This window comes from Natator depressus, chromosome 6 (assembly GCF_965152275.1).
Source record: "Natator depressus isolate rNatDep1 chromosome 6, rNatDep2.hap1, whole genome shotgun sequence".
Lineage (NCBI taxonomy): Eukaryota > Metazoa > Chordata > Testudines > Cheloniidae > Natator > Natator depressus.
The window spans coordinates 64,020,664-64,309,021 of record NC_134239.1 but is presented as its reverse complement, the minus strand read 5'-3'; the positions used below and the strand labels follow the sequence as shown (position 1 = coordinate 64,309,021).

General features: G+C 45.0%; 4 protein-coding genes across 6 annotated transcripts; 1 reads left to right on the top strand and 3 right to left on the bottom strand.

Annotated features, from left to right (window-relative positions):
- Positions 1 to 23,303: 23,303 nt before the first annotated feature.
- Positions 23,304 to 67,429, bottom strand: PLEKHD1 (pleckstrin homology and coiled-coil domain containing D1). 2 transcript variants are annotated; one of them, XM_074957044.1, is made up of 14 exons: positions 67,073 to 67,211; positions 54,171 to 54,282; positions 50,458 to 50,551; positions 49,302 to 49,391; positions 48,882 to 48,958; positions 40,362 to 40,453; positions 36,233 to 36,285; positions 33,048 to 33,142; positions 32,253 to 32,346; positions 30,694 to 30,872; positions 29,712 to 29,844; positions 28,319 to 28,463; positions 24,153 to 24,293; positions 23,304 to 23,534 (listed from the first exon to the last, which is right to left on the bottom strand). In XM_074957044.1, the coding sequence occupies exons 4-14, from the start codon at positions 49,338 to 49,340 to the stop codon at positions 23,374 to 23,376; spliced, it is 1,209 nt and encodes a 402-aa protein (XP_074813145.1). In that variant the 5' UTR covers positions 49,341 to 49,391; positions 50,458 to 50,551; positions 54,171 to 54,282; positions 67,073 to 67,211; the 3' UTR covers positions 23,304 to 23,373. The 2 variants fall into 2 exon arrangements, with proteins under 2 accessions (XP_074813145.1, XP_074813144.1); XM_074957043.1 differs by lacking the exon at positions 54,171 to 54,282 and having other exon boundaries at positions 67,073 to 67,429.
- Positions 67,430 to 92,768: 25,339 nt separating this feature from the next.
- Positions 92,769 to 134,212, bottom strand: SLC39A9 (solute carrier family 39 member 9). Its single transcript, XM_074955549.1, has 7 exons — positions 133,668 to 134,212; positions 120,902 to 121,010; positions 110,914 to 111,105; positions 108,214 to 108,282; positions 105,799 to 105,884; positions 100,390 to 100,524; positions 92,769 to 96,292 (listed from the first exon to the last, which is right to left on the bottom strand). The coding sequence occupies exons 1-7, from the start codon at positions 133,761 to 133,763 to the stop codon at positions 96,062 to 96,064; spliced, it is 918 nt and encodes a 305-aa protein (XP_074811650.1). The 5' UTR covers positions 133,764 to 134,212; the 3' UTR covers positions 92,769 to 96,061.
- Positions 134,213 to 134,720: 508 nt separating this feature from the next.
- On the top strand, positions 134,721 to 144,117 carry ERH (ERH mRNA splicing and mitosis factor). 2 transcript variants are annotated; one of them, XM_074957042.1, is made up of 5 exons: positions 134,721 to 134,895; positions 137,207 to 137,294; positions 138,969 to 139,089; positions 142,266 to 142,412; positions 143,983 to 144,117. In XM_074957042.1, the coding sequence occupies exons 1-4, from the start codon at positions 134,893 to 134,895 to the stop codon at positions 142,366 to 142,368; spliced, it is 315 nt and encodes a 104-aa protein (XP_074813143.1). In that variant the 5' UTR covers positions 134,721 to 134,892; the 3' UTR covers positions 142,369 to 142,412; positions 143,983 to 144,117. The 2 variants fall into 2 exon arrangements, with proteins under 2 accessions (XP_074813143.1, XP_074813142.1); XM_074957041.1 differs by lacking the exon at positions 143,983 to 144,117 and having other exon boundaries at positions 142,266 to 142,726.
- A 16,288-nt stretch (positions 144,118 to 160,405) lies between these two features.
- On the bottom strand, positions 160,406 to 287,274 carry GALNT16 (polypeptide N-acetylgalactosaminyltransferase 16). Its single transcript, XM_074955548.1, has 16 exons — positions 286,844 to 287,274; positions 215,161 to 215,336; positions 208,578 to 208,676; positions 201,250 to 201,317; positions 197,638 to 197,703; positions 196,346 to 196,467; positions 193,973 to 194,060; positions 192,094 to 192,178; positions 190,781 to 190,884; positions 186,163 to 186,289; positions 184,713 to 184,805; positions 182,282 to 182,365; positions 180,581 to 180,722; positions 177,917 to 178,033; positions 166,040 to 166,179; positions 160,406 to 165,878 (listed from the first exon to the last, which is right to left on the bottom strand). Exons 1-15 carry the CDS (start codon positions 287,036 to 287,038, stop codon positions 166,042 to 166,044), a joined length of 1,704 nt encoding a protein of 567 aa, XP_074811649.1. The 5' UTR covers positions 287,039 to 287,274; the 3' UTR covers positions 160,406 to 165,878; positions 166,040 to 166,041.
- Between the last annotated feature and the right edge of the window lie 1,084 nt (positions 287,275 to 288,358).

Genomic DNA, 288,358 nt, shown 5'->3' with positions numbered 1-288,358 from the left:
ATTTCAATATTGTTCTTGGGATTTTTTTTTTGTCCTAATTATCTCCTCCTTGAAGTAAATCTGGACGATGGCAGGGCTCGAGTTCAAGGACTGTCTCCCTTGCAGCAGGCCTTGATTCTTTATGACTCCTCTATTCAATGTCCCTTGCACAGTCGGTGCGCCTGCAGTCCCAGCCTCTGCAGCACACACTGCCATGGCACAGGCCAAACGCCTCAGATATTTTCACCGAACTAGAAGCTTGACAAATCCCTCAAAAATGTGAGTCTCAGACTGAATGCACCACTTACCTTATGCTTTTGGTCCATCTGCTTTTTGGTCCATTTGTTTGACTGTTTGTTTGTTCCCTGTGTACGGGCTGTAGGTCTAAGCTTAGGCCCCAGCCCGTGAGCAGGAAGCTGAGACAGGTCTGTTTGTTGGTACCTTGGTAAAGGCCACAAGGCTCTGACCCTTGGAGCTTTGTCTGAACTATCTAAGTGGTTAATCACTGTCTGGTGGTGAGGGGGTGGAGCTGAGCTGAGCTAAGCAGGGAGACTTGCTATAAAAGGTCATTTGCTAGGAGAACTTGAGGGCTGCAATCAGGGGCAGGTAGCAGGAGAGTTTCAGAGTGAGCGTTTCCTTCCATGTTCAGTGCCATGTGAAATGTCAAAATGGAACAGTGCTGATGATCTGCAATGACTGTGCAATGTTTTCTTTCCAGAAGCCAGAAGGGACTTCCTGTGCATGAAGTGCAAGATGGTGGCTGTGCTGGAGGCCATGGAAGTTGTCATGACTAGCGTTGGGACCATTACCTGATGATGTCAGTGTTCCTTTCTCTGGGATCATCATCTCCACCAAACTCAACGAGCCCTTGGGGGGTGTCTCCTCTCATTGCATTGTCTGCTTTTCACCTCTTTCCCCTGTGGGGAATCTCCTCATCCTAATCCCATCAGTTCCTGGGAGAACTTCCAGTCTTGCACAGTTATTACAGAGGAGGCTAAGTTGAGGGCCATGAGTTCTGTCTGTGTGATTCTGCAGCGTTAGCTGGACTTGCCTCATGGTGTATGGATGTAAATCCCCACAGATGTGTTGAAGGAATATAGGACCCAAAGGTTCTCCCTCGCTCCTAGCCAGGTATTCTCTGACCATTGTCCAACTACAGCCCAAGTATACTAAATCTTGGATTCTGACTCCATTAACCTGTACTGGGACCACCTGTCTCCCTAGTCCCCTTTTGTGGGCTCTGGATTTGGCTACCCAGAACTGTCTGTAACTGCAGACCGTCCATATAGGGACAATTTTGTCTGAAGTGGCCTAGCTGTCCTCCTGCAAAACAGTTGCCTGATGGGAGAGGTGCTTCAATTGTTTGGGCTCCCGCACTCAATGGTGTTTCTGTGTGGAGCACCTTGGACCATGCTGGAACCACTCTCCTGTCCCATCTCTCCATGCGGGTAAACTCCTGCGGTCGGTCCTTGCTCAGTTAGTCCTGTCCCCTTGGGAGTGGGCAGCCAGGTTTCTCTTGTGCTTCCCCTCCTCCATTTTCCTCTACTTGTCTGAGTTGGCCAGCCTCTCCCTAGGCAAACACAATGACTTTTACTCCAAAGCCATTCAGGAATCCATCAGTATCGCCCCAGTGACTCTCAGCCAAACAACACTCACACGCTTCAGAAGCAATGTGAAAACATTGGCACTACACTGTACACTGTCCTCGTTACCTAGACACACCTGTTTGGATATGTACAGCAACAAAATAGACCAGAAACTCCCAAGCTTTGTTGTACCAATAAATTAAAAACCAGCAGGATCTTATTAAAGGGAAAAAGGCAAAATACCACATTTATTGTGAATACAGAAAGAATCATAGTAAGCAGTTAGTTACAGCTGTAACATTCCATTCAATCTCATCTTTATTCACTCATTCATTCATACAAACACACACACACACACACAGAGGTTCTGCAAGGTTGTTATCATAGTAAGCAGTTAGTTATAGCTATAACATTCCATTCAATCTCATATTTATTCACACATTCACACACACACACACACACACACAGAGGTTCTGCAAGGTTGTCATCATAGTTACCAGCCTTAGAGTTGCTCATGCCAAGCCACTGGCCAGGTGGCCTGGACATGAGGAGGGAGCAGGGCCTTGTCAGATGCTCATCTGATGCTCCTGGAAGTTGGTTTGCAGAATCAGACCCCAAAGTTCTCACTTTTTAAGAGTCTATTTTTATAGGAATTTCTTCCTATGCCAGTCTATGGGAATTGCTTCATCATGCTGTTGCTGAATCAATCAGCAGATAGCACATTCCTGACGGCTCCAAGAAGTTATCTTGTTCTTTGGTTCTCCCATTCTTGAGGCTGTTGGGTGGATTCCAGTCTGCCCTCCGGGGGTCCTCTGGTTATTTCCACTTGACGCCTTCTTCAGCCGATGGACACTGGATTCTTAGGCTGGCACCTCCCTGATCATTCAGTTGTTATCCACACCAAGCATCCGTCCACATACATCCTCTATCTCTATTTTAATCACAATTGTTAATACAACAAAAGGGCGGGGAGTCTCTGGGTGCTGTTTCTGTTGTTAGAGTATTGCTTTGAGTCTCTGTGAATTGCTTTGAGAACAGATTCTGTCTTAGAATGTACTAACACAATTAGCAGCTTGCAAGTTTCACACATAGAGGGAGAGAAACAGTACCAAAACCCAAGAGACCTCTTAATTAGTAATACCCTGGAATTTAAACTTTGGGGAATCAAACTCATTTGTGATTTTAATACAGAACTTCTTTAATATGATCCAACAGCTTCACACCTCAAAATTGGATAGAGTTCACACTATAACCCAGGGTAATTTGCCTCTGACAGGAGGTGTTCAGTTGGGATACGTGAGGTTTGGCGACAAACTCACAGTTACATGACTGAGCTCTCCGCTACAGTGCTCTGGGCTGAGCTAGCTGCCTCTCTCTGGGTAGCTCCAGTTTTGTCCAACCTGAGTACCTCCCTCTGAGCAGCTGGGGTTCAGTCCAGCCTGGCCTTACAACCTTTAGGCAGGTCTGGCCTATTTCAGCTACACGCCCCTGGGCAAAACTGGTCTTTTCCAGCCCAGCTTCTCCTAAGGACAGCATTCCTGCCACAAGAACTGGCTCCCCAGTACATTAAGCCCATGACTACCTTAAAGAAAAATCTCTTTTGTTGGCTTTTATCGGATGGGCTTCACCCTCCTGCAGACCTTAACATGTGAGGGTGACAAGTCTGGACAAGAGCACGCTCTCCCTAAATCAATAGCCCATAGCAGCTTAAAGCTGAACAAACCAATTACAAAGTGAAAATAACATTACTGCCACTGAAAATCAGGAGCTCAGCCTATGCGCTGCTTATGCAAATAAGCAAACAGCTTATTCATTTCCTTCTCATCTCTGTACATGGGGCCAACGATGTTAAAACTTTGAGTAAGGGCAGAGCCAAAACTTTTCCAATACGTATACTGGATACCTGCAGTCAAACATCGTGCTTTTATTACTTTCTAGCACCTTGTTTCTGTCAACGTGTTGTCTGCTTAATTTGTAAGATCTTCAGGGTAGGGACTGTCTTCTAGCCTGTCTATACAGAGCCTAGCCCACCAAATTTTTTTTACAAATCATTAATGATAAACCCCTGGGTTCTTCTGTTGGCTGCCACCCCTCAACCCCTGCTGGGGGGGGCTCCTGTTGCAGATGAGGAACGTGCATAGATGACAGAAGCTCACTTTGAATGTGGGGGGAGGTGCCCACTGAAACCTAAATGTACTAAGCACCATACTAAGCTACCAAGCCTGTATGCCACTCAAAGCCCATTTCCTTCTATATACAATGCATCCCACTCTGCACTCCCCAAACCTGTGCCCACCAAACCACTCATCAAATGGGGGCAGGGAGGTTGGGGTGTCAGAGATAGGAGTAGGGTTGCTACTCTGTATGGGAGCAAGGGAAGCTAGTGAGACATGGGGGAAGGAGAAGTCAGTTCCAGGCTGGAAAGTGGTTTTAGCATCTGCTCTCTCACTGGGGTAGCTGCTCTCATCACCTCAGTTCTTACCCACTCCCCTGGCCTGATCCCAGGTTCTGTGGCAGCCTCTCCAGCTCCTCTGGGGCCTGTTCTTGCTTCTACCCCCGGTATGTGCACGCAGTTGACAGAGAACGTTGGTCTCCAGAATGTGTGATGGAACAGCTTGTTTAAGAACATTAACATGGGGGGGGGAGTATGGAAACATAGATCATCCCCCATGATCTTTCCATTGCAGGGGCACTTGCCCCCACTGACCCTTAGTTCTGCTGCTCCTGGGAACCTGTCTAGGATCATGCCAGTCCAGTCAGCATTAAATTACATGAGGAATCCCACTGAGTCCAGGAGACAATTCCTGACAGTGCAGCTCCAGCCCCTTGCCCACCCTCTTCCAAGTTATGGCTCCCATTCCCCACAGACCAGCTGGGCAGTGGCTTCTCAAGGTGAGGGTGAAAAGGGAACAACGCAGCAGAGGCAGCCCTCTCTGCTTCCATATCCTGGGCAGGATCTACCCGATCTCCATTCCTGCCACCCAGAAGTGGAGTCCAATGCTGCTCTCCGTTTCACCCACACAATCCCATTGACTTTAAAGAACCTAGTTATAAATCAGTATAAGATTATTGGGCTCAACACAGGGATAAATGGGTGAAATTTAATGGCCTGTGTTTATGCAAGAGGTCAGACTAGGTGATCTAGTGGTTGCTTCTGGCCTTAAACGCTATGAAAAAATCTATAAAGATTGATTGAAATGAAAGCAGAATCTGAATCATCTTCAGATATAGCATTTCATCCAAAGATGATTCACTCCCTACTTCCTTCCTATTGTCTCCTCCTGGACCCCGCAGCTGTATATCTAGGGCTGCTTCATATCGAACTGCATCAAATGCTTTATTCAGGAAAGATGGGGCCATGAAATCAGCTCTGCCATTATATTTAGTGTCTGTCATGGGGAATGGGGGTGGACCAGGACTACAGACATGGCAAAAGCTGACCCATTTTCCCTTAGAAAGAAGACGGGATTCATTTTATTGTTCTCCAGGGCCCCACAGATTATTAGGAGTGCAACTGATTTGCTGCTTCCAAATATTTGGGACCCATAGTAAAAAGCAGCATATGGTCCTATAGATCCTCTCCCCTACTGCCCTTCTGAGTTAATTAACCAGAATGCACCGAATAATGTCTTTCCCTCCTTCTGAACAAGCAGCCAGTGGTTTTACTTTGGTAGATGCTGCTCTGCAACCTTAATAGGCCAAACCCAAATACCTTTGCAAAACTGCCCCAGCCTACTCAGCACCTCAAAAGCATGAAATCTTCCTTCAACACCCAATCCTGTTCCCCTCAGCGTTGTTGCCATAGAAACCCAACTCTACCCCCCCCCATACGTATACAGAGTCTCCTACCCCTTCACACACATTCTGAAGGGAACCAATTATCTTGTATTTTGTTCCAAGTAACACTCAGAGATGCTAAAACACCCTTGATGCATGTGTGAGGCAAAAATTTTCCAGTGTTTTAATACGAAGGGTGGTGGTTGTTTTTTTTAACTCCATGTGCATACAAAAAAGAAATCAGTTACAGGAAGTGGAAATCCTGACAACAGGTCTTTCTACTAGTCTTATTTATGTGAAATTATTGCTGGTGAAAGATGCTGGCTTGACAAGCCCTGGAGATTCACGTTCTATTTATCCACAAAACAGCAGTGGCACCAATCACATATCTCTTGAGTAGGGTGGAGGGGTAAATTCTGGTCCTTCCCCATCCTCACCAGCAGGGACTCCATTGTGGTCCCCGCTATTCCCCCCCGCCACCACACACACACAGAGGGATGCCAGGTCTCCCTCAGCCAGGATGTCTCCCGTCTCTCTTACCATGCCACACATGAACTGGTGCCACCAGTAGTTGAGTTCTTGATGTCTCCCCTGAGGTCTGCTGTACAGGAACAAAAAAGAACTAGATAAGTTCATGCAGGATAGGTCCATCAATGGCTATTAGCCAGGATGGGCAGGGATGGTGTCCCTAGCCTCTGTTTGCCAGAAGCTGGGAATAGGCGACAGGGGTTGGATCACTTGATGATTACCTGTTCTGTTCATTCCCTCTGGGGCACCTGGCACTGGTCGCTGTCGGAAGACAGGATACTGGGCTAGAGGGACCTTTGGTCTGACGCAGTATGGCTGTTCTTATGTTCTTAACAGATTCTCTGTGCACCAGGTCACAGGGCTATTTGGCCCAGCCACCCCCTCCATCTGGACAAAGGGGAGGATGGGTCAAATTTCAGTGGTGTTGTGACCATGCAGCCAGAGCAATGCTCCAGACAACTCCAGCATCAGCTATAATGACTGGGCACAGGATCCCTGCTTGAAAGTGGTCCATGTGTCCCTCCCTCCCTGACTTTGCGCATGTGCAGAAAAGCCTTGTGGCACCTGGGTAAACCACTGCAAAACAGGTACAGTACAGAGAGTGACAGATCATGGTTCCTTCATGCTGGCTTGCCAATGTGCCATAACCCCAACCTGCAGGGCCCAGCTCTGTAAGTGGATAGGACAGTCAGGTTCCATGACACAGTGACTTCTAGTATCAAGACTGCCCTTAGCAGAGTGAGCATGTATCCTACAAAACCAGGTCTGTCCCAGTGTGTCTCTCAGCTATACAAAAAGCAGTGCCACGGTGGGCTCTGGCCACCTGAAGGAACTCTCATCAAGCTGGGCCAGCGGAGCCGACAACAGATTGGAAGATCACATATGTGCCTCAAGTGGGGACTTCTGAGGTACCATGATAATGAGCACCATATCAAACTTGAACAAATGGAGCACTCCCTAACGAGGCCTGTCACAAATTAAGAACTTGCCCTCCACCACTGCCTCACAACACATCCCAAATCAGCTCCCCACCACTGAGCTCTCAAGGAGTCCTCAAGCCAGCACTTCCCAACACACGAGGAGAAGGTGAGAGGGTTATTTGGCAGAAGAAGGGGAGAGAGAAGAGTGAGCACTATATTCTCTTTCCCACAGCCATTGCCAAAATCCTCCACTGCACCCCTTCCTGACTCCAGCCCTGCACCAACCCTCCCTCTCGCAAAAGCCGTCCTAGTTTGTCACTCTGACAGGCTGAAGATCACCTTAGTGTCAGTTGCAGCAACAGTGTTTTTTGCAATATGGAACCGGAATGAGACTCACCAACACATTTCACAGAGGCCACTGGAAAACTGGTAGCATTGCTAGGCCATGACTGCCCTGAAATTGCTTTTTGTTGTTGTGCAGATGCCGAACCGGGCATTAACATGAATACAGAATTAGTTGGTGCCTTTCTCAGGATTGTTTCCCTAAGCACTGCTTTCTCACTGGAATTGATCCTTTATTCATTAACAAGGGAACCGCAGGAACCATCATCGTTACAGCTCTATAATTATTTCCCTTCTAAATCATTCATTTTTTTTCAGGCTGAAATTTTCCAGGTCTGGTCTCTGCCTGATGGGAAATGGTTCTAGAGAGTAAAAAAGGATATAGCCATTTTTGAAAATGAGAAGATTTCTCCCCTTCCTTTTCCCTAAATTATGAAGTAATTCTTGTGATTTTTTTAAAATCGCTGTAGCACCAAACCTCATCCAGAGGAGAAGAGGAAATTGACATTTCACAGGGAAATATGAAACATAGTGACTCATTGAAGGATAGTTCTTTTGAGTCTTCTGATTAAAACTGGAGTTGGTTTGACCAAGTTATGAAGGTTTGAAAATTGCCTTCCACACACGTTTTGCACTGAATTTTCTCACTGAGCTCATAAAAAAACCAAGTTCTGCAATGTGCTGAGCAACTTGTGAAAGTGCTGAGTGTGTCAGCTCCAGGAGATGCACAGCACCTTGCAGGCACAGGGCCAAAGTGTGCAATCACACCTCAGCTTTGTGTGATGATCTGTGAAAGCTCTGGTGAAGGTGCAGAGTGAATGCTGCACCGCATTGGGTAGATAATTCTATGAATTCCATGCATAAAATGTTCAATTCTGAAGGCTTTATGTGCTAAGTGCATAGCAGCTTCCAGGCAGGAATCTGATACCATTAAAAATGCATGAGCAGCTGTATACAGTTTTCTACAGGTTTTTGTCTCAGCTCCTTTACATCTAACAAGGTAAAAGTTGACTAGCTTTTAAGACCCACAGGAGAAGGGCTCATTCCTAGGAACTGACCATTCCTCTTGTGTCTGTCATGTTTTCTCATACACACCAAAACAAAGTAAATCATGCCAAGGTAATATTTATTTCAGCCTAAGGAAAACATTAACAAGCTGAGAAAGAACTAATGTAATGTCTCTAGGGTTGGAGGAAAAAATGACGGCTTGCTTTGTCACAGTCTATATCTGAACAGCATTGGGTGCAGTATAAGAATCTATATAGACAGCAAAGGTTAAAGCAGGTTGAAATGGGAGTGGACGCTCTCATCACACCAACAAGGAGGGGAAATGTGGGTAGGATCGCTTCCTACCCAAGCCAGGGAGAGGAAGGGGAATTGTCCTTCTGCTTGTAGCAGAGGAGGAGCGTACATTAATCACTGAAAGACAGAATCTGAAACACAAAATGGCATGTGATTAAGTGAAATCTCAGTTTTCTAGCTGCAGGGTTGCAGAGGAGAGCTTGAAAACCAGAAGACAAATAAAAAGAACCCCAAATGTATTTTTTTAAAATCTCATGACTTTTAAGCTACTTTCATGATTTTTGGGGCCTGACTTGTGATTTTTAAATGCTTGGGAGTGACAGTACTGCTTCCCCTATACTTGAAGGTTCAGAAAACAGAATGATTTTTTTCAGTTACATATCTCAGTGGCCAGCCAAATATTTCCACATTGCGAAATATCTTTCTTCTTTCAAAGAAGTTTCTTTTTAAAAGCTAGAGAGCATTACTATTTCATAACTAAGCATCCAAATGTCAAGAAATAAAAAAACTTAGGTAGAATGTGCAACCTTAAGACTGCCCCCTTGTGTGTATGCACACACAATAATACAATCAGACTAATTGCATGAGTAACACTTTTTAAAAACAATACAGTATCAGATATTTTTCCGTATCCTCAGATGCATAGGTGTGACATCTTAAAATACTGTCTACTCTGTGTGTGCCAGCAGACAGACCCCATAAAAGCAGGGCCGAATTAACTACAAGATACAGTAGACCTGTATCTAGGGCCTCCAGTTCTGACTGCTGTCCTGTGCTCCAGTAGGGAAAGGAGGATCTCCATATGGATCCTCAGGAGCAGAGGTCCACACAGAGCCCTCCTACTGGGGTTAAAAGAGGAAGAACAAGAGAACCCTCTGCTTCCACCTACATGCTCCTGCTGATGTCCCTGGACCGGTGCCTGGTCACCTGTCAGCCCCTGAGGTCTGACTGCACAGGAGGTCTGACCGGGTATCTGTCCTCCTCACCTGGCAGGATTGAAGGGGATCCTGGACAGACCCTAGTTTGCCTGAAGACAGGAAGTGGTGGGACAGGGAGGAAGGAGGCTGCAGCCAGTCTGATGAAAAGCAGATGAAAAGTGGCAGCCCACTCCTCCAGTCCAATAGCTGGCTCTTGTGTGGGTGGCCCATGTGATCACCAGCCCAAGCTTTGGCAGGGCCACAGTGGGACCAGAAGTGGAGTCACAGCACAGGCATATGGCCAGGGGGCCCCTGTGTAAGGATATACCTAGGGTGACCAGGTGTCCGGTTTTCGACCAGAACACTCAGTCGAAAAGGGATCCTGGAGGTTCCAGTCAGCACCACTGACCGGGCTGTTGATTGTCCAGTTGGTGGCGCCACACAGTGGGGCTGGCAAGCTCCCTGCTATCCTCCATGCCGCATGGCTCCTGGGAAGCAGCCAGCATGTCCCCCATCTGACTCCTACGCGTAGGGGCAGCCAGGGGGCTCCACATGCTGTTCCCACCCAAAGCGCTGCCCCGCAGCTCCCATTGGCCAGGAACCGCAGCCAATGGGAGCTGCGGAGGCTGTGCCTGCGGACGGGGCAGCACGCAGGGCCACCTGGCCACGCCTCTATGCAGGAGCCAGAGTGGGGACATGCTGCTGCTTCTGGGAGCTGCTTGAGGTAAGCGCCCCCCAGACCCACTCCCAGGCCCCAACCCCCTGCTCCAGCCCTGATCCGCCTCCCGCACTCCAAACCCCTCAATGCTAGCCCAGAGCACCCTTCTGCACCCCAAACCCCTCATCCCCAGCCCCACTCCAGAGCCCGCGCCCCCAGCTGGAGCCTTCATCTCCCCCCGCACCCTAACCCCGTTCCCCAACCCAAAGCCTCTTCCTGCACCCTGAATCCCTCATTTCGGGCCCCACCCCAGAACTGGCACCCCCAGCCAGAGTCCTCAGCCCCTCCCGCACCCCAACCCCTGCCCCAGCCTGGTGAAAATGAGTGAGTGAGTTAGGGTGGGGGAGAGTGAGTAATAGAGGGAGGGGGATGGAGTAAGCAGGGGTGGGCCTCAGGGAAGGGGTGGGGCAGGGGCGGGCCTCAGGGAAGGGGTGGGGCAGGGGCGGTACAAGGGTGTCAGTTTTGTGCAGTTAGAAAGTTGGTAACCCTAGATATACCACAAAGCTAGTTTAGTCAGACCTGGCTCAGAGCTGGGGTATTATTGGTGGGACGTAGCCCCACCAGCCCTAGAGAGAGGCACGGCTAACTGCACAATTACAGGCAGTGGGACAGGAGGGACCTTGTACCTTCCATAGATGCTCCTGTGTAGATGCCCTGGTAGAGTAGAGAGTTGCATACGTGTGAATCCCAAAGCTCCAATGACCTTTCGTTCGGTTGGATTTCTACTGTTAGGATTTTGCTTGTGGCTAGGAGTCAGGAATAGGAATAGTAACTGAGAGAATCACATGCAGGGATCAATACATAGGAGCATAAAGAGACAGGCTGAAAGAATGAGATACAGAGCATGGACGTGAGCCATTAAACATGAAAAAGAGCAACACAGTTAAGTAAAGTAAATCATGATTACTTCTTTGATGTAAGTGGTTTCTCCAGGGATTCCCATGTGCTTGCATATTCAGGGTATTATGCTAAATCATTTGCAAAATAGCATCAGCTGAAGAAGAGCTGAGATTTGTTAGAGCAATTCCAAAAAATATAGCACTAGGATTGGTTGATAAGGATTCCAAATGATGTGTGGTATGCAATCCAATATTCCAACATGGACCAGTACTTCTCTGCCCCGCAAGTGTGACTATCAGCCCTCCACTTTAAACAATAGAAGTAAACTGCCAAACAAAGAGAATGCTCAAAAGCAAAGAAAACCGATAAAAATCACAAAAATAAACGGCATCTAAAGTTGGACGGCTTAGCATGTCCTCCGCCGTTGGCAACCAATGGACTGGAACAGCAAGTTGTACCAGAGGTCCTGTGTGGCAGAACTATGTGAGGGCACATGAGTGAGACAGCCTGGAGTGCTGGAGGTCATGCACTGGAAAAGCTGTAGGGAGTGGCAACTCAGGACTGGAACAGAATGGGATGCTACACATCTGAACTGAGGTATACGGGCAGACCAGTGGGGGATTAGACCTTGAATAGTGTCATAGATCGAAAACTGAATTGCTTTGGCAGAACAATGTGTGGGGGTTCGTAGGTGGGGCCTACCCACACTGTGCATGGATCCAGCTGGAACAATTAGTCATTGATTCATCTTCACTATTCACTGGGGAGAGGGTGTGGGGCGGGGGGGGGAACAACTATTTCTAAAGACAATATTGGCAGGTCCTTTCATTATCCACCCACACCTCAGCTAGAAATAAAAACTCCCCTCTCCTTTTCATCCCAAGATGTGGGTGAGTAAGAATATAATCATGGGCTCTCAAGCAGCTGTTAAAAAAAAAAAAAGAACATTAGTGTCTGACATTCACACAAGTGGATAATTTTAATTTTGCAGCAGCTGTCCTAATTAGCTGGAAGAAAAGACATGCTGGGAAATATCAGACTTGTTAAGTCTTGCCTTTATTGCTTAGGGTTTGTCTACACACCCAAGGGGTATGACTTTAACAATACAGGTATAGTTAAAGCAGAACATCCCACAAGTGTGGACACAATTAGAAAGAATTTTCTACCAGTATAGCTATTCCTGTATGGGATGGGGAATAAGGCTATGCCTACACACGAAGCACTATACTGCTATTCCTGTACCAGTAAACGATACCAGCAAAGCACTCCTACTGTGGACACAGCCAAACCAGCAACACTGCGCTCTGTAGCAATATAAGCGGTAAGACACCCCCACATGAGTGAACAAAGGTAAAAGTAAATGTGCAATTTTGCTGGTATAACTGCACCTATACTAGCCACCACTATACTAGTCAGGAATCACACCTCTTCATACCCCTGACCGACATAGCTATGCTGACAGAAGTCTGTAGTGGCCTAAAGCTATACTGGGGTAAGGCCCTTCTATACCAGTATAATCATGTCCACCCTAGGGGCTGTACCAGACTAACTATATCGGTAAAAAAATCAGTCAGACCCCTAATCAACATAGTTACACTGGCACAAAAACTGTGTGGAGACCAGGCCTTCGAGGGTTGGCTGGGTGACTCAGCCGTGCACTTTATTTTCTGAGCAGCCCTCACTGAACGGGATGTGGGCGGAGGTTCCTTAACATACAGCCTCTTTCCCAATTGTCTTCATTAAATAGGTGTTTACAAATACCAAACCGAGAGAGTTTTAAGTGGCTTGAATGAAAATCATTTCCCCTCTCACTAGTTCACAGGAGCTTGTGCTGCCTTATGCGTGCATGATTCTGCCAGCTCTCCAGTCACCCACAGTCTGCCAGCGAAGGCAGGATCAGAATTCCTAGCTTGAAAAACAAACAAAAACCATGAGCCAAACCACCCTTTTGGGCCTTCTCTCTGAAGCATAAACAGTAAAAAAGTCGCACGGCCCCTTTATTCCTATGCAGGGCACTAAAAAGCCCCATTTCCCTCTCCCCCTTCCGTACTGGGATCTCACCCTCTTGTCCCCAAAGTTCCACTTGCTCCCTTCCGGCTCCAACAAAGCCCCAATTTTTTGCCTCTTCTTCTCCCCAGAGCCCCCATCTCTTGCCTATATTCTTATTGTTCTCTCTCTTTTCCTCTGCTCTAACCCCCCAACTCTTCTGCCCCTCTCCTCCTCTAAAATGTGACACCATCCCTTTCCAGATGCCCCCCTAATTTATCTCTTCCACTATGTGATTTCTGTTTATTCTCCATAGCAAGACTCACTGGCCGTTATCCCTGAGGCCCTAATCTTGAGCCTGTGTCCTGGTCCAGGTGTGAGAGCAATAGCCAGGGACAGTTCCCTTGAGGTTCCTCTGCTGACTATGTTATATTTCCTCTCTGCACTGCAGTCAAGAGGGGGGCAGAGGTAGGGGGGTATCAAGAGGCTCACTTGCTATAGAGCAGAGTGGAGAAGGGGACACAACCGCACTCCTTCCCTTGGGAGAAAGTTGAATGGGACAAGTGTGTCCCATGCTCCCCTTTAATTACACCTGAGTTCAATCTGCTTGGCTCATCAATTCCTCACCCTCTCCACTGAGACAGCTGACAAGGGGTCACTGGGCTCAAGTGTGCAGGGAGGTTAAAAGTGGGAGAGGAGGGAATGGAAGGGAGCCACCCCCTACACCTGCATAAGGGGATCCCAGCCCATACATAGTCTGGTGTAGCACTGAGGCTGAAGTAGAGGCCATCCAGAGGGACCTAACACCACTTTCTAAGCTTCTGTTCTGATTTTCAGAAGTGCTGAGCATCCACTTCACTGGGAGTTGCAGGGGATCAGCATTCTGAAAAACAGTCCATACACCAACACCCACATGTTCTCGCCCTCCCTTTCTAGCAACCATTTCAGCCACTACTGAAACATAACCAAATCTGGGTGGAACACAGCACATCACATTTCCATGCTTCAGGGCTTAAACTAGCTGGGGTTGGGAAGCATTTTTCTCTCCATGTTATTGTTCAGCAATAGAAGCTGCAGGAGAGAAAAGGAGCACAGTTTCATAAGAACATAAGAGTGGCCATACTGGGTCAGACCAATGGTCCATCTAGCCCAGTAGCCTGTAGTCTGACAGTGGCCAATGCCAGGTGCTCCAGAGGGGATGAACAGAACAGGTGATCATCAAGCAATCCATCCCCTGTTGCCCATTCCCAGCTTCCGGCAAACTGAGGCTAGGGACACCATCCCTGCCCATCCTGGCTAATAGCCATTGGTGGACCTCTCCTCCATGAACTTATCTAGTTCTTTTTGGAACCCTGTTATAGTCTTGGCCTTCACAACAGCCTCTGGCAAAGAGTCCACAGACTGACTGTGCGTTGTGTGAAAAACAAAAGGAAGTATTTTGTTTTAAACCTGCTGCCTATTAATTTCATTTGGTGACCCCTAGTTCTTGTGTTATGAGAAGTAGTAAATAAATAACACTTCCTTATTTACATTCTCCACACCACCCATGATTTTATAGACCTCTGTCATATCCCCTCTTAGTCGTCTCTTTTCCAAGCTGAAAAGTACCAGTTTTATTAATCTCTCCTCATATGGAAGCTGTTCCATACCCCTAATCATTTTTGTTGCCCCTTTTCAATTCCAGTATATCTTTTTTGAGATGGGGTGAGCAGAGATGCACACACTATTCAAGATGTAGGTGTACCATGGATTTATGCAGAGGCAGTATGATATTTTCGGTCTTATTATCTATCCCTTTCCTTATGATTCCCAACATTGTTAGCCTTTTTGACTGCCGCTGCTTATTCACTGGATGTTTTCAGAGAACTATCCACAATGACTCCAAGCTCTCTTTCTTGAGTGGTGACAGCTAATTTAGATCCCATCATTTTATATATATATAGTTGGGATTATGTTTTCCAATGTGCATTGCTTTGTATTTATCAACATTGATTTTAATCTGCCATTTTGTTGCCCAGTCACCCAGTTTCGTGAGATCCCTTTGTAACGCTTTGCAGTCTGCTTTGGACTTAACTATCTTGAAAACAATGAGAAGTCTGGTGGCACCTTAAAGACATTTAAGACATAAAGACATTTATTTGGGCATAAGATTTTGTGGGTAAAAAACCCCACTTCCTTCAATAAATCTGTTAGTCTTTAAGGTGCCACCAGACTCCTCATTGTTTTTGTGGATACAGATTAACACGGCTACTCCGCTGATACTATCCTGAGGAATTTTGTATCATCTGCAAATTTTGCCACCTAACTGTTTACCCCATTTATGAATATGTTGAACAGCACTGGTCCCTGAACAGACCCCTGAACATACCATTATTTACCTCTCTCCATTCTGAAAACTGACCATTTATTCCTGCCCTTTGTTTCCTATCTTTTAACCAGTTAATGATCCAGTTTCATACCCTTTTCTGAAGCAGCTGGGGTTGGACACTGGCTGAGACGTTAATTCTTATGTTCCTATTTCACGGCTGAGAAACCCAGCTCTCTCAGAACAGCCTAACCAAGAAACAGGACTTAAGTTCACCTGCAGACAGCAAGATCTTTCTTTTGCCTATTAATGTGCATGTGTGGGAAGAGGTGACATCCTTTAACAGACACACTGACCCACAATCAGGTGTACTTTGACTATCAGGGAATTTGTTTTGTTCCTGTTTTTAGTTGTCAGTCGTACTGCATGAAGTCATAGCATTGTGTTCTGTCTCCATGTACAAGAAATAGTGTATGGTGGGAGGGGGTGAGGGAGGGTAAGATGGGAGTGGTGGCTTTTTCTGAACTGAAATGCTTTCCCTTCCCACTGGAACTATGTTTTGTCGCCTCAAATAAACCTGCTCCTAAATCTTGCTGCAGGAGGGCTCAGCTTTTGGATGGCTGCACCTTCTTTCTTGGTAATTTTCCCAACCTTCTCATTGTCCCATGCTGCATCTGAAAGTGAGTAGGGTATCAGTGAGACTTAGCTACTCGATGGGACTTAGCAAAGAGAGAGCCTTAGCATGCGAGTGAAGGGCTGCCCAGTGCACTATTGTCTGTGTACTAATACTGACTTTGGCCGGCAGGTGGCTATACGCTTTCAGAAGTGACCACAATACAAGCTCCCTTGGGGTAGCATTTTCATCAATGCTTATGGAATCTAATGTATTTTTCTTAAAGGGACATTAGCAACTGCAAAGTGATCGGTTTCATCCAAACCTATCAAAAGCAGCTCTTGTCCCCAAGGCCCCTGGCCCTTTTTTCTTTCTTTCTTTTTTTTTTTTTTTGGTTGCTTTTTTATTACCACATGTTTGTTTTGTGTGGGCTTTTGAAAAATATTTTCCTCTGTCTCCCCTGCTGCTGTTTGTGACCCACAGGAAAGGACTGGGGCTGGACTCCATAACAAGCAGCAGCTCCTGCAAAGGGCTTCCAGGAGCCCTGCTGGCCACCCAACTAACAGACTGGAAAGCAGCAGCAACTGCAAGGAAATCATCTGTCCCTGCTCACTCCCTCTTCTGGTCTCTGGTGCTTCCCAGGGAAAGATCACCTGTCTCTGCTACTTCCATTAGTGTTCACCTGTCCCCCCGGCAGGGTTGGGGAGTCGGGCAAACCCAGCTCCTCTGACTCTTCCTGCAGTCCCAGGAAGGGGTATGACTCTCCTGCCACTCCAATCTCCCTGGGCAATTTCCCAAGAGAGATTTATATTTGTACCTTTTAGAGTTTTAACAATTAAACCGTATTGACTAGATGAGGCAGAGATGGCAGCATCCAATCCTATTCTCAGACAACAGCAGTGCAGTCCACTCCCTTTCGGAGAGGCTCCCCAAGCAAGGTATCAGAATGTCACGCCATCAGGCTCGGGCAGGGCACTGGGAAGGGAAACTAGCAGTGCAGACGCCAAAGTGACTCTACACAAAGCCCCATCCAAAGCACACAACCAGCTCAAAGAGAAAACTGTTCCTGAATTCCAGAAAACATCAACACCTTGAAAACACTTCAAGCAGAAATGTGACTATAGGGTTGACCGGGGAAAGATCATTAGTGACCCCATGCAGGCTGAAGAAAGAAATGCTATATCACGGGGGCAGTGCGCACCAATGGTACTGCCTGCTCACCAGTGAACAAGGGGTTAACTCCAACACTACTATTTCCTCCTCTTGCATAAGCTCAGGGGAAGGGCTAGAAGGGCAGCTGTAGAAGAGAGCCTGTGGGGCTCAGCACCTGGTGGCCACAGGATTGGGTTTACCCACAAGATGGGATTCTTTTCTTTTAGCTTTCTGGTAAGGTAACTCATTTTGCTTTCTGGTTAGACATATTAACCCCTGGGGAAAAGACCTCACTGACTGCAGCTGTTTACTGCGGCTCAGTCACTCCCTCCAGTCACAGAGGCAGTCCTGGAGGACACCTGACTATGGAATTAAGCAAAAGGTGAGCAGTAGCAATCCCTTCCCGGCTTGATATGAACACACGGATTGCAGAAATATCCCTCCACTAATCACAACAACCTAAAGAACAACAATCACTTTAGCAACCACCTAGAAAGCCCTTGGCAAAACATATCAGCGGAACTCATTGATTTTCAAGGCAAATATTGACAGCGGACTTGGATTCAGGCTCTGTTGAAGTGAGTCTACAACAAACTTTCCAAGTGTAGCCCACTTCTTGAGAGAGGGACTGTCTTGTGCTGTGCTCCCGCCACATCCCCACTGGCAAGAATCACCTTCCCTCCCCATGGCAACTACAGCAATTGCTCGCATGGAAAAGTAATCATAGGACAATTTTTACAGGGTGCCCACCATCTCGACTGATACCAGAGATTGACACAGCAACGTCCAGAGCTAGAAGCACAAATGTCTACAGCTTGAGGGAAAGAGCCAGGCTCTGTAGCTGAGGCCTCTCTTCTCTGTGTACGGGGCACACAGCAGGAGACACCTAACATACACTGACAGTGGGTTACATACAGTTATTCTCAACTGTTCTGCTTCTGGCTCTGAGGACAGTTTCCTTTTCCTCTCCATCTCCTCTTATGTAGGAGTGGTTAACACTGGTGCAGATTGCATGGCTCCTCCTCCTTGTTTTCATTTACTTCTCTAAGCACCTGGGCTCTTGTGTGCGATGTGGACCTTGGGCAACCATAGAAGCAGCTGGAAGCAGAGAGGAGGAGGAGCTGCCCTGCAGGCCAACAGTTGTCCAGGGAACCACAGTTTGTGAACCACCGTTCTATAAAATGCCCTGAGTGAAACAGTGATTTGTCATCACAAAACTTCCTTTGCCAGCCACGGAATTCCTTTTCAAGCCTTTCCACATAATAGGTTTAAGCATGTTACATGGAGGCCGATGTACCCTAGAAATGGGCTAGCAGGCTTTACTGTTCAAACCATCAGATACACTCAAGGACACAAAAGAGCAGACTCAAAATATACTTCAAGAGCACCTTAAAGAAGGAAGGGAGTTTCAGAGGCAGCCATGGGTGAGAGAAGATCTTGTTAGCTTGGCCATGGGAATCAAAAGATGGGGTTTTATGTAGAGGGCTTAGGGCCTCCCTGAATGCCTACAGTCTGTGTAGATCTGGGGGAACTGCATAGTCTAGCGTGGAACTGCCTGCTTTTGCATGGGGGGAGCAAAGTCTCCCGCCCTCACCCATGCAATGGAACAATTTAGGGAAAGCTCACTAAGGTAGACCTCACAGAATTCTCCCACCCAAAGACCCTGCCAGGTTTTTTTCTGTGGGAGGGGCCAATCTGGTTGATGGTGATAAATGGTGTTATTGCACTAGGTGGATCATTTCCCTTAGCTGCTGACCTATTGGCAGATGTTACTGCTTTACACTGCAAATCCATGTAAAGCTGTAGGGTTGGAATAATTGTTTCCATATCACCATTGGTGAGCATGGCACTTTGCAGACAGAGAAAAGACAAGGGTCCTGCAAGGACAAGCATATAATCTATAGGCCCAGTCCTGCCCTCACTTCAATGGGAGCCCTCCAGGCTCAAAAATCTATGCACTAGCAGATTGTATTGCAGGATCAGGGCCTAAGATAAGCCAAGAAGGATGGCAGCTGGGGTGCAACAGAAAATCCTGTGGTGTGAATTCGTAGGTTAGCCATGCAGTTAATTGATTCCAAGTTGAGGTTTTTAGTTTAGATTTAGTGTATCTTGACTTTAATTTTAGAATAAATTTTAAACTGCTTGGCAGCAGAGATGGACAGAGGAGCAACAAGACCTGGGTGTCCAGGTCCATCACAGGATGACTATGAGCCACCAATGTGCTACAGCTGTGAAAAAGGCAAATGCGCTCCTAGGATGTATCAGGTGAGGCATTTCCAGTGGGGGGGGGGTGGTATTAATGCCATTGGGCAAGGCACTACTAAGACTTCATTTGGAATACTCTGTACAGTTCTGGTCACCCATGTTTAAGAAAGATGCATTCAAACTGGAACAGCTGCAGGGAAGAGCTACTAGGATGATATGGGGACTGTAGGGCCTATCTTATGAGAGGAGACTGGAGGAGCTTGGCTTGTTTAGCCTAGCCAAAAGAAAGCTGAGAAGGAATATGATTGTTCTTTATAAATACATCAGGGGGGTAAATACCGAGGCGGAGTGGAGAGCTATTTAAGCTAAAGGACAATGTTGGCATGTGAATAAATGGGTATAAACTGGCCAGGAACAAAGTCAGGCTGGAAATTAGGTGGTTTCTAACCATCAAAGGAGTGAGGTTCTGGAACAGCCCCCCACTAGGCCTCAAGAGGACAAACAACACAATTAGTTTTAAGAAAGTGCTGGACACATTTATGAGTGCCATTGTAGGACAGGGTTGCTTGTGATGGTAGTGGGCAGGGCTCGGCCATTTCTGTTTTATGTTCCTAAAGCTCATACTTCAGGGTTTCAGCTGGCCACTGGCAGGGGTAAGAAGTGGATTTTTTTCCTCCCCAGGGTATTCTGGGAGATTGTGACAGAATGCACCCTGTATTCATCCCCTACACACTGTCAAAATCTGTGTACAGAATATGCCTTGTGAGGTATCACCTGAAAACTAATAACTTGCAGGTCAAGAGTATCATGGTGAAATGCGTGTAGCAACAGTATGTGTAAAGTTATGAACATCAGCTGAAATTATGACAAGTGTGTTTACCAGACAAGTCTGGGGAGTAGGTAAACCTGTTTCTCAAACAGAAAGGAAGAGGGTTGTTTTTTTTTTTTAATCTTCTTCCTCTGAAGCATCAGGGAAGACCATGGCGGGAGATGGGACATTGGGTTGGGAGGGCTCTGAGCGTTCTCTCTCTCTCTCAGCTGCTTGACTGGCTGGTTCTTGCTCCCATGCTCAGGGTCTAACTAATCACTTTATGTGGGGTCAGGAAGGAATTTCCTCCCAGATCCGATTGGCAGTGACCTTGGAGGGTTTTCACCTTTCTCTGCTGCATGAGTGCAGGTCACTTGCTAGAATTATCAGGTATAGCTCATTTAATCATTTCCAGGCCATTGCAGGGGCCTCACGTACTGGTACACTTTGTTCCCTCCTCATCTTTGTCTGTGACACACAGCAGTCTAGTCTCCTGTGAACTGTAACACTTTGGTCTCGTTGTTGGCTTAGTGTGCGGGTAGCGTTGGTGGCCTGTGATATACAGGAGGTCAGAGTGGATGGTCTAGTGGTCCCTTCTGGCCTTAAACACTAGGTCTCTACCACACTTGAGGAAGGTGTGTGAAAGTGGGAGGCCAGGGAGATGGCATTTTAGGTGCAGTCCTGTCACAGTCCGGCAATGTACAGCACCTAGCACAGTGCAGTCTTGGTCCACAACCAAAGCTCTTAGGCGCTACTGCAATGCAAATAATAATAAACAACAATAACAATAAATTCACTCTAGTAATTACTGAACACTGCTAGACTGATTTGATTGATTTTCGTAGAGGAGAAGTAATGATCAATACTGCAATGTCACATCAACACCAAACACTGCAGATGAAAGGTGTTGTGTTAACAAATCAAAAGGTGATTTTTCTAATTGCCAGAATTGCAAACTCTCTTGCTGGGATCTAGATTTGTCTTTCTCCCTCTTACGTCGCCAAATAACAAGGATTCTGCAACTGGAAATTAAATGGTATTTTAGTCAGGAATGTGCAAGGAAGAATAGACTCCGGCTTGGTCTCCCATAGCTGTATTGGCTCCAGGGGTGCTGGAACAATTTGTACAGTGGGGGTGCTGAGAGCCATTGAACCAATCTGTGAATCCTCTATATGATGGAAACCTCTTCAAGTCAGGGGGTTCTGCAGCACCCCTAATTCCAGCACTTATGACTGGCTCTGCAGAGCAAATAGGAGTTGAAAACACAAAAGGATCAAAACTGTTAAGGAGGCATTTTGACAAGGTCACTTATCTGATGATGACATTTTATGCCTTTGATGTTGGACACTGGAATCATTAGGCACATCTCATTGCCTGGCAGAAGGATGCCTGCGACTGCCTGCACAAAGGTATAAAATGAGACACGAGCCATGTCTTCATGACCTCCCCTCAAATTTCCTGCTTATTGCCCAGGTAACATCTGCATCTCCTGAATCACTGTTTGGCCCTGCTTTAGGATGGAGAGGGGAGAATGGAATTCTGCAAAATATACAAAACAGACCCTGCCGAATTACAGCAGCAGAACAGCTCTTCAAGCTTAACAAACACCATGTTCACTGGGACAGCATGAGGCCTGGTGCCAGCCTCACTGCTGCTGTCTACCTATAAACAACACTTCATAGATCGGAAAAGTGGCCTACTAGAATGAGCAGGTAGTTGAAAGCCAAGACCCCCTGAACTCTAATACAGGTTCTGCCACTAATTTTGTGACTTTGGGTAAGTCACTTAACTTTTCTGTGCCTCAGTTTCCCAATCCATACAATGGGGATATTAATACTCACCTACCACGTATGTTTGTAAGTTATATCTGAGTGCTAAGGACTATTATTATTGTATTCTGGATACAAGCCTTGTACGGCTAGTTACTTAAAAGAAGGTGCTAGTGGCCATCAGGTTTGTATAAAAAAATGATTCCTCTCTCTTCAGCAATTTACAGTATTATTAAATGCTGGGCAAATCCTCTCTTCTAGTCTAGGTTAAGTCTGGGCTTCCATGACAGACACATCATCTACAGCACTCCAGGAAGGATGCAGGCCATGATGGAAAGGGAATGGAAGGAAAAGCCCTGATCTCTCAATAGGGGCACCACCATTGATAACACTTGGATAAACCATGGATGGTGTCCATCCTGCTACAACCTGGATAGTTTCCCGAACTTAAACCTGGTAGGTAGCTGACATGACAATGGTGGTGTTATTCTGGGCAGTGAGGAAGCTAGTGCTCCTCAGGTTGTGTGTTAATTAACTAGGTCTGTGGTAGCAGGACTTGTTGCTGGGTTCTCCTCACCCACCCACCCCACGTTGTCTTGTTGCCACTGATGGCAATGGCACCATAGGCGCTGACTCTGTGGGTGCTCCGGGGCTGGAGCACCCGCATGGAAAAAAAAAAGAGTGGGTGCTCAGCACCCACTGGCAGCCCCGCAGATCAGCTCCTTCCCCTCCCTCCCAACCACCGGCAGCCCCATGAGTCAGCTCCTTCCCCTCCCTCCCAGCGTCTCCAGCCCACTGCAATCAGCTGTTCAGTGGCATGCAGGAGGAGCGGGGGGAGGAAGGGAAGGAGCAGGGGCGGGAAGAGGCGGGGTGGGGAGGAGAGGGGGCAGGAAGAGGCAGGGGCTTGGGAGATGGAGTGGGGGCGGGGCCTGGGGCAGAGCAGGGGTCAAGTAACCCCCGCCCCCAGAATTTAGGAAGCTGGTGCCTCTGGATGGTACCCTCAGCCTTGCATTATTACCTGCTTAAAGGGTGCTACATCAAGAGGTTGTTCCGGGCTTGACATCATTGCACACCTCAGGAGACTGATATAACTGCCGTGTCTAGGCAACACGCTGGGGAACATCCCCCTTCCCAGCACAGATACTGAGGGATGTATTGGACCAGCTGAGAAAGAAGGCGAGCCAGAGCAATTGGGCTGTGTCTCATCTGCTAATTTCACTAGCTGGACATTAGGCAAAGAAAGGGGTTTATTAGCAGCACCTACATTTGGCCAGAGAACTAGACTGTGAAGAAATGACCCGACACTCTCTAAGCTAAAGTGTGTGATTCATTTGAACACTGATTGTGGGATTTTGGCAGAACATGTCCTAGTGGAAATGGCTGAAGTAAACGGAGGTGATCTGGGGGGGAATGGCAGAGCCTCCCTGCAGTCTGGGGAAAGAGAGATTGGCACTGCTCAGGAACACACACTAAAAGCCACAACCCTGGAGGGTGGTGCATTCATCCATCCTTCCCCTTTCCCCACAGAGGAGCAAATCCTCCCCCTGACCCCAGTGGTTTAACTTCTGATGAGTTGAACAACGAGTTGAGATCAGAAGCCCCCTGCTGATGGGAGGAGATGAGGATTCACTTTTCCTCCCCTGAAGCAGAATTTTTTTGTGACATCATGATTTGATAGAGGGTTTCCCGGAAGTGCTGGTCCCGGCTGAGCCTCTTGGCTGCCTCCTTCAGCTCCTCAATGTTATCGGCTTCTGTCTGGGAGAAGATGAACGACTGGGACTGTTTCACTGAAACAACAGCAGCAGTAAAACAGGTGAGCACTCCCATGCCAGAGACCACCCCAACATTGTCCAAGACCCAGATTCAACAGGGAGCCAATGCAGAGCAGCTGGAACCGAGCAGTGCCACCTTTATGACCCTGGGCTCTGGTGGGGGAGGAGATAGTAACCTATGATGACATTTGAGAGCACATGGAATAAGTCCATCTTGCTCTCCTCAGAGAGGGGCAAGAATGAGGGCAAGGCAGTGCCTGTTCCCTCCCCCCTCCCCCCCCCCGCTCCCTTTGCTGCTGTCAGGTTGCACAAGGGCCCCAGAAAGGGGGCTTCCTATGGATCAACCACTCAAACCAACCCAGCTGCAGCAGCATGCTTCCCCAGCATGCACACAGAGAGCCGATGGCACTGAAGGGGTTCACCCCCATGTTTCCAGGTATGTGAAAAGCCAGGGAATTCAGGTGGAGAATTGGTGCCTGAGGTTTCTCTGCAAGCAGCCCCGTGAGTGGGTGATGCCACAAGGGGGCAAGAAACACAAAGTCCTTGTGGAACAAAATCCTCACCTCCTCCAGCAAACCTTCCCCCCATCCTCATTCCCCAGAGCAAAATGTGGGAAGAGCCGCCAACACCTACAGGAAGCGCTGGACCTCCTGCAGTGAAGCCGGCAGCTCTTTATCCGGCGGGTGGCAGCCTTGTGGAGGTACACAGAGTTCTTCATGATCATGGGCATCTTGGCTTCCAGCTCGGCATTCCGGATGCACTCCTCAAAGAACTCTGGGGAGGAGAGATTCCAGGAAGCCACGTGAGGGAGGCACTTTAAACGTTAACATTGGCCCCAGAGCGAGCTTATCCCAGTTGGGCACACTAGATACCAGCTACACTGTCCTGCTCAGAACAGTCCTGCACTGCCCATAGAGATGGACCAGGTGCTCATACCTTGCATGTCTATAGCACCATTTAGAGGAGGATCTGATCCTGGAGCACATTCACAGACACTCATTCACAAAGCCCCACGTCACCACCAGGGGACGGTGCTTAAAGTGGTTTGAAAGTAAGTGGGGCATGGATCACAACCTAGGAACAGCAGCTTTGGTACGACACTGCGTAGAGTGTGTCCCACAGTGACCCTATGCAATTAAAGCTAACTTTTTCCAGGTCTGCACCCACTGGCAATCCCCCCTCTTTGCACTCTAAGCACTGTCAGGGGGTAGCAACTTCCAGACTCTATTGATCTGGGCTGGATTCAGACTGGTGAAATGAAGGCACAAGAGCCCATTACCAGTCCCAAAGGAGCCATTCAATCCCCCCTCAGTTATTCCTACAGCTGCAGCAAGAATATCTCAGCGTCACAGTCACTAGCCAGGAGCCAGCTAGCTTTTTCCTTGGTATTTAGCAGGAGAAAGTCTCTCTTCATGGGTCTCCAGAAATGCAACCCTTTGAAGCACTACTGGTTGTGCTTTGGTTCAGAGAGCCTGAAATCAGCAAAGTAATCAAGACAGATGGACGCTGTGGCCACTGGTAAGCACAGCCATATTTCATGGCTCAGTGGAAGCAGAGAGCGGGACTGTGCCCCTGGCCACTGCACTCCTTGTTTCTCAAATGCTTCAAAGAGGTGGGGTTCCCCAAGGCGGAAAAGGGGAAGTCCTGCAAATGTTTCCATATATCTCCAAAGAAAGAGAATTTGCACGTGTTTTATTCTCTCTCCAAGTGAGCTTTGGAAATGGAGGGACTAACGACACGGGCACATGCTGGGCAAACATTACCGAGCAGCTCTGCTGATGCGTTTCTTCCCTGACCTGCAGCATCTCCTGCTATTCCAGCCTCAGTCCCCCTCCACCCCACAGCTCTGCCAATGCACCCGCATCCTGACCTGCTACATACCCTTCTATTCCAGCCCTCGGCCCAGCTCCCTTCATGCTATGCCAGCGCACCTCCTCTGCCCTAGCCAGCTACATCTTGGACCATTTCAGCCTGGCTCTCCTCCCCCATCCGCACAAACACACCTTATGTCTCCTCTGCAACTCCCCTGCTAGTCACAGGCCCCCAGACATCTTTGCTACCACATCTTGATCCTGACCTGAAAGAACAGGGGTGAGATGGGGTTTGCAGGCCAGGCTTGAGGTGTGTGGTATTGACCCCTAACCTTTATAAGCACTTAATTCACCCATACTCTTCAATTCTTTTAAGAGGAGACACAGTGAAACCTAGGACAGAAAATTAAAGCTGGGAGGAGTTCTAGTCCCTGTGCGAAAAGTTACCCGCCTTTTCTGTGCCAGAGTGAAGGTTTCTGTTCAGATAACTCAACACAAGGTAGAATTCCGTGCTGACAATGTAGATTTTGGACCTGATTTTCCATTCTCTAAGGCCTGGTCTACACTACAAAGTTAGTTTGATGCAAGGCAGCTTATGCTGACCTAGTTGTTAATGCGTCTACACTCAAATTGGCTTCCCACCGCTGTAAGCGCTGACACGGTAACACCACCTACTTGAGCTACGTAGAGCCACGGTCAATGTACTTAGGTTGACGCAGTGCAAGTGGAGATGCTGTGTTACTTATGTTGACCTCAACGCTCTGGTCACCTTTGTAAACTCCACTGCCTGGGGTCACAGAGACCAGAACCGCCCCACCCCCATCGCCACATAGACACTTTTAAAGCCCTGTGAATTTTTGAAATTCCTTTTCCAGCTTGGTGAGCACCCCTCACAGTTCTCCATTGTTGTGTGCGAATGCCCACCTGACCATGCCACCTACACACTCCAGACATGCTCCTGCCTGGAGCAGACAGGAGATATTGGCTCTCCTGGACCTGTGGGGAGATGCTATGCAGACACAGCTCCCACCCCAGCCATAGAAGCATGGACATCTATGAACAGATTGCTCAGGGGACGCTGGAGAACAGGTACTACAGGGACCAGCAGGAGTGCTGTGTGATAGCCAAGGAGCTGCAGCAGGCATATTGGGAGGCCAACAAACAATCGGGTGCCAAGCAACAGACCTGCTGCTTTTACAAAGAACTATATGCCATCCTCAGTGGAGACCCTCCCCCACAACAGCACCGTGGATACGTCTGAGGAGCCCAAGTCACAGGCTCCTGCCATGAACAGAGAGGAAGGCGGAGGAGACGTATGGGGGAACAGATGACTGGGGGATCCAGCTGCACAGTGAACCAGGACCTGGTTTTCACTCCACCACAGTCTGCTGGAGCAATGTAGTGGAGAACCATGCCCTTTGCTTTGCTGCTACTTTGGAATCTACTGATTCACGTAAATGGACTGAATGCTAATCGCTTGTATTTCTATGGTGCATCTCACCCTCAGGATCCCAAAGGACTTTGCACACTCTATACACAGGCCCACGTCACCCACCCTGCACTGAAATGAAGCTTGGCAGTTCTTTAACAGCTCCCAGCAACATTATAGGACAGGAAGTGAAGAATACTGCATTTAGTTGGAGCTGCAAGGGAGTTGAGGAAGGGATATTACCCAAAGCTCAATCATCCAGGACCCTAGAGTCAACCAGCTTATCTCTTGTTGAAAGCATCTTTGGAACTTCAGTGACACATGGTCAGGAACTCAGCTTTGTGTCTCATCTCAAAGACTGCACCTCCAACAGCACAACACCCTGTAGTGCTAGGCTGGGGCACTGAGGCAATACTGAGTCACAGTACAAGGTTAACTGTAGCAGATTGCAGACTCACTGGCACGGCGCCTCCTGCTGGTCATCTGGGAATTAGCTCGCCCAGTACTCGGAGCACCTCCTGGTGGCCGGTGTCTCGCCTGCCTCAGGCCCCATGTCCACCCCAGATCCCAGTGCCCTCTTATCTTGGGGTTCTGCCCCACAGCAGTCCCACACACTCTGGGTCTCCCCTCTCGGTGAACCCCCAACCCTCTAAGCCCACCTTGCCTCAGTGGCTACTGCCAGTCATCATCTAGTCCCCTTTGCCTGAGGCAGACTGCAGTCTATAATGGCCACTCATCATTGGCAAGGGGGTAGGACCTGCTGCTTTTGCCTATCCCCGGGATGCCCCTCTGCGGCCCCAGTACCTTTCGTAGGCCTTCAACAAGGCCTGCAGCCTGCGTGTTTACCAGGCTGGAGCTCCCCAGCTCCCTGTGCCCTTCCCCAGAACTGCTCTGCTTCAGGTACCTTGCTCCCAGGCAGCTAGCCCTTCCCACTCCAAGGCTAGAGTGAAACTCCTTCAAGCTCCTGGCCCCCAGCCCTCTTATCAGGGCCAGCTAGGCCCTAATTGAGCTGGCCACACCTGTGGTCAGCTATTCCCTCAGCTGCTCTCACTCTTTTTATCCAGCAATAGCTCTCTCCAGGGGTGCTTTTAACCCCTGTTCCGCCACTGTTCCGCCACAGTGGGGCAGCTGCCCCATTACATAAACCTACTGAATCACCCAGCACCAAGCTGAATGCTCCTTAGGCTGCTGTCATCCAAATACAGAAGGATCAGATTGTAAGGACTGTATGGTGGTGGAATCACAGGACTGAGATGCTGAGCTCCATTCAGTTCTGTTTCCTGATCTGCCACAGCTTTCCTATATGACCTACGACAAGTCACTTAACTTCTCTATGCCTCAGTTTTTTCATCCGTAAAACAAGGGAGAACAACACTGACCTTCGCAGGAGAGTGAGACTTAACTCACTAATGTTTGCAAAGTGCTTTTGCAATCTGCAGAGGGAAGCTGCAAAGTGTTTTGAGAACTCACTAAACACCACTTTGCTTGACTTGTGGAGATGGACCCTTCTGTGGAGCGTATTCACCAGCAGAGAGGGGGATGAAGGATAGATGACTTACTTTTCAAATTGCTGACATCTGTTTTCATTTTCTCCTCCTTCTCTTTGTTGCAATCCAGAGAATTCAAGCCTTGCTCCAAGCTCTGTAGGGCTTCTTCAGCCTCCCTCAGTCTCTTCTCTAGATCCATACGCACCTTCATCTCAGCCTGAGGAGGATGGAAGGAAATCAGTCACTCTGGAAAACTATTCAACACAACAGTGATACTGCTGCTGACTCAGGAGTTGCAAGGATCCCAAAGCTGAGGGTGGCATTGAATATGAAGGATTGCCAGTGTAGATAGAAACCATGCAAGCTGTTCATCAATTCCTCAAACTGAACCCCTCCTTGAGGCTCAGCAGTGTTTGGGTAACTGTCTATTACTCCAGCTTCCTGATTTCACAGCTGCCCCCACCATTCTAGGTTCTGTTTGGAATCAGAGGTGTTGAAATACCATAAGAAAGGCTGTTTGTGCAGGTATTGCTAGCTGAAAAAGAACAGGAAATATATGGAATCTCATGGAGGGGGAAAAAAACTGCCCTTGTGACATTTCTAGCTAAATGTTACTGACTCAAGATAAGGGTAAAAAACATTGAGACTTTTGGGTGTTTATCCAAACTGAACCGCCAGCCCTTCTGCATTCACCCATCATGATAAGATAGGTGGAAATCCATTTTCCTTTGCCCTTTGGCTAAAATCAGAAACTCTATCCCACTTTTTCAAGAGGAAGCATCTGGTGGACTAATAGACCAGTGATTCCCAAACTGTGATGTTTGGTCCATTTATTGCAATGAGATTGACATGGGACAGCCAAGACCACTCATATGATTCCCTTGGTGAAGACTGCAGCCCAATCATGTCAGCAGTCAGGAACATCTAAGCCCCGCTCCCCAGAGACTGTGCTGATCCTGTTCAGCTCTGGTGTTGATCTATAAATATCTACAAGATCTGGGTCCTGGCTAGTTGAGAGGAGTCCCTCTATACAGCACTATGACAGCTGAGATCATCAGGAGAGTCCGGGAGTCCCTGGATATGAGCAACTGGTTGCAGAGGCAGGACAATCTCTCAGAGGATAGCCCTACTTAGTGGAATTCAACTGCTTGTCCCATCAGAGCCTAAACCTGTTGACCTACAGGGTCTGGTATAAGTCTCTACTCTATCCATGCATGCTTTTTGCCTCTGGAGTGGAAGGGCTGATCATGTTCTTCTTCAGAGATTGAGTTCATTTAGGTTGACATTGCCAATAAGCATCTCTCTGACCAAGTGCAGGCCCCGAAGCTCTCCCCACTCCCATCTTAGGCCTCAAAAGAAAAGCTACAACACTCTGAGATCCTTGAAGAAGTCTGCAGTGGAGAAGAAGGAGATAATCTGTTGGGCCCAAAGCAGGGGCAGAGTTAGTGAGCAACATATGCAGTACCTTGAGGTCTCTCTCTGTCTGCTGTTTCTCTGCAGTCAGTTCTGAGAGCGAGTTCTGCAGCACCTGCGACTGAGATGAGTAAAACTCCCGCTCCTCCTCCAAGGCTCGGGACCGCTCCTCATTCTCCTTCATCCTACCACACAGCATGACAAAAGAGCATTAGAGAAGACCTCTCCCTGGCCATTGCAACTCCCAGAAAGGGAGGGAAAGAAGACCTTGGTTGAAAGCTGCTCTGATGGGTCAGACAGAGCAGGGCTGGTCTTGCAAATCCAGTTGGCCTCAGTTTTAGTTGTACATATTCACTGCGGCATTCCCTTAGAACTTTATCTCCATTTTTGAAACAGGTAAATGCAGTGATCCCAGATTGACAGCTCTGGAGGGTGAAGTTCTCTATGAACAGAACAGGTCCACCAGTAGCACATGCTTCTGGCCTATTGTTGGGCTAATGTGCCCCAATCCTGATCTGAAAGGAGCAGCTCTAGAGTCAAAGAGGAGTTCATTCTCCATGGCCCCTGGAACCCTTGGCCTCTCTGCTTAGACTGTCAAGTGTCTGCAATATGAACACTTGACCACAGGGAATTAGAAAGGTCAACCAGCTCATTTCACACTGGCAACCAAGCAGCACAGCCACAGATGGCCACACTGACCAGGATGAATCTGAACCTGCCTGGCAATCTGAATTGCCTGACTAGCACTTTCCCACTCCTCAGCCGGCATCCATGAGGGGAAACGACAAAAGGTCTAACAACTCTGCTGAAGGCTGTTGGCCACCAGGAAATAGCCAATGTTAATGAAAATAGAGAAAATGCTTTAAAATGATTACAGTTGTAAGTCTGGAATTTATTCCAGTGTCTCCTCTTACTATGACCTTCCCTCTGCAGGAGTAATGGTAGCTCCTTTCCCAACACCACGTTCCTTCTGCAAGGAGTAACACTTCGTCCTTCCTCTTCTGGGATTCTGTAAGCTACATTCCCCACCTTACCTTCTCTCTGCCAAGACTTTCTCCTCCAGGAGCTGGTGCATCTTCTCCTCAATCTGGCGCAGGTTGCTGTGCAGACACCCGGTGGGGTTTGCCTGCTTGTTAGCGTTGGCCAGGGGCTGAAGTTGGCTCTCATTCTCCTCCAGCATTTCCAGGGTTCTTTGCTTTTCCCAGGAGAGCTCCTTGGGACAGAGAAGGAACAGAGCATGTCATTACTAGCCAGGCCACTGACATTCTGACATGGAGGTTCCTAGGCTAGGCACCTTCCCAGATGACTCCTCTCCAATGGCTCCCTTTTGCCCCTCCTTCCTTCTGCTGCCCTCCTTTCCCCACCCACTTAAACTTTGGATTCCCCTTCTCCCCGGCAACCCTGGGAGCAATAACCTCCTTAATGTTCTCTCTTTATGCAGGAAGACGGGCCATCACTTGGGGCTTCTCTAAAGGAATCTGCCAATGCGGGCTCATGATTATTCAGCAGACAGTACTCCAAGAAAGGGGAACTTTACTTCCTCTACTCATCACTAATACTGTACAACCTCACTGCCCTTCCTCCTCCTCCCTTCAGGCCTCTCTGCACCCTTGCGTGCCAGCAGACTCTCCCCTTGCATGCTTATGAATCCCTATCAGCTACAGGGGGAGGGCACACGACACTGCTTTCCTCTGTACTGCTCAACCTATTGACTGTAGTCAGGACAGAATCATTCCTTCCTTAATACTGTCATTCCCAAACTTTGTCTTACCAGTACCTGCAACAATGGTGGAGCAGACCAGGTCGGGCAACGTAAGTGACCTGAACTATGAACTCCTGGTTTTTGCCCCGTGCTCAAACTGAAACCCAAACCACCCAGCAAAAAAACTAAAGAGCAAGAGCAAATGAGAGAGGATCTGTATTATGGGAAAAGTCCTGTAGAATCAAAAAGGGATTAAATCAACAGGGTTCTATGGCCATTTCTCTAAGAACCCGCAGAATGTAATACAGAATGAGATCCTTTCCATAGGATATTTGGACCATCCTGCAGAGTTCAGTGGAAAATTATAGGCCATATTCTGGGTGCTACTGCCTAGCTGAGAATTCCCAGCGTGTGGGGAGGGATCTCTCAGAGGGCATAAAGCTAGAGGAGCCACCCTGACATAGGGGTTATAATAGGGGAGGGAAGAGGTGTGATGAAGCTCCACTCTGTGCCACATTCTCAGCTGGTATATGATTTCTCAGAGACCATATGCAGCTTTGTAAATTAGAGCTGTCACCTGGTTGCTCTAATTTAGACCAGGGCTAGGGCCAGGGAAGCTGCAGCTTGAGAATCAGGGAGCTATAGCTGGGTTCCTGACAGCTCCAGCCCTGTCCTGAAGAGATCTCAACACAGGAGAGGATCTTGACATATGTCCCTGCTAAAGAGTTCTATAAGCTGGATCAATTGACCTGTAGAAGGATCTGATTCTCTGTCAAACTCTATAGGCTTTTAGAGTAATTGCTACAGGACACTATTAGTTTAATCCCTGTTTAGTTCTATAGCACTTTCCCCGAAAGGCTGTCACCATGAGGAGAAAAATCTATCACTGACCTCCAGTGTTTTCTGTAAGGACTCTGTCAGGCTTCGCAGTTCCTTCTTCTCCTCCTCCACTCCTTTGAGGGATTGGGCTGTCAGTTCCAGCTCCCTAAAAGGACAATGGTTATGCACTTTGTGGGGGAATAATAGCCCCAAACACTGCACTCACACTACCATAGGCTGTAGAGTTGGCCATTGCCATAGGATGCTCTAGTACTGATTTGGAAGGGGTGCTGTCAGGAATCAGAAATGCCAGGCACAAGTCAACTTAAGGTGGAGCTGGGGGACACAAGCATAGCTCCCCTCCTTTACTAAAAACAGAGGAAGCATTCCTCCTCCTCTCCCTGGCTTGGGTAGACAGTGCTCCCGCAGCTCCCATCCCTCCTTGGCCAGTGTGGTGAGAGCCTCTTTCAATCAACTTTAACCACTGCATATGGGCATATGTGCCTTATAAATTCTAGGCACTTAGGGTTCAAATCCATCCACAGTGTCACTCCACTGACTTCAGTGCAGTTGTGGCACGGTGACTTCCAGTGTCGAGAATTGTGACACATGTGCCAATAACGTACATATGCTCCCACATGCCATGACCGGCCATGGGAAATGCCCTAGTCTGGAATATGCACCCATGTGTGTGCTTATCGCCATAGTACTCAGAGTTTATGGGGTGGTCACTCTTCCATCCTATTTACTGCACTGCTCTAAAAAGGCTGTTGGGGTCCTGAATGCAAAGTGAAACCGAGATCGCTTTTCTTCACCTGTGGAAGTGCCAGCTGTCTTGTCGCCCACCTGGTTTCTTGGATTCATTACCGTTTAATCTGCTGTTGCTCCAGCCGCAGCTCCTGGACCACTTCTTCAAACTGCTGCTTCTCTGCTTCTAGCACCTGGTTAAGACGCTCCAGCTCCTGAGAGGTAACATGGGGAAATAAGTGCACTCGGCTGCAGCGCTCAGAGGGTTAAATGGTTACCCCTGCAGTAACTCAATTCATTTTATGTTATAGTCACAAGACCCTTTTCTAACTTGGCCTTCCCCACCATCCCACATGAGCACTAGTGTTGCCTCCAAATCCAAAACAGTAAAGACATGAAATGCATAATTATTAAATCACAGAACCATAGGAATGTATGGCTGGAAGGGAACTCAAGAGGTTATCTACTCCATCCCCCGCACTGAGGCTGGACCCAGTAAACCTAGACGATCCCTGACAGGTGTTTGCCTAACCTGTTGCCAAAAACCTCCAATGACAGGGATTCCACAACATCCCTTGGTAACCTACTCCAGAGCTTAACTCTCCTTGTACTGTAGTTAGGTTGCTTTCCCTAATATCTAACCTAATTCTCCCTTACTCCACATTAAGCCAATTACTTCTTGTCCTACCTTCAGTGGACATGAAGAACAACTGATCACCATCCTCTTTAAATAACAGCCCTTAACATATTTTAAGATTGTTATCAGGTCCTTCCTCAGTCATCTCCTCTCAAGACTAAACATGTCCAGTGTTCTTAACTTTTTCTCCTAGGTCAGATTTTTTAAACCTTTTTTCATTGTTGCTCTCCTCTGGGCTCTTTCTAGTTTGTTCACATCTTTCTTAACGTATTGAGCCCCAAACTGTACACAGTATACCATCTGAAGCCTCACCAGTGCTTTTATGTATGACACTCCTGATAATATACCCCAGAGTGATATTAGTCTTTTTCATAACTGCAACACATTGTTGGTTGATATTCTATTTGTGATCCACTATAACTCCTAGATCATTTTCAGCAGTTCTACCACCTAGCCAGTTATTCCCCATTTTGTAGTTGTACATTTGATTTTCCTTTCTAAGTGTAGTACTTGGCATTTATCTGTATTGAATTTCATCTTGTTGAATCCAGACCAACTTTCCGATTTGTCAAGGTTGTTTTGAATCCTAATCCTTTCCTCCAAAGTGTTTGCAACTCCTCCTGGCCTCGTGTCATCTGCAAGTTTTACAAGAATACTCTCCACTCTATTATCCAAGTCATTAATGAAAATATTGACTAGTACTGAACTCAGGGCTGACTCCTGCAGGACCTCACTTGATATATCCTCCCAGTTTGACAGCAAACCATTGATAACTACTTTCTGAATACAGTTTTTCAACCAGTTGTGCACCCTCTTTATAGTAATTTCATCTAGACCACATTTCCCTAGTTTGCTTCTGAGTATTGGCATTGAGTAGTGTTTGAAATGTGTGCTAGCTGCTATCCATAACCAGCTAACGTTTTTAATGATGGGATAACATGATTTTGGTAATTAATTGATCTTTAAATATTCATAGTAAATAGGCCCAATGGCCTGTGATGGGATGTTAGATGGGGTGGGATCTGAGTTACTACAGGAAATTCTTTCCTGGGTATCTTGCTGGTGAATCTTGCCCATATGCTCAGGGTTTAGCTGATCGCCATATTTGGGGTCGGGAAGGAATTTTCCTCCAGGGCAGATTGGAAGAGGCCCTGGAGGTTTTTCACCTTCCTCTGTAGCATGGGGCACTTGCTGGAGGATTCTCTGCTCCTTGAAGTCTTTAAACCACGATTTGAGGACTTCAATAGCTCAGACATAGGTGAGAGGTTTTTCGCAGGAGTGGGTGGGTGAGATTCTGTGGCCTGCGTTGTGCAGGAGGTCGGACTAGATGATCATAATGGTCCCTTCTGACCTTAGTATCTATGAATCATCACTGCCTTTGTCTACACTTGGTGATAAGCGGTGTTTAAAAAGGCTGATAAGTAACACCACCCATCTTCCCAGTCTCAACAAGCTTATGCTCCCCAGTCAAAATGGCTATTTTTTTACACCAGTGAGGTGGACACTGCACAGGAGAAGGATCCGCTCAATAACTGAATAACAAAGGACTTTTGCCTCAGGAGTCTTGGTTTAAAACGTACTAGAGTTAGCCACTAGGTGAAGCTCTTACAGTGGCTCCGTTAGTGTCATAGAACCATTGATTGAAACTGACAAGATAAATTAATAATAAAGACTGTACATCCATATGGCAGATCCAACAGTTCAAACAAAGTGCACTCCCAAACCATTCCTGTGAAGCCCTGCAGGCCTGTAAAATGTCAGACCAATTACGCTCCCTGTAGATTATATTTTTCTCCCTCCTTTAGGAATAAAGGACCTCAAAACTGCCCTTGCTCCTGTCTGCTATCTGTGAATGTTAAAGCACCCAAGACAGGCTTTGTAAGAGTAGGGATCCAGCCCAGTGCTCTCGGACAAAATTACTCCCTCTCCACTGCAGGTCTACTAGCCAGCTGCCCAAAGGAGCTAGAGGGGACAGTAGATTAGCCCTAAAAGAGGGAGAAGTGGACCCGCCACTTCTGTAGACCCCGGAAGGGAGCAGAAACTTTCTGAAACCCCCACCCCTCAAGAAGACATAATAAAGTAGGAGGGGTCTTTGAAAGGTGTTTGTGGTGATGCCAGGGGAGAGAACAAGTGCTGAATCGGTTCTAATAATTTGGGTAAGTTTCATAGTAGCATTTGAATGATTGGGTATTTATTTGAACTGAACCCAAAGCCCCAAACCTCTTGAATTTCACCCATAATTAACTGTCTCTGCTCAAGACTAGAATGGGCCAGGGTACTACTGCAGGTCGAGACTGAGGTACACCGGCAATGAGGGGCAAGGACTAGAAAGAGAGAGTCCTGACCAGCAGAAACCCCTCCTGCTCCAGGTTGTAATTCAAATAGCATCCTTATTCCCTCTCACAACAACTTTCAACCTTTCCTACATGAGACTAGATGCTAACATCAAGGAAGGCGAGATGGTGCAGTGAGAAAAGATGAAACCCAAAGGTGTGCAGGATCCATCTACAGGGCTTGGCTGTCATCCCTTTACTCATCCAAGGGGCATCCAGGAGCATGGTTGCCTTTGGGCTTTGCATGGTGCTAGCCCCTCCAATCAACAGATTGCCCTACACTCTGCAGGGAATAGGAAGGGGTATGATTTGATTGGCTTTGAATGGGCACCCACCTCTTTTTGCTCCCTCTGCAGACAGAGCTCCTCTGTCTCTTCCATCAGCTTATCTGCAAACACACACAACATAGGCCAAATTAGGGTGACCAGATGTCCCGATTTTATAGGGATAGTCCTGATATTTGGGGCTTTTTCTTATATAGGCACCTATTACCCCCAACCCCCTGTCCCGATTTTTCACACTTGCTATCTGATCACCCTAGGCCAAATGCAGGAAGAAAAGCAATTGATAATGCAGTGGGGTGTTTATGATCTTGGGGCACTAGTCACACAGAGCTGGAAAATGCAGACTTCCCTCTTGCATTGCATACATCCGTCTGGGTGTTTCCTAAGGCCAAGACTACTTTAATGGGATTTTCTGTTATCCTTCTCCTGCCAAATTTTTAACAAACAAACACACACTAATATTTTGCACTCCCTCTGATGTCTTCCTTCTAAGACTCTTAGAGCATATCAGTGAGGGAACCCTCACAACCCTCATGTGAGGTAGGAAAATATCATTCTCTCCATTACACAGCTGGGGAAACTGAAGCACAGATGGGTTCAGTGACTTACCCAAAGTTTTACAAAGTGGCAGAGCCAAGAACAAAATCCAGGTGTCCTGACTCCCTGTCCCTTACCCGAACTAGCAGGCCACATTCTGTTCTTAAGCTAGGACTAGACTCTGGGTCATGATCTCAGCCATCTGCTACTAGACACCCTTGTCTAGCCCTCATTTCCTTTCATGCTCACTATTGTGCTCACTCCACTTGTTTATTCAACAAAATTTGCTCTCTCTGAGGTTGCCATTGCCTATGTCATGCTGATAATCAGCTGCTCACTACTACCAGGGATGCCACCAGCCATCCAGTGAGATGACTATAGCATCTATGTCCCATTTCCATCTCTGTGGCATGACATTGTGAAGAAACTGGTCGCACTGTTATGATGCCCCAGCTAAAACTGGGTTCCTTCAGTTGTCTTGAAAGGCTCAAAGCCTCAGAGGGATTCCTATGAGTAACGAAGTATCTCAGCCCTGCCCCTTCCTAAGGTCTCCAGCTAGACTTTGGCCATGCTGAAAAGAGCACCTATTGGTTTATTAACAAGGTCAGTACCCAGAGTTCCTGCGCACTCTGAGGTTAACTCTTAGAGAGCATTAGTGGGACTCAGCAGAATGGGTTCAATTTCTAGTTCTGCCACTGGCCTACTGGGTGACCTTGGGCAAGTCACTTCACTGCTCTGTGCCTCAGTTTCCCCATCTGTCAAATGGGAATGGCGATACTGACCTCCTGTAGAAAGCACTTTGAGATCTAAAGATTAAAAGCACGAGCTAACAGCTAGGTATTATTATTATTGGGCACAATGGGATCCAGATCTACAACTAGAGCTCCTAGATGCTACAGTAATACAGATGAATAATATCATTATTCTATTCTTTCTGAGAACCTCTACTCCTCTCCTTCCTCCCTCCTGTTCCCTCTCCCCCATCCAAAACCCCAGACCCTTCCACTATCTCCCTGTGAGCGCTGGAAGATGCTGCCAAAACCACAGCTCCCCACCCGTGCTGTAGGCTGAAGAACCTATGCTGCCTGCCCCACGTGCCACACTGCTGGCAATGTGCCAATTCTTCCCTTTCTTCGAACTCCTGCCCGTCTTGGGAGGACCAGGTCCTGCAGGGTCTGACCTTCTGATGCAGTCCACCAATCCCTGTGGTTCCCAGCCTGGGGGCAGGACTGGGCACAGGGGGAAGGGTAGGAGATGGATGGTCACTCCGGAGGGGGTCGGGGGAAGTACAGACGCTCCCAACATAAGGGAGGTAGAGCAGTATGTGTGCCTCCCAGAGTCTTGACCTGATCTCCCAGTGGCCAGAAACTCTCTTGTCCTCAAAGCACTAACCATTGGAGGGACACGGGGCGCTGACCAGGATGCTAATAATAAGGCAGAAACCTCAGCAGTTATATTGGAACAAAGCAAACCAAAGCAAAAGCTGTCAAATGAAAGTGGCCAAGCATGACAGTACTGAATAGTCAGCCTGAATGTCCCTGCTATGGATCAAAGATCCCTGTATATACACAGCTGCTAATTAGCGGAGAAGATCTCTCTTCCTCCCCCGTATAGGACTGCAACCTGGGAAAGGACTAACAATTCTTATGCTGTCCTGGGGGTTATGAAGGGGATGTTTGGCCACTAATAGCGAAAACCCGCTAACCTGTGACATTCAGCGGTGAGGGACAGGTCTTCCCGCTAAGATCCTGTTATGTTCTTATAGGGAGAATCTCTCTCATATCTACCACATTCCGCTAGGGTTCCACTCCCACAGAGCTGCATAGCGTTCTGCAGCCTCCCTACAGAATTTGGTAATGGTATTATACCACCTGAAGTGGGGTGGGGAGGGAACTGAGAGACCATGATGCAGGTGTCTGGAAACATCCTGGAGAAAGAGGGTTTGGTTGAGAGAATCCTCCCATAGATCAGTCCCGGGTCAGTCCATGGAAGGTTGGAAAGCAAGGCCGGGGATTAGAGCAGGGGAACGGGAATCTGGTGATCTGGGCTCTGTTCCCAGCTCTGACAGACTCACGGTGTGGCTGTGGGCAAAGTCATCAGATTTGTTTGAAAAATGGGGGGAAATTTTTTTGTTAACTAAAAGTCATTAATAACTCCCTGTCAGCACTACTTCTGGTGCACAGGGGCCAAAGAGAATTTTTTGCACCAATTTGTTTCATCAATATTTTAACTGAAAATGTTATCGAACTGTGATGTAAATGAAAATGGTCAGTAACCATTTCCATAACTTTTTAAAATAAAAATTACAATAAAGGTGTTGATAAAAATATCACCCCAAAATTTATGAACAAGATTTGAAATACACCAGCTTTTCATGAAAAAATTCTTGCCAATTTTAGACAAAGTTTTCTTCCAAAACATTTTGACCAGCTCTACAAGTTATCCTCTCTGGGTTTCTGTTTATCCCTTTGGCAAATGGGGATGGTATTATTTTCCCACCTCACTTGTGGGTTGTGAGGCTTAATTCATTCATTATAAATAAATAAAACTTTTATAAATGGCTTTGAGATCTTCAGACTGAAAGTGCTTTAGAGCTCTAATTATTGTTACTACTATTAAATCCCAGGCAATGTACTGAGATCATCCTGGAGCACAGTGAATGCAATAATGTAAAACAGAAATATTTCTTCATCTTCAGATTTCCATAAAAAATAAATCACACAAATGTAGGGCTGGAAGGGATCTTGAGAGGTCATCAGGTCCAGTCCCCTGTACTGAGGCAGGACCAAGTATACCTAGACCATACCTGACAGGTATTTGTCCAACCTGTTCTTAGAAACCTCCAGTGATAGGGATTCCACAACCTCCCTTGGAAGCCTATTCCAGAGCTTAACAACCCTTATAGTTAACAAGTTGTTCTTAATATCTAAATATATTAAAGTTTTATTAGCAGGAGTTGGATGACAGAGTGTAGCTCACAGCATTCATATTAATTATTATTTTACCAGGTGCCTTAGCTTAAGGTGTAAGTAGTCTCAATTACCCAGAGAAGCCACTAATTATCTGAAACGTACACATGCACTAGCTGAGCCATTTGCCTGCTCATGAACCCATAATCTACCAGGCTAGAATTGCCACCATACACATTGTCACCACTAATACAGGGGTGAATTGAGATGGGGATTCAGCAGTGTGAAAATAAAACCCCGATGGAAAAAAACAACAACCCCAAAATTGTAGTCACCATAAGAAATGCCACTCCTGAGGAATTAAAACTGGCACACGAGTACCTATGTATGCCCGGCATGCGCTAACTCCCAGAGTCAGGACCCTCAAACTTTTCAAGAACAAGAGTCACATTGTCCATTTATTAGGAGCCAAAGGATCACATCTGACTGGATACATGCATACTTTTAAGCACCTACAATAAATGTCCTGAACTCAACCCTAGTATTTGCTTTTATGTTCATCTCCCTTGATAGCTGAATAGAAATGGCTGATTTCATAAAAGCCTGCAGCTGACCAGCCTGGACCTCACCAGCAGTTACAGAAAGTGGAGACAGGGGTGCTATTTAGGATTCTGCAACCCTTGGGCACTTCTGAACCTAAAGAGTCCCCAGTACAAAAAGCTGCTCAAGCTAACCTAAGTATTCCTGCTTCTCCTTAGCCAGCTGGAGCCCCTGAGCTTCCAGGCTCTCAATCATGGCTTCTCCCAGTTGAGCATTCTTCCAGGTCCTAAAAAGAGAATGAACAGAAATAAAGAGAATTGGGAAGGAAGCACGGCTAGGAATTATTGAGTGAGGAGGGAAACTCAGGCTTAAATTGTCTACAACTTCAAACAGAGTCCCATGCATTTGATGAATTATCTTTTTTAAAAATAAAATATTATTTCTGCTAAAATGAGTTGTAAAATTTCCTGGCATACAATCAATAGAGAGGGATTTTCCAGGTACCTGGTAGTAGGATGTGCACTGGGCCTGTCAAATTGATCCTGATGGATTGGTAAGACACTGATTAATAGATGAGGATGATGACCAATGCCATCGCACCTCCTGTCTAAGACCCATCTCTTCTAGCCACTTGTACCTCCCCTGGCTCCACCCCTTTCCAACGCTTTGCCCCACCACTGCCAATTTCCATTTGGGCATTACCCTGTCCCCAGCTCCTCCCCTTCTGATTTTTGTCCTCATCCCTTTTGGTATCCCATGACCAACTGGAAATCTCTCCCTGATGGGCAATTAGCCAGTAGGATTTGATGTATGTCCTGGAGCCCCTGCCTAGCCCATGGTTACTACCTCTAGAAACAACGAAGAGCCATAACTAAACATCAAAAGAAAAGCTAAAATGTAAAGAGAGAAGGGGGTGCATTATAACAATACTTTGCATGCAGTATCTGCCAGAAGACCTCAAAGTGCTTTGCAAACATTATTAAATAAAGCCACACAATCCTCCTGGTATGCATCACTGGCCACACTTTAAAGATACAGTAGGCTGTGGTACAGAGCTTAAGTGACAATCCCAAGGACTAATAATAAGTCAAAGGCAGAGCTCCAGCTTCTCAGTCCTCGGCTTCAACCACTAGAAAAAACACAGCCTTTTTTATACTTAAAATGCAGACCAGTTAATTATATGCACATATGAATAGCATGCCCCATTTAGGAATTTCTCAGTTCTTTACCATCCCTACTAACCCATTGTGACAATCAGGGTCTAGACTCATCAGCGGGAGAACAGGGGATCTGAACTCCAAAAATAAGCAATTAAATCAGCTGATTGTGTACAGTATTATTGTACTATAGAAGTGTATTGAGTAAAGTATCATAAACACTGGTGCCACATTAGTCATGAATATCACTGTGTGATACATGTACAGATGGTGTGTAAAGAGTTATGTAAAGTGTTCTAGAAACATATTCCTACAATGTGTTCTGGGGGCAGATGTGATAAACAAGTTTGCCCCAGGCAAAGTAATGTTGTTTTGCCTGTTGGCCTGTGTCTCCAGTGTAAACTGAGCAAGATGATGCCAGAGACAATGTGTGTCTCCAGTGTAAACTGAGCAAGGTGATGCTCATTTGCATCTGAATCCACAGGAAAAGCAAAGTGAGAGAAGACTGAGACAGCTCATTGTTCTAACAGCAAATTAGAAGAGAATTAGTAAAAATGTATGGCTTTAACTATTATTTGCACACAACTGGATTTCTTTTAAGCTAATGTGTGTCCATGATATCTAAAATGCTGAGAAATTAGAAGAAAATTAATAAAAATGTACAGTTTCAGCATCCAATTATGTGCAAAATATGTCAATGTGTGCCCATGTGACCCAAGAACACGTTAATGCCAGCTGGGGTTACAGAATGTCCTGATACTGGTCTGTACATTCTGGTTCACCAAAGAAAATCATGTGAGGCCTCAAATGAAAGCCGGGGTCACACTCGTCATTAATGTCACTGTGAAATACACGTGCCGATACTATGTAAGGAGCTATGTATGTAGACCAAAAATACGCTCTTAGATACTGTATCGAGGTACGAGTCACCAGCAGAAACCGCATTTCTGTCAAACAAGAGATGTTTATTCACTGCTTTTTCTGTCAAATGTAAATGAAGCATTGCAAGCTAACACAATGGACGTCGCTTTACATGCAATAACAACAAAGACATGGGACATCAACAGGGAAGGAGCATGCAGGAAAAACAAGCCACAGATGGCTATACTGTCTCTGAGTACAGACAATGAACTTTGGGTTGTATAAATAGAAGTCAAAGACGACATCCCCTTATCCTGCACCTAGAAGTAAACAGACTGCTTGTTTACACTCATGAAAACAGGATCTCAGCCAACCTTGGGGGAAACACTGCAGAGAACCATGGGGATGAGATAAACTTCTTTAGACAGGAGGTTAACCTGTTAGTTAAGTTCAGTCTCTAGAAAGCATGTTATGATTTTGTTTTGTATCTAACCATTTGTTTCCAATATTCTTACTCACTATCATTTGAATCTTGAATCTCTGATAATAGACTTATTCTTGTTTTCACTATAGATATATCTCAGTGCTGTGGTATTGTACAAGGAGCTGATTCTGAGTTGAATCATTCAAGCTGGTGTGTACTGTTCCCTCGGGGACAGCAGACTGTGTATTACTAGGATTGTTCAGTGGCTAAGGGGCTGAACACTACAGGGGAATGCTTCAAAGGGGTTTGGGGACTGGGATGTACCAATTGTTAACCCACAAGGCAAACCATGGGCTGGCATAGCCCAGAAGAGGAGTCAGGGAGCTGACACCAGTTAAGTACAAGTAGGTCTCCCTCATGCTGAAAGCGCGGGGGCGGGGGGGTTAACAAGATGACTCAGTCTTGGGTACCCAGAGAAGTGTGTGTGTGTGTGTGTGTGTGTGTGTGTGTGTGTGTGTGAGAGAGAGAGAGAGAGAGAGAGAGATGTGCACAAGGGGTGTGGGTAGTTTCTGAAATGCTGAGACACTGGGTGACCTCATTGAAGTCACTGGCAAAACTCCCATTTTCTTCAATGGGGCCAGGATTTCATACACTGTTATACTAATGGCTTGAAAATGATGAAAGCATTTAGAATGCCTGTTTATTTAGGTTAACTTTTTCACAAATACTGCCCTGAAATTGTCATCCCCTCACCCTGTCCCTATGATACAATCTTAAGCCCATTGAAGCTGAACTTAAAAGCAGACGGGTCTCCCATGTCTGCATAGCCTGGCTCATATTTCAGAAGTAATCAACACGTTTATTTTATGTGCATTATAAACGAAAGCTGCAGTCTTATGACCAGCGGCCCAACTGCCTTGAAAGTTCAATCAGAAACCAACCATGTATTTCTCAAAGAACTTCCCTTAGGACTTTGGGACACTAAATAATTGATATCTAAAGTTCTACTGTAGCTGGCAGACAACTGAGAACCTCTGTTGGTATTTGCAATCTGTGCTTGTGTGGGTGAGTTGTTTTCCATCAAATATTATATCAACTAGTATGAATGCATGTTTAGCTGGTTTAGGGGTTGTTTGCTTATGGATTTAGAAATTAGTTACATTAGACTATTTTCATGAGGGGAAAGAATGCCTGTGCGCTTTGTGGCATCACTTTCAGTTAGACAAACCTTGGCTGTTATAGAATTTTGGCCCTGCTCCAACAAAGAACTTAACCACATGCTGAACGTTAAGCACACGCTTAAGTCCATCCCTATTCAACAAAGCTTTGCATATGGGTTTAAAGTTATACACGTGCTTAAGTGCTCTGCTAAATTGGGGTCTTAACCCTGTTTTTGTAAACCTATCTAAAGATACACTTTTCTTTTAAAGAGTTTCTTCTTTACTGGCTTTTCATTCTATTTATGGTGGTTATTCCTTTCCAAGAAGGATGTGTGGTAAATCTGTGGCTATGAACTTTGATTTTAAATTCTGCCACAGCACAGAGGCCCCAGATTAGGAAAGCATCCCTTTGGAGGACAGCATATGAGGATGCACTTAACTTTAAGGACTTACTTAAGTGCTTTCCTGAAGCGGGGCCAAACCATGTGCCTCCTTCACTTACACTGTTTAGCCCAGCAAGCCTTAGCAAGGTAAGAGCTAGGCATTATTAGTACATTTTCTTCTTGGGATATGTAGGAGACACTGTGTCATGATTACGAATTGCATTTATTTTCTAACAAAATATTACCTTGCACATCTTCTCCATTCATTATTATAACAGGGTATAAGAAACAATCTGCAAACAACACTCATATGTTTGTGACATGACAAGCGTTTCCTTCCCCCAACACTCACTGTTTACTTTAAAATCAGTTATAGCATAGACAGCGTACCTGCATGCTTTCCCGAATGACGGTTGGCCCTGTTAGCATTAGCCTATTTCTGGAGGAGGAAATAAAATTTATAATACAGAGTATAAATTTGCTCTTGAGCAATAATGACAATTATTATTACTGCAATAGCACATAGGGGCCCTATGTGAAATCATGACCCCATTGTGCTAGGCTCTGCACATACCTATTACACATCACACTTATTTATAATAATCCCTTATTTTAAAAATCATTTTACTCTCAAATCGCTCATGTCAGGTATTTTAGCTACTCATCAGCCAACCATTCCAGGTTCCAGGCTATACACGAGTTCCTACTGGTTAACAGCCTAGGCAGGGAGCAACTTCTGGATGTTCATGGGGCAAAAAAAGAGGTGCTTGAAGGGATAGGGAAAACTATCGGAAGGGGAAAGAGAGGGCAAAGGTCAGAAAAGGACATTGCAGTGGTAGGGTCAAGAGTTGAAAGGAGTAGGCTTAGGAAAAGGCCAGTGGTCAGAAGGGACAGGACCCAGCTACAAAAGGGGATCATCTGAATTGGAATCACATGTGAGGTTACCACCCTTACCCATCGATTAACCTCTTATTTATTCATCTGAATTGATTTAATAGGTACATGCACTCCCTACTACTGTAATGGACTGGCCCATTGTTGCTCCAAATCAGTGGCAGATTCTTTAGCTGCCCTACAAATGCTAGATGGCCACCGGTGGAACCCAGAATAGATTCACGAAAATCAGCTGCCATGGATCGGAAAGTGAAAGGGCTACACACTAAATTGTAGCAGGAATAAGTTATTCAGGGAAAGACAGCCAAAGGCACAAAGGCCAGTAAGGTTCCCAACACCCACTGGAAAATCAATAGTAGTTGAGAGCCTAACTACCCTTCATGCCTTTGAAAATCTCACCTTTATGGATTGATCTTACGAAGGCTTGCCTGCTATATGACGAGAACTTGTGATCCCAGCCTGCAAAGTCAGCCCCTGTAGAACTAGCCTGGCTATTATTCACAGTTGACCATAGACGCTCCCAATTACTGGCAGTCGGTATATTTTTTGCTGAAAAAGGTATTTATTAATCAACACTTTTGTGACTTTTCTCTATTTTCTGACCAGAGCTACTTCTAACCAACCCAAGAGAACACAGCAAAAGCAGCTCCAAAAATAATATTATGGTTAGTCTCTAAGGTGCCACAAGTACTCCTTTTCTTTTTGTGAATACAGACTAACACGGCTGCTACTCTGAAAAATAATATACATCTCCCTAGCATCATGGGTATATGGCCCCCTCCCCAGACTGGTGGAGTCTTCTGAATGCCTGTCAGAGCTAGAAGATCCCTATCTTGTTTGCACCACTTCACACTCAAAAGCTTTCAGGGCTTTATGTGCACTGTGGCTGCTGTCCTTCTGGCCACAACAGAGTGAAGGGAGGCTTCCCTTTGAGAAGCCATAAACTCTAGTCCTTAATTAATCAGAGGTCTTTGGGATTAGTCATTAAGCTAGGGAATGAGAGCTCAGGATGGGCAATCAGTTCAACCACCCCCAGGTGACAGTGCATTTTCACTGAGACACCAGACTAGCCCATCTTTCTGATGTTTTAAATGATCTATACCCCAGTATATTTGCACACTCCCCCTGCTCCAGATTTAAAGAAACAGTACACGTATCCTCACACAGCACAAACAAAGGATTCTGGGGAGAGGATGTTACCCCATACCAGTCTCATTCTTTCCTATGTTCCTTCCTTATTTATTGTAACCCTTGTCTATCTATGCTCTCTTACGTTATTATTATGAAGCGATAGGCTGCAATGATGATAAAGTATAAACCCTACAGTGGAATAAGCAGCATGCTTTTCCTCTAGGAACAAAAGGGCAGTAAAATGTGGTGCCTAAATGACTCAAACAGTGTCCTTTTAACTTTCCCTTTCATCACTGCTCAGTTTACTGGCTGGTCTGCACTTTTTTCGCTGTTGCTCAGCTCCACTCCCGACCTTGCTAACACAAGTCACATTATCTCCGCTTTCCTTCACACACACACACACACACACACACACACACACACTCTCATCGAAAGTGATTAGGTGAATGCTGGAGCCAAATCCTTCCTGCAGTGATGGTGCATGGAGAGGCAAGACAGATGCCACAAGCCTATTTTCATCCAGCACAGTGGGTTACCCTGCTGCACTGCTAGAAATGTTCCAGCAGCCGGATCAGCTTCTATATCAAACACAAGGGGTTGGAGGAACAGAGTCGGGGCCTAGAACATGGCTGGTTCTAGGCACGGGATGAAGCTGAAAGCACACAGGGCCTTATCCTTTTGGGAGCTCTCTCTTTATTAGTGCCCCTCCCAGCCTGTGCCCACAGCCACCCCTACCATGTTCCCACCTGCATGCTGAAAGGTAAAGTTACCAGCAAGAAAAGTCCCAGGGCTAAATTCAACATTGATATAAGTGAGTGCAGCTCTACGAAAATCCTCCTATTTACACTAGGGCTGAATTTGGTCCCCTCATCCTCTCCAGCAGCCAAACCCTTACACCCCCAGGTACATTATGTAGGTCACAGAGATCTGCCTCAGGCCTGGCATATCTTGCACCTTGTCCTGCCAAACCCGGCTCATCTCTGATCAGTACATACAGGGATCAAACCCCTTGCCTACACTAGCACTCCTGTTAAAGTCTCCCTCCCATTTCCCTGTCCACGGTGCTGCTCTCAAGGGGTATTAACCACCGTGTCAGCTACACCTGAGCTGAGTGGTATTAGAAAACAAGGAGATAAAAAAACCCCAATGGCCAATCGACACTAGCATCCCAGCTGTGGCTAGCACAAGAGGAGCTGCACTGGGGATAGGGCCGGGTGTGGACTGTGGAACAAAAATGGTAGTGTAGAGTAGACAAAGCCAAAGAGAAACATACAAGTTTGCCTCTCTTCTCGTCTTGTGCGTGAGATCTCATGGATGGTGGGCAGGACTGAACTCAGAGAGGGATGCTGGGGTAGGGCTGAGCTGGGCACATACTCCGTGCAGCCCTGGGCGGGGTGCTTTGTAGTGTGGTCACCACTAATAAAAAGTGAGCCTTTGTAGCACTTTTCACTTGACTGTGATATTCCCCGCCCCCCCACACACACACACTTTCCTCTTCACAGAAATGAGCATTCCCCATCTGCACATGCTGATACTCAAGGATAAACTCATCTGAAGGAGAAGCCTTTTTCTAGTGGGGCTCAAAGGAATAAGTCCAGTGTAATAGCTCTCTGAGGAAAAGCTGAAAAGCTCTCTTTCCTCTAAGAAGCTTAGCTGATTACCAGGCTCCGGAGGTTCTGAAAGTTCCCATGTGCTTTGGGAAAGTTCCCGTCACTCAGCTCCCTTCCTAGCCCCTGCCTTTTGATATTGCTGCTAAGGCCTAAGAGGAGCATGTTGGTATTAGAGCCAGCTGCTTACTTCCTCTGCAGCGCACTTAGCAGTGACAACATGCTAGGGCTAGCGCTGGCCAAACCTTAAATCTTTCAAAGGTTCCAGTCAGATAAGCAACCAAACATCCAGACACTTACAGCATCGGAACGCTGTAGAAGTGGGCTGGAAATCCCATGATAACAGACTCTTTCAGGGGATTTACTTTACTTCCTGATTTTCAGAGCTAAATACACCTCCCTCTGCACAGCCTGAGCCTACTGGGATCTGGGCAAAAGGACCCCAAGGCCACAGATCCATTCTACAGCTGCAATTGAAGCCTCAGGGTGGAAGTAGCCCTTGTGACACCTGTGCTCCCTGTCCATGGGGAAGTTTGACTGGTACATCTACATAGTCATGATTTGACCCCTAGCTCTCCTTCATCCTGCCCCCATCTCACCCAAAAGTCCTTCTCCCTGAGGTGCAGGGAGCTTCTGTGAAGCATAACCCCAGAGCAGGATCTTGCTCCCCACACACAGCAGAATTGCACTGTTTTCTCAAAGTCCAAGGACCTCCACACCTGAGGAGAAGGAGCAGGACAGCAGAGGCCATGTGGCATTTTATCACTCCCAGTCCTCACCACAACCAGGGTTGTATTAGCAACACAGTGAAACATTAGTATGATGGAGGATGCTTCACTTGAACTTTGAAACGTTTTGGTGTCTGTTGGGAGCAGAAAGCGAGGAGCCATGAAGGAGCACCTCAGCTCTTCCACACTGTCACTCTTGTTAGACCTTCTTCTCCTCAAAATCCCAGCACCTCCCATGATGCTGGGCCTTGTTCTCCTCAAAACCCCAGCACCTCCCGCAATGCTGGGCCTTGTTCTCCTCAAAACCCCAGCACCTCCCGCAATGCTTCAAAGAGAAGAAAATAATGGAAATATATCCCCGGTGCTTACACTTTTCCAGACTCCTGCAGCATCTCCAACCACTGAGCCTGCTCAAATTCTGACTCCGCCGCCAGCACAATGTTACCCTGGAAAAGAAGAATCAAATGAGAGATGCTGACGTGAGCACATGCAGACGTGCCCGCCATCATGCACAAACAACCCCCGTCCCTAGTCCGGTTCCTAGTGGACATAATGCAGGAACTGCCACCACTGCAACTGGTACTAACTCGTTTCCTCCTGTTAGCCCATTCTGCTGCTTTGGTGCCATGGAGACTGTCGGGGGGGGGCGTGTGTTGAGGCACACTGGGAGGGCAGTGGGGCATGGCGAGAAGGGTTGCAAAACAAAGGACAGGAATTTCCAGGGCTGTCAATCCAACACCTTTCCCCAGCACCAAGTTCATTGACCTGAAAAGGGAAAAGTTCACGCACATGGAAGTCCTCATGGGAGATCTTCATGGCAAAAGGCATGTTGGGCTCTTCTTTGGCTTCCACGATGCAGCCGGCCAGAGGTATGACGCCCTAGCGATGAACCAGAGAATTTGAACGGGTCAGTGAAGTTTTACTACAAGGCATAACTATAAACAATAAACGTCAGGAACTGGACACTGATTCCTAGCCCCAGTTTTTGCTGCTGGCTCTTCCCCTGCACTGGAAGCATCATGGAGGCGGTATGTTGAGATCCTGAGAAGCAGGAGTGCCTCACATCATCCAGTGGAACTCCCTGGAGCTGACTAAAAAGAGGTGTTCGCTCACATCAAAGAGAGTCTCATCCCGTCCACCTGAGCTGGGAGATTGGTGGCTGGAATATGTAGGCAATGGGGAACAGGAGCTGTTTTATCAGGGATGTGCAGATCTTCCCAATGGTCTAAAAGTTCTCCTGGAGAGCATAACGACAAGAGCTAAAATGAGGAGGGAGTGTCCTCACGTGTAGCCCCCCCCATTTTATTTCCCTACATGATTCTGTTTCCCACGTACATAATGCACCCATGGCTAGTGTGTCACTGCTACCCAGTGCTGGATGGAATCAGACCTGCTGAAGTACATGCGATTGTGTTGTCCTGGAGAAGCTGGAGATCCACAGAGAATAAGACTAATACCACTAACAGAAATACACATTCTGCTTCAGCTCAGGTGATAAAGCCCAGGGAGCTGAAAGATCCTGAGTCCTCTTCCATACGCTGCAGGTGTGTGGTTTAGTGGGCTTCTAATCCACATATGTGACTGTGAATTAATTACAATTAGTGATGATGAGTAAAGCAATAAACCTCCTGATTAGGAGGCTAGCCTCGCAGAGGCTATTCAAGTGGCTGCAGGATCGATGGTATGATGAGAAAATCGCTAAAACAAGGCAGGGTATAAATCCAGTATCATGTTAGATTTATACCCTGCCAAGCAGCTGGTGTGGTAGTGGGGAACCTGAATTAATTTTAGTTTTCAGAAGAGGTTAATCCATATCCCCATGCTTCTTGGAGGTTCCTCTGGATCTAATTACAAGGCTGGAGTCAGAGAACCTGCCTGTTATGCTCTCCAGGTGCCTGTGAGAGGCCAGGTGGAGTCAGAGAGGAAATAGCTGGGGGGTGCTCACCTTGGGGTGGATATTGAAATACTTATTGCTTTCAAAGCTCTTCTTTTCACTCTCAGAATAGTAAAGCAGAAAACTCTCCTTGATGATGAAGAACCTAAAAGGGGGAAGAGAAGGAAAGCAATAAATTCCTACTAATAGTCATCCTTTAAAAAGCACTTACTTCATCAGAGCCCTGAACAAACATTACCTAATTTACCCTTACAACAGCTCTCTCAGCTGCGAGGTTTTATTATTTCCATTCTATACATGGAAAAACCTAGGCAAAGAGAGGTCAAGTGACTTGCTCCAGGTCATTAGGCAACTCAAATTTATGCTTGGCAGAAGTGGGTTGGCCACTGTCACGGACAATAGAGCTGTAGTAGTATATGCTAGTAGTGAAGTTGATCCGGTGAATCGGCATTAGAAGTGGGATTAGAACTTCAAAATACCTTGTGCCCTGCCCTGTCCTGTGCTCACTCCACTAAAGAATGGAAGATAGTTTCCCAGGAATTACTAAGCAGAGATCCCGGCAAAGTTGTCATTCTTTGTCATCCGGAAATACAAAGGAAATAAAGTCTCTGAAATATGTATCACATTAACTCTTTCTTGCCCTGTTTGGTTAGGTTTCACTATACCCAGATGAACATGGTATGATAGGCGCAAAACATCACAGCTTCTGTAAAGGAAAAATCAGGCCTCCCTGATCTATTAGAATTCTTTGAGCATTGCCTCAAAATTGTGAATGAAGGAGCACCAGTTGTAATTTTTTGGGACTTTCAAAATGCTGTTGACAAAAGCCTCCCTCTGTTTAGGAATCCATGAGTTAAGAGATAAGGTACTGCAGTGTGCAGAAGCTGGCTACGAAACAAAACACAAAGAACAGGGTTAAATGGTCAATTTTCAACATGGTAAAACATAGGCCCAACATTTCATACCAGGGGAGAAGTTATGACGCTTTATACCAGCTGAGGATCTGGTCTTAGGACTGGTGTTCTTCAGTACATTTATCAATAAGCTGCAAAAAAGGGGTGAACAGTGAAGTGGCAAAAATTGCAACACAACATTATGTAGATCAGCCAAATCTAGAGAAACCTGTGAGGAACTTCCAAGGGACCCGCCAAACTTAAGGGAAAGGACAACATGATAGCAGATGGAATCCAGTGTTGAAAACCATGGTAAGCAATATACATTGTAAGGAATAATTAATTGCCATATGAGCAGTTCAAATTTAAATGTAACTACTCAGGAAAGAGGCCGGTAGAGGTGGTTGAGGTGGGTGGTGGGAGGGAAGCGTCACTGGATGGCTCAACAATACCCTGTGATCAATGTGATGCACAGTCAGAACAGCAAAATCCCTAGTGGACTTAATGGAATCTCTAGCTTTTCTCCTTTTGGGGGGAAAATCCCCTCTGACTGGGTATTTTTTGTTTGCTTTATTTGTTGATTTGTTTGTTACAGGGCTTTATTTATTTTTTGAATGTATTTTATTTCCTTTTAGCATGTTTGTTAACATATGCAAAGAATGAAATAGAAAATAATGCTGAAAGTATCAGAAGGCCCTTTTATAAAGCGATGGTACTCTCTCTGGTATGCTGAGTTCTCTTCTAGCTCACATGGGACATAACAGAAATAGAAGGGGTCCAGTGATGAGAGGCATGGAAAACTGCCATACAAAGAGCAGATTTAGTGGGGACATGACAGAGGTTTAAAAAATAATTAGTGGCACAAAGAACGTAAGCCTTTCCTTATACAAGAACCAGGGGATCCTTGACGAAAATGAAAGGCAACAAATTTGAAACTGATAAGAGGAAATATGTTTTTACACATTGCAAAACACACCTATGGAAGTCACTATCGCAAGGTCTGGAGGCCAAGAGCTTAGTAAAGTTCAAAAAAAGAATTAGATGTTTATATGAATAATGAAAATATTCCTGAGTTCCATTAGACAGGATTAAAAAAATGAGAAGTGTTATAACCTCACGTGTCAGGGCATAAACCAGCCACTAACAGAGAGGGGTCAGGAAGAAACTTCCCCCTATGGGCAGGCTAATCCCATACTGATCTTTATGAATAATAATGTTTATTATAGTAGTGCCTAAGAGCCAAACAAGATGGGGACCCATTGTGCTAGGTGCTGTACAGACAGAGAGCAACACACAGTCCCTGCCCTGACGAGCTTACAATCTAAATAGTCAAGACAAACATAGGATGGAGGAAGGGACAGGACACAGACAGAGTGAATAATGTGATGGCAGCAAATGGCCTGTTAGTGCCAGGACTGATTTTATTGGGGGGGGCCGTGTTAGGAGGGGATCAACTAAATGGAAAAAAAGAGAAGGGAAGGGTACAGGTGAGGGGGATGGGACAGGGAAGGAGAAGGTGAGAGGGGCAGGTGTGGAGTGAAGCTGAGGGTGAAGAGACTGGGGGTGGGGGAAGAAGGTTTAGAGCAAACAGCCAATCAGGACAGGGACAGAGAAAGCCCAGTCAACACCGTAGAAAGTTCTTTGAATGTCCAGAGGTCCCTGCTTTGGCCTCTTCTGCACCTGCCAGCTGGAGTCAGGCTGGATTCTCTCTGTGGTTTTTTCCCAAAGACACATGGGGGAGGCACCCCCTGGACACTACTGCCCTCACACTGTGTGTGGGGTCTCCCCTACACGGTTCTGTGCTGGGGAAGGGGTGGATCCAGCTGGGCCCCATTTTACCCCCTCCCTCTAGTGTAAAGAGGAGAGGAGCCCTAGCATCATAGGCCTGTTAAATAATAAATAATAATTAATAACTGCATTCTTTGAACAATTCTTGCACCTTCCTCTGAAGCATCGGGTGCTGGCCAGTATCAGAGACCGGATACCGGGCTAGATGGACAATAACTCTGATCCAGAATGGCAGCTCCCATTTAACACTCTCTGCCCACCACTGCAATGCAGATGTCTATCAGGTGGAACTAAGCAGCCGTGTCCTAGTACAGGACAGCCCAGCAACACTATGCAGCCGTTTAAGACACCAAGTGAACAATAATCTCCTACCGCACTGAAATTGCAGAGAGAATTTTGAATGAGGCAGAATGTAATTATCCAGCTCAGAATTTGGTCAGCGCTTCATCTTCTGAAAAGTGCCATGTGATCTTTAACAATGGCCAGTGGGTCAGTGCCCTGGCTTTACACCCAAAAGTTTTGTAAACATAATAAACAGTTTGAGAGGCTTGCCAAACCTCAGACTCCAGCCACTCCTGCCCAGGAGTATATTTTGGACTGTGTGCATTTCCAGAGTTAGGCAAGGTGAAGGCAGTTTGCTGCATCAGCAGAACATAGCCCTTTTGATTCACACTCCCAGAGCCTCAGGCCTGGCTGGCTGCTCCGCATTCTGTTCCCCACACAAGCACCTGCTCCTGCACTCAGCCCAGCAGTATCTTTCTAGATCTAAGAGCACCACTCAGGGTAAACTCACTGCTTACTGATCATAGGGTCAAAGAAGGGTCGTAGCTCCCTCTACAACAAATGATCTGAACAGAACCTGTTGACCACCGCTTCATTCTCATGCACCTGGTCCCCTCCAAGCAGTTACTAATTTCTCAACTTACTCCTCAGAGAAGCCTTAGCAACACCATTCCTCCAGCTGGTAAAGCGATGGCTGGCCTGATCTGTAGCCACTGTCAATGCTTTGTTGTACACTAGCTAACAGATGGCAATATATGGGCAAGGCAGTTAGCACACGCGCTCACAGAACCAGCACAGTACCTCGGTGCTGACCTCTGAACTGTTTTCTAAAGTTGCTCATTTAATATCTTCGCTGCTCTTCTTACTAGGCTCTTCTCTCTTGTGCTTGGAGTGCAAGCATTTAGTAGGCTACCTGCAAATTAGAATTAGAAAAAACAAGGGCCTTCACTGAGTGAGATTAAATTAAACTGCACAAGAAGTGGCATAAGAAATATCTTGAAACTGGAAAATCTCAGTCCTGAGGCCAGTGAGAAATGACAAAGGACTAAATGTTTTCTCTTCCCTCAGTGTTTCTAAAGATCTCAGGCTTACCCTGGTAATGATTATTATTGTGTTAAAGTTATGCCCAAGATGTGCTAGATGCTGGACTGCCCAGCTGGCTCACCGCACTTTCAGTGGATCTTGACAACACCCTCACAGGTGTCTCTAGAAACCTCAGGTGTATCCCATAAGTTACCTCCTGACCCATGTCAGGGACCAGGGTTTACACTAATCCCTGGGGACAGCACGGGGGGGGGGGGGGCTGAGAGACTCAGAGAAGGGAGGGGGCTGAGACATCCCCATGCCTCTAGCACTCTTTGCCATTACTGTTTCAAAAAAGATCAAAGCCCATTTGCCAAAGCTGAACATGGCTCTGTGTGAACCCCTCCTGATGCAGTGGTTCCATTTAGGTTTCACCTCTGGGTGATGGGATTTTCCAATACATTTATACTAATGGAAAATGCATCAGCATTTACTGCTGCAGCAGCTCCAGACCTGCTGGCACCCAGGGATTCATTCTACTTTGATAACTCTAAAGTGCCCTGTCATGGTGCCCAGGCAAGACATCAGAAATATCCATACCAGCTGACTAGCTCGTTTTGATCCCTAAGCTCTTTGCCCCAGTCTTTTGTTCCTCTCCACTGCATGCCAGCATCCTAGCTATTTGTTTGTTTCATCCACCTGTTACCCTTGATCATTAACCCAGACTGTAAGCTCTTTAGGTCAGGGTGTGACGTTGCACTCTACATGATTTTATGACAATATGCAAATGAGTGTGAATATAATGTATCTGGAATATGCTTCATGCAAAAGATGTTTTGTAAGGTATCGTTACAAAGCTTATAATCTACTGAGTGTGGTCATCCTATTTGTATGTATGTATCATTCTTGTGTCTGAAACTAGAAATATGAAATATGTCTGAGGGCCTATTGTAATAGAAATAGAAATATGTCTGAGGGCCTATTGTAGTTATGCAAAGTGTGGGCCATTAATGGTGGTTTGGAAGCTTGATGGCTCCCATGACCCAGGACAATTGACTGTGGATGGCTCTGTTTGCAGGCAGGCCTTTCTATGAGCCAGGCTGGGAGGAATGAAGGCTTGGGGTCCTGGTACTGGAATCCATCTTAAACCTGGTGCTTTTCCATTTAGGAGGAGAGGTGGGGACCCAGAGAGACAAAAGATTCCCGCGTTGTGCCAAAGCTATATAAGGGGTGGAACAGAACAAAGGGGGCTGCAATCATGAGAAATCCCCTAGCTATCACCTGAGCTGGAATAAGGATTGTACCAGGGGAAAGGATTGGGCCCAGACTAGGAAGGCGTCCAGTCTATGATAGAAGCTTACTGAAACATCTCTGAGGGTGAGATTTCATCTGTAATCAGTTTCTTAATGTATTAGGCTTAGATTTGCGTGTTTTATTTTATTTTGCTTGGTAATTCACTTTGTTCTGTCCAAGTTTGGAACCACTTAAATCCTACTTTTTGTATTAATAAAATCACTTTTTACTTATTAATTAACCCAGAGTATGTATTAATACCTGGAGGGGAAACAGCTGTGCATATCTCTCTATCAGTGTTATAGAAGGCGGACAATTTATGAGTTTACCCTCTGTAAGCTTTATAGTGGGTAAAACGGATTTATTTGGGGTTTAGACCCCATTGGGAGCTGGGCATCTGAGTGCTGGAGACAGGAACGCTTGAACTGTTTTCAGTTAAGCCTGCAGTTTTTGAGGGACGTTGTTCAGACCTGGGTCTGTGTTTGTAGCAGGCTAGAGTGTCTAACTCAAACCAGGCAGGGCACTGAAGTCCCAAGCTGGCAGGGAAAATGGGCTCAGAGGTAGTCTCGGCACATCAGGTGGCAGTCCAAAAGGGGGTTTCTGTGATCCAACCCATCACACAGGGGCTGTCTTTTTATTACAAGTTTCTACAGTGTCTAGCAGTGTGAGGACTCGATGCCTGATTTGGATCTCACACCACTTCTGCAACAATTTAAAAAAAATATATTTTAAACATATCTTCTCCTGTAGGGCTTGCAACTCAAATGCTGCAGCACTCTGCTAGCGCATGGAAATCAGAATGTGAAACTGACTACCCACAAATACAAAATGGAGTGGTCTATTGCACTAAGAAAAATGCAAGCAGCAAACAGTGTAAATGGTGAAAAGTACATTAATTTTTTAAAAATTATTTCAGTTTCAACATCAGGTGTTATTTGCAATACAAGTAAGGACATTTTATTGTTATGTACATATAATTAATAAAAGTCAGCAGAGCCCCCTCCTTTAAATCCAAGCTCTATAGTATTACTTTTTCGGCTGCTTAGTGCTCCCAATAATCCCTATGATTTAGATTTTGCTCTGAGAAAACAGAGTTGAGTTCTGAGCTGTGCTTCTGGGGGATTAAAGTCCTGGCCTCCGAGAGGTTAGCAGAATCCAGGGGGATTTGGAATTATAAATAAATGAAATAGAATTCAATGATAAATAATACAATAATACACATGAATAATAATAAAGGAAAAGAAAACCATTTCAAACCTGGACGATTGATGGGCACCTCATGAAATGTTACATGCATATCTCATGGTCTCTCCCTACAAGGGAGGCTATCATCAATAAGACTGCCACTTTATAATCGTTGGCCTCTAGGACACAGTCATCACATCACTATGTAAGGACCCTGAGAGACCCTGAAGGGGAGGATGGCTAAGGCAGTGTGAAAAGGGGAGCGAAAGACCCAGAGAAGCCTGGGGGCTGTGAGAGAGACACCCAGCAGAGAGCTGAGAGACACAGAATGAGCATAGGAAGTAAGTAGGGGCATCTTGGGGAATGGGAGGGAAAGAGGGGGTGGTGGGGAGACAGGACAAGATTGTGGGAGGAGCAAGAAGGGAGACAGACAGACTGGCAGGAGAATGAAAGGGAAGGTGAGGGACAGGAGAGAAGAGCATGGAACAAACGAAAAGCAGGAAATATTGCACAATGGAAACATTCACCCTTTGTATCTGTTTAGTCACCTTGGGCTCTTTGACTCCCTATCCCCCAAATGTAACACTCTGCCATTGGGCCCCTCATGCCATTTGCCTGCAGAACCTCTCTTTTAAATCCACCCCTATAGGTTACAGCAGATGAGTCCCTAAAATCCTATCTCCAGCGTTAGGCCCATACTACGAATGTCAGAAACAATTGGCTAGATTTCTCCCTAGTGTGACTTTACTGAATTCACTTGCGTTACACCAGGGTTGAATTAGGCTCAGCGAGCCAAGTTCCCCTTGCACATCAATGTCACTGAAAGAACAATTTGACCTGGTTGTTTTATGTCACTTGGAATCCGCATGCCCAGCTCTCAGATTGGTTCCAGCTGTCATATTTGTTTCTAGCTCCAGCCAATCTCAAGGTAACAGCTGCTGAAATCATGTTGCAATTAAAGTAGGGAAGGAGAAGAAATTATAGTAATCAGAATTATGGGACTCAGGTGAAGGTCAGAGGCATTTCTACGGTCAGAAAGCAAAGCTACATCCCATTCAGAAGCTGAGGCCCCTGATCTCTGCTGACAAAGTGCCTTTTTTCTAGCACTGATGGCTAATGAGGTTGGTTAGTGAATGTCTGCGAAGTGTTTTGAGGTGATAACGTGCCACACACTAAGTATCAGGATCATCAGACTTTAAAACCATCACTGGGGCTTTAGTCTCGCAGTGCTTTTTTGGCACTGGTCCAGGATTAAATACAGCAAGTCCCAGATGCTGGACCAGTATGATTGGCATTCCCTGAGGCTATCCCAGGAACACCTGGACAGTGGCGGCCTGAAAAACAAGTTAACTCAGAGGCGGCAGCACCTGTAATTTCTTCTGCCCCTCGGGATAGATATAGGCTCTCTTTGTCTGTCTTATATGCTGGTGAGTTCCAGCTGGAGAAGGAGATCGCAGTGAAGGCCATGCTATGGGGAACAGGTGCACAGATCACCGAAATAACACACCAGGAAGGGCGGGCTTTTGACGAACATTTTTCTCTCTCCCTCCAGGGCGGGGAGCCCGCTGTGGCAGTCCTTTTCAGGGCAGCCACACAGTGAAAATCAGTCCTTGCGGCGCATACATTTGGACATCCACAGTGTGCTTTTAAGTAACACTTTTTAAAAAAAAACCACCGTGCAGGTTGCCTGTGATTTGCAGAGCTGATGAGAGCGCTGAAGACTGATGGCTTCTGTTTATCCACAGAGCAGCTATAGGAACAGCAGCACCTCTCAACCCGCTTCCGCTCAAACCTGACTCCGGAGCTGGAGGGACCACGTCCAACGAGGAGAGGGGAGTTCAATCTCCAAGGCCCATTAACGACCTTGACCTCTGCTGAAATGGCCAATACGGTGCCAGTCAGTGGTGGTGGGTTTTGGATGGGGAGCTCACATTTGTCCACTAGGAGTTGGACTGAGACACCCCTTGGCTCTCAATTTCATTCCTTGTAGATCACCAAATAGGTGTGAGATGGTAACAGCCTGCAGACGCTGCCAGCTTAGGCCTCGATCCTGCAATAGTTAGAGCACAGTGGGCTGCTGCCCCTACACAGAGCCCCATCTATTGCAAGGGGCTCCACATGGACACAGCAAGCTGCCCACGTGCTACCACCTGCAGGGTCAGAGCCCTAGGCAGGAGTCAGACAGGCAAGCTAAGCTGGGAAAGCCTCTTCATTGCTTCTAATCCCTTCAGTCCCCTGGGAATAAACATTCTCATTGCCACTGTTTTTTCTGAGCTGCCAGTACCTGTAGTAGCCATCCTGCTGGAAACCAGGCCATGTGCAATCTCAGTATTAGCTCCCTAGGGCAAGCAAGACTTGGTACTCCCTCCTAATTGCTCCATGTGCGTTCCAGCTCAGCAACAGCCTGGGACCCTGACTGCCTCTTCCCTGGGTCTGCTCAGCCACCTTCAGCAGGCAGGAGAGGATTGATTTACTTGTTGGAGGTATTGGGAGGCCTGGAGTCCTGGGCAGGGGTCTGGTTGCTCAGCAGGTGGTAGCAGGATGGTCAGGCTGCGGGGAGCATACACGTAACGCTGGAGATGGGGATGAAAAGGACACACGCTCCTGCACTGCTCTCCTGCAGATGAGCCCCTCCGTGCAGCGATAGGTCTTGTGCATTTCACTCTGGCTCCACTCCCGCCGTCGGCATTAGTGTTGTAGTGTCCATGGCAGGGAAAGGGGTTGAGCTGCTAGTTGGGAACCATGGGAGGAATAAGCAGCTGCAGGGAGAAGAGGGGGGAAATCACAAGTCAGGCAGCAGAAATTTCTTTCCAAAGTTGCTCTGTACCACAGCAGTCACCCAACTTGGACTTGACCAGTCAAAAGCACCAGCAGCGTCCAGTCAGGGAACCAAGACTGCTGCTTCTCTCTCAGGGGGCTGCTGGGAAGGGAGCTCTTTTCCACTGAAAGACATTGCATTGCCTGAGGCATTAATCTCTCCCTCTCCTCCTGGCTGGAGAGGATGCTGCTAATATCACTTCAGATTATTGCTTATACAAAGCACAGCACACAGATGTCACAATAATGACAGATGAACTCAGGCTGTCAGCCTTGTTCCAGTACCAGACCTCCCCCAGCCACTCTGGATCAGTAACAGAGACAAGCAACCAAATGAAATAACTTGGGCTTTGCCACAGTATAGGTTGGTAGATTGAGACAGCCCTTTTCTCTGCTGTTTTTCCCTATAGCCCTCTGATCTCTGCAGGAGTCTTCACCTGATTCTCCACTGCCTTGTACCCTCAGCAGTTATTTACACCTGTGCAAAGTGAGCGTAAGTTGCTACTGTTCTGATCTTATGTAAATGGCTACACCAGGGGCAAAGCAGTGGAGAATCAGGTCCATTCTCGCTCATTTATACACACATGGCCAAATCCAGTAGTCTTTATACAGGCAAAGCTCTCATTGACTTCAACAGGAATTTTGCCTAAGCCAGCACTGCAGGATTTGGTCCACATGCCCCAGCTCCCTGTCCCTAAACTCATTCAGTCACAAGCACTTAGTTTGATGGAGCCGGGTATGGTCAATGAAGATTCTTCAGGGGTCAGAAGCTGAATTCCTCCTTATACTGGTAGATGGATTAATTACCATTAATCTGTGTTTGCTCCATTCCAACCCCTGTCTTTGATAGTCCCAGGGCAGGAAAGAGCATTTCCTGGGGAGGGCAGTGTGGTGTATGAACATATGGAGAGTGATGGGAGGGCTGCATAATAAAATGCTAACTAAGGGAACTCATCTAGGAAAACTTTTTTTTCCAGCTGGCCCGCATCCAATATTTGCTGACACTCTGCTACAAATGATGCTCTGACTTCGGAAGGTCTCCCCCTACTTGCTTTTTAACCCTGTTTGCCCCTCCACCCAAATTGGCTCTATGGTATCTGGCTATAACAACTGCACAGGGTCTAGATGAGGTGGAAGGTGGCTATTATCATCAGCGTTCCAACATAAAAGGTGTTAATTATTACTCCCAAGTCCCCCTGCACTCTGCAGCCAGTTAGACTTACTTTCTTTGACAAGGTCCCTGGGCTCTGCAGCTCTCTGGTGCAGCAGGCTGGGAGCTCTGAGGCATCTTCCTTTACATTTAAAATTGAAGTTTTTAATTAAATATGAAAAATTAATAATAAAATCAGTTCTCTATCCCTTCTGTTTATTTTAATAGTAAATTCTCATCCAGAAGAGGGTTGTTTGTGACAGGGATAAGGGAAATAGTTAACCATGTAGAAACTGGATCTCAGAGTTGTAGAGTTAATAACCCATTGAGACGCCTAGGGGCAGTTCACACCTCTCCAAACTATTATTTCAGGCCGTCTGCAAATTCAGGAAGAAAAAACTGCTACAGTCTACATATCCTGTTCTCAAGATTATTTTCAGAACCACAAGGACCAGAATTTTTAAAAAATGAAACCTTGGATGCTTGAACACATTTCTGTGGCAAAAAGGTGAATTGTATGTCAAATTCCACGTGTGGAATCACCAAATAGGAACCCCATCTGCCCTGCCCCATTATGGGATCATAGTAATCAGACATGAGATCCCATTAGAGCAGTGATTCTCAAAGTGTGGTCCATAAAGGGCTGGTGATCTGCAAAATAAATATTTCCAGGTGGCCCACACAGCTGATTCTGCAACAAAGATGGAACCTGTGTTGGTCTTCAAGCAATGACAGTTCCTACTAGATGCAGCTCTTCTAACAAACCTCCAGAGACTGTTTAGGCCAACTAGACTCCAAACAAAATTTTTTGCATCCTGTGCAGCAGCTTCACGGCTCCCTTAATCAACTGTTTCTTTGTTGTAAATTCAACCATGATTCAAAGTGAGAGGTAGCAAACAACAGAAAAGGACAGAGCCAAAAAGCATCTGTTGTCTGGGAAGACTGGGGCATTGAGCACTGCTGGAAAGAGGGTAAATTTGGTCCTAATAGATCTAAAGCCCTTTATACGTAGAGAGTAAATAAACAGCAGAGGTACAAGGTGGAGGTAGGTAACTGCCCGTGCACTCATTGCATTGAATTTATCCTAACTCCTTACCACTGGGATATTACATTTCCTGGAGAAAGGTGACATTGGGGGGTAGAGTAGGAGATGGTGCATGAGAAGGTCCTTTTGAAGGAGTGATCCACAACATGAAAAAGTTTATTACCACTGTAATAATGAGGGTCCTGATCCTGTCAGGTGCTGAGTGCCACCAACTCCACCTAACTTCAAAGGGAAGTCAGGACACTCAGCGTCTTGTGGAACAGGGCTCGATATCATCAAGTCCATCCCCATACAAGGTATGACTGAGCCTTGATCCTGCACGGAGCTCTGTGCAGGTGGACCCTGCAGCCCCACAGAGCCCCACTGAAGTCAATAGGACAGGCGGCAGGTGCAAGGGCCTGCCCATACATACGAGTTTGCAGAAGCAGGACTTTAGATAGTCCCCTCATACATACCAGCTCAGGGCCGGATCCACATCCACACGCCACTCCAGTGGCAGCAAAGGGGACTCAGGAGATCTGGGCTGTTCCTTATGCTGGAATATAATTTCCTGGTTGACCTTGGACAAGTCACTTTGCCTTTTGGTTTCTCAACTTCTGGTCTACAATATAGGCTTGATGAGAATATTCCCCTGCCTCACAGAGGGGGTTGCAAGGATGAATCAAATGTGAGCGAGGCACTCAGCCATCGTGGTGATAAGTGCTGTATAAATGCCGGCTGCTGCTGTTTGACCTGAGCAGCTAGTCAAAGTTGGGGGCCCGGTGGGTGTTCCAGTTGGAGCAGAAATCGATGGTAGTCAGGTATTTCTCTGTACATTCTTTGTAAATCAAATTGCACCAAATTCCTGTGTCTCTGAACTCAAAAGGAATCAAATAGTGGGAAAGAGCTGCTTTTGCTCACAGCACCAAGAACACTGTTTTCAACCTGCAACCTGACCCAAAAATCTCTCCTCAGGTTTCTTCTGGGTCAGCCACATGCTTTTAGCTACTCCTTCAGGCTGCCTCTGAATCTGTTCTTGTCTAAGCTCAGTGTCTTTGAGATCTCTCCTCCCCACCTTCCACGGCCCTACTGAAAACAATATTCAGCCCATAGCGCCAAGGCAGGTGCACACACAGCTATTGTGTAAGGCAGTGGTTCTCAACTGTGGTCCGCCGCTTGTTCAGGGAAAGCCCCTGGTGGGCTGGGCTGGTTTGTTTACCGGCCACGTCCGCAGGTTCAGCCAATCACGGCTCCCACTGGCCGCGGTTCGCTGCTCCAGACCAATGGGGGCTGCAGGAAGGGTGGCCAGCGCATCCCTCGGCCTGAGCCGCTTCCCGCAGCCCCCATTGGATGGGCACAGCAAACCTCGGCCAGTGGGAGCCGCGATCAGCCGAACCTGTGGACGCAGTAGGTAAACAAACTGGCCCAGTGCGCCAAGGGCTTTCTCTGAACCAGTGGTGGACCACAGCTGAGAACCACTTGTCTAAGGCTATGTCTACACTAGCACTTTTGTCGGTGTAACTTATGTTGCTGAGGGGTGTAAAAAAACACCCCTCTGAGAGATGCTCTCCCGCTGACATAGCTACCGCTGCTCACTGGGGATGGTTTAATTATGCCAGTGGGAGAGCTCTCTCCTGTCAGCTTAGAGCATCTTCACCAGAAACGCTACAAAGAGGCAACTGCGCCTCTATAAGTGGTGTCGTGTAGACATAGCCAAAGTTTCACCCAACCAATCAGTAAAATGTTGTTGCCCATGTCCGGAGTGACCTGCCTGATCAAGTAGCCCATGGACATCCCTGAGTCCCCCCCTCTACATACGTTTCTTTCCAGTCTCTCCAGCAATGACCTTAGTACAACCCTATAAAGCAGAAACCAACACGTGAAGCATGCAGCTCTAGCAGGTGCGCACCTTTAGCTGTGTAAACCTTCTTCCCTCATCTCCTGATCTGGTCTCTCCCCTCATCACATGATGTCATACTTCACTTAGGTTGTAGGCACCTCAGGGCAGGAAATGGGCCTTTAGGTTTTATGCAAGGTGCAATGCAAATAATAGTAACAAACAAACAATAATAATAGGATTTCATAACAACAAAGGCTTCGCCATAATCAACAAGACCACTAGTGCATCAAGTCACCTGTCTCCAGCATTGACCAATAATATCCATTGAATTAAATTAAGATGCAAAACACTAGGTCCCCCTACCCTCTGACCTAATATACCTGACCAAGCATGTTTTGTTATACTGGGAGTGGGTGGATTATTTCCTGAGCCTCATCATGATCAGTTTACACAAGCCTGCAAGAGATGATTTCACAGTAAAACCCTTCTGTGCTTGAGAAAGTAATGCTAGTTCTACCGAGAACTTCAAGAGCTAGCATCTTTAAGCAGAAACTGGTGACACGGCATCTTAAAATCCAGCCCTCTGCAAATCCTGACATGTTAAAAGCCCTGAGAGCTCTGCAAGGAGTTGCCATCTGTAACGTGCACTGATGCAAATGCACATCCAAACTGCGAGGCTTGCAGGAGGGAAGACAGCAAAAAGAAACACGGGATGGGAAAGTCTGAGAAAGATTCAACATGCTGCAGAACCTGAAAGCCTCAGCAAGTTTATGTCCCATTTTCTTCCAACGGTTCCTCTGACTTCCCTTCCCCTGCTCAAACTCTCCTTTTGTCTTCCAGGACCCCAGTGCCACTCCATTTTTGCTTTTCTTCCACACCCCTTGCTTTCAAGTCCCCTGTAACCTCTTGCTCCTATGCCCCAGCCTTCCATATGCTTCACTTCCAGGCGTCTCCCTTTCCTTCCTAGGGTATGTCTTCACTGCACCAGAGTCAGCCCAGGCTCTTATGCAGGTTCTAGCCCCAACCCCCCTACCAACCACACAGCAAACCATCTGGCCCAGGGTTGGCAGTCCTTTAAGACTGAGCTAGCTTACTCGGCTGGGTAGAGTGGGGTGTTAAAGTCCGGGATTCACTTTCATTCACTGGAACTCACCCACTTTGCAGTGAGGATGTAGGCAAAAAAGTCACCCAAGTGCTGACAGTCCTCCAAAGCCTTCCCACAATTCTCTGCAGAAGATAGACAATTTCTCTTGCAGTTGACATAACAGACTGGAAAAGAATCCTAGAGCATCTCAGTACAAAGAACCATGGGCTATGCCCACAGACACACATGGGCAAGTACAGAAATGTGAGGACACAGTAATGCAAGTAGGGCTTTGAAATGGGGCCAGTTGCCCCCAGGCTAAGTGAACCTGGGTGCTCAGACCTAGGTGGCAATCACCCACGCTAACTGCCATGAAGCCATACCCTCATGCATCTCCCCATTCTCTTCATGCCTCCTGGCTTCCTCTTGTTCCCTTTCACCATTTACCCCAGCCTCCTGACTTCAGGATACCCAATCAATTCCTTTCCTTCCAAGCCCAAATCCCTCCCCATTTCTTTTCTCCCAGAGTACCTCAGAGTTCCAGCTGCAGCAAACATTCCATCCCATCGCATTGCTGTCTCATGAGCGTCTCCCCCACCTCTTGCCACCTGCTATCACTAAAATATTTACAACTCGCTTCCGAAGGGGGTGACTTCTAGGAATAGAACAGTGTTAAATAAATAATGCCTCAAACGTCGGATAGAGTTGGACAGTTTGGTTGCAAGAGATTCTGATTGAGAGGAAATGAGCGTGTTAAGGACTCTTTTTAATCTGCCTTGAAGGAGATCTTGCCCTTGGTTATTCTCTCTTGCTGGGAAAACACCAATCCTTGGCTCTTTTCAGCAGCACAATCACGTTTGTTTTGAAACATAATTCATGTAACAAATGTATGTAGGCGAAGCTGCGGTTACTTATCACAAAGTACCTCCCAGAAAATAATGCCTCAGTTTGCAGAAAAATGTTGCAGTACACACAAAGGTGTGTGTGTGTGGGGGGGGCCTTGTGCAAAAGACTTAACCACTGTGTGCCTCAGTTTCCCCACCTGTAAAATGGGACTAAATAAATAAATAACTCTGCCTTTTACAGTGCTCTCCCACAGGTGGTGACAAAGCCCCTTTCTGGGGAAGAACTGTCATCTCCTTTTTACAGAAGGGGAAGCTGAAACTCAGAAAGGTTAAGTCACTTGCATAAGACCACAAAGCAAATCACTGACAGTAGCAGGAGAGAAATACAGGTCTCCTGACTGCCAGGTCGAGATCTGAACTGTTAGACCACAATTCGGACAGATAATGGTATTTCCCTGCTTCTCGTGGTGTTGAAAGGCTTAATCTGTTTGAGTGTGTAACATATTGAGAGCCTTAAACAGAAGGTGCAATAAAAGTATGAAGTGTTATAAGAAGAGCATATATATGTAAATAGTCACCTTTTGTTGTTTGAAGGTCACCGGAAATTTTTTAAAAATGTAGTGAAACTTACACTGAAATAACATCAACTTTAAACAAACAAAGAACCACCCACTGCTTCTGTAGTAAAGTACATACTTTTACCCAGATAATAAGTAACAAAGGTATAGCCACCTACAAACTTCCTGGTCACCAGTATGCAACACACCATGCCAACTTTATAGCAACAGTGGGGATAGAACTTGTACTCTCCCTCTTCAGAAGCAGAAAGAGAATCTCTTTTTGCTGTTAGCAGTATAGCACCTATGACTCAGAGTGAAGCAGTTCTGATTCCACCCCCCAGAAGGCAGCAGTACACATACACACTAGCCAAGTATCTCAAGGAGCTTTACAAACACTAATGAATCAAGCCTCAACTCCAGAACAAGGTAGAGAAGCAACCTCGGCCGCTATCACACAATTATCACACTGTAACATTTGGAACCAGTTCCAATGCTGAAGTGATGTGTATACAGCACAGGGGTGAAGCAGGGCTAGAAGGAAACTGGCTGAGATGCCCGGTGTGTACAGCAGTCTCAAAATGGGGGAGCTGTCCCCAGAGGTTCACACTGCTAATCTAACCCCTGCCTCTGAGCCCTCCCTATCCCACTTGGAGCCTGCCTGTGTATCCTTCCCTGCTCACCCAATGGCTCTTTCAGAGATTCACCCAAACCCATCTAATTGAACACCTAATTTTATCCTCTCTGCCCCAGCTTGTCAACCCCTCAGAGGGTCTAGCTGCTTATCTAGCCCTCCCCTCCCCCCTTGAACTTTGCATTTTCCACTGACCAGACAGAGAGTCCTGCAGTGACTGCACCTCATCACAGCCAAATCCTGCATCTTACCTCCTGGACCATTTGGCAGACTGCCTCCCAAAGGGTCTCTTCCAGAGCACGCCATACAGCTGCACTTTGGTGCTGATATCCAAGACATCCGAGTCTGCCTGTTCCATGGATGGAGAAGGGGAGACAGAGTTGGATTTTGAAGTGAACATCATAGACGGATTTTATTCTAACTCTCCCCCTTTGCCTGGCAGCTCAGAGAATCCAATTAAATGCAACGACCCAGAAGGACATTACCAGCCACTCCAACAGAGAGACTGAGGCTATGGTTTAAATCAATAACGGGACTGCTCAGTGCTCAGGCGATAATTCTCCCCCGATGCAGAGATGATGAAAGTGTCTTCATTTTGTATCACTTTGTCATGCATTACGGAGAGCGCAAAAGTCCCAGCCCATGAGTCAGAGGGCTGAATAGAGCCACAGACCAGGAATACAGAGAGAGAGTGCGCACACTCAGAAATAATGCAGCAAGCCTAATTATCTGTGTGAGAGCCAGGGTGTAAGGATGGTTATTGCACTGAACACTCAGGAGCCCCAGATCGGAGTCAGAGGGGACAGTCTGCAAATTGCCAGGCTTGTTTCTGTGACACATGCCCCCAAAGTCTTGTGTCTGCTCATGAGTTCTTCTGATTGGCTCATGGGGCAAGGTGAGCAGAGTGGGTGTGAATCAGTGAGCTCCAATCAGACTTCCTCATCTATTTGGAGGGGTTTCCTTTCTGTGCCAGCCTGGAAGCCAGTGGGTAGGGTTCACATGCTCGCTCTGGTTTGAATGGGTATTGTCCATGACACCAGTCTCATTCTTCCTTAAAGGGCCATTGCCAGCAATAAAATAATCTCTTATACAACTCATCAATCCCAATTCTGGGACTTGGGACACATTACGCCTTCTGCTGCTCCCTGGAGAGCTTCACCACTCCATTCATCTCCTCCGACTCCATCACCAAGGAACAGTTCCCCAGCCATTGCCCACCCCACACAAAGTCCCTCCAAGAGACACTTCTTCCCCAGGGCTCACAAGAAACCACAGCATAATGTTGCTCCAAGTTCCTGCATTCCACATCCTGCCTTCTCTGTCTGTCTCTGACATTGTTAGATTTTTGAGGAGGGATTGCCTTGGTTTTGTCTTGCCCAGTGCTGAGGGCACATTGATGGCAGCATCTAACAAATGATAAAGAGAAGAAGTTAGAGGTATTATATTAATAAGTTTTGTGAACTGGTAAAATCAGAGTGAAAGCTGGTGACATCTAGACGGGGTAGGCAAACCCAGCATGCTGTTCCTATTCTCTCTACATTGAGTCCCTTCTGTTGCATTACTTTACATCTCTCTCTAGACCTGTCCCTGAACAGTGCCAAGAACATGCAGCTCCAGCTGCAGTCAATGGGACTTTGAGTGCTCAGCCCCCCTCAGGCCCACAATGAGGTGTGTGAAGACCATTGAAAACCAAAGCAGGCCCTGCCTCCTGTGCATCCTTTGCCTGTGCTGGGTGCCTCTGGGTCCCTGTGGAGCAGGCAAGCACATCACTCAGGTGAGCTGCTACATTGACTGCACCTGAAACGTTGAGACCTGAGCAACTCTTCAGGATGCTATTCTGAAAAGAAGCGATTGCTTGTGCTGGGGTGGGGATCTGGGAGAAAAACAAGGAGGACTTCGGTTGGAAGCCTAGTGCATGCAAGGTAAATAAAAATACTGGGTCCAATACATCCATCTTTACTTACCCATGCCCCACTGAACTCAACTCATGTAAGGACTACTTGGAGAAGTAAGGGTTTGAAGGATCAGCCCTCAAAATAGGACTGGTATCAGTGAGGGAAAGGAGGGCTGACAACTCTCTAATTGCACAAAACCAAACACCCTTGCCCTGCCCCTGCCCTCTCCCTTTCCCAAGGCCCCACCCCTTCTCTGAGGCCCTGCCCCTCACTCACTCCAGCCCCCCACCCTCACTCCACTTTCACTGGGCTGGGGCAGGGGGTTGGACTGTGGGAGGGGGTGAGGGCTCCAGCTGGGGGTGCAGGGTCCGGGGTGGGGACAGAAATGAGGGGTTCACGGTGCAGGAGGGGGCTCTGGGCTGGGGAAGGGGGTTGGGATGTGGGAGGGGGTAAGGGCTCCGGCTGGGGGTGTGGGCTCTGGGATGGGGATGAGAGGTTTGTGGTGCAGGAGGGGGCTCCAGGCAGAGGCCCAGGGGTTTGGAGTGTTGGAGCAGGCTCAGGGCTGGAGAAGGAGTTTGGGGTGTGGGAGGGGGTGTGGGCTTTGGAGTGGGGCTCAGGATGAAGGGTTTGGGATAGAGGAGGGGGCTCCAGGCTGCGGGTGAGGGGTTTGGAGTGTGGAAGGGGGCTCAGGGCTGGGGTGTGGGAGGAAGTTTGGGGTGCAGTCTCTGGGGGGGAGTTTGGGTGTGGGAGGGGGCTCAGGGCTGGTGCAGAGGGTTGGGGTGCAGGTGGGGGGGGTTGGGTGGAAGTTAGGGTGCAGAAGGGGGTTCTGACCTGGGGCAGAGGATTGGGGTGTAGGAGTGGCTTTGGGATGCAGGCACTGGCTGAGCAGTGCTTACCTCAGGCAACTCCTGGTCGGTGGCACAGTGGAATTAAGGCAGCTTCCCTGGCTCCACGTGGCTCCCAGAAGTGTCTGGTATGTCCGGCCCCTAGGCGGAGGCGCGGCCAGGAGGCTCTGCACACTACTCACAGGCACCACCCCCACAGCTCCCATTGGCCACTGTTCCTAGGTAGAACAGACTGAGATGGCCTTTGGGAAAGACAGGCAAGTATGTAGACCATTTATTCTTTTAAGATCTGTTTTATCTGAATTTATCTTGAATTTTATCTGAAATTATTTTGTTCTAAATACTTTGCTTGAAGGAAATGTTGCTTTAAGGTTACCACTGTCACTGCTCCCAGAGGAGAAAGATTGCAGGTGCTGAAGATAAGTCAGATCTCCTGAGGTAATCACAGGGGACTGCAGCCCAGGGCTCAGCCTGAAAATGTGAGAATCATAAGATTCCACCCCAAGAGAGAGGTGACGGTTAGAAGTCTGAGAGGGTGAGCTCTTGAAGAGACCAAGAGTGGTCAGAGCTGCAGTTAGCTCAGTGATTGTGGCAGGGTCTTTCATCTAGAAAGATCTCAGAGCACAGATACATTGAAATACAAAATATTGGAACCAATTCACCATCTCTGGGGTAGATTGTCAAATCTGTTGGTCAGTGCATCGCACTCTGTACAATGAGTTAGGGCAGGAAGTGAAAAGGGATATGGTGTGAAACTCAAACAACATGGGCAATTTTTGACAAGAAGAATCCATTTTCTCAAACTGGGAATGTGGTCAGCACAAGGGAATTAAAACTATATTCTTAAAAAAAAAAGTTTCCTGAGGTCATTTAATGACCACAAGTACTCAAAACCTTGGCTTTATACTTCAGCATCAGCTGATAGCACATCCAACAGCACTGACTGCGTATGTAATGGGTTTGGAGACAGCAATACGCTAACATCATGTATAGTACCTCAGCGTACCTTTCTGCTGTGGTACACACCAAAATTTAGCCTTATCAGGACTTAATATGTTATGCAGAGTTAAATCTCCAATAGGAGAGTGACACACTATTTCTAAAGGAAAATATTTACTAAATATCAATTGTGAATACATATGTTTACTTATACCCCTTGAAACCACTATGAACATGGTCACTAATAACTCTTGAAAGAACAGTTTCGAGGGGGGTTTCCCCAAGTTTTTGTACTTGTTACTATCACAATTGCAAATACCAAATATAATTATGCATACACACACACAAATATAGTCCCTTAGGGCTCTTCTCCGAGAGGATTTACACTTCTCAGTCACTGTGGGATGGTGTCCTGATCCTCTGTAGGGACTGCAACCTCCTTAAAGGCCAGGAAACAAGCTACGGTCTCTCTTCAAACTCCCTATGTGGCTCTGCAGTGACAGTCTTAATCTGCAGTCTGCAGCAGTTCCAGTCCTCTTCTTCTCCAGTGGGGTGAAGGGAGCCTATAATTTAAATCCAACAAATTGGTAAAATCCCTAGAATACAACCCCTATAGCAGACCTTTCCGGGCCTTGTGCTGCTCCACCACTGAGTCTCCAACACTGACTCCAACTCCTCCGATGTATAAACCCCTCCCCTTGAGTTTCCACTGGTTCCACGCTCGGCTCTGGTCTACACTAGGACTTTAGGTCGAATTTAGCAACGTTAAATCGATGTAAACCTGCACCCGTCCATACGATGAAGCCCTTTTTTTTTGACTTAAAGGGCTCTTAAATCGATTTCCTTACTCCACCCCTGACAAGTGGATTAGCGCTTAAATCGGCCTTGCCAGGTCGAATTTGGGGTACTGTGGACACAATTCGACGGTATTGGCCTCCGGGAGCTATCCCAGAGTGCTCCATTGTGACCGCTCTGGACAGCACTCTCAACTCAGATGCACTGGCCAGGTAGACAGGAAAAGAACCGCGAACTTTTGAATCTCATTTCCGGAGACTGCGGGAACTGTGGGATAGCTACCCACAGTGCAACACTCCGGAAGTCGATGCTTGCCTCGGTACTGTGGAAGCACTCCGCCGAGTTAATGCACTTAATGCACTTAGAGCATTTTCTGTGGGGACACACACGCTTGAATATATAAAAACGATTTCTAAAAAACCGACTTCTAAAAATTCGACCTAATTTCGTAGTGTAGACATACCCTCAGAGTGACTCAGTGTGTGTCCTGCCAGGTGCTTTCCCTCAATGGGAATCACAGAAGTAGCTTTAAACAGCTGATGAGCCCACCTACTGCCCACCACACCCACTTTCTGTATGATTCTGCCCCATCTGGCTCTGGCAAGTCTATAGGCAGACAAACACAGGAACTATGTATCCTCCCCACTATTTCTTCCCTTATTTACACCACTAAATGCTGCAATGCAAGCATGTAGGTTACCCAAGCACCACACTAGGGCATCACTTCACTATTGTGTCAGAGGGAAGAATATTACCTACCAAATCATCAGTAGTCTGTCCAATCTATCTGTCTAGGTTCTTCGCTGGCCCAAATCACTGTGACTATGATTTTGGATACTAGATCTCCCTTCACACAGTGATTAGTATTGATGAGGCTCGACATGGTAGGACTGGTTCAGGCTCCCAAGTACAACAATATTCTTCATAATTGCTCTCTTCTCTTGTATTACTAGCTGAGGTCTGAGAACTTCAGCATTTTCAACTTACTGTGCGAACTCTCTGGAAGAGAGGTCTACTTCCTTGCTTCCTTTCTTAACTCTACCAATACTGAGAGAAGCTAGCAGGCTGTATGCTGTCACAGATACGTATTTTTTCAAGTTAACTGTGGGCACTGAGTATGTCTGCTATAGGGTGAAGTCACTGGCTTGGTGATCAGAGTGAAATCTATGGAAACTGGAAACTGCAAACCCTGTGAACTAGGCATGAAAACTGAACTGTGAAAGGTTGGGAGTTGGATTCAGATAAGACCCCATGAATGTTTGGGTTTGAAACAAATAATTCCCCTTGTGAGCAAGAAGTAATATGAGAGCTGCATGTCACCTGACACTTCCACATTTCTGCTCCCTGTATCTAGCAGAGGAGACAGCCCAGTGAAAAGGACAAATAGAAAACATTAACCAAACTTTAAGTCTCAGAAACACTTATTTCAAGATTTAGTAGGTGGTACTCGTCTATCTGAGGCCTTATCTACACTAGAAAGTATAGCTATACTGGCAAACCCTCCTACTGGGGACACCGCTTTTGCCAATATAACTGTGCCCACACTGTGGCTTTTGCTGGCAAAGTTAAGTTGCTTAGAGGATGATTTTCCCCCCACATTTCTAACTGGCAAAGCTATGCTAGCAAAACTTTTAAGAGCAGATTAATTCTGCACTGATTCAGGTCTAATATCCTGTCATGGTGGGGCCACTCCTCTGCTGGAGGAGCTGTCTTTCAGATGAAAGATAAAGCTAAAATCTTTCACTAACTTGTCAATAAAGATTCCACGACACTCTCTGTAGGAGACAGAGTGTTACCTCCTTTGTTCTGCCTAGTGTTGCAAAGGTGCATTGCCTATACAGGAAATTGTATTCTACTGATCTCTGGGCTTGTGCCACAAACTTTGGATCTGGATCTGAGCCACCACAAAGTCTAAAAGGGTTCAGAGCTGGTGTTTCAGTTTGGATTAGTCTTCCTAGTTTCAACTGGACATTGTGGCCATTTCCACACCAGGGAGCCGTTAGCAATTGAACCAGCTTAATGAAATAAATGGAGACACTTACCATGTATTTGATGCTACAAATATAGTTTTAAAAAAAACAGAAGCAGCAGCAGCCCAGTCCCCATTTGATGCTAAAGTTGGATATTTATTTCTGAAAGTTATTTTCCAGCCTTCCAAGTGCTTAGCTCTGTGCAGAGGAAGGTTTAAAATGGGGGAAGGCAGCATGCTGCCAATCCATCCACTCCCATGTGACACATGGATAGATGGAGTTTGTTCTGCACACCATTATTAATTTTTAATACCTCGGATGGGAAGAAAAAAACAGCTGCCCTGCAGAGCTCAGAGAGGAAGGTTATTCAGCAAATAGTCATAAAAATAAAAAGCCTTTGGCAATGCATTCTGCACCCAACACACACAGATAGGTAAATTTACAGCCCCATCTGACATCTTTCTCTGGTGAGAACATGTGGTCTGTGTGACGTTCTGTACCTTGTGGGAACACCCTGCACCCCATGTTCATCCTTATAAAATGATTATGTAGTATCCAATGCAAAGTTTGTCACGTTGGGTGTCTTCGGAAGGCTCATGATGCACTGAGCATTGTTGTTATAGTGATGTTATAGGTTGTAATTTCATGTATATAAGTATGAGGCTGAAAATGTGTCCTCATGGCTTAACAACCCAGACAAAAACTCTCCAAGAGCAGAGGGGCAGTTCACACCTCATCAGGGCAGGTATGGGACAAACCCATCCCAGCCTCCCAGGAACAAAGGACACTGGCCTAGGCAACAACAAAGGATCTGTTGGACTCTTGAGTGAGTCACCTCCCTTCCTTTGGTCAGTTTGGGACTGTGATAAGGTAATGCTCACCTGACTCTGAAGGGTGGGGGCAAAGCCAAGAGGGAAGAAAGGACATTATAAAAGGGAGAGACATTTGCCATTCTCTTCCTCTCTCTTCCCCCTACATCTACAGACACCACACCAAGAGACTGAAGTGCTGATCAAAGGGGAGAGCCTGGCTGAAGGGCAACAAGCCAGCCTATGGTGAGAAGCATCTAAGTTTGTAAGGGCACTGGGAGTGTTAAGATCAGCTTAGAATGTGTTTTGCTTTTGTTTCATTTGACCAAATCCGACTTGTTATGCTTTGACTTATAATCACTTAAAATCTATCTTTGTAGTTAATAACTTTGTTTGTTTATTCTACCTGCAGTGGTGCATTTGGTTTGAAGTGTGTCAGAGACTCCCCTTGGGATAACAAGCCTGGTACATATCAATTTCTTTGTTAAATTGATGAACTCATAAGCTTGCAGTATCCAGCTGTTACCCGGGCTTCTTTCAACCAAAGCTCTTGGTAACTTTTACTCTGTGCGAGGTGGTGTCAGGAAATAAATCAAGGGAGACACAGCCCTCCGATTGATAGATGGCTGGCACAAGCTCAGCAACACAAGAGTGCTTTCACTTAAAGCTAAACTTTACTTAGTCTCAAGCACTTACACAAGTCGGCAACAGGTTAGTAAAACACCCCCAACTCCCAATAATTACTGAAGCTGAGTGTGGTTCTCAAGTGGCACAACGGCAGTCTTCTGGTGGCCAAATCTTCCATCTGCTGGTGGGGAACACAAGATGTATCCAGAGGGAGAGTCCCCCTACCTCAAACTTTTTCCCCTTATTTATCCATTAGTAATACAATGACATGTCACTTAAAGAAAACTTGTTAAGCAAGCAGTTTTAAGGTCAAGCAAGAGATTTCCTTCTGGTCATCTATTAATCAGGTGTGTGTTTTTCAGAGTTTGCACACCTTGTGACCTCTAAAATGCATGTATCAGCAACTTCAACACAATTCTTATCAGGAAGGATTCAGGGTCAAGCTGCCCTTTCTGTGGCACCCAAAATCCCCTCCCCTCCTGCCTTGGTTAAGCTAAGGCTGCTGCATGGCCAATTTATGGTCTGCTGACTTGGCTGCTTTTAGGAATAAGCAATGGTGGTTTCAGGCACTTTACTGGTTTGCCAAAATCTCCCCGTACACAGTGGGCATCACTGGACACTGCAAGGCAGAGATTCCTAGGGTTGTGTCTGGGACCAGAGATATTGGCTAGTGTCATTTGGTTGCACAATCCAAGGAGTAGCTTACATGCCAAGGCTGTGCGTGAACAGCCCAGGAGTAGGGGTTCTCAAAGCAGAGCAGGGCTGGCTCCCAGAGTCAAGGATTGAAAAAAATTGCTCTGTGGAAGATACCCCCAAATTCTCATAAGAGGCTTTTCCCCATCACATTTCAAACAGCACAAAATGAACTGTAACTAGACCACCAGGCTTTCTAACAAGCACACTGTTAAACATGTTTTTTCCCTTAATGTGGACAAGGACTAAAATGTTAGCTTGTCGACCGTTCCCTCTTCATGTCACCTTTATGGTAGTGGAGTCCAGAGTACCAGTGACAGAAGCCTGAAGGACTAATGCTTGACAATCACTTCTTTAGAGTACACATATCAAAGAGCCAGAGACTAGTCCCCTTGCTCATGACAGGGGCTCTTATTCACAGCTCATTCACGATAGTATCTGTTTGGCTTTGTCTTACAGTCCCTTTGGCCCTGATGCCAAAGGACATCCCACCCTACAAAAAAAAAAAACAAAAAACATTGAGGCACCATGTAAACAGATAGGCCTGGGTCATCTCCTCCTACAGTAAAATCCTCAGCTGGGGACTCTGATAGGAAATCTCAGTGAAAATCCCCTCTGAGAATTCCAATCTTGCCCTGCTGATTAGCAAAAAGCTTCCTTCTCCCCCGCCCCCAAAGAAAAGGCTGTGGGCTCTGTCCACATCCATAAACCTGGTGGATCCCCTGGGATCTGTAGGAGGCTAGGGCCATCTGCAGAAAGGCCTTCCCCCCCACTCCCTGGAAACAACACTGCCTGCAACTTCCTCAGGCTGGGAGGGAGGCAGAGGAACACTGACAACACAGCCTGGAGCCCCATTTCCACCTCCAGGCTCTCCCTTCTCATCTCTCCCCCTCAGCATGGATGCTGGACTAGTGGAGAGCCCTCTCCAGTGGGCACAGGGGAGGATGGTGCTGTGGAAAGTGAGGAGATCTCTGTGCAAAGGGTCTGCTCCATCATGCACAATTCAAGCCCGGGAGGGCATGATCTGGTCAGCAGATTTTTTCAATTTGTGGGAAATGTGTTCCAGTAATCAGAGCACTCCACCTTGGGGATGAGTGGTGAACAACAGCATGCAAAAGAAAAAAAAAAGCCCAAGGACAAACCTTTAAAACGATAATCATGACTGTTACATTTTCTACCTAGCAAGCACACCATGTATATTAAATGCTGTAGGAAAGAAAAATATAATTTTACCCAAACTTCCTATGCTTGATGTTAATGCTATTCCTCCCTCCTCCAGGAATTACAGCAGCATCAGGAACGGTGGCAGGTACAAAAGGAAACTGATTGAACTGGATAAACAGAACAGGGGTAATAACTTAAGTGAACACCAGTGGAAGCTTTCTGTAGAAAAAATACACAAGTCATAATGTTCCCAAAGCTACCTGGAGCCCAGCAATGAACTTCCAGAGGCTTTCATATCCCATGCTGTCTTGGAGACCAGAACGCTCCAGGATCTAATGAATAAATCATAAAGGCAAGCTTGCTATTCATAGCAGTCATTTATTTGGAAGAGCGTGAGTATTAGGGGCATCTACTGTTGATTCAAGCCTGTTGTTCATTTCCAGTCCAGCTTTCCTTTAAGAAGAGGGACAGCCTTGCAGTGAAGGCACTAACTCAGGGCTCAGTAAATCTGGGTTCAGTTCCCAGCTTTACCAAAGAGACTGTATGTGTGACCTACAGCAAGTCACTTAATCTCTCTGTGCCTCAGTTCCCCATCTATACAATGGAAATTAAAATACTTCCCTAGTTCCCAGGAGTTCTGTGCGAATAAATTCATCAGTGTGTTGGATTACCTCAGACACTGTTTTGCAAATGTTAGGGCTTCCACCTTCCAAGGTTTCCTTGCAGGACAACTGCTAGATCATGAGGTTTTTGATAGTGAATGTCATTACATAATTACATGACATCACAGTGTGACAAGTATGTCATCAGATTCCATTTGGGATTTTTTTAAACATCTGACAAGTTAGTCTTGCAGCATCTGAGGGCATGTCTACAATGGCAGAGTTACAGCACTGGGAGTTACAGCGCAGCTCAGAGAGTACTAAAGGGAAACCGCTGTTGTGTGTTCACATTTGCGGCACTTGCAGCAGTATTCAGAGCAGTGCACTCTGAGCAGCTATCCCACAGATCATCTCTTCCTCTTCTGCCACTAAGACTTGTGGGAAGGCAGATGGGGGTCAGGGGCATCCTGAGTCCTGACCCAGTGCCCAATGATGTGTTGCTTCACATCCCAGCAATCCCTGTGCTTCCGTCCGCATCTGGCACCATCTTTCAATGGTTTGTGTACTGCACACCCTGCTTCTTCAGGCGGCAGGAATGGATCCTGAACTGTTGACCAGTATGCTGCTTGCTCTGACCAACACATCACGAGTGGCAGTGGAGTTATTCCTTAAACTACAAAGGCAAGAAGAGTGCAACATTGATCTTGTCACACGTACTAGCTAGGACACGGGATTGCTTGTGGCATTCACAGAGGTGCTGACCTCAGTGGAAAGCCGCTTTTGGGCTCAGGAAACAAGCACTGAGTGGTGGGATCACATTGTGATGCACGTCTGGGATGATGAGTAGTGGCTGCAGAACTTCCAGATAAGGAAAGCCACATTCATGGGACTGTGTGATGAGCTTGCCCCAGCCCTGGTGCATAAAAACTCGAGAATGAGAGCTGCCCTGTCGTTGGAGAAGCACATGGCGATTGCACTGTGGAAGCTGGCTACTCCAGACTGCTACCAATCGGTCGCTAACCGGTTTGGAGTGGGAAAGTTGGACTCATGTTGATGGAAGTGTGCAGGGCCATCAATCATATCCTGCTCTGGAAGACCATGACTCTGGGCAATGTACGTGACATTGTGGTTGGCTTTGAATAAATGGGCTTCCCTAACTGCAGAGGGGCAATAGATGGCATGAACATTCCAATTCTGGCACCAGACCACCTAGCTACCAAGTACATTAATCGCAAGGGGTATTTCTCAACAGTTCCCCAGGTGCTTGTGGATCACCGTGGGCGTTTCACGGACACTAACGCAGGCTGATCCAGAAAGGTGCATGATGCACGCATCTTTTGGAACATTGGCCTGTTCAGGAAGCTGCAAGCAGGGACATTCTGTGGAGAAGGTCTCCACAGGGGAAGTCAAAATGCCCATTGTGATCCTGGGAGACCCTGCCTACCCCTTAATGCTGTGGCTTACGAAGCCATACACGGGGCAACTTGACAGCAGCAGGGAGTGGTTCAACAACAGGCTGAGCAAGTGCAAAATGACTGTTGAGTGTGCTTTTGGCCATTTAAAGGCCCGCTGGCGCTGCCTCTATGGGAAGCTGGACCTGGCCAATGACAATATTCCTATGATTATAGCTGCATGTTGTATGCTCCATAATATTTGTGAAGGGAAGGCTAAAAGCTTCACTCAGGGCTGGACTGCAGAGGCTCAGTGCCTGGAGGCTGAGTTTGAACAGCCAGAGACCAGGGCTATTAGAGGGGCGCAGCACAGGGCCATAAGGATCAAGGATGCCTTTAAGCAGCAATTTGAAGCTGAAAGCTACTAATATTTGTTGCTGTGCTCAAGAGAGCAATGCTCATAATGCTAGGAGATTATTGTGATTGGTGCAGACGATGCAGTATGAAGGTTTAACATAACTGTCTGTTGCTTTGCAGGGCTCTGTTTGCTTTCCATTAATAGAATAAAGATTGCTTTCAAACCCACACAATTCTTTTATTAAAAAACAACAACCGGAGAAGAGAGATGAACAAAAAAACAACATCAGCAGTAAGGGTGATGGGGGAAGGGAAGGTCCCAGGAAGAGGTGGAGTCCCAGGATGGCTAAAGATTTGTGGATGTCCAGGGATCATATCCAACCTTCTCCTTTGGAGTACAATGCAGTGGGTGCTGTACTTCAGCAGGGCCAAACTGCAGAGGGATGGGTGTTAAGTGCAGTGGGAGCCCACAGTGCTGGACTGTGAGGAGGGAGAAGTGGAATGCCACAGGTATAGACTGGAGCCAGGAGGTTGATAACACCGTCTCGGGGGAGAATGGGAATGAGCTTTGCGATATCGGCTGTAGGGGAGGGAGGGCAGGCGCAGAGCTGCTCAGTTTGCAGAGCTAGTATCACCTGGAGCCGTGTCTGCTTGGCGCTCCATAACCGTTAAGAGCCTCTCTGTGGCTTCATTCTGGTGTGCCATGTTCTCCTTTTGGCCCCTCTTCGATAATCATTCCTGTCCCCATACTTTCCAGAGGATGTGATCATTATGGAAGATACCTCGCTGCTGAGGGTGAGTGGGGAATCAAGGGAGGATCTTCTCCAAGCTTGCAGCTTCTGCCCTGGCCCCTCTGCGGCTCGCCTTTGTGCAGCAATGGTCCCCACCCCCCACCCCGTGACAGCACAGTGGCACGGAAAAGTTACCGTTAATGGAGCAAGAAACAAAGCAGCTCTGCCCAAGAACCTGCGGCAGCGGTTTGCCCAGTATCTCCACAAGAGTTTCCTGGAGATCTCTGAGGGAGATTGCTGTGAAGTGAGGGAGTCAATCAACAGCCTGTTCCGCCATTCTGACTAGGCATGGGGTGGGAGACAAGCCTGTTTCTGGAACCCTCCTGCCCCCAACAACTTGCTTCAGTGATTCCCAAAATCAAATCCACTCACCAGGGGCCTCCTCTCCTGTTTGCGCTTCACCAACATCCGACAGCTGTGACTGGCTAGGCTCCTCCGGGGTAGAAAAGAGCTCCTGACTGCATGCATCTCTGATCTCTGAGTCATCCTCTGCCTCCTGGTCCCCCTCCACATCCTCATCCAAGATTTCCTCCTCCTGGCTTGGTCCACTCTCAACTGGCATGCGAGCCAACAAAGTATCCACAGTGTTCTTTGTAGTGGAGGTGGGGTCGCTGCCAAGTATCGCGTCCAGCTCTTTGTAGAAGTGGCAGCTCGTGGGCGCAGCACCGGAGTGCCGGTTTGCCTCCTGCGCCTTGTGGTAGGCGTTCCGCAGCTCCTTCACTTTGACCCTGCACAGCAGTGCGTCCCGGTCATGGCTCCTTTCTGTCACACATCGTGAAATCTGTCCGTAGGTATCATAATTCCTACATCTGGAGTGCAGCTGGGACCGGACAGCCTCCTCTCGCCAAATGCCGATGAGGTCCAGCAGCTCGGCATTGCTCCAAGTTGGGGATCGCCTGGTGCATGGAGCAGGCATGGCCACCTGGAAAGATGCGCTGCGACCACTGCACACATCACGGAGCAAACAGGAAGGGGACTTTCAAAATTCCAAAGGAATTTAAGTGGTGGGGATGACAGTTGGGCAATAGAGTTCAAACCGATAACCAGAGAGGCGAGAACAGGCATTGAGGCCAATCGCAGCGCTGTAATCGACCACGGTGTCTACACTGGCACTGCAGTGCTGTAGCCCCGGCGCAGAAAGCTGTACGCCTCTCGTCAGGGTGGTTATTTTACAGCACTGCAACTGCACAGTTTCTGCACACTAAGTGGCTTGGCAGTGTGTACACCTTGGGAATCACAGTGCAAAAAGCTGCTTTACTGTGCAGAAACTTGCTAGTGGTAGACAGGGCTAGTGATAGACCCGTGACAGGACAGATGACAACTATCCTGTGAAACTGCAATGGGAAACACTTTATTTAGTAGTTATGGTGGAGTCAGTAGAACTGAGTTCTGTTTCTAAATTACTAAATCTTGGTCAATCACTGATTTCAAATCTGGAGGCCAGTTATACAACAGAAGTGCTTTGATTAGTTTAGAAGCTGACCATGATCCCTGATTCCCTTCTATTTTCTCTCTCCTGTGCTGACATTGAGAGCAATAAAGTCTTCCATTGTATGGACAGAATAGAGGTGTATGCTTGGAGTTTTAATATACTAGATGGAGACCAGGAAAGTAGGGTTTGTTAAAACATGCTTTTTCAAAATCCAAACCCCATAGAAATCTTTCCTTTTTTCCCCCAGAACAATTTAAACATAAATAATGGCTTTTACTAAAACATTTCCCTACAGTGTTTGCAACCCAAACCTTGCATCATAGAATCTGACACACTATAAATAATAAATGAACAACACTGGAAGTGACTTCATGGATTTTCATTATGGGGGCAGAGTTAAACAAAGCATAAAGTAGTGAAAAGTAATTTTAAAAAGCATCATTAGTTATCTAAGGTTTTATTAGTAATAACATCTGTAAAGAAATGTGATAAACAACATTATTGAGTTGACAGTATCCATTTAAAAGGTTTACTTTTAGACTAGTTGAAGGTAAGGGCTTGAAAAACAGGACTGAGGTGTTGTGACTCCTTCTGTTCCAAGTCCTGGACACCCCCTACTCTCCACTCCACCCACACAACACTCCTCCCAGACCCCTCAATCTTGATCTGCAGCAGCCCCTACTATTTGAGTCCTGGTTCCCCACTCCCACGCTATCCAGATCAGCGTGCACCTCCCTGCTGACCATCTCATAGGCTGGTTTTGTGCTATAGATACATTGGGTAAGGACAAAACCAAACTCCTTTTCACGCACTGGAAAGAGCTACTTCCCATCCAAAGTCTGTTTGTCTTTTTTCAGCTCTCAGATGCCTAAGTAGGAGCAAAGGCCTCACCAATACCAAACCCTATCTACCAGTGGCCAATAGTGAAATCCACCACTGCTCATGCCCCCTAGGAAGAATGTTCTGCCAAGTGAAAGGCTAAGACTATGTCTGACTGTGCAGAAAATAGAGGACATGGTTCACAGCACAGGCACCTGGTCACATGCACCCCACTACAACCAATCCATTTCCTCTCTTCTGGCTGCTCTATTCACACAGCCACAAACCTTTGCAGGTGGTAATTGGGGATGGGGCTTATTCATCATCACTGTAGCCTGGCACCGACCCATCACTGACAGAACCCACTGGTTTAAAAATATGGTTTGCTGTTGTGCACAGCAGCAATTCGCAGTGGAATCCTCACTGCTTAGTGGCCATGTCTTGCCAGAGCTTTGCCATATTAAATGCTTATGGGAGGCGAGGTAACAGAGTATGATGTTTTATCCAAGACCATTAGTCCCCTCACCTCCTCTATAGATGAGCAAACTATAAAGTGCTGGGAAGCAGAGAGGGAAATAGACCTGCTGCAGTCGTGAAGTTGGCTGCACCCTTGTCCCAGCCTGACCCTGGGGAGGCAAGCAAGGGAAAGCTTATAAAGAGGTGTTAGAACGAATGTCATTTGGATTAACCTAACCCCCTCTTCACAGGGCTCCTAGAACCCTTGCAGCTGAGCAGGATGCAGGAATTCACTTACTCAGCTGAGTGGCTGATGGGGATTGTATTATTTCCATCTAACTTGGTGAAGTGCCAGAGTGACATGTTAGCTCCTCAGGGTGACCTGCAAAGAAACAAATTTGAGTTTGGGCTTTTTTTTAAAAAAAGCAAAAACTATTTTATTGAATATAAAAGCCTATATTTAAGTGGTTACATTTTATAGTCATAAATTTGATTCTCATCTACCCTGTTTTTCTTGGAAGACTAGAGAACTAGACAGTTAATGACTTCACAACTACAAAGTGAAATCTGATTGCAAGGGAGAGAGACTTTCAGTCAGACTGTTTCAAATATTTTGTCTCTATTAATGCTGATTTAGATCAAGCATCTGTCAAGCACTTGGAAGAAAAGATTTCCTTGTTAAAGTTTCAATACTCCGTTCCCTTCAGTTAGGGCTGAAAAGCCTCCCAAGTCCACATCTCTGGAGCCTCCAAGTAGACCTCTAGAAAGAGGGAGGACAAGAGTGGAATATACCTAATGAGATTCCTAAATCAAGGGAAAAAAAAACTTCAAGCCTTCCTTAAACATCATAAGGAAGCCAAAAAAAAAAAAAAAAAAAAAAAAAAGGAGCATACGGCTGCCTGGTCGCCTTTAACAATTAGGAACTTGACTATATTGAAGGTTTATTCCCTGAACACCATGCTGACCTCCACCCGCATTCTGTGGTTCCACCCATCTCTTAGGGGTTTCACTCCTGCATTTCAGGTCAGCCAGCACTAGTGTCTTTGCTATGACAGTGGCCCCTAGGGTGAGGCTATCTTCCCTCTGACATCTACCTCAGCTCACTCTTCCTCGCTTAGAAACACAAAATACCCAAAACATCTGAAACGCTTCTAGTTAAAAACCAGACACAGTAATTGCCAGCCGCTGCACGTTTTCCTCACTATGTGTTGCAGAATCAAAAGGCACCAACTGAAGGTTAGCATTTTGTTAGGGAAATCTATTAAAAACAGAACGAACATTATGGGAAGAAACTGAAACAGTCAGTCAGTGAGTCAAGAGACCACTAGATCAGGGTTTCTCAAACTTCATTGCACCGCGACGCGCTTCTGACAACAAAAATTACTGCATGACCCCTGGAAGGGGGACCGAAGCCCGAGCCCCTCCATCCTGGGCAGGGGGGAGAAAGCCCAAGCCCCGCCCCTCTGGGGGCAGGGTGTGTGAAGCTGAAGCTTGAGAGCTTCAGCCATGGGCGGGCGGGGACTAAAATCTGAGTCCTGCCGCCAGGGCTGAAGTCCTCAGGCTTTGAGCTCAGCCCTGGGTGGGGCTTGGACTTTAGGCTTCAGCCCCAGGACCCAGCAAGTCTAACACATTAAAACAGGGTAGCGACCCACTTTGAGGTCCCTACCCACAACTTGAGAACTGCTGCACTATATCTGGTCTGTCTTCCTGTGTATCACAGGACACCAGCGCCACCTGCACACCAAACCCAGCAACCAAAATTAGACTAAAGTTATATAGCTCACAGGAGACTCATTTATTCTGTACCAGAGGCACAGAATAGGAAAGCTTGAGGGGCACCAGCAGTTGCGGCCCCCGTAATGGCAGGAAAATTATAGTAATATACCCAGATAATCCCAACAAGTGACCTGCTCCCGCACACTACAGAGAAAGCCGAAAATTCCCTAAGGTCTCTGCTGATCTGACCTGGGGGGAACTCTTTCCTAACCCCACATATGGCAATAAGTTAGACTATGAGCTTGCGAGCAAGAACCAGTCAGCCAAGTACCTGAGAGACAGAGAATACTCGGTGTCACCTTGGAGCATTGGCCTTCCCCACCCACTGTCCCATCTCCAGCCGTGGCCATCCCTGATGCTTCAGGGGAAGGAGATTTAAAGAAAAAACAAAACAAAACAACCAACAACAACAACGTACTGGTTGAGGAAAAATCCCTGGCTGGCTGAAACCCTGACGCATAAGCTTTACAAACATAAGACATGAACACGGGGGGAGCTTGGAAGCCCTGCCCCCTACCATCACAAGCAATCCTGCCATATAATTGCATTCAAATGTGTCCAGCTTTCTCTTTAAGCTAATTAAGTTGTTTGGTCCCACATCTCCTATTAGGAGGCTGTTCTAGAACCTCACCCCTCTGATGGTTAGAAGCTATTTTGTAATTTCTAGCCTGAATTTGTTCATGGCAAATTTTTCTCCATTTGTTCTTATGCCAACATTGTCCTTTAGTTTAAAAGCTCTTCACCCTCCTTGGTATTTACCCCTCCCCCCCAATGTATTTATAAAGAGCAATCATATCCCTTCTCAGCCTTCTTTTGGCTAGGCTAAACAAGCCAAGCTCCTTTAGTCTCCTCTCAAAAGATAGGTCTTCCAGTCCCCTGATCATCTTAGTAGCTCTTCCCTGCATCTGTTACAATTTAAATCCATCTTTTTTGAACATGGGTGATTGGAACTGTACAGAATATTCCAAATGATGTCTTACCAGTGCCTTGCCCAATGGCATTAATACTTCTCTCTCTCTACTGGAAATGCCTCACCTGACGCAATCCTAGGATGCATTTGCCTTTTTCACAGCCACCTCACATTGGTGGCTTATAGTCATCCTGTGATGAATCTGCACACCCAGGTCTCTCCCCTCCTCCGTTGCTTCCAACTGATGAGACCCCAGCTTGTAGCAGAAATTCTTATTAGCACCTAAGTGCATGACCTTGCACTGTGTACTACTGAATTTCATCCCATTTCTCACTCCCGTCTTCAAGGGCATCCAGATTTTTCTGTGTAATATTCTGATCCTCCTCTGCATTGACGATGCCACCCAACTTTGTACCATCAGCACATTTCATTAGCACATTCCTACGTTGTGTGCCAATATAATTAATAAAAATACTGAACGAGATTGGTCCCAAGACTGATCCTTGAGGAACTCCATTAGTAACCCCCCTTCCAGTCCAATAATTCACCTTTCAGCACAACCCATTGCCTTCTCCCCTTTAGCCAGTTCCTTAATCGCCTTACAATTCTTGTACTGATCTGCATCTTCCCTAAGGTAACGAATAATTTCCCTAGTACCATGTGGGGTACCGTGTAAACTGTTTTCCTGAAATCCAAGCATATTAGATCTACTGCATTTCCTTTATCTAAGATTAAAAAAATCAGCTATTTTCTTAAAGAAGGAAATCAGGTTACACTGGCATGATGTACCTTTGGTAAATCCATGTTGCATTACATTCCTCTACCATTTACCTCCATGAATTTAATTATTCTTTCCTTCACAAATTGTTTTAAATCCTTACATACTCCTGAGGTCAGACTAACAGGCCTGCAATTGCCCAGATCACTGTCTTCCCCTTTCTTAAACACAGACACAACATTAGCTATTCTCCAGTCACTTCCACCAGCCTGGGAATGGTGCTCTCAAGTCAACTCCAAACCAGACTAGTGGCAATGATGTAGGCTAGCACATTAATTGCGACAGTATGTCCTTTTACTGTCCCCAGATTCCAGTAGGCAAATCACAGGAGCTCCCTGGACTCCAATTTAGACTGTGTTCACACTGATATAATCACTTGAGTCACTGGATTAACATACTGTGCAAAACACATACTGTATATCTTAACACTTCTCCCTTATTTCACATTGTTTGGCTTTTTAGGTTTAAATTCTGTATATTTTAGATTTTAGCCATTGTTAGCTCACTTTTCATTGCTTATGTAGCCCCTGCAAGCCTTAGGCAAAAGGCATTTTTTTATTATGCCTTCTAATATAGCTGATAGTTAATGTCTAGACACCTTAGGCAACAGAGAAAATGCTCTGAAAAGAAGGTAGAACATGCTGTACTTCTGGCTGGAGGGATATTTTGTTAAGACCTGCACACATCAGTAATATGTTTTAATTTGCACATTGACACAAACATTGCACAATGAGCAGCTCAGCTCATTCTTCCTGCTGTGCACATGCCCTAACAGCATCTGAAAAAACGTTGATAAAAATACAGCTGTCACATGAATACACACACCTTGTACAGTGATTGCCCCTAAAACAAATGTAACATTTACTGCTGTATTTATAGAAAATACTGCAGTAAGTTAAACTATAATGGGGTAGTGAATGTTAACTTGTGAGTGGTAACTATTGTAACCAAAAGGTGGTCTCTTCTTGCTCAACTCTCTGTAGGATTTCAACAAGTGGTTAAGTCTTGCATTCCTCAGACATTTTTACAAAATACACTAACAGTACATTTACTACTATATGATGAAGCATCATAAATAATTAAAGCTGAGCTACAATTAATTAAAAGAACAAAGTACATTTTGTCAAGCATTTAGCCTGGAGTTCCCTTTGTATTTGTCCACTAGCTAATTTGCAAAAATCAGTAATGCACCTTGGATCTCCCACTGGTGAGCGTACAATAGCGATAAATTATTAGCATACATTATTTTACTTAAGTGTGCATGGAGAAATACTATTTTATTAACTGAATAAGTCAGCTTTAAATTTTAAGCTGAACTAGCAGAAAAGTCAACCACCTCGAACAATTAGTTCAGAACATCATGGGTTTATTGCTTGCGGAGAGCGGGGACCGGAAAATGGTTTTAAAGTACGGTAAGTTTTGAAGTTACAGGATCTCAGAGAAGGCTGTGTGCAGCGATTGAACTGAAGGGGAGATGGGAGGAAAGAAATCCCGCTTTTATCTAGTTACTGCTAAACTGTCTCTGCCCAGGAATTTTTTTTTAACCCGATCCATGAAAATAATTTTGAAGAGCAGACGCTTTGCTTTGGGAATGCAAATAATGGAAGGTGCTTTCAAGGCATTTTCACAATGGAGGCTACACCTGAACCTCCTACAAGAGCTTAATTTTCCCCCAGTTCTTCTGGAAATATATGTATTTATATCACACCTATCCCAATGGCGGCTAGGTGCATGCAATAGAAAAGGGGCTTATAAAACTAGTGAAGTAAGCCAAAAAACTCACCCCTTGAGCACTTTTTAAAAAAAGCTTACCAAGTTTGACTCTATAGGATGTGATTCAAGTTGGCAGTGACTCCTATCATCAGGCCAAGCGAATGCAGCCCCGTCCTCTCTCAACACTGATCTCCGTACAATACTCCTAATCTGTATCACCGCAAGGCATGTTAAGTGCAGTTACCTTAGACGTGGACTCCGATGTTTCTAGGTTCAATTCAAGGTACTGACTAGGCTCTTTTAGTCCTTAATAGTCTAGGAGTCAGCTACCTAAGAGGCCACCTAACTTGGTTGCATTACAGCAGTTAAGATCTACTGGGCTGTTCTTCATGGTGAAATTTATTGTGTGAGGCCAGCAATGGCATATTTTTGGTTGAGGATCCCTTGCTGGTGGAACTCACTCCATTATCTCTCCAACTATCAGAACCAAGTGTGGTGAGCTTTAAGGAACAATCCAAAGCATATTTGTTTACATGGGACTTTTAAGCACAACAGCAGACTGTTAAGATGGAGACTTATGTTTGTGGGTTTTAACTGTTACAGAGCTGCCACAATGGGTGATGTACTAAAAACCAATAAATAAATAACATGCAGAACAAACATCATAAAATCGCTTCAGGGATAGGTTTCACTTTTCAAAAGAAATGCTGACAGATTCTTTGCCATGGGCGCTGGAGCAGCTACTGTGCAACACACATATCTCAAGTCTCAGCTTGAGCAACAGGAGGAGAATAGCAGCAGAACAAAGATTGTGAAGGGGGGACTGTACATTGTTGGCAGCAGGAATAATATAATATCACCCCACTGGTGGGGAAGAGCCATAAGGACTGAAGGATCTCTCTGGCTTATAATGAATGCAATATAAAAATTTAGATATATATATATATATATCCATGTACAACTCTGGAAAAAACTGAAATGTTGCCTCAGTAACATCCTGTAATAGAAAGTCATGTCTTTATTTGGATCCTGGCATGTGGACCTTCTGACCTTATGCACAAAGTCCCTTAGACTTCTATGGGATGTTGCACAGATGTAAGGGTCCTCATGTATGGATCCTGCACTACAAATTGCAGGCTGCAGATTGTAAACTCTTCAGCACAGGGAAAATCTCTTGAGACTAACCCACTCAGGGTACTGTAAAACAAATATTAACATTATACAGATTAGTTGTACACAGCATACAAACATTTCATCTTAATTTTGTTACCTTTTCAAAGGGTCACTCAGGTCAAATCTGGCCCCAAACTGAAGTCTGGTAAAAACAAGTTGTTAGCCTGGAGGTATTGGCTGTGACTACACAGTTAAGGTGGCACTAAGTTTTTCACTTAAAGCAAGGATTCAACCTGTTTCGTATGACAAATATAGTGTCTCCTCCCCCCAAGTTCATGGCATACAATCTGAGAAAGGACTGAATTTTCTGAGGGTCTCCCATTAAATCTGCAAATCTGTAAGAAGTAGGTCCTGGTAAATCCCCTTTTTTGTACCTTTTTGCTCAAAAACCATATGCCAGAACTTCTCTCACACGTCCTCAAATTTCTGACAACCTCTTGGATGTAGGCCCACAGGTTATTTTCCATTAGCCTTTATAACTGAAAATGTGTGTCAGCAAATATATTCTTTTCAAGAGAAACCCAGGAAGGACTCTCTTTCAAAATGGTCACAATCTGCCCTCATTTAAGAGGGCCCCCGTTTCCCTACTGTATTGAAAAGAGGAAGTTTAGGCTGCCCTTAGCAGAGATGGCCACTGCCTTCCATTGCTGCTAGTGGGAATGACGCCAGGGAAGATGGCACCTTTCTTTGCTGCCAGGAGCCATAGAGGGAAACGGAGGTGCTGTGAAGGCATGTGTGCCGGGGGTAAGAGCATGGGGAAGATAGATGGAAAACTAGGCTGCAGCCAAGTGTGGTGTACACAGAGAGATGGAGAAGATTATAACGGCAGCTTCTCCACAGCCCAAAGGTGAGGAGAGGCTAAGTACAGTCCCGTTCAAAAGCCAGCAGAGAGGCTCACATTTTGTTTGCGCATTTATTGTTGAGTTTTTAAATCTGAAATGCTCACACACAAGTTGGGGGCTGGCTATTTCCCCCTCAAGACTCAAAAAATCAGAAACAGGCAAAAGCCAATGTGACTATGAATATTTAAGTCAGTCATGATTTCAGAGGTGTCTAATTCATGACTAATGAATACTTGTGGTTGGCAATACTGCTCCTGACACCCACTCTCATTCCCCTCACTGTAATCCCAACTTCTTTCTGGCTAGTGGCAATCTTGGGTGAAGACGCTCTCTGGGGCTGCCCCAGTAACAGAACTCATCCCTTCCCCCTGTCCCAGCTCCTAAAGTTATAGGGGGAGGGGAGGGGGACACTGGCAACAAACTCCCGTTAAGTCAGTCAAATTCTGCCCTTGCTTACATCTTTATATAAAATCATTCATACCAACATAACATGACAGTCCCTCTCTCACCAGCTTTCCCTTGTAGCTTTAATTTTTGTGGGTACTCCGACATTATGGCTATGAGCCAACAGAATTGCCTATACAATAGAACCTCAGAATTATGAACACATTGGGAATGGAGGTTGTGTGTAACTCTGAAATGTTTGTAACTCTGAACAAAACGTTATGGTTCTTTCAAAAGTTTACAACTGAACATTGACTCAATACAGCTTTGAAACTTTTCTATGCAGAAGAAAAATGCTGTTTTTAACCATCTTAATTTAAATGAAACAAACACTGAAACAGTTTTCTTACCTTGTCAAATCTTCTTTTAAAAACTTTCCCTTTATTTTTTTAGTAGTTTATGTTTACCACAGCACTGTACTGTATTTGCTTTTTTTTTTTTTTTTTGGTCTCTGCTGCTGCCTAATTGTGTATTTCAAGTTCCAAATGAGGTGTGTGGTTGACTAGTCAGTTCGTAACACCGGTGTTCGTAACTCCGAGGTTCTACTGTACATAAAAATAAAATGCACTAGTCTTCAGCAGCACTACCTTGAAGTGCCACTGCTCTTCACGTGGTCGCTAACAAAACCTCATATGATAAATGAGAAGCCAACTCTTAAGCACTGCACCTAATAAAAATTTAATATAATAAAACAAATCAAAAAAACAACAACTTTTTTTAAACCATTCACAATTAAAGTGGAAAAAAACAAAAAATTATAAGGCAGCCATTCATGGAATGATTTCATGTGTACAAATGGTTTTGAAAAGACATTAAAATTACAGCTCAGTATGCAAAGTCACTTCAACTACACTAACCAGGCAATTTTATTCCCTAGAAAGCCTGAGTTGCTGGAAGATGTAACCAAAGGAAAATGAGAAAAGCTGATATTTTAAAAAGTTTGAATCTGAAATTCACTGGACAGGTTCCCCACAACACCACAGACAAAAACAACCAAACTCCTCCTTCCAGATTTCCTGAGGATGATCAAGGAGATGACGTAGAAGAGACCAACAGCAACATAGTTATTCCATAGCCTCTCCATGTTCTTCTGAGTATAGTTGACCATAAGGGCACAAGTCAGCCACTGCCAAGGAATCCTATAAAACAATCACCAGCCTCTACAGTAGTTCCTGAACAAATACTGTTGTTCTTCTGGGTCTCTTGGATAATGTTAAGGTTTTAAGATATTCCATGCAGGAGTGCTCTTTGAAGCTCAGATGTAGTCACTAGGTTCTTGTGCTTAATTCCTGGCCAACTTCTAATATATGGAGCAGCCATCAAAACATCCTTATCCTGGTGTGACTGCCCTGCCATTCTCACATCTGTAAATATAAATGAGGCTCCTGTATCTCAGTTGTCATCAGGTACTGAAAAAAATATTTTGCCTCTATTACGAGGAACAAAAATGATATCAGAAGAGTCAGTGAAATAGCTGAACCCATTGGAACTAACACAGATGTAATCTTAATTGATTCTTAGTATCAACTCAACCATCAGGAACTGATAAATTAGCTGATGTGGAGAGTTCTGGTTTGGGGGTGGGATTTGGAAAAAGAAGGGAAAAATGCAAGCCAATCAGTTACAGTGTTGTCTGGGTGTACCTATTTTCCACCCCATCACAACTTAAAGCCTATATAAGATGGACATTACAGACAAAAATGGAAGAGTAATGAAGAATTGATTTGCAACTAATTTTCCTGAGGAATGGAAACCGACAAGAGATGGCCCAGACTACATGTGATAATTGATTTTATTGTGGCAGATAAAGAGGGAGGATGGAGGTATCATCAGAGATGTTTTCACCCCAACTCATATTTAACTGAAATCCTATGTTGAAAGAAAATAATTTGCTGAGGAACTACAATCAGGATAGATTTGGTCACTTGAGGCAAAAAACAGTTACCTTCTCTTAACTGTTGTTCTTTGAGATGTGTTATTCATGTCCATTCCAATCAGGTGTACAATGGCCACGGGGTTGTAATGAGCTGCAGGCAACACTGGCATCACTGGCAGTGGCTCCGCTGACAGAAGCACCGGCACCGCTGTTGCCCCCTACAGCTCCAGCACCGACCCTCCTGTCAGCGGCACTGCTGACAGCAACAGCTTCGATTCCACTGGCATTGATATTGGCACTGCCGGAACCAGCCATTCAGCACCTGCCATGGCACCCTCTGGTCCCTCTCGTGTCGCCTTGTCTTTAATAAAGACTACCGTAGAGACGACCAAAACGCTGTGGCAGACCCCTGCTTCAACGACTGGGTCTGATTCCTCCACCACCTCTTCTAGCTGTATACCCAGGGTCTGGGCAGCATGGTTTAAGAGCTGCTGGAGTGCCCTGTTATCTTCCAGAGCTGGGGACGTCGACGTCCCGCAACCACTTCATCCGGGGAGGATAAGGAGGAGCGGCCTGGCAGCGCACCCTGCTCACTCCCTTCAGCGCCCCGGGGGTCTTGCGGCATGCGGTATTCCACAGCCCGCGGTGCCGGAACCGCTGGAGGAGGAAATATCGGTGCCGAGGCAGGCGGTGCTGAAGTTGCTGGTTCCGGTGGTGCCGATATTGTCGACGCCAGTGGAATCGAAGCTGTCACTGTCGGCGGTGCCGCTGACAGGAGGGTCGGTGCCGGAGCTGTAGGGGGCAACAGCAGTGCTGGCCCGTCTGTCGGTGGTGCCGCTGCCAGCAGTGCCTGCAGCTCACTACAACCCCCGTGGCCACTGTACACCGGATTGGAACGGACATGAACAAGCACTCAAAGAACGAAACTTTACCTTCTGCTACAAGATGCATCTCTCTGATAACCCCCAATTCCCTTGATAACGGCGGCAGTCTCAGCCATGTAAAGTTTAAACAGTTCAGTGGATATATACCATTAAGGCAGCCAAAACAAAGAAGCTAGTTCAAAGTGGACAGGAAAAAACATAAAACTTATGCCACTTAGTCAAACTGCAAAGTGAAAATTGCACATTACTGGGCCTTCTGTCCCCTTTTGTTTGTAGATATTTTAACCTGTGAACCCTTTTCAGACTCTTGCACTGTTCTATCTTGGCCAATAATGCTTAATGCTCTGGCCTCTCAAGCTTAATTTACACAATACTAAATTGAGCATTATCATCACTGGCAATTGCCCCAGAAGTTGGAGACTTGATCTTATGACGTGTCTGTGGCAAGAAGTCTGATAAAATCCTCTTAGCAATGCCAACGGGAAGATGATTATCACTATGGTAAACCTGCCAGAAGCTATGTCAGCAGGGGAGAGAAATTTGGTCAAATGTCTCCTCCTCAATAAGCAATGGTCCATAGAGAAAGGTTCTGGCAGAATATTGCACACTGGCAGGAAAAGATGGTAAATGATACTCCTACCTACAGTAGATATATAGGTTTCTGACCATTACAGTGACATGACATGACATGAAATGAAATGATGGCTGAAGCTGAACACAGATGTTGAAAGATAACCGTAAGAACGTGCTGGGGAAAAATGGAAGAAAACGTAAAGTGTGGTTCTACCCCAAAATGTAACTGCAGAAGTGTCACCAGGGAGGTTCTAGTTTAATTGTCTGCCAATGATTACACATCAGATTTGCTCAGTTTACAAACAGAATTGGTGTCTTTTCATAACTGCCAGCCCTGCAAATTTACCAAGAGGTCTAAGCGCCGGATTCTTTATACGTTGCCTGTCACTACCACCTGTCACACAGGTTCTACAGGCCCAAGTATGCCCTCAGCGACACTTGTGCGCCATCGCTGCCTTCAGTGGATTTACGCAGGTTTGCCAACTGCAAACAGTTACACAATTGTGGTGGTACACAGAGAACAGAATCCAGCTCTCTAGCTGAGCTGGGTTGGCTTTTCAGAGCTAACGGGAGTAAAAAAGTATAGATTTGTATTTGTCTCTTGAGAAACTAGGCATGACTAAATACATAGAGGGAACAGATCTAGTCAGTTAGGTGGTGCTATCTTTGCTGTTGCTTTTCAGAACACAATAGCTTTTTAAAAGTCTAGTGTCATGTAGACAATATTAGGTCAATATTTTATCTACCTTAAAATAATTAGTCTTGTGGGAAGGTCTTCTACATTCTAATAATTCTGCACTGATTTTCAAATCCACCTTTCTAACGGTAAAAAACAAAAAAGCAGTCATCACTGTTGAAATCTGATTGTGGATTACTGTTTTTGTGCTGCTACAAAGCCACTGAACAGAGTGATCGCTAATTAAACGAACAAATCCTGTTCCAAGAGCCATGCTGATACCCACTGCTGAGCTAGAAGATGAGGATGTAATGAAGTCAGAGCCATGATGGTGAGGGAACAGGTAAGTAACATAAGAAACAGATGGTGAGGGAAGAAAGGGGCTCTCTCTTTCACAAGGAGACAATAAGTTCCTTGAGAAAGCAGTGTTTTCAAGCTTTGAAGATTTGTTTCAAACAATGAAAAGGACTAAAAACAAAAACAACATTTTGGCAATATTATATTTAAGAAGTGCAGATAGATTCAGACTAGGGCTTAAAATGGATGTAGCATAAAAGAAATTTTTGTAAAACAAGAGTTGTGTTTTCAATCTGTGCATGTCAATTGTTCTGAATTTGTATGCATTACAGTTATTAAAATGTACCATTTCTTGCATAATTAAACAAAAACATTGCCTGACAAGAGAAGGCATGTCTTGATAAGGAGAGAATCTTTTATCATCCAGCTGCAATGGCACTGAATCCCAGAGTAGCATCAGTACAACCAACCATAATCAAGAGGTGGTGGATTGCAAGATTCCCAAAGGAGAAAGGTATGATTGTAATAGGTTCTTGACAAAAAACAAAATGCTTCTTACTTGTTGGTATGAAGATTTAGCAGAGCAGTTAACTAGTTTAGACATACCGTGGACCTGCCAACATGCACAGAGTATGAGTATTTAACCAGAGATCTTGTTTTGTTAACCTTAATATTTTTTATTTAATGAAAGAAAGGAAAACCGGACCACTAGTTTCAGCCCTTTGTAAATGAGCTAGTATAGTTCTCTGGTCCCTCAAAATCCATTTCCATCAGATCTCCACTCAAAGCCCTGAACAGTTTGATTTAAAAAGACACTGTGTATTTGTCTCTCAAGGATAGTAGCAGTGCAGCCTTGGTGCCATATTCCTAACTGTCTCTACAATTTTGGTTGCTACTCTTTATGGACATGATGGGAGATCTGCTTCCAAAGTGTGCTGCCTTTGTTTTTGTTTTTTGTTAAATAACGTAACAAGCCATTGCATAAACCAAGTAAAAACAGAGTATTTCCTTGTTTCTAGGACTTCCTTGGTTCCTTTGTGTTAATCCAGGGAATGCAATGCAAAAGTCATCTGCACTTACTAAACTAGCTGAATTCTCACATCCTAGACTTCCTCTAATCTTTGTCCAATAATGTTTCTTCCAATCCACAGTTAGTGTCTTTTGCAACAAGTGCATTACCCAGAATTTTGAGTACTGCATCTTTACAGCAAGGCTTGTGGCACTGATATTACAAGGATCAGTCACATATGTCAGGACAACATAAAAAAATTGTAGGGGAGATTCCCCTATTCTACTGGTAAGAAGATTTCCACATATTAAAAGGCATCCATCCATTGTTTTATTCTCAGCTGTGAATGCTGAGTTACAGAATACTTTGGTGATTGCAATTTCATGACGAGCCATTAAATTCTTCCCCACTCACCTTTCTTAAAATTCAAAGTCCATCTTCCCTGAGAATAGGGGCCAGAAATCAAAATTAAAATATCAAATGTCTTCAGAAAAGAAAATTACACAAAATTTATGTCCGGCTGCCAAAGTACATTTTGCTACACTAAAAGCTTTTCCAGAATTCCTCATGTTGGAATCAAGCTTCCCTCTGAACTCCACAGCGCAGATGGGGTGGATGATGGGGTAAGAGAGACAACGATGAAAAGAGCAGCCGACATTTACTGCTCACACGAGATCAAGGAGAAGAACAGTGACTTTGAACCTTTAGTGCTGGTGCCCGATGGACAAAACTAGAGGAATAAGGCAGCCCAGGACTAGGGCTGCCACCTCCAGGCGGCTGAGTCCTTTCCCACCTGTTGATTCAGGTTTGTGGCTATGCCCCATTCCTCCCACCTCTGGGAGGACGTGCACTGTGGCAACATACAGAAAAGTCCCAGCAGAGAAAAGCATGGCAACTCCAGTGGCGTTGACTTCTGAAAGGGCTTCTTTGCTGCTCTGTGAAAGAGAAAAAAAGCGGGGAGGAGTGAAAATGAATCCAAACGACAACAGATTCAACAAATAAATAAAAGCCCTTAACATTCCAGCTTTATTATGATTTAGTCAACAATCATTCTTTCAAAATGACAATCTTTTTTAAAAAAAGATACCACACTTGTGTCTGAAAATGTTTTAACGACTTATACTTTCAAGTAGCATCTGACATTATAATCATTGACAAAGATTAGAGGAATTAAATATATTTTTTTCCCCAGTTTGTTTACTTTGTGCATTTGGCAGTACTGTGTGTATAGTAAACTGAACTGTTTCTCTTGTATAGTTATGTTTGTGAGAGTCTTCCACACAGCAAAAGAGGAGCAAAATATACTTTTTAAAATGGGAAAATTAAATTGTAAAACCACAAAATTTGGCACTCACACACTGAAGTTAATTTTTTTTTTAAATGACTAGATTTCAGGATGACCTCAAGTCTTTAAAGGTCTGGTTCTTTTCCCCACTGTGTCAATGGGAGTTTCGCTACTCATTTCAATGAGATCAGATTTCAGGGCATAGATGCCCACCCAGCTGTATTTAAATTTACAATTTACAGCGAGCACTGTGTACTTTCCAGTGGTTCTATACAAAATTATTACATACATAGGCTGTATCTAACATGTTAAGAAGGATCAAGAATCCTTCTGTTCATTTTATTTTAGTATGTCTCTCCATTTATAAAAGCGGTTCTGCCACACCGGGATTAGGATCACACTACACCATAGATAATAAAATGCAAAATTTATCCATTCATTTTTAAAGTCCTTCTTTGGTCAAGCTCCCATTTATCTCTGTGATCTTATTTCCTGGTATATTCTCAACCTATTCCTCTGACATAGGAGAGGAAGCCAACATTGGCAAGCAGAGGTTGATTCTTTGCATCTGCAACTGCACTAGCTCCATAATTATTTCTGCCTTCCCAATCCCCCATTCTTCTAAAATGCTGCTCAAAACTCAGCTCTGAGCCTGCCTAAAACCAATGACCCAACAAAAAAGATCCCTCATCTGTGTTTTTTATTAACAAACCCATCAAACCTCTCACCATCTACTGTGTAAATGGTGTTGCAGCTAGCATAGTTCCTTTCTAGTGTCTCCCAGGCTATTTACTCAAAGTCTCTCCTTGTCCTTTATTCTAGAATCCTTTTATACAATTTCATAGCGCATCATCTATGCAATTTACAGCAGTGGATTTGTTACAGAACGGTGACAGTAGACAGGAACATTCAGATTGGGACAGGTGTGATAAGCACTTGTGCAGTGACCTAATTGACAGCTCACTGGTTGTAGATAGCCTAGATGAGGTGGGTTTTGAGCTGTGCTTTTTACAAAGAGATGGGAAATCAATAAGGCAAAAAGGTTATTTTAGAGAGAGAGTCTAAAATTCAGCACCTGACACAGGAGGGATGATCAAAACTGAAAGAGCAAAGATTGAAAAGAGAAGGAGCTCTTGAACATGAGGAGAGCAAACTGTAGTGGAAGGGGAACAAGAGGAGACCTTTAAGAATTGGAGACGGCACACATAAGGCAAGAAGGCATGTCACAGTGTTCTGAATGGACCTGAATAGGCATGACATGACAGAAAAATATACCAAACCCGCTTAGAAAAAAAATCTTGGTGAGAAATAGCATATAATCCTAAATAGGAGTGTCACTTTGTGGTACGCACAGAACAGGACAGTCTCTTTTCACATCTCACATACAGATAGCACTACCATTTTTATCCCTTGATTTCTGATTAGTTCTCATTACAATTTTAACACTGGATTAGGGAACAGATTTATGCATCCTAACCCTTCTATTTTAGCCAGAGATTGGATCACCAAGTGTTTCCTTCACATCACAACAGAGACTTCAATTCCAAATTGCATAGTCTTTACCTTTTTACTCACTGCAAGAAGTGTCAGGCTCTGTATTAGGCCAGTTTCTCAGGTCATTATATCAACTATACTGAACAACTGGAGGATGGAAGTTCTGAAATATCTATAGCTCTAAGAACTTCTACACTTGGTGCATTTTGAGTCTCCACTTAGGCCCTGCATATTGAGCTATATCTTAGACTGGGCTCGGTGACAGATCTCTGAAGACAATACAATACGCTAACCAAATCAGCCTCCCACATCCTACCTTCTACAGATAAGTTAACAGGCACCTATATAAAGACTGCGTTACACATGTGTACACTAGTGCAGTGGTTCTCAACCAGGGGTAGGCATACCCCTGGGGGTACACAGAGGTCTTCCAGGGGGGTACATCAACTCATCTAGATATTTGCCTAGTTTAAACAACAGGCGACATAAAAAACACGAGCAAAGTCAGTACAAACTAAAATTTCATACAATGACTTGTTTATACTGCTCTATATAATGTACACTGAAAGCTTCAGTTTATATTTCAGTTTATATTGTTATATTTATATGAGAGCCACTGCACTAGTACATTTAAATATATTTACTACGAACTAGTTAAGATGAACAAATGAGGCTTAGCCTAATGAGTATCTTATTGGGTGTTCATTCGAGGCAGATGTTGAGGTTTTCCTTGGGGAGGATGTATGGTCACTAACAGTGCATCATTTATTGTTGCAAGTCTGTTTGCCTTGGAAAAACTTGATTTTTCAAGGGAACACCTGGTCTGTCTCAATCAGAGTCCACAATACACACACAGTACATCCTGCATATACACAACTCTACAATCAGGACTTTATTATGTAAATAAATATTAAATGTTTTTAGAAATGTTTAGGTACAGATCACTTTGAATGTTTGGACTGCTATAGTCAAGAATCCAAACCTTATGGGTGGGCAAGTTGTCTAATGGTCGTACCAGCACACTTGGGAGTTGCGATTCCTAGTTTTCCTGTTCCTGGCTCTACCAGCAACTCAGCCTGAGCTTCTGTTTTCCTATGCTTGATTTACAGGACAGTTGTAAGACTTAATGACGTACATTTTTAAAGGACATGGATTGTCTTGGATGAAAAGCACCATGTAAATGTGAAGCATTAGCAAAGTCCCAGGGATTCTGTCATGATCTGGACCCAAGTTCTGCAGCAAAGCCTCAACTTTGAATGGCACGCCAATGCTGAATTAAGTGATACTTGATAATGCTGCAAAATTTACAGTGTATGTTCAAAACCTGAGATTTTTTTTTACCTTATTAGAAGTACAGTGTCCCTTGTGGCATTATACTTTAATATTAAATATTGTATATTGTATGCTTCAACTACAGTTTTGATGTGCTACAGATTTTTGTATTGACAATGTAAGAAGTTGTCAAAGGGGAAAGCTGGAAGCTTTGGGCAGCATTTGGGACCTTTGTCATCATCGACGGAAAGGAAGATGACTTGAGTTTGAGCTCCCAGGATCTGTTTCAGGCTTTGGGCACCAAGGAGGTGCATCTCTTCTTTCCCTCTTCCTAGAGGTAACAGTTTGTCCCTCAAGGAGCTGGGGCTTGAACTCCCGACTCCTTGACAGTGACAGCCACACCACTGTCCCAATATCTTCCACTGAATCCAGTATGGATGGATACGCACAACAACTAAATGTTTCCACTAAAATTATCAGCACTGTAACTGTTAATGTTAAGATTTAAATTCTCATCATGTTTCAGCAGTAAAATCCCTTCAAGATGAATGGAGACACGTTTCCACATGTCAGAGCTACTGTTTCAGCATATCTGCTTGCAGACTCAGGAGGTCAACAAAGCATCCATTTGTATTTGTCAGGTTAGTTTCTTAAAGTGAAACTTACAAAGCAATTTAGCTTCTTAAAATGAAAGCTTAGATTCCCCAGCACAATTGTATGACAGATTCAACTGACACAGAATTGTGGAAAAGTATTTTTTGTTTAGTTAAAACAAACAGAAGCATCCTTTTTTGAGAATTTTGTTCATAAACTTGCAACCATAAGGCGGGAATGTCCCAGCTACAGCAGATAGTATGGAAAAACGTATTGGCGGTGGGTGAAGCAGTTTGGAGCTATGTGTTCTACAAACCCAGTAAGGAGTTCCATGCCCCCCAAATCCAATTGCTAAGCTCCCGGCAAAATTAAATCCCAAACATTTACCTTGCTTAGCCCTAAGTACGTCACCATTGACAAAACAGGTGCTGCCAATGCAAAGACCAGCAAGTGCTTTCTGATTCGATTCCGTTCCAGCCCAGCATGCATTAGAAAGGAAACCAGGCCAAAGGCAGCTGGTGCCTGCAAAAGAACAATAGTCAGTGCAATATTTTCTTGGCTAGGATTCCCTGTAATTTAAGATGTCCAAAGACAAAAAAAAAGGTGTGGTAAATATGTATTATTCCTACTAACTATACTGAAGTGGAATATTCCCAATCAGAGTGCAGGGATGCTCTCTAGTTACTGACCTAGAACAGTTATGCCACTCTCTGCATTCTTTTTGGTTCTGGATATCTTATTTGCATAATCACTGGATGGTTATTTCATAATAACAATACAGCATATGAATCCACGTACTATTATTGAATGCCAGGATTTTCATTACTGTACAGATTTCATGGGTAACTATAACCCCTTTGTTCTGACTAAAAGCTTTGGTGATCAAAATTTGTTCTGATCAACATTTGTAATCAGAATTTTTAGATTACCTGCAAGAAACAGATTTGCCTCCTGAGTGACTTTTCTTCAACTAAGGCAGGAAAAATTCCAGCATTTACATGAGAGAAGAAATGCCATCAAAGCAAAGAAAAAGGATCTGTCAAACGATCAGTAAAAGATTAACAATCTTTTTGATTTATTTCCCTCCTTCAGGCCCAATTCTGATCCAACTAAAATCAACGAGAGCTTTGCTACTGATTCCAGTGGAAGCAAGACCAGACACTTCTTCCCTTCTCCCATCAATCCAGTCCCTTCCGTACAAGCCACAAGAACTATCAGATTTGTGGTTATATCGGGACAATCCCAATTTAGTTTTGAAACACAATGTAAACTAAAATATATTGTGGCTGCCTGCAGGAGAAGCTTGCTGATCTGTAGGAAGTGAAATATAGGTGGGGAAAGGAGATAGGTGGGGGAAAAAGTAGCAGTAATTGTGGAAGGGGTAAGGAAGAGAAAAAAATTCAATTTTTTAAAAATTCTTTCAGCATCTCATTGACAACCCACTTTTAAAAAAAATTTTCTTCTTTCATTTAAAAATATTTACTGTACACTTTTAAAATATTGTTAATAATCATTTAAAATGTCAGAATAATAAGTGTGCACTTCCCCTTTACTTGGAAATAACCAGATCCTGACCTACAAAACACCATGGCCTTTGGCCTCAATGTTGTCATCCCAGAACATGTTTACCATGTATATCAGTTATTATACAAGTGAAAAGTGCAAACACAGCAGACCTGATTTTCCAAACACTTTAGGCATGCATCTACACAGACAAAAGATCTGAACAAAATGCATGACTAATTACTGTGAATGGCAGTAGGTTGCAATAATTGCACATACAAATTAGGTGTACAACTGTGTGCTTGAGATATTTGAAAACTAGATCCAATAAATCTTTTCCACACCATGTACAAATAAGGTCTGAACAAATGCATGTTTACTTTAGTATTAATGGGAAATTGAAAGGCTATTGCCCCAACTTTGGAGTTTGGTGTGTCTTCTTTATTGGCAGAAGACATATCAAAACACTTATTACAGTACAAAGGAACTGAATTCAATTTTGCTTCAGATGTCTGTGATGCTGTAACCCTATCAACCTCAGTTATCCTTTAATGATGCAAAATGACTGCAGACCTCTTAATACGTTACTCCTGGGATAATTCTGTGCAGAATTCATGTCCCCTGCAGAATAATTGATTCATGTGCCCCTTCCAGGCAGCAGTCCCGAGCAGGTGTGTCTGATTTGGGCATTAGGAACAGCCAGGGGAGACATAAATCACCGCCTTGGGGGGCAAGGCTGGGCATGCATGCAAGACTCTGTCCCTGTTGCTCGCTATCATGGTGTGCCCAGGACCTCCCACAAGCACAGATGCCCCACCGAACCCCACCCCTCTGCATCCTGACCCCCACACCTGCACTTACATCACCCCTGAGCTCCCTGCACTCAACCCCCTATCCTGCCAAGCCCCACTCCCCCTGCACCTGAACGATTCCGCCAAATCCCCAGCACCCAGACCCCCACCCCACTAAGCCGCAACCAGCTGCACCTCGACCCCCACCTTACCAAGCCCCACGCCCCCTACACCCAGACCTCCCGGCCGAGCCCTATCCCCGTGACACCCAGACTCCCACTACTGAATCCCAACCACTTTCACCTGGAACCCCTCCCCCCATCCCCCGGCAGAGTCCAATTCCTCCTGCACCTGGAACCCCTCTGTGAATCGAGATCTCCCTCGTACCTGGATCCCACCCCTGCCTGCACCCAGACTGTCCCATACAGAAACCTCACACCTGGATCCCCCCACACTAAACCCCTCCACACTTGGATCCTGCTGGACAGAGCCTGCTTGCCCCACACCAGGGCTCAGCGTGTGTGAGAGAGACTGTCCCTCTCGCTCACTATCATGGTGTGCCAACATGGAGGGGGAGGGCCACATGGTGTTTCTGTGGCAGGCCTGGCCCTTGTGCTGTGTCAGGGTGAGGTGCAGCCTCACCACTGCATCCGTGTCCCAGGGAGGGGGCAAGGGCAGCAGGATCCCCCACCTCCATGTAGCCAGTGGCCTGCGTTCGCCATTGCCATGCTGGAGCCTTCACACCCATTGCCCGTCTAACACAGTGTCTACATCAATTTCAATTCTAGTCCAGTGACTATATGGTGACATGCTGAGTACTACTTAACTATGCCACTCACTAAGGCCCCTATCTGGCAAAGCATTAGTTTCACTGGGGATACTCAGGCGCTGAACTTTATGGACATATTTAAGTGCTGTGCCAAATCATGGCCTAACCTCACTCCTAAGGATGTACTGCCCTTTAGGGTATGTTCACAGAGCAAAGAAAAACCCGCAGCTGGTCCATGACAACCAACTTGGGCTCACAGGTCTTGGGCGGGGTGGGGCTGTTTCATTGCAGTGGAGACTTCTGGGCTGGGCCTAGAGCCCGGGTGCTAGGACCCTGCAGGGTGGGAGGGTAAAGCTGTCAACTTTCTAATTGCAGAAAACGCAACTCCTTGCCCTGCTCCCTGCCCCAAGGCCCCGCCCCTTCTGAGGCCACGCCCCCTCACTCTATGCCCCCTCCCCCCGTTGCTTGCTCTCCCCCACCCTCACTCACTCATTTTCACTGGGCTGGGACAGGGGGCTGGGGTGGTAAGGGCTCCAGCTGGGGGTGCAGGCTCTGGGGTGGGGCCAGGGATGAGGTATTTGGGGTGCAGGAGTGGGCTTGAGGCTGGGGCCGAGGGGTTTGGAGTGTGGGGGGGGGGTCTGGGGGGGGGGCAGGGGGTTGAGATGTGGGAGGGAGTATGGGCTCTGGGCTGGGGGTGTGGGCTCCAGGGTGGGGCCAGAAATGAGGGGTTCTGTGTGAGGGAGGGGGCTCCGGGCTGGGGCAGGAAAGTGGGGTGTGGGCTCCGGGAGAGAGTTTGGGTGCAGCTGGGGCCCTGGGCTCCAAGAGGGAGTTTGGGTGTGGGACAGGGCTCCGGGCTGGGGCCGAGGGGTTCAGAGTGCGGGAGAGGTTTTGACATGTAGGCTTTGGGTGGCACTGACCTCAGGTGGCTCCCGGGAAGTGGCCAGCATGTTCCTCCGGCTCCTAGGTGTGCTGCACCTGCCTGTAGACACCGCCCCTGCCCTTAGGCGCTGCCCCCACAGCTCTCATTGGCCGCAGTTCCTGGCCAATGGGAGCTGCAGAGCTGGCACTCAGGGGGGGGCCTGCACGCGGAGTCCACGTGGCTGCCCTTTGGTCTAGGAGCTGGAAGGACATGCCAGCCTCTTCCTGGGAGCCAGGCAGGGAGCCTGCCTACCCTGCTGCACCACCAACCAGACTTTTAACGGGCTGGTCAGTGGTGCTGACCGGAGTCGCCAGGGTCCCTTTTCTGGGTGTTGTGGTCGAAAACTGGACACCTGGTAACCCAATGGAAGGGTCCCAGAGCTCCGGCTCTAGTCCGAGCCCAGAAGTCTGCACAGCAATTAAACAGCCCCACAACCTGAGCTCCATGAGCCCGAGTTGGCTGGCTCGGGCCAGCCGTGGGTTTTTGTTTGCTGTGTAGCCATATAATTAAAGTCTTCTGTGCTTGACATACATGGAAGTATTATGGCCATCTGTTCTGTGAAGCCATATAGATGTGCTAATACGCCTAGTAAGGAATCTATTTGTCAAAAAACATTTCCTGGATCTTTTTTGTTGTCTGTATTGTTACAGACACACTTGCTGACAGGTATTTTGAAATAAATTTCCAATATAATTGAAAATAGCATGATTTGTTATTTTGACAAATAAAATATGCAGAATTTTAAAATATTGTGCACAGAATTTCCCCAGGAGTAATATGTATATATTGTTCCCACAGTGCTGAGAACCACACATACAAATAGAAATGAATCCTAGCAGGAGGAAACAGTTTTCCATACTTTAACATAACATACATAAGTACCCCTTGCCATATCCCCAGGGCTACTTCAAGTATCCCTAGGGGCTGGTCTACACTACCGCTTAAGTCAATGTAATTTAAGTTGCTTAGGGGTGTGAAAAAGCCATGCAAGTTACATCGAATTAAAGCGGTGTCCACACTGCGCTATGTTGGTGGGAGACACTCTCCTGCTGACATAGCTTCCGCCTCTCGTTGAGGTGGAGTAATTATGCCAACAGAAGAGCACTCTATCCGCAGCAAAGAGCATCTTCACCAGACATGCTGCAGCGGCACAGCTGCATCAGTGCAGCTGGGCCTATGTAGCGTGGTAGGGTAGACTAGCCTTAGAGTCCCAAGGCTAAAACCTTTATTTGCCCTCTCTACCTTCAACAGCCCTGTGTGGCTGCTACATTTCCTCCAGTAAATATACTGTTCTCCTTTCTCCCTCTGCCCCATTTTTGTAGGTCACAGTCAGTTGTTTGGGCAGCAGGGGGTTGGGTTAGTCAATGAACAGCTGAAATTCATCCTCCCCAACCCAGACTGACTGGATATATATCTCTACCCCGATATAACGAGACCCAATATAACACAAATTCGGATATAACGCGGTAAAGCAGTGCTCCGGGGGGTGGGAGGGCTGCGCGCTCCAGTGGATCAAAGCAAGTTCGATATAATGAGGTTTCACCTATAACGTGGTAAGATTTTTTGGCTCCGGAGGACAGCGTTATATCGGGGTGGAGGTGTAGCTTCCTTTGATACCCATAGCCATCCCAATACTATACTTGTGTTCTCCAATCCCTTATTTTATATTACCACCTGATCACTTCACTGCAGCGCCACATACTGAGGTTAACTCAAGCAAGAGACCCAAATAATTAACTCCTCCTATATGCAGTAGAAACAGACTTTTCTTTATTTTAAAAAAAAAAAAGTATGATTTTATGATCAGGACTTACCTTGTGTAACATAATTGCAACAAACACTATTAACTGGACACTGGTCTGGGAAGTAGAAGCTGCTGCCCCCAATGCAACACCATCAGCTTAATGGATAGAAAGCCAAAAGAATGCATAAGAGTTCACGGATTATTCATACACATCACAGGGTTTACTCATTTTTCCATTGGCTACCAATATAAAATTGTATATTGCTTTAAAAATAGTTCCCCTTACTTACAAAGCCACTCTGAGGTTTGAGGGCAAAATCCTAGTCCTAGTGAAGTCAATGGGAGTTTTGCCACTGACTTCAATACCAGAAGGATTTCACACTGAGTCTGCTCAGTCTTTGGTATGTCCTAATATAAAACTGGAATAATTCAGGGAACAGAGTTTTAGTAACTAATTTCCAAAGTTACGGAATGTGTTTCCTATCTAAACTTAAAGCAGAAAATCAGTTTTAATCTTAACTAGAATTCTTTGTAAACCTGTAATTACTTTTGGAATTTTGAAATGTTTTACTGGGTAAAAATCAAAAGAAAAACATGCAAATCAGTTAACTGGATGTTCATAAAAAACTTCTCTTTTTATATAAAACACATGCATTAATGAAACAACACTTTTTGGTTAAAATCGGTTTTATGATGTACATTTACACAGTGCCTTTTATCATGGTAGATCCGAAAACATTGTGTGTATATGTATGCATTTATTTCTCTCTCTCACACACACACACACACCCTGAAGTGTAGAGGATTGAGCATTTGAGCTAGACAAATTATATATAAACAATAAAGTAATGAAGGAGTTAAAAAGATCATCCCAAATGCGTGTGAATCAAAACCGTAACACTGTATGAAACAGACAAATATTTTGTTTATAGAACAGATTTTTAAAGGAAAAACTGCTTTAAAGAAGTTTTAGAGAACTTTATTATTTTTCACAACATCTCCCGCTCCCATCTGTAAAAATGGATCCAAACTGTAAAGGTCTTGGAAAGACGGGGGAAAACTATTAACCAATACATTTTAGAAACTTCTAGAAGTTACTTAAGATATACATTTATATAGAGAAAAACTAATGATGACCAATATCTTCCAACCTACCAGGAGTAGAATTAAGTGTTGCCATTTCATTGTTTGTTGTAGGAGAACATACCTACATTTCCAGTGGTTAAATGCACCATTTTCTAACTCCCGTGGTCTGCAAAATATTGGACCTAGAATCAGTCACTGGTCCAGCACTGAATATTGCCCATCCTGCATGCAAGTAATTCCTCTCCACCAAATATGGATTTTTTCCCCCCGTAAAATTACACCTTTCTTCCCACTCCTCGCCAAGTGGCTGCTCTTTGAAAGTTTCTCAGAGGTTTGGAATTTTAGAAGTGGTCCCAGCGGAGACAGATTAGTGGGCAGACTGAAGATGAGGCAGCCAAAGATTCAATATAAACAAATAGCTAAATCTAACGTGCATTTAAGTGGTAAAATCCCTGGAACAAGAAGTATCTTTTTTATTAAATGTGTTTACGATGCCTAACCCATTGTGCACAATTAAAATCCAAATAAATGAATAAATAATTCATTACAAAAGATTTCAACTCCACATGTATGACATAACAAATATTTGTACGTATTGCTTCATCCATCACTGATCAGCAGTTGGAGTTGGAGCGGCAGATAGTTAACAATGCACCACAAGTCTTCAGGAAAAGAAATGAAGAAAAATATCGTATCTAATTAAGACGCCCAGGAACATTTTCGGGAGGCAGAATACTATTTTCGTATTCGGATTTAATCAAGCCAATCACTCTGCTTTTGTTTTAAAATGAAACAGAAGATGCAAAAAATTCAAAGCTTTCAAAATATCCTTCATTTTACAGTAAAAGTAATTTACTAAATACATCAAATGGGGACTCACCAGATCCTAAATGACTGATTCAACATACTATAATACTGTTACAGCTGCAGTTATAATAGACAAATTGGTGTCCCCTGCCCCTTAAAATTTTTGGATGAAGTGTTATTTTGCATTGCTAACACTTAACCCCAACTATTTATACATTTAAAAAATTCTCTATGTTGTTTCTTAGCATCTAGAGTAGTTTCTCTCCTACAAAGTTAAAAATCAGATTTACTGTGATTAAGATTTCTAAAAACCTCCCTAAATCCTCCTTATCTGGCTCATATCTAGACATATATCCCAGTCCTTGTGTGGATTTTTTTCAAACCATTTTTAAACCATGTTCAGTTTTCTTACTTAGGAAAAGACAGAAAATGTGCTTCTAAATACATAAAAAAATGCCCACAGAGCTAGCTATTTTGGTGAATATACAGTAATTATTGCAATTTAAAATTTAAAAGGTTTATTTAAGCTAGACAGGAAAAAAGACAGTGACAGAAGATTGCCACTTACATATCTTATAGTTATTCAGCCTACCTGCAGCATGGACCACTAGTCCCAGTGTAGTAGTGATTTTGGAATTGCCTGACCTTGCCGCTTCTGGGTCTGAAATAATCATCAGGAAATTAAGCATTAGACAATATAAGATATTAACAAGCATATGAATCATGATGGAAGAAAATATATTACAAACACCAAGGCATAATTTCTCAGCTGTGACCCATTTTTAAACAGTTAAGCAATTACCATAGGTTTCCCAGGCAAACTAGTCAAGACATTGTATACTATCCTTCAGAATTTAAGGGAACATTGACAGGGGGATGGAACAGTCATTTTCCCTCATCCTTCTGAAACGAAACTATCATTTGAGATTCTTTACCTTCCCCAGCTCAGCACAGAAAGGTAGCTTTAAGCCACCTTTGTACTCAGGATTCTGGGCTACTCCAAGGGCTAGTGCATCTCCCAGCCTAAATAAGAGCAGCCAAGAGTTGCTCTAGTTTACATCAGCCTCCCAAATACTGCCTCTGGGCTATTCCACAGTCTGATGCAGCACAGAATGCCCACACTATCATGTGCTACCCAGGCCTGCTCCCTCCCACTATGCCCCCTGAGCTGGGGCTTATAGGAAGGGCCACCTATGGCAGTGACTGGATTATGGACAACTCTCTGCTGGCTCCTTGTGGGCTGTTTATGAACCTTATATGCTGTCATACAGACTGAAGCAGATGGCAGAATCCTCCCATACTCTTTAATGTAGAAAGTGAAGATCATGCATAACTGCTTAGGATTGAAGGCAGATGATGGGCCATTCATGTCCGTAATTGTTTGATATCTACTTTTACCTCACCATCTATCTGTAAACTAACTTTTTCTGGAGAAATAAAAAAAAACCAACACTCCTATAAATCCAACAGAAGGGGAATTAATCAGTGAAAATTGTAACAGTAGTTGACAGGCCACTGGGAAAAAACAAAAATATCTGATCCTTTAAATTTCAAGTGGTCAGACAACTTTAACTATATTGCTACTTGACTCTGCTACCTCAACTGGAAGCCTATTCCATCTATTCACACTCAAGTTCAAGAGACAAAGTGGATGAGGTAATATATTTTATTGGACCAACTTCTGTTGTGAAAGTAGACGTTTTCTAAAGCTTGTCTTTCACCAGAAGATATTATCTAACCCATCTTGTCTCTCTAAAGCCCTGGGACCAACAGAGCTACAACATCCCTTCAAGTTCTTCTATCATTTATTTCTTCTTAATTTAAACCTATGTCCTTAGTTCTGGACTATCCACCAAACCCAAACAGATGATCACATTTAAAGGTTATACTCCATTCTAACCTCTATAGCTATCCTATTTTAAGGGAACAGAAAATCTAGTCAACTGAGATAACATTAATGGATAATGAATACCACTGGTTCAAGTCAGGAAAAGGCATTTTATAACTCACTAACTATTCTGGCAACACTTGCAGTTACTCGGTTATATTTCATGTGGGAGATAAAGCAAAGGCTCAGAAAAATTGTTCCCTATATTGTTCAGTTTTTGAGTCTGTGCATCTTAATAGATCAAAGACACAAGGTATCCCATTTTCTCCTAACCAGGAAAAAGAAAAAAAAGCGTTGTAAAATGTAGAAAACAAGGATTTCAATACAAGTTGGTCAACTGAGTTTCTTGCTAACCCATTTGCCAAGCCTCCATTTGAGAAGCTAAGCTAATAAGCTAATAGAGTCAGTACACAGAGCATCTGTACGGAAGACTTTTAATCAAGGTGAGAAGCCTATGTGTAGAGGAGAGGAAAGCTAGAAAAGCGAGAGTGTGATAAAAAGTATAAAATATTTACATTAACAAAATCTAAACATAAGCACATTGCTGAACACTGACAAGAAATAAGGATGTAAGTGAAGTGTGATAGAATGGTCATTTCAACAGTATATTGAACCACATTTTATTCAAAAGGTTTTTATTGGGGAATAAAATTTCACATAAAAAACCAAATATTTAATGACTTAAGTTTTCAGGAAAGATTACCTACATTTTGTTCCGCTGTACACAGAAAACCAGCATGCACTTACAGGGAAACTACTAAGGAAAATTACCAGTGAAAGTCACCATAGCTCTTATGCTTTGTGGCCCATGTGAAGTCCACTGAGGTCAACAGGGCTCCATGTGGTTCCAATAGTCAGTCTGTGCAGATCACAGGGGAGGCCTTTCTTCCATGAAAATTTACAGCCTGAACTAAGCCAATATTTTGTTCTTTGAAATGTTTAGTTCAAAGCAAGACAATAAAGTAGCTAATGAAGTTAAGGCTCTGGTTCTTCAGTTTTGGTTTTTTGCTATGTCGGTGGACTAATCTATTTGTCATATATTAAAACCTACACTGCTTAAAGCCTTAACACACAAAGCTGTTGATCATCTATTATTTCTAAGTAGACTCTCTCTGTCAGCATGGCACAGTCCACACACTTGAGCATTATGAAGCAAATATTCACATTATGCTGGCTTCCAGCATTGACCGTAACACTGCTTTATTATTTCACGTAACAGACCATGCTTACCTTTATGCTTGTAGAATATAACTAGTTAAATAGAGCCCTCATCCTGACTGGGCACTACTGTATTAAAAATACATAATAAATAATCATATTCTGAAAATACACTTTGTTAATTCATTCTAGTTGCTGCAATGGCTCCAAGGCAAGTGCCAGTCTGGCAGGAGAGGCTTTACTTACCATCTGTAGCGTGCACGTGTGAGCTGCCTATCTGGTCCACCAAAAGCATGAAGACAAAACCAAGGACAAGGGAAACACCAATGTACGCGTGTAATTTTGAATGGTCATGGCCATGCTCATGCTCAGCTGTTATTTCTGCTGCTTTCTCAGATTCAATCACATTTTGAGTCTCACTGGCCTGATGGTGCTTCCCTAAAGCAGATAAACAGGTTGATTAGAAGTGAGGATCCCAAAGGTGACGTTCTAATATTTTCTACTCCTTCACTGAGAGCTTTCTTCATACCTGAACTTAACAATATAAAGCGGGAAAGAAAAAAAGATTTAGAATTTTTTGTTTTGTTTTTAATGTCCTAGATTATCCCTCAACACTGGCAGAATTTGTATACTTGCTCATCCCCTTCCTTAATATCTTAGTGCAAGGAGGGGAGGAGTGAATCTTCAATAAGCAAGGAGGCTCTATGTTACCTAAATGCAACATTTGAATACAATCATTATATTTATAAGAATTGCTGTATTATTTTTTAAAATCATAGGTTGCCAACTCTATTAAGGTTTAAAGGGACACTCAAGCACTTTAAGGCCATAAATTTGACCTACTTTTAAATAGAACACCACACGGTGAAGGAAATGTCCTTGTAACATCCCATAAAACACATTTATGTTATTTGTTCACTAACAGTTTTAATGAAATTTGAAAAAAGAAAAAGCTTTATAACGAGACTAACCAAACCAAACTCCAAGCATCAGTCCCCACTGAGGCAGGAGTTAACTCAATTACTCCCAGAACTGAGTTGACATCAGTGATACTTGTGCACAAACAACAGAGTACACCAAGATGGGATAAAATTGATGGTACTGTCCTGTCAGTTTTTGGTTTTGCAATTACGAATGTTTTAGAAAAGCCTAGTATGAATAGAAAAGCTCTCTTTATTTTGTGCAAATTTCAATGAAGACAGTTTCTTGAGGAGCAGGAAAGGGACAGAGATAATAGAAGAACAATGAGCTGGTACATGAGAACCAGAAAGGGAAACTAAAACAGAACCTCACCAGTCTCATTTCATTCTGAAATATTTTTAAATAATGGGGTTTACACTAGGCTCTCCAGGTGCAATAGTAGAAATACAGGAGCTAAGTTAAAAACCCATTATTTTAAAATATTTCATAGCTTATTGATAGTGAGAAACACCTCTCACTGCAAAAACAACGAGGAGTCCTTTGGGCACCTGAGAGACTAACAAATTTATTTGGGTATAAGCTTTCGTGGGCTAAAACCCACTTCATCAGATGCATGGAGTGAAAAATACAGTAGGCAGGTATAAATATACAGCACATGAAAAGATAGGAGTTGCCTTACCAGGTTGGGGGGGGGGGGGGTCACTGCTAACTAGGCCAATTCAATCAGGGTGGGTGTGGCCCATTCCCAACAGTTGACAAGAAAGGGTGAATATCAACAGAGGGAAAATTATGATTGAATTGGCCTCATTTGCACTACAAAAGTAATTTCCCTCTGTTCCCCAGTGCAAGACAATTTAGTTCTGGGGTGCAAAGCTGGGGAGCTCAGGGGAATTGGCTGGAGCCTCCCTATTGATAGTTCATGAGTGGCTGGGAGATCATTTGTGTAACACAGTTGGATGTGTCCCTGCCTGTGGATGTCTGTGTAAGTGCAGTGCTTACCAGAGCATGACCTCAACATGAGTGTGAGAAGCAGCCCAGGTTGGTGGGTTTGAAGGGCACAGTGGTCCCAAAATCCAGGTTGCACCCCAGGGACCCCGTCACAACATTTGAAGTTATAATATAGCCCGAAGTATGGAAGTCAGACTTTACTAAAACATGCATTTAACCATACTTAAAAGCCCCAAGTATATTCACAAAAATGAAGCTGTTTCAGTTTCTTGATAATATGACCCCAGTCATCTCAGCTGCCCTTTCGTTGTTTAGGTGGAAAAAAAAAAAAACAAACAATAATGGAAGCATGGTGATTAGTTTGAGCAAAGTTCTGGGGGGTCAGAAGTTTTGGGTTTTGTTCCTGACTACAAAGTGACCTCGGGCATGTCATTTAACCTCTTTGCACCTCAGCTAACTCATCTATAAAAATACTGTACACTTCCATAGCACAGGTCACCTGAATCTCTAAAAAGTACTTTATAGATAGCAAAACAGGTGCAGCTATCTTGCCAAATCAGTGACTGAGTCAGCAGCTCTGAGATATAGTCCTGACTCCCAGGCCCCATTATAGCCTCTAGATAGAACTTGATGCCTCCATCACAAAACAGGGATACTACTTCTGAGTGTGTTTGCTAGGTTTCCTTAGAATTTGTAAAGCACTTCAAGATCCTCATAGGAAAAGGTGCAGCAGAAGTGCTAAGTAGGATATTGAGCTGAATCCAACCTTTGTCTCTTTTAACATTATTATAATTATTTTGTAAGGTTTTTTTCCCCAGAACACATAATTAATGTATATTCAGAAGGGCGACTCCATATTTTCATGAAAACTCTTAGGGAGGATTTGTTTTAAAACGAATTTAAATGAAGCATTTTGCAATGCTTCAATGCCCTGCAAAATGTATGCATGGTGACTTTGAACAAAGAGCTGTCTGTGGCACACAAGACGTTCTACAGCCTCCTGAAGAAACAGTTAGCTGCGGATGATGAAATCATTGGGTAAGTCTGGGTGGTTTTTTTTTGGTTCGAACTATTGAATAATACTGACTATTGTTTTCTATTATGAGGTCTTCTGGCTTAATTAAATACTAATGGCCTCTTGAGGACAGCAGCCACCGTTAGAGACATCTGGGACAACCTGAGCAAAACATAATGATGTCTCACTGCTACTCTTTCTATGAATTAAATGGACCTTTCAACAGATCACTTCAGGGGGAGGGAGTGGGACACTATGTGCAAATGTTCAGTTATACCCTGTGCACAGATCCTTTAATTTGCAATTAAAGGGACACTGTCCAGTTTATTGCTGTTTTTTCCACTCTTCCTATATCTCCATCTGGTCCCTTTGCATTGCTCAGGCATTACCCTTGTATGAATCTCTGTCTTGTCTTTGTGTCTTCTCTTATGCTGTTCCCTAAGCTTGGAACTGTCTCCTTGATTTTTCATGCCACTAAAACACCCTTTCTTCTTTCAATCTTCCTTAAAAGCACTGCTTCTGGAAGACCTTCAAACAATAACCCAAAAACAAAATTTAAACCAACTTTAAGGGAAAACAGACTATGTTTAATTTTCTGGTACTAATACACTAGCACAAGACAGCAAAGTTTGTGTTGCAACGCTGCAGTGGAAAGTGTATTGATTAAGCAAACTTTCCACTGGAATTTTAAAAGATGTAAGGAAAACATTTTATTTGCTTTGGTTTTGTAAGACTCTCAGGCTTTTACAAAAGCTTCATTAGGGCCAAATATAACCTGACTGTGTCTCTTTAAAAATAGTCTTAGGTATGAACAGACAAATGGAATAAAGAGAAGAGAACACAGTCCATTTCTTAATCTAGCACTTCAATAAGTTTTAGATAGAGGACAAAAGAATTAAATTTTAGGCCTGCTAGACAGCACATAGAAATTAACAGCAATAGGGATATTAATCAGAGCGGATTATTTGATCAGAGCATTGGAATTTCTTTCTCAATAGCAAAACGGACCTGGCTTTGACACAATCAATAAGTGTTGAAGAAATTTTGGCTCCAGATGGTGAATGGGTCTGCTACCACCATTACTTAACTGAGAAAGCAATATATTTGTTTGTTTCCTCTATATGTTCAGTTTGTCAATTTCCTATTTACTGGGCTTTACATACAGCAACAGAGGAGAGAAAAATATATAGCAAAAAAGGATCTGTAAACCACAACACTTACCGGTGGGCCTCAGGGACAGATGTAGTATCCTTTAGTTTTCTGGTTTATTTTTTAATAAACTTTAAGTTAATTGAAGTTGAGAGTTTTCCTTTAAAATTGTCCAAAATTCTTGGAAACTAACTGCAAAATCCCGTCTCACTCTAACAAAGTCTCATTTTGTGAAGGTCATCTTCGATTTGGCATCCAAGTGCACAATGTTCTATACTGAAATTATGGCCCAAGGACTGTTATGAAAAGAAAATGCTGCATTTGGAGGAGTTTTGGGGGCTTAGATAAACACAGATGTGATACATTTGTTACACAAAGATTAACTCATTAGATTTACCAATTTTAGGCCAAATGATATTACTGCCATCAGCATGGCCAAGAATTAGTATCCCTTTAGGACACTTCAAGACACAAATCAAGTCTTTATCAAGTGTTTCACTAATTTTTCAGTGCAAAGACGAGGATGACTAGATAAGAGTCAGGCAGAATGTGGTTACTTCTGGGTAGCATACAGTGAAACTAGCTGTTCAAACAGGTGTATTGATTCATTAATAAAAACTAGACACATCATGATGTGTTGTATGCTCATTTTTCAGCCCTTGAGATCAAACACGAAAAGTTAGTTACATACTATTTTAACTGCGCACTGACCTCATAGACTCATAGACTAAGGTCAGAAGGGACCATTATGATCATCTAGTCTGACCTCCTGCAGAACGCAGGCCGCAGAATCTCACCCACCCACTCCTGCAATAAATCTCTCACCTATGTCTGAGCTACTGAAGTCCTCAAATCATGGTTTAAAGACCTCAAGGTGCAGAGAATCCTCCAGCAAGTGACCCGTGCCCCACGCTGTCCCATACTATTCACTGATATTATTATTTAGATTGTTTTATTTGTATGCATATTGTCTAATTATGCAGCTTTTAATCCCGGTCAGTCCAATTGCCTGCTCCATTCTAGCCACTTTAAATAAAAACTGGAGATCCCAGCTCTTCACAGCAACATCATGAATATTCTGATACTGACATAACTGACCAATAGACACTCAACTATGCTGATTTACACCAGATGATATTTGAACCACTGTTTCTCCATTTTGGAGAGAACTAGGCTCTCTTGCCTCCTCTGTATAGCACCTACATTCATGCTGTATGTACTTGGTTTAAATAATGAGTCACCTGTGTTCACACTCTCTCTCCCCCTCTCTAAGAATACAGTGCTAACAGAGCTTTCTTTAAAAGACTCCGCACTGGCTGAAAGAATGTCATTGAAAAAGCTCTGAACCTTCTTTTTGCTTCCTCTACGGAACTTAGAATGGATCAATTTACAGAAATGGACTTGTATCACTTATTTTCCTTGGACTTTTTTCAAAGACAAATGCCAAAATCTGTAACAATGCACTTTATTTTCACCTATCCTCTCCTCCTCTTCAGTCTTTTCTGCCCCTTCTTTTCCTCTCACTCTTCCTCTCCTCCACCTTTAATTCTTTGTGTGGTATTTTATAAAAGGTTCCCTGAAAGAGTATATTCCATTTAATTAGGGCTGTCAAATTATTTTAAAAAAATAATTGCAATTAATCGCAAGTTTTAAAAAATAATCATGATTAATCGCAGCTTTAATCTCACTGTTAAACAATAACAGAATACTAATTTAATTTTATTATAAGATATTTTGGATGTTTTTATACATTTTCAAATATGCTGATTTTAAGTACAACACAGAATACAAAGAGTACAGTGCTCACTTGATATTATTTTTGATTACAAATATTTGCACTGTAAACATTTTTTTAAAAAGTCAAAGCAAAAAGGGGCATACAAATGTTTTGCATATCTGGCACGTAAATTCCTTGCAACGCTGGCTACAATAGTGACATGAGAACTCCTGTTCTCACTTTCAGGTGACATTGTAAAGAAGAAGAGGGCAGCATTATCGCCCGTGAATGTAAACAAACTTGTTTGTCTTAGCGATTGACTGAACAAGGACTTGTAGGCTCTAAAGTTTTATATTGTTTTGTTTTTGAGTGCAGTTATGAGAAAAAAATAATTCTACATTTTTAATTGCACTTTCATGATAAAGAGATTGCACTATAATACTTGTATGAGGTGAACTGAAAAATACTATTTCTTTTGTTTATCTTTCTACAGTGCAAATATTTGTAATAAAAAACACGTAAGCACTGTACATATTATATTTTGTGTTGTAAATGAAATCAATATATTTGAAAATGTAGAAAAACAGCCAAAAATATTTATAATAAATTTAAATTGGTATTCTATTATTGTTTTACAGTTTGACTAAAACTGATTAATTGTAACTTTTTAAAATCTAGTTAATTTGTTTTGCATCAATCACTTGAGTTAACTGCGATTAATTGATAGCCCTACATTTAATTTTTTTAAAATATAATCACACACAATTCCAAGGGAACAATATGAGCCAATGTTTCTTTTTATCAAGGTTTATTTTCTGCATTTTTTTCCCTTTTAGCTGTATAAACAGGAATTATTTTTATAGGCTGTTTTTCTTGTACATTACTTTGCTATTTAAAGTCAAAAATAAAAATTTGGAAAATACACTGCCAATCAGCATGTGTTTTTTTATATCTAGCCCAGATCAGTTTGTGTACATGAACCTTCTCAAAAAAAGGTGAGCTACAATGTTCAATTCAAGAAAACATTCCCTGTTCTGTTTAGATTAGTAAATCAATTCCATTGCCACAGAAACAGACCTCTTAAAGAGGAAATCAATTTTGTTTTAAGATGTATTTGAAAAATTTTGAAATTTAAATATATAGTCTGTTTTTTGCTTGGGATCACAGACTTTATGAAGAAAAAAGCTTTATAGTTCATCTTTACTTAATAAAATCTGTAAGATTTGTGAGTAATAGTTCCGTGGGTTGGCGGGGAATGCTCACAGTATTTAATCACGCTGCAGACACACTACAGCAGAGTACGCTTGGGAATACTGACTGTCTACAGCAGAGGTGGGCGAACCATGGTCCGTGGGCCACATCTGGCCCGCAGGACCGTCCTGCCCAGCCCGAGCTCCTGCTCCCGCGCTGTCCTCCATCCCCCGCAGCCTCAGCGCACTGCGAGCGCTCTGGCCCGCTGCTCCTCCCGGGTGGCACGGCTGGCTCTAGCGAGGCTGCGAGCTCCTGCTGCTCTGAGCAGCACGGTAAGGGGGCGGGGGGGTGGAGGAGGTGGAGGTTCGGGGGAGGGGCAGTCAGGAGACGGGAAACAGGGGGCATTGGATAGGCATGAGAGTCCCAGGGGGGTGCCTGTCAGGGGGCAGGGCTGTGGATAGGGGTCGGGGCAGTGAGGGGACAGGGAGCAGGGGGGGTTGGATGGGGGTGTGGTCCCGTGGGGCAGTTAGGGGACAGGGAGCCGGGGGCGGGGGGGGTTGGATAGGCGTGCGAGTCCCGGGGGGCCTGTCTGGGGGCAGGGGTGTGGATGGAGTCAAGGCAGTCAGAGGACAGGGAGGGTTGGATAGGGGGTGGGGTCCTACAGGGGGCGATTGGGGCGGTGGTCCCGGGAGGGGGTGGTCACGGGACAAGGAGCAGGGGGGGTTGGATGGGTGGGGAGTTGGATGGGTGCGGGAGGGCACTCAGGGGGCGGGAAGTGGGAGGCGGGGGATAGGGGGCAGGGGCCAGATTGTTTGGGGAGGCACAGCCTCCATACAGTTTCACAAATCCGATGTGGCTCTTGGGCCAAAAAGTTTGCCCACCCCTGGTCTACAGCCATGTTATGATTGCACCAGTCAGGCCTTTCCAGCGATGTACCAACTCACAGTTTGGACCACCCCACTAAAAAGAGAATCCCTATAAACCATTATGTCTAAAAACAATTCTGCTTTTAAAACACAGGGGAGAAAGAACACCTGATGCATTGGGAGCTGGAGCAGCACATCTTTTCTTTACTCTTTTCTTCTAATAGGAACTTTTAAAAAAAAAATAGCGGTGGTACACATTACATAAAAGCAGTTTTGGGGGGTGGGTCAAGCTTATAAGCCAGACAATCACAGACCACTCCAGGGTGTGCATTAATAGGTTACTGACTGCACTTCTCCAACAGTTGATGGTACAAGGCCACTGATCTTGTGCCTCACAACATACCCAAGGTTGTACTAATAGCCTATTACTGCACAGCCTAGAGTGAACATTGCTGTATTAATCAATTTGTTATGTTAGCATAGTGAGAAAGAGGCATCAGTGAATAATTTCTGTGTCTCAATGACAGATACAAATATCCTTCTAGATACATGCAGTCTCTGACATGCAAAAATCAGATTCAAACTTAGTTAAACATGGCTGCGTATGTGAAAGTAGAATCAAATAAATTTAGAGGTAAGACTAAAAATCTTCTTAGCTGACCTTTCAGACTTAATGAGTGAAGGAAAACAAGTCAGATCAGATTCTTATGCTTAATTCTGAATGCCTTACTTTTGTAAGTGGACTCTATATCTTTTATAACGACCTTCATGGCTGAGTCTATGTAAGTGGGTGCAGCTCTCTACAACTTTATCTTCACACATAATACACACAGTTTCTGCAGTAATATTAGGATTAACTCATTTTTCCTTGATTTATTAGTTCTAGTTCTCTTCTATTTGCCCTAAAAAGGGAGACAAAGGATCAAAGTTTGATTTGTAACCTGAGCTACACTGAAGGGACCTAAATTCTGGGCTGAAATCACTGTATCTGAAAAAAATAACACTTAATGTTACTTAAATAATTTCTTTACAGCTAGATTGGCTTTGTGCAGGGCATTTCATGTTAGAAATTTAGTTTAAGATAGCATTAATGCATACTGTAAGTTTCCCAGTTACGTATTTTACTTCAATATGGATGGACAATATGCATGAACTGCTGTGTAAATAGGAAGAGACAGAATTTTTCAAATGCCTCTGATTTACTTGATAGTTTAATGGGTCAGCTCAGCTCACTGAAGGTGTCAAGCCTGGGCAATAAACCGACCAAAAATTTAATGAGAAAAATATAAGTGCTCCCAATAACATTGTCTGCTGCTAATCATAACAAAGAGAAATAATGTGTTGCCCACTTAAGATTAAAATGGAATGGATCACAAACCCTCAACTGAAGTGCAGTATAGTGAGATGCTACAACAAACATACAGATTGGAAAGTGTATGAACACATGAATAAATAGTTATATTATTGCAAGATTCTATATTTATTAAATACGAATAATTTTAAGTTACATGAAAGGCACTAGACAAGCCTAAAATACACAGACAGACTATAAAGTAGGTTAAAGAAGTGCAAATGGTAAAAATGAAAAATATATTCTTCTCCAAAACATGTAAAAGGAAAGCACAGAGATATCAAGAAAAACAAAAACACACCTTACTATGGTATCATATAGTTCTCACCCACTGATCTGCAGTAGCAGAACTGGTACTTCAAACAAGTTTGAAAAGTCCTCTAGAGTCCCGTCTTCCCCATCTTGACTTTTCTTTGTATTAGGATCCAGTGCGCTGCTGCCACCCACCTTTGACTGAATTACTGATCTTAAATCTACTCAAAACCTGTGTCATACAACTGTAAAAGCACCTCAAGCTCCAATGAGGATTAGAATGCACTCGAAGATGAGAGATGATGGGCATTACCTGATATAACTAAGGGATGGTATAACTGGTACAGTTATCCAAGACTTTTGGGCTTCAAGGATACCCTAAGCCTATGTCTCTCTAAAGACATGTACTTTCACTTAACAAAAAATATCAGTAGGCCTCAAACAATTTTGCTAATTAGTTTAACAGGCAATTTTGGCCTGTTAAACTAATTAGCAAAATTGTTTGAGGCCAACTGAGCTTAGAAAGTTCTTCAGCTACAAGGGAATGAGACTCTTTTGCAAGATAAAAATATATGGAGATCTATAAAACACCACTGATAGTGACTGCAATAACCAAAAGGGACCTAAATCACAGAAAGCAGCAGCTTATAAACACAAATTAAATCTTTTTCAAAGGCAATTCCTTTTGTCCATTATGTCCATTGTTTGAGGTTTAAGCAAGAGATCAACTTTAATTATTCTCAGAGTAAGAAACTCTACTTGTGCCTTTCTGGCTTATCAACTGTCTTGCACAAGGACATATATCAGGCTGGTTTTTTTCTCACCCTCCAAAATGTCTTCATAAAGTGCATGTACTCCTTCAGGCACAATTACCGCCAAGGCAGTTCCGCAGAGGAGCCCAGCACCCAGAACTGTCACCAACTTTAACCTTTCCTGCAAGGAAGCATAAAACAAGTAACAAGTAAAACAAGTAAAAAAAAAAAAAAAAAAAACACCTCTCCTATTCCCCAACAAAAACCAAGAACTTTAACATTTGGGATCAATATTTTTTTTCAAGAGTGTTGAAAAGACTAGTAGCATGAGAAATTATAGCTCCTGATCCACAGATCAAGGTAAGATGGATGCAATGCATGTTTCCCTTGCAATGTTTTAGAGATTACTTTAATCCAGTGTTAAGTGAGATTTGTCATCCATAGACTCACTTCTGAGCTTTTTCTGCATACACTGCCAAACACTATTTAACACACACTACTTACTTTACGCTGGAGTAAACTTACTTCATGCAGTTCTGCTCAACAACTCAGTGCTTCATAAGATTTGTTACTTTGAATTAAAAAGTAGGGTGGATAGAAGACAATGCTTTTTAAAAAAATAAATAATTGGATTATTTTATTTAAATACATTTTTCTCTTTAAAACTAAACCTATTTAAAATTAAATTTGAAATTACGATAGCTGATATAAAGGCCTAATTTTACCATAATCTATTAAAATAATTTAGATTAAATAAAAAATATTCAAGAAGTACCTTTGCTGCTGAAGTATTAAAGAAAGTCAAACCACTGAACTGGTTGAAGTCATTGGCTAAGCACCTGGAACCAGTCCGTTGAAGTGTTAAACCAACTTTTGACAGAACTATCCTCTTCTGCAGGTGCAGAGAGAGTATTTTCTTCATTTCAGTTTATTCAACTAGCTCAGTTCAATGACTAATTAATTCAATGTTAAGAACATAACTGGGAGTTGAAAAGCAAGGAAGCTTGTGGATACAAATGAGGTGCAAGAGGGCGAGATCTACTAGTTCTAAAATTTTGAAGGATGTGATGACCAGAAATAATAAGTTCAATTCACTAAATACAGATAATATAGTTTAATAAATCAGTTTGTTTTAAATATAAAACATTTTGATAAACTTTATGTATTCATCATATTTACAGTAGTTTTATTTAATAAAAACAATTAAAATGCCATTTGTGAATTTTAACTGAATTCCAATTTCCATCCAAATGCAGATTGACACAAATCACAAGCAAAAATTTAATCATCTAGTAAAGAAGAAATGTAACATTCACTGTTTTCTAATGCAATAAAAATATAAAAATTAAAAATCTGAATAAATGTATGTTCAGCTATATAATTGGTTAAATACGTGTGCAGAGATATACTGTATCCTCCTGGTTAGCAAAAGAGAGGACCAAATTTAGTGTAAAGGTTATATTTAGTTGCAAACCAATGTGTTTTAATGGTTACCAACCAATGAGAATCAACCTTTTTTTAGAAAAATCATAAAAAGTACAAATGCATATCACGATTAAAATTGATTGATTAAATCAAAATTTCCTGCTTGCTGATTTAAATCATGAGTAAAAGCAGTGATTGATATCAATCTACCCTGTCAGAAAAACACAATGGGTTAAAATTTGCCAATCATTTAGGATTCCCTCCCTTCCCCCCGTAAAAGTGAGGTCTATTAGTCTACAGTACAGTTCCCCAAGAGAGTGGTAACAGATGAATAGATTGCGATCCCTTCTAATTTATATGGATTTAGAAAAAGTTAGCTGTTTTTCATGTATGCCTGATAGATTCCAAAACAGTATAAAAAAAAAAAGATTATAAAAGAGTAGGGAAAAAATGATCCACAAAACTTTACAATATATATTTTCATTCCAGAAACTGAATTTCATAACTTTACATTCTTAAAGGTTAATAAACAGTTGGAATAGCAATGTGTATTGTCAGCATCTCTAACTTAGACAATTTTGAGCAGGAAATGAAAATGAAAGATGTCCTCTTCTTTGATAAATAAGGGCAGCTGACAAGCAATGAAATGGGAAATACCTGCAGTAGACAGGACTATTTTACTTGACAATGAAGATTACTCTAAACCTCGGTTGCCAGATCCACTGAGGTGAATACTGTTTAAGCATGTATGAGTTTCGAAGGATCAAATCTGAAGGATCAGCAGCCCAATTTTGACAGATTCAGGTTTATACTTTCAGAACCATTCAAGCAAGGCCATTTTTGAGGTGTCCCCCTACAAATGATAATCCTTATTTTTGTCCATTGTAAAAATCCAAATTTTTGCCCTATGAACCCAAAACCTACTCTGCAATGTTAAAACCAATAAATAATAATGTACTATTAATACAGTGTACAACTTGTTGACTACTGCTCTTTAATGAGGCTAGATTATAGAAACAGAGTAAAAAATTCCCTTTGTAACTTATTTTTTGAATTATGGTAGCACCTAAAAACCCTGATCAGAATCAGGAGCCCAACTGTAGTAGACCAGGGTGTCAAATATACACCTGGCCAGCAAGGTGTATTTATAAAGCCTGCAGGATATATCCAGACTGTGCAGAAACTCAGCTTTCATTTAAAAAACAAAGGAAATTTCTAGACTTCATGGCTGCAGAGATAACTTTCTAAACATAAACAGAGTGTAACTGATAAAGTGATATCTGCCTGAATCCAGTTTGAAACAACAATGTAGGGGAAATCCTCTGTTCTCTATTAATCTGGAGTGTCAACTCTACACCCCAATCATGACATTTCAATGTCAACATTAACTGTTAATTGCTGATCATTTTAATAGATGGACTGGGAAGGAGCTGGGATTGAAAGCCCCATGGTGGAGGCAACTGAAGGTTGCTATCGGCAAGGAAATGTAGAGGAAAAAACAGAGAAGACTCACAAAAACAAGGAAGAGGGAGAGAAAGAGAGGATGGAGGATAAGAAAGGAAAAGAAACAAATCAGGAATAGCAGCGGGCCTAAAAGGGAGCATATTGCCTCAATGTGTGATTAATGTAACAAGGCACTAAACAGCTAATAAATAATATGTTGAGTTACTACATGAAGGCCACATGCTCCCTTTGAATCCTGTGCAAACCTCCCATTGACAAGGGTGGGCATTCTGCTCTGAATTATTAGGAATATATAGCCCTGAATTTCTCTCTGCCCATTGATCATAGCTGTATAAGGGGATTTGCCCTCCTCATCTCCAAATGCGTTTCACATCTTGTGCTAACCACAGTACAAAGTGTAAAAAAATGGTCCTAATACCAAAAAACTTCCAATCTAAATGACAAGAGATGCAACAAGTGAGGCAACCAGAAGGAATGGGGAAGGTAGACAAGGGAAATAGTTATTAGATAACCCAGACACAGCTAAATGGCTGACAGTTATATTTAAAAAAAAGGGGGCGGGGGAGAAGACATCTCAGAGGTACCTACTGACCATCTACCTAGCTTATGAGCAACATAGCTAACAGCTTCTCCAGACACTGTGCTAAAGAGAAGTCCTGATGACATATTTGAATGAGGACAGAGTAGTGTCTTTATGAACTAATTCAGAATGTACTCAATGCATGAGTGACAGCATATTTAAAAAAAAAAAAAAAGCCCAAAAGTCTTCATGGGAGGAGTGGACAAATGGATAACCAAGGTGGACACTGACAGTAAAATGGACACCATACAAATCAAGAGAGGATCAATTCGGCAGTGTTAAATTGTGAAAGGTAAGACTAAGAATCAGAAGTCAATATTTGATGTGGCAGCGAAGAGGGAAATCAGTAGGTGATTTCAGAGAGGGGAGCCACATGAACAGAATGACGACCCAGGAAGATTAGCAGCTGCATTTTAAATGGAGCTGAGGGGAGCAAAATGGGTATCAGGAAAGCCAGAGAGAAGGTGGGTTCTATAACCAAGGCAGCAAATGAAGAGGGCTTGGATGGAAGTTTTAGCAGCATGGGCAGAGAGAAAAGGGTAGGATTTTAGAGATTTTATACTGGGAGATAAGGCAGGATTTGAATGCTGCCTACATGTGCAGGTTTAGAGAGGATGGAGATGAAAATGACACCTAGGTTGTAGGACTGCTGCTGGTGAATGAACCAATATGCAATATAGCTTGTTCACCTATAGATGACACTGGTGCTGAATAGCAGTGGTAACAGTAACAAAAACAAATGTATATAACTCAGATACGTAGGGAGTGCAGTGGCAGCCAAAAAAAGCTAACAATGTTAGGAACCATTTTAGGAAAGGGATAGATAAGAAGACAGTAAATATCATAATGCCTCTACATACATCCATGGTAAGCCCATATCTTGAATACTGTGTGCAAATCTTATTGCCCCATCTCAAAAAAAAGATACCTTAGAAATGGAAAAGGTACAGAGAAGGGCAACAAAAATGATTAGGGGTATGGAATAGTTTCCGTATGAAGAGAGATTAATAAGCTTGGAATTAATAAACTTTTCATCTTGGAAAAGATGACTGAGAGGGAATATAGAGGTCTATAAAATCTTTACTGGTATGAAGAAAGTGAATAAGGAAATGTTATTTACTCCTTCATGTAACACAAGAACCAGGGGTCATCCAATGAAATTAATAGGCAACAGGTTTAAAAACAAACAAAAGGAAGTACTTCTTCACACAGTGCACAGTCAACCTGTGGAACTCATTGCCAGAGGATATTGTGAAGGCCAAAACAATAGTCAGGTTCAAAAAAAGAACTAGATAAGTTCATGGAACATAGATCCATCAATAGCTATTAGCCAGGATGGTCGGGGATGCAACAGTATGTTCTGAGTGTGCCCTAGCCCTGGTCTACACTATGAGTTTAGGTCAAATTTAGCAGCGTTAGATTGATTTAACCCTGCACCCGTCCACACGACGAAGCCATTTTTGTTGACTTAAAGGGCTCTTAAAATTGATTTTTGTACTCCTTCCCGACGAGGGGATTAGCGCTGAAGTTGACATTGCTGGGTCAAATTTGTGGTAGTGTGGAAGCAATTCAACGGTACTGGCCTCCGGGAGCTATCCCAGAGTGCTCCATTGTGACTGCTCTGGACAGCGCTTTCAACTCAGATGCACTGGCTAGATACACAGGAGAAGCACTGGGAACTTTTGAATTTCATTTCCTGTTTGCCCAGCGTGGCGAGCTCATCAGCACAGGTGACCATGCAGTCCCAGAATCGCAAAAGAGCTTCAGCATGGACCGAACGGGAGGTACTAGATCTGATCACTGTAAGGGGAGATGAATCCGTGCTATCAGAACTCCATTTCAAAAGACGAAATGCCAATATATTTGAAAAAGTCTCCAAGGTGGGAGTCTCACGCAACAGGGATGAGGATTTATGGGATGAGGAGGACAGTGCACAACAGGCAAGTGGAGAAATCGTTCTCCCCGACAGCCAGGAACTGTTTATCACCCTGGAGCCAATACCCTCCCAAGGCGGGCTCCTGGACCATGAAGCCGGAGAAGACACCTCTGGTGAGTGTACCTTTGTAAATATAACACATGTTTTAAAAGCAAGGGTGTTTAATGATTAATTTGCCCTGAAGACTTGGGATGCATTCGCAGTCAGTACAGCTACTGGAAAAGTCTGTTAACATGTCTGGGAATGGAGCGGAAATCCGCCAGGGACATTATTAAGGGGACATTCAGAGGCGGCCTTTCCTGCTGGGCTGTTTGCCTGTGGTTGTAAAGAAATCATCCCTGCTTTTCGCCACACGGTGAAGGGGGGGCCCGTTCACGTTGAGCTGTTTGCGTTTGGCTGGCAGGGATCTTCCCTGATATTAGTCACGCGGTAGGGAGAGGTGCTTGGCATGGGAAAGCACGGCGCTGCTGTTTGAAACCATTCCCACATGTTATGAAGGTTGAAGAAGCTGAAAGACTGTGGCTTACCATGGCTGCCTGCAAGCTGAATTCTGTTGCCCAGCCCTGCGTGTGATCTCTCACACCAAACCAGCAGGCCCTCAATGTAAGAGGCAAAATGCGACCTTGTACCAAAAGCACATGTGCTATGTAATATTAACAGCTTGGTTCACCGTGAAAGAGTCTACTCATTGTTCTCTAAAATGTGTCTATTTAAATACTAATCTCCCCCTTTTTCCTCCAGCAGCTGCAAATGTTTCAACGCTCTGTCCCAGTGGCTAGCGCAGATAAGAAGGTGAAAAAAAAATGCACTCACGATGAAATGTTCTCTGAGCTCATGCAGGCCTCCTGCACTGAGGCAAACAATGGCAGAGTCCAGGAAACAGAAAATGAACGCGAGGACAGGAGGGATGAGCAAGATGAGAGGTTGCGGGAGCAAGAGGAGAGGTGGCAGCAGCGTGATGAGAGGAGGCAGGATGCAATGCTGAGGCTACTTGGGGATCAAACCGATATGCTTCGGCGTCTGGTAGAGCTGCAGGAAAGGCAGCAAAAGCACAGACCACCGCTGCAGCCCCTGTGTAGCCACCCGTCCTTCTCCCCAAGTTCCATAGCCTCCTCACCCAGACACTCAAGAATGCGGTGGGGGGCCCTCCCCTCCGGGCCCCAACCACTCCACCCCAGAGGATTGCCCAAGCAACAGAAGGCTGGCATTCAATAAGTTCTGAAGTGCAGTGTGGCCCTGGCCTTTTCCTTCCCTCCTCTCCTCATCCACCACCCCACCCAGTGCTTCCCTCCTCCCCCACCCCTCCCAGGCTACCTTGGCAGTTATCCCCCTATTTGTGTGATGAATTAATAAAGAATGCATGAATGGGAAGCAACAATGACTTTATTGCCTCTGCAAGCAGTGATGGAATTGGGGAGGGCGGTTAGCTTACAGGGAAGTAGAGTGAACCAAGGGGGTGAGTTTTCATCAAGGAGAAACAAACAGAACTGTCACACGTAGCCTGGTCAGTCATGGAACTGTTTTTCAAAGCTTCTCTGATGCGCAGCATGCCCTCCTGTGCTCTTCTAATCACCCTGATGTCTGGCTGCGCGTAATCAGAGGCTAGGCAATTTGCCTCAACCTCCCACCCCACCATAAACGTCTCCCCCTTACTCTCTCAGATATTGTGGAGCGCACAGCAAGCAATAACAACAGTGGGAATATTGGTTTCGCTGAGGTCTAACCAAGTCAGTAAACTGTGCCAGTGCGCTTTTAAATGTCCAATGCACATTCTACCACCATTCTGCACTTGGTCAGCCTATAGTTGAACAGCTCCTGACTACTGTCCAGGCTGCCTGTGTATGGCTTCATGAGCCAGGGCATTAAGGGGTAGGCTGGGTCCTCAAGGATAACTATAGGCATTTCAACATCCCCAACAATTATTTTCCGGTCTGGAAAGTCAGTCCCTTCCTGCAGCTGTTCAAACAGACCAGAGTTCCTGAAGATGCAAGGGTCATGTACCTTTCCTGGCCATCCCACGTTGATGTCGGTGATCCACCAGTGCCTGCAGCACCACTGAAAAGTACCCCTTGCAGTTTACGTATTGGCTGCCAAGGTGCTCCAGTCCCAAGATACGGATATGTGTTCCGTCTATCGCCCCCCAACAGTTAGGGTATCCTATTGCAACAAAGCCATCCACTATGACCTGCACATTTCCCAGATTCACTACCCTTGATAGCAGCAGCTCAGTGATTGCGCTGCCTACTTGGATCACAGCAGCCCCCACAGCAGATTTACTCACTCCAAATTGATTCCCGACTGACCAGTAGCTGTCTGGCGTTGCAAGCTTCCACAGGGCTATTGCCACTCGCTTGTGCACTATGAGCACTGCTCTCATCTTGGTATTCTTGCGCTTCAGGGCAGGGGAAAGCAAGTCACAAAGTTCCATGAAAATGCCCTTACGCATGCGAAAGTTTCACAGCCATTGGGAATCATCCCAGACCTACAACACTATGCGGTCCCACCAGTCTGTGCTTGTTTCCCAGGACCAGAATCAGCATTCCATGGCATGAGCCTGCCCCATTGCCACCAGGATGTCCAAATTGCTGGGGCCCGTACTTTGAGAGAAGTCTGTGTCCATGTCGTCATCACTCTCGTCACCGCGCTGCTGTCACCTCCTTGCCTGCTTTTGCAGGTTCTGGTTCCGCACATACTGCAGGATAACGCGCGAGGTGTTTACACTACTCATAACTGCCACGGTGATCTGAGCGGGTTCCATGCTTGCCGTGGTATGGCGTCTGCAGGAGAGCAGAGTTGCAATGGAAGCGGTGGCTGACAACGGATGACATGAGAATAGATATTTATAGAGAACGACGAGAGGACCTGCGAGGTGGAGTTACAGCAGAAGTGATGGAGGACGACAGTTAGCACTGCGCACGTTTCCCGAGGAAGAACACACATACCCAGGAGCCCATGACAAACAACATGGAGAAATTCGCTATTGAGACAATAGCAGCAGAGCAGAGTTGCAGCGGAAGCGGTGGATGATGACGATTAGCAGTCCTACTGCACCGTCTGCTGAAAGCAGTATGACGTCCGCACAGAAAAAAGGCACGAAACGATTGTCTGCCATTGCTTTCACGGAGGGAGGGGTGACTGACGACATGTACCCAAAACCACCCGTGACAATGTTTTTGCCCCATCAGGCATTGGGAGCTTAACCCAGAATTCTAATGGGCAGCAGAGACTGCGGGAACTGTAGGATAGCTATTCACAGTGCACTGCTCCGTAAGTCGATGCTTGCCTCGGTAGTGAGGACGCACTCTGCAGACTTAATGCGCTTAGTGTGGACATAAACAATCGACTGTATAAAATCAATTTCTAAGAATCGACTTCTATAATATCGGCCTAATTTTGTAGTGCAGACATACCCCTAACCTCTGTTTGTCAGAAGCTGGGAGTGGACGATGGGATGGATCACTTGATGATTACCTGTTCTGTTTATTCCCTCTGAAGCACCTGGCATTGGCCACTGTCAGAAGACAGGCTAGAGGACTAGATGGACCATTGGTCCACCCCAATATGGCCGTTTTTATGTGCAAGAAGTTGTCCTAACTACACTTTCCTGAGTACAACTCTGCTTTAAAGACCCCTCTCCAGCAACATACCATCAGACAAATGGACTTAATTTTAAAAAAATGGCACAAGTGAAAATTACTATAGATGGACCCATATAAAAAAACCTAAAACCTTGCCAGGGCTTAAACTTTTCACATTAAAAAAATGAATATTAATTCTAGTAAAGGATTAAAGCTGGAGTAAGTAGTGAAATTCCTGTTTTGCAAGCATCTAAAATTTCACATTACAGAAGGGATTCAATCCCCAAGGTAGGTTTAAACAGAAGTCATGAAAATCATTAAAAGGGTTTATTTAAAGGAAAGCTTGAATTATGGCGCTGTAATAGTCAAAAATAACAAAGGAGCTCTCAAAAGCACCAGTACACAGTTTATGTCAGCTTGATTTAAAAAAGAAAAAAGAAAAGAAGTGTGATCAGGAGATGCATAAATGCAGAATGACCCCAACTGTTTTATGATACTTCTTCAAAAAATTTACCATGGCATTTATACTGATCTGAAAGTCTGACTAGAAGGATTAAATAAAAATTGCAATGGACTATAAAAAGGTATCCTACTCTCTACACAACTACAAAGATGTCACTGCAAAAGTTTAGTTTTTCTTAAACAATTAGCAAACTGCAGTGAAAAAGCAGTCACCATCATCCTAATTTGATACATAACAAGGCCAAGTGCTAGTTCATGATGAAACTAACAACTTATTTGTTTAAAATATAATCATCAGCTAGTCAGAGGTCAAAGGAAAAAAAAATACCAGAGAACAAGTAATTTCATGAAAATTAATAATGTATAGTGACACCTCACAACACAAACATGTTGCAATCAGAATCATTAGATTAGCCACATTAGGGTCTTACCTACACACACAAATGTACACTGATTTAGATAAACTAATGGAAACCACTGTGTGGACACACATTTCATTTTAAGAGTGACTTATATAATTTAGCTTAAACATGTTTCTGAGGCCTAGCCTACACTTAAAATTCTGACAGGCATAGCTACGTCGCTCCCTCAGGGGGTAATGACATAGCTATGCCAACCCAAACCCTAGTGTGGATGCATGGCGAGTTTGACAGCAGATTGCTTCTGTGGACCTACCCTACCACCACCGAGGGTGGTGGACTACCTACAACAGAAAAAACCTTTCCATTGCTGTAGGAAGGGTCTACACTATGGTGCTACAGTAGGAGAGCTATAGCACCAGTAGCGGAGACCTGACCTACACACACAAAGTATAAGTTTTAAACAAACAATTTAATACTGTACCCAGCAATGATGATTGTGAAGCTTGGTTGAGGTGGTGAAGTTAGAGGGTGGAAGAGGGTGGGATATTTCCCAGGGAATGCCTTACTGCTAAATGATGAACTAGCATTTGGCTGAGCCCTCAAGGGTTAACACGTTGTTAATGTAGCCTCACACTCTACAAGGCAGCACGAATGGAGGGAGGGGAGACAGCATGGCAGACAGAGACAGAGAGAGACACACACACCCTCTGTGTACGAGAGAGAGAGAGAGAGAGATGTGCATTGCCCCTTTAAGCATGCTGACCAAACTCTAAGTACATTGCCTTTAAAAAGATCAGGAAGTTGAGACAGCAACTGCAGTCTTGGTCTCTCCCTCTCCCTGTCCTGAGCTCTGTCCTATCCCCACCCTGCTCTATATGGAGAAAGGAGGGGGCAGGAGTAGGGGAGAGGGGGACACCCTGACATTAGCCCCCCCACCCTTCCTTCCTCTCCTGCACAGCAAGCAGGAGGCTCCGAGGAGCAGCTCCAAGGCAGAGGGCAGGAGCAGCACATGGCAGTGGGGGGAGGGCTGAACTGCGGGCAATTGGAAGCCTTCTGGGCAGCTGCTGCACAGGGGGACTTAGGGTAGCAGATAGGGGGGCTGCCGATCCAACCTTGTTCCAAGCCCCCACCAGCTAGCTGCAATGGGCTGCTGTTCCTGAAGGCAGTGGACAAAGTAGGCGGCTGCCAAACAATGTTATAAGGAAGCATTGTGCAACTTTAAACGAGCATGTTCCCTAACTGATCAGCAACGTAACAACCTTAACCGGGATGACTTTTAGTGAGGAGTTACTGTAAAATATGCACAGAACAAGAGAACCATAAAATCCACACTGTTTTCTTGCACAGTCACAAGAGTGTCTTCATGTCAGTCAAGTTAAAAAGAATTTGGGTCTAAATTGACTTGTCCTTATTTGAAAATTAATTAGGTAAACAGATTTTCAGTTAACAATTCACTAAACCATCCCTTAAACAAACTGCTTCACTCAAAATCTGTAGTTATACAGACTTTGGAACCTTCTTTTGAGACTGTCTGCACCCACATCTCACAACATTCTAAGCAAAGGTAATTTCACCCCTAAACTACTCTAGTTTAGAACCCCAGGATTACAGTTTGGAATTAAAATCTTGAACAAAGGGAAATAAACTCAATATTTTTGTACACCAGGTTAGTGCATATTCCAGAAAGGCCAAATTCTTGTAACAAGCAAAGGAAGAAAAATGAGGAAAGGATTTACTAGTTAAACCATTACTGCTAATACATAAGATGCTACCTTGCTAATGAGACTATGAGCTGGCCATAATTCCTATTGAGACATTTTCTCTACAAACTTTCAATATCACATTCACTTCTAAACTCCCCTTTTCATTTACTCATTCCATTATTGCAATCACAAATAAAAAAAGTGTAATGCCACTGATATACATCATATCTAAAGCAAAAAGGGAACTCAGAGCCAAGCATTAAACATTTAATTATGGGAAGAAATCCGTTGGTGCCTAACGTGTGTTTTATTTAATAAAAGTTTCTCTCCCTCCTCCAGAAGATCCAAGACTCCTTCATCTTAATGTCTCTATGACAGTCTTCATTCATGTAAACCCCCAAATCAACATTGTGTACTTAATGTGCCTTATCAAGGATAAGACTCCTAACACTATATTATACTTATATCATAAACTCTTTGTGGCAGAAACTTTTATTGTTTGTAAAACACTTAAGACAATGGGTCCCCAGTCCTAACTGGGGGTTCTGGGTGCTACCCCAATATAAAAACAAACTATTTGGGGGACTGGGAGAGGTGGGGTCACTGCTGAACAATGGAGAACTGTGAAGATATGAGATTCAGCTCATAAGAGGTGAGAGAACAGTGGGTTATTAAATCACCCCATCTCCCTCAAATACTACAGTAATGTAGACCATATAAGTATCAAAATAGATTACATAATGCTCAGAAGATTTTTGTGAACTCTAGAAGTAATCAAACCCAATTTTCTTTTGGCACAGGGAGAGCAACCATGATGAAGGTTTTGGAATATTATTGGAAAATTAAAGAGGGAAACATTGAGTTTTGTAGAGAATTTCTCTTATTATTTGTACTAGTGTTTTTAGAAGCCTTACCCAGACACTGTGCAGACATATAATAAAAACCAGTCACTGCCTTCAAGAGTTTATAATCTAAAACCATTTTGAAAAAGAAACATCAAGCTTCTGCCACCTCCTTCCTACTCATGCAGAGTCTTTGTTCTACTTTGGCAATAAAAGGTTCATATTTGCAGTTCCAAATTAATTGTAGGATTCATTTTAAAGCAATTTAAAATACATTTTACATTCATCACAGATTCTGTACTGTTGAATGAGATTTAATATTTCACTTAATGTTTCTTTTGAAATCTCCCTAATTTAAACTGTCACTGGTAACAAGCCAGCAGTAGCCCCAAGGGGACGAGCTAGACGAGTTGATAGGTGTCTGTCTTTCTCATTCCCAAGATTCTTGCATGACAAGGGATGGACAGTCTGGTGGAACCTGCTTACCTCTGAAAAATTAACTGCCAAGGGGATAATCCCTGCCACGTAACAGCCAACCAGCATAGCCAGAGACAGCAAACTGATGGAGATGAAATCATCCATGTTGTTGCTTTTTGTCCACTCGCTTAAAGTGGAATTCAACTTTTCCAGCTTTTAGTGCATGCAGTTTTTCAACCTGTTCAGGTGTTGCGGCTCCAGCAGAGTCATGAAGGTCAGAGGCGCCTCTTCCCCGGTGGTGCCACAAACTCCCTCCCTCCCCCAAGAGCTAAGTGTGTGAGAGAGACACCTGGCTTTCCTGGCCCTGATCCCTGGATCTGTCAACAGCAGCTGGGATCCCACGATTCTCTCCCTCTCGCCGCCTCCCCTCTCAAGGGCCCCAGGGGATTAGGCCACCCCTGGGGGAGCGGAAAGGCCCTTTCTCTCCCACAGCCCGGGGGCAGAGGGCACCTTTTCGCCCGGGTGAGAGAAGGGCCCACCCCGCTCACAGACGATACCAGCCCCAGGGGCAACAGAAAGGCCGCTCGCCCCGAGACACAGCGGGGAGGGAGCCCGGCCCTTCCTACCGGCCGCAGGGAGACGCCAGCAACGCCTTCGCCTTCCCCCGCTGGCCCCTGGTCTCAGAGGATTGGCGGAGGGCGGCGCGGAGCGGTTCAGCGGGGAGCTCAGACCCTCAGGCTTCCGGCTCCCCTCTGCGCCCGGCGTCCCCCGCGGCTGCCATGGAGGCCAAGTGGCAGCTCCGCAGTCAGACACTTCCCCTTCCCGCGAGCAGCTTCCGGGTTAGCCGCCTGAGCCTCCCCTCAGTGAGGGGGGGGCAGGAACGGAGGGGCTTTCTCACGTGACTCACTTTCTGCCGCCACTTCCCGCCCGATTCCAAGATGGCGGACAAATAATCGCTAACGGACCACCTTGGAAGGGGCGAGAGGCACAAAGTCTCTGATAGGACACGATGCCCCTATCAAAGATGACTACTAAAGTCTCAAAGAACGGCGCCATTGTGCCCCTTCCGGCATACGCAACGCCGGTGACGTTTTGCCTTGTGGTATTCTCGCGAGAGTTCCTCTCTCGCCCTGGAGGCGCTCTGGTCTGGTCCCGTGATGTCTATGGTAGGGAACTAAGGGCTGGTTGGCGGTTGGTGGAGTGTTTCCGGTTAGCGCAGGGGATTGCGGGTGACCGTTGGGAACTGTTAGTTCGGGACCGTCACAGTCAGCGGGGCTGTGGAGAACGAGTCGCCATGGTGAGGAGGGGGGGATCCCGGGGTGCGGGGAGGAACCGGGACGGTCGGGCCGCGACGTAGTGGTGGCGGGAATGGGTCTGTTGAGGGCGACGTAGCGCTGCGGCCTGGCGGAGTCCCCAGCCGCGTGTCTCCTCCCGCCCCCGCTCCAGGGCTGGGGACCGAGCGGGATACAGACCCCGCCTCTTCCCGACCGCACGAGCTCCGCGGGGAGAGGGGCGGGGGCGAGTCTGGCTCGCGCGGGGCAAGATCACGGGGACCCTCACGCGGCACCCGGGGGCGGCCGTTTTTTTCCCATCCGTGGTGGAGGAGGGGCCCTGATTCCCCAGCGGGCATCTCCAGCCCTCGGCTGCTCCTTGCGCAGGGAGGGGCGAAGGCCCGTGTTTACCCGCGCGGGTAGATTCCTCACCCACAGCCCCAGCACGTGTCTGCCCAGGCACCTGGCCCCTGGGGCAGGGGTTTTAGCCTTAGGGTGACCGAGCTGCACGCGCCGTGACTGGGCTTGTGGCTTTGTCTGGCTCTCTCTGCTGCACACGTGGGGCCCAGGCGGGTTTTCTCACGATGCGTTTTCCGTTTGTTTATACACCAGAAATTCGAGATCTGTTTAGGCTGGAAAAGTCTGTGATGATAGGAGAACTAGTGTAAATGAAATCCCCAGAGGGAGTGAAAGGCCTGTATACATCACACGTGGGGAGAGTCAAGTCCAGTTTTTAAAAAATCCTTTGCAGGTCACTTTTTAATCAATATAAACTCTTATTCAAAGAGCCGCTACCTTGAATTTGTGGAACATAATGCCATTAAACAGCTTATTTTTTTAATTCAAATGTTTTCTTGTAGCACTTGGAACCCAGAGCCCTCTGTATATGTTAGGAAAAGAAAGTGAAATTGATCTGTATTGCTTCACTGGTTAAACTGAGTGAAATGCAAAAAGAGATGATAATCCTAGTGTTTTGTTACTTTCATGTGAAAGTGAACTACACTGAAGGAAGCCTGCTGATCAGTGCTTTGGTAGCTGACTAACAGCTGCCAGTGAGGAGGAGGATATATTTGAAGCACTTCTGTAAGGGCTAATGCTACTATGACATTCATTTAAGTGAAGTTCTTGAGCCAATTCAAGCAAACTACTATTCTGGCTGGCAGTAGGAGTAACTTAAAACCCTGCTACATACCATCTGCATTCACTTGATTGTACTTATATCAGTGCCCTGGCCCTGCCCTCTTTCCATCCCCTGCTTCCCCGATGTCCACTGTTCACTATGGATGCAGCATCTTAGTCATGTTGCTGAGAGCTAATCTATAGTTGGTAGAAGCCTTTCTGCGTGCGTACTGAGTAGATGCTGATGTCTGAGCCTTCGTACTTTGGCTTTCTGCACTATGTTAAATGTGTTTTGCTTGGTAATGGCCGGAGGTGGTAATTAAAGCCATTTTTAAAAGACCTGACAGGAACATAGTAGGACTTGCTATAACAGATCAGATGAAAGTTCCATCTTGTCCAGTATCATGTCTGAAAGTGGACAGTATCAGGTGCTTTGGAGAAAGGTGCAAGGAGCTAGAAAGTCCTAGAAATTAAAATGCATTCATCCTTGAATAGCTAACTGCAGACTATAATTGTGGAACTTTGTGTTCACTTGTAACTGATGGTGAATACTCAGTCTCATCTTTCATGTGCTGGCTTTTCACCTTGAGGTGAGATTTTTAATGTTAGTGAAATGAAAGTTTGATTCCACCCTGGTTTTCCATCATTTAGGGTATTAAAACAAAACCAGTAACTGCCAGCTTTTACAATGGAATAAGCAAATCAATATAATCTCCAATATAGTAGGTTTTTTTTAATTCTCATTTCTTTTGTTACGCTGGTGTTGTATTTACAATGGAACAGCCTGGGCCTTGCATACTATTTCTTGAATGCAGTCAGTGCATTTGACTGTGAAATAATACAAGATTGTTATCCAAGAGAGAAGCACATGTGTACATTGACAAGTCTCAACTGTGATTGGAAGAAAAAATTGCTGGCCAAAACAGTGCCACGAGGCAGTCCTCTTTTCAGTTTCTAATTCATGGTATAATGTGACATTTGTTTTCTGTACTATAGGCCTCATAGGATTTTTTTAGAAAGAAATGCAAAGTGATTTTAAGACTCTTACTCTGATTCTCCTTTAGACAGTGAGATTTATATGTTACAAGTATATAAGATCTGATTACTAGAAATACAGCTGAATTTGTTTCTTATGGGTTGGTCTTCTAAACTTCAGTTTAGTCTTTGTGTATTTAATGAGTATTTTTAAGTCTGAGTCACTGTCTTGTTTTTGTGCAGTCTCACACAATTTTGCTTGTTCAGCCTACTAAGAGGCCAGAAGGGAGAACATATGCCGACTATGAATCGGTGAATGAGTGCATGGAAGGTAAGCATTGCTGCCTCTGGGATGAAGACGCTTTAGACAATTTCTTCTTGTTAAGGCCAGTTTAGTTTGATTATTTTTTCCAAACTTTCACCTGCTGAGAGAATCCATTCTGAACATGTTTCCTTAAATTAAAAAGGTATAAAAATAACTTAGCAAAAAGTGCCCTGTAGGTGTAACAGTTTGCTGCAAGGGGCGAAAGAGTTATTTCAAAAAGACTCCTCGTTGCTTCACAAATCTTCTTCCTGTATTTATTCAGAGTTCTATTCTGACTTTACTGACTAAGGCCCTGAAACTGTAATGAGATGTGCACTGTGCAAGTGGTCTGCCTGTGTGCATCTCATTGCAGGATCAGATCCCAATTTTCTAACTACTAATCCCTACAAAGCAAATACTGCTATGAGCGGTAATCTAGATCCCATTGTTTTGCACATAATCAACTAAATAAATACTAATTGCAAACTCTGCTACTAGGAGTATGTGAGCCAGAAAGAAACCAGTTTGACTTTCAGACACACACTAGTTTGCAGGCTAGATGGAAGAAAATGTTTTATTTGTAAATTGGGCTAATTTTATATTGATTCACTGGTGGCATCATCATCTGAGGTGCTAAGCACACTCATCTCTCATTCAAGTCAATAGAATGAGTGTTCAGCACTTCAGGACCAGGCTCTGTGAGACATAGAACCTGACCGTTCAGACCGCATAACCACACATGAAGCAATTTGGGTGTTTAATTTAGCATTACACTTTAGCACAATATAAAAAAGAGTTGACTGGGTTAACATTTAAAAAAATTGGTATATCACGTTAGTTCTTATACTCTCTAACATCAAGAATATCTTATTGTACCAATAGCATTAAAGTTTTCCTCAGCTAGACAATTCTTTACTTACCAAAAAAAAATTCTAAAAGACTTTTTCTTCCAAGATGGGAAATGTTGATTTGCTGCTTAGAGGAATCTTAAATTAATGTATAAAATATTGAACTCCTGTGGGTTTTTTAGAAAGTGCAATAATCATATTTTCACCCCTGCTATAATCTGATCTCTTTACATTTGGAAAAGTGACTTTCTGCCTGTTACGTATGAAAGTCCATTGCTCCATTTGAGAATATTTACTTCCTTGTTTGATGTCTGATCCTGTTGCACAGCAGGCAAGTGTACAGCTCTGTTGCTAGGATTTGTCAACTTCGCTGCTTTAGAACCAGCAATGAGATAATTCTAAATATTTGACCTGTGTACTCAGTAAAAAAACAAGTATATTGTACATTTTTGTAAAATTATGCCTTGAACTAAGTGTAGAATTAAAATCCAGAAGACTCTCTCACTACTTCATAAGTTATGTTCTTGAACTATTTGACAGTACTTCCTTAACTCTGATACCTTAAAAAGGTGTAAATAATAGCGACCCATTTCCCACATCAGTGTGTTCTGGGTGCTGTACAAACAATTAGGAGAACTAGTCAACATTGTAAAATTGAAATAAAATATTAAAGCTGAGTGGTATTGTCTTTTAAAACAATTCTATAGCATCTGCATGTTCCCATTCCAAATGTGCTTCTATAAACTTTATTGTTGCCTATAACTTTAATACCAGAAGGAACTTATGGCAAACTGAAACCACTAGGCTTTTAATGCCATTATTGATGGTACTGAAAGTTCTTATCTCTCTGCAGGAGTTTGTAAAATGTATGAAGAACATCTGAAGAGAATGAATCCCAACAGCCCATCCATTACATATGACATCAGCCAGTTGTTTGATTTTATTGATGACCTGGCAGACCTCAGTTGTCTTGTGTAAGTACTGTTCTGCTGTATGGAAGGTAGTACTTCAAAACACCCATCCTATTTTGCAGATGAAGGGATGGCTTCCCTCCCATTTTGGGAAAACAGCGGTTTTAAAAGTAACAAGGAATCACTTATAAGCCTGTGTACAAAATCAGTGATATAATACTTGACAATATTATAATATTTTCCATTCTCACCTGTACCTATCAGTTGCTGACCAGAAATGTGTGTCATTTCCGTTTAAAATGCTCTTTATATTCTGTGAAGTGTAACTAGCTGTGTTGGTGAGGCAGCAGTGTTCCATAAAACAGACTGGCATTCCATATCACCCTTAGCAAGAGTTGCACTGGGACATAACATTTGTCTGAGAGTAAGTACACATAGCTTTGAAGTTGACAGTTCCATTTCAGATTTTATCCGCAATAATGTTTATAACAGTTCAGGTATTTGTACCCGAACACATTTCAGTAAGATTACAAATTGCATTATAAACTGCCCAGAACTAGTGCTTGATCCCTCGTTTAACAAAAACTTCATAAGAAAACTTTGTACTGGAGTTCCAAATGCTACTAAAGCTTGTCTAGCATGGTTTGTTTCTGAAGAGGCCACAGTGTTGGTAAATCTTACTCTACTGAGGACCATATTGGCAATGTGCTAGGGAGCCTACAGGCTGCACCTAACTTTCCTAAAGTGGACTACGCTGTAGGCAGTTTACCTGGATCAAGACAGAGCATTGCACGTTAGAAATGCGGGGTGGGATTTAAAAAAAAAAATTACTTAAGGGACTTAAGAACACAAGTCCCATTGATTTTCAGTAACAGTTGTGGTCTTAAGTCACCTAGAGAATCTCACCTGTAGTCTCCAGGGTTCTCCTCTGTATATAAAAGATGAGGGCAGCTCAAGATGGCATTGTAAGTTCTGCATGCTTTCCTACACCTCTGGGTGACTAGACCCATTTCCCCTACTGTTCTGCTCTGGAAAATACAATTTAAATCTCAGCACTTCTGGCAATTAACAGCTGGTTTTCATACCATAAATATTCAGCTACTTTTTGACTTGCATCCTTAAATTTTGTAGAAATAAGACAAGAAGTCTAACATTCAGTTAAACTACCTTTTTCTGTTTATTCAACTGACATGGGCGCAACTGCTCTTCATAATCAGAGTAGAAGTTAACTGTAAAAGGATTGTCAAAGCATTGGATAACTACTGTAGGAAGTTACGGAGTGTAGTATGTGTGCAGGTCTGTAAGTCTTCTATAAAACTTGATCCAGCCACAGTGAAGCTATTTTTAATAGGTGCCTACCTCTCTCATACAATTACTTGTTTTTATGACATATTATTTTGAGAAGTCAGAAAAGAGCCTGCAGGCTTTGGGTTCCTTAACCCTTCAGATTCATCAGCCAAAGTCATTGACGAGAAAGATGAAAAGATCACTTAATACTAGTTTTGGAAGTTCTCTCTTGTCCTTGAGTTCTCCCCCTGCCGTGCTTGATCCCCAGCTACAGCAGTATTGGGGTGGTGCAGGGTTGACCAATCATGCTATATTTTGTTTTCCCCTCTGACAGATTAATGATATGATCCTTGTTTTTAAAAAGGAGCCTCTGTTTTCTAATACAATGTTATGTTTTTTAAATCAGGAGCCGAGTCAAACCTAGTAAAGCCAAAGTGTGTTTGAGCCAAAGTGTGTTTTAGCTTATAGTTTCCCACCAGATGGCATACTTAGCATGTAATGTACTTTGCACAGTTTGACTACACAAATCCCTATGCTGCTTGATATTGGATCTTTTAATGCAGCTTTAGTTACTGATTCTTAAAGATACATTTAGTGCTCTGAGAATTAGTAAAAACCCAGTAACTTATCCTGAATGTATCTATTACAATTGCATAGAGATACTGAAACACTTGTCACAGTCTTGCTGGGTTTTTAAAGGTCCTTGGTGAGATTTTTTTTTTCTGTTTGTTCTGTAAAACCTCTAAAGTATCTTGGACTGAATCAAATGGCATTACAGATCTTAATTTTTGGCTCATCCACGGCTTAATGCTAATGATCCCTTTCTTGTCCTTGTCACGTGGGTAGAAAGGATTGTGTTCAGAGATGTTCTGTTAATCCTGTTACACCACACTTTCTTGGAGTATCCAGGTCAGGCACTGTATATTTTAAAAGGCACATCCCAGATTTAAGTATTAAAACTGGGCATGAAGGGACAAATCTTAGTACTGCATCTACACAGATACCTCCCTTGATGCATCAGCTTGTTGAGTTGCTTTTGCTATAAGTAGCTAGGACTGGCAGCAGTGGAGGCAGTGTTTTAATATAATGTTTCCTGGGTCTGTCAAGAGCTTGGTGATGAACTTTGTGTTACTTTATACAGTAAATGAGCTCAAATAAATTTGTAATCCCTGACTTGTAAAGAGAGAATGAATGTGTGAGAGCTTAGATCGCAGCCTTCTTTTTTGGGGAGTGTGCTTGTTCTGGGATCTGGACTCTCACTGCCAGTTGATATGTGAATGGGTTGCTGGCTGGAGCTGCTTCCTAATTCTCTTGGCTTTGATCTTTTGTTAGAGAGAATGAAGAAAACACTTAAGAGCTCTATAAAGCCTCAATGACTTGAAGATCTTTGGTTTAAAAAAACTTCTTTAAAGATTCTAAGCACAAGTAGAAAATCTGTGGTCTTAAATTCCAAACTTCTCACTTATTTAATGTTTGAAAATTAATACCTTGCCTGCTGTTTCTTAAATTCAAGGAGGACCAGCATTTCAATTTTTTAAAAATGTTTCATGACTTGCGTACAATTCTCAAATTCTGAGGTGTTAAACACTTTTTTAAAGGCTTTCTCTCTTCACTTTCCACTTTCTGTAGATGGAGGAAAATCATTTTCCTGAATTTTAATGTAAAAGAGAGAGAATGTGATCTAGTAGTTACTGGTGCTTGAAACATCTGGGTTCTGTTCCATGCTTTTCAACTGATTTGCTGTGTAACTTGATCAAGGTCACTTCAGCTAAAATTCCCACTCAGTCAAATGGAAGCATGATCAGGCTTCAGCTATCTGTCTGTAAAACATGGATAATTACTTTGCTATCTCACACACTTTGTGAGCTTTACAAACAGTTGTTAAGCCTCTTCTGAAATGTAAAACCAAAGGACAAAGCAATGTTACATTAACCGTTTTTTTCTTTCCCTAGTTACCGTGCTGACACTCAGACATACCAACCCTACAATAAAGACTGGATAAAGGAGAAGATCTACGTCCTCCTCCGCAGGCAGGCTCAGCAAGCAAGCAAATAATGGGGCAGCCTCATTATGGGGCTTGGGGAGGGCTTGGACAACAGGTGTGTACAGTAGTAGAAGTTTTGTATTATAGTCATCCTGTTGTCATCTTGTTAAACTAGTCAGGACTGAGTGTATTGTTAGAGATGCGAGGGTTTTGTTCAGTTTGAAACCCTCTTAGTGTAAATGAAGAAGAAAATGTAACATCTTTGGCAGGGATTTAACTTTTTCTCTCTGGTTAGCTAATAATCCTACTTTTGTTCAACCCCCTAGGGCTGTTCATATGCTTCGCCAGATTCACTGTATGTGCCCTTCTGCAGGATGTCCAACTATTAGTTATGTCATTGAGACAAAAGACTTAGTGGAAAATAAAATGAATACTCTTTAGTTAAATCTTATGTGTACTGGACTTCTTATCTGACTTGTAAAGCACTTTAGAGTAATTTAAATCCTACTGGTCAGTGTGCTGTATAACAGGGATTGGAAGGAGTACGTGGACTGAACTCTGAAAGATTTTCTGTTGCATAGTGTATAGCTTCATATGAGCAAACTTTTTCCTAAGTGCTGCAAAACAACAAGGTCTGTAAACAAAGTTGATGATGGGTCTCTTGGACTGAGTGCTTATGGCTTTGAGAGCGCGCCCAGGATTTATACTTATTGCTGGTGAAAATCTTTCCACTTGGAGTATAAAAGGAAAAGGTTTGTTAGTATAAAGCTATGTGGTATGCAAGAGAAAAATCTTTGAAACACGTAGGACTGAACAGTCTGGAAGGGGTGTATGCTGGTTAAAGTAATGCACAATTTAAAAGGACAACTAAAATTCTTAAATACTTTACTTAATGGGTCATGTGGTGACAAAGAACATCATGTTTATAGTGGTGTTGCCAGAACCACTCTTACATTTATACTAGAACTGGCAGTTCTTTAATATTGAGAGGCTCTGATTGCCATGAGTGGGGCTCACCTTTATCTGTTGAAAGGTGCACATTTAGTGTATTTATAAACAAAGTAAACTATCGAGGAAACAAACAGTGCTTAAACATTCTGCTCAGTATACTAATGTAGTTAGAGGGATAAGTGTCCTTTTGAGGCCCCAAAAATGTATTTTAAAAGTTCTGCGACACATTGTGTTTTGGAAGACTGTCCTTCAGGGATGCTGCATAGAATGTAGCTTTCTTTAAGGTGATTGCAGAGGATTTTTTTAAAATTGGGCTTGTCCTTTCTTGCTACTTTATGGGTAAAGGGCCTGAAATCTTTTTTTAAGGTGGCTTTTTTTTCCTACAGTTTTCTTTAAACTTAGAATAATCAGGAATGTCAAGTCTGGTCTTCCTTCATCTTGTTGCTCCATTGGGAGCTCTAACACTTCAACTGAAGGGGTGAAGGTGTTGGGTCTGTAACATTTTAGAGAAAAGGCATTTTTGCTAAATAGTGACTAAAAATCCCTTCCCCTTATTTGTTTAGCTTTCAGTCTTTGCTCTTATGAGGGCAACATTGCACTAGTTTTGAAGTAATTTTTTCCAGCATAGACAGGACTTGAATTTCTAATGTGAAAAAGTTGGAAGGAAAACCTTTTAGGCCTTTATACATAATAAATAAGTGCAAAAAAAAAAAAAGCCCTTTTTCCTTTTGCAGGTCACTTTGAGAAGACACATTGGGGCTTAACTATGGTAGCTAAAGACTGATTACTCACCAGAGGAACAAAATAAAGTTAATTCACACACAACTTTTTTTTCCCCTATCGTTTCCAAAGACTATGGCTTCTTCAGCATGAGGAGTCCGATACAGAGATAAAAATACATAATAAATAAAATAATACGTTCTCTGCTCTTCTCTGCATTCTTGCTTTCTTGAGTCTAGATTCATCCCTGTGCTGGTGCAGAGCCAGACAATGGGAGGTGGTTTGTGCCTCCCAGATCCTGGGTTTGCTGGGCTCAGATGCTGGCTAGGGCTGCTGTAACAAGTCTATGACCATTTCTACTCTAGAACATCCTCTGAGCCAGGGACTCCTGTGGGAACAGGGGGATGCAGAGCCAGAGAACCCTTGTGCCAGGAGAATTCCCTGGGGGCCGTTGAGCCACTATAGGTAGCAAAGTGGCTGCAGAACAGGTGTGAATTCTCCCCCAAGTCTCAGCTTTCTCTGACTAATCTAAGATTCTCTTGTGAGTCCCTTGCTCCTGAAACAAACTTTTGGCTGCTGGCTTGGGAAGCCAAATAGCAAGTTTTATGCTATTATGATATCGAAATAGTATTCTCCATGTAATCTCAGAGCTGCCTCCTACAATCAGCTGTTCACAAAATAAAGCATTTTAAATCTTTGGCCTATTAACACTAACTGCTTAGCTGTACAGCTGCCTGGAGAACACCTTTGGAGTTGAAAAACTACTGCTACATCTTCTGCTATGAATGGCTAAAAAGATTATTGAGAAAGCCTTCTTCCAACTACATAAAACTGATCGCTGCTTCAAGGCTATGATGGGAGAAATAAGGGCTCTAGGTTCTTGGAGATGCAGGAAGCTCAGGTGCTGTGTATTCTGCCACTCCTCTCCACTGGGTCTCTGAACTCTCCAGCCCAAGCCTCCTTTCATTTATTTATTCTGACAATTCTCAGCTCTAGAAAATTCATGTATTCGAACTACAATTTGCAAAGCCACTTTCTGTTTTTTCTCCCATACACCTAACATCATTGGGAAGTTGTTCTGCAGCTCGTAGTTCTTTTCCCCATAGCAACAATGTTTTGTATCAGTTCAGACCATACCACTGTAGTTGTGTACTTGATGGGGGTGGAAGAACTCCACTGCTACACTGCATGGGTTGAGGTATCAATGCCCAGAGCAGACTAAACTGCCAGCTAACACCCTATCTGTACTACTAATGGGAAGATCCTCTGGGGAGATGCATCAAATAATTCATTAATGCTTTCTAGCAGGTAATACCTTAACTTCTGATATCAATATTCTTACCATACTCTGTTTAAGTGTAGAACGTAAACTAGTGATGCAGTCTCCCATCTCCTGCCACCATGCAATACCCTCTTGATTCATGTAATTTACATCACGTTTTTGTGGAAAATTCAGCTCAGGTTTTTGTATCAAACCGAGTAGACATTTTGTAGATCAGGAACTGTTGCAAGTATTGTCATCAGTCCTGTTGCAGAGGCTACAGCATCATCTGACTAAGAAAGTGCACTGAGAGGATTGGTCACCATAATTAGTAAACGTTGCTCTTGCATGTTTGTCTAAATTTAACATGTTCTCCTGATTGATCTCCAGAAATCATATTTGTTCCTTGTCAGTGTCTTCCTCACATGGGCTCTCTAGTCTTGTCTGCATTTTACAGCTACATTATTCCAAAAACTCATTTTGTCATAGTACTGCATGCTTAACTAAAGTTGTAGAGCTGGGGGTCAGGACCCCTCGGGGGTCACGAGGTGTCAACCTCCACCCCAAGTCCCGCTTTGCCTCCAGCATTTATAATGGTGTTAAATATATAAAAAAAGTGTTTTTAATGTATAAGGGGGGGGAAATACACTCAGAGGGTTGCTATGTGAAAGGAGTCACCAGTAAAAAAAAGTTTGAGAGCCACTGTGGTAGAGGAACTTCTGTATTTCCAAGTGCCTTTCAAAGCACAGCCAGTAATTTTGCCTTGCCTGAATTGCTAGTCTGAGATCTGGAAAAAGCACAACTTGTTACCTCTAATGTTATGTCCTCATTCAGGTGTGCTGCCTCAAGGTTTCCCTCACTGTCTCAAGCTTCAAAAAGGAATAAGTACCGTAGTCCTGGATTTTACTTCATTAATTAGCTTTCAGTGGGCAATATCTTTAATGTTTGACTGTAGCAACCATAACCTTAAAGATCACTGTTGCATATCTCAGAAATTTTATCAAGATGGGACAAATTTGATTTGTATTCAATTCAACTATCTTGCAATTGATTTTTCTGCTTATTTGACAAAACTACTTTTAAAATCACTTGATTTCAATACAAATCAATGTTAATCACATTTTCTACAGTATATTGTTAATTACAGTAACAGGAAAGTAAACATCCAAGAGTAAGCGCGTACTGGTATGTCTGCTTCAGATGCTTTACAGGGTGCCCAAGAAGTGATAGATTGTGCACACCTTTCAGTGCTGTATTAATGATGCTTTAATTAATCAGCAATCCATTGAGAAGGGGACAGAATATGGTCAGCCACTTTAGCTACATCTTTGCCATCGTTCCAAATTTTCCCGCCTGCAGAAAGCCCTAAGCCTGCCCATAAACCAGGTCATTCAACATAGAACTCAAGTTACCATATACCACAGGCTTTGAGTGTCTTATTCTGAAGAGTTAAATGCCACCTAGCTTCCCCCTTCACATTGCAGTAGCGCAGAGGTAGGCAGCATACCAAGTCTTTTGAAGAGGTAAAGGTGACCTGCAAAGGAAACAAAATTGGGTTTGTCCCCTTTTTAGTGCTTTATGAGGGATAAAGAAAGATGGAAATAAAAAATTTAAATCTGGAATATCGTGGAAGTGAAGAGGTTGTGAAATTGCCATCACAAGTATCAAGAGACTGAAAGCAGAGCAACTGAGGAGACGGGAGTTGTCGCCAGTCTGCTTTACCTTTAACTCCAATGCCTAACAGTTGGAGAAAGGAAGCCTTTGTTAAAGAGTCAACATTACATCTTCAAAGGAGAGCGCTTGTAATGCATGCACCTCAAGGAAAACTCCAGCAACGCCATGGTGGACCATGCCTGACAGTTCTAATGTTTAAAAACAAAAAACCAAGCAGAAAAATTAAATAGCTTTCCAACCTTCTTTATACATCACAAGGAAGCAAAAAAAGCACAACCCAGTTTTATAAGCAGCACTTGCATCACCTCATTAACTAGAGCTACACAGAGACCATTTCTATGACGCTACTAGCAGTGTGGGCACTGAACATGCATTTAAACATGGAAACTTCTGACAAGCAAAATTACACTGAAACCAGAAAAAATGAATACTTCTGTCTTCAGCCATTTTGAATTAGAATAAAGTATATCAGTTATTTATAATCAAGGCCCTTTGTTTTCAGATATTACTGATTTTTACCAAAAATTTCCCTGGTTTTGTGCAAGCTATTAGCTGTTACTGCTTTTCACCCAAAGTTTGGGGCCTATGCTACCTAGGACTTCCGGAATTAACAGTGAAGTCAACAGATTACTGTTGGTATATTAGAAAAGAAAAGTTTTATTTGTAAGGGGGCTTAGAAATAATGTTTCATAAACTCATAGGGGGCATGCAGTGTGTGCGAGTTCAATTTAAATTCAACAGCAAACTATATTAAATTATTTGGTACAGTATCTCAATATGTTTAGGTGCCATCTAGTGGCGTTATGTATTAGGCAGCTAAATACAGTTAAATAAATAAACCACAGAACTAAACCTTTTTTTTCCCCCCTCCTTTTTTTTTTTTTATCCTCCCCCCAATATTTACCCCAAAATGCTGGTTAATTTTTTGCACCAATTTTCATCCATTTCATTTTTCACTGAAATGCCCTAGACATTTTAAACAAAATGAAAATGAAGGGCCTTTCTTATAATCCACATTAAATTATAATATTTCAGGTCCAGCACAAATCTCTGCAATGCAATCACACTCAGAGCCTTGCTGGACAAATAAATGCAATCCAACAGCCCATCAAGAAAACTCTGATCGACAATGAAAGGCAGTGGTTGCTGGGATACAAATGTAATGTAATTTCAGGTTCCAGTTTCCTCAACCATTATGGAGCCATCCTTGTATCTCTTGGAGCCCATGGGGTCTGCTGACCCAGTAGAATGGTGGAAGCATAAAGATATCTGGTTTCTCAATCTTGCTGTTTTCGCAGGAAAAGATCCTGCGGTGTCATTAACTAATGCAAGAGCACGTTCACTTCTGCTGAGACTAGTAGCAGTGGGAACTGTGGGTGCTTAGCCCCTTGGAAAATCCACTTATTCAGATGCCTAACTTTAAGCACGATATGAAAATGTTGACCTCAGTGCATCTTTGTAAAATACATATTTTTACTTCCTACAGCTAGCCTAAGAATGATCACTTGAAATAGAAACTGATTTTAAAGCATTGCTACTAGTCCTATAAAGTTTTTTTTCTCCACACACTGTCTTGTCTGTTGTAATTTTATTTAGCACTGGATGAATAGCAATAGCTGATGTTTGATCGAACACCAAAGAAGTGGATTTATCACTTGTCCTGAGTGGAAATGTTTGGTTTTGCATATGATGAGTGACAGCTTTTATTATGATCTGTTAATCATTTCATCTGCACTATATTTGAAAATCACTGAAGTTAATTAAAGGCCCATCTGGAGATGTTACAAGGAAACATGGGGCATCAGCAATTAGTGCTCTTATTACTGTAATCTGAATTATGCTTGTGTGACCAGGTTAGCAGGATGAGTTTTGGGCACTGCTCCACTTTATAGCTCTCTTTCTTCTTTTTAATCGTGCTCAGATTGAGTCTGACACATACAAATACAACAAGCTTTGCTTCTTAGCCCACCTCATTGCTAGAGCATCAGCGGGGGTTTACCTAGCAATATGAACTTTGTACATATGCTAGTCAGTCCTGTCATCCCACCTCCTGCACTAGCCGCATAATCTAAAGTAAACCTGCTATTCTATTGCCATGGTCCTTATGTTTCTGTCCAAAGCAAAAACACCTGGAGAACGAACAAACAGCACTTCCCTATGTGTTTGGTTGGTTGGTTTTTCATAGAATATCAGGGTTGGAAGGGACCTCAGGAGGTCATCTAGTCCAACCCCCTGCTCAAAGCAGGACCAATCCCCAATTTTTGCCCCAAATCCCTAAATGGCCCCCTCAAGGATTGAACTCACAACCCTGGGTTTAGCAGGCCAATGCTCAAACCACTGTTATGTGCACTGAGCTCTGTAGTGCAAGCAGGGAGGAAATAGGGATGGCCAAGAAACCTTGCCCCAAACTTTAAGCACCCAGGACTGTTCTTTGGGTTCAGTTCAATTCCTATCACACACACAATGGCATCATTGCTGTTGATTAGCAGGCCACCACCAGGCCTGAGTAGCATTAACTTCCTTGTAACCTCACATGAGCCACTGAGGTGGGGACATAGCCCTTAAAGTGACTTTTCCTGCCCAACACTCCCTGGCCCTGCCTCCATTTTTCACTAGACTGATGGCTTCCACAGATGTTTCACAGAGGCAATAAAGTGCATAGATAGATTTGGTGGGAGTAAAGCAGAATTATTGCACATGATGTAGCTGCCTTTTCTCTGCACATTTTCCTCATATTTTTTCCACTGGTTTGATTTCTTTCTGCATCAGGTGGTGGAAAGAAGCATTGGGGCCAATGTGATCACTAATTGAGCAGGTGCCGTTAGAGATCAAAGTAGCATTTGCTAATAGGCCGGAGAAAGACAAAAAATAATCCCTCCCTCCCTCAAGAGTCTTTAATAGTACTGTAAGTGGTACCACAGATAAGTGGCATTAAGTGGTTTTTAAAGTGTCTGGGCTATTAATGTGGCAGCTCTTAGTTTGCTGGACAGAAAACTAAAGGCAATTAATTAAAAGGAATTCATGGCTCTTTGAAGTTTAATACTTGCACTCTCTCAGGTACTCTCCAGCTGGCATTGGCTAGGCTTTGGCAGTTGCTTGTTGCTAATATTTTGACTCCTATATCTAGGGAATTTAAACTCTGTTATGGAAACATCATCTGGGTCCATGTAATGAATGGCGAGACCCAGAGATATCCATCTTGCCCACTTAGAAGTGAAAGCACAGAGAAAATTGATCTGCATCTTAAAACCTTTTAAAGATTTCCAGCTTTCTGAGTCCCTCTGATCATTTGCTCATTGCTAGGAAACACATTGCACCTCTACTGCTGTTTCCCTTTCTTTATACTGCTAGAACTAGGGGTAGATTAAGACATGATTTAACAGATCAGCTGACATGGGCCCTGGCCTGTGAAAGAAGCCCTGAATATGCCCCCTCCCCCACACACATACATTTTGGGTTGTTTTTGTCAGTACCAACTCCATCCTCCAACATCTTTCTCCAGCAGCCCCACCCCACCCCCATGTGAGCAGCATTGGTCTTTTGGGTTTTATACTCACTTTTATTATTGAGACAGTATTATGTGGAGATTCTGAACTCGTTTGAAGGTTACAGATGATAGCATTACAAACACAGTTATGTAAATGCAAGATAACAAAAGTGTCCCATGAACTCGATTCAGATAAAAGCTTCAGCCATCTCACAGAGTATCTAGACTGGGATGAAAACCACAACTACTTTGCCTTCAATGCCTTACACCCCCAGCCCAGGTAATCAAGCACACTTTACTCAACTAAATAAACCTTTGGAGAGTTGTACATGAAGATATATGGAGGGAGCATAGCTAGTGATATGACTTGAAGCCAAATGATCTAGGTTCTATTCCCAGTTCTGCCACAGACATGCTATGTGACCTCAGGCAAGTCACAAACTCTGTTTTTCAGTTTTCCTATCCATGGGAGGGGATAAAAATAATGTTTTATGTCACGGGGGGGGGGGAAAGAGGGGGGAGGCATGATCGTTAGACACAAGATGGTCTAAGAGTGCAAAGCATTACCTTTTAGCAGGAGCAGTCAAGACTCTATTTTTGATCCACCCAGGGCAGTTTTAGTCCCGGATGTAAACAGAGGAATGAAAAGCCTCTTCAGTTTAGTGATGTTTTGGTGATTTCTACTTCCAGGCTACCACAACTGAACTTCAGTGTGCTGCATACAGGGGCTTTAAGATATACATATTGGGATGGAACTTCTGGAAATCATTATTGTCTGCCCTTTGCTTGTATATTGGATAATTTTGTACATAAACACCTGCCTGTGCACTTTGAGCATGATGGTACATGCACGTGATGGGTTTTGCACATGTAAATTCTGTCACTTGAGTGTGTAAATACTTATGCTTTAAAAATGTGCGCACGAGACTTTGTGTGTGCAAAGCTGCATTCGTACAACTGGAGGCAGAATTGTGTGATCCCTTTGAAAAAAACTGGTCCTCCATGTTATGAGTGGTGGCAAAGCTCCATCAAAATCTTACACGAGTTGTGAATTCACTCCAATATGGGTTATTCGGGTAATGCACAGGTCAGTGTAAATGTTTTCCTCTAAGTTTTATGTCCAATTATTGAAAAGGGTGTGGATATTTATTTATTGCAACATAGTGTGTCCCTAAGGGGTCCTTACTGTAATTTATGTACAGCTGTGGTCCTGAACCTGGGATCATATTCCCCAGCCATGTAGGTCATCAGTAGTAGCCATGGTCGGAAGTTCACTCTCTCATTCACATTCCTTGTCTCTGGTCTTCTGCTGGAGCAACTGTCTCAGCCACTTACAACCTGGTCTTCCTGAGAAGTGCTCCTTGAGCCAACAAATTTATTCTCTGTGGTGTCCCTGGAAACACTCAGAGAACATGTTTAAGGGATTCTGAGTGCACCTGAGGAGGACTGATTACAAGCGCTGATGAATGTTACAATCTGCAAAAGGATGAGACTAGTCACCTACTGTACAAATATGCACAAGGAGAAGATCTAGGGAACTGCAGCTCTAATTTTTGATGAGGTGTTGCAATGTCAGTCACAGACTGTTCTTCACACCACACCAGTTCTTTCTGTTTAGAGAAGCATTTTGAGTTGCTGACATGTAAACAGAAAGGTGGTGTGGATGTGGGGTTTGACAGTAAGATTTTGTTTTATATAGAGCCTCCAGTGGAAGGAATTCTCCTCCTATTTGGAAGTTGCACTGCAGAGCTGGAGGGGTTGATAACAGAACAGAGATTCTTTTACCTTTAGGTATCCAGTTCAAATCTGGTATAGGCTGATACCTGTTTGGTGGTAGTTTTAGTCCTTGTTCCTAATGAACAGGTGCCACCAGGGCTAACTGACATAATTCTTGGTCATCTTAGCACAGACATCAAATTACCCTCCCACTGTTGGATCAGGTCTGGGGTAACTTGCAGGGCCGCATGAGGAAATTTGCATTGGTGCTACTTGTGCCATGCCTGTTTTATAGGACAAGATTCGTGAATTCCTCAGAGAGCCCTTTTCCCTATTAATGTATTCCATTATTACAACAGGGGGCCTGAATCACGATTGCCCTGTGATCTCATGGCACAGCCAGCAGAGCCATCTCCTGGGGATGTTCCCTGATATAGGGGGCTGCCTGGCTGGGATCAAGCCAGAATAACAGCTCTACTCAACTCCACAGTAGTCCCACCTACAGGGAGTGCGTTAGAGGCATTCCTGAGGAAAGGAGACGTGATCAAAGTATTGCTTCACTCTGGCTATTCCTGGCAGCCACAATGGCCCATGGGGGCCACAGGCAGCCCCCAGTGCCCAATCCTATGTCTATACTGGCCTATGAAAGGGGAGATCTACCCCCTTGTATTGAGTTCATCTCTGGCACCATGATGAATTGGGCTCCAAGTCAATCTGGCATCTTTCTCTAAAAATAATTAACTTTGATGAATAAAAACAGGGCTGGGAGACAAAATGCAACACAATTTGGAGGAAATGAACATTTTCAACCAGTCTTTCTTTGACGAGTAACGGTTGGTGCCCAAGTGGCTTTCCTAGCATTTCAAGAAAGGTTCAGAATTTCACAGATGCCTGGCAAACCCAAGCCAAGAAAGTTTCGTTTACACAGAGGTGATGTGTGACACATTAAATGTTGCTAATGAGCATCAGGTGTTTTGCAGGGGAAAATGACTCCTTGTCTTATGTAAAGTAATTATTTTAAAGATCTATTTAGCATTTAGATTGCTTAGGAGGGAAAAAGCTTCCAGCAACTCCTTGCCTTGAAAAATGCTCTGGTAATAAATGGGTCTCCTTGAACATTGCTTTTGTCTCCCTAGACAGAAAATAGAGAAGACACTTTAACTTGGGATAATTAGAAGGACATAGTTGGGTTGTCTTTGTCAATGGCGTTATAACATACAGCCACTACATTTAAAGCAAACAAACAAAACCATGGAATAGTGTTTTTAAGCAAGCTAAAAATTCCTGCATTAAACACTTTAAGTCATTTGAGAGGGGCTCTGAAAGAACCAACTTGAATTCTCATGCTTTGTAATTCTATGCAGAAGGTAAACAGTTCAGTATGGTTTTGTACACAGCTACAGCTGTCAAATTTTTAACATCCTTTTCAGCCATTAATATTTCTGGACTGATCCTCTCAGATTGCACAAACCAGTACTCAGATGGGAGACTTCCAAGGCAAACCCCAGGTGCTCCAAGAAGTGGTACTGGCTATTCAGTAGGGGAAGCTCTTGTGTCCCAGCTTGGTGTTAGGAGGTGCCGTGCTAGTCAAGGTGCAGTCTTTCCAATGTGATAGAAGACAAAGGTCTTGAGCACTATATAAAAATGACTTGGACGCACTCACTTGACCATTGCTTTGTTTCAGAGCCTCACAAAGTGATTCATACCATAGAAATAAATGTATTTTTGATCCGTTGTCTCTTGTCTTATACTTAGATTGTGAGCTCTTTGGGGCAGAGCCTGTCTTTTTGTTCAGTTTGCACAGCGCCTAGCACAGTGGGGTCCCAGCCACTACAGCAATACAAATAATAAATGTAGATCTCTCTCTACTGGTTGGTACCTCTTCTGTTTATTGCTGGTTCTAAGGCACTCAGATACCATTGTGATGGTTGCATAAGCTGCTTCTCTGTTTACTATTTGAGCAATGCAAGCCATATGCTAGGTGGTGTTTCATTTCTATGACAGATTCCGCCGTAGCACAGTGATCTTTCAGTGTGGACTCTGTGTGCACCTATATAGCTGTACAAAATTGCCAAGAAAATTGCCAGGAATAAGATTTACATGCCTGCCCTTTTCCATGATAATCTATAATTATCAAAAGCGAGTAGAATTTTTCAAGGCTGTGTAGATGGGAGTTTGTATGGATGAGTGTGTGTGTACATACACACGACAGCTGGGTGAATAACTGATTTTTCTGTTAGCCTAGAGTTCAGGTGGAGCCAAAACCGATTTTTTAAAATTTTTGGCTAATCAAAAAAGTCAGAAAGTTTTTGTTTCGGGTCAAACCAAAATATTTTTTTCCCATCGCAAAATGAGAGTTTTATTTTTGGCATTTTAAACCTTCTTGACAAAAGCAAAGGAAAAGCAGAGCTAGAATGACTAGGCAGAGAGGAGGAGATGGTGGCGACCCCCTTCTCCAGAGTAGCCAAGTGGTTCGGGCACTCAGCTGAGAGGGGAGGAGACCGGGGTTCCAGTATCTGCTCCCAAATTGGAATTTGAGTCTCCACACCCCAGGTGAGAGGTCTAACCACTGGTCTGTTCTCTTAAGGGTGGGGAGGGAGGTGCACTACCATCACTGCCTCCTCTGTTTTGTGAAGGGCACCTTAATCCCCTTATGAATCTAGCCTGAAAAATTAAAACGTTTCATTTGGATAATGTCAGAGCTATTCACGTTGACATTTCCCACCTTTTTTCATTTCAACCAAAACAATTCACTAAAAATTGACAAGAATTCAAGAACTGGTTCAGTCAACCCAAATCTACATTTTTCAGCCAAAATATTTCACCCCAGCTCTAACACACACACCTACTTTGGCTTAGTAATATGGTTCCAAACCTGATTTAAAAAGATTCTTCGGTGCGCCAGGCAGATAACCTTGAAGAACAACTGGGAGCAGCGTGTCTTGCATCTCAGAGAGGGCTATGATGCAGCTGCATGCTGGGATCTGCTCCAGGAGACCATCTTAAAACTGTTCAGGGTCAGATGGAGAAGCAAAGCCAAGTAGCCAACTGTCAAGCTGAGCAAATCCAGCACTCTGTAGTCAAAAGTCCATCTGCTGGAATTTGGGACCTTTTCTCAAAGATTCCAGAGTTTTTTCCGCTTTGAGGAAAACGGCCCACATCAGAGTTGTTGATACACAAATGATAAATATGCTTTCTGCCTTCCTAAGAGGATCTACCATATTCAGTAGCATTTTAAGCCTGGATTGAAAGATAAAGCCACCACGGTGTGAGCTTCCCACTCCAATAACAGCTGACACCTGTCTGATTTCGGCAGGGAGTAGCATCTACTTCTCAGAGTATTGTTTAGTTCTACCTGATTTTCAGCAGAGAGCACTAATGCATTCCAAAGGCAGAGAAGGAAAACCATGGACAGGGTGACTATGGGCTTGGAGATACGTGTGCACCAAGACTTATGCGGAAAGGGTCAACAAGGCACCCTTCAGAGTGCCAGTACAGTAGCCATTCAGGATGCAAGCACTGGTTTTATGGTTCTCTAACTGTGACCCTTTCAAAGTTTTAATGTTAGAACAGCTGAGAAACATGAATCTGTTTTACAGGTTTACTAATAAAGAGGAACAAGAGTGACTGAAGCATCCACAAGTTCAATCCTTCCTTTCCTCTATGTCATGCCAATGTCTTATTACTCCTACCCAAGTCTGCCTACAGCCACATCCACCACAACATCTGGGAAAACCAAACTACAGCATTACTCCTGGCCAGCTGCTATTTTAAAATGGGGGGAAAAGGTGGGTGAGGTAATATCTTTGACTGGATATTACCTCGCCCATCTTGTCTCTCTAATATCCTGGGACTGACATGGCTACAACACTATTTCATATTATAAAATGCACATTTCAACCTTACTCAAATCAGCAGTCAGGACCAGTTTAGGCCTGTGCTGCTTCCCAAATCGGAGTGCTGGGCACTGATAAATAAATCCTTTTGCATCCCTGTATTTTTTCTCAGTGTGTCTAACTTTCAGCTTTTAGCAGCAGTATGACCAAAAATTGCTTCCCAGATTAGTTATGTGAATTGCATTCATTTCACAACTCCTTGTTTGTAATGGTTATTTTAAAAACAGAGCATGAAAACCTGGCCCTATTGAAATCAATGGCAAAACTCCTGTTGATATAACCCAGAGTTATGGAGGAAGTGGGTTAAGAGAGGGAACTTAGATTTTAAAAGAGCCAGAAACTCAAAGCACACTTACAGAGCTTCTAAGAGAAGATTTATTAGAGAACCATAACAAAAATACTTCATCTTTCTACAGTATAGTGCCTTCCACCCAGGTACTTTACAAAAATTACTGAATTAAACTACAGCTGGTGTGGTAGGTCAATCTTATAATCTCCATTTTACAGATGGGACATTGGCACAGAGACAAAGTGATTTTCCTAAAGTCACACAGTGTCAAAACCAAGACTAGAACACACATCTCCCAACTCCCAGTCCCCTGTTCTAGCCAAATGGAAAGAAAACCAGCTAACAGTGAAATAACTTTGTTCTCCATGGTAACTGCATCTGGGTTTTTGAAGTAAAGAATCTTAATAATTAGAGATGGAAAAGACCTATTAGAGCATCCATCCAGTCTGTTGCCCTGCAAAAGCTTGGTTGTTCCCCAAGGTATATTTATTAGTGCTGTGGTTTTAGTCCACCGGAGACTGGCTAATGACCACTGGGGACAGACCTGCACTCTCCCCAAAGCATCACCCAAAGCAGGAAGAAAAATAGCTTTGTCCCAGATACCCACGTGAAGAGAATACAAAATCTGTCACTTTTTGTTGATGTAGAGCTCTGTGTAAGCTTGCTTGTCTCTTTCCCCAACAGAAGTTGGTCCAATAAAAGGTATTACCTCCCCAACCTTGCACTTCACTCATTTTCTAATGCCAGAGGTCAGCACTGTGGCACTTTCTCCTGCAGCCTTGTTAGATACAACCACTGGTATTTGCCTTCTACAGCAAGCAGGCTTTATAGCAGGTGCTGGAAGCACTGTGGTCAGCACTATAGACACAGACAAGCTAAAGCCTGTGGGCCATGTAATTTTTCTGCAACAGCAAAGAACAGGACAATCATTAGCCATGTGATTTACTGTGCTGCAAGTCCCCTAGGCTGCCACAGAAAAACCATTCACGTTTTAAAGTTACCCCAGGAGCAGAAATACAATAAAAATCAAGGCCCTCTCTATATTGCGAAGAGTGCATATTGCTCTGTTAAAGGGCTATGTGCAGATCTCTGTATTATCCATAGATCAGTCCATTCAATGACTTCCTCTTAGGGGGTTCCCCTTTAATCAAAAGATGCCAACAAGCGACTACCCTCAAGAATCAGTTTCTCTGTGGTCAGCATCCTCCTTCATCCATATCACTTGAGACTCTGGTACATGTTTTCCTCACTAGCCCACAAAGTGGGAGCCCACCACACTAGATTGCTCACTTGCAACATTCTTTTAGCTAGGGCAAAATTTTAACCCCCCCTTCAAAATAGGGAAAACATAATTGAGGATTACAGTAAATGCTTGTGTATACAGCAGGGTGCCTAACTGCCTGTCATGCACCTGGAGTCAAGACTAGATAGGAAACATTTTATCTTGTATTTGAGCAATAATCTTGCAAAAGATCAAGCACTGTAATACAAGTTATCTGGTCCTCTGAATCTCTTATGCAATTGTCCTATGTCCTTGAAACTTAAGAGGGTTCCTCAATATTAAAATGTGAGCATAAATCTATCAGTGTAAATCATTCATTGCAAGTAGGGTTGGTTTATAAGATGACCAATTATGGTAACCCAGCTATTGAAGGAACAGATGAGTGGGACAGATAGAAGAGAGAAGTAGGACTAAGGAAATGCTGTGTAAAAGTCAGGAGAGACTCATGAGGCTGGAGAGACACCTGTGGTAACCTAAGGCAGCACCAAGGACAAATGAACCAATGTGCCAGCAGCTGATCTGAAGACTTAGAATATCAGGAGGTTGGAACAAAGGCTGTGAGAGCACAAAACAGCGCTAAGAACAAGAGAAGTCAGGGCCAGCCAGCAGTCAAAGTGAGGTGGAAGAAAGCCTTGGGCATTTAGAAAGAGAGCCCTCACTGAGATCCTGCTGCCAAACTGAGGTTGGAAAAGACTCGGCAGCCTGGTGAGAAAGGTGTGGGGACCTGAGGGAATCCTGCTGGCTGGAGAAACCAGTCTGTGAGTGGTGGTGGGGAAAAGAGGCCTGGGGAAGAGCAAGTGGAGACAAAGTCATAGGGACTGGAGGCAGCAAAAAGGTAAGAGGGGTTTGTGTGTATGTGTTTTTAGATTGGAGGAAAAATTATGCCCTGGTCACTCATTTTTGTTAATTTTATGAGAGGATCCCTTTATGCCCAGGTCAGCTCATATGCAAGTGGATACAGTCTGTATTTATACTGGCTTAGCTCAGTGTCAGATGGCAGTAAGTGTTTTGCGCTGGTTTCCATGGAAATGTTAACCATAGCAGCTGGTATCCATTGAAATCATTATTAAAAAACAGTTTTTCCCCCCCGGTGGATTATTTTGTTGTCTTTTCTCCCATGGTGACTGCACAGAAAGATATTGATGGAGTTGGGTTTATTCTGCCTTTTTGCATTACACAGTACCAAGCATATCCCAACCAGAAATCACAGATGCCATTCAAAGAAGGGACAGTTCTGACCCAAAGATTTGCAGGTTACCCCAAGTGCTACTTTGATCATTTCCCAGAGTGATTTCCAGTGTACGAAGGAGGTTACCTCACTCTTAAGTTTCTCAGCTGTTTTGGCCACACTGCTTACTTAGTGGTGAGATACAGATGCTTATGGATTAATTTGTCAGAAAAGTGACAATGAGCTTGAGTCTCTCCTGTGCCTAGACTCCACTCAGTGCAGCAGTAGGGTGGAGGCTGCTAGGGAACCAGGTACAGCCCCTTGATTCTCAGCCTGCCCAGCCCCAGCATGACTTTGTTCAAACTGGGGTCACCGGTAGAACACCCCTAAGGGACCTTACAAAAGTGAAATGGAGCCGAGCCGAGCCGAGCCCTGCCCTGCCCTCCCCCCGGGGCTGGGAAGCTGGTACAGGAGTAATACTCGGTTGCAAGCAACAGTGTTCTATATGCTTAACCCTTCTCTACAAGGAGGAGGGAACCATCCTCCCTCATTCCCTAGGTCAGATGCAGCCAGTTTGGCCCTTGGGAAAGCCATGCCTGTTTCCTTGGATAGGGCCTGTTAAAAGCCTTTAGGATCAGTGAATGTTTGCTCAGCTTCCTAGGTTCTAAGGAGCTTGCAAATCTCAGTACACATGTAGAGAAGTTGGGCTAATATCCTGCAGCCCAGCCAAGACCTGGAGTTCCCACTACATTTCAAAACACCTTCATTTGCTGTTCAGCACACCCGTGTAATATCAAATACAAGATATGATACCTACCAGCCTGAGGAGGGACTGCTGGGTCTTCTCACTTCTGCTAAGTTCCAGGGAAGCTTGAAACCAGTTCCCCCTTTCAGGCAGTCACTTCCTGGAGTGGCCACCATTGACATAGGGCCAGAGCTACCCAGGTGTAGCAACAGGCAGCCATGATTCAGCCCTGATTCCAAACCCAAAATTTCAAAATGGAAGCTCTGGCTGAGCCATTCAGGGAAGCTGGTGGTGGCAAGAGGAATCCTGTAAAATTACTTCTGGAAGAAATTAGGGAATCAAACTGCATGAAAAGGCCTCAGCACCTAATGTATGTCCCTAAGCAGCTCCACAGGGGTAAGTGATGTCTCCTCTCCCCCAAACCAGGGGCAGAAGGATAGCCTGGTAAGGGGCAGGCTCGCAGCTTTAGGTGATAGGATCTGGGTGGCAAGGGGAGACAGTCTAACGAGGAGAGGCTCTGTGAAAATACTGTTCATGGAAGATTTTTTGCTGATGTAGTAGCTTAATGTTAACTGCTCTCCACAACTACTTCTGTGCTGCAGGAAAGAAAGGATGCTCTTCTTCCTAGCCTGTTAAAAGGGACTTGCTATGCTATTTGTGACTAGTTCTCTTTAGTTGCCAGGAGCACCCTATAAATTGCTAAGTCAACTCCCGCAGTGTTTCTTTTGAAGTGCCCTGGGACTCCGGGCAAAGGAGTCTGGGATGCATCTGCGGAGGAGCAGTTACAAGTGCCAGAACATAGCTAAACGGCAAGGGGAGCAGAGAAGGAACCCCTGCTTTACGGAAAGCAAAGAAAATAAAGAGGCTGAACGCTTTTTTCAAAGTGGATTTTATTCCAGGCATTTAAATAGACAAGTTCTGGCACATGCTTTGTTGGAAAAAAAGGAAAAACAAACCTGTGTTTCACATAAACTACATTTGGCAAAGAAAACTTTTTAACCAAGTGAAAGAAAATAAACTCTTTGAAATTGATTTCTGTACAGCTGTGGTTTCAGCTCCTGTTAAATAAACTCTAAATCACCTGGCACACTGCACATGAAATTACACTGGATGATCTGATTTAATAAGCGCTTTCTTAAGGACATTCTCTTCTATTAATCTGAAAGTTCTTCCTCATAGTCTAGATGAATGTCCAAAGTCAATAGGCAAAACAACAACCAGTCACTACTTGTTCTGATTGTTTGTTTTTACAAAGTGAGGGGCAAACCGTGAGGTTTTTACCAGCCAAAGCTCCCACTGAAGTCAGTGGGAGCTTTGACTGAGAAAGGGCTTCAAGATATGGCACCAATGGAATTGGACTAGCAGAAGCAGCACCGTGTGTGGAAAGGGTGATGATCACATCCCTCAGGTAAGATCTATTAGGGAATACATTTATAACCGATTTAGACGAGTCCTCAACTGCTTTGGGAAGGTGGCTGGTTTGTCTGAAATGGAAAGAAGTAGCACTCTGTGCTGGTTCCTTATCAAGGATCATGACAATCAAACAGGAGATCTGCAAACTATTGATTGATTCTAAGGTAAATCACCAAAGATGTGTGAGGGAGTTATGTTTTGGAATTCAGCCTTCTGTTAGCATGCAGAGCTGCAGGTACTTCTGGGCCTGACACCCAGAGCAGGCAATGAGGAAATCACCTGGGGTTGACTTTGCATGGAATATTTATTGGTGAATGGAGCTCTTGAACCAGGACTGACCTTTAGTCAAACAGCAACCTTGGAAGATTCAGAACGTGGAGACTCCATACGTACAGGGCTCAGGAGCCAGAGCCAGTAGCAACGCTTCTTCAGAGGGCCTCCTCACAAAGAGAAACCCTCCGCAATTGTTTTGTTTGAGGAGGTGCAGTTAGAGCTGGCTTTAGCCCCTAGTGGAGTTACCAGAGAAATTCTTAAAAGGGAACTGCAAGGAAGATAGCGCTTCTCTCCCTTTCTCACGCGGAAGGCTATGGACACACTAACACTTATCAGAGTAGCAGCCGTGTTAGTCTGTATTTGCAAAAAGAAAAGGAGGACTTTTGGCACCTTAGAGACTAACACATTTATCTGAGCATAAGCTTATGTGAGCTACAGCTCACTTCATCCGATGCAACTAACACTTATGTTGGCACAACTTACGTTGCTCAGGGGTGCGAATAAGCTGCTAGCAAGGAATATTAACCTGCAGGGTGGGAAAATAGAGAAGCGCAGGGGGTCTCCCTAGGCAATATTTTGACAAAAAGCTGCAGTCTGGAAGCATCTGAACACACAAAGAAACTACCAGCCACTTCCTGCTCTTCTTCCTCTCAATCTTTCTTCCTTTTAGTTTTGTCAGCCAGGTAAGTTAGATTTCCCTGCTCCCCACTGCCTGAAGCAGCGCCTCCTGCCTGTGGCTGGGATGCGAAGGACTTTCTTTTTTTCCCGAGGGCCTGGCTGTCCCACGTTCGCTCGCTCTTTCGGTTTTCCTCTCTCCTTTGCTCTCATTTCCTCTCCCTCTGTTCTCTCCGCCCCCTCTCCCGATGCTGCCTCGTCCCAGGGCCGCCCTTAGGCACACGCGGCTGCGTGGAGCACCATTCCCCTCGCGGGCCGCAGCTGGTATCCTCTCTTCTCCGGCCCCTCCCCCGCGCAGAGCCGGCGGGCTTCTCCCCGCCCCCTCCCTCGCTTGCTTCTCAGCCGGTTGGCTGGGGGCTCCAGCCTCCGGCTCTACCGACCCAGCCCCAGGGAGCCCAGGGCGGAGTCCTTCCCTGGACCCTGCCTGCCTGCGCTGCTCGCTCTCCGGTGGGGGCCGGGCCGGGGAGCTAAACTTCCACGGGAATCAGTGGGGGGGACTTCAGGTGACAGTGCGCTCACTGTCTCTCACACTTCCCTAACACACACACAGACTGGCTCTCACACCCACGTACACTCTGCCTCTCACCAGTCACAGTCCCCCAATACAGATTGTCACACACACACACACACACACAGTCTCACACTCCCCAACACACATTCTGTCACACAGCCCAACACACAGTCGCTCTCTCACACTCACACAGGTTCTCTGTCTCTCTCACATGCACTGGTTCTCACACACACACTTGTATTATTGTTGGTGGTGTTACTGCTTGGTACTTCCTGTCAAAATGCTCAGGGTGAGCCAGGAGTGGCTAGGGGCTGTAGGGGCGGGGGGAATTCTGGGGGTCCATATGCGGGGGTGGTGGCTGTGCCCCCTCGACACACTGGGGTCAGTGGCACTAGCTGGGGACCTCCTTCAGTGGAGCATAGGGGCACTAGTTTAATAATACTGCGTAGGGCCCCATAAATCCTAAGGACATGCCTGGCTCTTCCTCTTTCCCTGTATTCATTCTCTCTTTCTCTGTCCCTAAGACCTTGCCCTTGCTCTTCTTCATCCTTCTGATGTGCACTTGCATGGCACTGAAGCATCTCTGCAGGACACAGGAGGAGAAGGCAGCAGTACACCTGGACCCTGCCCAGCACTCCCTCCTCCCATACAGGTAGTGCTGCACCAAATGGAACTTGCCCCAACTGGGAGTGGGGAATGGCCGCCTGAGTTTTCATTCGCTACGCAGATCACTCATCAGATTCATCCAAGGACATTACTAAGATGACTAGCTACACTGAAATGAAATATCAGCCAGTGAATGTTATCCTGAACCAGCAAGGACTTCCAGTTTTCAATATGCTGGAAAAACAAAACAGTAGCTAATAAAGGATAAATACTTTGCATCTCTAGAGCACCTGTCATCTGAAAATTTTAAAGCACTTTATGAACACTAATGAATTCATTCACATGGCACCCATATGAAATAGGTTCTGTATTTCTTCCCCATTTTTAAAATAGGGAAACTGAAGTGTAGAGAGGTTAAGTGACTTGCTCAAAGTCACATACTTTGGCAGAGCCAGAAAAGAACCCAAACGTTCAGACTCCTGCTGCTTTGTCTACTGCTCAGGTACGGATTCTGCCACCTGTCTGGATGACAAACTTCTTTTTTTTAAACAGAAGAATAATAGCAAATGATGAATCCTCTTGTTTTCACATCAGCACTCTTATTCACATGCAGATACAGGTACAAAGAGCTACTGTTATCCAAACAGTGTGCAACTAAATCATTTGTGAATAGAGAATTAAAAAGAAGACACAGATATGGTCAAAGCAAACAGCTGTTTAGAATTTAAAGAAATACGCTCATTGTTTTGCTATATTTGCCCTGTTCTAGTGGTGGTTGTGGGGATTACAAAATCCAATAGCAATACAAAGGGTTTAATAGGCTTGTCAATTAAAACAATTTTGGCTTTTTTCCAGATGTAAACCACCTCCTGCAACTCTGGAAACTCAAACCTGACACACAACTGGGGGGCTCCCAGAAAACAAAAAGGGATACTAGCTAGAAACAGAAAGTGAAACTGGCTGTTCTATTTACAGAAAGCAAACAGCATAAGTAAGGAAAATCCACTAGATTTTTAATGTTTCCCCTATTTTTATAACTTCAGGTATGTAGCACAGACAGATTGTTCTTAATGTATGGATTTGTATCCTGATGCTATTTCTTTAGGAGACATTTGGTCTCCTGGATGAAGAAGAGAAAGGCTCAGCTCTGCTAACGCCTTCACAACTTGGGATACACAAGTATTCTCAGTACCAGGCCTTTCTGCACCATATTCATTTAAGTAAAAGAAGAACTGGAGGCCTTTACGGGCATACCTTGTCTGTCTGGTAGTGAAGGGTTAGGAATGGCAGATTCTGGTGATCAGAGCCCCTTTGTGCCAATAGCAGCAGGGTGAATTCTTGCCCTCCCTCTCCACCTATGCATGGATGAAAACAGAAAGGGTTGGGGTGTGAGTGACCAAACACTTGGACTGTATGCATCCCCATTTAGAAGTGAGCGAGAACACAAGGAAATGCCTTAGTGTGAGCACTAATGGAATGGGGAGTGGGTTCAAAAAAGGGAAGGTGGGTGGGTGAGTACTAAGCCTTTGGAGGGAAAAACTGGTCTTCTCGGCTGGGAAGAGCTAATGAAAGAAGAGCAGCAAAATCCTCAAACCTTTTAGCTGCCTGTCTTTGAGAGAGGGTGAAGGTTAGTAAAAGGAGAGCTGCTACCCCAGGCTGTATTCACACGGACAGCGCATGCACACACACACACACTTTGCTATTTCACTGCGCTCCTTTGGCATAACCCCCAGTTAGAACACGGTAATTACCAAGGGGATTGCACTCTCTCTGTGTTAGTGCATCCCAGCTGAGGAAAGGCAGAAGGGAGCGATACTGGCTCCCTCCACATTGCTTGGCCTGTCATCACAGAATACACCAACACACGCTGTCAGTGCAGTGCCGTGGAATGCCTTCGGGGTGGGGCTTAATGGACATTTCCTAGCGGTTGTAGCATCAGATCTACTAGTCTCAGAGTAACCTCCAGCAACCTCCTATATCCTAGAATTTAGCCAGTCATTTTCTGAATGTCAGGTCAACTCATAGCAGAATAACACTGGGGGAGGAAGGAAATGCACAAACTAAAGCCTGGCTATTTCTCCGGTTCCCTGGGTGTAGGGTACAAGAGCAGGGGCTGTTATACAGATACTGGCATTTCATAATAAGCTTGCATCCTATCCTAGGACTCCGTCATATGAAGCACACCAATCTGACTGGTTAATGAGAGTTGGGTTTGGATTACCACCTACTGCAATGGTATTTGGCCTCTCTAAGATCTCACCACAGAAGCCTTCCTGACCATCATGGCTATTTCCCATAGGAAATGGGAAGCTGTACAAAGAAACTCTGGAAGGAATGACATTGACATGATCCAGTGGAACACTGCACAAATACAAACCTTCCCCCCCCTGCATCCATTACCCCTCCTCTACCCATTCTCCATCCATACTACACATTATGTGTACAATGGCAGTGTCTGCAGACTGACCAACCAAGAATGATGCCCCAGTGTGCTAGGCCCTGTCCCAACACAGTCCCTGCCCCTCAGATCCACTGCCCATCTCCCAGCCCATGCATTAGTTATGTTGCATTTCCCACAAAGCAACCTCATTGCAGCAGTTCGAGACAACACACACAAATAACACAAGATGTTATAGAGGAAAGTCAGTGGAGCCCAGGAGCCACCAAGAGTCTGTAGAAGCGTTGTCAGGACCACTGGTTACATGGAATCCACAGGACTGAAGATCATAAATTTCAATGCAAAGAAAGGAGAGAGCTGTTACTCAGTACTTGTTGCTCCGAGCTCTATTCGGCTATTGGGTTGTGCCCTCTCCTACCTTTGATTGCTGTTGTATGAGGATGTCGGTCACCGCGAAGAAGAAACAGATGGATCAATTTCAGTGCCACTTCTTATCCCCCTTCCCCTAACTTCTTCCTTAAAAGTTCAAAAGCAGTGAATGTTCAGCTGAAATGGTGACTTGCTGATCATCACAATCGAAACATTAGGGTTAGAAATAATAAACCTTTACTCCCCACCCTAACCCCTTCCATTCCCCAAGTCTCATGCAAAAAGAAAGAGAGACGTTTCCGGGCTACCATCATGTGGCTTGTAGCAGCTCCCACTGTTGGCCGGGTCTATCCGATTGGCATGGGTTGGTCACCACCCTGCTGGACTGGTTTTCCACGCAGAGGCCGCTGACAAAGTGCTGAATGAAACTGCCTTTCATCTTCCATTTCTGGGAGAAGGGGGGGGAAGAAGGGAGGAGAGAGAAGAAACAATGTAGTGAGATGAAAGGCTCCCCCTACTTTCACCATGGAGGCAGCTCCTCCCAGCTTGAAACAGGAGGCAGGGTTTGGAACAGGTGAAACTCAATTAGCGGGGGGACATAGCGGAACTTCAGGAACTTGGAATTGTGGTTTGTGGTGACATTTCCAAAATCTGGGATCCTCTGTATTTTCCATAATCAGGGTTTGGCTGATAGGAGTTCACCTATACTTATAGGGCCAGGTTTTCGCGGGTATTTAGGAGCCTAATGATGCACATAGGCACCTAGTGGGATTTTCAAGGGAACCTAAGCGGGTTATGTTCCTAACTTCCTTATCTGCATCTCTAGGCACCTGCTGGCCCACGGAGAATCCCTCTGCTGCAGGGTGCAGGCCAAATCCTGCTCACGCTTAGCTTAGTGTAAACCAGGGCTGCTCTGAGATTACACTGCTGTAACACAGCAGAATCTGGCACAAATAATAATTACAATGGCATAAAACATACCATATAAAACCAACTATGATATTAGAAAGCCAAAGTGGTATTAAAAGGGGGCTGGCTGCAACCTGGCCCTACATTTGAATACTTTGTTTTGCAGGGGAGCGTTTGTTCTATCACTGTTTAGTGCCATGGGGAAGGACAGGCCCAGGCAGAGGCAGCAAGGGCAGGAATTCCACACCCTCAGAACCACCTCTGCAAACAGACCTTCACCTTGCTGAGCCAATGCAGGATGGGGAAAGCTGAAAGGTGAGTCGGGTCCGAACAATGCAGATTGCCATGAAGCAGCAGCTCAAGGAAGAAGTCTCAGATATAGCCAAGTCCCTTCTCCATTAAGGGCTTTAAAAGCCAATGGAGCTGCCTTAAAGTCAAACTGTCACTTCAAAGTAAGAACCTTTCTTTCCTCTGTCTAATTTCTGAAGACAATTCACAAATCTATCTCTCCAGTCCTAGCCAGGCCCCTTCCATCCCATCCCACATCTCCTCTGGAAGATTTTGTCGGCTTGAATTTAACATGGGAGAAGCCAGATTCCTTATCTTCTTTCCCAAACTCTGTCCACTTCTACCTCCTCTGTCACTGTTGCAACATCACCACCCTCCCTCTGACTCCCGCTTATGACCTGGGGTATTTTTGGCTGCTCCCTTTCCCTTGCATCTGGGTTACGTCCAAATCATGTTGCTTCCTCCTCCTCGGTACCGACAAGACCCACCATTTTCTTTCCAATCACACAGCTAAATCTCTGATCCAGGCCTTCATTATATCTCATCTTAGTTACAGCAACATCTCTGTCTCTGCCTTCCCCAAAGCCTACTTTGCCTTTCTCTACTCCATATAAAATGCCACAGCAAGTCATCATCTCCTTGCCCATTGATCTGATCATGTCACTGCCCTCTTTAAAGTCCACCACTGGCTCCTTACCTGCTAGCACATCAAATTCAAACTTTTTATCACCACCTAGAAAGCTCTTTATAACTCTGCCCCTCCCTACTTATCCAAGCTGATCTCACTTCAAGCTGCCCCAACATTCCTCCACTCTGCCAGCATTTCCACCATGACTGCCACATTGTCAGCATCTCAATAAATGCCTCTATGCCTTCTGCCATGCATGGAGCAACGTCCCTGGGCTCATCCACAAGGTCTCCACCCACAAAGAATTCTCTTGGTGGCCCACTGTGGTTGTGATGCTTACACTGAAAGGTCAAAGTATGTGTTAGGAGTCCGGTTGCACCTTAAAGACTAACAGATCTATTTGGGCATAAGCTTTTGTGGGTAAAAAACCCACTTCTTCAGATGCATGGAGTAAAAATTACAGATGCAGGCATTATTATACTGACGCGCGAAGAGAAGGGAGTTACCTCACAAGTGGAGAACCAGTGCTGACAGGGCCAATACAATCGGGGTGGATGTAGTTCACTCCCAATAATTGAGGAGGAGGTGTCCATTCCAGGAGAGGCAAAATTGCTTTTGTAGTGAGCCAGTCACACCCAGTCTCTATTCAAGCCCAAATTAATGGTGTTAAATTTGCAAATGAATTTTAGTTCTGCAGTTTCTCTTTGAAGTCTGTTTCTGAAGTTTTTTTGTTCAAGTATGGCTACTTTTAAATCTGTTATAGCACATCATCAACCTATCCTGGAAAATGATCCCTCACTCTCTCAGACCTTGGGAGGCAGGCCAGTCCTCGCTTACAGACAGCCCCCCAACCTGAAGCAAATACTCACCAGCAACTACACACCACACCACAGAAACACTAACCCAGGAACCAATCCCTGTAACAAACCTCATTGCCTACTCTGTCCCCATATCTATTCTAGCGACACCATCAGAGGACTCAACCACATCAGCCACACCATCAGGGACTCATTCACCTGCACATCTGCTAATGTGATATATGCCATCATGTGCCAGCAATGCCCCTCTGCCATGTACATTGGCCAAACCGGACAGTCTCTACGTAAAAGAATAAATGGACATAAATTGGATATCAGGAATGGTGACATACAAAAGCCAGTAGGAGAACACCTCAATCTTCCTGGACATTCTATAGCAGATTTAAAAGTAGCCATACATACTTGAACAAAAAAACTTCAGGAACAGACTTTAAAGAGAAACTGCAGAACTAAAATTCATTTGCAAATTTAACACCATTAATTTGGGCTTGAATAGAGACTGGGTGTGGCTGGCTCACTGCAAAAGCAACTTTGCCTCTCCTGGAATGGACACCTCCTCATCAATTATTGGGAGTGAACTACATCCACCCTGATTGTATTGGCCCTGTCAGCACTGGTTCTCCACTTGTGAGGTAACTCCCTTCTCTTCGCTTGTCAGTATAATAATGCCTGCATCTGTAATTTTTACTCCATGCATCTGAAGAAGTGGGTTTTTTAACCCACGGAAGCTTATGTCCAAATAAATCTGTTAGTCTTTAAGGTGCCACCGGACTTCTTGTTGTTTTTGCGGATCTACCCCTTGATACTTGAAAGTATGTGTTGTTTCCCCTTAGCCCCAATCTTTCACTACTTGCCTCTTTGCTTCAACAGTGAGTTCTCTGGGATGGGCTGCACCTTCCTGCCTGGCTGGAAAGTGCCTAGTATGTAGTGGTTGCTACCATAAATAAATAATAGTAATAACATGGGTTTGAGAGTTCCACCAGAATTCTCTGCCATTCATTTACTCAGAGATGGCTGATTTCAGCAGCTACATTGGACGGAGCACTCCAGACTGTTGGGATTTTCCTGTCTCCCTCTTCTCAGTCAAGCAGATGGCCCAGTTAGGACACAAGGTTTGAGTGCTCAGTAGGCTGACAGCGTGGGGATCTGAAGAGGATGTTTGGCCTGACTGCCTAATTGATGCAAGAAAAGGGGGACAGCCTGTCAGGCTGGCTTGAAAGGTCTGGAGCAATTGCAGACACACCATATTCAGGGAGCAAATATCCCTAGAGGAGCTGTCAGACTTGCCTCCTCTTTTAGATTAATGTTAGAACTCTATAGGCCTTGGGTCATTCATGGGTAACTGACCCAGTGAACAGTTTTTAGGTTGCCACATATTGCAGGTATTAGGCTCCCAGCCACATTCAGTGAAAATCCAGTGGTTAAAGTTTATATCAACTCGCTAACACAGCATTTCATTACAGCACTATTTCTAATTCCTACCGCAACAGTGTCCGGGTGGCTCCTCTTTGTCTTCTTGCTTATCTATACACTCGTTATTATTCTCACATGACAGAGCAATTGTGCAATGTAGGGTCTTCTCGGCTCAGTCCAGTTAGACCTGAAACGGCCTGGAGGTGATTTTACAAATATTAACCCTCAGCTTGCCACTGTTACCAGCTCTGACTGAGGGGGCTCCTGCTGCGGGACTGGCCTTTGCTTCACCAGGAAGAAGTCAACATGATCAGGGAGGGTGCTAGGAGGAGGGCCAGAAATATGGTGGGGGTGGAATTATAACCCTTCCTGAAGCACAAAATGGAGCTTACAGTGCCATCAACACCTGCTGCCTCCTAGGACCCAAAATCCACGTTCCAGGTTAGGCTGGCTATCACCTGGCAGAGGCCCACTGTGTAGAGAGCCAGGGAGGAAGTAAACCACAGAAAGCAGACACCATCATGAAGGACTGGGAGAAGGGTACACCTGCTCCTGGGAATCCGCAAGAGCACATATTGTGCCTGCCCTCATTTCGGTAATACCTCTGCATGTGAAGGCCTTCTCTCCACCTTGCATCTCCCCTGTGGATGCCTTTCCTCGTATGTGCTATGGCTTCCTGTATTAGCAATCGCTGCTGTGAAGGAGAAGGCTGCAGTTTACCATGCCTTGAATATTAGAGATCTGTGACCATGGCAATTAGCAAGGGACATTTTCCTTCCTCTTCCACCCAGGAGAAACCTGGCCCCATGGGAGATTCTGTGTCATGTGATTTCTCCAGATTAGAGATCCACTGATCCGTGAGCCTCTGTGCGCTGAGCAGATGCCAGCCACTCCGTCTTCAGCAATGGCCTGCAGCAACAGCAGCAGCAGGAGGACACACAGTGAGTGTTCAGCACCACACATTTCCTCCTGCTAATGAACTACACCAAACAAATGAACTTCTCAGTTAATTGCACAACCTGAAAGCCCAGCAGTTGTTTCAGAGTCATCCTGAATCTCTCAGTGCAGTAGAAAGTGGTAGGTCAGTTGTGGGGGAGGAAGTACAGGCCTGGGATTTGGCTGTAGGAATTTTATGCAGGTAGCAGTTTGTGTGTTGACAGTTACAAGCGGAAGTTGTTGGTTCTTTTCCTTAGATGACGTGAAAACAGTGGTTTTGATCTCATTAATTTTGCCCCATACAGGCCTGGAGTTTTTATGCCCCTCTCCTCCCCTCAGTATTCAGGAGGAAGCAGTAAAGTGGCTAGAGACTCACTAGGCTTCACTTAAAATCTCTTATCTGATCACTCAAGGCCCCACAAGAATTATAAGAACAATCACAGGCTGTGGAGTTTGAGTGGGCTGCCCAGCTGTGGCCTGATTGCTTTTTGGCTGAGCCAAACCTGAATGGCACTGCTGCCCCATGCAACAGGTCACAATGCCACTCACTCAAATTTGGCTTGACCACCCCTCCATCTGATGGACGAGCAGCTGGGCCAAACCTGAGTGGTGCAATGCCACTCATTCAGATTTGGAGGATGTATGTTTAGGGGCTCATGAACCTCGGGTTTAGGCTGCTGGTAGGGAAAGAGGGAGCCTGAGAGGGGAAGAAGAGGGTCAGGCACAGGGACAAATCTATTTCCTCCCCCCCGGCACACTTTAAATGGTGCTCTACAGCCCCTGAGAACAACCTTGTGTTGGGGCAGCACAGTTGGGTGTGATATCTCAGATAGATAGATGAGTAAAGGTACAGGGAGAGGGTGGAAACTGAGTGTTTGGGGGGAATCTCAAAAACCTTCACAGGAAACTACCTGCAGCCATGCAGCCTCAGGCTGTGGTCTTCCCAACTCTCATCCACCAAGCACCATTTGGCCTGGTTAGCACTTGGAGGGGAGCCTCCTATGTATACATAGGAACACCTGTGTATTGTGGGAAGCGATGCTGATGACTCAGTACAAAGCACTCTTCCCTAGGCCCTGTCTATGCTGGATGAAAATGCAGTGAAACAAACCACTGGCTGGACACTTTGTGCCAGCTCAAGATTTTGGGTTCCCAGTTCTGAAATGACTCTTTGGGCTTGCCAAGCTTTCAAAAAGTTTTGGTCTGAATCTCTCTGTACCTCTGCCTCCCTTTCTGTCAAAAGGAGATAATACAAATTACCCCCTAGAACTGGTTGGACAACATGTCATGATTTTCACAAATATTTTGTCTCTTTTTTTACCCATCAAAATGTCATCAAAATTTTGAAACTGTCCCACTAGCCCTACTGTGCACTAAAGTGCTTTGCAATATAGGAATGAAAGTGCTGTAAGTGCCAAATATCATTACTCTTTGCAGTGTTGTAGCTAAATAGGTCCCCCCAGGATATTAGAGATACAAGGTGGGTGAGATAATATCTTTTATTAGACCCACTTCTGATGTTGAGAGAGACAAGCTTTTGAGCCACACAGAGCTCAAAAGCTTGTCTCTTTCACAAACAGAAGTGGGTCTAATAAAAGCTATTACCTCACCCACCTAGTCTTGCAAATATTATTACTATAATATTGAAGGAAAAGTCATTCAGTCCTTCCACTCTGATAGTGTAAAATATAGCCCAAGGTATAACAGTACTATAATTTTTCAGTGTGAGCACAAGTTGGTTTTTAACTTCTGTCAGTCCAAATAATTTTACAGGCAATCATGGGTCTTAGCGGGTCTGGAATTTTTGCAAGTGACTAAAAATAGCTCAGTAAACCTAGGAAGCTACTGGTGGCAGCCAAGGTCAGGTAAGAAGTAAGAGTAGAAGAGCAGGGTGTTATATATTAGGGGTATGTTTACACTAGAAACACTACAGCAGCACAGGTATTGACCTAGTAGTGTCTACACTGGGGCTTAGGTCGGCTTGACTTCAGCTCTTAGGGGACTGAATTGTTCACTTCCCTGAGTGGCATAGCTAGGTTAACTTAGGGTTTAGGTGTAGACCAGACACAGGACTGAGGTACACTAGGTGAAGCTGATAATTGGAATAGCCGGGTGTTATGACCCACAGGTCTCAAACCTGGGCCTGCAAGGTTCATGGGAGCAGCCATGCTCCAACCATCTACCTGGCAGCAGCTTACCTGAGACCCCGGAAGCCCAGTCCCAGTGTGAGATGGGCAGAGTCTGATGCCCGATTGGCAGAGTCCCAGAGTGACTGATTGGCCTGCTGGCCCTACTTAAGCCCGCAGCAAGAACAGGAAGCTGTCTGAACAACTGGGCTCCCCTCTGGTCTGTGAGTCTCGTACTACCCACTCCTGCTACCTACCATCTGCTTCTCCTCTGCTAGCTTGGATTTCCTGGCATCTGACTTGTGGCTCCTGACTTCTAGTTTATCTCCTGCTTCTGACCTCCCAGTGTCCTGACTCGGCTGACTCTTGACGCCTATCTTATGACTGTGGGCTCTGGCTCTGACTTCTAGGCATGGCTGCCTATGAGCCAGCTCTGACACAGAGGGTACTGCAGGTCATGATTGAGGTGCATTTGCAGAGCTGCAGGGAGCCTAGGACTGGAATCAGAGGAGATCTTTCACAGAAGATTGTGCGTAAACAGAGGTGTTTGATAAGAAAGCTGGTATGGCAGTTGGTGCACTAGGCCAGAATCTAACAAGTGCTGTCACTCTCCCTGTGAGCTCTGAAATTCACAAAACTGAAACAAAAAGGAAATCAGAGCTGAGAAAATCTCATGTCTCCTGAAAATTTCTTTCAAGCTGTGGTATACTGAAAGGAACATTTTACCTGGCTATTACCGTCAAGATGCTGACTCAGGCACCTACAAAACTGTAAGGTTTTCACTCTGTTTTTTGATTGTCTGCACATAGTTCCATTTGTCTTTATCTCAGATAATATGCATCATTGAGCAGCAAGCTGGGGAAAAAGGCAGACAGCTATGACTTCAGATTTGGTCGTCCCTCAAAAAACGCGACTGTCCTAATTTTCAGGCTGGGGTCTCATTCTCTCGGGTAAATTACAATGAAATACTTTTGTCTAATGGGATTTCTCTGCATTCACTTTGTTCTGTCTTGGAATATTATGCCAGGGTTTCTCAATTCTATTCTCTTGTTTTTAGTGTCTGACTCTCACTTGGTCTTATATTTGTCCTCACTTTATTACAAATTAAAATGCCACGCCCACCATCAGTCTGAGACTATGTAATAATTTATCTGACATTCAAGCAGAAATGCTAACATCTAAATATTATTATGGATAATGTCCACCTGGTTTGAAATCTAGTTCTGATCATAAAGAATAGCACTTGGCTAGCTCTCCATTAGTGCTGCCAGCTACCAGCTGTTCCTGTTCAGTGATCATGGTTTTGCCAAATATATGTTGTTCCTGGTCCCCTTTAGCCTAGTACAGAATAGACTGATGGGGCTGGAATGCTTTTAGACTTGGGTCATTCTCTGATCTCTCCATCAAGTGCTTTCCGGCATATATGTACATGGACTTATTCTGACTCAGTAATTTGTTGTTACAAAGCCTACTTTGATGTGGCTCGCAAGTTAAACTGTTGCTTGCCTTTCTGGCAAAAACAACAGTCTTTGAATGATCCGACTGGCTCATAGCTTGCAAGCCTTTATTCTCTTTCTGAACATCAAATCAAATCCACTGCATGCATCCGATGAAGTGGGTTTTAGCCCACGAAAGCTTATGCTCAAATACATTTGTTAGTCTCTAAGGTGCCACAAGTACTCCTGTTCTTTTTGCGGATACAGACTAACATGGCTGCTACTCTGAAACCAGTCAAATCAAACTGTCTTTCAGTAACAGAGCAAGGCTCCCAGTGTTGTGACACAGTCTACTCTGGCTTGGCTACTGAATGAAACAGTTGCTCACCTTTCTGTTCTGACTTTCTGCAGCTGCCAGAGCACTTGGCACTGCCCAAGCTCTATCTGCACCTTGACCACAGGCTCCTCAGTGCATACTTTCTGTCCCAAACTTCAGGCTACCCCCCCTCCTCCATTCAAAGTGAGCTTCTGCCACCTCTACCTGCTTCCCTAGCCCTGCAGGGCAAGCGTCCTCTCTGCGCCAGAGAGGCACGTGGGCTCCTCTCCCCAGAAGTGAAAAATCAATGCACACTAACACCCGTGGATTCATTGTGCCGTTGGAGTGAGTTACAGAGCACTGATGTGACAGTTTTATAGTGGTCTCATTACAAAGATGCGAACACTAAAACTTTGGAGCCAGTCTACTAAGGATGTGAGTCATTGTTTTCCATTACCTTATGTGGATAAGCTGGACTCAAATCAAGGGCTTGACCTGGCAGATTATTTTGCTGACAGTCTGTTAACAAGGATTTTGTTTAAATGCTTCAAATAATTAATTATGGGGATGAACCAAAGCTCGACTTCCAAACACTCCTGAATTTTGTGGGGAGGGGATGGGATACATGGGCCTGAATCCAACCCTGGATCTGGATTTTGAATCTGGGCCCATCTCTATATATTGGGCTAATGGTAAACCCTAGATCCAAACAGCTCTGAATTTTTGGGGATTCAAATTCCAGATCAGGATTCTTGCAGCTGGAGCTCTCTCTACTAGCAGTGTCCAAGCTAGCTGCATGTCCTAGGGTGACAAAGGGTATTGTGTAACCACACCCATAGGTCTGGCAACCACAGCTATTAATATTGATGTTGATCTTTAACTAGCAGGATCCTCCCTTCTCCCTTTCCCACACCCTCTCCGCCCACCCGCACGCTCCCCCTTTTCCATTTGAGACAATGCCTCAACTTCATTTTGGGGACTGGAACTTTCTCTGCCAGCTCCCAGATCAAGTGGAAACTGAAGCTGGCAGCTACCAGGTGATTCACGTGTGAGCGAAAGTCTGGGCTAACAAGGAGAGTATCTGGGAACAGAGATATGGCAGAGTGGGCTTCTCTCCACGCCTTCCTAACTAGGGTGACCAGAAGCAAGTGTGAAAAATCGGGACGGGGATGGGGGGTAACAGGAGGCTATATAAGAAAAAGACCCAAAAGTCGGGACTGTCCCTATAAAATCGGGACATCTGGTCACCCTGTTCCTAACTCAGTTTTCAGCTGTCAGCTACCTGATAACTTTTCAGTGCTGTAAGCACTAAAGAACAGAATGAGATGGGAAAGATGCACTGAGCAAAGTCACCCTACTGCACTCCCATGTCCGCTAACATACTCAAGGCTGGGGGCTGTGTTGAAAGGTATGTATTATATTGGCCACCACTAGGTTCAAATATAGTTCCCAGAAGGCTGGGAAAAATCCTGTTGTCCAGAAGTCCAGGACAAGAAGGGTGCAACTTGGGCATCAAGTGTCCTGCCATCCAAACAAGGAGGACAGCTGGGGGTGGGCTGTGTGGCCCCAGGCTCAGCAGCGGCACTCTGACGCCCTGTAAGTGGGGAGAGGTGGGAGGGGCAGAGTAGAGGAAAGAGAATTCAGGTACTTTGTGAGAGGGGAAGGAGCAAAGCAAGAGAACTCAGTTGCTCTCTAGAGTTGATGGGGATGGTCCTAGACAACACAAATAATGTCTTGGGAGAAGATGGTAGGAACAGGGAGATGTACACCACTGAAGGTGTCTGAGGGTGAGCCTCAAGGAACATGTTCTCTGTTAGTGCCCTCAGCACAGGGCTGTGGTGAATGGGGAGGAAGAGATTTGGACTTTTCAGGATCTGGGCTTCGCAGCTGCAGATGAGTGGTTCAAAGGCAGCTGCAGGGGTGGGGGAGGGTGGCAGGGCAGGCACTCATCTTGGCCTTGGAGACGCGTGGCAGAGGAAGCAGGTGGTTAGGGTGGCTGTGGCAGAACGGTCCCTGCTGCTTCATCCCGGGCACCAAGAACACCCGACATCCTGCTCCTTGCCCCAGATTTAACCCTGGTGTGGTAACAGCCTTCCCCCATACCCCACCGCCCCCGAAATGATGCAGCTCCACCCTGCTGCTGTTCTTCACCCAGCCCAGCTCCAGTCCCCTCTTCCTGGAGCCAAGGAGAGGGGGGTGAGCCGGAGGAGGAGCAAGGCCTGGGCTGCCCTGTCTTGTACTCTCCCTAGGTACAGAGGAAATACTGTGGGGAGGGAAACATAGATCAGCCCCACAATATTGCCATTGTTAGGGTGCTAGGCCCCACTGCTCCCCCAGTTCTCCCCTCCCTGGAGGAGGGGGCAGTTGATGATCTTGGCAGCTGCCAGGATCCTCTCTGCGACTCGGAGGAGGACTCAGGAAGGCACTTACGGAGAGCTGAGTGACCTAATTACGCAGCTCGGGATACATGTGGTCGCCCAGAGGGGGAAAGATCCAGGAAAGTACAGCCCTCTTGGGTTATTCTTGCAGGGTTAATTTCGAAAGTGAGAGTTGTCCCAGCATATCCACAGCGACCGCTCTTCGAGAGACTCCTGCATTAACCAACGCTCTGGAGACATCTATGCTGCTGGTTCCCATAGATGGGCCTGGCTGAATGCTTTTAAAATCACTTTCCTTTTGGCAAGGGCTAAATTCAGACATGTGTAGTACTTTACAGCAGATGGTGCTGTGGACTGGTCATAGGCTATGCAGCTTCATGCCTCTGAGCTACCAAGGCAATAGGTACCTTAGCAAAGATGCCAGCACAGCCCTGGACAATGCAATGCTGTTCTCCCTTGCTGCTGAGGGAAGCACAGAAGTCAGGAATAGAAGAGCCCTAGTAAGTCCCATTCATTTTCTAGAAGTGCAGGATCGTTCCCCTCTTGTGCTTTGTCCAGTCCAGTTAACAACTCAGGCCTCAAACCCAATTTGGTCCTGGCTGTGTGAGGCACCTGTCTCCCCACCCCAAGAGGCGAGGTCAGCTTTGAGTGATAAGCACATTTTACGTATCTCTAAATAAGTAAATGACGACGCATTCACCACTTCCCTTGGGTATCTCAGAGCAATGTGATCTGTATCCTATCCTTAGTAACGGGAAGGGTCACATCAGAGTTTATGAAGGACAAGAGATGTACATGTGGGGGATGAATCCTAGAATCTAGACATGGAAGAGACCTTTTAGTTTATATGGTCACCTTGCCAGTGCCAATTCTTTGTCTTTAGGCAACACTAATACCAACATAGGACAGTGACAGCATTATGAAGGCGGTACAGTACCTGTCTGCCATCTTTCTGATTGCATGCTTCCAGTGTGATCTGAGATCCGGTGGAGAAGGAGGTGATGGAGAGACACTTGTCTTGCTGTCTAATTAAAGGGTCACTGAAGACCCACTCCTTTGGAGGAGAAAACAAAAAGATACAGATTCCATCATTATGGTAGCAATGATATAACAGAAAAATGAGCCAAATTCTGGAGTCCTCTCTCAGTCCTTACCAGAGAAGAGACTCCCATGGATTGAGCTGGCAGGTCTGGCACCAGGCTTTGAAATCTGTGTTCAGGTTTGGGGAACCCTGACATGTGAACTTCAAAACCTGTCCAGCTGGCTTCCAATAGTCAGATTATCCTTGGGTTCCAAGTGTCTCCCTGCACAGCACCCTTACGTAACCAGGGTTCTACTGGCCTGCAAAGCAGCTAAGACCCTGTCTCCTAATTGAGGTAATGGGCAACAGTTTCTGATTATTTTACATAATAAGCAAATGCACTGCCTACTTCTCCCAGGAGTCAACAGCAATTGTCCAATGTGGATAACAGACAGTTTATCAAATTAGGCAAAACACATACATTTAAACCCACACGCTTCTATACAGCACACACACATCCATAGAAAATAAGCCATTGAATTGATCCCTCATGCCACTTGACAGACACCCATCCCATCAAGTATTAAGGTTATTATTCACTGGGACGGTGGCCCAGCAGAGGGATCGAATGCAATACATTTCAGTGACTTTAAACAATAGTGAAATGGCACAGTGAGTCTGATTAAATGGCATGTTGGATGCTGGCTGCAAACTTGTTCCCAACAGATAACAGATGTGAATGAGCATTTGCTGGCATGAAATAGCTTACTGGGACCCTTTGTTTACTTAGGCTGCTTCCCTGCTGTAGCAAGGCTGTCAAATGAGAAAATCTTGGGCTGGTGTAATGTAGTCCCCCATTGAAGTAACCGGGACTATGCCAATTTACAGCAGCTGGGGTCCTGGCTGCTTACCATAAAGTGTGGCTTTATTCAGAAAAGCCACTGTAAAAATGGCGTCTTCTTACTTAACAGATCTTTTCCCTCTAAGTATTATTTGCTGACTTTTAGTGACAAGTATTCTCTCCCCCTATGTCTTACATTTTGTTAGCTCTGTGGAGCCAACACAACTTCAGGAGCAGGACCTGAGTTCTATTCTGGCTCACCCATCATCAACAGAGTTATTAGCTAAACTCCAACTGCACAGCCAAATTCTCCCCTCAAATTACACCTGAGCAAATCCATCAAGCACAGATTCTGGCTTACAGAATCTCCATTATATGTGGTGACGTGCATGACTTTCAGACCCCAGGTGGAGTTTGCAGGGCTGGCAGCTAGGAAAAAACCCACACATCTTTTTCTCATAAGCCAGAATGCTGTTTTACTAAATCACTTCTCAGATTAGGATTGCACTTTGGTATGATTTTATTTAAAGAGGACAGTGTTGGGTCAAATTTGATCCAGAATGTAGCTTTTGGAAAAGTCCTTTTTTTTTTGGTTTGTCCCCTTCCATGGAATAAGCTGTGGGGCCTGCAAACGCACACCCTGCAGATCCACACAGATTCTGGGGTAGCGGGGCGAGAATCTATGATGGCTCTGGTAGCATGCCACTTGGTAGCAGAGCTGCAATTGCTAGCATTGGAAAATTATTTACGTTTTATTTATCTTCAGTCTTATTAGTAACATAAAGAAATGAGTTTTCTTTAAAAACTGCTTTTTAACCAGACACTGCCCCTTACAAACACTGTTTTAAAAAGTACTTTCAACATTTTTATTTAAGTGCAGACTTTCTTTCCTGAATAAGTATTTAAATATATTCTTCCAGTAATTATAGCAAAGATTTCAATTTCCACGAGCATCTGTGCCAGTTAAGAGTATATTAACCACTTCAAAATCCTGTGAATGTTTGTATTGTGCTCAGAAAGTGGTGTCTGTACGCTCCCATGGACTCAGGCCAAATGCTCCAGTGTAATGCATGAACCCTAGTGCAGCTCACCTTTAGCAGGAATAATGTGTCCCTTCTTTACTGTATTTCAGTGCCTGGATACTATGGTAATTCACACTATAAGGATGAGATAGGCAGAGAGAATGAGAAGTAGCTCAACTCCTGAGTGCTCACTGTAGCACTCAAGGGTTAATGGAGCATTGCCTGTGAATCTGTATATGTTCATTAATGTCCATCTCACTGAATCAATATCTAATACAGTAGATCAGGAGCACCCAAACTTTGTCAAACTGAGGGCCATGGTTACAATTTGCCACGAAGCCCAAGGCCCACATCAAGTTTGCATAAAATGGAGACGCCTGAGGCCACCCCAGCTTGGAAATAGAAATGTGGCCAGTGGAGAACACAAGTCCCAGCATGCAATGCTTCAGCTTAATCTGAGCAGTTTGATTGTGGGCCATATTGTCAAACTCTGACTCGCATGTTGTCCACCCCCTACAGCAGAGAGACTGTAACTTATTATAAGGCTGTGCAGAAGTGGCTACTGTTGTCTGTCAGGACACACTGCCGAGGGTCTCAGATATTCCGAAGATCACACGCACACACCTTTCCTAAACATTTATCCTCCCAGTACCACTGAGTCAAAGCTGCTAAAAAGCAGCAAGCAGGAGTAAAGAGCCAAATTCAAGCCTGCCTCACCTGGCTGACAGGGGGATTGCTCACTGTCCCTTTGCAGCCTCCCACACCAGCCACAGAATTTCCTGCTGTGTCCTGGCCCCAAGACTCCAGGCACTGTCCTCCTTGTCTGATAATCCCAGGAACCAGCTCCTTTTCAGGAACCCTGGGAGAAAAATAACAACAGTTGCATAGCACCTTATAGCCAGAAATGTCTCAATACACTGTACGCATTTATATAGAGATTACTCCAACCACCTCTGAAATGCGTCCGCCTCTCGAGTGGAACACAGCATGCAGTTACACCGCACAATAGTTGGGGCCAGCAAATGAAGAATATTATACCCAATAGAAATGTCTGTGGGAATTCGAGGAGGCAGAATGTGAGTTAGGATTTGGCCAGAACTCTGTATTAGTATCCCTTACTTTCAAAAAGTGCTGGGGGATCCTTAATATCCCCAAGGAGTTAGGACTTCAGGGTTGCATCTCCTCTGAGAGACAGCACCTCCAGCAAAAAGCTGTGTCTATGCTAGCCTCCCCTGCCCCAAATTTCCCGATTGCTACCATCAGTTCATCTCCATTGTGGTAACAACTAGCACTCCGCTAGTGTAGACAGGGCTCCAGACGGCTATCAACTTTTTAACCACCATCATCTAACCCTACTGAGTCTTAGGCTTTGTCTAGACTAGGATTTAAAGGAGTGTTGTTAGATTGTGTTAGCTAACATGTTCTAATAACACAGCCCTAGTGTAGACATGGCTGCTCACTAACACGGGGCTAGGGCACTGGTTCAGTACTGACTCAGAAGGAAGAGTGCCAGCTACCAGTTCACAAAGACCAGTTGCTACAGAATCTGGGATTTTCCTTGAAAATCTCCCATCTAAGTCCTGTGGCAGACCCAATTCCATGTAGTTTGTTCCTTGGGAGCTCCAGGCTCTATATGATTATGTCACTGTGACTCCAGAGTCAGAGGCCCTAGTCTTAGGTCTAATGGTTAATCTGGCCCTGGACTTCAGTACAGTGGGCAGCAAAAATGCTGAAGCCTTAGATTAGAGGGAGCTGTACTCCACACTTCCAGCAATGCCATAAGCGTGTATACAAACCATACCTTAACAAGCCACTTTATTTCAGATCCCTGAAGCACCCGAAATTCAGAAATAGGTATTCACACAACAGAACGTTAAGATCTTAACAGACTCATCTCCAGAGGTATGTTAGTCTGCAGCTCTTCTCCCATCAACACACATCCTGATTTCCTTGGACTGCATGTCCTCTCTCCCTTTGAACAATGGGTGCTGCCCCACCTGGCTTCCTGAAGGTCTCCTAATAGAGCTCTCTATCCCACGAAAACACCTGCCCTTGCCACTCCTTCCCTCTCCCAAAAATGTACTCTTTCCACCTGCCCGCCTCCTGGCTGCCACCTCTCCCCACTTCCCTTGTAGAGATCCTTTTCCACCTCCCTGTTCCCAGGTCCCAGCTCAAATGTCCAAGCAGGAACTGGTGGTGGGTCAAGTGGAAGTGCAGGCCAGGAAATCAAGGAGGGTTTCTCGCCAAAAAGAGAGGGGTGAGCAGGATTTACTCTGAACATGAGAGTCCTGATTTCCTACTTCCCAGCTGCCACAGATCTTCCTCAATTCTGAGGCGAGTGCTTTCCTCCCTGGCCTAGATCTTGCATCCTTTCAGAGAATTGGTTTCCAGCTTTCTAAGAGTTGAGGATTAACTCACTTGAGCTCTGGGTAGACATTCTCCAGGTACCACTGGAAGGATTTACAGTTTAGTTTCCTGCGTTGCTCCATGCGGTCTGCAATACTGGAAACAAAAGCATGTTGTTCAGAATGATACAGTGAACGGAGATGATGGGGGTAGCAGGGAGGGCAGGGCTAGTTTTCGGGATGTGTGAAGCTGTATAACGTTGCCCCCTTGCCCTTGGCCTGCTGGCCAATGTGATGGGAGCAGAGCAGGGACACTGAAGTAAGTGGGAGACCAGGAGGGGCGAGTGCAGAGGCCTCCTGATGTGGGAGGGGACTGAAGAAACAAACACACACTCTGGCAAGTTCTTCCACTTCCTCTAGCTCAGGGAAAAACAGCACAGTACAGTGGCACCACTGGAGAGCTGAGAAGGTGTCTTCACTGTTGTATGTCCCTGTGGGGCTCTATTGTAAGAGAGAGACACAGACAACTGCTGGTTCCCAGACTGGCTTGGGAAGCTAAACAGGTCACTCCCAATGATCAAGGGTGTGTTTAATCATTTTTGTAATTGATTTTTTCCTGTGTTTACAGTGACTTCTTGGAAACTTTAAATTTAAATGGTCACTTAAAAAAACAACTGCATTGTCACTCTAGGGCTCCTTATGGCTGTGCTGCGCGCACTGGCTCATCAGCGTCCAGTAGCTCGGGAGCTGGCATTTGGCACTGATTTTGTTTTCCCTGGAAGAGGAGACGTGAAGCTTTTGTTCTAAAGGAAAGAATACATCAAGGGTTAAATTATGGCTGTTACAGACCAGGGTGCGCTATTGGCATGGGGTAGATGAGCAGCCATAGTGCGTGAGTAGTGGAGAAGGCACAAAGCACTGGGGGCATAATGTCTCCATACGGCTGGGGGGGAAGCAAGGGACTGTCCTCTGCTGCTGCACTCCATAGCCCTCTATTAAAGCTGGTCCGTGCACTCTCCTCCACAGACGATTCTCTTGGCTCTAGCTGGTGTGCAGGAATCAGCGGGAATGGGGCTCTGGCCCCACATCCAGCCCAGTCCAACATTCCTTCTGTGGGGCATGCGATGCTGCTGGCAGAGTTAGTGGTTCCCCCTCATCAGTATACTCACCCTCTGTGGGTGTGGTGAGTGGAGGGGAAAGAGTCTGTTTTTATGCATCCTCTTTCTCCTGCCATCCTCAGGGACCTAACTGGGAGCAGCCATAATACAGCCCATACCTGATAAAGAACTACATAGATCTTATAAACTGATGTAACTGGTGGGGAAGCAGGTCACATTTAGGGCCCAATTAACCTTGATGGTGTCCCTTTAACCAGTGACATAAGCCTTCTAAAAGTACATTTCATGTTAGCTTTACAGAGCCATTACTATACATTATGTAATTACCGAGGGCCAAATCCTGCAGCCCTGACTCAGCTTTTATTCACACAAAGCTGCTACTGAAGCCACTAGGAGATCTGCATGAACGGCGCTGTAAGCTTTGGGCTCAGGGAGGCTCAAGTACTCTGTGTAACAGAGAGCTCTCCATCACAAACAGACAGGGAGCAGGGGGACTGGGATTGGAATTGTTTTTGGGCTCTGGCCCAAGGGCTGCACTCAGGCCAGACCAGAGACGGATAAACATTCGGCAGGCAAAGACATTTCAAAAAGATAATTTATTAATTCATGAGGAATAAAACATGATGTAAAACACAGAGTGGCTCTTACATCATATTGCATCTACAGAGCTCAGTGCATATAGGAGATACATCAGTATTGAACGTACATGTGTCTGAGAGACAACCACAAACGTGGATCTCTTAAGCCAACGCAGTAATATCCATGTGCTGTCCATAAACTGACACATACACAGAGGTATGTTTGGCTTCAGGGTACTCTCCTAGTTAATAAATATGCTTTAGGTTTTTTAATTTCTTTGGGAAGTTCACTGTTCTTGATGCAACTTCCCCTCTGCCCCACACCTATGTGAACCTTTTTGTGGGGCAGACAGCCTGTCTAACTCTAATGCCTAATGGCCATTCATACCAATAAAAGCCAGTCCCATTGGCTCTGGATGCAGCGTAAGCACAGGAATGTCTGGTCAGTTACCTGCTCAGCTCAGACCTCCACAGACTGGTTACCTGCTGTGTAAAAAAACATATTTTCTTCTATCCACTTAATGTGTTGCCTTTTAATTTCATTAAGGGTCCCTCTGGCCTTGTATTCTAGAGCGAGTTAAGTAGGGCACTGCAGGGGAGGAAGGACATATGTTGCCATTTAAAATAAAGTAAATTAAAAGTAAATCTCGTTGACCAGCCATTTGAGCTGTGGTTCTGAGATAGCGCTGGGCAGGGCATCTTTGCCCTTAGCCTTTCCCTACCCTCTCCCAGTGAAAGTGCGAAAGCCATTTCCAGTGAACAAGCCGATTAGCAGGAAGGCTGCTAGCCAGGCTCAGGGACTGCTTACCTTCCAAATGACTTCCCGATGGCAGATGGCCGGGCCTCGTAGTAGTACTGTTTGTACTCATCCATCCATACCTCTGCTGTGCGTTTGGTGTTCCTGCAGGTGGGCAAGGAGAAGCTATGCTGAGTGCTAGTAGCTTGCGGCAGCTCCCCCAGGAGCTGGAGATAAAGGAACATTGGCAACTTAGGAATGTGCTCATGGAGACACTCAGGGTATGTCTACACTATGGAGATTATACTGACATAGCTATGGCACCGTAGCTCAGCCAGTGCAGCCTAGATGCAGCCCAAGATGATGGAAGGGGTTTTTCTGGCTTGTAGGAACACTACCTTCCCAAATGACAGTAGCTTTGTCAATGGAAAAACGCTTCTGTCCACACAGCTGCACCTACACTGGGGGTTAGGTTGGTTTAGCTGCATCGGTCAGTGGTGTGGATTTTTCATACCCCTGACCAATATGGCTACATTAACCTAACTTTTAAGGTGCAGACCAGGTCTTGGGAAAGTTAACTCATCGCCACAGCTATGCCAGCATAACCTCACAGTGTAGATGCAACCTACAGTGACAGAAGGGGGTTTTTCCATCACTGTAGGTAATCCACCTCCCCGAGCAATGGTAGCTAAGTTGATGGACGCATTCTTCTGTCTCTCTAATTGTGCCTACCCTGGAGGTTAGGTCAGCATAGCTATACTGGTCATGGGTGTGGATTTTTCACACCTCTGACTGATGTAGCTATACTGACCTAAATTTTAAGCACAGACCAAGTCTAAAGGTGTTGTGAAGTTAAAGAGTGTTAAAATGCGTTAAGCCTATGTGGACACGCTCATTCAGAAGTGAAGTGGCCGCAGTTCACTTTAGCTTAATTCACTTTTGTCCCTGACTAGATGTGCCCTTTGTGACTAGTCACAGACCAATATCACCCTTTGGTTTTTTGTAACAACATCTTTCTCCCTCCCAACAGGTCTACCAACTTCTCTCATTTTTATTCTCTTCCCTTCTCTGCTACAATGGAAGCTGCCCATTTGGCTCTTTTCACAGCAGATACATCTCTGTAGTACATCTGGACCTGCAACTCTCATGTGCTATCTCCTAATCAGTAACAAAAAATGTGACAAAGAACTCCTGAGTCCTGTGGCAGGTTCAGATGGAAGGAAGGAGATGGACAGGGCAAGGAATACCCAGGACTGGAATTCCAAGGGACACAAAGGATATGTCCTTCTGGGTTAGCATTCCAGAGGAAGGGGATATGCTTTATGCAGTGGGCATCTGCACCATTTCTTTGCCTAGGCAGGAGGCTTCAGGTTGAATCTTGTTAAATGTTCAATCACGTGCCATCCTCCCTGAATCCCCAGGCAAAAAATAAAAGGGAAAGGAGGAAAGAAAGATATAGGATTATTTAGACATGCTAAATATCAAGATGATCCACCTGCCATTGCGATATCCCAACACCTACTTGATATAGGTCAGCGCATTGCCCTCTGGAAAGTCATAGGGGTGGCGTTTCCTGAACACATGGCCGACTCGGCTGCAGGGAACAATCTCCAAGCTGCCACCACACATCCACACGCGGAAGGAGAGCTCTGGAAGAGATCCCAAGCATCAGAAGGTACAGCCAGACAAGCAATACAAGTAAAACTTCCAAGAATACCGGCCAGAAAAAGCCGCCTCATATCCGGCACCTGAATGGCTTTGCCTCCTTTCCCTGCATAGATGCCATAGACACAGTCCCCGGCAAAACCAGAAGGGACAAATTGATGGAGACAGAACATGTCTCTCTTTGTTAAAATTGAGTTGATCCTTCTTAGACTTCCCAACCTTCCTCACGTCCCTCTCCTCTCTCTGAGACCATCCCTTTAGCAAGAGACCTACTCATTTATCCTGGGCCTTGTGGCTGCCAGACACTTAGCATGGCTTCTGGCAACAGATATTGCTGACATGACACTGGACTTCAGTGGCCCACGAGCCCTGTCTACAAGAGATGGGGCTGCCCCAGGAAAATAGACACCCCTGAAGAAGTCAGAATGGGTGCCAAGTCTATAGGGAAGAGTAGGTACATGGGAGAAAAGGAACAGATTGAGGAAAAAGGTGGACAGGTGTGAGAGAATAGGAAATGACAGAGAGAAGAGGAGTCAGGGAGGTCCTTTGGTTTACTTAAGAGGTCCATGCCTGGAGTCCTGTTCCCTTTGCCACGCCCCCACTGACATCACTCGAGCACAGTTTTGAAACAGAGCATATCGTACACAGCTGCCAAGTGTGGGCCAGGGTTGCTCTCTCCCTCTAATTTCAGGGCAATGACCCAGCTGATCAGGTTTATGTATATCCAATTAAATATATCTGCTTAGCTCAGGCGCTTGTGGCCCCTTGCCATGGCAAAGTTTGGCCACCACTGCCCATCTAAACACTGTATCCCTTCTCTCTCCTGGCCTTCTCTCTCCTGGCCCCTGGAATCCCAGCAGTGGCAGTACATCTCACATTAATGCTTCAGTTGTCTCACACCATCTCATTATAAGCTCCCAACCCACCTGGCTCTGCCAAAAATGGTAGAGGAGTGAAAACACTGGGCCGCAGCTCACAGTTACCTCTCGCAAGAGCAGAATTCCGTCCGGTTTATTTGAGACAAACACACACACACACACATTTCTGACAGAAACCCAACTGATCCAGAAGTCAAATTCAACATTTTGTTAAAGAATTGTAGGAACATGGGGACTTTGATGTGCAGAAGTTCATTGCATCACAGAAGAGACAGGCCCTTGTTAAGGATTATGAGTTGTCTGTCTCCCCCCCTAGGTTGAATCACTGTGCCAGACTGGATGGGTTCCCCACTTGCACTCGATGTGGAGGTGAAAGCAACAAAAGAGGAAGGGTAGTAGGCAAAAAAATCAACTAAGGAGTTGGAAAGAATTGCATAAGATTCCCTACAACAATGGGACCCTCCACAGACTTCAGGTCATATAGATTCTCCTTCAAAATTTTTACTTGCCTGGGGTCTTCCTCAGGCCATGGGGCAGGAGATACAACATTAAGTTAAAAAAAAATCCTTTCAGCCTGAAATCTGCCATGCAGGCCCCATGGCTACCATACTTCAGGCCTCCCACCCCCAGGTTGCCAGTCCAGCTCCTTTGGAAGGAGTGGGCAGGATTGTTTAACATGAGTGGGTTATTTGTTTTTAAAATGGCTTCTACTTCTGCCTCTGAATAAAGGAGAAAATGTTAATAAGTCACATTTTCACTGCTATCTTTTGATTCCTCTCACACATCCCAGACAGTCTGTGCCCAACAAGGATCAGTTGAGAGACAACAGCAGAAGAAAGCTCCCCAGCCTCATAGGCAGGGAAGGTCTTTGAAAAAAGCCAAGCTATACATTTCTTTTGGCATTGTGTCCAACTGGCTTTTTCACTCCTGGAACTAGGTTCTGACTCATTCTGGGCCAGGTTGCATCCTAATAACTATATCAAATATATCCATTGTGAAATCCTGAAGCCAGTTTGTTCAGTTAACCTGATGTAGGGGTTTCAAGACAGTTCTTGATTTTAGGTGGAGGTGGAAGGACACAAATGGACATGCACACGCACACACATGCAAATACAGAGAGAGAGAGTGTATCTATTCCATATCCATAAAGCAGCAGGATCCTTTAAGGCAGGTGAAAAGGACAAAAAGATGATGCAGTTCACACAACAATACATCATTTTATTCTGACTTCTTTCCTTCAAATATGGAATAGAAATTGGAGATGGAGAAGATCTACTAGGTGATTTAGCCCATCTCCTGGGGCATATGTTGGATTGTTATGTACTGTATGTTTCCAAGTGCTTTGCAGTTTTAGATGACTCAAGCACTGTGAGTTTCTCCACTTCCCCTAAGAGACTTTTACCAACTAAGGGTACAATTACACTTAGAGAGGAGAGTGTGATGCCTAGCTTCGGGAGACATACCCACGCTAACTTTGATCGACGTAGTGTGCTAAAAATAATGTAGCTGCAACTGCGTGAGTGGCTAGCAGCCCCAAGTATATGCCTATAGTCTTGGATGTGTATGTACTGAGCATGGCTAATCCCTCCCACTGCTCATGTTGCCATGGCTACACTCTATTGTTAGCTTGATCAGAGCTAGCGTGGGTATGTGTCCTCAAGATGGGAATCACACACCCCACATACCTAATATATCTCGCTGCCAAGAAAACTTGCTTGGAGTGCTTGCATCTAGGGACCAAGTTACTCCTGTCTCCTAGCTGGAACAAGACTCTGTAGGGGAGTGTGTAGTGAAGCATCCTTTTACCATATCCCTTTGGATATACATTTGCCTCCCACACTCTGCCTCCTTTTTAACCCTGCTCACTCGCAAGTAGAGCTGGAAGAAATTTTCAAACAAGAAATTTGTCAAAAAATGGCCTTTAAAAAAAAATCCACAAAAAATGGTTGGTCGTAAAATATTTTGTTTTTCATGAAAAAATGTGGCATTTTTAATACAAATTTTATAAAAAAAATCAAGATTTGTCATATACCAAAAACCTGGTTTTCAATAAACAAAACAAAAATGAAAAATATCCATTACCATTTTCTATTTTATTATCCTCCTATTATCTAATAGATATATAATTTATGTGTCAAGGTGGAATGAGTTTTATATTGTATTTTAATTGATGAGATGGGCACCAACAGATGTTTACAGAAATCTGAAGAAATATCATATTGAGTAAACCGACATCAGATCTTTACAACAAAGACTCCACCTCGCAACTTTGTTTTCCCCGTTCCTAGTTTATCCTTTCAGAAGCCGAAAGCACGGGATGCATTATTCTTTTGAATGGAATTTATCTGCAATGTAATTAATAATGCAAACACAATAAATTTGTGGCAGCTTTATCACATTCTTAATGATCCTCCTACTGCCACATGTCTGAATTCTGACAGATCATCATTTCCTGTGTGTCTTAGAGAGGGTTCCCTCCGCCTAATGGAAAGTACTCTTCTGAGCTCCTTAGGTAATCCCAAGAAATATGTACTGCAGGCAAGCCATGTTTGGAACTGCTCAAATAGTGAGCAAAATCACTTTATAATTCCAGAGAGTCAGGCCAGAGGGAGTGGTTTTATTACGACATGAGGTATTGAAATACAGAAAGAGATATGTACAGATTCATTTCAGTTAACAGGAAAGACAAATAAATTAGTTATTTTAATTTCACTCTCCCTCACCAGCAATTCATTTTAATCGAGTCCCAAATACTTGATTTCTCTGTGCTCCTCTTTTCAGTTCTCTTGCTGTCTCTAACCCTCACTTACATGTGATGATTCTACAGCACATGGCATCATCTCGTTTGGGAGAAAGAGATGCCTCCAATTGTCACCTTTGGTAGTATTGGAGAAACAGATTTCAGTGCTTTGCTAATAATAACAGTACCTGGGGAGATATTCCTCAGAGGGTTTTAGAGCTTGGTCCCAGTTTAAGAGTCTTCATTATGAGTATCTGTACCCAGCTTTCACTCCCAAAGAGGCCTGACATACTAGGAACACTACATTTCAAAGCAATTGTCATGGATAAGAACTCACCTTTACTAGGGGAAGAAGGGATGTATATAGAAAGGTTGAATGGTGGTGATGTTCCACTTGAAGACTTGTGGAGTGGGACAGAAAAGAGAATCTCTCCCGAAGATCTGATGTTAAGTACCACACATGTAATTGTTATTTATGTGTATTTCTGTAGCACCTAGAAGGCCCCACTCAAAGATCATGATCTGTCCTGTTAGGTGCTGTGCACATATACAACAAAAAGATGGTCCCTACCTTGAAGAGCTTATATCTTTGATATACACATGAGCCAGTAATATAGATCTGACTGACACTGTGGTTGTCTGATGTCTAGAACCTTACATTGATACACAGATCTTTGGAGTGGGGTGTTTTTGTGGATTGGGAATGCATCCCATCTATATGCAAGTATTATATTAATTACATGAAATGCCCACAGGAAAGCATATTTTGTCTGACAAAGATTTCCTGGCGTCACTTTCTGTGTGAGGAGGAAGATGGTGGGGGGAAAGAGAGGGCAATGACTAATTTCACCACTCACCAAAATTCTCTCCTCCCCAGATGTCCATCTGAGTGTCATATTTTCCCAGATGGTTAAACCAGGACTTATCGATCACAAAGATGCCTCCCGCTATGACAGGTGTTCTGGAGAGAAGGAAGAAAGGGCAAATACATAACAAAACAATAATAATAATTTGTCCTTGCACAGGATCTGTCATCTGAAGATCACAAGGCACTTTAGAAACATTCATTAATTAAGCCTCATAAACATGCACCACCCCCATTATCCTTATCTCCATTTTACAGATGGGGAAAATTGGGCCAGACATAGTTCCGCACCTCAATCACATGATGAGATTGCAGCAGAGGTGGGAATACAACACAAATCTCCTGGCTCCAAGTCTTTTGCTTTCACCCGCCTTCCTCCCCATGTTAGATTCTATCACTAGAAGGTTCGTGTTGTGTCTTTTGCTCTTTGCATAACATACTCAATATGAAGGAACCACATGAGCACAGTGGGGTCCAAACAACTGCTGGACTGTTACTAAGGCTCAGCTACATATATCCACTGCTGTTCTGATGGTTTCAGAAACATGAGAGACAGGGAGGACCACTACAGGGCTCACAAACTATTTATTGGATGCTTTCCAATTCCTACGTGCTACAGTTAAAGAACCTTGCCGTCTAAATAGACAAGAATTTGTGGATTTTGTCAGCATTTTTCACACTTTAGTTTTCTCAATGCTCTGTACACAGTAGTGAACCACCTAGTGACTACACCGGTCAACAGAGAAGCCATTATGTGCCTCACCCCTATCTCAGTGAAAAACTTGAACATTCAAAGCTGGGAAAGAAGGATGATTCTGTAGTTAAGCCCTTGGACTGGGTTTGGGTTCCCGACTCTCCCATTGACTTCCTGTGTGACCTTGGGCAAGTCATTCAGCCTCTGTGCCATAATTCTGTATCCATAAGAGGGGATAATAGCACAACCAGACCTCACAAGCTGTCAAGAGGATAAATTAATGAGTTTGTGAGGCACTCAGATACAAGAGTGATAGGGGTCACATAAGTAGACAGACTGAACTGGCTGCAACAGTCTGTAAATGTGTTTAACTTAAAATCACTACTTCTTACATTGTTCAGGGAGTAGCGAATTGATAAATTACAGCTTTCACCCATGTCACATGACTGCTTCAAACATCTCACAGGACAAATGCCTCACACAGCATCTGCAGCAACGGTGTTGGTATCTTGTCCTCACAAGGAAAGTTCTTGTGCATTCCTGATGCAAAGATGAAGTCTTAACAATGGCATTCAAAGAGAGGGCAGCACAAGCCCAACAGAGACTGGTACCTTATGGACTGGGTTGGGTCCGTTCTGGACATCTTCTGCTCTATAGGGATCTGCTCCCACTTAAAGTGAAGGCTCCAGTCAAACCCTGAGAAGAAAAGAAACACTAGGGATGCTAATAGAGTAAGAGTACAATGCCAGCCACTAGAATACTCAGGAAATCTGCAGCAAGGGCATCAGGGGAACAACAAACTAAACTATCAGGATGCTGCAAACCACCTTTTTTTTTTTTTTTTGATGGTCCTGGTGATTGTTTTGCACACACAGGTTTCCACTAGCCTTGGAAACAGACCCACACCTTCGTTGTATGGTGGTGTTGAGAGGGTGCCTGTTTTGCCCCCTCAGCCCCATCTGCCTGTGGCAGGTGCCACACCAGATTTGCAAGTACTATCCTGCACATCAACCAGCAGGAGGCAGCGGGGCACACTGGACCTGCAAATGCATGAGGCCACCAGTGACCCAAGTGAGCAGAAGTCCCAAGGTGACCCCACACATGCCCCAAAGTAGCAAGAGCCTTCTACGTTGCATCAAAATGTAAACATGTTGCTGTACCATTTGGAGTCCCTCCAGGCTCTCCCCTCCCTTAGCAATACTTGGCTGTGCTCAACTACTTTCCAGAGCTTCTCGAGTGTGTTGTCAGGGTGAGAGGTGATAATCAAGGCTGGTGCAGTCTGGTCAGTGTGTCTTATGCCTCTTTGGCTGACAAAGTTATGAGGTTTTAATCAGCACTCTTGGTGGGATGACGGCGTATTTCTGGGAACAAAGGCTCCAGTGCATTGTCATTGGTTTTCCCAAGTCTATCACTTGTTGAGTTGCCCCACGTTTCTGAATTGAGCTCAGGGTAATTCTTAAAATGCTGCCAGGTAATGGACACCCACAAATTGGGTGGGTTCTAAAGGCAGGGAGGGTGGTGAGAGGAGGTGTTGGCAGGTGGGATTCACTGTTGAAAGGCAGAGAGAGTTGAGCCAGATGACGTTGGAGGGATGGTTGTGGAAGGGTTTTGCAGCTAGGAAGAGAGTTGAGACTGTTTTTCAGGGGCTACTGTGGGAGGAGTGACCTTGGGATGCTCTTCAAGGGATAGAAGGAAGCTCTGATGTCTGCTTAGCACAGTGTGCTGGCTGGAGGGCTGTGCAGCTGTCAGGAGTCTATCTGCAATATCAGTGGGTTTCAACAGCTGATGGTGGCATTTGTCTGGGGGAATCATGGAGAGGGTGCAGGCAGGCAGAGGGTGCAGCAGGGGAATGGGGTTGGGTTAGGGGCCTAACCTGAGGGACCTATTGGTGGGTTTAGGCACTGCTGAGTAGAAGGAGAGCTAATGAGCTGGTGAGGGATTGTTTGCATCATTTATCCATCAGGTGATGGGTGATGTTAGTGGTTGCGAGAGGGGTTGGCCTGCATGCTTTGGGATGGGCAGGTGTGTGTGTGGTGAGTTTGGAGAGCAAGCAGGGTGCATTCTGATCGCTCATCTGCAGGGTTACTGGAGGGCTCAGCAATAGCAGGAGGGGCTGGGTTGGGTGCCCTGTGGGTGTCACTGGGAGCTGGGAATTCTGGTCTGGAGCATTGTAAGGCTCAGACTCTGGCACATCTCCTGAATACCTGCCTGGCCTGCAATCTGCCTGCAGATCTTTCCTAGAGAGCCATCTTCAGTCCTAAAAAACTACTGACTTGTGTCTGAAGCATCCACATGCAGGGCCAGTTACACAGAGTGAGGGGAGAGCCTCTCTGCATACCCCCAAGTTGCTCCATGGCCTCTTCTCCACTGGAGCTGGTCCTTCCAAGGAGCAAAACACATAGGACAGAAAGAGCAGAGCACTGTTACTGCTGCCACTCACTATCTCCTCCCCCTCAGGTCTAACTTATCCCAGCTATTAGCCTTACCCACCTCCCCTCAGATCGGCTGAGGCTGCCAGGTAGGCAAAATTATCCAGGCTGATCACATCAATGATTGGACTCACCACTCGGGTATAATCCTGTAAGAACAGAAGAGTGGGAGAACAATCAGGCCTCTTTTGGGGGGCTGGCAAAAGAATAGGATATCAGAGACAAGAGGCTATGTACACAGCAACAGGGAAAAATAAATCAGCATATTACATTGCAACCCTTCATTACCTCCCGTGTGGCAGCTGGGTAACGAATCCATGGCTGCTGCACATGTCTACAGATAGGGAAACTGTCAGCTCAACTTCATATCTATGACACAGGGGAATGGAACTAAGGGCCCTCTTGTAATATGGGTTTAGCACACAGGAGCACTGGTAAGTGATAGCTCTTTATTTCCTGGCCCCAATCACATGACATGGGTCCTAGTTCAAATGTTAATATCTTTGTCACACAGGCAGGAATCAGTATCCACCATTCCTTCGATGTTTTTAAAACAAAAAGGCCAATACAATAAAAAAATGCTCATTACCAACCCAAAACAACCACATAGCCAACTAATAAACCACAAAGGTGGAGACAGTATTTACTCATGATGATTGACTAGTCCCTGAGAATAATGAGACAGGCTTGGAAATCATGAGATTTTTAAAATAAAGAAAGAAATACTGGGTGCTTTTTATTTGCCTTCTGGTTTTTGAACCTTCAGGGAGCACTCCAGTCACATTTTCAAGCTATTCTCTGCAACAATGGGTGCTAGAAAATTACTTTGTATTAAAAGAAAGCTGAGATTCTTGACTCCAGGAGCTGAGGCTTTAAGAAAAACACCAGCTATCTCCACACTCACGATAAAATTGAGAGAGTCGGTAACGCTGGAGGTACCTAGCCATCCGTCTGTCACTACTACCTCTTGCCTTCTGATCACACAGCCACTTATTCTCAGAACAAGTTCCTTCTGCTGTGGCCTGTATTCAGGCCTTGAGCCTGGGTGTGCTGTTTGGTTTTTCATCGACAGCGACAGAGCGGGCATGAGTTAATTCTGCCCGTGCAAGAGCGCTGTCAACAGCAGTGTCAGAGTTCATCCCTTCTATGGGCTGTGCTCTGTTACCATCTATCCAGGTGGCCTGATATTCCAGCCTCCTCACAGCTAGAGATAGGTGTGAACCAAACCCCCGGACCGAAACAGCTACAAAATTTGGGGCAAGTTTGGAATCTGAACCTGGACCTAGATCTGAACATGGCAACTGAGCCCTATATCTATAATGGGCTGAACCAAAATCTGAGCTCAGGCCAGCCCAGAACGCTAAAAAGGTTGGATCAGGGTCCAAAAACTTTGCAGCTCAGATCCATCCCTGCTAACAACTACTCAGACCCAGCTGCAGAGACACCATCACTGCGCTGCTGCTGCTGCTCCTGCCAGGAGCTTGACTTTATGAGCAGAAGTAAAGTAGACATTTATATCAGGCTACTGAGATGGAGGATTTATTGAGCAGGCTTAAAAAGAAGTTCTAAGGTTTCACCTTCTTCCTCCCCTTGATACTAAACTGAGCAGACATATGAAATGTGCAGCAGCGCAAGTGCCTCCCACTCCTCTCCTGGGCCCCATTACTTCATGGGCTCCTTTCTTCAGAGATGGAGAATGCGGCACTTGCAGGTGGCAGAGAGATCAGTCCCCCTCTGCACCCCCCTGCTCTTTCCCTGCAGGTTCACTGTAGCATTGTCACATCCTCCCTTCGACCCCATGGTGAATTCAGGGCGAGAGCTGCCAACGCTGCTGTCTGATATTCCACTCTATCTGCCCTGGGGTTAATCCTTTCTCCAATGAACCTCAGAAAGAAAGTCCCTGGAGGCACTTTGTGTTGGGAAGTGGTTTTGTGGGCCCGGTGCTTGTTGCAGAGGGTGTTAATAGCAGGAGGGTTTGGGGGGTGGGAAGGGGAGAGGTTCAACAGTTGGAAGGGAGTTGTGGAAAGGGAGCAGTAGTCCGTGCAGAGGTTGTGTGTGTTGTCTACGTGTGAGGGGACATGGAAGAGGTATCCAGGAAGGTTAAAGTAGCAGTCAGCAGCACAAGGATTTTCACACATCTCCCCTGCCATCTATGAACATCCCCGCCCCCACAACAGGAAAGTGCTGGGGCCCTGCGGTAAGAGTCCTGGTAATACACAGCAGGTGCCAGTTGCACGGAATATTTTAGGCTCCGTACTCCTCTTAAAAACATCTGAGTTGGACAAGGAGGCATTTGGGTGCTTGCCCTCGATGCTGAAGCTCACAGTGTGCACGGTGCTGTCTATCAGCTGCCTGGCAGGGCCAGGAAAAAAGAAGCTAAATCCTGGCAGGAGTTGTGTGGGGATAGAAAGATGACGTGGGGAAGGGGTCTCACCTCTTTCACTCTCTGAAGCATCGGCTGCAGCCACTCGCTGTTCACCTCACAGTGACTGTCCAGGAAGGTGAGAATCTCAGCCGTTGCCACCTCGGCCCCTCGCACTCGAGAGCGAATCAGCCCTAAGAGGAGGAACAGGCAGAGGAGGGGAAGGCAGTGGAAAGGCCAGAGAGTAAAAGAAAGGGGAGATAAGGGAGGGAAAGCCCTGAACTTCTACAACTTAGAAAAAATAAAAATTCTCCACTGCCTTGCACCTTGTGTAGCCATTTATACTGGTGCAGGGGGCCTGATTCTCCAGGGCAAGCTGGACCCTTTACACTGCTCTAACAGTGTAAATGGCTCATAAACGTACCCCTACCAGAGGGGCCTCCCCAGATGGCATAGAGCTGCCTTAGCCAGGTCCATGCCACCACAGGAGTAGGAGACATGCTAGGGAGCATGGGCTTTTTTTTTTTCCTGTCTACACCACTAAACCTCCAGTCTTGATTACTGGAACCTCCTCCTCTTCAGCCTCCCTGACACTCACATCACTGCCCTCAAGTCCCTCCAAAGCACAGCTGCTACAATCACCTTCCTTGCCTTTCACTCTGCTCAGTCACCCCCATTTCTCAATCTCTCACCTAGCTCCCCCACTCCTTCCAGTGTACTGAGCTCCATCTTCTTGTCCTGACTTTCAGGGCCCCTCACTGCTTTTCACTCTTCTCTTTTATGATGCCAGTCTCTCCCACAAATGCTTCCCCATCTTCCACACCACCCCCTGATGCTTGGGATGCCATGTAAGGCTGCTACCCTCACCTCCTTCAAATCCCTTCTCAAGACCCACTTGTGCTGTGATGGCTATAAGAAATCAGACAGCACAAAATGGCTGTGCGGAAGGACAGCTGTTAGGACAGCTAGGGAAAGTCAACATTTCGTTTTGTAGGTGTATTATATATATGAAATATTAGCTTTCCCCAACTGTGTGTGTGTATATATAATGTATATTTGATTGTCTTCTTCTCTCAGGTCAGGAACCATGTCTACCTATATGTTTCTAGCACAATGGGGTCCTGAGCCTGACTGGGGACTGTGGGCACTACTATAACGTAAATATTTAAAACAACAACAAATGCCCTGAAGTATGAGGATTGATAACCCAGGTTCGCTCTGCCAAAGCCTCCAGATTGGGAAATAAAAGCTTCACCTGTATTGCAAGTATGAATTGTAACCATGAGAAATACCATCTACGGGAGTGGAGGGCAGAAGGGGTGACTTTGCGAGCAGATGGTACCTGCAAAGTTTTCCACACTCACCTTCTCGCCGACTGTTGCGTAGACACTTGATCTTTGGGATCTTGGTAAGGAGCTGGCAGTCCTCAGCTTAGGAAAGAAGAAAACATTTGGCACAAATGCATGAATTATTTGGCTTCCGTGGAGAGCTCCAGTTAACTGCTGTCATGTGTCTCTATGCAGGGAAAGTGCTGCTTTCACTTAATATCACTTTAATCAACCTGATACCTTAATCCCATTGTCTAAAGTGTACCCAAGAGATCTCACTTGACAGTCCTCCTCCCTGGCAGCTGAGCCAAAGCTCCCCAGATGCGCTGAAAGGCTGAGGCTGCAGCCAGTTCGAGATCAGCACTGCAGAAGAACAAAGGGGCATATGCTGTAGGTTGTAGAATTGAGAGCAGGAGAAACTGAGGGACATCAGGGAGCAAGTGCAGAGAATCCAAGAAGCTAGGGAGGAAAGAGACCTATTCTATTAGGTGATCTAGTGCATTTCCTCCACCCATGAGATCATGCAAGGTTGTTCCCTACAATCTGTTCTCTGAGATAGTTTTAATTAATCCAAGCCATAGTGATTCAATCATCTTTCTTGGGGACACTTTTCCACTGTCTAATATAGGGATGTCCAACTGGTAACTTGCTGGGAGCCCACATCACACCTAATTTGCATTAAATGAAGTACATTACAGAACCATCCCAGACTGCATCTGGTAAGAGGGACCTTCTGCTCAGCTCACGGTGGAGCAATGCATGCTGGGCCATGTAGGCTCAGAAGGCCACATCTCCACATGAAAGAGGAGATAAGGCACAGGGCTCCCTCTAGAACAGTGGGGTTCATGAACCCCTGGGGGGTTGCGAAATGTTACAGGGGGTTCTTGGGAAAAAATTCCCTAATGGCGAACAGAGCTGTCCATAGGGACCCTGGGCAGCACAGGGCCAGCAGCCCGGAGCCCCTGGACTTCCAAGAGCTAAGCAGATCAAAGCAAGCATATCTATCACACTCAGGAGATTTAAACTTCAAGACTCCTTATAAGGAATGGAAATGGAGGTGGATATTTTTTGCTGTTTTTAAAATTAAACAGGCAGCTCGTATTGTTTTTAAAATTATTATGAAAAACAAGTTTAAGCTTTGTTGTAACGTGCGTTGTTTGCCTGAACTGCTCAAGACCTGAATGCTTGTGTAGGAGGAACTCTTTGAGTTGGCTTCTTAAATACCTTCATGCTGTTTCACATCTGATACTCCTTGATGAAACATAGGAACCTTGGCTTATAACAGGCTCATTCAAAGTGAAACAAGCTATGAAAGTGAGATCTTGGAAGCGTGTTGCCATTTTCATAATGTAATAAAAATACTGTAATCATAAATAATAATTAATAATAAATAGAGTGTACAAGCATGTCATAAAAACCAATTTTATATTTTCAAGATCACTGCTTTTATAATTTATACTCAGGTAAAGGAGAAAATCCCTGGAAATATTCCTTTTTAGGATGGGGTACGTGAGACTTGACATTTTATTGAAAGGGGTTCACAGGTTGTTAAAGTTAGGGAACCACTGCTCTAGAACTCTGTGGGATACATTTGGACCACAGGCCACACTTTGGCAAGTCCTGCTCTAACAGATATCACTGGGGCAAAAGTTTCCATCACAAGCCCATTTCCCCTGAGCCCTCTCCACCTCCCTCCCCCCACAAGCAGCTCTTTTATCCCATGCACTTTTCTACATCTTGCAGAGCCCTTTGCTTGCCATCATCCTCCCACAGCCTCAGTGCTCTGGAGAGAGACGCTAAGGCCACCAGCCAAAGTGCTTCTCTTGGCATCTCTTTTTCCATTTTCAAGGACACACAATCTGAAATATTGCTTTTCTGTGGGCAGCTTGGCAGCTGCTGTATCATTCAAATGTAGTGGCAGGAGCTCTTGAGTAAAGAACTATTGAGATATTGCTGGACGTCACAAGGGAAGACTGTGTCCCAGCACTGGACAGGTCCATTTCAGGTGAATGCAAGAATCTCTTTTCAGGTTATTCACCCGCCAGGAATGTAAGAAGAGTGGGCCCAGAAATCCAAGTCCTAGTTCTGACCCTAACCTATCTGTGTCGTTGGGGAAACCGAGGCGCCAAGGGCCAGATTTGCAGAAGTGCTCAGCACCCTAGAGCTACCGTTGAGAATAATGGGAACATCTGGGAGATGGACACTTTTGATAATCTTGCCATTTATTTAGAGGCCTAAATGGGAGTTTCTGGCTGAGCTCTTTTGAAAATCTGGCCTCAAGTTGCTCAAGGCCAACATTTGCAAAAGTGGCAATGGAGTCTGGGTTTGAATTGTCAGGTGCTCAACTTGAGACACTTAGGACCTGCTTTTCAGAGGTGCTGAGCCCCACAGCTCCCATTGCCTCCCATTGGAATTGTGGGTGCTCAGCGCTTCTCAAAATCAGGCTCTGGGAGTCTCAGGCTGGCACCCAGGAACTCAGGCACCCAAACTCAGTGGCCGCTTTTTGAAAATTTTGGGCAAAGCTATTTATATGTAAAATGCAGCCAGTATCACTTCCTTAACTCACAGGGGCACTGCAGACATTCACTACAAAATGCTATAAAAAACTAATAATAGTCTGAAGATGTAATTAATTATTATAATAAACATGGTGCTAGATTGTCCTGGGCCATTGTGGAGCCCCTTGTACCCCAACCCCATTATACAACAGCCAGGAACAAATGCAAGCCCTGTGCTCAGGGGAGTGCATAGATTACTATCTCCTAGTGCCTTTAGGGGAATGAATTACCCAAAAGGTGGCATGGCGGAGCCACAGTCTGTGGAGCTAGCCAGGATCATGCAGCATACACTCCTGCTTGGCACCAGGTTGCTGGAGGAAGTCGGGTGCCTCTTGAAGCAAAATCTCACCCAGAACTACCCCCAGGGGTGCCCTAGCTACATGATGATCCCAGCCTGGGCCTAGGGCAAAAGCCAGTCTGTCTGTAGAACATGAGAGTTTGCAACAGTTCTCTGTGGTCTCTCTCTCTAACACAGTGGTTCTCAACCTGCTGCCCGCAGGTCGCATGTGGCCCAATTAGCACATAGCTGCGGCCTAGCTGTGTGCTAAAGGCCACAGGGCCTGCATGGCTGGGTCCAGGCTGCCAGGCTGCCCTGTGCAACGGCGGGGTCTGGGGCTGCCCTTCCACTCAGCCCTGCAGCGGAGTACGCTCCTGGCCCCACTCTGTGGAGGAGTCTCTGGGTGTGGGCTGGGGCGCTGGGCATATGCGGCCCACAATAATAAAAAGGTTGAGAACCACTGCTCTAACCCATATCATCAGACACTACTGGCCTACACCACTCACCATATTTGGGCTAAACACCACATAAAAAGGTGGTTAATGGGACCAGACTGGGTACTCTGGCAACCTGGCCAGAACTACCAACCTCACACAAGGAGAACAGGAAAGAGGAAAACACAGCCTTTTTGCCATGGGTGAAAGCTAAACTAGGTGCAGAAAAGCCTCTCTCCTTTCCTTGTTCTTTCTTCTTTCGCCAACTGGCAAGTGAGCAAGAGAGAGAATCTTTGAGAGGGAGGGAAAGAGAACAGAGTGAGTGAAGGAGAAAATGAGAGAGAAAAGCAAAAGAAAGAGAGGGAGGATTGATACTTACGATCTGAGCTGAAGTCATCCACTAAAATGATCTCCTGAATGAGATTGGCAGGGGTGCGGTTTATAACACTGCAGGAATCCAAGAAGGAAAGAAGGACCTCATCATTATTAAACAAAGGCTTTTGCTTGTACTGTTTGTAACCTGAGTAGGGGGACCAGATGTCCCAATTTTACAGAGACAGTCCCAATATTCAGGGCTTTGTCTTACATAGGCACCTATTACCCACCACCTCCATCCTGATTTTTCACCCTTGCTGTCTGGTCACCCTAAACCCGGGTGTGATGGACAAGAAGCTGTATTTTTATTTATTTTGGGAATACTGATATGTGATAATGGTATGAATACTGTCCATGACCTGTTGAGTGAGGTAAACTTACTGTAGAAGATGGTGGTTTATTAGAATTTCTTGTATGACTTTATTGATCTAACTTAACAGGGGGCTGTGGGAACAGCAAACCACAAAGAAACACAATAGATCTAGATAAAGACACCCCAACATACACTTGAAAAACTACAGGGCAAAAGTTAAGCAGCGCTTCCCAGGGAGAGAAGAGGGAGTCACTTGTCAACAGCTGTCTAGGGAGACAGGCTGACACAGGGCTCCCCACATCCAGGGACCAGTAAGCCTTAGGGAAAATAAGCTTAATTTTATTGCTTTAAAATCTCTTTTCCTCTGAAATGCTTTAGTTCTAAACAGCTAATACTTTGCTTTAAGGAATCTGTTTGGTCACTGATTACCATTGCCATTGCTCCAGAGAAGGGAGGAGAATTGCTGGGTCTGGACAAAAGTCGGACCTGCTGAAGTAATCACAGTTAATATCAGGGGGCCGCAACCCAGGGCCCGGTCTGAGAATGTGAGAATCACGATTCCACTCAGAGGGAGGTGATGGCTAGAGGTCTGGGACCGGGCGGGATGCACTCAACAAGGTTAGGAGGCGTCGGAGATGCAGTCAGCCCAGTACCTGTGATACTGCGCATCCCGCTAGATACTGCACTGCCTCTCTCCTTCCATACCTATAAGAGGTAAAGAGCCCTGCTGAGGGTTAGTTATTCGGTCGTACAGTGACCTGGGCAGGATTGCTGCCGGCAGAACATTTTCTAGTGCTTTGCCCTATGTACTGTATATCCAAACTCCCACATGACAGGACTTCTGTCACATCACTTGGGTGAGACAGTTCCACAGCCCTATAAGTTTAACTGTCACTCAGCTTTTCCTGATATTCAGCCAAAATGTTCCCATTTTTAATTTCACACCCCCGCCCCAACACTCCCTCAACCACTTGCCCCTGCCCCTCACCCACCACCCCCAGGATCTTCCTGGCCACTCACTGGCACCCCCGCTGACTCAGCGCTCTGTTCCCATCCTGGGCAAGGGCAGCTCCTCCCAAACCTGGCCACTCAGCAGCAATGCTGGCTCCCATCACCCGCCCAGCATTCACACGGTACGGGTCAAAGTTGAGTGATGAGTAATGATGTGACCAGGCACACGGGGTCATAACATTACTCAGGTTTGGAGTATCATGATAGAGACGCAGCCGGATCACACCTGAGTGGCTCTGTGACCCCATTGTCGAGTGGCAACATCACTCACTTGAATTTGGCCCGGCCAACCCCTGTCCTGACTAAACTTGAGCAGTGCTGGAGGGAAGGTGGGGCCAAATTTAAGCAAGTGGCGTTGCAACCCCATGTGCCAGATGCAGTGCTGGAGCAACAGTCTGCCTGGTTGGGCCTCCATAACCTTGTGGGTCCTGGTGCGACTGCACCACTTGCACCATTGTAGCTATGTCACTGACACTAACCCCTCACTCTGAGCTCTGACTCCAGCACCCAGATAAAGCTGTGGGGAGAATTTGGAGGGCTCTCTCCAAAGATTCCCTTAGTTTGTGGGATTTCAGTGTTGCAGGATTGATTAGTTACTTGTTTATTTGATATCCTTGTCTCCTTTGCCTGGTCCCTTGCCCTTCTTTTAGTTTACCCATCCTTTCTGGAAATAAAGTGTTGTTTATCTTTCTTTGTTGGTCCTGTTATATATTATAATATTCCATGGGTGGTAGTTGTTATTATTTATTATTTGTATTATCATCGCACATAGGAGATGCAGTCATGGACCAGGACCCCATCCAGCCACTAGATGGAAGCACTGTGCACAAGGCAGTCAGGCCCCATTGTCCTAGGGAGAGTCGCCAACCCTCTGCAGATGGAGGAATGAGGGGCTCTACCACGCTTGGGGATCAGGGTTAGTCATCATTGTTCAGTTCAGATGTACGAATTTACCAAAGTTCTTTTAATCTGTCCTCATAAGCCATTCTCTCAAGCGCTAATAATGATTTTTGCAGTTCTTTGATCACTTTCTAACTTGTCAATATCTTTCTGGTAGGGAGGTGTAGAGAACACTCTGGCTTTCCTAAGTCCCTCCCATCTGTCCAAAATGCAACTGCTAAAATTATCTTCCTCACCTGTCAATCCAACCATCTCCCTCGCCTCTTCAAATCCCTCCCCTAGCACCTCGTTACTCCCCACAGCCAGTTCAAACTTCTCATCCTCACCTTCAAGTCCCTGCGCAGCTCCAATTGGATCTACATCGTTCCTTATGCCTCCCTTTACCTCCTTTTCTCTGTCAACAATGCGGGCCTCACCAACCACTTTGCTTCCTCTGCCCACTCAGGCCTTCTTCCATAATGCCCCCTAAGCAGGAAACAAACTCCCAGTCTTCAATGGGACTAATCATGTGCTTAAAGTTAAGCACCTACTCAAGTACCTTGCCGGATCTGGGCCATAAAGAGGAGAGGAGTGTGAAATTATTATTTAAAAACCACCACATCTAGGCTAACAGAGCCTAATGTTGCCGTGGTTTTTTTACTGCTATCTCACCCTGCAAACACATAACCGCTTTGCTGTTCACTATCTCACCCCACTCTATTTCAGAGTTATGTTTCCACATGCCCGCCCATGAATATTTGTGTTTCAGCTTGTATTTCCCTAGATGTCTCAGCCTGCATTTTTGCAAGCCAGATCTCATTTGCTACATCTGGTTCACATCTCAGCCCTCTCTGGGTCCCATAGCATTACTTTTCTGTTTTCTCTGATGATTGCAACTTCTCCCACATCACTGTCATTTGCAAGTTTCATGTACAGGACTACCTTGTGCTTTGTGTAGTAATTCACAGCTGTGTAAAGTGAGTGTAAAATGCACCCAAATCAAAACGGTTCCATTTTGTACCTTCTCTTCGTAGGTGTCAGTGACCACAAGCCGAAAGTCAGTGGAGAACCAGCCCCAGGCAGTTTACCACTTTGTTAGAGAAAATATTTAACAAGACTGGTCTAACCCCGCCTATCATCTAAATTTTCCTGCCTCCTCTACAGTGTTGCCTGCGTATTCCCTGATCCCACCTCTTCTGAAATCCTTGTCTTTGCATTCTCCTCCTCTCACCTATATGACTACAACTTCCACAATGCTTTTGTCCACAAGTTCCAGATCTCCAGACTCCAACACGTGCAAAAGGAAACAAACACATCACACCCTTTTCATCAACACTTCCACTGATTTCCTCATTAGAGGTACTATGGTCTAGTGGCCTGCAAATAGGGCTGGGAGTCAGGAATTCCTGAGTTCTAATTTTAGTTCTGCGACTAACCTATTGTGTGGCCTCCAGCAAGACACTTAACTTCTCTGTGTATAATTTTCTCCATCTCCAAAATGGGGATTATAACACTTCCAATATTTCCCCAGTGTAGATAACAGGGAATAATATGTCTCTTCCTCACAAGAGTGCCATGAAAATTAGTTAATGTTAATTCAGATGTAAGGTTCAAAAGGGGGCTAGATAGATTCATGGAAGATAGGTCCATCAATGGCTATTAGCCAGCATGGGCAGGAATGGTGTCCCTAGCTTCTGTTTGCCAGAAGCTGGGATTGGGTGACAGGGCATGGATCACTTGATCCATGTTCATTCCCTTTGGGACACCTGCCGCTGGCCGGGGACGGGATGCTGGGCTTGACAGACCTTTGGTCTGACCCAGTATGGCCGTTTTTACGTTCTTAAGGTGCTATAAAAGAGCTAAACATTACTACTATTCCAAAATCCAGTTCTAAATTTCCTTGTGTCTGAAACATGGACCAACTTCAGTCTGTTCTCCCCCCTCCCCCCCGATGCATTTCTTGTCTCTCTACTCCTCTCATTGCTCCCTCTGTTTATTCAGCATCAGTGTCCTCTCGCTGCCTCATCATGGATGTATCAGCAATGCTGACATGAGAGTCTTCTCCTCTGCAGATCTGACCATCTATATAATCCTCCTTTTTATCTCTCTCTGGCTCACAGACTCTCCATTTCATTTCAAATCTCACCAGAAAATACAACCCTTTCTTCTTTTACTCTGAATTTCTCTCTTTATCTGTCCTTATTTATTGAATTTGCCAAAGCATATTGGGATGCAGCTTGTATGAAAGGTGCTGCACAAAATACGTTTGTATTCTACAGCATTGTTTCCACCAGAATTTACACAATCACTTAGCATGGGCACTGAACTACTGACAGCCCTGTTATCTTACACAGCAAATGTACATCCATACATTTGTATTCACAGACAAATGGTATCCACACACCCTAAAAATCAATAAATAAAATATAGACAACACAGCTGTTGTCTTCCCTCCATATAAGGCCTCATTGTGTCAGTGAGAGCGGCCAGCATGGCAGAAACTGGTAATTTCACTTAATGACTAGCAAGGCAGAGATATCAAGCAGGCAAGCAGTCCATGAATGATAGCCATCTCCTGCAGAGCAGGGCATGTCAAGTGAGAAAACAGTTCATGAGTGACAACTGTCTCCTGCAAAGCAATAGATGTCAAGCAGACCAGCACAGATATCTCCTGCACATCAAAGGATGCCAGCAGGCAAGCTGTTTAAGATGCTACTTTAATAGCTGCTGGCATCCAGGCTATTTCTAATTCTTTTCTGCATTCCCTCTCTCGTTTAGTCTCTTGTTTGGTCTCTTTATCCAAGCATCAGACTTTGTATCTTCCTCCTCAGCTACCTCTAAGCTGAAAACAAATCCTTGTGGCCTAAACATGTTGTACGCCTTGAACCAGCAGCATTTGCCTGCTAAACAAATCACAAGGCCATGCACACAAAAGTCTTCTCTATGCTAGGGAACTTTAGGAAAAAATTCCTTCCATCAGTGCCACCGATTCACATGAATCTGTGTTAGCCCTGATGGGATCCCCTGTGTAGACAATTTAAACCCATGTGGTACAAATGCATCTGGCTGTGGGAGCCTTGTCTACAGGAGGGCTCCCACCCGTCTCACACAGGCTCAGCCGAATTAGTGGTACCACCCTTGTGTAGTTCTTCTTAAAACTAGCTAGTGCATAGCTGAAATTTTAAAAAGCAGCCACCATTTTGGATGCCCAACTTGAGATATCTGGGCCCTATTTTCAGAGGTTTTGAGCATCCACAGCTCCCATGAATGTCAACTGTAAGTGCAAGTTCTCAGCACCTCTGAAAATCAGGCCCAAAATGGCAAGTTTGGTACCCAACCCAATGGCTGCTTTTAAAAATGTCCTTATTGTCATTTATTTTCATCAGTTATTCTCCTTCATTCCCAGTTCCTCATTCATCATCCCCAAAGTGCAACTAAAATCCCTTAAGTTCTGTTTAGGAAAAAATAAGTACTCTGTTATAACCATGTAATTACATAGAACTTTCAACCGGTGCTCCTTGCATGGTTAATTTTGATTAGTTATCTAACCAATCAAGCTCTAATTGTCATCCTGGGCCCCGCACACCTGCTGCAATTTTAAACCTAAAGCTGTTCTGGAAGCCTGACCAGATGCCATAAAAAAAAAGTAGCTGATACAATTTTATGCTTCCCCTTGCTTAATATCACTGTGGTCCTCTGCAGACTCACAACAAGTGATAAATAGACTAGAAGAGTCTCTTTCATACTTGATATATCCCAAAGTGCTTTACCGTAATGACACAGTGGTGGGTGTACTGCCTGGGTAGGCGAACTCAGCAGCAATTACACACACAGCAATAACTCATGCCCAGCCTGGCACATTCAGACCTCTGGAAAGCAGGTGGCCCCAAACTGGGAAGAGACTTAGAAAGCCAGCCTTCTATCCATAAGTCCAACTCCGGCACACTTGAAAGAGTCTGTTATTTATTCACAAAGCAAACTTCTGCAAGCCCTTGGGACTCAGTGAGAGAACGAGTGCCAATGAATGCTGCATTCCTGCTACAGGTACCCTTAGCTGAACCTTCCAGCTGAGCTGTTCTTTCTCTTCGGCCAGTCTCCACAGGAGAGGGAGGCTTTTCCCTGGGCTGGTTGCCTGCTTCAGGGAGCTTTTGAGTGAGTATTTGGTATCTCAGAGAGGGCAGAGGACACAGTCTCTGGAAAAATAAAGGCAGAAAACCTGTCTGGGCTCTGCAGCAGAGAAAGGGATTTGGGGAAGGAAAGGAGCTGGTGGAAATATTTCTTTGCTGTATGAATAGCAGCAGATATTTTCATGCTCCCACCTGCTTGGGGCTACTCCCACACTCAGAGCCACCCCACCTGATGCACCTGTTTGTTTTTGGCTACCACTGTGACTGAGGGGAGAGAGCCACATATATTGTTAGACTGGGGTGCTTCTGGTTGGCAGGGGCTGTGCACACAAGCCTAGCCAGGGATTTGCCATGGACTCGAGTGCTGTTCCATCAGTGAGCGATTCCAAGTGTTGTATCAGGTGACAGGGGCCTAGTCTCCATCAGACTTCAATGCCATCACCTTTCACTCCAAACACTCAGACATGCCATCGGTGCACCGCCCTCCTCCCATTAAATAGACTCCTGCTGCATCCCAGTGTGAACCACTACTACAATATATGACCCAGCTAGGATCTAGCTGCTGATTCTTCTCTGAGACTGCCCCCCCCCCCCCCCCCGCAACTTCTTTATCTCCCTCCTGAAAGCACCTCCAATAGTCTGTTTTCCCTTCAGCTTCCCTCACACTCCCTGCCTGGATGCCCCTTGAAAGTGTTTGTGGGCCTAACCCAAACAGCCTCCTCCCTGCTGCTAACAATTCCCTCAAACTCCCTGTCTAACTGCCCCCCTGACACACACAGTTCCCTGCATGACCCTTGCAGACACGTACACCTGGCCAACCTCCTGGCCTCTTGCCGGTTGCTGAGCTCATGGTCAGATCAAAAACCACCTGGAGGGGGGGGGGCCATTGCATTTGGGGACTTTTCCACCCTGCTCTTTACTGCAAGGAGCCATCTCAGATCCGGGACCAGCAACCAAACAATTTCCTGCGGGTTAAGAGCCGTTTCTCCCACTGGTACCTACCTCTTCACTGTGCGGAGCAGGGTGGAGCGAGCCTCGTTGTGAAAGGTGATGATGATGCTGGTTGCTGGCAGGTCTGCATCATAGTGCACAGAGGCACATCTGAAACATGGGAGGGCAAACATTCAAACCAGATACAATACACAGCAGCCCTTTGCGAGAGATGCCTGGAATTTCCCAAAGAAAAACAGCCGAGTGTGGCACAGGGGGTTGCAACCACCACACTGCCTGCCTACCATGGGAACCTCTGCTGAGCTCAATGGGGTTAAGAAGGACAACAGGATAAAAGTTCAGTCACTACTAAAAAGAAAAAGACACTGACAGTACTGCAGTCTGAGCGACAATACTAGGAGTGAATGAGGTCTAGTGGTTCAAGCAAGGGACAGGGTCTCAGGACTACTGGATTTGCCACTGACTTGCTGTGTGATCTTCAGCGAGTTGAATAAAGTCTGTTTATCCCTGTGTAGAACAGGGACAATAAGTATCTGTGACAGAATGTACCCCTGCATCCACACGCTACACACCATTGTAATCATCTTTGTACAAAATAGGTCATGTAAGGTATCATTTGAAAACTCATAATTCGCTGTTCATTATTGTCCTGATAAAATATGTGTGGCAACATTTTTTTTGAAGTTATAAGATTCCACTGTATGGTGTTATTAACACATGTTCCAAACTGAGGACCAGTCTACACTACAAAATTAAGTGGACCTAAGTTATGTCGACGTACAGCCATTGCAGTCATTAAATCCCTTTTGCACGTCCATACCAGGCTCCTTGTGTCAGCAGTGCACGTCCTCACCAGGAATGCTTGCACCAATTTAACTGTCTGGTTGGGCATTGTGGAATGGCATCTGAAAGGCCGCAACGGTCGATGGAAGCAATTCAGTGTCTACACTGATACTGCCTTGAGCTAACTACATCGACCTAAGTGCTATGCCTCTCACGGAGGTGGAGTTATTAAGGCGGTTTAGTGGGTTAGTTACTCCAGTGGGAGCTGCATTTTACTGTAAACACTTACAGAGTTAGGTCAATGTAAGCTGCCTTACGTCGACCTAACTCTATAGTGTAGACCAAGCCTCTGGTTGGCAAATTGATCTGTCTCACACAAAGGAATGTGTGCTCTGCGTAATTTGATTTAAGCAGTAAACAGTCATCAAGCAGGAAGGGGAGATAAAGGAAGCTCAAACAGGTGAGAAAAAAGCAGCAGGGAACATCCTGCCATATAGACCTTTTTTCTCCTGGTACCTAGCTGGAAATATTTTTCAAAAGGAGGACTGACACTAAAAGGACAAACATCCCAAGGCACCCTCCCTCTCTTTCTCTGCCCATCACATTCACAGCACCAGAAGCAACAAAGGAAGCATTCGTTGAACTATGAAAGAAGGGGTCCTGACCTATGAAGTTTGATCAGTAAGACTGCTGAAAGCATATGCTGAGAAACTGCTTGAATCTGAAATAGCTTTTAAGCCAGGCACCAGTAGTGTTTTAACTTTATTTTCTTGTAAACATTTCTGATTTTTATACCTCGTTACTTGTACTCACTTAAAGTGTATCTCTTTGTAGTTAATAAACTTGTTTTATTGTTTTATCTAATGTAGTGTGTTTAAACTGAAGTGATTGGGAAACTCCATTGGGGGTTTCAAGTTATGTACATATTATTTCTATTAAAGAAATAACAGACTATAGATAAATTTGTATTGTCCAGGAGAGGGCTGGGCTGGGTAGTACAGGACATATGCTTCTGGGGGAAAATCTAGGACCTGGAGTGTTTTGGGGTCACCTTGCATTATAACCTAGGCTGGTAAATGCCAAGATGTGGCTGGCTGGCTGCAGCACACACACAGACATTGCTGGGAGTGACTTGCAGGCTGGAGGTTGTTTGTGAGCAGTCCAGGCTGGACGCTACAGCAGCAAAGCATTGTAAAGGGCACCCCAGGTTAGAGGGTAGGGGTGACACAGCTACTCATTAGTCTGGATTGTACCCTGGTACGTCACAGTATCTACACAGCATAGTTGGGAGGTTTCAATGGTTGGGGTTTGTAAAGCACTTTGAGATCCTTGGATGCCAGGCCCTAGAGAAGGGAAAGCACTGTCATTATTTGTTAAAGATCTGCCCACGGGCAATGGCTTCTCTTTCAACCACTAACATCTCTGCTTGGCAATGGAAAATGATTCCCCTACACTACCAGGAAAATATCAGGATCAAGATATTACAGTGTTGCCAAATGGAAGGTTGTATCAAAATTTGAATTTGTATCACTAGAAGCCAGCATAAAATCTGAAACCACAAAAAAATGCTAGGGGATGAGGAGGTTTAAATTTCTTTGAATGAAAAACACTCTCTCGTCTAACTTTACTTGCATGACAAGCACACAAATCTATTCACTCACTAAGAGCCAAGATTTAGCCTAGGGTGAACTTGTGCCAGGATTTCTTACACCCCAGGAGAACAAGGATTCATTCCCACGACTCTAAGAATCTGTTTTCTCCTGCAGCTCACCATGTATGTTTTGCTTGTAACCTTTGAACTCAGCTCGGTTTGTGCCAGAATTCCAGTTTGGTGTTCTGATGTGGAATGTGTGGCTATTTATAGTAGTTACAAATAAAAGGTTGAGATGAGAAAAGAACGGAACCTGAAAATCTGAATTATATACCAACAGCACTGCTAATGCAAAGCAATAATAATGTACTCTACATGAGCTCTTCCCTAGTGGAGGGGGTGGTTTATCAAAGCCTTATGGATTCCCCCCACGCAACTTACCTCTTCATGAAGGCCCTTGCAACAACCATTTTTTCAAAGCTCATCAAGCCAGAGGAGTCTCTGTTAAGTGAAATGGGGTGCTCCCCCTTCCTTCCGGGTCTGAGAATGCTGCAGCCACAGTATTCCCAGCCACTGCTAATTTAGTAGCAATAGGCTACTCTCCCAGACCTTCCTCTTATGAGGTAATGTATCAAGATTTCATAAAACCATTAGGTCAGGGCACTATCTCCTCCATCCAAGACTTTGAATTTTCTTTGCTACACGAGCAAAGACTGTGAGATCCACCCCACCCATCCAGCATGAGCCCACGAATTCTAGCTCCAGCCTCTGCCATGTTCTGGGAATGACAGATTTGGGCTGATCTGCTCCTCCATAGCCCCGCCACTCAAGTTTGTGGCAATGACAAACATCGGCCAATTCAGACTCTCACATTTCAGACCAAATTCCATCCTCAGGAATGGGGCCTGACATTTTTGGCTAATCAAGGCCACATTTAGACTGAATCCACCCCAGGACCTAGGGGAAATAACTGACTTCTTCCCATGACTTACTAGCTCTATGTTTATTACAGCATTTATTACCATTGTTTTATGACTATTACTTAAACTGTTGCCATTCTTTCCCCACACATTTATTGCCATTGTTTACAACTATTCTAAGTGCTGACTATTTTGTTCCTTACAGAGTGTTACTACTGTGACAGTGGCTTATTACTGCAATTTTCAGGCATATAAAGAAGCACTGATCAAGACAAAGTGGAAGACTTGTGATCAGGCAGGAGACATACTGTATTTATTATTGCTTTAAAATAACTGGGTGGGTTGTTTTTTTAAGGGCTATTAAGGTGACAAGATGTGGGCAAGTATAGAGATTTGTCTATGCTTATTTGGAAAGGGGTTCCCAGCTCCTCAGCAAATTTCAGAGTCACATCAGGGGAGGAAAAAGCTGATATAAAAAGGTTTGGCCTCTCTTTGTGCTGGGTAGAATAATATTAGTCTCTTTTATCCAAAGGATCCCGAAGTGATTGAAAAACTGTATGAACTAACTATGGGCCACAAGTTCAGGCATGTCTCAGCTCTACTTGTGTGCCTGAAGAAAGAGGAGAGTCATAGGTGGCCTTTTGACCTGTGACCTTTAAGGCAGCCAGGGGCCAGTTCCTCTCCTGGCACAAGCAAGAGCAGCCTCAGGGATTTTCTAACTTGTACAATCTGGAATGACTTTCAGGGGGTGTTCCATTAGCCTAGGAGTGCCACAGCACAGTGTAACCTGACATGCCCCATTCTGCCCCAACATGCCTCCAGAATAACCACTGCACTCGAGGGGAGGGCCAGCCACCTACACTGACTGGATGCCACTCGGGATGTGTCTATACTGCAGCTGGGAGTTGCGGTTCCCAGCTTAGGTAAACAGACTTGCACTAGCTCAACTCAAGGTAGTGCCTAAAAATAGCAGTGTGGAAGTGGTGATACAGGTGATAGCTTGGGCTAGTCGCCCAAGCTTGGACCCAGGGGGCTGGTCGGGTGGCTCGCCCAAGCTGCCAGCTGTGCCGCAATATCAACCCTGCTATATTTAGGTGCTAGCTCGAGCTGAGCTGCAGCTCCCACCTGCAGTGTGGACATAGCCCCAGGGATTCCCCTCTGCAAGAGGAATCCCCAGCTGCCCTGCAGCTCTCTGTGAGAGCAGCACAAAGTGGATGAAGAAGGGGCCTTGGATCTGGCCTTAGGTTTACAGAAATCACTGTGTATTCTCTTCCTTAGGGCATGGCTACACTTGCAGATGTAGAGCGCTGAGAGTTAAACCACCCTTCGGAGAGTGCAGTAGGGAAAGCGCTGCAATCTGTCCACACTGACAGCTGACAGCGCACTGGCATGGCCACATTTGCAGCGGCATTGGGAGCGTTATGCATTATGTGCATTATGGGCAGCTATCCCAGCATGCAAGTGACTGCAATGTGCTTTTCAAATGGGGGTGGGGGTGGGGTGGAGTGTGACAGGGAGTGTGTTATGTGTATGTGGAGGGAGAGAGAGTGGGTTTTTGGGGTGCTGAAAATGTGTCAGTGTGCTCTCTTATAAGTTCAGACCCCCTTCCTCCCCCCACCTCGCTCTCACTCACTCAAAGCAAACAGTAAATGTTTGCTTTTTCTCGGAGCTGATAAGCAGCCGGCTTCTCCGAAATGGAGCTTTGAAACGGCATTTCTGCATTCCTGCAGGCAATTTCACAACATGACAAGAGTGGCCACTGTATTAAGGGGATTATGGGACGTTTCCGGAGGTTGATCAGAGCGCAGTAAAGCAACACTTCATTCACACTGGCGCTGCGGCGCTCCAGTGGGGATGCAGCAAACGTTATTCCACTCGCCGAGGTGGAGTACCAGCAGCGCTGTAGCCGCGAAGTCAGAGCGCTCTACGTGCCTTGCCAGTGTGGACGGGTAATGAGCTAGTGCGCCTGGGGCTTCTTTATTGCGCTGTAACTCGCAAGTGTAGCCAAGCCCTTAGACTGTTTGCTGTTAAGCCCAAAGACTGTCTTCCTCTGTTTTAGAGGCACTTACTACATGTTGGGTGCTACAGCAATCAAAATAGATAAATAATAATTCACCAGTGAACTGCACCCATTTCTCTGACAGAGCACAATAGCTGATTATCAGAGAACAGCAGTTCTACCCAGCAGGAAGTGGTGTGTTGTTAATTCCATATGTGGCACTGTTGCCTTTGTGTCATTAAGGAACCAGTCCCTAGCACGGTGCTTGGAGCAGAGCTCTGTGCTGCTGGAGGAGCCATCTTTCAGAGGAGGTAGGTAGCCAAGATCCTGACCACCTGCAGTCACTAAAGGTCCAACCGTGCCAACTGTAAGACTGTGGCTGTTAACCCTGGAGTGCTGATTCCAGTTTAGGTAATTACTCCTTGGCTCCACACATTCCCTGTGCAGTTTCCCTTCTTGCCCTATATTGCTGTGCAGTGTCAGGCAGCGTCTGCATTCCACCCCAAAGGTTCATTTCAGAAGTGAGTAGAGTGGGTCTGTTTCTGTTCAGGCCCTTACACCACACCTGCCATCATCAAACATACATCATCAAAGCCCTGTGTTACAATGATCTTCTATTTCTGTAGTACCTTTCACCCAAATGTGTAACAGTTTAAGACAGTGAAGATATTAATGGCTTAAGGAGGGTGTTAGTCAGCAGAATGAATTTCCCCGCCGTGAAATAAAGCCAAGAGTGTGGGTGTTTTGCAAAATGTATGAAAAATGTCTGGTGTGAGTAGTAAATAAATGTGTTGGTCTCATCTGAACCCCATCTGCACACATCCCAAACCCACCACACAGTGTGGAAAGACTGGCTCTCACTGCTGCAGAACACTACAGGCCAGAGACGGTTAGGGCCTGAGAGGCGAGGCGTGTTCGGGAAGAAGTGCAGGTCTGCACTAACAGAGTGTGTTGCAGGTCGGGATGGATGTTCACTGGGAAATCTGTGGGAGGAGTCAAGAAGGACAGGTGCAGGCTGGGCGGTTTGAGTCGCAATGGCAGGGCTATGCAGGGCTGAAATAACAAGATGGAGCTCTAGGTCTGGGTTAAGGCTATTCGCACAGCACGGCAATGGGGGGTGGTGCAGGGCTGGAATAGCAGGAGTCTGTGTGTGTTCATTCAAGACCCCCAAGATCCTGTTGGAGAAACAGAAAGCTAGGTGAAAGGGAGACCCTGCCAATGCACACAATCTGTTCTTCACTAACAGGGGGCATAACAACACAGGGATGGCAGGGGTAATGGGAACCGAGGGGCCTCAGAAGAAGAAGGTGGCCCTGGCTTTGAACAAGGGTAGTGTGGTACCTGTAATGCCTGGTGTCCCGAATGGGCCGGTCACTGCTGAGTTTGTCGCTCTCCATCTGGTTAAAAGCATGTTGTCGGTATGGGTCTTCTCCGGCCTTCAGCAGCTTGGAGGACAGGTAAGCCTTTTCATCCAAACCCCTCAGGCTGCTCTTCTCTGCTTGTGGGACTCTGGTCACCTAGAACAGACACAAGTGTCAGAGCACATGGGAGAGAGGCGTACTAACGTGTCAAAAGTAAATTCAGCGTGACGCACAATTGCACACAGAGCCACGTCACTGAGGGCTTTCCTATACTTGGAGCTGGTGGTGTGATTCCCAGCGTGAGGAGACAGACCTACGCTGGCTCTCATCCAGCTAGCACACAAAAAAGCAGAGCGTAGCACAACCAGCTGGAGAGGCTAACCACCCTGAGTACGTGCCAAGCATTTCAGATGTGTACATACTCAGGGCAGCTAGCCCCTCCCACCAGTCGCACTGCTGCAGCTACATTTTGCTTTTAGCATGCTGGCTTGATCAGAGCTCACACAAGTATGTCTCCTCGAGCTGGGACTCATCTCCAAGTGCACAAACCCCCACTGCACTCTGGCAGATGCGCAGATACAATGGTCATGAGGGCCATGTAAGAACCCGAACAGAAGTCCTGTCAACACTATGACTCAGAGTTGACATGTCAACATCACATCCCACTTCCCACTTGGGTTGAAAATAGTTTGGCTGCCAGTGTAGACAGGGCCAAATCATGGTTAGCACCTATAACATATAGTGGGCTAGACTCCATTTGCCTGAACGCTCTCCCAGCTCAGAGGGGACGTGGTTTTGCCAGCAGGTTCCAGGCGATAGGGTCAAAGAAAAATATTTGTTAAAGTGGTTGAGAAAAGCCATTGATAAGCCAGTTGTCAATAATGGCTCCCACATTCACATGGAGTGAATTTAATGCTGGGCTTCAGGTGCCAGCATGGCAGCCCTGCACCTGAATTCCATTCTCTGTTCATGGAATGGGTACAGATTTCACCTCCTCTGTCTACCTTAGTTAGCAATCTTAGGTATTAGCTTGCTTTCCCCAGAATGTAGATTACACAATTACATGTCCAACACAGTGTAATGCCGACATTTGACAACTAGTAATACAGACACTGGGAGTGGAACAAGACAAGGACACAGCTTCAACCCCCACTGAAATACATTGGAGCAGACAGAGGTTTTGGTTGAAGAGAAAAAACAGTGGTAAACTATTTGCTTAAAAACACAAAGGGACTATTGGTGTCTGTGCAACATTAGGAGTTTAAAAACCAGAACAAATTATATACAGCAGCAGAATCTGATGGCACAAGCCAAGCCATGCACAGCTGGATATAATGGGCAAATAATTTTCTCTACTTCTGTGTGAAGAAGCGATTGAAATCTGTGGGAAAACATGGGTGGATTCTATGGCATCATTCCCACCTTCTCCTAACCCCACAGAGGTGGGCGATCCAGGGATACCGGGATCCCCTGTCTACATTAATTCTGATTTCCTCAGTGTTAGTCTTGATCAGGTTTCTGCTCCTGCAATGGGACTCCCCTTTAGAGGGTGCCTGAGGGCAATAGCCTAGGAGTAGTCCCTAGTAGCACAGCTATTGCAGGAGTTGTGCTGTCATACAGGTGGGATGGGAAGCAATGCAGAGACCTAAAACCTCTGCAGATCCTGGAGGATTCTGAAGATTTAGGGTGCCAAATTTCCTGCCATTTCCAAAAGGAGGCAATCCCAAGACTTCAGAGAGACCTAAAAGAGCTAGATAATTGGGCAACATGAAGACAAATGAAATTCAGTGGGGACAAGTACAAGGTAATAAACCCTGGAAGGAACTGAATTACTCATGAACACTGATGGATTCTAAATTGACTATAACCACTCAGAGTAAGTACCTGAACATCCCCATGGACAGATCAAGGAAACCTTGCACTTGATGTGCAGAGGTGGGAAAACAGCAAGCAACATATTGGGATATATGGAGCAGGTCGTCAAGGAATCATGGTGCAGGTCCTCAAGTAATAAATTCTGAAGCACTTAGAGGAGAGGAAAGTGATCAGGAACAGTCAGCATGGATTCACCAAGGGCAAGTCATGCCTGACTAACCTAATAGCCTTCTATGACGAGATAACTGGCTATGTGGATGAGGGGAAAGCAGTGGATGTGTTATTCCTTGACTTTAGCAAAGCTTTTGACACGGTCTCCCACAGTATTCTTGCTGGCAAGTTAAAGAAGTATGGGCTGGATGAATGGACATAAGGTGGAAAGAAAGCTGGCTAGATCGTCAGGCTCAACAGCCAGTGATCAATGGCTCCATATCTAGTTGGCAGCCGGTATCAAGCGGAGTGCTCCAAGGGTCGGTCCTGGGTCGGTTTTGTTCGATATCTTCATTAATGATCTAGAGGATGGCGTGGATTGCACCCTCAGCAAGTTTGCAGATGACACTAAACTGGGAGGAGAGGTAGATACCCTGGAGGGTAGGGATAGGATACAGAGGGACCTAGAAAAATTAGAGGATTGGGCCAAAAGAAATCTGCTGAGGTTCAACAAGGACAAGTGCAGAGTCCTGCACTTAGGAGGAAGAATCCCATGCACCGCTACAGACTAGGGACCTAATGGCTAGGCAGCAGTTCTGCAGAAAAGGACCTAGGGGTTACAGTGGACGAGAAGCTGGATATGAGTCAACGGTGTGCCCTTGTTGCCAAGAAGGCCAACGGCAATTTGGGCTGTATAAGTAAGGGCATTGCCAGCAGATCGAGGGACGTGATCATTCCCCTCTATTCGACATTGGTGAGGCCTCATCTGGAGTACTGTGTCCAGTTTTGGGCCCCACACTACAAGAAGGATGTGGGAAAATTGGAAAGCGTCCAGCAGAGGACAACAAAAATGATTAGGGGACCCTGAACACATGACTCATGAGGAGAGGCTGAGGGAACTGGAATTGTTTAGTCTGCGGAAGAGAAGAATGAGGGGGGATTTGATAGCTGCTTTCAACTACCTGAAGGGGGGTTCCAAAGAGGATGGATCTAGACTGTTCTCAGTGGCACCAGATGACAGAACAAGGAGTAACAGTCTCAAATTGCAGTGGGGGAGGTTTAGGTTGTGTAGTGGGGTGGTTATCCGCTCCTGCCCTGTGGGGCTTAAAAACCCACCCTGGGAGAGAGCCAGGGCTGAGGGCAAGAAAAGCTAGGCTGATTGGGGAAATGGCCGCAGCTGGGCCATGCCCCAATCAGGCCACAGCTGGGCCAAAAAGGGGCTGCTAGGCTGAAGCTCAGCCAGTCTCTCTCTGCATTCAGAGAGGGAAGGACCTGGCTGCAGAGACCTGAGGGAGTACCTAGATTGGAGCAGGGCTGAGGGGGAAAGGTCAGGGGAGCTCTGTCCTGAAAACCCCAAGCTGCAAGGCCTAGATTAGGGCCTATTAGGTACTGGTGTTGCAAGGGGGCAGACAGAGGCAGCAGGTCCAAACCCCCTCACCTGTGATGAGTGGCTGATATACTGCAATCTGCCCCGGGGAGCGGAACTAAGCGATGACTGGCAGTAGCCAAGGACTGAGGCGAAGTGGGGGTAGTTGGTGGGTCTTCCCTGGGGAGGGGAGACCCTCAGGGAGTGTTGGGGTTTACTGCCAGGGGGCAGCACCCAAGTGGGAGGAGGCACTGGGTCCTGGGAGGGACTGGGGCTGGCGGTAAGGCAGATCACCAGACAGCAGAGGGTGCTCCAGATGCTGACAAGCTAATTCCCAAGGGCAACCAGCAGGAGGTGCTGCCGGGCGAGTCTGGCTCTATTACAGTTGGATGTTATGAAAAACTTTTTCACTAGGAGGGTGGTGAAGCACTGGAATGGGTTACCTAGGGAGGTGGTGGAATCTTCTTCCTTAGAAGTTTTCTAGGTCAGGCTTGACAAAGCCCTGGCTGGGATGATTTATTTGGGGATTGGTCCTGCTTTGAGCAGGGGGTTGGACCTCCTGAGATCCCTTCCAACCCTGATATTCTATGATATATGACGAGAGAGACAGAGAATACTGAAACTACTGCAATGCCATTATATAAATATTTTCATGGTGAGGAGTGTAAGTTTTGTCAAACCAATCTCCAAAAGGATATAGCAGCAACAGAAAACTTTCAGCGGTGGATGACAAAAATTATTACAGTGTTGAGGAGAAGTTAAAAAGATTGAGATTGTTTAGTTTGGAAAGGAGATGAATAGAAGAGGGGACATAATAAAGGTCCAGAAAACAATGAATGCTATAGTGAAGGTCAGTCAGGTGCTCAGCTTACCCTCTCTCATACTACAAGAGCAAGGGGATGTTTGATAAAATTGAAAGGCAACACACTTATCAATAAAAGGAAATATTTTTCAATACAAAGCATAATTAACTGGTGGAACTCATTGCCAAAAGATATAATTGATTCCAAGAGCGTAGTGTGATTCAAAAAAATATTAGAGATGTATACAGTCAGTTTCACTTCCTGGTTCTCAAACACTAACCTCCTGCTCTTGAATTTCACTTTCACTGGAAGGGAAATTTTCACTAGTCATAAAAAACTTAGAAACTTTTTTCTTTTTAAATTTCCATTCCTATTAGGTTTGGTAAAACTGACATACTCCCCAAAAACACAGCTTAAATTCCAGGAACAAGCCATTTGAGCATGTCTCTTTAAGTGTTCTGCAATCACTCAATGTCCCTCCAATAGTTAGTTTTGCACTTCCATGCCCTGGCAGAGTAACAACTGCTTTCATTCTCTAGCGTTATAGATGCATGAACAATGCACATGGTTCTGCCAGTGGTAACAACCCTTTCAGAGCCATTTAATTTAAGGATAAATGGCTACAAGTAAGTCATCTAGAGTTTGAGTCTCACATTATTACTTTTTAAATCTGTTATATAAATAAAAACATTTGGAATGTTTTTTAGCCAAAATTGTTTCTAGTTTTTCATCCTCAGTCAGTATCTTTTTATCCCATATGTAACATTAAGAGCCTGATTATATTTTCTTTGCACAACCAAAACTTCTAGGAAAATAAATAGGAGTTCTCATCTCCCATTAATTTCAGTAGGAACAGAAGCAGATCCTAAATTAGTAAGGCCAGGAAAACCTATTGAAATATAATGAAATCTGACTTCGTCCTTCACCCAGAACTTAAACTGAACACTGAACCAAAACCCTGAGGTTCCAATATTGTTTGCATAATATTTTACATTGTTTCAGAGGCCCTTCATATCATACCTATCGAGGTTTACCCACTCATTATCACGTAGAGAAGGTGTGCGAAGTGGAAGGTTCAGGTGTCCCCTTCCCAGATCTTATCTTGGCTTGGAAATGGACAGGCTCTCTGCCTACTCTGTTTTCATGATAAACATTTTTAAGTCAATTTAGTGCTGATAATTGTCAGCTCTGGAGACTGAGAGTATGTCTGCACTGCACACACAGTCCGAGTCTGCGGTGCCCAGGTTTGTGAACTTGTATTTTCGAGCATCCGCACTGCAGTGGAAACTCAGGCCTTGCACCTGTGCTGGCGTGTCCATACTGTACTCTGCAGACCTGAATCAGAACTCCAGCGTCTGTGGGCGTTTACTATCTTATCCCCAGATTCTTGGGGCCCTCTGCTGCAAGCCCTCCACAGTGAGTCGTCAGAAAACTTGCCCGCGGGAGCTTGTTGGAAGAAGTTTGGGTGGTGTTTGACCACAATCATATCCAACTGAGCCATTTTGTGTCACACACTCCCTGCAGCCAGAGTCAACATGGATCCCGCCCTGCTGGAAGAACAGCTCCAGCTCATGCTCTCAGTCCTACTTCAGGACACAGGCGGAGCATCTGCAACATGCTGGTGAACATTTTGGCAGCAGTCTTTGAACTGCCAGAGGCACCTCTGGAGGGGGATACTGACATACCGGCTGTCAACCAGGTGGTGCTGCTCATGCCTGTTGTAGCTTTAGCTGCAGATTTCCCTCTCTTGTCGACCAGCACTTCTAGGGCAGGGCCACCAGCACAGACTGGAGGGATCACAGCATCATGCGGCCCTGGGATGACCAATAGCATGGTCAGAACTTTCGCATGAAGAAGCGGATGTTCCTGGAGGTTTGTGGTCAGCTTGTCACTACCCTCCCATGTCAGGATACCCACATGAGGCAGGCTATGCCCACCCAGAAGCAGGTCAATGAGAGCCATCTGGAAGCTGGTTGTCCCAGACAGCTACAGGTCTGTGGCTAACAAGTTTGGAGCTAGCAAATCAGTTGTGGGATTGCTGTTGGCAGAAATTTGTGAGGTGATCAGGACTGAAATTTACCAATTGTGGGCAGGTTTTACAAACATTCCTGAAATAATTGCTGGCTTTTTGAGACTGGGCTTTCCAAACTGCCCTGGGGCCACTGATGGGACTCATGTTCCCATAGTCTGCCCACTACAAGGAGCACATAAACCACAAAGGGTGCTACTCCATCATTATGCAGGCCCTGGTTGACCACAGGGGCAGATTCATGAACCCTCACGTTGGAGGCACCGGCAGGGTGCATGATGCCAGTGTGTTCCAGAAATGGGTACTTTACCTTCATGGAGAAGCTGGGACATTATTCCCACCGAATGACTTATAAATGGAGTCACTATCCCCACCGTTATGAAACCACACCCTGAGTTCAGAAGATCAGGCAAAAGAAGGTTCAGCTACACACTCAGTAGCTGTAGGATGGTGGTGGAATGTGCATTTGGCCAATTAAATCCTGTTGGCACTGCCTTCCAAACCGTTTGGATGCCAGTGTCACACAGTCTGCATTATTGTGGCTTGCTGCACCCTACACACTGCTTGTGAGGAGAAGGGGGACTCTTTTTGCCAGGAGTGGATTCAGGACACTGCTGGATTTCTGAACTGGTACACACAGCCAGACAGTGTGCCTGTCAAGACTGGTGCCAGTCCTGATTTCCTGGCATGCAATGGAAATCAGGAATGTTTTGTGTGCCTACATAATGGGTATGCATGGCCCTATCCATGAGGGGGAATGAAATGGTATCTGAGGTGTGTGTGTGTGTTTGTGTGTTTGTGGTATTTCTTATACATGTGTAGGTATTGTGTGTCATGATGAATTCCATAAACACTTCCATGTTATGCATTCTGTCCATATTGGCAATGTACTGCCATTCACAGTTTGTGGATTACTGTGACCACAGATTGTAAATTTTTATTATGAAACTTGACATTGGGTATCCAATGACCTTCATTAACATTTGTGCCACTTTTACCATTACACACAACAAGCCTTTTTATGGTTGCCTTCTGTGCAAATCCAAGATTTTATTTCTCATGGGTATGTACAGGCTGCTACAACCAAACCAGCTGCCATTATGATATGCAGTGCAATAGTGAAACAAAATTTGTTTAAAAACAGTCAAAGGACCATGATTTCTTTGTCCTTTCCGGCACGTTTTGTGCGTGTAGGCACACTTGGATGGGAATGGATGAGTGTACAGGGTGCACTTGTCCGTTCCATGACCCACTGTTTTCCTGTGACATGGCCCACCCACCCCCTGAATTATCCAAAAGATGGACGCTCTGCAGGGTGCAATAGTGCTAAGGGGACTTGGGCCATGGATCTGGAGAAGGAGATACTGGTTGCACTTGAGCCTGCAGTCTGGTAGCCATCTCCCGCAGTAAGTGCTTGAACAGCTCCTGCTGCTAAGCTCTGTCGTTCGCCCTCAACTGGCAGTCACGCTCCGTGAATCTGTCTGCCAATCTCCCCTCACGCTGTGCAGCCTCTGTCGCTGCCTGTCTCAACAGGGAGTTGGGAACAGTGAGTGTGTGGCAGAATGGTACGGTGCACTGTATTACATGGGAGAGGTTTGTGAGGCTGAGTTGTGGCACACCAACCCATACATAAACCAATCTGCAAGTAACTAGTAAAAATGTCATGATAACTGCTTGTATAATTTCATCTTTCTGTGGTGTCCATTTTGAATCCCATGTGGCAGTAGGGGGTGAAGGGAGATAGGAGAATGACATGGGTCCTGCCCTGAACAGAAGTGCACCAAAATCCTGGTTTGTATTAAAAATTAAATAGGCCCATAAACTGGAAATCTCTCTCATTCATCCATTAATAAAAACAAGCATAGTGGTTGAAACTTACCAGCCTTCGACTCCAGCTCCAGCGCTGATTCTGATGCCAGTTTTGCAGTGGGCTGCTCCCCAGGGCCGTGCCCAAAAAGGTCCTCACAGTACGTATCCAGGCTGTGCAGTACCTATTCCAGCCACACAGCCTCTTCTGTTACTGGCCTCATCCAGCGCCTAGCTCTCCTCTGGTGGTGCCAGTGATAGGAGGGATATAAGATCACCATCGTCACTCAGCAGAGGGTCATGCATCATGTGGGGCACAGTGCTTGGTGCCATTCCCATTGCCCAGTCAAATTCCTCAGAAGAGGCTGGAAGATAGGGAGTTCCCAGAGATGCCATTAGCATCCTTGATTTTCCAGTAGTCTGTCTTCTACTGTGTGATCTGCTGTTGGCGTTGTTTGGGTGTCTGGTCGATCCTCAATGCTGCCAGTCACTTGGATATCATTTTTATATGCATGCTCATTTCTCATGCTCTTGCTGCAGTCCAGTGCCTTGCTTGCCTCATGCCAGAGGTTAACCAGAATCCAGCTGGGTTACCTGGTCAGCTAGCAGTGCACCTGAGGCAGGACTTCGCCTTGTTGCTGGCCACAGATAATAATTGTTAGCATTGACTATGTTTGTTGTTTCTATTGAGCAGTCTGTGTGGCAATGAAGGGTTAATCGCGGAGCAGCTGTTTTTAATTAGGAGATTGCTTCCGGTTCCTGGGAAGCAAGTGACAAGCTTTGGAATCAAATGGGTATCCCAGTCCCAGGGGATTGTGGGCTAGTGTTGGCGGACTCTCCAGGCCCAAGTCTGACAACCCGGACTTGAGCTGCTTTCACACTGCAGAGGGCCTGGACTCTGACCCATGTCACAGACATGGGATCTGACCCAGCCCCCTACCAGGGTCCACGGGCCTGAGTCGGACTAATTTCTGTGTGGTTGGAAGGGAGGCTTGGGCTTGAACCTGAGCCCAAGCTTAGTGTGCAGTGTAGACATACCCAAAAAAGCCTGAGCCTCCAGCTGCTGAAGTCAATGGCAAAGCTTCCATTGGAAGCAGGATTGGACCTTGGAATCTCATTTATTACAGCTACAACATGGGCAACATTGCAAGACTCCCCATTCCATCCCGCCTCCTACACCAACATCCTCTCCTAAGAGAGTCACTTCCACAGCAGGGAAGGAAACTCAGTAGCCATTGCTTACGCAGTTGTTGGCATTTGATAAGACTGCAAACAAGGTGTCAGGAAGAAGTAAACTTTTTTTTTTTTTTTTTTTTACTGTCGTCCCTGTTACAGTGCTGGAGCAGAAATAAAGCAGGCATATGCTCTACATACTTACCACAACCTCTTTACCAATAGTTCTGCTATCAGCACCTAGTGCTATTCCAGTCCCGAACCATCCATTACAGCTTTGCCAACATACCTGAGTCCTGACCAGTCACCCCTTGCTGTAGGTCATCACTTCTGATCCTGTCCAGGAAGTGTAGAGGCAGGTGAAACTATAACATATCATTTTTGTCAAAAAAAAGTTCTCTGATCTTTTCAGACCCTCATTAAGGGTTTGGCTTGGATTTCAGCACAGGGTGAAGGTTCCGGTTGGTTCTTATTTTACCCAGTTCTCCTGATCTCTGAAAACGGAAGCTTCCTCAGAACTGAGGCAGTGTTAATATATATCCTGAAATGTTTCTCTTGGGAAACCCTACCAAAACACACCCACAGCACTGGCTTACAAAATGATGGATGAGACTCTCCAAGACTGCAGGATCTTCATAAACCTGAATACCCTGTGACCAAAGTGCAGTAGACAGGCACAGCAAAGCGAATAAAGCAGGATCCAAAATGAAGAGAAACTGATTTGTCAAACAGCGTCCCTGGAATGTAGATGTTTTACTACAGCACGTATCACCACAGGTATCGTTGTGAATTCAAAAGACACACAAGCTCGGAGGCAGTACCTGCATTGATTCAAGTGACAAGACTTCCGATGCAGTGAGCTGTAGCTCACGAAAGCTTATGCTCAAATAAATTGGTTAGTCTCTAAGGTGCCACAAGTCCTCCTTTTCTTTTTGTGAATACAGACTAACACGGCTGCTACTCTGAAACAAGACTTCCTAGGTATGCCAGAAAGACACTAGAGCTGGAAGATGTAAATTCCAGCTTGAGGAGACATACACACACTAGCTATGATCGAGTTAATGTGCTAAAAACAGGATTGTAGCTGTTGTGGTGCAAGCCATGGGAGGGGCTAGCCACCGTGAGTACGTACCTATGGTCTCCGAGGGGACTGTACTCATGGCAGCTCGTCCCTCCCACTTCTATTTGTAGCATGTTCATTCAATAAGCACGGGTATGTCACCTCTAGCTGGAATTTACACCCCCAGCTCCAGTGTAGACATACCCAGTTAGGGATGGTTTAGGGATAACCCAATCCAGCATTTCAGAGTAGCCGCCGTATTAGCCTGTATCCGCAAAAAGAAAAGGAGTACTTGTGGCACCTTATAGACTAACAAATTTATTTGAGCATAAGCTTTCGTGAGCTACAGCTCACTTCAATGGATGCATGCAGTGGAAAATACAGTGGGGATATTTATATACACACAGAACATGAAACAATGGGTGTTACCATACACACTATAACAAGTGATCAGGTAAGGTAAGCTATTACCAGCAGGAGAGCTGGGTGGGGGGAACCTTTTGTAGTGATAATCAAGGTGGGCCATTTCCTGCAGTTGATAAGAATGTGTGAGGAACAGTGGGGGGGGGGAGGGGGGAATAAACATGGGGAAATAGTTTTACTTTGTGTAATGACACATCCACTCCCAGCATGCCATAATGTGAGGATTAATTAGATAGTTCGCTAGAGCTCACTGAGGCCCAAAAATGTGGTCTACAACTGCCCTCACATTTTGTTCTGTTTTAGTTATGAATCCACAAAGATTAAGGACAATAGGCCAGACCCTGCTATTTTGTTGTTCTTGGGAGGCTGTGGGCACTTTCTGTTTATAATTTTTTGAGGCCCCATTCTTCTCTACATGACAGTCTAACTACTTCCTGTAAAGCTGGTTGATGAGAGCTGTGAATTCAAGCAACCAGAAATTTCTATTTGTTGATCAAGGAAGAAGTCATTATGAGCACATATTGGTGTTGGGTGCATTTATATTGATGTTTAAGGGGCACAATATGTGCATTTATGTACAAATTAAGTTTGTTAGCAAACTGACAGTGCAGCCAACACTTGTGAAATACCCTAAAGGTCTGTCTCTATCCAAAGACCTGTATCCATGGCCACAAGTCTGGAACCATTAACGGGATACATGGCAATAGAAGGGGAGCAGCTCCTTCTGACTAATGGGTAGAACATTCTCTGTGACAAAGGAAACGTGCTAGAGAATAGCAGTACAGATCACCAGGTGCTTGAAATCTGAGTGTCTAAACTAGGGATTAGCAAAGTAATTTGGATAAAGTCAGATCTGACCCAAACCTCCAAATGAATTCAAATACTGAACTTTGAGATTAGAAAAATGTGTATAATATTCCCTTCCCCCTTCATCATTTCTTATTTTTGCATGGACTTTCCCCTTCCTGGTTCCAGCCAGTACTGGAAGAGCAGTGGGTGAATGGCGCTGGCTGTTAAGGTTGCTGAAAGCATCCTAGCTTCTATGGAAAACAGACCGTATTTTTGCTTGATCCAAGAGACCATTGGCCATTGTAAGGTACAATTATCTGAACCATCGCAGATACAGAGTTAGAAACGAATAGTGCCAAGCACAACCAGAAATCTGGGAACCCCGTTTTTTTAAGGGTGTATAGATATTCTAGTCCTGGTAGTTGGTAAGATTTCAGCCTTTAAGTGTACAACGTTCTAATCACCTTGCTGCTTTGTCTCCCCACACCAATGCCCTGCTCCCCCCCGCCCCGAACACTTCAGTTCCAACCTGATTCTAGTGAGCACTTCTGACAGAATATATCCTTTGGAATTCTTAGCTGTCCTCCTGGTAGGCATTTGTCTAGGGTTGCCAGGTGTCCAGTTTTGGACCGGAATGCCCAGTTGAATAGGGACCCTGGCAGCTCCGGTCAGCACCGCTGATTGGGCCGTAAAAAGTTTGGTTGTCCGCCTGCAGCATGGCAGACAGGGAGCCTGCCCGGCTCCGCGCAGCTCCCAGAAAGCTGCCGGCATCTCACTCTGGCTCCTAGGCTTAGGGGTGGTGATGGAGGCTCTGAGCGCTGCTCCCCACCCCAGCGGCGGCTCTGCAGCTCCCATTGGCCGCAGTTCCTGGCCAATGGGGGCTGCAGGGGCAGTGCCTGCAAACAGGGGCAGCGTGCAGAGCTGCCTAGCCACCCCTGAGCCTAGGAGACAGAGGGAAATGCCGACAGCTTTCCAGGAGCTGCCTAAGGTAAGTGCCACCCAGATACCGAATCCCAATCCCAATCCCAAACCCCTGCCCTAAGATCCCTCCTACACCCAAACTCCCTCCTTGAGCCTGTACCCCGCACCCCACACCCCCTCCCGCACCGCAACCCCCTGCCCAGCCCTAAGCCCCCTTGTGCACCCCAAACTCCTCATCCCCGGCCCCACTCCAGAGCCTGCACCCCCAGCCCATAGACAATACCCCCTCACACACATCCCCTGCCCCAGCTCAGAGCCCCCTCCAGCACTCTGAACCCCTCATTTCTGGCCCCACTCCGGAGCCCACACCCCAGCCCAGAGCCCGTACCCCCTCCCACACACTCCCAGCCCAGAACCCCCTCTCACACCCCCAACCCCTCATCTCTGGTGCCACCCCAGAGCCCGCACCCCCAGTTGGAGCCCTCACCCCCCCTCGCACTCCAACCCCCTGCCTCAGCCCAGTGAAAATAAGCAAGTGAGCGAGAATGGGGGAGAGCGAGGAACGGAGGGATGGGAGAGAGAGTGAGTGGGGGCGGGGCCTTGGAGAAGGGGTGGGGTGGAGCCTCGGAGAAGGGGCGGGGCAGGGGGCAGCACAAGGGTGTTCGGTTTTCTGCAAATAGAAAGTTGCCAACCCTATATTTGTCCAAGCTAACAAATGAAAGCTGTTTTTTCTTCCCAAGCTCATTGTCATGCTTGCAGCAGGTCTGCTGGACCAGAGAACGTGAAATGGATTCGCTGTGCGTCTGCCCCAATAAACACGCTTTGCCAGGAAGAAAGGGACAGGCCTACCTTACATCCTTCCCCTACAAATGAACACATACACACAAACAAAACCAGAAATAATAATCCTTCCAAACATCCCCTGGCTTTGCAACCCTGACAAACTACTTGATTTAATAAATTACCTCAGACTAGAGAGCCTGCCAACCTCACTTAGACAGATGTTGCTATGGTGACCAAGAGGACAGCCAGCTGTTCAGCTAAGGCTACAGGCTCCCTGCTAGCAGTTTCTTGTAAATGATTATCTGCATGGTGCAGCAGGAATGGGAGCAGAGAATGATTGTGAAGGGTACTAGCTGTTTAAACTTGCATTCGATTTTTGCAAACTGCCAGCACTGCACACCACATTGTGGGGAGGGGTTAAGCTTTTTCATTTCTCTCTTTGGCGCATGTGCACACGTCTGTTTGCACCCTTACACAGAGAATACAGCAAAGCATGGCTAGAACAGGCAGAGCTGGGCCCTGGCGGATTCTGCTGGGGCGCAGAATGTCAGACTGGCACCTGCACCATTCCCTCTCCCAGCCCACTTTGTAGAGGATGTGGCAAAGAAAATGCAGGACGTGACACAGGCACCCCAGAGTCTAGTCCTTCTGGATGCAATTGCCCTTTGGCCATCCTTCAGGTCGCTTAAACTGGTGCCAGAGGTGTGAGGCCAGCAGACCAGATGCCAGCTCTTGCCAAGGCTTTAGGCCTCCGCTGAGCACTGACAAATTCATTACTGGAAACCAGTCTGTTTCACCTGTGTCTTAGTATGGTTAAGATGAGTATTGGACTTATAACAATGTGTTTAGACGTAATGAAATGCGTGTAAGCTGCTGCATGCATTAATCTCATTTATATCTTTCTCACATGCTATAAGGTCATATTTAAGTTTTGCTTTGTAACTGTAAAAAATGTTTGCTCTGAAGCTGCAAATCCAGTCAGGAAGAATATCTCCTACCATCAAGAAGGCCCATCAAAACTAAATGGGCCATTGTGGGACATCACAATACAAAGACTTTTTAAATTGCCCACCTCACACCCATGAAGAGGATGCGTGCAAAGGGGCTCATGCCATGAGCTTGAATTCTGGAAGAAGGAAATAAAAATAGCTGATAAGAAAATGTTTCACCTCTTTTGCTGTTTGGACTCTCCCAGGGCCGGAGCTATGAAACAGAAGTAGAGATCCCTAGGGTCAACCTGTCTTTTAGCCCTAAAAGACATTCACAGCTGACAGATTACTACAACTCTGTCACCTTTTGAAACCACAGACTGTAACTCATTTGTATATATATGCTTGCCCGCTTTAACCTTGTAATAACTCTCTCATTTCTTTTCTTAGTTAATAAATCTTTAGGTAGTTTACTATAGGATTGGCTACAAGCATTGTCTTTGCAGTAAAATCTAAGGTGCAAATTGAGGGTAAACGACTAGTCCTTTGGGATTGGGAGTGCCCTGATTATTATTGTGATTTTTGGTGTAAATCAACCATCTATCACTAAGTCCAGCTTGCCTGGGTGGCAAGATAGACTGGAGAGCCCAAGGGGACTGTCTGTGGCTCCATGGTAAGACTGTTATAGTGCTTTAGGAGTTCACACTTGCTACTAGGTTGGTTAAATCTAATTACAGAACACAATCAGTTTGCAAAAAGAAAAGGAGTACTTGTGGCACCTTAGAGACTAACCAATTTATTTGAGCATAAGCTTTCGTGAGCTACAGCTCAGAAGTGAGCTGTAGCTCACGAAAGCTTATGCTCAAATAAATTGGTTAGTCTCTAAGGTGCCACAAGTACTCCTTTTCTTTTTGCAAATACAGACTAACACGGCTGTTACTCTGAAACCAATCAGTTTGCAGTCTCAGCTCTGCTTTTTTGACAGTCTGCCCTGAGGCTGGCACTCATGGTTCTGAGCCATCCAGACAGTGTGACAGTAATATGTTACATGGTTTTTTATATAGAAAAGAAAAACAAGTCAAGAAAATTGCACACGCACAAGTCTAGAGTAAAATCCTGGCTCCACTACAGTCAGTGACAAAACTCCCCTTGACTTCAGTGGAGCCAGGATTTCACCCCTAAGGTCAATACAGCATTCAGGTAGAGAGAAAGCATGCACTCAAAATCAGGAAATGCAGTTAATATTCAACTTTAATTCCAAGGCCTCATGCACAGGACTAAAACTAAAGGACCAGACTGAGAGGTGATATGTGAGGCAGTCTATGCCCACAAGTGGGTGCAAGGGAGTCACAAGTTTCACAGATTTTTAAGGACAGAAGGGACTCTCATGATGATCCAGTCTGATTTCCCACGGATCACAGACTTTCACCAGTCAATGATTCCTGCATGCAGCCCATATGTCCTAGTTCAACTGGAAGTTATCTTTTAGAAAAACATCCAGTCTCGATTTAAAGACTTCAACAGTGGAGGGATAGCTCAGTGGTTTGAGCATTAGCCTGCTTAAACCCAGGATTGTGAGTTCAATCCTTAAGGGGGCCATTTAGGGATCCGGGGCAAAAATTGGGGATTGGTCCTGCTTTGAGCAGGGGGTTGGACTAGACGACCTCCTGAGGTCCCTTCCAACCCTGATATTCTATGATTCTAAGTGATTGATTATCCACCACGTCCCTAGGTAAACTGTTCCAATGGTTAATTACCCTCACTCTTAAAAATCTGTTATCTCCAGTTTGAATTTGTCTAGCTTCAGCTTCCAGCCACTGGATTTTGTTATATCTTTGCTTGATTAAAGTGGTCTCTACTATCAGAAAACTTCTCCCCATCTAGATACTTATAGACCATTAGGGTGGCCGGATGTTCCAATTTTATAGGGACAGTCCCGATTTTTGGGTCTTTTTCTGATATAGTCTCCCCCACCCCCTCCCCCGATTTTTCACACTTGCTGTCTGGTCACCCTATAGGTCACCCATGATCAAGTCACCTTTTAAGAATCGTTTGGCTTGCACTCCGAAGAGTCAGAAGAAAATAAAACAGGGCTGGTTCTTCCATCCTCCCGTTATCTGATTTTCCTGTTACAACCTTGCTCTTCTAGCTCCTCGGTTTGTAAGTTACACCAGCTGAAGTTGTATAAGATCAGAAGGGAGTCTTACATGCAGTAGACACACTGTACTGTCTATGCCATGCTTTACTGCTCAATGATACAGACTCTTTAACATTATTAACATTATTATTATTAACATTATTACCCATTGCTATCTTATGTCATTAGCTGCTTAATCACCACCTCGGCCTGGGTGGTAAGCAAGGGCTAGAACTTGCAAGATAGTTTAGTGCCTTTACCTACAAATTTCTTCTGTGGGAAATGAGAATGCTCAGAACCTCACAAGTTCAGGGGCCAGGTGAGGTTAAGTGACTGCCTAAGATCTGTTTCAGTCTTTGCACCTATCTCCAATGCACACATTGACATGTTGTTGTATATACTCCAATGTTTGAGTTTTTAATTTAATCATGTAAAAAGTGCATGTGTATTTCATATATACACACACACAAATATAGTTCATACATATTTGATTTTGAACATACTGATGGGGATAAGCGCTTTTGGTTTGGGTAAATTCTTGCTCCTATACAAAGGTTGCCATTCCTATTCATTTCTTATAGTTCAAAGGTTTTTTTTAAAAAACTATCTAGTGGGAAAAAAATAGAAACATGGAAAGACACTGAAAAACAGAGCGGGGGTGATTCTTCAAAAATGCTGAGTAACAACATGAAAAGGAAGCATGTGTCATGGTTTTTCTTTTGTTTTTGTCTGACTTCGCTCCTGTTTCATAGAGTCATAGAATCATAGAATATCAGGGTTGGAAGGGACTTCAGGAGGTCATCTAGTCCAACCCCCTGCTCAAAGCAGGACCTAATCCCCAACTAAATCATCCCAGCCAGGGCTTTGTCAAGCCTGACCTTAAAAACTTCAAAGGAAAGAGAGGTTTCAGAGTAACAGCCGTGTTAGTCTGTATTCGCAAAAAGAAAAGGAGGACTTGTGGCACCTTAGAGACTAACCAATTTATTTGAGAAGTGAGCTGTAGCTCACGAAAGCTCATGCTCAAATAAATTGGTTAGTCCTAAAGGAAGGACCACCACCTCCCTAGGTAATGCATTCCAGTGTTTCATCACCCTCCTAGTGAAAAAGCTTTTCCTAATATCCAACCTAAACCTCCCGCACTGCAACTTGAGACCATTACTCCTTGTTCTGTCATCTGCTACCACTGAGAACAGTTTAGATCCATTCTCTTTGGAACACCCTTTCAGGTAGTTGAAAGCAGCTATCAAGTCCCCCCTCATTCTTCTCTTCCGCAGACTAAACAATCCCAGTTCCCTCAGCCTCTCCTCATAAGTCATGTGTTCCAGTCCCCTAATCATTTTTGTTGCCCTCTGCTGGACGTTTTCCAATTTTTCCACATCCTTCTTGTAGTGTGGGGCCCAAAACTGGACACAGTACTCCAGATGAGGCCTCACCAATGTCGAATAGAAGGGAACGATCACGTCCCTCGATCTGCTGGCAATGCCCCTACTTATACAGCCCAAAATACCATTGGCCTTCTTGGCAACAAGGGCACACCGCTGACTCATATCCAGCTTCTCGTACACTGTCACCCCTAGGTCCTTTTCTGCAGAACTGCTGCCTAGCCATTCGGTCCCTAGTCTGTAGCGGTGCATGGGATTCTTCCGTCCTAAGTGCAGGACTCTGAACTTGTCCTTGTTGAACCTCATCAGATTTCTTTTGGCCCAATCTTCTAATTTGTCTAGATCCCTCTGTATCCTATCCCTACCCTCCAGCGTATCTACCTCTCCTCCCAGTTTAGTGTCATCTGCAAACTTGCTGAGGGTGCAATCCACACCATCCTCCAGCTCATTTATGAAGATACTGAACAAAACCGGCCTGAGGACCGACCCTTGGGGCACTCCACTTGATACTGGCTGCCAACTAGACATGGAGCCATTGATCACCACCCATTGAGCCCGACAATCTAGCCAACTTTCTATCCACCTTATAGTCCATTCATCCAGCCCATACTTCTTTAACTTACTGGCAAGAATACTGTAGGAGACCGTGTCAAAAGCTTTGCTAAAGTCAAGGAACAACACGTCCACTGCTTTCCCCTCATCCACAGAGCCAGTGTCTGAGGACACCTCTCTAGACTGTATATTTTCTTGATGACAGCTAGCCACAGCGAGGCAAGACTGAGGTGAAAGTGCACACATGGAATAACTAAGGGATTAGACCATCCACACTGGACACAGAACAAAACTTTCAGCAAGACCCCTGCCAGCACCATCAAAATGAGATCTCAGTGGGAACAAACTGAGTACAAGCTTCAAAGATGAAGGTTTTAGCCAGAGAACTGTCTGAGTTCAGACATCTGTTAAGCATCACATGGAGAACCTTTTATCAAAGTCTAACTACACTGCCAGAACTTGTGACATACTAATGTGTTTTATGGTATAGAGATGTTTTATTTAATGTTTATCTGTATTCCATATATAAAATCTGTAAAGTGGTGTTGGGTCCCTTGGAACAAAAGGCCACGTAGGAAGGGAAGTTATTTCTGGGATAATCTATCAATCTTGTATGTTTTACATACACACACAGAATGTGCATCTCGTTTTTAAATATGAGACATCCACATGGTTTTACCAGACAGGGTGGGTTCTTTCAAAATGAATTTGTAAGCAGGGGAGAGGTTTTCCAAATGTTTGACACTTAAATGGCCATTAAGTGCCCATATGCTGGACCTGAGCTCCTCAACCCAGATTTGGGTGCTCCCATTTCAAAATGTACATCATGGACAAAATCCTGCAGCCCCATCCAAGCCAGAGTTTTGCCTGAGTAAGGAGCTAAATAAGGGTGGTAGGATTTGGTCCACTATTGCCACCTGAATGAGGACTGCATGATCATGTCAGTAGTCCCACTGAAGTCAATAAGGCAACTCACATGAATGAGGGCTAGGACAGAAAGACAAGGTGGGTGAGGTAATATCTTTTATTGGACCAACTTCTGTGGGTGAGAGAGAGAAGCTTTTGAGCTCAAAGTTTGTCTCTCTCACCCACAGAAGTTGATCCAATAAAAGATATCACCTCACGCACTTGTTACTCTAATATCCTGGGACCAACCCAGCTGCAACAACACTGCAGACAACAGTTAAAAGTATCAGTCATGTAAGATGTATGTTCACATCCCCACCAACACTGCTTGCACAGACGCAGTGTATGTATGTATCTCCCTTGCTGTTTTACTAATCTAGTCCCTTTGAACTCAAATGGCTTGAATCATGACTGTCTAGAGTGACAGCTGTCCCCAGCGGTATTGGTTCACAGATGAGGTGGAAGCTACTTCAGACCTGCCAGGCTGCAGGATCATTCAGGGTAACTTGTACTCTTCTGGCAGCCAAGGGGAAAAGTCAGTCTGAATGACTGACTGACTAGAGACGGGTGTAGCAGGGGACAGCCTCCTAGAGGGAAATAAGCACACCTCTGAGCAGGTCTACATTTAAATGCTGCACTGGCACAGTTTTGCCACTTCTGTGAGAGGCAGTAGCTATGTTGACGAGAGACGCCCTCCCATCGACTTAGCACTGTGTACACTGGGGGTTATGTCAGTATAGCTGCGTCACTCAGGGATGTGGATTTTTCACACCCCTGAGCAACATTGTTATACCGATGTAGTTTGTAGGGTAGACCTGGCTGCAGTCACTGAATCAGAGTAGGTTTTGCATGCATTCTTGAGTCAAGAAGAGAGACAAAGCTTAGCCTCTGGTTTCTTTTTGCACTGAAATTCAAATGGATAAAATAGGCCAAGTTAGGGAATGTAACATATCTATAGCATTGCAAATGCACTAGCTGGAATTTAATAGCCACATCACGTTGTCCTAGGACTGCAGTGGAAGTGCAGTAAAAAACCAAACATATGTTCATGTTTTAAAGATATTTTATGATTTTATTTTAATTCAGAAAAAAAAATGTCCCAAAGCATTCTTCATACTACAGGTCCACGAAAGCTCTCTGGTGAGGTCTCCTAAACTGTGAATCCCAGGGACTAATTGAAAAAAAATATTGTGTTGCTTTTCTGCTAACTATCTGTCTCTAGTCCCAGAGTAGCTGGATACTTCATGCTAACGTAATCAGCAGTGAAAGAGTTAACCATATAGGTATTTACAATTATCCGCATAGGGTTAAGTTAACACCAGTTGAGGTGAACGGGCCAGGTCAACCCCAAGTGTTCAAAAAATGAGATTTAAAATGAATAAGTTTGGAGCTTTCTTTCTGTTCCTTTAGGGTGCGCTGGGGTCACATTTTGAAGTTTTTCTCTGCAACTGTGAGGGCTAGAAACTGTGATGTGGGAGGGAGCTTCAGGCTGGGGCAGGGGGTTGAGGTGCAGCAGGGGGTTCAGGGTACAGGCTCTGGGAGAGAGTTTGGGTGTTGGAGGGGGCTCTGGGCTGAGGCAAGGGGTTGGGGTGTGGGAGGAGGTACGGGAGGTGGGCTCTGGATGGCATTTACCTCAAGCAGTTCCCAGAAGTGGCCAGCATGTCCCTCTGGCTCCGCGCCCTGCCCCATCCATAGGCATCGCCCCTGTAGCTCTAGTGGCCAGAGTTCTCAGCCAATGGGAGCTGTGGAGCCGGCACTCGGGGCGGGGGCAGCGCACAGAGCCCCCTAGCTGACCCTGTGCCTAGGAGCCGGAGTGGGGACATGCCGCCGCTTCTGGGAGCCACGCGGAGCCAGGGCAGGCAGGGAGCCTGCCTTAACCCTGCTGCATCACCAACTGGACTTTTAGTGTCCCAGTCAGCAGTGCTGATTGGAGCCGCCAGGGTCCCTTTTCGACTGGGCGTTCTGGTTGAAAACCAGACGCCTGGCAACCCTAATTTCAGTGGGACCACAATTTGCCTCTTATTGCTTTGTTTCTGTCTGCATTTAAATGTAGACCTGACTTATAAATTCAGTCAGAGAGAGCAACATCAGGTTACATTCAAAATCATAAGGGCTAGAAACTACTCCCCCACCCCTTTTAATTAATTGCTGGGGCCACCAGAGAAATACTGGCCCACGACAGATAATCCCTCTGACCCCTCTATGCAGCATGCACTATGACATGCCCTGAGCATGGGGAACAGTGGCCACCAACTTCCAGGAGCCGCTGTTATGTCCTGGCTCAGTGAGAGAGATCACAGTTGTTTCTCTAGCACAGGGGTGGCCAACCTGTGGCCCCAGAGCCATGTGCGGCTCTTCAGAAGTTAATATGCGGCTCCTTGTATGGGCACCAACTCCGGGGCTGGAGCTATAGGTGCCAACTTTCCAATGTGCCAGGAGGTGCTCACTGCTCAACCCCCCGCTGTGCCCCAGGCCCTGCCCCAACTCCACCCCTTCCTGCCCCCTGCCAAGCCTGCCATGCCCTCGCTCCCCTGCCCCGCCTCCCCCCCCCAGCCTCTTGCAGCCACGAAACAGCTGATCAGGAGGCATGGGGAGGGAAGAGGAGGCGCTGATCGACGGGGCTGCCGGTGGGCAGGAGGTGCTGGGAGCAGGGGGGTGGGGAGCTGATGGGGGTCTGCTGACAAATTACTGTGACTCTTTGGCAAAAATGTACATTGGTAAATTCTGGCTCCTTCTCAGGCTCAGGTTGGCGACCCCTGCTCTAGAGGCTGGCCCACAGGCCAATCTGCCATTACTGCCAACAATGAGATTGTCTTCACTAGAAAATTAGGTCACGTTAGAACATGACCTGGAGAAGTCATGTTAACTAACATGATGTTAAACACAACTTTGGCAGTAAGTGTAGACAGAGCCAGGGGATTTTTACCATCATGTCAGCTGGCTATGGGTCAACCCTGCTTGGACCACAGGCTTATGCACAAGAAGCTGACAATGGTAAACACAACTTGTCCTGGTCTATACTGAAAAAAACCCGTGTAACTCCTCAAAGTTGTGTTCTGATTTTCTAGTGAAGACAAGCCCTTGGCTATCCTTTAACACAAGTGGTAAATGCCTGCATTCTGGGAGCCAAAAGCCCTGGGTTTCATCCTGAGTGCTGCGTAGATGCTATTTATCCTGATGACCATAGTGACTGTGCATATGCAGCCATGGATTTATTACACAATGAACACTCTGGTGCAAGGCTTTCCATATGTGCTCTGACATGCATTATCTCACATGCACTTAGGTTTGTAACATGCAGCATATTTTCCCACTGGTGAAAAGCTCATTGTCCATTTGTCAGCAGAGATCTGAGAATATCAGGCCGTTGGCATTTTGTTTAGAAGCCAAATGAAATTCAATGGAGTTGATTGAATTTTTCACTTACTGTGCTGCTTCAATTCCAGGCAATCAATTTGAACTGACAAGACCCTCAGTGCTGCGCTCTGTTCTTGCCTGGGTCTCCATTTGCAATGGCATTAAATCCACCCAACCCCATTGCAAATTTAATCAAGGATGTTGCATACCAATAAGAAGCAGAGCAATGGGCTCATATATGCCTGTCAAAGATTAAAAAAAAAACCCAAAACCTGTTACACTATTCAGGCCTTTGCCACACCAGATTTCAGTTGCACTATTAACAACGGCCCATAACTGCATTCCTGCTCTGCATTTTAATCACTGTCAACTAAGAAAGAGTTTGGTACTTTCCTAAACCCATTGTCCGGGTAGAACTATTGAGTTGGTGTTAACAGCAAACTCAAGAATTTGGCAGAGTTCTGAGACATTTTGGTGTGGCCAAAATATGGGTAATTGAATTCTACAATCATCTCAGCTCAAGAGGGAACACTGCATGTTAAGAACTGTAGAGCCACAAGCTATCATTGGAGGAATTCTGTGGTCAGTGGTATGTAGAAGATCAGACTAGATCAACGGTTCTCAACCTATTTACCACTGTGGGCACATATGCAGTTCTCTGTGTGTTATGTGGGTGACATCCACACATTATATATACTATCCATTTGGCCCTGAGGATGTCACATGGGCCGCAGCTGTGTGCTGATTGGGCCGCAGGCGGCCCATGGGCTGCAGGTTGAGAACCACTGTCCTAGATGATCAGAATGGCCTCTTTCAGTCTTAAAAATCTATTAATTTATTAACCCCCATTCAACACGAGGAGTTTTACTTGAGCAATCTACTTGAGTATACACAAGTCACAGTGTTGTCACCTCTTGCAATTTTAACTGCGAGTCTTGCAATATTTGGTGTCTTTCTTAAAACTTCACAAGATTACGTGACAGGTTTCAGAGTAGCAGCCGTGTTAGTCTGTATTCGCAAAAAGAAAAGGAGTACTTGTGGCACCTTAGAGACTAACCAATTTATTTGAGCATAAGCTTTCGTGAGCTACTTCATCGGATGCATCCGATGAAGTGAGCTGTAGCTCGCGAAAGCTTATGCTCAAATAAATTGCAACCGATGAAGTGAGCTGTAGCTCACGAAAGGTTATGCTCAAATAAATTGGTTAGTCTCTAAGGTGCCACAAGGTTTTCTTTTTGCGAATACAGACTAACACGGCTGCTACTCTGAAACCTAAGGTACCACAAGTACTCCTTTTCTTTTTAAGATTATGTGAGAATCTCAGCTTTCTTTTTAAAAAAGTAAGTTTCTAGCCCTCTGTGTTGTAGAAGAAAGCTGGGAAAGGTGAAAGCTAAAGGTTAAAAAAAAATAGAAGACAAATATAAAGATCCCAAATTTATTATTTTAAAAATCTCATTATTTTGAAGCCAATGGTTTTGGGGGCCTGTGCCAGGGTGAACCAATCCCACACTGGAGAGGCGAGGATTAATGGACTGCTCTGGGCCCAAGAGGCCACACAGCCCTCACCCCTGCTGGGCATGCTCCTGGTGGAGGGAGCATTCAAAAGAGAGCAGCTCAGCTCAGTCTGGGTGGACTGAGGAGGAGAGCACTTGTGTGCAGCAGCCTCCTGCTGGGAAGCCACCATGACTCCAAGCTGCTGGGGTTGAGCCTCCTAGCTGCGTTGTAGGAAGCCAGTCGACCACAGGAACGACTCGCTGTTGCCAACAGACAAGACTCTGGAGACAACTCAGAGGGAACACAAAAGGGACCCCACGTCCAACCCTGGCATGATGCCAGAGGGACTGGAACGAGGGTAGGAAGTGACCCATGGAACATGCTTGGTGGGATCAGGACTTGAACCCTCTGTCAGGGTCCACTGTTTTGAATGGCCCTGGGTCAGAACCCAGTGGAGTAGGGTGGATCTGGGTTCCCCTCCCCTCTTTCAGCAGTGGGTGACACACTACCCCTGTGATATGCCGTTAGGCAAAGCAGCCCTTGGACTCTCACCTTAGGCATTATATCCTGGAGCATCACCATTAGGTGGCACTATCAGCCCAGAGCACTCAACCAGCCCCTTTCCCCCCCATCTCCCCTCACCCCGACAGGGCCTGACCCATCATGAAGTTTGAAAGGTTGGGGCCGTCAGTACTGTAGATGCAGGCAGCCCTTGGGCTCCTGGCTAGCTGTCAGTGAGGGTTTTGATCATGCTAAGTTTGGGAGCCCTGAGTTTTGGGCATCAAAGGAAATGGACTTAAAATGTTGCTTACTAGTGTAGCTAATGAATTCCTGTACAAACCACATTTTCATAAGGGTCCCAGGAGGACAGTAATTTTACTGTTTTACTGCAGCCGCCTTCAGTACAATACAAACACTATAGTCTAGAAGCATTTCTAACATGCCTGTCACCATACTATTTAATGCAGGACCCACAATCTAAAACAGCAGACATCACCACTAAGCAGCGACCGTTTCCATTCATTTTTCTCTGCAGTGGCTTCCTCAAATAAAAGATTATTCATTTATTAAAATCAAACAACATGAATGCTTGTTTCAAGATGGGTAACTTAGTCCAGTTATTTGAGGCTGCAACTCCAAATTCTGATCTCCCAAGAGGGAAGGGGAGTGGGGGATGTGTGTGTGTGTGAAGGCTGCATTATCCAGCAAATTCTGCTGCTGATGAACAGGGTTTTTCCTTCTTTGGTGAGTTTGTCAGGATATTTTTTAAAAACACTCTTATTTCACTGAGGAGACTGACCAGCCCTCGAAAGTGACTGGTGTTGGGAGGGTCAGAGCAGGGGTTTGAAGCCTGAATCCAACATAGGGGGCCTTCATGACTCCTCCAAAATCCCAAGAAGGAAATGAAAAATTCATCCCGGCTAGAACTCCACAGAATTCAGTGGGGTCCTCTCCAGGATGAAGTTGGCTCATTGCATTCTTTTGTTCCATCTCCTCAGATGGAGTTGAATGGGGCAAAAAACACAGACCTTGTTTTTACTCACATGAATACAATGTAAAATTGAATTATGTTGCAGATTAAGGGTGAAGTCTTGGCTTAAAGGCAAAACTCCCACTGAGGTCAATGGGACAAGACTGCATCCGAAGGGATTTTCTTAAGAAACTAAAACAAAACAAAGAGTTACTGTACCACATTAACATAACATTAAAATAGCTGCCACAATGATTCTTGTATATTTTGGGCCTGATCCTCAAGATGTGGCACACCTCCAATGCCTACAGTGTACCTCTCAGGATCCAGTCAGTAGTTTGTAAGAACATAAGAACGATCATACTGGGTCAGACCAAAGGTCCATCTAGCCCAGTATCCTGTCTTCCAACAGTGGCCAGTGACAGGTGCCCCAGAGGGAATGAACAGAACAGGTAATCTTCCTTGTCACCCATTCGCAGCTTCTGGCAAACAGAGGCTAGGGACATCATCGCTGCCCACTCTGTCTAATAGCCATTGATGGACCTATCCTCCATGAACTTATCTAGTTCTTTTTTGAGCCCTGTTATAGTCTTGGCCTTCACAGCATCCTCTGGCGAGGAGTTCCATAGGTTGACTGTGCGTTGTGTGAAAAATACTTCCTTTTGTTTGTTTTAAACCTGCTGCCTATTAATTTCATTTGGTGACGCCTAGTTCTTGTGTTATGAGACGGAGTAAATAACACTTCCTTATTTACTTTCTCCACACCCATTATGAATTTATAGACCTCAATCATATTCCCCCTTAGTTGTCTCTTTTCCAGGCTGAAAATTCCCAGTTTTATTAATCTCTCCTGATTATGGCAGGCATTTCATACCGCTAATCATTTTTGTTGCCCTTTCCTGAACCTTTTCCAATTCCAATATATCTTTTTTGAGATGGAGTGACCACATCTGCACACAGTATTCAAGATGTGGTTGTACCATGGATTTATTTCGAGACAATATGATATTTTCTGTCTTATTATCTATCCCCTTCCTAATGATTCCCAACATTCTGTTCACTTTTTTGACTGCCGCTGCACATTGAGTAGATGTTTTCAGAGAACTATCCACAATGACTGCAAGATTTCTTTCTTGAGTAGTAACATTTAGACCCCATCATTTTATATGTATAGTTGGGATGATGTTTTTCAATGTGCATTACTTTGCATTTATCAACATTGAATTTAATCTGTCATTTTGTTGCCCAGTCCCACAGTTTCATAACGTCCCTTTGTAACTCATCACAGTCTCCATTGGACTTAACTATCTTGAGTAGTTTTGTATCATCTGCAAATGTTGCCACCTCACTGTTTACCCCTTTTTCCAAATCATTTATGAATATGTTGAATAGGACTGTGCCCAGTACAGACCCCTGAGGGACACCACAATTTACCTCTCTCCATTCTGAAAACTGATCATTTGTTCCTACCCTTTGTTTCCTACCTTTTAACCAGTTACCGATCCATGAGAGGACCTTCCCTCTTATCCCATGACTGCTTAGTTTGCTTCAGAGCCTTTGGTGAAGGACCTTGTCAAAGGCTTTCTGAAAATCTAAGTACACTATATCCACTGGATCCCCCTTGTCCACATGCTTGTTGACCCCCTCAAAGAATTCTAGTAGATTGGTGAAGCATGATTTCCCTTTACAAAAACCATGTTGACTTAAACAATTATGTTCATCTAGGTATCTGACAATTTTGTTCTTTACTATAGTTTCAACCCGTTTGCCTGCTACTGAAGTCAAGCTTACCAGCTGTAATTGCTGGGATCACCTCTGGAGCCCTTTTTAAAAATTGGCGTCACATTAGCTATCCTCCAGTCATTTGGTTCAGAAGCTGATTTAAATGGTAGGTTACAGACTACAGTTAGTAGTCCTGCAATTTCACATTTGAGTTTCTTCAGAACTCTTGGGTGAATACCATCTGGTCCTGGTGACTTATTACCATTTAGTTTATCAATTTGTTCCAAAACCTCCTCTAATGACACCTTATCTGGGACAGTTCTTCAGATTTGTCACCTAAAAGAATGGCTCAGATTTGGGAATCTCCCTCACATCCTCAACTGTGAAGACCGATGCAAAGAATTCATTTAGTTTCTCCGCAATGGCCTTATCGTCCTTGAGTGCTCTTTTAGCATCTCGATGAGCCAGGGCCCACTGGTTGTTAGCAGGCTTCCTGCTTCTGATGTACTTAAAAAAAATTTTGCTATTATTTTTTGAGTCTCTGGCTAACTGTTCTTCAAATTATTTTTTGGCCTTCCTAAATATATTTTTACACTTCGTTTGCCAGAGTTTATGCTCCTTTCTATTTTCCTCACTAGGATTTAACTTCCACTTTTTAAAGGATGCCTTTTTGCCTCTCACAGCTTCCTTACTTTGTTGTTTAGCCATGTTTTTTTTTGGTTCTCTTACCATGTTTTTTAATTTGGGGTATACATTTAAGTTGAACCTCTATTACAGTGTCTTTAAAAAGTTTCCGTGCAGCTTCCAGGGATTTTACTTTTGGTGCTGTACCTTTTAATTTCTGTTTAACGAGCCTCCTCATTTTTGTGTAGTTCCCCTTGCTGAAATTAAATGCTACAGTGTTGGACCACTGTGCTGCCACAGGGATGTTAAATTTAATTATATTATGCCACTATTACCAAGTGGTCCAGCTATATTCCCCTCTTGGATCTGATCTTGTGCTCCACTTAGGACTAAATCAAGAATTGCCTCTCCTCTTGTGGGTTCCAGGACTAGCTGTTCCAAGAAGCAGTCACTTAAGGTGTCAAGAAACTTTATCTCTGCATCCCATCCTGTGGTGACATGTACCCAGTCAATATGGGGATATTGAAATTCCCCATTATTATTGATTTTTTTATTTTAATAGCCTCTCTAATCTCCCTGAGCATTTCACAGTGACTATCACCATCCTGGTCAGGTGGTTGGTAATATATGCCTACTGCTATATTCTTATTATTCGAGTATGGAATTACTATCCATAGAGATTCTATGGTACAGTTTGGTTCATTTAAGATTTTTACTTCATTTGATTCTACGCTTTCTTTCACATATAGTGCCACTCCCCCACCAACACAACCTGTTTTGTCCTTTTGATATATTTGTCCTGGTATTACTGTGTCCCATTGATTATCCTCATTTCACAAAGTTTCTGTGATGCTGTAGCGAGGCGGTGTGGTTCCCCACCGCCCTGGAGAGGGACAAGCCCCCGACACCAAAGTGGGTGGAGCTAGCAAGTCCCTCACGCACCCCCCAGAGGTCAAGGCACAGGACAGGAAATATAAAAGCCCGATCCCAGAGTTCACTCGGGAGGCAGCCACTGGAGAGGCCAGATGCCTCTGGCCTAGCTCCCGGTTGGGAAACCCTGGCAACCTACGGTGGACCCGAGGTCTGGCCTGACCTGCTGATGACTGACGCTGACCAAAGCCTGGAGGAGCTGCCCAGCCTGCCCCTCACCAGTTACCCAGAGGACCCCATGGTGTTTGACCCCCCTGGAGGACACCGTCCAGACCCAGGTACCTCCAGAGGGGGAGTTCAGAAGTAGCCCAGGGGCAGCCGACCCTAGTCTGGCTGCAGCACTGCCAGAACCTATGTCAGTGTGTTGCGACCAATATCCACACTGACTCAGCAGCAGGCCTTCTGCCACTGCTAGGGCCCCGGGCTGGGATGCAGTGGAGTGGGAGGGCCTGCGTCCCCCCTGCCACCCAGCTTGTGGGTGGCAGTCTCCCGCTCTCCCAGGCCCCTCTGAGCTGAGGGCCTGGGCTTGTTGTTTACCTGCCTTTGGTCAGCCCCTGCCTGAGGACCTGAACCGTTGACCCTCTGCTGCCCTGCACGGAGCCAGGGCCCAGGCCTGGGCCTGCTAATTACATAACTCTTTGCTCAGCCCCGGCCTGAGCCCTTGACTCACTATTGCTCGCCGACCACAGGCCAGGCACGAATAACTGTCTGTGTTTGCCTCTACTACTGCTGCAGCAAGAAACTCCCATAGGCAGGCTAATTCCCCGTCAACAACTGGAAGGAAGTAGTGTGGCAGTGTGGTTTCCCACCGCCCCGGAGAGGGACGAGCCCCGGCCAAAACCCTCTACAGATGCCTATTATATCAATATCTTCATTTAATATGAGGTACTCTAGTTCACCCATTTTGTTATTTAGACTTCTAGCATTGGTATATAAGCACGTTAAAAACTTGTTACTTTTTAGCTGTCTCCCATTACATGATGTAATTGAATGAGACTTTTTTTCATTTGACTGTTTCTCATCAAATCCTACCTGTATTTTATCATCTTCCATCCTCTCCTCTTTACTAGGACATAGAGACTCTCCATTCATAGATCCTCCCCTAAGGGATGTCTCTGTCCGAAAGTAAAGTGTTCTAGGATCCTTCGGGAAAAACAACAACCAGAGGCCCAAGCAATGCAATGGGTTTCACCCAATGTCACAAGCTAATAAGGAGTGGCATACTAAGTTCCTGTTGGAATGCCCCATTCAGGATTACATTTTCAATGTGGTGGGGTGAATTTCATGTAATGCTGTCAGGACCAGACCATGGGCTGCCTGGCCTAAGAGTCTGCATGAGGCACAAGACCAGGGTCCAGAATCCAGGATCCAATCACCTGGAATCAGGCCGGGTTAGAATGCCAGGAGATCAAAAACAAGAGATAAACCAGAGGACAGGGATCAAGAATCAGTTACCCAGAGTCAGGCCAAGCCAGGACACCAGAAAGTCAGGTTCAGGCAAAGGAATCAGAGGACAGAAACCAGGAGGCAGTTACCAAGAGTCAGGCTAAGTCAGCATACCAAGAGGTCAGGATCAGAAGGCAGGACCAGGTAAACACCAGATCAAGGTGAAATCCAGTTGTACAAAGAACTTCTTGTTTCCTCCTCTGGATTAAATAGGGGCTGCAGCCCAATCAGGAGTCTTGGAGCTCTCCCAGTCAGAGAGTAGGGATGCTGAGGGTCTTGTCAATCAATGTATAATTACATACAATCCCCCCAATAATGTTATTTAGGCTGCAGAGTTGAGCACTCAGAAGTAAGGAAAGGCCAGAATTCAGACCCTCCATGCAACCTTAATTCATTCCCCTTATGTCCATGCGTTATGATCACATGCAGTTACATGCCAACATGTTCCCTCCGCCATGAGACTGTATTCCCTATAGAGTTCTCCTATCATGGATTCTTCCCATCTCCTGCAAAATACAACAGAAAGCGGTGGAGAGCCAATATATCCAAATCAAATCCCCAAGTGGCATCTGACTGGGAATCTTCAACTTATTTAGATGCCAGAAGTTGTAATGAGGAAGAATCACCCTGCCACTGGGTCCCTAGAGGCAATCCCAGATCTATCAGGCCAGAGAACTCTTGGCACTCAAAGGAGAGACAGTGTTGTTTACACAACACACACACACAGTTGTGCTCCTGTCAGAATCATCCCAAGAGGAAATGTTTCAGAGAAACATAAATCCTTTCACAGGATAGCATTTGAAAATGGCACCAACTTTGTTAATAATCGCTAGTTCTTTCCTCTTTTGCAATGGCAGCCCTTTCCAGGACAGCGTCCCTCCTTTCTGGTAGTGTCAGGTTCCCAACTCAATTCCTACCTCAGTAATTACATTTTGCTTCCCAGACACCACTGCAGTTTCATTGGATGTGGAATTCTTCACGTCCTCTCCAACAGTGTTATGCACTGTTGCCATGGGCTCTTGAACACAACTGCCCTACTCCACTCCAGAGATGCCTGCATTTCAGTGATGAATGCAGTGATCCTTTGGACAGTCTGAAGTACTTTGAAATATCACCCACAGACCTCATCACCTCTCACCTCCGGCTGCTAGGAGCTCTTCTCCCACTGGACTCACACTGCCCACCTTGTTGGAACTTGGCACAGTCCCACTGATGGAGGTGCTGGAAGCTGAAGAAGACACACCACATGCAAACAGTACTCATGCCTTCCCTGGCTAATCAAAACCAGCAGGAGATGCCTTGGCAAATGCTGACAAAGATCAACTGTGCCTCCCTCGAGTAGGCATTCTACCAACTGCCTTTAAAAATGTGATCCCCGTTCTATTAAAACATTAACACAATAACCCACAGTCTCCTCCACCCACACCCACAACTGCTCAGGCCAAGCAATCTTGTTAAGTAGAATTCAGTCTCAAATCTCACAATCCTGGGCATGATTACTGACACGGTGATAGCAAACTTTTATTAATATCTTAAAACCCTTCCTGGCCTGGCTTCAGGCCAGAGTAGAGCACTAAAAGGATGTTGGTAGCTGTAACATAGGGTCTCGCCACGGTGACTGACAGAAGGAAAACACTTCCCACATTGCTTGATATTTTTCAGCTGTTTTTGACACTTTGACACCATCAAGCAGGAGAAGCTGCTGATCCACCTACAAGACTTTCTAGGAGTCAATGGTAATGGTTAAACTGGTGACGCTCATTCCTTAGAGAGATCCCAAAGAGTCATGATGGCTAGCGGCTCCTCCCCTCACACCCAGTCCTGTTGCTGATATTATTTAACGTCAATGTGCAATTGCTAGGGCCTGGGCTGCAAAGCAAGCAGTCTGCAGATGACGCAGAGCTTGGTGTTCTTTTCTAGGTGCTTAGTTACCATAGCGATAAGCACCTGGGGTGGGGGTTATCTAGATTTCTCTTACAGTGCAGCCAGAGCTATGCCAGTGCATGAAGGAAACTGACACCTGGATAAAGAACTCCTGGCTCATGCTAAATCTGGGAAAGCATGAAGTGATATTAAATGGAAGAGAGGAATGCTTTGAGGAGGTGGCAAACTTCACTATCTCACCCTCATCAGAAGCACTTCTCCCATCTACAGTTAGCAAAAGCACTCCACCTCTTACTCTCTGACGAGTATCTGACTACCGTGGTTCATGTGTCCATCACCTCCCCACTGTGCTATTGCAAGTCACTCATCCGAGGACTACAGGGGAAGATCACAAGTTGCAGCTAGTACACCTATTAGCAGCCTCTCTCCCAAGCAGGACCAGCCAGAAAAGGCATGTCACATGGGTCTCCACAACTTTCACTGGCTCTTCAGTTACAGAACCTTGAAGTGCATCTAAAAGTGAATGATCTACAAAGCACTTAATAGGACAGATCCATGCTATCTCAAGGCAGAGGTCTTCTGGAACTGCTATGTAAGCTATGGGCATCTAGCACATTACAGCTAACAGAGATCAGGTTCAGACTTGAGGGACCCGTCAGTAGAACTGCCCCAACAACCGAACCAAGGCCCTAGAAGTCTCCCTGAAAAAGAGATCAGATAGAGCCAAACCATTACCATATTCAGTGCACTCCAAAACCCACCACTTTCCCAAAACACCCCTCAATTCAATGGGCCAGAAGAAGATGCCAGCAAGATGTTCTCAAAGTCACAAGCTAATAACTAACTCAAAGGATAGAACAGAAAATTAACTGTCTAGTATGGGCCAATGTTACATATACTCTCTGTAAAATGGAGCTACTCCTGCATCCATTACCTCTCCCCCACTACCGTCATGCCTCACTCACAGAGAATAATAGCTACTTCTGCTGCTCCCTAACATAGTCAGTCTTTAAGTGCAAGTGGTAGAGGTTTGTACCGCAGTGCTGAAGGCCTAGGGCTCAAACCTTGCTGATGACCCAGCTGACACATGATAGCATTTGTATTTTCTTTAAAAGAAAACTAGGAAATTACATTTTTAAAACCCCAGCCCTAATTTTCTGGTTCCCAGTGCTGTGCTCGGACCACATTTTTCTCTTCAGAGGCAACAAGAGATCTTCCTCAGCAAAACTGTATTTGCACAGCACAATGGACTGCTCATAAAAACAGCTGCATTTGAGACTCCCAAAGTGTGGTGACCTGAATGGACACAGTCCATGCACTGTGGAGAAGGCAATGTAATAGCAATTTTATATCACAAGCATTAACCTCATTTATACAGTTCCCACCCAAGAAGCCTTGAAACTTGATGGCGGGTGTTGAGCAAATTGCTGGAGAGCTCAAGCAGACTCATTACCCTGGAGAGCTGAAACAACAAACAAAATCTCACATGCTGAGGTGCTGCATCTGTCCCTCTATCATAGTCCAGGAATAATAACAACCAAAAATATGCCCATCTGTAGCCACCTTTAATCCCCACATTTTAAAATGCTTTACAAGTTTTGATCAGTGGTGCCTTCTCTGAGGTAGGTCATGGTTGTTATCCCCACTTTGCAGAGTTAGTCACTGAGAAACAGATTGGTTAAGGGTTTGATTTTCAGAAGTGCTGAGCACCCACAATTCCAGGTGAAGTCAATGGGAGCTGTAGGGGCTCTGCACCTTTAAAAATCAGGTCCTAAGTGACTTGCAAAGGCCAAAAGGTTAATTCGCAGCCAAGTTAGGAGTAGAACCCAGGAGTCCGACTCCTTGTTCCCTAGAAAACATCTTCTCTTCCTCAGTCTCTCTCTTGTATCAAGAACACAGCACTAGGATGTCATATCACCATATGGCAATGTCCAAAATTAGTTAGGAGCCCTCTAACTGGCATTGGCCCAATTTTAGATTTGCTGTATTGTTAATTGAGTTTTGTACAAACCTCCAGGATAAGCATGTTTTGTACCCATCAAAATGCATAATTGCTGGGCAAGCTGGACTGGAAGGATGCTAGACCGAAGCCTGAAAATGGGGTCTGGCTTGCAAGTTCTGGAAAGGGAGGTGATTGTAACATGTGGTCAGTTTAATAGGAGAAAAAGAAAAAGAAAAAGAAAGAAAGAAAGAAAGAAAGAAAGAAAGAAAGAAAGAAAGAAAGAAAGAAAGAAAGAAAGAAAGAAAGAAAGAAGCCATGACAGTTTGGTCCCCACTAGTGCAGTCTCCCAAGGGACCTAGTAGTGAAAGCGCACTTATGCTATTTAACAGCTGCATGAGTTGGGAGACCCTGGTCAGTCATTGTGAACTCCTGCCAGCACAGTCAGCACAGAGCACTGCCTCAGAATAGTTTGGGATCTGCATATATAACCCAGTATTGTTACTCCAGTGGCTGTATTAGAAAAAGCAAAAAATTCAACAAGGCCCTCATGGACAAATACCTGTGTAGAGTATGTGGCTGTAACCTTGCCCATCCCCAGCAGACACCACACCCTCAAACCCCCCAGACCCAAGGGAAATTCTCCCCACTTTGGGGGTCCTAAAAAACATGATGCACTGCAGCTTCTTTCACCCAGAGTGGTGGACCCCATATGCTCTCAGCACCAGCAAGTGAACTGAAGGAAGCAGAAAACACTCCTTCCAGTAGCTTTATGCAGAGAGCTATTTCTTCAGAATAGCCAGGGGAGTTCCTATGGCTGGTAAGGTAAATATTTCCAGGATGGTGTTGACTGCCAGCCAGGGGTTAGAAATGAGTCAACATCCTCCTCCACATCAGCTATTTTTTTGTCAATAGATGAAATAGCATTCACAGGCAGGGCTATGGGGAAAAGACAGGCCTCTTGTGAAGGTCTACAGAGCTTTATTCAAAAGGAAAAAAACCCTGAACAATAGTATCTGAGAGTCAAGCTGCTGTATGCGTACCTGCTGCACCACCAGACAGACAGGCACTGCGAGAGCGTGGATGAGAAATTGGGGACTTCCTTCGGGGCAAGACAAGAAGGTCCCTGGGAGCAGTGGCACAGGAACCACTGGTAGGGTTGCCAACCCTCCAGGATTGTCCTGGGGTCTCCAGGAATTAAAGATTAATATTCAATTAAATATTATGTCATGTGATGAAACCTCCAGGAATACATCCGACCAGAATTGGCAACCCAAGGAACCAGTAAACAGAGATGGGAACAGGGGAGTTTGAGTGGGCGTTTGTAAGGGGAGTTTAGAGGAGGGGCTATGTGGGGTTCTGTGTTTCTGTTTTGTGTGTGTGTGTTTTTTCTCTCTCCTTGAGAGGAGCTTAGGTGGGAAGGCGAGGACACCTACAGAGGCAGCCACAGTAGTGACCCAAGGAATGGAAGAGACAATGAAGATGACTGATTGTGGACGCTGTGGCACATACATTATCCTGGCGTGGGTCCTGAAAAGTCCTTCGTGTGTATGACGTGAGGCCTGCTAGAGCTGACGGAAGAGAAGATCCGAGGTTTGGAGATGCAGGTAGAAACTATGGTTGAGTTTCAAAGGGGAGTCGAGCAGATGATGGAGGGAAGGCGAGAGGAGGTGGAAGGGAAAACTCAAGACTCACAGATGCAAGCTTGGCTGGAGAATTGTGAGGGTAGACTGGCAGGTGAGGAAAGTGGCCAGTGGAAGCATGTGACTACAGGAACCAGGCAGAGGAAAAGACTGACTAGCAAAGGAGAAAAAGAACTGAGGAACATGTTTGCTGAGTTGGAAAAGGAAAGGGAGAGGCAGGAGTGATGGAAGGTGGGAAGGCAAGGAAGAAGAGAAGAGCAGCTAGTCTTACAAGAAGAGAAAAGTGTCAATGGAGACCACCAGAGTTTGGAGCCCCAGGAGGATAGAGGATGAATTGCAGAAGATTGCAAGTGAGAACAAAAGACAAGAGGAATTGCAGCCAGAAAGAACAGAAGGGGCAAAGCTGGAGAATCGCACCAACACCAGGAAGAGGCAGGTCTGCATGATTGCGGACTCCCTACTAAGAACAACAGACAGGCCTGTCATGAGAGCAGATTCAGAGAACAGAAGGGTTCTGTGCTGTCTACCAGGAACTAAGATACGGGATGTGGACTCAAGGCTGAACAGGATCCTAATGGAAGCTGGAAAGAATCCAATGAGTGTCCTTCATGTGGGAACAAATAATACAGCTAGATTCCCACTGGAATGCATCAAGGGAGACTATGCCAGGCTGGGGAAGACCAATAAAGAAATGGAGGCTCAAGTGATCTTCAGTGGAATTCTACCTGTCCCTAGAGGAGAAGAATGAAGGGGAGACAAGATTATGATGATCAACAGATGGCTCAGGTAAAGGAGAGCTTTGGGATGTTCGACAACTGGGAGGCATTCACAGACAGAGGACTGTTCTCATGAGATGGACTCCACTTGAGTAGGAAGGGAAATAGACTTCTGGGATGGAGATGGCCACAACTGATTTAAAAAGCTTTAAACTAGGAATTCGGGGGAGATGGTTGGGAGATGCTTATGTAATCTCCATACCTGATTCTAACACTGAGCAGGAGGAAAATCAAGTAAGAGGAAACAGCAATAGAGAAAGGAACAACAGAGGGTAGGAGAATGGGCATCAAGAGGAAAGACAAGGCTAATACCAGTGACATTAACAGTCAGGTAGGCGATACCGGATGTAGAATGATTGTATCTAATTGAGTGAGAAATCTGGGCAAAGCCGAACAGAAACAACTAAGATATCTATACACCAATACAAGGAACCTGGGTAACAAAAAGGAGGAACTGGTGCAGAAAGTGAAACAAGATATTATAGGGATAGCAGAAACATAGTGAAATAGTAGTCATGACTGGAGTACAGGTACTGAATGGTATGTGCTGTTCAGGAAAGACAGAAATAAAAGGTAAAGGTGGTGGAGTAGCATTGCATGTTAATGAGGAAGTAGACTGCAAAGAAATTAGAAGTGATGGAATGGATAAAACAGAATTATTTGGGTCAAAATCATTTTGTGGAAGAAAGGTTACAGGGGCTCCACTGGGATGGTGCTTGGGGTCTGCTACAGACCCCAAGGATCCAATTTGGATATGGATAGAGACCTTTTTAACATTTTAATGAAATGAATACTATTTGGAATTCTGTGATTATAGGAGACTTTAATTTCCTGATATAGATTGGAGGACAAGTGCTACTAATAATGGTAGGGCCCAGATATTCCTGGATCTGACAGCTGACATATTTCTTCACCAAATAGTCATTGAACCAACAAGAGGTGATGCCATTTTATATTTAGTATTGGAAGTAGCAAGGACCTCTCTCTCAGAAGAACTGGTTGTGCAGGACGGCCTTGGTTTGAGTGATCATGAACAAATGCAGTTTAAACTAAATGGAAGGATAAACAAAAATAGGTCTACAACAAGGGTCCTTGATTTCAAAAAGGCAAACTTTCAAAAACTAAGGGACTTAGTTAGGGAAGTGGACTGGACTGAAGAACTTAAGGATCTGAATGTGGAGGAGGCTTTGAATTACTTTAAGTCAAAGTTGCAGAAGCTATCTGAAGTCTGCATCCCAAGCAAGGGGAAAAAATTCATAGGGAAGGGTTGCAGACCAAGCTGGATGAGTAAGCATTTGATATAGTTCCACATGGGAAATTATTAGTTACATTGGAGTAGATGGGGTTAATACGAGAACTGAAAGATGGATAAGGAACTGGTCAAAGGGGAGACTGCAGTGGGTCATACTGAAAGGTGAACTGTCAGGCTGGAGGGAGGATACTAGTGGAGTTCCTCAGGGTGATCAGTCTTGGGACCAATCTTATTTAATATTTTGATTCATGACCTTGGCACAAAACATGGGAATGTGCTAATAAAATTTGCAGATGACACAAAGCTGGGAGGTATTTCCAACACAGAGGAGGACCATAATATCATAAAAGAAGATCTGGAGGACCTTGAAAACTGGAGTAATATGAATGCGATGAAATTTAAAAGTGTAAAGTACAAGATCATGCACTAAGGGACTTACAACAAGAATTTTTGCCATAAACTGGGGACTTATCAGTTAGAAGTGACAGAGGAGGAAAAAAACCTGGGTGTATTGGTCAATCACAGGATGAATAAGGATATGTCTACACTACCACTTATGTTGGTATACCATATGTCACTTAGTGACATAAGTGCCAGTGTGGACAGCGCTATGTCGGTGGACAAAGCTCGTTGGGGGTGGCTTAATTATGTCAATGGGAGAGCTCTCTCCCATCAGCTTACAGCGGCTACACTAGATATCTTACAGCGCTGCACCTGCATGAATACAGCTGTGCTGCTGTAAACTCTCTAGTGTAGATACAGCCTATGATCTGCCAAGGTGATGCGGCTGTGAAAAAGGCTAATGCAATCCTAGGATGCATCAGGGGAGGTATTTCCAGTGGAGATAAGGAAGTGTTATTACCCTTATACAAAAGTACTGGTCACACTTCATCTGGAGTCCTGTGTACAGTTCTGTTCTCCCACATTTAAGAAAGATGAATTCAAACTGGAACAGGCGGAGAGAACAGGCTACTGGCTGATCAGAGGAATGGAAAACCTACCTTACCAGACCCAGCTCAAGGAGGTTGGTTTGTTTAGCCTAACCAAACAAAGGCTGAGGGGAGATCTGATTGCTCTCTATAAATACATCAGAGGGATAAATGCCAGGGAGAAAGAGGAATTATTTATAGTTAAGTGCCAATGTTGACACAAGAACAAATGGATATAAACTGACCAGCAGCAAGTTTAGGCTTGAAATTAAATGTAGGTTTCTGACCATCAGAGAAGTGAAGTTCTGGAACAGCCTTCCAAGGGGAGCAGTGGGGGCAAAAAACCTAACTTGTTTTAAGTCTGAGCTTGATAAATTTATAGAGGGGATTGTGACACCCTGACACCCCAATATTCACCACTGTCATGTAACTAGGATATGTTTTGTACAAAGTATGTCTTGTGAAGTATCATTCTAAAAGTCTTGATCTGCTACACATTAATATCTCGTTGGATAGTATGTGTTATTGTTGTGTGTGACGTTATGAAGTTTGGCTGTGTATGTGTTACTGAAACATGTTGTGAGGCTGAAAACACCCACAAGCAGCCTTTCAGGTACAACAGTAAAAAGGCCAAACAATGTTAATGGCTTATTGAGGAAATTCACACAAACACAGGATTACCCCAGGAACTGTGTACAATAGAAACCTCTCAGAGATAGCACTATACAGTGGGAACTGTTTGTCAAAGGTCACAGCAAAAGAACTTTCCAGCAAGTGGGAAGAAGATATAAAAGGGGGACTATGACATCATGACGGGACCTCACTCTCCCTGCAACAACACACTGAAAACACCTGAAGGACAAGGATTGAACTGTGGGAAGTGATGGTCCCAGGCTAGAAGGGTCTTTAGCCTGTGTATGAAAACCTGGGAAAGCAAAGGCAACCTGTGCCTTAAGAGTCTGCCAGCTTGTTTATCACTCAGGGTGAGAATTTGCTAATGTATATCCTACCTATCTAGTGTGTTAAGCTCAGTTTGCATTTTTTGTTTATTTACTAAGGTAATCTGCTTTGATCTGTTGGCTATCCCTTATAATCACTTAAAAGCTACTTCTTGTACTTAATAAACTTGTTTTGTTTTAAACCCAGTTTGTGTCATTCATAACTGGGAGCGGCAAAAAAAGTTGTGCGTATCTCTCTCCACATTGAGGGAAAGGGCAAATTTCAATTAGCTTATGCTGTACAGTTCTCTGTGCAGTGCAAGACAATACAATTTTGGGTTTACTCTCCAGAGGGGGAGTGCACTTGAGTGCTGGGCAATTCCTTAGCGGAAAGCCTTCCCATGCAGTACTGATTTCAGTGTCTGTGTCTTTCTGCAGCTGTGTGTGTCCCTACCTGTCTGTATGCTAGAGGAGGCTTGAGGGCCTGGTTAGCAGGACAAGGTGAGGGAGCCCAGACTGGAGGAACAGGCAGGCTCAGTGGTACCCCAGTACAGCAGGTGGTACCCCAGAAGGGGGGGCAACCCATCACTGAGATGGTATGATGAGATGGGCCACGTGCCATTGTAGGCAATCTGTGACTGCTAGTAGTAAATATCCCCAATGGCCAGAGACATGACACTAGATGGGGAGAGCTCTGAGTTACTACAGAGAATTCTTTCCCAGGTGTCCGGCTGGTGGGTCTTGCTGACATGCTCAGGGTCCAACTGATCACTATTTTGGGAGTTAGGAAGGAATTTCTCCCCCAGGTCACATTGGGAGAGACCCTGGGGTTTTCATCTTCCTCTGCAGCATGGGGCACAGGTTACTTACTCATAGAATCATAGAATCATAGAATATCAGGGTTGGAAGGGACCTCAGGAGGTCATCTAGTCCAACCCCCTGCTCAAAGCAGGACCAATCCCCAATTAAATCATCCCAGCCAGGGCTTTGTCAAGCCTGACCTTAAAAACTTCTAAGGAAGGAGATTCCACCACCTCCCTAGGTAACGCATTCCAGTGTTTCACCACCCTCCTAGTGAAAAAGTTTTTCCTAATATCCAACCTAAACCTCCTCCACTGCAACTTGAGACCATTACTCCTTGTCCTGTCCTCTTCTACCACTGAGAATAGTCTAGAACCATCCTCTCTGGAACCACCTCTCAGGTAGTTGAAAGCAGCTATCAAATCCCCCCTCATTCTTCTCTTCTGCAGACTAAACAATCCAAGTTCCCTCAGCCTCTCCTCATAAGTCATGTGTTCCAGACCCCTAATCATTTTTGTTGCCCTTCGCTGGACTCTCTCCAATTTATCCACATCCTTCTTGTAGTGTGGGGCCCAAAACTGGACACAGTACTCCAGATGAGGCCTCACCAATGTCGAATAGAGGGGGACGATCACGTCCCTCGATCTGCTCACTATGCCCCTACTTATACATCCCAAAATGCCATTGGCCTTCTTGGCAACAAGGGCACACTGCTGACTCATATCCAGCTTCTCATCCACTGTCACCCCTAGGTCCTTTTCCGCAGAACTGCTGCCTAGCCATTCGGTCCCTAGTCTGTAGTGGTCTGTACTGGTTTAAACTAGAGTAAATAATGGATTCTCTGTAACTTAAAGTCTTTAAATCAGGATGTGAGGACTTCAGTAACTCAGCCAGAGATTATGGGCCTATTACAGGAGTGGGTGGGTAAGATTCTGTGGCCTGGATGTGCAGGAGGTCAGACTAGATGATCATTATGGTCTCTTCTGGCCTTAAAGTCTATGAAACTTTGGGAAGGTATATTTGGAAACTAAGGTAAAGATCATAGGACCCCAAACAGTGCTATCGCTGCATACCTGGGTACCAAGTTCCCTGTCAAGCCATTTGGAAGCCTTATCAATTTTTTTTTTAAAAGACCAAAATACTGAACAGACAGCCCTTTATTCTACTGCCCATGTTTTGGAAGATGTGGGAGGTTACCCCTCTCAGGTTCATCAACATTCTAGGGACTCCCCCTCCCAGAATTACAGGGGGCTTCTCTGCCAGGTGCAGCAACATTCTGGGGTTCAGTATTGCAGGGCAGGTCTGCCAGCTATGCCACCTTTTTCAGGACTGAGTCCGCTCTACACTGTCAGCACTCCACAGATTCTGAAACAGATAGATTTAAAAGATAGGGTGGGGGGAGAAGGGGGGGAAGGGGACTGACAATGGGCTATAATGCCTTAAACACTAGGCAGCAAGTTCAAAACTGGCTCCAAGGTGATACTGAGCCAAAGCTGTCATCATCCAGTGGCCAGTGTGGAGGGGTTGTTGGGCTCAGTCAGGTTCCTAGTAGACAATTATCCTTATCACAAAAGCACACACCAGCACACCTATTACCCTGTCTGTCAGATCCCAGCAAGAACATTCTGGCCAAAGACCTATTTTAAACAGGTGATGAGAACAGAATGACAGCAGCTCTTAATGGACAACAAGTTGTATGGCACATAGCCCACACCACTCAAACCAATCCCATTTCATTAGTTATGTCAGTAGCTATGTCCTCTCTGTAGCTAAGGAGGAAGCAGCCCTTTGACCTGCAGTGTTTTTAATCTGTTATATGTATCACTCAGTACAGCATCAACACTCCAGCAGTGAAACCAGGTCTCTGTGAATCATCACTTGGGGAACAAGATTTACAAATAAATTTCTTGTTTTATTTAAATACATATGGGGAAGCAGATGAAAGGATCCAGGAAGTGATTGCCGTTAACACATCAGTGTAATATAACAATATATACTGTAATCAAAGTTTCCTCTAAGCTTTTTAGCATGTATGGTTGGTGTGAGTTTATATACGAATTTCCTGCGTTTCTAACGCTTTTTGCGGTGGAGGGTGTTAAACATAATATGTTGTTGCTGTAAAGGGCAATATATTCTTAAACATAACTACCTTCAAGTTTTTTGTCTGGGAATTTCCTTAGATTTTATTAAAGTGAAGAAAAAGCATTTGTTGTGATCACATAACAAAGTTAGCCAAATTAATTGTACTTATAAATTACAGTGAGGTCTTTATTTTATCACTAGCAGTCATGTGGATTACAAGCTGGGCAGGTTAAAATACCACAATTTGTAACTTCCCTAAAGCCTCAGCTGTGGTTCTGAGGGCACACTCAGTGTAAGCAAAACCATATTTGAGGCCTTATGGAAGATGCATGCTTCACCAGCGTAACCCACTGAGTTTGTTTCTACTACGAGCTTCACATTTCAGGCCTCACTAAAGCTAATAACTTTACCAACATAGCCACGGGGTTCCTAGAAGATACACGTTCTGCTGGCATGGTGCCAACAGGGCTTCTTAAACCTTTTTCCTCATAACTGAGGGTTAAAAGGCTCAAAGATACCACATGGTTCACCCAAAGAAGTCAAGAAGGCACTTCAAATTCCAGTCAGAAAGGAGCCCTTTGTTACAGGAAGGATGGTCTTGTTGCATAGGTACAGAACTAGAAGGCAGATCTGAGCTGCATTCCCAGTTCTGCTACAGCATTCCTGGTTTCACCTTGGACAATTTTCTCCACCTCTAGGAGCAGGAATATTGACCTGCCCCTGAGGCTGGGGTGAGAGGGCTTAAATCGTTAATGTTTGCTCAGCACTTTAGCCCCATTCCGGAACACACCTCAGCACATGCCGCCCTGAAAGGAGAGGTTTAAGGAGAGGTTTCCTTAAATTGCGCCCTTTGAGATCTTCAGATGGAAAGCACTAACAAAGTATAAACTTATTCAATAGCAAATCCTCCTGCTATTCTCTTTATTTTAACCAACTTCTCTCTCACTCTAAATACACTGCTATACCAACTTTTCATTCAATTCTCTTCCTTCTCACATCTCACACCCAGCCCAGTTTTGGTCAACAGCTGTGTGCTCGTGTGAGCGAGGGAAACCAAAGACACCTCATTTATCCAAGCAGCAGCACTGGGGAAGGTTAGCAAACCAACAAACAGTTCAGTTTGCTCCTGTTGAGTCTCCTGCTCGTCAACACAGAAGAGCATCCTCAAATTAATGAGATTAAATGGAGCAAAGGACGATTTTGGCTAAAGCTCAGGAAAATGTTCCTGACAGTGAAATTCACTGGACTGTGGGATAATCTCTTGAAGGAAGCTCCGTTGCCTGAGACATAGGATTCTAGATTGGAAATAGCACTAGAGAACAACCCTGCGTTGGCCCCTGCGTGATGCACTAGGTGACCCAAAACAAGAAGGGGGTGAGCCAAAGCTGAAGGTAGAAAGTGTATTAAACAGGAACTCCATCCCCCAGGCACAATTACTCTTCCTTCCCCAGCACCCTTCCCTTCTTTAAATCTATGTGCCTGTTTGGCACATCCTAGGCCAAATCCTGGTCCTGATTCCCCAAACACAGAGGTCTCTGAGAGCAGCCCCTCTGCATGCCATGGAGCTGCATTCAACATGGGGCTCGGGGAGGTAGATGAGGCCTACTTACCGTTCTCCCGGCCTTCTGAAAAAGAGTTTATTTCTCCCCCTAAAAAATGTAGTTTTGGTCAACCCAGAACTATCTGCAGATTTGACACAAATTTGTCAAATAGTTTTGGGCAAATTTTTTGGAAAGGAATTTACATGCCTTTCACAGGACAGGCAGAGGAGAAGCAGCCATGCTTAGATCTTTGAGCCCAGTGGTTAGAGCATGCACCTGGTATGTGGAAAGTGGGGTTTCACTCTCCCTCGGCCCCCTCCCTTGTCAGGTCGAGAAGGGCTCTGAACTTGGGTCTTCCACAGTGCAGGTGAGTGCCCTAAGAACTGGGCTATGAGATTCCCTGGAAAGAGGCTCTCTCAGTCCCTCTTGTTGAAGCCATTCCACTTTTTATAAAAAACTAGTCACTGGAGCATGGACTTCAATCTCGTATGTCTGAGGGGAGAGACCCAACCACCTGGCTCTAGAGTCACTCACTCTTTCCATGGCTCAAAAGTTTTGTGTCTTCCACCAACAGAAGTTGGTCCAATAAAAGATATTACCTCCCCTACCTTGTCTTTCTACCATCCTGGGATCAACATGGCTAGAGCACTGCAAATAAAAGTTGGTTCTGTTCTGCACTTCTTGTAACCTAACAGGACAGCCCATCTAGCTTTGTTTGTAGTGAAGTATAAGTTTAGATGAGACTAAATATGGGGGAGGGGGAGAAAGGGTGTTTATTGTTTTAAAATTCTTTTTTCTCCAATCCTTTGTTCCAACTGCTAAATGAAAATATTATTTGTTTGAATAAGGCTGTTGGTCAATATATCACTGGTCACAGGCCACTGAAGGGAAGAAATGCAGGTGTGTGAAACCCAGTTAGACCTGCAGGGTGATAAGAGGCTGGTATACACCTGGTGCTATAGCCATGTCCCAGTCTAGGAGTAGAAGTATCGCATGATTCTACCCCGAGATAGGTAAGAAAAAGACACAAGAGATGAACTGGGTGAAGTCTTTTATGTAGGCAAGTCCTTTGCTCTTTAGAGGTTAGGCTAGTCAGGGTTCTCACCAAAAACAAACTGTTGGTGGCCTCAGAGTGCAGCCAGGAACTCTTGCTGGTGGCCAGTATGACAATTTTTCCTAAAATACTTAATTAATTTGGGAAAGACAAATAAACATGCACATATATATGTCCACATGAAAGTAATTTATTTATGTAGGGTTTTTTTGCAGACTCAATAATAAAAATAACATACAGCAGTCTCTATTTCTTTACTGGACCTAAACAGAATAGAAACACAATTCAGGTGCTTTGCATGTTCTTGTCTTTTTTTGGTATTTTTTTCTTTTGCTTTTTTGGTTGCATTTTCTTTTCAGACTTGCTAGCTAGTAAGTCTGCTTCTATGAAAAGTGACATTTGTATGTTTGCTGTGAAAAGTGATATTAACAAACATACAAATGTCACTTTTCTCAGCAGACTTACTCATTCCTAGCAAGCCAGGGGACAAATTAAGCCTTGGATGGGGAAGTGGCTAGGGAGGCAGCAGGGGCCAGCGGCGACGAGGGAGGTGGTAAACCCAGGGCCGGTACTGGAGCCCAAAGCTCAGAGCCTGCCACCGCATGGTCGGAGCATGCCACCCGCCACCCCAGGGCTGAAGCGGGAAGCCTGAGCCCCATCGCCCCCAGGAAGATGGGGAACTCACACAAGCTAGCTCCACAGGGGGCAGGGCCCAACCTGCTGGTGGCCCCAGGGGAGGAGACGCTGCTTTGCCCTCCCCTCCATAATCACCACCAAGAAGGCTGTGTATGCAAGAAAAGCCCCTGGTGGCCGCATTTACAAAACTTTTATTCTAATTGCACAAAACCAAACACCTTTGCCCCAACCCCTATCTCGCCCCTTCCCCGAGGCCCCACTCACTCCATCCCCCCTCCCTCCATTGTTCGCTCTCCCTCACCCTCATTCACTTTCACTGGGCTGGGGCAGGGGGTTGACATGCAAGAGGGGGTGAGGGCTCCGGCTGGGAGTATGGACTCCTGGGTGGGGCCAGAAATGAGGGGTTCAGGGTTCAGAAGGTGGCTCTGGGCTGAGGGTTCGGGTGCAAGAGGGGATGTGGACTCCTGTTAGGGGTGTGGGGCAGGAGATGAGCGGTTTTGGGTGCAGGAGGGAGCTCAGGGCTGGGGTAGGAGGTTGGGGTGCTAAGGCTTCTGGAAGCAACCGGCATGTGCAGCCCGGCTCCTAGGCGCAGGGGCAGCCAGGCAACTCTGCGCCTGCAGGCACCACCCCCACAGATCCCATTGGCTGAGGTTCCCGGCCAATGGGAGCTGCAGAACCGACGCTCAGGGCAGGGACAGCATGCAGAGCTTCCCCGATCGCCCCTGTGCCTAGGGGCCGCAGGGACATGCTGGCTGCTTCCAGGAGCCTCGCAGAGTCAGGGAAGGCAGGGAGTCTGCCTTAGCCCCACTGCACTCCCTTTTAACGACAGTGCTGACTGGAGCCACCAAGGTCCCTTTCTGACCGGGCATTCCAGTCGAAAACCAGACGCCTAGCAACCCTACTACCAACTCAGACCTAAGTTAAAAGAGGTATAAATGTTGTCCTGAGGGAAACACCACTAATTAAGCCTCCTGCTATGGTGGTGATGCTATAATGTTCCTCTGCTTTGTACTCTGAGCTTCACCCCTTCCCCTGCAGCTGAAGCTTCCATGCACCACCCAGAGAGAGCTGTGCCACATGCAACAGTGACAGTGAAGATAGGGTAGGAAAGTGCTGGACAGGCCCTGCCTACAATCTTCCTAAGCATTGCAGCACCAGCTAAACTCAGAGTTCTGCCTGGCTGTGTTCCTTGGCGAGCAGTAGAGACATACACAGTAGAGCTGCAACTGAGGTCAGGGTAGAAGAACCTGTGGCCATTCAGTCTTCTCCATCTCTGATGCTCATGACTGGTGTCGCACTACAGGGCAACTACATGGGTATTTCTCTTTCGATGGTCCAGCAAGGGCACGCACTTCAGGCTTCCGGCTCCCCAGCCATTGCCTCTCAAGGATGGAGACCTGCATCTCTCTCCCTTCTGAGCAGGGTATTTCCAGGATGAACAGATCTCTGCCTTCATTGTGATATACTAGCCAAGACAGGCTGCCTAAGCAGGCTTCTTTTGCCTTCTCTTCAGAGATGGTTAACAGTGTAAACATCATAGTTAATCTACCACACAGCTCTTTCTAAGCAAGCACATTTTAATCTTGAGGTAAAAGCAATACAGAGAAAACATATTAAAAACTATAAGAGAACATGCATGCTAATGAGCTTACCAGAGATCATCCCAACTCCACCATGGGCTCTGGCAGGTCAGCAGGCCTTCAAACCCCACACAGAGGTTTTCTTGTGGTTTCAAATTTGTAACACTTTTTGCTCAGAACAAGAACAAGCACATAGTCCTATGGGGCCTCAGCAGCCAAAGTCCTTCCAACCCGCCCCTAAAGATTGGGGCCCTCCCTGGACTAACGGTCCTGTCTATTTGCTGGATCAGAAAGGAGGCCATCAGTCAGTTTACCGCCAGGCTATTAATTCAAAAATGCTTTCTGGGTCTGTTGGTCCCTGTAGAATCCAGTTTGAACTAGTTTATGTGAATTTCTCCACGAGGTGGTGCTTCCCTGGAGATGTTACAACGTGGGTGACTTTGACTAATCACCTCACTCTGTTCTCAGTTCCTGGAGGAGCTGTATTTACCAATCCCATGGAAATACATAACTTCCTGGCCCACAAGGTTATGTAAACCATTCACTTAATACAATAGACTCCAAAGATATTAAACTTAATTCAATAAGGTTCATCCAGGAGATTGCCCTCTTTGTCATAAATGGCACTCCTCTATTTGCACCCTGCCCATTGCACACTGAAGGCTGTGGTATGGGACTGTGCGTCTTCACGGTAGCTGTTCAAGCAACAAGGTCATTTCATCCAAGGCTATCCATTCAGCATTTGGAACTGAACTGAGATCCTGAAGCTGAAAAGCAGCCTCTTGGCTCCAAATCCTCCACCTGACACTGAGTGAAAACCTATCTCAGGACAATTACCATTCCAGAGCAGTTTCAAATCTTAAAATTGATAATGTCTTTTAAAAAAACAAGCTTATGAGGGTCTTTCATCACCCACCAGAGCTGTGGCTTTAAGAGCTTTCCTCAGCGAGGAAAAACCAATGTACTAGAACCAATCCCCAAATGACTGATATGTTCTGTCACGGGGAGCAGTGAAACATCATCCCACCATCTCCCTGTGCACATTACACACCCCAATTCCACCTCTTCCCAGAACAAAGCATTCACCTAGACCAAGGAAAGAATTTTAAACCAAGAGGCAAGAGATCCCTTCTCGTCCCTTTACTTCTTAGCAATTTAAGTTCATCCTTTGCCGGGCACTCTCATGGGGCAGGGCAAGCTATAGAATCTTCCCCTCCACAAACCAAGGCAATGTTCGGAGCCAGCATAGTGGCTGGATTTGACTGGAATGAGAGGAATTAATCTGGGGCAATAGGTCCCCAATCAGATATCTCCACCTGGGAGTACCCAGTGGCAGGGAAAGCAGGGCACATCACATACAGACCAGGCAGGCAGGGGTGTCCAAAGTGGGTGCTTGTCAAAGTCAGCTTCTCCCGTAAGTCCTGACATGTCACGTCTTCCAGAAGCATGACCACCCCAACCAGTAACCACAGGCAACCTTGTAGAACTGGCTAATTCTCAATGTGAAGCAAAAACAACAGTGCTGGTTTTTTGCTTCTTTTTCACCACACAGTTGCCTTAACTTTTTTTAAAACTCTTCTTCCTTCTGATGTTAAAGATATTAGAGTCCTCCCGCTCTTCTCTTAGCTAGAGGACCTTGATCAGAACTTTGGAGAACATTATCATGGATGTTGAACAAGGCTGCCATCAGAGCTGCAGCTCTCTCCCCTTAACTGGAGAGGCAATGCTGATTAACAATCAGAACTCTCATTCCACTCTCAGTTGTGGGAAGGGCCAGGATACAGCTTTGTGCAGCATCCCTCTTCAGATTCACCTGGGTCCTTCAGCACAAGAGACCCTGCAAATATAAAACCCATGCAGATTTGTTTTAATTAATTGATACACTCTACCTTTAAGATATGAGAGGCTTGGCTTGTCCAGTTTTCTAAGGACAGCCTTGTCCTTTAATGTCCTATAATTAAAAAGAAATTGTTGTGCCCCCTTGCCTCATAACAAATGACTATTCAGTATAAATAAGTTCCTATTTACTTCTAATTATTGACCTGTATCTCCTGTCCTCACAAGGTATGTCTAGATCCACCACAATCCTATGTCCATGCCCCTTGACTTGTAAACTACAAAATTAGAACCCGCAGCCAAAGCCACACGTAGGCCACTCCAGAGCAGAGAGAGAATGCACCAGAACCCAAATGGCAGTTCCTTTTCAAGCGATGTAAAAACCACACAACAATCCACTCCTCTCTTGGGAAGGCAGGTGGCTGAATGCAGCATTGGTATAACTACACATCTTCTGAGAACAAGAGTTATTGGGAATTCCCATTTCATTTCTCCAAGTGGTATAAGTTGTAATAGAGCCACTCTCCTGGGGAATAAAGAGCTGAAGAGATATTCTCAAATCAAACAGGTAACAATTACTTATCCACTGGAGTTGAATAACTTGTGCTCAAGTTATCTTCCCAAGACCTGAAAGCCAAGACCTACTGAATATCAAGACTGGTGGAGAAGGGACTTTTACCCTCTCTCAACTTTTTTCTTAGGTAAGAGAAAATTGCTCTCAAGCCTTTAATCCCAACATAGGAGAGGAAAAACTCCTCTTAGGATATACTTTTCAATTACTACTTCAACTTGACTTAAAGCATATGGTGAAACATTCTGTCACTGTAACGGAGAGGTGGTCTCTCCCTCTCCATTAGTAATATGTATCACGTATCCATTCCCTAGCACACAAGCTCAGGTTGATAATAATTAACTCTGGTGATGGCCCCAGTCCAGCTCACAGGACTCAAGGCCAAAGGGATTTGTCCCCATATTCACTCCACCAACAAAGCCAGCATTGAAACACCGTTTGTCCACTACTCCCACAATGATCTTTGTACTTCTTGTATACCACCCCTTCTGCATCCAGCACCCCTATCTTGAGTTTGTCCACAAGGCTCCAGGGGCAGGGTTAAGGCCCCTGACAAGCCAACAAAGGCTTGCAGAATAGTTGTAAGACTCCAACAAGCATTCCAAAGCTTGCAGGCGGTAGCTGTTTGGGGTGCGAATGAGCCTCTTAAGGGCCGTAGAAGGGGAGAAATGCCTCCCATTCTGCTGTCCCCCAGGCTACCCTTCTCCATTTCCCCTCGCTCTGGTGCACACCGCTTCCTCTCTTTTCCATTGCCCTTTGTTCTGCTGACACCATTCATGTTCCCCTTTTCTGCTGCTCTCCTAACCTATGTGCAGGGCCATCTCTAGCTATTCTGGGGCCCTATGCAGAGAGTGGGGGAGCTGGCCCCAGACCTCCGCAGGGTGGGGGGCTGGTTTGGGGGACAAGGGGGAACCACCCCCCAGCACTCACTGGCAGCGCGGCTGGGGCCAGGTCGCTGCACTTCCTGTCGCCGGTGAGTGCAGGCCCAGCCCTGCTGCAGTCCTCAGGGGAGTGGGGGTGGGTCTGGGGTGGAGCAGGGGCAGGAAGAGGCGGGGAAGGGGTGGGGGCCATGGGGAAGAGGCAGAGCAAAGGCTGGAGCAGCTCACAGCTGTGCAGGGCACCAGGAAACTTGATGCCCCAAATTTCCTGGTGCCCTACACAGCTGCATACTTTGCGTATGGATAAGGATGGCCCTGCCTATGTGTTCTAACCAGTCCTACACCACATACATCTCCTAAGAGTCACCTAGAAAGCGAACACCTTAAGAAGCCCAAAGAATGGGGCCACTGGGGCTAGCAGGTCATCTTGGGTGCAGGGTGGGGTGAAGGGGACACTGAACAGCAGGGAGGCATATCCAGGCACATCCCAAACTCTCTCAGCTAAGATCAGGGGAAAAATAAACCTTAGCAGTGTTTAAATGTGGTAACTTTTTATTTTTGAAAATGTCTTAATAAACTCAGCTTGTCTGATCCAATTTTGTTGAAAAAATTCTCTTTTGACCCTTGGCAAGTCTGCTTAGCAATTGGTTTATACTTTGATGTCTGTCTCTGCAAGGGAAAGGGCTAAAAACATCCACTAAAATAATAAATATAAGCACTTAAGGGTAGGATTTGCAAATGTGCTCTCCTTTGGTCTAACTGCTCCCACTGATGTCAGGGATAGCACTCCCACTGACTTCAATGGGAGCAGAGTTAGGCCAATGCTGAGTGCTTCTGACAATCTCACCCGACAGCTCCTGTAGCCATGTGGAGTCCTGTTTTAAGTTCCCTGGCATCAGTGAGCCATTATTACACGACTCTTTAAAATGGTAATAACTTTTCAAATTAGAAGTCTAATAAATTACTGCTCAGTGCTGTGCACTAGATTTCAACTAGATGAGTCCAGTAAGCTACATTTAATCTCTTTCCTTCTTCTTCTTCTTCTGCTATAAAGTGGTAAAAGAAATTGGACTTTTTAAACTCTGGTGAACAGCTCTGTGTTTAGGGTGTCATAATACTGAAAGCCATTGTCCAATACAATTAAATTTGGTAGGTACCTTAGCACCAAACCTAAACTACTAAATTTGAGGAAGATTTTCTTTTGGTAGTGTATTTCCCCCCCCCCCTTGGGCAAGGCTTGGGGAAGGGGCAAATCTGTTTTATTAAAGAATTGTTGTTAAGATCCCACTTCTCCCCACAGTTTACATTTTTAACTTTTGGGATCAAGAAGTTTTTCAATGTGCAAATTTTAAAAATCTTCTCAACAAAGAACAGTCTTGTGGAACTGTCCCAGCTCAAAGACAGCTATTGAGTACATTCATTAAATAATGAAAAATGAACGGTGTCAGCACAGAGAGATCACTTGGAGCCCCTATCCCTGACTGGGGCCCCTAGGCTCTGCCACTATACAGCTAAGTAATAAATAACAACAACAACAGGATGAAATACACACTTCTGCTGATATACAGAATCCCTATCCCACACCATATTAAAGAGAGAGAGAGAAAGAACTGTGTTTATGCTGCATTTTTTCTAATTAAAAACTCAGTGCAAATGGCATATGTCTCACCTGAGGGATTTTACTCTAATCTGGAAACTGGCTCAAAGATAAATACAGTCGTACATTTATGTAAATAAGCCTCTCATTGACACCTTTGTCTTTTTATGTAGATGCCAGTGAAACATACCTGAAATGACTTACTATTGCTCATCTTGTTCCAGTCAAGAATGAAGAACTTTCATCTTGTAACACATACAGTAGAGGCAATGGATTTGGAATGCCAGATCCAAAAGTCATCAAATCTGGAAAAATGGCATCCATTTGTATGAAACATTGAAATCCTTCATGCCGCATGTGGGATATATTATCTCATAGAATCATAGAATATCAGGGTTGGAAGGGACCTCAGGAGGTCATCTAGTCCAACCCCCTGCTCAAAGCAGGACCAATCCTCAACTAAATCATCCCAGCCAGGGCTTTGTCAAACCTGACCTTAAAAACTTCAAAGGAAGGAGATTCCACCACCTCCCCAGGTAACGCATTCCAGTGTTTCACCACCCTCCTAGTGAAAAAGTTTTTCCTAATATCCAACCTAAACCTCCTGCACTGGAACTTGAGACCATTACTCCTTGTTCTGTCATCTTCAACCACTGAGAATAGTCTAGATCCATCCTCTTTGGAACCCCACTTCAGGTAGTTGAAAGCAGCTATCAAATCCCCCCTCATTCTTCTCTTCCGCAGACTAAACAATCCCAGTTCCCTCAGCCTCTCCTCATAAGTCATGTGTTCAGGGTCCCCTAATCATTTTTGTTTTCCTCCGCTGGATGCTTTCCAATTTTTCCACATTCTTCTTGTAGTGTGGGGCCCAAAACTGGACACAGTACTCCAGATGAGGCCTCACCAGTGTTGAATAGAGGGGATCGATCCCTCGATCACATAGAACGATCACATCCCTCAATCTGCGGGCAATGCCCCTACTTATACAGCCCAAAATGCCATTGGCCTTCTTGGCAATAAGAGCACACTGTTGACTCATATCCAGCTTCTCGTCCACTGTAACCCCTAGGTCCTTTTCTGCAGAACTGCTGCCGAGCCATTCGGTCCCTAGTCTGTAGCGGTGCATTGGATTCTTCCATCCTAAGTGCAGGACTCTGCACTTGTCCTTGTTCAACTTCATCAGATTTCTTTTGGCCCAATCCTCTAATTTGTCTAGGTCCCTCTGTATCCTATCCCTACCCTCCAGGGTATCTACCACTTCTCCCAGTTTAGTGTCATCTGCAAACTTGCTGCGAGTGCAATCCACACCATCCTCCAGATCATTATTGAAGATATTGAACAAAACCGGCCTGAGGACCGACCCTTGGGGCACTCCGCTTGATACCGGCTGCCAACTCATGGCTATCGGGGGAGGTCCCGGACGACTGGAAAAAGGCTAATGTAGTGCCCATCTTTAAAAAAGGGAAGAAGGAGGATCTGGGCAACTACAGGCCAGTCAGCCTCACCTCAGTCCCTGGAAAAATCATAGAGCAGGTCCTCAAAGAATCAATTCTGAAGCCCTTAGAGGAGAGGAAAGTGACCAGGAACAATCAGCATGGATTCACCAAGGGACAGTCATGCCTGACTAATCTATTTGCCTTCTATGATGAGATAACTGGCTCTGTGGATGAGGGGAAAGCAGTGGATGTGTTATTCCTTGACTTTAGCAAGGCTTTTGATACAGTTTCCCATAGTATTCTTGCCAGCAAGTTAAAGAAGTTTTTCATAGAACTATGGATAATCAAAAGTATGCCTAAATTCCAGCTGAGAGATGTCAATCAAATGATTTGCATGACAGATGTTAAAATGAAATCAATGGCATCTGCGAGTGCTTGTCACCTTTGTAAATCAGGTCCTTAACCTTTCTGTGCCCCTGGTTTCTCAACTATAAAATAGAATGATATTTACCATCTTTGTAAAGCATTTTCTGAGATCTTCATGCAAATATGTAAGTGCAAAGCATCATTATGTTAGCAATAAGCAAATACTGAAGCACCTAAAACTTATTGCCTTCTGGAATTATTCCTCCACTAACCACTGCACAGTGCCAATAATAATCTACCATGATCAGGTAACAATAAAATTACAGATTGAACTTCAACTGATACATCCTGAGACAGTAAGAGTATGTCTACACAGCAAGTAGACACCCACGGCTGGCCCGTGCCAGCTGACTCAGGCTTGCAGGGCTTGGGCTGCGGGGCTATTCCATTGCTGTTTGTCATCTGGGCTCAGGCTGGGCTCCAGGCTCTAGGACTCTGTGACGTGTGGGAGGGTCCTAGAGCTCAGGCTCCAGCCCAAGGCCAGGTGTCTACACTGCAGTGAAACAGTCCCACAGCTCCAGCTCAAGTTAGCTGGCATGGGCCAGCCGCAGGTGTCTACTTGCTGTGTAGACATACCCTTAGGTTCCTGGTTTAATGCTCTGTTAAATGCCAATTAGTTCCAGCTAACGTGATAAAGAAATCAGAAGCAACAGCCCCCTATTTTCAAATTTTTGACACATAAACTATTGCTTTCTGATTAGTGGCCAAGTGACCTTTCAGATAGAAATTTGTCCATGCAACTATGTGCATAAAACATTCCCTTTGGCATTGTAGAGAAGCTGACATTCACATTCTCCTTCAGTAAGCCATGCCACAACCACGGATGCCTGAGATAATACCTGTAGGCCAATGGCATACAGATTTTCTGGTCTGTTCCAGCACAAATGGAACAGATTCCAATGGTAGCAGGCCAATGGAGATTCCTCTTGAACAGGAAGTATTTTAAAATGTTAATTAAAACATATTAGATAACATGTTTTGAAGCATGACCTATTTTCCTAGCTTAGCCATGGCCTTAGAAAGGAAGGATAGCTTTGCAATCCAGGCACTGGACTGAGCCTGAGGCAAGTTGAGTCCTGTTGCTGGTTCTGCAACAGCACTGAATTCCAGTGCAAACCCAGGCAAGCCACTTAACCTCAGCTCCTCATCTGTAAGGTGAGGAGATGAATACTTCCTTTCCCCTACTCTTTGTCTGCTTTGTCCATGTAGATTGTAAATTGGTGGGCGGGGGGGCGGGGGGCCGGAGGCTCTCTTTTGCACATACAGCACCTAGTACAAGGGGGTCCCCAGTCTCGATGCTTAAAAAAAATCTCTATTAAAAAGGGATCCAAGTGAGATTCCCAGATACACAAAAAACACAACTGAACATGAAGACTATACACAAATAAGCCACACAAGTATGTGGGAAATATGAATATATATATAAATTTGCTTACAGATCATCTATTTTGTCATTTTTATTTCTAAGATTTATTTTTCACACCATCAATCCAAACTTTTTTTATATGCTACTAATGTTTCCAGTGATGATGACCTGGAGTTTACCTGGAAGAAAAATACTAAACAATTGATACCTTTAGATAAAAGAAAATTCTGATCCAAGATTTAAAAATCTTTTCCACTGAGACTCAGCTGCCTTAGTCAGGTCTGGAAAGATGTGAATCTTTTGCTCTGATATTTCAAAATACCCTTCCGCTTCCATGCTTCATAATTCTGTCCTTGTTACAGAGAATTATAAAAGCCACAACGAAAGCTCTACACCACTTTGGAGAGTTAGGCATAGCAGAGAGAGACATAATTTAGTGGAATTCTGAAGTATTACAGGAGAGCAAGATAAGAAAATTGATGATGTAATGTGGATTCCAAACACTTAATCTGTCACAAGCCTCAGTTTCAGGATATGCTGGTGCACCTAATAAATGAAGATTGCACATGGTAGCATTATGTTCCAAGAGCTCAATTTTGCTGTTACACTAGTTAGGGAGTTTTTAAACTGTCATTCTGCATTCCTGGAATTCTGTTTTCCAATACGGGTGAAGATTCTGCCACAGATTTTCTTTTTAATTAAAATCTCTACATTTTAAATGAAATGATTCAATGTTAAAATTCCACTGAACCAAACGGAAGAAATTGTGCTATAAACACTAAGTAAGATTGTGTGTTGTGTCTCTAGGAGTTGCAGCACACATGAGAGAAGCCCGGGAGATGGAAGGCACAAGGGTGGTTTAGGTTAACTTTCTGCCTTCTGGAGTCTGGGCTGGTGAGGGGTCAGATTGACACACATGGGGTGGCTACTCTACATTATGTCAGACTCTTATGGGAAGATCTGCACCCCAGAATCTCTGTAAGAGCATGCAGTTTGGGAAAGCCATTCCAACACACAGTCATGTCCCTAGCACATTTTTACCCTGGAGGCTGGTGAGGTGGTTTGCACTGGGCCGCCTACAGTAGCCCCGTGCAGTGCCTGTGCCGAAGAATTCTCCCCCAGCTGACTGCAAGGAATCCCTCCCTCTGTGTAATGTAATTGTGGAGGATGACTTATAGGAAATTTGACATGGTGTTGTCACTGGTTAGCAGCTCAAAGAGTATCCAATGCAGTAGCTGCAAGGAGAATGCAAAGGAGAAGAAAAGGTTAGAGAATCTAATTGCCCTCTTCTCCTTCAGGAGACAGTGATATCATCTTTTTATTCATTCCTGCCCCTAATTCATAAGGTCTCCTAGCAGACATTTAGAAGAGAGGAAAGATATACAACAATCCAATCCCCTTTAAAGCTTAATATGACAGTATAATTCTTTAACAAGAAAAGGAGGAAACGGAGATGAGTTGGGACAAATTGAGAGGACTAAATCCCCATTAACTAAGACACAAAGATTCAAAATGGTAAGAGGATTCATCGAAAGGAGTCCAGGGATATCCTATGCCTCAAAAGATGTCCACTCAGCATGTTGTCCCAGCAAGTTCTATGGTGGAGAGCTCTTAACACCTGCTGCATTGATGACTTTACCGGAGGGGAAAAGGAGGAAGCTGTCTCAGCAGAGCTATCTCCCAGCAGGCACGCCCCAAGCACAGCCACTCATTCCAGCCTACAGGTTTCCTTTTCGGCTCACTGCACAGCTCTCTTTGGATGCAGTTTGGAGCATGAGGAAGTTAGCTACAAAACTAGTTTAATGACAAGCTTAGGTGACCTAAGTAGACCAGCAAGTTTTCACTACTACTCTATGTGGTTGTGTTTAATCTGTAGTATGTAGTGTAAATATGGTTTATTGGTTATTTTCATTTACAATTACTTTAAATGGACTATCTCTAGCATACACAGTACTGTCAGATGCAACACACGTGCATCCAGGGGATTGTTTTTTGCAAAGTTAACTCAAGTTATAATTTGATTGTTGCCCCGAACTTGAGTCCCATCCACACACAAAAACCCTTAACTCAAGTGTGGTGGCTTGTACGGGGGGGGGATAGCCTAAAGCTTCAGTTAACGCAACTCAGCAGATGCTAAAACAACTGCACTGCAGGGTGGACACAGACTAGCGCCCCTGGAGTGCTGCTAGTGCACCAGTGCCTTCCCACAATTCCCCCCATGTTCCCAGAAAAGACAAGCAGCTTCTCCCATAATGCACTTGGAAAGAATTCCTCAAGCAGATCAATTTACTGCAGCGCAAAGAACCATGGGATATGGCCCTCAAAGTGTTACTGCCTGCCACACAAGTGAGTGCAGCACCAGGGCAGCCCTGGCAACTCAAGTGTTTATTCAATGTGGCCACTCTGATGCAAGCTAGGCTACTGTAAGAGATGTAACTCAAATGCAGATAACTTGAATTAACTCTGCAGCAAAGACATACTCTAAGACAATATAAAAGCCTGTATTATATTGTTTGAGAAATAGTATGTGATCATGTAATTAATTACCAAGTTGTTGTGCTATATAGGTATGCCATGGGTTAGACAAGGTTACACATATAACTTCAGCGTTCCTAATTGGAGTGCTTTACCATCTTTACAATTCTCTAATGAAATTTCTTAAGAAAAACAGATGTAAAAAAGAAACTCCATTATATGGAATTAGTTGGGTGGAACACCCCATCCCATTCACTTTCCAGAGAGCCCCTCTCCTGTAAGCTAAGCCTTAGGAGCCATGCACTCGTCTCTTTACGAAATGCACAAGCCTTACTGCATTCATTGTGCCATTCACTAGATTTTTCACCGTGCACTTAAGTTAGCCAGGCACTTTGAGGTGAGTGAGAAAACTCCATTCAGAACATTCTGCACATGGACAAAGTGCAATTTTCAATGATTCATAACTGAGTCTATCAAAAAGAACTTTTATGGGAACACTCAAAACCACCTCTCCTCAATAAGAGCTCTTTCCCCGGCCAAGCTTCAACCCACAGCTGTTTCGACACAAGGCCTGTTCAAAAAAAGGTTTAATTTGTATTGCTTTAATAGTAAGGGAAATATATTCCCCCATTTTCCCAGTGCCCCAAAATAATGTTTTTATTATTAACTTATTAATTATTATTATTTAAAAATATAGTCACCTGCACAGAGAGACATGACTAGAAACGTTCAGCTCAAAAGGTGACAAATTTGGGAAGTTATAAGAGATTGAAAACAAGGGGCTGGTAATGGAAAATTTCAGGCAGATCTAACAGAGTGGTCACTATTGGCCCTCATATAATTAAATGAGAAAGTACAGCTTTAACCCAAAGAGCTCAGAGACTTTTTGGAGGCCAAGTATCCAGAGAGTCAAATCTTATAACCAAGAGCCCCTCCACAACACACCAGGAAAGTCTAACATTGCCTCTTCAGGTTGACTAGAACCATTTCCCTGCAGACAGCAAGCCGTCTCCTCTTTTCTTTCAAGTCAGAAAGTAGAACGTAGCTAAGAAACAGACACATCTGCCAGATTTGCATTACCCAATTCAAAAGAGCAGAAAGGACCCCTCTATAAGCAGTCAAGAGAAGGCAATTCCAAAGGGAACACACAGCTGCCTATCAAACGGCTAGGTTCAATCAGCACTGGAAAATTGCCCATGCTCTGAAACCATATTTCACACCATGGGCAATTTCTCTGCATAAATGGGGCCCTGAAGACCTCTCTCTCTCATTTTTATGTATACACATACGTGCGCGCACACACACATCTCACTGTCTAAATAACAGCATACAACGACAAGCACAATCTGGCCTCGTGAGCATCAGTGGGGAATGGCCAGGCTCTAATCCCTGTTTTCCTTTTTTGGATTAAAACAAAAACAAAAAAAAACCCCAAAAACAAAAAAGGTGCTCACAAAAGTGAAAGTGTGATCTATAATAGTGAATGGTAGAGACCAGCAGGCAGTGTGTAAGCTTTACCAGTCAATCCTCAACTGTCAGCCCTCTTGAATGCAGTCCTTGGCTTTTCACACAGCTCTGTCAAAGCACTTCATTCCTGACCTGCAGCAGCCTCTGCTATTCTGCTGCTGAGACACCATCTGCCACCCCCACCCCCAGCTTTGCTAGTGCACCTCCATTCTGATTTGCAGCGCTTTCAATATTATGGTCGCTCAGGCTTACAACAATCATACTAGATGATGTAGTAGTTTGGGATGTGAACACACCAATAACCTGATAAGAGCTGCTCAAAATCTGGAATTTCTGTTCAACAGGAAATTCCAGAATTTCAAAATTTGTTTTCATTCAAATCAGAACAAAAAAAAATTCTCATGAAATAAATTTTTTGAAAACAATTCATTTCAGGTCAATCGCAATGTTCCATTTTGAGAAAACTGAAACATTGCTTTCCGACTTTGTCTCTTTTTAAATTACAATTTATCATATAAAATAAATATTGAAACAAAAAGTCATTTCTAAACAAAAAATCAAAATGTTCCATTCTGAGAAGGTTGAAATGTTTTGATTATATCAAAATACTTTTCCAGCTCTTGTTTTTCAAAAGAAAATTTAGCCAAATAAACATGTTCCCAAGGAAAGTTTTGATTTCAATGAAACAGCATTTTCCAATGCAAAAACATCCTGCTGGAAAAATGCTGACCAGCTCTAACCTTGCTGGAGCATGCACTGGAAATGCTCAGACAAACAGCATCTAAGATAACAGCACATACAGCTGAGCCACTGTCATGCCATCCAACACAGGTTCACCTATTAGCCAGCCCTGTAAAGCTCCTTTCACCTGAAGATCTCAAAGCACTTAAAAAACATTCATGAACTAAGCCTCACAACAGCTCCATTTTACAGATGGGAAAATTGAGGCATTACCCATTGTCACAGACTGAGTCTGCGCTTCAACCAGGAACAGAAGCAAGGTCTCCTCATTCCCAGTCCCGTGCCTTAACCACAAAACCATCCTGCATTTCTACCTAACTGAGGTACAGGTTAAGAATGATCAATTCACACCTTATCATACTTCATGGCATGAAAGCCAACAAGGAGGAAGGAGGAAAACAATGGAAGATATGTTTGAAGCAGTGAAAGGAAGGAAAGTGCATGAGAATAAAACCAGTCAGAGAAGAGGGAAAGGATTACCAAGTTAGAACCAACTAGACCCTGGGACATGTAGAACTTCTTAGAAGATGGGACCTAGAGAGGCTCCTGTGGTGTGAAGGTGTTTTGCAGCAGTTCCCAGGACAAACGGAAACAGGCCGAGTCAGCCTCTCCTTTAGAAAGTTATTTTATCCATTATGAGGGTAGATGCTAGTTCCAACCACTGAATTACTTCCTATCTGGTACGGCAGCTCAGTTCCATAGAGAAAGACACAGACACAAATAAGAACAGTAAGCAAATGGCCAGAATATTTTTTCATCCTCAGCACAATTGACTCTGTTTCTTTTACTCCCTCTCTGCTGGGCTGTGTTTTGCCAGCAAGGATAATTAAGTCATATTTCAGAGCTGGAAAGCTCCTCAACACTGACAACCACAATACAGCTCAGTTAAAATGGAAAGAATGATTTTTTTTTCCTGTCCTGACTTCATCTTCAGGCATATGGCAGTTCATATTCTCCTCAGGTGAGCATCAAGAGACAGGATCCAGGCTTCACTTTGCAGTGCCTGCAAGCAGATCTGGTATTACAGTATTACATGTAATGACTACGCTATTGCAGGCTCCTTTAAAAGAGCCAAGGATTTGAGAATCCTCCCCTTCGCCTATGCTCCATCCAATCAGGATTGTAGGGCAAACTGGAAAGCTCCCTGACTCCATGTGTGCAGGTGTATTACCAGGTTTTAGTACTATGATCTCTGATGGGGGCCATTTTGCAGACTGAGGCAAAGACCATCGGGAGAGCCTCACTTGGGAAGTGGCTGTGTATTATTGAAGCATGAGCTACCTAAACTTTGGAGCAAGTAATGGATGTGTTCCCTACCCCATATGCTCCCACCGACTTTGGTGGAAAGGGTCAGAGCAGGGATTATCTTTCTGTTCTGTGTTCATACAGCACTTAGCATGAAGGGGTCCTGGTCCTTGGCTCATGCTCCTAGGCATTGCCAAAATATAAATAATAAGTAGAATGTGGGATTAATTTAAGGAGCACCTCACCTTTGGCCTCACCAAAAAATCATGCCACAGGCAGAGCAGCACGCTCTCCAAGAACAGAATATTTGTAGAACCACCTAGCCACTTGAATTCAGAATTAAGATACTGAGGCAAGCCCTCAGACACAGCTGACAGGATTTTTTAAATTTTTGTGATGGGTTTGTTTTGTTTATTTTACTTTAATTTTTTTAAGCCCCATGTGTACCACTGGAACAAATTAAATATGAAATCATTTGCTGCCATTTAGGCAAATAGCATTCCCACAGTTCCAAAATGTAAGCACTGTAAATAAAATATAAAGCTGTCAAACTCTAACAGAATCTTTCTTGTGCAGTAACACTCCCAGAGACGCATTTATCAACCATTCTTATTCTACGGAGCTGGCATAGCCCACTCACCTGTGGTTTGTGAGAAACATCCAAAGGACAGCAGAAACCACAAGCATCGTGGGCCTTGCCGCAACAGGAATATATACAACAAACCTTAAGTGTTAGAGGCCTTGTCCCCTGGAGTGAATATCTGCCTACAATAAACCACAGACTTCATGGGCCTTCCCATGAGGTAACAATTTTCAACCACCTCTGAAAAGAAGCCAACTATCTTTGGGATGAAATGCAACACTTATAGATCTGCAGGACAGAAAATGTAGTATACTTTATCCAGTTGAAAACACAAGGAGAATTTAATTACACAGATAGATTTAGTGTTCTGCAGAAATTTCTAGTACCTCTAGTCTTGCAAAAGATGCCATAAAAACATTAATGACTAGCCCTGCTCAGGGACACATTTTCACATCTCACCAACATCACTGGATTGAGCTCTGCAAGCTTAGAAAAATGGGTCCTTCAGCCAAGGGAGTCAAAGTTCTGGGAATGGAAGACTGGTAAGGAAACTACCTTGAACAAAGACTATAGCTTGTTTAAGTCAGGTCTTAGCCATTAGAAAGTGTATTTGATTTTATCTGTTTGTAATCCTTTCTAACTTTAGTTCTTCTACTTGGTATCACTTAACCTATGTCCTTTTGTTAATAAACTTGTTTGTTTGGTTTTTTTACAATAAACCAAGTCAGTGCTATACTTGAAGGGAAGGGTGTATTTACCCCAGTTAATTTAATAAGCTGTGATGTTCTTTTAGAATCACAGAATATCAGAGTTGGAAGGGACCTCAGGAGCTCATCTAGTCCAACACCCTGCTTAAAGCAGGGCCAATCCCCAATTTTGTCTCTTTAAAGGTGCAAACGGACCTTATTATTCCTCTGAGTGTTCCAGGAGAGGGCTGGACACTGCAGAGCACATGGATTTGGGAAAATTTAGTATTGGGGGTGTGACAGGGTCGGGCCAGATGGCTACAGGAGAGTAATAGAAGGCAGATATATTAGCCCCAGGTTAAGTAGGTCCCTTTTCCCTGGGTAAGGTAACAGGGAAGGTTCCAGAACAATCAGGAACCTTCTGGAGACAATTAAGACAGACAGGCAGATTAGAACACCTGCAGCCAATCAAGAAGCTGCTAGAATCAATTAAGGCAGGCTAATCAGGGCACCTGGGTTTAAAAAGGAGCTCACTTCAGTTTGTGGTGCATGTGGAAGGAGCTGGGAGCAAGAGATGCTAGGAGCTGAGAGTGAGAACGTGGACTGTTGGAGGACTGAGGAGTACAAGCATTATCAGACACCAGGAGGAAGGTCCTATGGTGAGAATAAAGGTGTTGGGAGGAGGCCATGGGGAAGTAGCCCAGTGAGTTGTAGCTGTGGCACAGCTGTTCCAGGAGGCACTCTAGACAGCTGCATTCCACAGGGCCCTGGGCTGGAACCCGGGCCCGGGTTCCCCCCAAACCTCCCAACTCCTGGTCAGATGCAGGACAAGTCGAACTGGACTGTGGGTTCACGAAAACGGCCAAACTGAGGGCTGCCGTGAAGCTCCAAGGCAAGCAAATCCGCCAATAAGCACAAGACCCACCAAGGTAGAGGAGGAACTTTGTCACAGGGGGGCAGTGGGGTCCATTTTGCCAGGTGTTACCAGAGTGGGACTGTGGTATTGTAGGCAGGCTGCTGGGGTCAGAGCACTGAACCAGGGCTGCTTAACTCACCGACACTCAGTGCAGGCTTGTTTGCTAGCTGGAAGCGTCCAGACAAGAGATCTTTGGTAGCACAGCATTTGGAGACACTCAGGGCTATAGGGCAGGCGGTGACACAACCTTTCACATGTCTGGATTGCTCCCCAGAACGTGACAGTACCTCCATCAGCAGCACAATACCTCTTCCCACGCTGGGACATTGGTCCCATCCAGTATGCAAGGGAAGAGCAAAACCTACTTAATCACCAACACAACTTCATGTGGCATCTGGATTTTCCATGAGGGTTTCCCATTAGCATTTTGCTTTTCCAGAGGGGTCTCCCAACCAAGTATTAAACAGGATAGACCAGCGGTGTATAGGTTTAAAAAAAAAAAAGTGGGTGAAGATTAATAAATGTTTTGGCACTCCAGACTTGGCTATGGTAAATGCCATATTCCCCAAACAAGAAGTTAGTAAACTCTGTTTACACACCACTTATCCTCAACTATACTACTGGAGTAAACCCAAAGAAAGGGAAAATGCTCTTTTGATCCTACTGGTATCCAGGGAAGAATCCCCTTCCTCATATCCAGATGATACAGGAATTCTGTGAAGGACACCAGCAGAACTGTGGGCAACAGTGTTAGCAACAGTATGGACAGATCAGTTTACGTTCACCCAGGATTTGGACTTTAGGGATGGTTCTCATGAAGTCCTATGCCTTCTGGTGAACCAGCTATAAGAAGGGAAGAATTTGAGATCCGAACCATAGGTCTCCATCAAAGCAGGCCAGGTTCTAGAATGCAGAATCTGTGAAGGTATGCAGGTACTAGCCGAACAACTCCTCCTGCAAGACAGTCCTGCATTCTAGCACGAGGAAGAGCCCAAGAACTCTGCAACATTCCTCTTTCCTTTAGTGATGCAGGAGGAGAAATCATTTCCTGTGGGGGAAAAAGTCATTTTAAGAAAAACATCAATAGTTCACAATACACTGAATATTATGAGGCGTTCAAAGGTTTGCCCAAAAGCCTGAACTGCTTTTGACTCTCTCCGAATCCAGAGTCTGATCACCTACTTTGTAGAGCACATCTTATACAAAAATGCAAATTCAATGAGCAGCCTTTAAGAGATCAAACAGGCTAGCGGGGACTGCCACTTTATGATCATGTACAGATGAAAATCAATTTGTATCGACCCAGCGGGGTAGAAGAAGAAGAAACTTGGTTAAATTCTTAAACTGGAACAGCAAGGCAAATTATTGACTATGGGACGGTCAGTCACAAATTAGCTAGGAAGAGTAAAATTCTACAGAAACCAGATTTCCCCCAGCTCAAGAGGACGCTTTTATGAGCTGTGATATATCTTTAATTATTAGGTTCTACCTCCTTAGCAGCACAGCAGGACGTGAAATAAAACCTGTATATCATGAGCATGGCAAAGTGCCACTACAGGGAGTTCTTTCTCTTGCAGTTATTTTATTTATTTATTTGGAAGCCACCTGTATTCCCATAGCTACAGCACTGAAACTGACAAGAACTGCCTCCAGGCAGGCACACAACCCTAGGGAGCCCAGTGGGATTGAAACCTCTGCAGAATAAAAGAGATCGGCTATTGAACCATGAAAGATGCAGTTTATCTCAGTTGTGAGTGAAATATCATATCTGGTTTTGACAGCAGCACATGGGAAGAGGGGGACATAACCATTTCACAGGACTGTCAGGGAGCTCAGGAGCTGGAAACAGCTGATTCAGACGTGTGAAGTGTAATGAGTTTGAAAGTATCAGATCTAGCAGGGAGCTTTTTAAAATGCATATACACACACTCTATTTCCCCAATAATGTGTTAAAAATAAATAAAACTGATTATTGGTAGCGTGGCTAAATTACAGTTAAATCTATCAGGATCTGAAGGGTGTAAGAGAATAGTAAAGGGGGGAGCAGAGAGAATGGTCTTACAGCTAAAACGCAGGACTGGGAATAAGAAGATCTGTGTCCTTTACCCAACTCTGCCACCGACTCACTATGTGACCTCAGGCAAGTCACTTAACCTCTATGCCTCACTTTCCCCATCTGTAAAATGGGGATAATACTGTTCCCTATCTCACAGTGGGTGGTGAAGCTTAATCCACTAATCTTTGCAGAGTATTTTGAAATCTTCAGATGGAAGGAGAGAAGGATAAAGGATTTGTTAACAAACACCAACAGGGGAGATGTATTATTTAGGCTGGTCAAAATTGATATTGATACAAAATGGAAATGGATACAAAGCCTTATGTCTCAGGCTCTCTTTCTACCACACCAAAGAGTAATGGGATTTTATGGAAGGAAATGTAGGCAGAATATTAGACAGTGAGATCTATCAGTTGTAGAATAGTCTCCTAAGGGATGTGAGGGACATTGCTTAGGATGTATAAAACTGGACAGGACAAGAGAATGGGAGAACAAACCATAGGGAACAATCCTGTACCAGCCCTGCAGGACAGACAAGATCATAGATGCTGGAACCAGGGGTACTGGGGGTGCTGCCGCACCCATGGCTTGAAGTGGTTTCCATAATATAGAGGGTTCACTGTTTGGTTCAAAGGCTCTCAGCACCTATACAAATCATTCCAGCATCACTGGACAAGATCATCCAACAAGTCTTTCCTATCTCAATCTTCAGTAATTCTCTTGGTTTCAGAGTAGCAGCCGTGTTAGTCTGTATCCACAAAAAGAAAAGGAGAACTTGTGGCACCTTAGAGACTAACACATTTAGTCTCTAAGGTGCCACAAGTACTCCTTTTCTTTTTAGTAATTCTCTAGTCAGTGGTCTAGGTGAGCTATTATTACTATGCCTTTTGCATCATCACCACCACCACATGGAGAGACAGCAGTGGGGCTCCATTTTCAAAACTGTGCATCAGCCATGTATCTGACATGCAGGCAGCATTCGCTGCGTGACAACAGGGTCTTTACTCTCCTCAATGGGCTCACGTTTAGGACCACGGATTTTACATGGAATAAATGTACTGGGCAGCTTTCTCAGTCTTTTGGGAAGGGAAGCAAGTGTCCCTCACATCTGTGCTAACAGAGTTGGAAGAAAAGAGGTGAATGATTAACCCATTGAAATTCAGTGTGTAAGTATTGCCAAGAACCCTTTGATCACCCATTTTAAAGCTTCTGTGTAAAGGAAAGCTATGGGGAGCTGAAGACAACATCCCACTGGGGAGAAAGAGAAAGGAGGGCACATGTATTGGAATGCTGTTTTTCAGAAAAGCCCAAACGCTGCAACAGAGAGAGCCATGTGAGCAACATGCAGGAGCCCCAGGGCTACTCCTAAAAAAAGTACCACGTTGTTAAACATAAAAAATAAATACCCAGGACTGTGGTATTTGCGCCTTCCTTGAGAGATGAGCAGGGAGCACTTGTTGGCTCAATTCACCAGCAACCAAGTCCTGCGGCTCAGCTCATCAGATTCTGATTTGTTCTCAGCCTGCAGTTGATTAAAAAAAGAGTGGCCAGAGAGACTACATTTTGGATGAACTTTTAATCCTCCTCATACTAGTCTGGGTTAATCAAGCTGTGGGTGGGTTACTCCAAGGAGGGTTGGAATTTACCCCCAACCTGTACCTAGGCAGCAGGGCTGCACCTCACTCCTTTCACTGCTGCTCTTTCAGCCTACGAGTCAGTATCATCCACTGCTCTTCTGGACCACTGACATCAGGCAAGGATGGATTCCCACAGTTACCCCAATAACCACTCTGCGCTAGCCTGTTTGGGATTGGTGCAGGGCCCCCTCTACAGCCTCTCTAGGAATGCCATGATCCTCTTCATGCAGCTGTTCCATTTACACACGCCTCATCACTACACAGTGGTGCCGATAGCTTTGTGATAACTGCATGGGAGTGAGCTTGCCCCATTGGATTCTGTGGGCTGTATTTAATACTAAATAATAACAGCAACTCAGCCCTGAGCATTTGCCTTTGGCCCTTGGGCTGTATTTTGGTTCCCCCATCCTAGAGGAACAACCACCAGCTATTTGCAGATCCTTTGTGGTCTTTGGAGAGGGAATCTGGAGAGCCAAACACACAGGAGTTGAGCTTTGCCTGTAACGATGGCTAGGTCTACAATGGCAAGTGAAAGAAAACTTTTGTTGTTCAGAGGTGTTAACCCCCCCCCCCCCCGACAGAGAAAAGTTTTGTCGATGATAAGCGTCTGTGTGAACAGTGCTCTGTCGGCCGCTCGTTGTGGGTGGAAGTTTTTTGTCGGCAGGAGAGCCGACAAACAGCTGCTACACTGTGCACCTTTTAGCGGCACGCACAGCTGTAGCGGCACAGCTGTGTCGCTAAAAGCTGCGTAGTGTAGACATAGCCTATAGCAGATTTTTACTACTTCATCTCCATGTTTATTTCAAAGGGGACACAGCTTTGCAGATGATTTCCAAAGCTGACCTAGTCAGTGTTTTCATTTATTTTTTTAAATCTGTTGATTTCAGTGGGATGAAACCAAGGATGACTTTTGACCCAGAGAGGCCAAATTTTTAAAACTTCTGTGCCTAGAACAGGGATTTGAGTGTCCAACATTATCGAATCTAAGGTATTTCTTGGAGACCCATCACTGTAACACCTGACCTCCCACTAATGATTAGGGTTGATATAGAGATTTCCATAGCAGACTCAAAATTTTAGGCACCCAAGTTTGAAATTCAGGCTCACATTGGCCATCAGAAGTCAGACAGTTATTTAGTGGCCTTACTACCTGCTCATTCTCCATTTAGTTAGCTGTAGATTTTTATTTTCCATCTCAAGAGGGGATAAAAAGAGTCCTGTAAACCCCCAAAGGCATTTCCATTTTTTAAACATGTCATTCACCTGGGATTTGCAATGGCACAGAGCAGAACTTCTGGACTCACTTGGTCAAAGAAGAGATTTGCAGACAAAAGCAGTACAAAGAGCATTTTAAAACTGCAAAACAATGTGCTTCCAAAGAATCTTAGTACAAGCCCCAAACAAATCTCCAGATGCCAACCACAAAAACCAGAGATACATCTGGATCTGGAGCCAAACTGTGTGGCTTACCTTAACAATTCTATCGTGGGCCAAACCAAAACTGCAGATCCAAACACCCTGGAACTTTGGAAAAGTTAACAGCCAATAGATACACCTAGTAAACAAATAGTGTTGACATTGTTTATTATGCAAAGTAATTAACTCCTAAGGAGACCAGAGCTGACGGCACTACAGACCCAGGAGCACCTGTTTCTCTATATATTAATAGCTTCTGTTCCCACATAAAAGCAACTACAAAGGCACATTTTATATGCCTTGAAAAATCAGAACCTATGCCAAGTGTGCCTACGACAGAGCCTGCAGGAATGCATGTCAACCACCCTGCTCTCCAGCTTCTCTGCCCACAGATCTTCCCCCTCCCACCCCAGACTGGCTCCTTGCTTATTTCTCTGCCTCACCTCCTCCCAGAGCTGTCTCTAGCAATCCAATGAGACTGCTACAAATGGGGCTGACTTCTTGTTATTCACATTCCATCACAGTAAAGTCCCGTTACTCTCTCACTGTGGTGCCATATCAACAGTAATGCCACTGCAAGGGGTCACATCAGCAAGAATACGGCATTTGATTGGCTTGACTCTCACAGCAGCAGACAGAACATTTTGGAAAGTACACTGTGTATATCATATATTTGAGAAATGTGGTTACTCAGAAGATCCAACTGCTTCCATTCTCCTGCTTCCTTGTATAAACTGATCATTGCAGGGGTCAGGAAGGAGTACTCCATGTACAGCACTGCACAGTCAGTCAAGTGCATTACATTTCACCTTCCTTTCTCCCATTACCTATTGGCCATTACTGGAGACAGGAATCTGGAGAAGATAGACCAGTATGGTAGCAAATCCTCTGACCCCAATTACAGAGAGGAATGGGGAGGCAGAGAGCGGCATTATCCCGCTCTATTAATGGGCTTGGGACAGAAGCCCAGGTCAGGCTGACCAATCCCTATTTTTTTTAATGACAATGTCTATGGTACTCCACCAGTAATGCCATATTTTAATAATAATGACTCAAAAATGACTAAAGCTTATTATCACACCATTTGTGTATGTGTATGAGCATGTGCACTTACATACCACACATTAGTAATATAATAAGACTTGGCATTTCTACAGCATCTTCCCTCTGAGGATTTCAAGGGGCTTTGCAAACATGAAGGCATGAAGCCACACAACCCCTCAGAGAGGTAGCTAAGTTCATATGATTTCCCTCATTTTACAGATGGAGAAACTATGAAACAGGCAAAATGACTTGTCCAAGAGCACAGCAGAAATTGGGATCTCTGTGGCCCAGCTAGGAACAGACCCCAGGTCTCCTGACTCCTAGCCCTATGCCTTCACCACATGACCTTTCCTGTAGAGTTCCTGGGTTGTAAGGCAATACATGGAAGTCAACCTGGGAAACTCCTTACCAGAGGATGTTGTGAAGGCCAGGACTATAACAGGGGTCAAAAAAGAACTAGATAAGTTCATGGAGGAGAGGTCCATCAATAATTATTAGCCAGGATGGGCAGGGATGGTGTCCCTAACCTCTGTTTGCCAGAAGCTGGAAGTGAGTGGCAGGGGATGGATCACTTGATGATTGTCTGTTCTGTTCATTCCCTCAGAGGCACCTGGCATTGGCCACTGTCAGAAGGCAGGATCCTGGGCTAGATGGATCTTTGGTCTGACCCAGTATGGCTGTTCTTATGTGTTTGTAGGGTTCCCCTCCCCCATTTTTTCTCTCTCCCTCTCCCTCATACACACACACACACACACACACACACACCACTTGTTAAAGCATCTCTCATTGTAGGATCTCATAGTGTTTTATAAACATTAATAAATTAAGCATCATGACCCCCATGTGATGGTCACACAGCCCTATTTTACAGATGGAAAAACTGAGATATTGGCCAAAGTTACAAAGCAAGTCACTAAGAAAAGACAAGAATCCTGGTGTCCAGGCTCCTGCTCTAACTATTAGACCAGGCTGTTTCTGTTCCTTTCCATGTCTGTACAACCAGATGATTCATAGACAAACATAAACAATGACACATCTTCCAATTTCTGAGTGGTCTTGCCCAGGTTTCCAGTGAGAATGGACTCAATGAGTTTTTTATTTGGTTACTTGTATTTTTCTTACAGTAAATAGTGGCTTTTTATTTTTACCTTGTAGCCTGAAAGAGGAAAAACCTTCTCCACCTGATAGAGCTGAATGGTTCTTATCATCTCCCCTAATACAGGGAGAGCAGAAGCTCTATTTGACCCCCCTGCCAAACCCCTGGACATCCCCAGGAAAAGTGGAGGACAGGTCTTTTTGATACAGTGCCTCAAATTAGAAATAAAACGGGGGAGGGAGCCAGTCTGGATGTAAGCAGGGATAAACCAGGGCTGCGTACCCCTCCTGTCTCGCTCTGAGCTCAACCGAAATATGAGTCTAACAGTAGAGAGCTTCCTCTGGCTCAATTCAGTTTTAACTTCCAAGCTCGCACGCTGTGCTGTGCTCTCACATTAGGACGTACAACGACTAATGGATGATGCAGCTGAGACCACCAAACCCGCCACATGGCAGTGTGGGTGTTGCAACATTATTCCCCCAGGCCCTGACCCTCACAATCCTTCCAGAGCAAGGATCATGGAGCCCAGGACCTAAAAAACTGTTTTCTGCAAATGCAAATCGTTCTGGCCTCATTTAAAACACGCAGCTTGAACACAACCCAACAAGCCTTCACGGCTGTTTCATCCACCCCTTTCTTAGCCAAAAAGGAAATCCAGCTCCCAGCCAGAGAAACAGACCCTGGCCATCCAGTGGACACGACTTTACGTTCAGCGCTGGTCTATTTCTCCAAGCCTTTGGGTAGTGCTCCCCAATTGCAAGTGCTGTCATGGTTACAAGCCAGAATGCTAAAATAAATAGAAAGAAACCCATGCACATCTAACACCTCCTCTAATGTATCCCCGCCCCCCCCTTCATTCACCAGCCCCCACCAATCTCTGACAAACTAGATGAATGGTCCTGACAACACCTCACCCGGCAGCAGCACCGACGCGCAATGCAATTTCCCCGCAACAATCGCTGCTGAAGAATTAAAATGTAATCCGCTCGGCGAGCGTGTCTCACTTACAATGAGGGGGATGGTCCCATCTTCCCTGTGGCTCTCCAGCCTCGCAGCTGATCTCTGCCCATTCCTGCCGCCGCTGCTAGGGGATCTGCTGGAGGCTGCCGAATGAGGCTTGTTGTCCTGCCATAAGTAATAGAAAGTGCCCAGGATCCAGGCTACAGTCAGGATTGCAATGGCATTAGCCCTGATCCGCCTCATCCCGAAAGCCCCAGTGGAGCCTGGGAGCCAGATAACCTGGAGAAGAGGTTTCCCAGGGATCAGACGAGGGAAGGGTCCGGGCTCTGTGTGAGGGAGGTGGGGGAGAGGAGGGTGCTGGTGACAGGATTCGCCCTCTCTCTGTTCGGCCGGCTCTTACCCAGTCACAGCTGTTTGTTTTAGCTCTGCTCTCGCGGCTCAGTCCTGCAGAGCAGAAAAAGAGAGCGAGAGCCTCAGGGTCCTAATGCCCTTTACTCTCCAGCGCACAGCTGGGATCAGGCGCACGCCGGGAGCCGAAGCCCGCGCGGTGCCAGGCCAGCACTGGACTCGCGTGGCGGGAATGGACCCAACGCGCTAATGGGGCGTTTCCACCCCGAGTTCAGATGATCTCCTCCCCAGCGGCCCCTCTGGAGCTCCTGGAGTGGGCGGGACTGTATAAGGGTTTATTTTAGTGCTGGTGTTTTAGGGGACAAGAGAGCTAAGGGTTAATTATCAACCGCAGAAGTGGGGGGGGGGTAGTTTTGCATTTATGGGTACAAGGGCGTACCCTATGATTTGCACAACATCAGGTAACAATCGGCTGGAGAGAAGGTGCCTGGGATCCATTTCAAACATACATCAAGACGAAAAGGAGGACTTGTGGCACCTTAGAGACTAACCAATTTATTTGAGCATAAGCTTTCGTGAGCTACAGCTCACTTCATCGGATGCTCAAATAAATTGGTTAGTCTCTAAGGTGCCACAAGTCCTCCTTTTCTTTTTGCGAATACAGACTAACACGGCTGCTACTCTGAAACCATACATCAAGCCATTTACCTGGAACCATCACAAATGAAGGGTCTGTGGAGCAGAGGACTCTGTCTCCCCTGGCCCGTGGGTCCAGGTGAAAAGAAGAGAAGAGAACTAACCTAATGTCAAATAGGCTTCTACAGTGTCCTGAAGCGGACCAGTGGTTACAGATGGAATGCCTCTGCCCTCCGTGCCTTTGGCAAGCAATTGTGCTGTCAGTGACTCACACTCCTCTCTCTGAGTCAGAGCTGCCTGAGCACATGCCCAGCATGACGATAGGGGATGCTACACGGCTGGACGTGCTGGCTTTCTGGTGAGACGTGAAGCCAAGGTCTTGAGAACTTGTGGTCTTATGAGTTCCATTGTCCCCTTCGCAAGAGTAGGGATTCAGTCCTCCCATCCTGGTCAGATTCCACTGTGGGCAATTACACTCTGCCTTCCTACATTCCTCTTTCAGTTTCAGCTGGATCCAATATTCTTCTTCAGTCTGTGTACTAAAGTGTTGGGTGGTGTTGCTGTGCCCTGTTGCATATC

Bases quoted from the DNA above. Each gene is read 5' to 3' on its own strand.
- PLEKHD1 (XM_074957043.1), bottom strand. From the start codon at position 67,224: ATGATGTTCACTTCAAAATCCAACTCTGTCTCCCCTTCTCCATCCATG. The intron at 40,454-48,881 runs GTAAGCACCGGG...TTCTCTTTTTAG, and splicing joins CTGCAGGAGTCTGGAAAAGT to GACCTGGAAGAATGCTCAAC. The intron at 30,873-32,252 runs GTCAGTGATAGA...CTCTGTCCCAAG, and splicing joins CCTTACAGAAAACACTGGAG to GAGCTCTCCTGGGAAAAGCA.
- SLC39A9 (XM_074955549.1), bottom strand. From the start codon at position 133,763: ATGGATGATTTCATCTCCATCAGTTTGCTGTCTCTGGCTATGCTGGTT. The intron at 121,011-133,667 runs GTAAGCAGGTTC...GCTTCCTTGCAG, and splicing joins TGGCAGTTAATTTTTCAGAG to GAAAGGTTAAAGTTGGTGAC. The intron at 108,283-110,913 runs GTAAGTAAAGCC...TGATTATTTCAG, and splicing joins ACACGTGCACGCTACAGATG to ACCCAGAAGCGGCAAGGTCA.
- ERH (XM_074957042.1), top strand. The intron at 137,295-138,968 runs GTAAGCATTGCT...ATCTCTCTGCAG, and splicing joins GGTGAATGAGTGCATGGAAG to GAGTTTGTAAAATGTATGAA. The intron at 139,090-142,265 runs GTAAGTACTGTT...TTCTTTCCCTAG, and splicing joins GCAGACCTCAGTTGTCTTGT to TTACCGTGCTGACACTCAGA.
- GALNT16 (XM_074955548.1), bottom strand. From the start codon at position 287,038: ATGAGGCGGATCAGGGCTAATGCCATTGCAATCCTGACTGTAGCCTGG. The intron at 197,704-201,249 runs GTAAGTATCAAT...TTCTTTCCTAAG, and splicing joins GGATGACTTCAGCTCAGATC to CTGAGGACTGCCAGCTCCTT. The intron at 192,179-193,972 runs GTGGGTAAGGCT...TTTTCTTCTCAG, and splicing joins CTCAGCCGATCTGAGGGGAG to GGTTTGACTGGAGCCTTCAC.